Raw genomic sequence first — 288,358 nt, 5'->3', positions numbered from 1 at the left:
AGGAAATAGAGGGGGTCCCTTTGGGGAGTAGTGAACACAAGGTGGCAGCATTTGCTGACGACATGCTACTAACAATAACCAACTCAGAGGTATCCCTGCAGGCAGTAGAAAAGGTGCTGGCTCAGTTTGGGGAGGTCTACGGCCTAAAAATAAATAGCAAATCCGAGATACTGAGTCTACATACGCCAAATGGAAGGGAGGTAGAGATGAAATCCAGATTTCCATACTCGTACTATTTGCGAATATACATTACCAAATCCATAGATCAACTTTTCTGTGCCAATTATGACCCTCTGTTGGAATCCATCAAAAACGTGCTTCACAGATGGAGCCCTGTGACCATCTCCTGGATGGGTAGAGTCAATGCCCTGAAAATGGTCCTCCTACCAAAATTACTGTATGTGTTCATGAAAATCCCTGCAAAGGTCCCAATGTTATACTTCTGGGCATTATGCAAACACACACAGGCTTTAATTTGGGACCGGAAGAAACCAAGAGTTTCACACAAGTTGATACTGTTGCCCAGGAACACGGGGGGATGGCGTAGCCCAAACCCATAGCCGACTACCACACAGCTGAGATCAGAGTCATAAGGGACAGATGGAGGGACAACCGAGAGAAAAAGTTGAGAAACATGGATAGGGTGGTGGTGGGGACATAGCTAGAGAAGGTCCTATGGCTACCCAGGGAAGATAGAACCCGTGATATGTACTGCAGCAAAATCGAATCCCTGGTAGGGAACACATGGGATTAAGTGGTGAAATGATCTAAGATCACCTTGTTGCCGTCCCCTCACTCTGATTTTTAGGAACCCCCAATTCACACCAGGGTGGGCCGGGACAGGATTTGCCAAGTGGAAGGAAGGGGGATGTCAGAAGCTACAGGACTTATTTGTGGGTGAGGAGATAAAAGCCTCCCCCCAATTTAAAACCGACTTTGGTGTGGATGAAGGAGAAAGATTTCATTACGCCCAATTGAGACACTGGGACCAGGACCCCAAGGTAAAGGAAGCAGCAACAAGAGAGCTGACCCATTCGAAAAAAGCATGAGCAAACACCTAATGGGAGAGATATATTGTCTGATTAAAGAAGGGGAGGAAACCAAGGAAAGATGGTTCATGTCCAACTGGGATAGGGAAGTAGACCAAGTGATAAGCATCGATCAATGGCAAAATCTCTGGGCAAAAATCCAAAGGCTGGCAAAGTCACTGCAGATCCAGGAAACTTGGGTAAAAATGTGTCAATAGCACCTCACCGCCAGTAGGTTATCCAAATACTACCAGTCATTGTCCAAATTATGGTTGATGGGATGTGTAGAGGAGAGGAACTGGAAGCAAATACGGTGGCAATGTCCGAAAATCCATCAGTTTTGAGGGATGATTCAAGGAGCGGCAAAGGAAAAACTGGGAATGGAAGTGAAGGCAAGCCTGGGATTGTTTATACTGGGCCTGGACGGGGAACTAGTAAAGCTGCCCACAAAAGCTCAACGCAAAATATTTGTAACCCTGGTGATGGCCGGTGCCCTGCTAGTAGCTCGCAAATGGAAATCATAAGAAGTGCCCACGGAACACGAATGGGTGGAGAAAATATGGAATCTAGCAGCTATGGAAAGGGTAACATATGTGATTAGGGGTGAACACCAGACATTCCTCATGTACTGGGACCTAGTAATACAATTCCTAACGAACGCCTCCAGGAGCACATGGTGCCCAAGGAAGATGAAACTCTTGGGTCTTATCTGAGATCCCTCCCCATCAGGGCCACAGAGACGTTATTAAAACGACGGGGTGGGGGAAAGGAAGGAAACAGCAACGATATGTATAAAAGGGAGAAGGATCAAAGAACAGTCAAAAGAAAGGTGGGGACGCCTATGAGTATTAAGGGGACAAGGGGGATGGGCACGGAATACAGTCGGAAGCCGAACAGAACACTTGAGACCTGTGACGGGATTGAGGGAGTTGGGGGGAGGGGAAGTTGGGGGAATTGTTTATTTTACTGTAGTAATCTCTTTGACCTAAATGCCAATAAAAACTTAAATGAAAAAAAAGATGTCAGCCCAAATGCCGGCTACCCTGTACAGCGCTCGGCTGCTCTCGAGCTAGGTCCGCACTTTAAACAATAAAAATAAAAATAAATAAATAAAATATGTCCTTTACAATGGTGATATAATATGTACTTAGGTTGAATTCAAACTCCATTATCGACGTGCAGTTTCAAGTGATAAAAATATTTATATCATGTTCATTCAGTGTTTGGGTGCTCAAACTGCCTAGTTGGACTCAGAGAAATCTTGGACCCAGTTTGTTGTTAATATATGACCGTTAAAAAGATCTGGAAGTGTAATTTCATGAGAACCACCAGGCCTGAGCCAGAAGTTGATTGGTCATGAATACAACGTGTGGAAGTTGGAATGCGGCTGGAGAGAAAATGGGGAGCGAGTTGGGTGTGCAGGTCTGTCTAAAGCATTCATGGAGATGCTGCAGGCCTAATGCTATGATGAGAAGCACTCATTGACTGTGAGAAAAAGGCTTTTCTTGATGGCTATGGTTCGTTATTAGGGCTGTAGTTATGAGAGAAGGAATGAGTGAGATAAAGAGGGAGAACATTGTATTGCTGTCTCGTTAAGTGGGAAAATGAAAGTATAACTCCTATACTACCGCATTCTTCAGGTTGATCCTTAATGGAAGTGACCGACTGATAATACTTTCCTATTTATGCATGCTACAGTGAACATTCTACCAAGATGGCAAGTTCATAACAACAGATCTGATAGGTTTATTGTGGTCTGAACAGACTTACAGGCCGATTCATGTAATTCCTCTCAAAAGTGTCGCTCGCGGCTGTCGCACAGCGTGCCCGTGCGAATGTCTGCGCCAGCCGCGTGCGATAAAATCAATTTCCGCGCACAGCGTATTCATGGATTCCCACCTCCGAAAGCAGACGTGGCGCAGAGTGGCGCAGCGACCCTGCAGCAGCGCCAGTTACGCCCCCAAGAACACCCTCGCGCAAGGAAAAGCCATCAATATCGCAAAACCATCGCAAAGGGCTACGCCAACCCTGTACCAGTGCGAGAAGTTTCACACGCGACCTGGCCTGGGGGAGCGTGTGCGTGTATTTCAGGGGTGCGCGAGAAGTATTACACGTGAATGGCCTGGGTGCGTGTATTTCAGGGGTGCGCGAGAAGTTCCACACGCGATTGGCCTGGGCGCGTGTATTTCAGGGGCTCGCGGGTGGTTTCACACACGATCGGGCCTGGGGGAGCGTGTGCGTGTATTACAGGGGTGCGCGAGAAGTTCCACACGCAATTGGCCTGGGCGCGTGTATTTCAGGGGAGCGCGAGAAGTTCGACACGCGATTGGCCTGGGCGCGTGTATTTCAGGGGCTCGCGGGTGGTTTCACACGCGATCGGGCCTGAGGGAGCGTGTGCGTGTATTACAGGGGTGCGCGAGAAGTTCCACACGCGATTGGCCTGGGCGTGTGTATTTCAGGGGCTCGCGGGTGGTTCCACACGCGATCGGGCCTGGGGGAGCGTGTGCATGTAATTCAGGGGTGCGCGAGAAGTTCCACACGCGATTGGCCTGGGCGCGTGTATTTCAGGGGCTTGCGGGTGGTTTCACACGCGATCGGGCCTGGGGGAGGGTGTGCGTGTATTTCAGGGGTACGCGAGAAGTTCCACACGCGATTGGCCTGGGCGCGTGTATTTCAGAGGTGCGCGAGAAGTTCCACACGCGATTGGCCTGGGGGAGCATGTGCGTGTATTTCAGGGGTGCGCGAGAATTTTCACATGCGATTCCAGCAGGGCACGTGTATTTCAGAGGTGCGCAAGAATTTTCACACGCGATTCCAGCAGGGTACGTGTATTTCAGGGGCGCCGGGGAGTCCTACATGTGATTTGGCAGTGTGGGTCCTCCCAGGTGTCCCCTGTACACCCTCCACGGCCCCTGCAGGCAGCCCACACCACAGGGGACTACCCTGCATCCCTGGTCATGTCCCGCAGGCAGCCCACCCAACATGGGCATGCCCCCCAGCAAAGACACATGACTCCTTGCACTACTGATCACCAACTCATGTCCCCTTGCACCCCCACCCCCAGCATTGCGGGGCACCTGCCAGCAGGCCCCCACTCATGTCCCACTCATGTCCCCCTACACCTCCACCCCCAGCATTGCGGGGCACCTGCCAGCAGGCCCCCACTCATGTCCCACTCATGTCCCCCTGCACCTCCATCCCCAGCATTGCGGGGCACATGCCAGCAGGCCCCCACTCATGTCCCACTCATGTCCCCCTGCACCTCCACCCCCAGCATTGCGGGGCACCTGCCAGCAGGCCCCCACTCATGTCCCACTCATGTCCCCCTGCACCCCCACCCCCCAGCATTGCGGGGCACCTGCCAGCAGGCCCCCACTCATGTCCCACTCATGTCCCCCTGCACCCCCACCCCCCAGCATTGAGGGGCACCTGCCAGCAGGCCCCCACACATGTCCCCCAGCCAACATGTCATCACAATCTAGATCCCTGGCCCTTATGGTCAGCCTCCAAATGCAAAACACCCACTCGAGTACTGCATCCACCCACTTAGAAATGGCAATGACATGATAGAACCCCAATAGCAAGTTTGGAAATGAACACATGGCCCTCACATACACCCAATGAGTGTCAGTGAATCTCAAAACCCATATCAGGATATGCATGATATCAATGAGATGATACTACACATTGAATTTCGATGAATAAAATGTATTAAAAACAGCATGAATGGAATAAAAAATAAACAAATGACAATGGGAATCAAAAACCAAAAGCAGCATGTCCGTAAAATAATGAAAAACGACAAATCATAATTCAAAGGAAAGGTGTCCAAAGTCACAGTTCAAGAAAGAAAATCCTAGGTAAAACCAAAACCGAAAACCATTGCTCCATGGGTAAATCAAAAAAAAAGAAAAAAATCCAACAGTCAACTATATACAGATAAACAAACCAGGGTCCCTGATCCCAACTGAAGAAATGAAACCTACATAAAAATACTACCTAATAAAATAATACTATACAAAAATGGGGCCCATTGTCCAAAAGGTCCAAAATAAATAAAAAAGCAAAGGAAACCTAACACTAACTACATAACTATTTACAAGGGCAGCGGGCTAGTCCGACGGCTCACTGGTTGTTGTCATGGGCCAGGGCATCATCGAACTCCTGTTCAATGGCTTGGAGGCGGGCATGTTCCCTGGCCTCGAGTTCCCGCAGGGATAATGCAGTGTCCAGCTCCAACTCCCTGCGAAGACCCTCGAGGCACACAGCCCGCCTCAGCGCCCTTCGCATGGAGTCCTCCGCCCTGACCATTGTGAGCCGTTACTCCTCTGCCCGCTGCCGCTCCGCACCTATGTGCTGGCACAACCGCTCCCACACGGAAGCCACTCCCATTCCAGGGTTCTCCTGCCCTCCGGCCGATGCCTGCACCCCTGATGTTGATGGCCCCGAGCCATGATGCCTCCCACGTTGAGCCTGCTGCTGCCTCCGACGCAACTGCCTGTGCCAGCACAACGGCATCCAGGCTGATGGAAACCACCGACGCCGTCGTGCACGTGCCCTGCCCGATGATGCCGTCACATCCTCCATCTGCTGGGGTCCAGTTGCTGTGGTGTCCACCCCTGCTGGACCTCTGACTCCCGACTGTGGCAGGGATGGGATCCCCACCGAGCCGGCTGCATTGGTCAGGGCAGGTCCACAGGGGGCCCTGGTGGCATCTGGGCCGGAAGACGGCAAGGAGAACGACTGGCGTATAGTCTCCACAGAGGAGGAGAGGGCCGCCAATTGGCCGACACATGCAGGAAACCCCCGAACATGGACGATCCCAATTGGGCCACGTCGGCACGGTGCTCTTCGTGATGACGTGCGTGCTCCTCCTGGGAAGCACGCACGGCATCACGAATCACAGCTGTGCGCATCGCGACCCCAATCAGGACCTTCTCCATACGGCCAGGGGTCCCCTCGTCCGCAGGTGGAGGGGAGTCAGATGACATGGACATCCCCTCTACCTGCAGACGGGCCTGGGACGGGGCATCCCTGCTGGTGCATGGTGGTGCACCCACAGGGTCAGGGACAGCGACATGCACAGGCCCCTCCACGGTGACCTGTGCTGCCTCCTACCCCTGCCCCTGGACTGCACCACTTGCACCAGCAGGGATGCCCCCACCAGGCCCCATGTGCGCCTCAGTGGCGGCCTCCTCCTCCTCTGTGGAAACCACCAACCTGGATGGCTCCTCACCGTCTACTGCCGTAGCAGGCCCCTGTGGGGGCTCACCCACCCCTTCCGCTGCAGCCGTGGAGGCATCCCTGCCGCCTTGCTCCACAGCGCCGTCTCCGCCCTCTTCTTCACTAGCCGCTGCGTAGAGGGAGACATAGAACACAAGCATCAGGGTACTGTACAATGGTCCCCTAGACAGGAAGCAATAGCAGATGAGTGTCACTGTCAAAGTACACTTCCATCATGTCACTCCACAACACATGTGTCAGTCCAGGCAAAACACACACAGTGAGAGTCATGGTGCATGCCATGGACATTTCCATACATGTCCAATGGACTCTCGAAACATACAATGTAATGGTACTCACATGTATCATGGGTCATGCCTATCACATGCACACACTTCACATCAGTCACATCCATCTTGCCCTGTACACCCCAATCACAGTGCATACAAGGATGACTAGGCTGCATCAGTGAATCTGTAAATTGTCACAGACATGTGTCATGTATCCATGGCATTCACAAGTCACAGACACGCAGGTCAGGCACACAGACATGGATACCATAAATGTACCTGGCATCAGCACCCATCCCTCACCCCCACCCATGTCCAGGAACAGAGACTGCCATGCTCTCATGTGTGCAATCTGCATAGGGCTCCCCATGTCGCATTTAAACACATGCAACAACCGTGCGGTTCACACATTACTGGTCGCACATGCATTACCATGATGTCCCTGCACACATACATGCGTACATGGCCTATGTCACACATGCAGGCAAGTATCAGACAACCAGCACACTGCAACATGCCCTGTCTCACACAGCAATGCTTGGCCACTTACCGCTCAACTCCAGACGGGTCTCCCTCTCAAGGACCTGAGCGTGGAGCGCTGGGTGTACGCGTTCCAGGACCCTCATCTGGATGGAACTCATGCGGCCCCGGCCCCCCTCCACGAGGCGCCGGGCCTTTATGAGGGTCCTGGACCTCAAGTCCTCCCTGCGCTTCTTGACCTTCTGGATGGTGCGGGTTGCCACCCCCTCCGCGTTGATGGCAACCACACAGTCGGCCCAGATCCTCTCCCGTCCTTCCTTGTTGGCGCGGGACGATCCGAAGAGGGCATCATACTGCCCCAGGACTTGCTCCACCAGGACACCAACTTCGGTGGCAGTGAAGCTGGTGCCCCTCTGCCCCTCTGGCCGGGGGTTGCCACTGGTGCCAGATGTTGATGTGCCCGACATGGCAACCCCAGGGGCAGGAGTGGGTGGGCAACTGGGTCCTGGGGCTGGGCTGTGGAGCGATGTTATCCGAGTCGGGAGTCTTCTGTTCCAGCAGGGGTGGACACAGCAACTGGACCCCTGCAGATGACTGATGTGCAGGCACCAAATGGCAGGGCACGGTGGCAGCAGGCAGGCAGGCAGGCAGCAGCAGATGGCACGTCGGAGGCTGCTCGGGGCACTGGGGGGTAGTGATTCGGCCTTCTGGGCAGGAGCGTGGTCTTCCGTGTGTTTTCGTGTGGCCAGCTTGATACGGAGTGATTTGGCACGTGAAAATCCTGCACGTCAGCGTGAAATTCGAGGAAAGGGCCTTAACGCGTAAGCGCGTCAGCACGCGTACGCAATTTCATTGGACCAAAGGCCCTTACAGCGTAAGCGCGTCTGTGGCGTTTCGCGCACGGGCGTTGCCCTGGCAGGGCTTGGAGATCCTGCGTGCCTTTACACTGCTCTCTACGTGCTTTTCGTGCGGTGCGTGTGTTTTCCATCCGTTGGGGTTCACACGCTATTACTTCACAGTGGGTGTTGGCTACGCGTTCTTCTACACGCAGACGGTGAGTGGTACCCCGCTCCCCCCCAGGCCCGATCGCGTGAAAAACTTCACGCGAACCCCTGGAATACACGCGCCCAGGCCAATCGCGTGTGAGAAGCTTCTCGCGCACCCCTGAAATACCCGCACGCAGCCCAATCGCGTGTGGAACTTCACGCGCACCCCTGAAATACACGCACACGCTCCCCCAGGCCCGATCGCGTGTGTAAGCACCCGTGAGCCCCTGGAATACACGCACACGCTCCCCCAGGCCCGATCCGTGTGGGCCTTCTCGCGCGTGTAGGACTTTGGCGCACATTTTTTTTCCTGCGCAGGGACGCTACCGCCTGCTTTCGTGTGGCGGACATGTATGGGCCTGTGCGCGTCTTTGGCCGTGCGCTGTTTTTCCCTATTCGATTCCATGAATACGTGTTGTAGGCGAGCGTGTGGGCGTTCTGCGCACTTGCCTCCTGTACTTCCCCTGTGACACCCACATTTTTACGAGTTGTTCCCCATTCTGCGTGTGACGCCCCGTGTTACGCCTACTTTTGTTATGTGCGCCACGCTATGTGCGAATTCGCTGTGGCCTTATCGCACGGCATTCGTTGACCTGTGCACCAGCGTGCGCCAGCGTGCGCCGCGCACTTTCTCAGCACACATCCCACATTTCGCGCGTGCACGGACTTCCATGAATTGATGTGCGATGTTTTCTGTGCGATAATCGCACTTGCACTGCGATGTTTTGCTGTTTCTCTGCGAATCGCACGTTTTCGCACGCGTGCGCCATTTTTTCGGCGCACGTTGAATCCATGAATCGGCCTATTAGTGTGGGGTGGTATTCTTACAATGAGACTAACATGCCTGTACCTTGTAAAAAATGAGGGCAAGTTTTGGCTCAGCAGTGGTCAGACTTTTAAGCCTTCTAAATGCCAGGCTGCCATTCTGAGGCCACAACATGTTGGAAGCTCAAGAAAACACTAAGGGCAAATCCTTTCTACTTTCTAGAAAAAGCAGAAGGAATTTGCAAATCAAATGCATAGATTCAAATTCACATGTGCTTAGATTTGGGAACAAAACACAGAGATCCTAACAAACATTGCATAATATAAACCAGTGTAGCCTACTAACAACCCAAAACAGCATAGCATCTGAAAGCAGAGTGCCAGCTTGGCATAACAAACAAATAATAATAATGTAACCCCGCAAAACAGCACTGCAATTGTATTCATGTCCCACGAGGTAAGACTAATGCGTGCTGTTCAAAGCTGAACATTTCCAATTGAATTCCGACAAGAGATGCTCGGAAGCAGTGGCAAGTGTCTCTGGTGGCAAGTGATGAGTTGAGCTCAGAGATGGAAGCACTGTCACTTTGGCATTCAAAGGCCACTTTGTCATTCAAAGGCATGAGATAACAATGTTCTTTACCTCAGGGCAGTGTGCAACAGCTGTGAGCCAGCACGAGAAGATACAAATCTGTATGAGAGAAAAAGAAGCAGGAGGAATGAAACTACATGAGCATAAAAAGCAAAGAGAAGAGATGCTGCTTTAAACATGCATGAGAAAAAGTAGACTTAAGAAGTCACAAAAACAGAGGGTCTGCGCAGTCCTCAAGCACAGGTGGATGCTCATTACAGAGTGAAAGTGTAGCCCCTTGTGAAGTGCAGATGGTATGAACAGTATTCCTGTAACACAGAGGCAGTCGACTGTAGGCCCCCAGGCATTACCAGGCTAGTCATACCACAGTGTATGTCAGAATCACTAGTACGTCTCACCTTTGTTTTCTTCTGTGATGTCTTCCTGAGTGTCTTTCCTTGACGGTTCCTTTGTGTAGACCTGGCCATATGAAGATAGGGGCGAGCCACCGCAGAGGCCACCATGCCTGTAAGGTGTTGCTCAGGCCAGGTAACCTCTGGCGAGACTGACAAATTGCACAGCCGAAAAACCTTGCAGAGGGAAGTAAAAAACCTGTGTGCAGGTTGAAGATGTTGACTCCTGAATATCGGCGTTCTGATTCTGGAAATTATGCAAATTTCCTGGCAGCATAGAAGAATGGAGGACGAATATTCCAGCAACTCAGAACGAAGTTCGTAGAAAAAAGACAAGAGTGGCAGTAAGCCGGTACCAGGAAAGCGCAACAACAAGGGTAAGGTAAGCAAGGTAAGAAAAGCATTACTGAGCGTTGAGATGCAAGTCCTTGTTAGGATGTATTTATGTTCCATGTGATGTATTAATGTTCCGTGTGCATGTTCACGTTCCGTGTGATTCTCGAACGATGCGTTTGAGAATCATACGGGAGGCGGGTCTGCTAACGGTTGTCCCAACCACCTGGGGACTTTTTGACCAAGAATAAATATATTTAAATACAAGCTTAACAAGCTTGGCAATCAATTTATGTATCTAACATAAATGGCGACGAGGATCGCTTGCTGTTAAAGGAGTCCCCAGCCGAGGCACATATAAAGGAAAAGCCGGTTGCTGCCACACTGTCTGAAAGACGGTTCCTCTTCGGAATAAAGATTATGGAAAAGGAAGAAACCTCGCAGTAAGTGTAATGACAGCTGTCAAGATGGGGATCTCTAGAAATATTGAAAGACAGTGAAAATACCTGGACATATAGACGTTGGTATGGGCCACAACATACAAACGTGTGCGTATACACATAACAAAATTATATTAGAGGAAAGGACCTAAAATAAAGTAGATTACGTGCCGCCATCTTGGAAACAATAGTGAGTTGCCATGCCAGCTCACTGGTGACATTACGGAGAGAATTATAACAAGAAATGAAAACTGTACAGTTTGAAAGCGGCAAAGTTTGCACAATGTAATGTGAATACTATCTGCTTCAGATTAATATACTATACAAACATCAATATAAAGGGCAAAAAAAAAATAATAAGGAAGCAAAATAAAATATTAAAAGAAGTGAAAGGGGATCTTGTCAGATCGTCCACAACGTTATGTGGGCGGGCCTTCGTTAAGGCCCAAAGGACATGACGTTCCGGATGGAACGTCACGGGGGAAGGGCCGGGACGGGAAAAGGGTCCGGCAATTCCCGCCGGCTTGCGAATAAAGTAGGTTGCAGTTAACCCGGCTCCCGCGTATCATTGCCTGCGAGATTGTGCAAGTGTGCGTTGGTGTGAATGAGCCCCCCCACAACACTGGCGACGAGCGGGCACGAGCCCCTGCTGTCTCCGTGACGAGGTCTGCTGTCGGGCAGTGAAGCGCGTCGGTGCACCTCGGTCACGGAAAGCTGCACGAGTGCGGCCCCTCCTCCGGCGTGACAACGGACTCGGCAACGGGACTGGGGGAACCAGGCCCACACCCTTACGTCAGAAGGGACACCAGCAGCCACACAAAGCACAGGGTCAGGGCCTTTTTCAAGGCGGAAGACACAGCGCCTGTACCCACACGGCGTGGGCGGCGCTGCACTTCAAGGAAACAGCGTGTGCTCCCTCACGCAGTGGCACGGTGCGGGCCTCCAGGGACAAAGGCTGGGCCACAGGCGAGCTGGAGTGGGTGAAGAAGCTGCACCCCATCCACTAAATGGAAAGCATGGCCATCCTGCACCACGGGTGATCAAGTAAGGAACATCCACCCAGAGCAACAGGCACCCCGCACACGCTGCGCGAACGTCACAGGGACACACCACCGCACAGGCTCACGATATCGACAAACATGTCGGAGACGACGAGTACCACGGCCTCATCATCGGGAGGGGCGGCACCAGCGGCAGCAGGAGACATTGATGTAACCCATGACAGCAATCAAACAGCGGGAGGTGCATCCCAAGTCATGCACATGCCAAATCCATTTGAAATTCGTGATACCTCAAACATTGGACCCAGATGGGCAATATGGCTCCGGGACTTTAAGTTCTACACGGGTGCCATAGGGCTAACAGATGACGCGAGACTGAAAAATACACTGTTCATGACAGTGGGGCCAGCAGTAAGGGGAACTATTAAATGTGGACACAGTCACGTTCGGAGAACTACATGCCAAACTCTCAGAATACTTTGCACCTCATACTAATGTCGACTATGAACGCCATATGTTCCACACAACCAGGCAAGAAAAGGGTGAGTCAATAGACAACTTTGTGATGCACCTCCGCATCAAGCTGAAGCATTGCGAATTTCACAAATACTCTAATGAAGAGGCACTCAGGTCACAAGTAATCGCTGGGTGCCTCTCACAACCATTCCGCAAGCAACTCCTACAGAAACAAAGATCCCTTGAAGAAATCCTAGCGCTAGCTCGCATGGAGGCAGCAGTCGACTCACAACTAGACAGCCTGGGGAAAGTATCCATACAACAACCCCATGAAACCACCGAATCGGTCAACAAACTATACTCACACCCACTTCAAAGAAACAAATCACTAGGGGCCACGTGCTACAAATGCGGATACGAATACCCGCACACAGGGGAATGCCCGGCCATAGGGCAACAATGCGCTGCATGTGGAGGAATGGATCATTACAGGGCCATGTGCAAGAACGCGCCAACACACACGCCAAACAAACATCGACACCAAGACAGACGTCGCTACGCTCGCCAGAGCCCACCCAGACCCATGGGTGACAGCGAAAGGAGACACTACAGAAAAGAGGACAGTGACCGCAAAAGCAGATACACTCATGAAGACAAGCGCTCATCGGAAGACACAAGACGCTCGCACAGAAGAAGATTCGTAAGATACGTTGAAACCCGCTCCCCCACCAGCAGTGACACCCCATCATCTGAGGATGATCAAAGAAGGAAAGGATACGTATGGGCGCTGAAAGACAACACGGCCGCCACCCAACATAGCCCTATACTGACACTCCAGGTAAACAATACCACACAAAAATTCCTGATAGACACTGGAGCAACGGTCAACATCATCAGCGAAAGAGCATACCAATCACTGGTTCCTCAACCAAAAATCAAGAAAGCCACAGTAGACATATACCCCTACGGGTCCACGACCCCCCTGCCGTGCAAAGGAATGATCAAGGCTTGGTGCACACACAAAGAACACACCGCAAAGATTCCACTATACATACTGCAAACAGAGGATGCATCCTAAGTTTCCGAACCGCAGTAGACATGGGACTCGTGCACATCCTATATCATCTGATGGCGCACAAGTACTTTGCCAAACCGGACACTATTGAACAATCATTCCCCAAAATGTTCACCGGCCTCGGCAAACTGCGAAACAGGAAGGTGCACCTGCACATAAACCCTCAGGTAAAGCCTATAGCCCAACACTACCGAGGGATACCGTTCGACATTCAAAGGCAGGTGGAAGAAGAACTGGACAAACTTAACAAACTAAATGTCATAGAACCAGCAACAGGGCCCACGCCTTGAGTCTCCCCCATCGTCCCCGTCCCCAAGAAGTCACCTGAGGGATCCATACGCCTGTATGTAGACATGCGCAGGGCCAACACCGCCATCGAAAGAGAGAGGCATCAGGCGCCCCGAATCACCGACATGATTCTCTTGCTCCATGGTGCAAGGGTCTTTTCAAAACTCGACCTCACAAAAGGCTACCACCAAATCGAAATCGCGCCTGAATCCCGGTACATTACTACATTTGTTACCCATCTCGATTTGTTCCAGTACAAAAGACTCAGTTTTGGCATTTCCTCCGCCGCTGAAATATTCCAAGAGGAAATTCACAAAGTAATCAGGCATGTCCCTAACTGTCTAAATTATTCGGATGACGTTCTAGTCTACGGCAAATCGCAGGAAGTTATTCCCTGGTTTCCGAGAACCGTCCGTAATTTTATCTAAGGAAATGCACTATTCTTTTGTAAAGGTTTTCTTTTAAAACCAAAAACAAATAAATAAAAAAAAAAAAAAAAAAGATATAGCGCTTCACAGAATCTGCCAAGCACTGACTGAGGCAGGATTAACATTGAATAAAACGAAGTGCGAATTCTCGAAAGGATCGCTGCGATTTTTCGGACACGTCTTCTTGGACAAGGGCATGAGACCCGATCCAGAGAAAGTGGTAGCTCTCAACTCGGCCACGCCCCCAATTAACACCACAGACCTGAGATCGTTTCTTGGCCTAGCCAGCTGCTGCTCCAGATATCTGAAAGACCATGCCACCGTCAGCAACCCTGTACGCTTGCTCACTTGCAAGGACACACCGTTTATATGGTCAAAGGAGTGCCAAGATGCATTTGAAGCCATAAGGAAAGCCATATCACAAGCAGAGGACATGGCATACTTTGATGCCAACCGTACCACTGAACTGATCGTAGACACCAGCCCCTTGGGACTCGGCGCCATTTTCACACAAAGAGACCCCGGAGAACCGCACGTCACCCACGTGGTGGCATACGCCAGCCGGAGCCTGACCAGGACGGAGCAGGCATACTCACAAGCAGAAAAAGAAAGCCTGGCGGTAGTCTGGGCGTGTGAGTACTTTCATCTCTTTCTGTTTGGCAAGGAGTTCACTGTCATCACCGACCATCAGGCGCTACTCACCATCTATGGGAGCCCAAAGGCTAGGATGCCACCAAGGATCGCCAGGTGGGGCCTGCGACTGCAGGATTACAGATTCCAAATAATTCACCGCCCAGGGAAAGAGGAAAACCCTGCACATTATCTCTCTAGGCACCCTCTGCCCTCCACCGCATCCCGACCATACATAGCGGACACATACATAAATTACATAATTCACCATCTGCAACCGCTGCCCGTGGGATGGGCTGAACTGTCGGCACAGTCGGAGATAGACCCAGCACTTCGAATTGCGAGACACTGCCTGGTGACAGACAAGTCAACCCTCATGAGACAACAGGCAAGAGGAGAATCAGAGACGACACGCGAGGACGTCAAGTCATTGGACCAGGTAAAGGACGAACTAATGGTAGTAGAAGTCAATGTGATCCTGAAGGGCTGCAAGGTAGTCATCCCGAGAACTCTCAGAGAAAGGATAGTGCACCTAGCCCATGAAGGACATAGAGGAGTAATCGCCACGAAGCGCCTCCTTCGCCAGAAAGCCTGGTTCCCACACCTTGACCACCTGGTTGATACCATCGTAGGGCACTGCCACATCTGTGCACAAGTGGCGCCACCGCCTCATCCTAACCCCTTACAGTCGTCACCGCTACCGAACAAAGTATGGGAGGAGCTAGCGGTAGACCTATTTGGTCCACTGAGCAACGGAACTCACGTGGTCGTACTCATAGATGAACATTCAAAATATCCGGACGCGCAGATAGTGGAAAGCAGCGCCACATCGAGCGTCATCCCGGCACTTGACAGAATGCTCTCGACATATGGGATCCCCAAAGTCATAAAGTCAGATAATGGCCCCACATTCATAAGCCAGGACTTCCAGAGATTTGCAAAGTACATGGGATTTCAACATCGACGAATAACACCCCGATGGCCCCAGGCCAATGGCATGGTCAAAAGATTCATGGCCAACATAAAAAGAACCCTACAAATCGCCCATGTTCAAAATAAGCCGTTCGAGCAGGCCCTTAACCAGCTACTCCGGGAGTACAGGCACACACCGCACAGCACGACATGAGTGAGCCCAGCTGATCTGATGTTGCGGAGGCCGATCACCACGAGACTGCCGGAGGACCCCAGACCACAAGAACTGACGCTGCTTGAACAAGAAGCGAAAGCAAATGGCACTGCGAGGAAAGCAAAAACAAAAGAAATCACGGACAGGAAGAGAAGAGCTCGGGAAAGTGTGATGCAGCCAGGAGACGAAGTATGGCTCAGGCAACCCAAAAATCGCAAGGAGGAAGCCACCTTTGCACCCACCCCCCTCGTCATAACACACAAGCGGGGCACCATGGTCACAGCACAGAGGGACGACTGCTCCGTGGTGACCAGGAACAGCTCACACTTCAAGCGTGTCAGACCGACGCAGGGAAGGCAATGGACAATGGACAGAGACAGTGATGAAGACAGACCACAAGAAGAAGCGTACCAAGGAGATGGAGAAGAGTCAGGAGGCGAGGCACACCTCCCAACTCCCGACAGGGAACGACCAACCCCAAGCCGGGCGCCACGACCCCAGAGGAGCCGCATGAAGCCAATGCGACTCATCGAGGAAATGGGGTAAGAAGGAAAGCCGCGCGGCTCATCTGTTAAAAAAGGGGGAGATGTCAGATCGTCCACAACGTTATGTGGGCGGGCCTTCGTTAAGGCCCAAAGGACATGACTTTCCAGATGGGACGTCACGGGGGAAGGGGCGGGACAGGAAAAGGGTCCGGCAATTCCCGCCGGCTTGCGAATAAAGTAGGTTGCAGTTAACCCGGCTCCCGCGTATCATTGCCTGCGAGATTGTGCAAGTGTGCGTTGGTGTGAATGAGCCCCCCCACAACAGATCTGATAATTAAATAATCAACACTGCTCATTTAAACAAATGACACGGAGTACTAGGAAAACCAATCTATAGTGACAATACTTTCCACTGCAGAAATACAGAATAAGATGGAGGGAAATGAAGTGAAATGTGTCCAGTGAAATACGATGAAAACCACAATAAAAATGAAGAGGCATTGATTGCCATAGTAAAGAAAATGGCCAGAGCTGATTTTGGCATGAATGCTAGAAAAGAAAAGGAAACTGTGAACAGAATGCAAGGAAGGTGCTACAAGTGTGGCTGGTACAGACATATGAACAATGAGAAAGATTGTCCAGCATTCTCGGCAGAGTGCTACAGATGAGGACAAATTGGTAATTTTGGTAAGGTATTCCGAAACATCAGAGGTAGGGGCAGAGCAAACCCACGTTTCAATGGTGGATTACAAGAGAGATAATTATCGCTTTGGGAGAGGCAACATGGCCAGTATGAAGGCTCTAGTCTAGAGGAAATAGGTGGTCCCAGTAGCCTATTGTCAGTCACAGATGGAATTGAAGATGAAGTGCAGATTTTAGCTTTTACACCAACCGAAGGAGCAGTAGGTCCATCGGTGCCCATGTTAATAAATGGAGTGTCACTTCATGTGACAGTTGACACTGGTTCTCCATACACCATGGTGGATGTACAAACGTTTCTCAAAGACTTGGAAGGAAAGATGGAAGACTTGCATATGATGAGAGTGAGAGCAACTGGTTACGGCAAGACACCAATTAACATCATAGGGTACACATGGGTGCATTTGAATTTCAAAGGGAGAAAGACTTACTGCTAATTATATGTATCTGAAAACAGTTTCTCTATAGTGGAATGGTGGGAACAAGCCGCCTTACAAATTAGGATACATCCAGGTGAGGATGTAGCCATCCTGAGCATCACAAAACACAGTTGTAACACTGCTGAAAATTTAGCAGAACATTTTCCAAGAGTATTTAACGACACCATTGGCACTTTAATATATTTTAAGCATAGGATCATACTGAGGAGGGGTGCCAGACCTGTAGTTCACAAAATGAGAAACATACCAATAGGAACAAGAGAGGCTTTACAGAAGGAGTTGACGAGATTATGTGAGCAAGACATAATAGAACCAATTGAAAGCTCAGAATGGTTGTCCCTGATTGTCATCCTTCAAAAACCAGATGGATCAATCAGGATGTGTGTGGACTTGAGAGATCTTAATAGTAACATATGGATAGATCGACACCCATTGCCGAACATAGGAGAAATGCTCACTACGATGAAGCCAGCAAAATATTTCACAACACTAAACCTATCTTCAGCTTACCATCAAGTGGTATTGGAAGAAGATTCAAGACATCTAACCTCTTTCATCACCCCGTTGGGTGCATTTTGGTATAAGAGGATGTCGTTTGGGCCGGCATCAGCAGCTGCTGTCTTTCAAAGGTTGATGCATCAACTGTTTAGTGGCCTCCAAGGAGTGCATTTTTTTCAGGATGACATACTTATATCAGCAATGTCAGAAGATTAACATAATGCAACATTTTTGGGTGTTTTACAGGTCATTCAAGAAAAAGGCCTTACCCTCAAAATAGAAAAGTGTAAGATAAAAAAAGTGAAGTGACATACTTGGGTCATTGCATATATGCTGATGGGATTAAGCCCGAGGAAGCTTCAGTGAACACCATTTTGAATATTCCAGAACCTAATAATAAGGATCAGCTTTGGAGTTTTTTGGGTTTAACTGAATATTACTCGAAGTTTATTGATCACTATTCTGTGCAAAAGAATAAGGCTTACATGGTCAGATGGATGTAAAATGGAGTTCGACCAAATGAAGAATCTGATAAACAAAGCCCCAACTCTAAAGATATTTGATCACAATGCCAAGACCATGATCTCAGTGGATGCCAGCAACATCAGTTTAGGGGGTGTCCTCAGCAAGTACATGAAGGTGCAGTAGTCCCAATTGCTTTCGCATCTAGAATATTGAGAGGTGCTGAAAAAAATTATTCAACAATCAAGAGAGAAGCACTGGGAGTTAAATGGATATTGGAACATTTCAGAGGACTCATTTGAGGTATTTCTGTTGATCTGAAGACTGATCACAAACCACTCGTTTATGTCTTGAATTAAAAAAATCTGCATCTGACATCACCACGAATAAGGAGGTGGACATTAGATATTATGCAATATATTATTAGGGTGAGACACACACCAGGAAAGACCAATGTAGTTGCAGATTGTTTTTCTAGACTACCGTGGGATTGTGAGGGTGGTAACCACTTGAGTGATGATGAGCTGACAGAGGAACAAGGTGTGGAATGTATTATTGCACACATAAACCCAGGTTTTTCTAAGGAAGAGTGGATCACTGCAACGGAAGATGATACAGAACAAAGATATCTAAGAAAGGCCATTGAGAGCAATTGGAAAGATGTTGACGTGTGCATCAAGTGGTGGGAGAAGATAAAAGATGAGATTTCCAGTGACAACACATGCGTTTACAGAGGTGATCGCATAATTCCCCATCAATGTTGAGGGAAAGGATAATGAGAATTGCCCATGAAGGCCATGTGGGTAGAAGCTTAACCAAGAGAAGGGTGATAGAAGCATACTGGTGGCCCAATATGTGGAACGAGTTAGAGACATTAGTTAAAGATTGCACTGCCTATGCGGTAAGTGATAAAGGAAAGAGAACACAAAACACACCTTTACAACCTGTGGAAGTGCCAGGTTCTGTATGGTCTAAATTGGCCATTGACATAATGGGTCCATTTGAGGTTCTAGAGCCTCAAAAAATCTACTTCATAGTGTTAGTGGATGTGGCAGAGGGAACAGTCACGGCATGGAAAGTGGTGAACTTCTTAGAGGAAGTTTTCAACAGGGAAGGTGACCCAAAAGAATTGATATCGGACAATGGTGCTCAATTTATGTCCTGTGAGGTGCATAATTTCTTGAAGGAAAGAACCATCACCCACAAAACGACAGCACTTTATCATCCTAGGGCCAATGGGTTGGTCGAAAGGATGAATGGTTTTATAAAAGGTGTCATTCAATTAGAAGTAGTCAATAAGTTGCCTTGGAAGGAAACACTCAAGGAGGCATGAAACACGTATAGAGTCACTCCACACTCAGTGACTGAGGAAGAACAGTTTACACTAATGAGAGGAAGAACAGCCACCAACAGATTTAGACCTGCATGGCTTGTTTCAAAGAAAAATAAAATAATCAAGTTGGAGGACATTATGAGGAAAGTAAGGACAAGGCAAGAAGAATATAAGAGATACTATGATACCAAGAAACATGTGTCAGAAAACAAAGTCAGGGAAGGACATTGGATCAGAGTAAAAGAGCCAAAGAAGGTGATGAAAGGGGAATCCAAGTATCGACCTCCGCTAAGAGTGATGAGATGTTCGGACAAATCTGTGTTTTTAGAGGACGGCAAGAAGTGGTCTTGTGATGACATCATACCGGCAGGAAAAGTGGATAACATGCAAGAAGAAGTAGTGCAAGAGTGTCCCGGGGAGATGCTGGAAAGTAATCTTATGTCATCAAGGAACAGAAAAATCGTGTGGAAGTTTCAAGATGATTTTATTTACTACTAGAAGAGTTATAGAGTCAGAACTGCTGTAAACTAAATGACTCAAGGAGTGCAACAACAATTATTATATCCTTTCCTTTGCAAAATATTTAGTACAACCAATTAGTATATTCATGTTATGGAACTTTTAGTTAGTGTGATTTTGTTCAAATATGTTAATTGATGAATTGGTCATGGTTGTTTCGTTAATCACTAGGTCCTACATATATGTTCTTTATTCTTCTTTCTTTTTTTTTTCTTCCCATTCACCACCTTGTCTTTATTTTTCCTTTCTGAAAAGTGTAGAAGGGGAGATGTTATGATGTATTTATGTTCCATGTAATGTATTAATGTTCCGTGTGCATGTTCGCGTTCCGTGTGATTCTCGAACGATGCGTTTGAGAATCATACGGGAGGCGGTTCTGCTAATGGAGGTCCCAACCACCTGGGGACTCTTTGACCAAGAATAAATATTATATTTAAATACAAGCATAACAAGCGTGGCAAGCGATTTATGTATCTAACAGTCCTCCGTGTTGGTGTTCTGAATAAGTAAATGCGAGCTGCAATCAGCAGCCGGCGTGTGTTTCCCCGGAACACTACATCACTCTGATTGCTTCTGTATGGAGCAGCAGCGTGCCATGTTGGAAGGCAAAATGGTGCCCGTGAACCTCAGTGACAGCTTCCAGGAGGACCACAATGACCATGATTTCATGACAGTGTACCAATATGGACAGTCTGAAACCGAAGTCAGGCAAAAGCAGTTAACAAAGCAGCCATTTATTTGGGCAGCAACAGCTGTGTTTTCAGATTAGCAGAATTGTGAGAAATAGTGTACTTTAAATTTGCTTTGACCTATATGAACACCTATGCCTTTGAAGGATAGCAATGTGTTTCAATGGACAATGACTCAGCACAGCTGAAATTTTCCACAGGTTGGAACTCTGAAATCCCTCAAAGCCACAAAGCCTCCTCAGTCCCCACTTTGCCCTGCGTTTGTTGGTTTGCCAGCTTATATTTAACTCTTATGATGCAACAAATTTTTCCTGCAACCTATTGTTCTCCTGTTCTTTCTTTTTCAGGCTTCCTGGCATCTGGAGGGGGAGGAGTAGGATGACCCTTTCTCTGAACTGACACTTGGGCTCATTGCGAGTTTGGTGGCATCTCAGCGGTAATACCACAGAGATACCACCAAATGGCGTTACCGCTACTACCACTTGGTCTGGCAGAATTACTACGGGTGGTATTACCCCTGGCGGTAATACCACCAGATTACAAGTGGTCGTTTGGCAGTGTGAATCCCCATTTTATCATTGGGGATTTTCTGCAGTATTACCACCAGTGGAATTACCGGGTGGTAATTTCACTGATTCTTTGAGGTAAAGTGGAGGAGGTACCTCCAACATGAACTTGGAGATAGATCCTCCACTTTCCCTGCAAAAATCGGCAGAATTACCACCAAGTAACAGAATTACCTTCACTTTTTTCCCCACACCGGCAAGCTTGTAATAAGGCCCACTATCCTGAAGGCGCACCTGGCATGTGTGGATATTTTAATTAATTAACTTTATTTTATTATAAAACATTGTGTAACTCTTTTGCGCCCGTGTAGGTTTATATAATTTTAATTGCAGTGTCACTGTTATTTCACCAGCTTTCCAATTATATACTTTGGCCTTCATTAGGACCCTGCCGCTAAGTGTTTAACGGCGCCGTAAAAGGCTGCGGCGCCGTTAAACACTTAGCGCCTTACTACGAGGTCCCTTTGCGGGACCCGACCTGAATGGCTGGTCTAGACCAGCCGTTAAAGTAGGGACCCGCAAAGGGACCTTGGTGCTAAGTACGGTACCGCAATTTGCGGTACCGTACTTAGCACCTTCCCCAGTCCCATTGAGCCCTATGGGGCAAAAATGGGAATAGGGAAGGGCCAATGTTCAATGGGGAATTACCGCCCCGCCAACCTTGGAATGGGGTGGTAATTCCCAATTGAAAATTGGCGGACTCGTTACGATACCGGCACCAACCATGGTGCAAATAGCACCATGGTTTAGCGCCAGTATCGTAATGAGGGCCTTTGTGTCAAATATGTAGAGTTATTGCACCCTCACCCCAATGTGGTACTTGGTACATCCCTCCTGAACCCCCCTGCACATGTCCTTAGTTTGTTCTCCAACCCTTGAAAAGCTAGCCATGCCCTGATTTGGTACGCTTATCTTGTCCCTTCGAAAGGAGACTGTTGCTGTGTCACCTTGTAGTTTTCAGATCCTCGCCCAGTGAGCCTGTTCTTGCATTTAGTTGTGCTATGTGTTAGACCTTGTCCTGAGGCCTTGTTGGTCTGTGTTTTGACCTGTGTCTTGCCTTATCCTGCACCCATGCTTGATTGCTGTTGTGGGGACTCAAGTGAGGTAGCCACATCCCCTGATGTGCAGCCAGTCTGTGGGAGAGCCTGAGAACTGGAGAGAAGTGAGGGAGAAGATCCACGACACTGCCACTACTGCTGAGTGACCTGTGAACTGGAGCTCTCCAGCCCCAGTAACTGTAAAGAGAAGGAAGGTTGCTGTGACTGCTCTTCGCCACACCTTGCTGGCTGCAGTGTCCGAAGACCAGAGGACATAGAAAGGGTCTCAGGATTGCCAGGGGCACAGTAAATTCCTTCCTCATTCTGTGGGAAGGAGCTGCGTCAGAGCTTCACTCAGCCTGCCCTACACACCCTAAATTAACCCTTAGCCGTTTACCTGGCCAGTATTCCCTCCTGGTAGGTACCGTTTGGATAATCCCGATAAGCTACACATCCTGAACAACAGTATTCATGTTGTGGGTGCATAATATGAGGGGTTTAGGGTGGATTCACTTGTTCTGTGTTGATTTTGGAAGTATATGAAGTTACTCAGATCCGCAGCATAGCTACCCATGGGCACATATATTTTAAAGCTGTGTTTTCCTAGTGTGAAATATCTAATGCACTTTATAATTATCAGTGATGCCTAGTGACAGTTTCAAAAATATGCGGTGTGTTCTGCTAAGAATGATCTTGTGTGCAAGTCTTAATACATTGGGCCTCATTATGAGTGTGGGGGTCCAGAAACAAGGGTGCCAGTAAGCTTACCGGCACCCTTCTTTCCGGACCGCCACACTACGATTCTGCCTGCCGGGGCTTCAGCGCCCGACACGTCTGACCCTGCCCGGTGCAGCGGCCCCGGTAGGCAGACTCATCACAGAAGCAACGGCGCCGTTAGTGACGGTGCCAGTGCTTCTATGAACCCATTCCCACGGAGTCCCATGGGAATGGGGACTAACATTTTCCGGCACCTAGCGTCCCGGTCCGTCGGGACTTGTAATGTTCCGGTGGCACCCGGAAGCTAGGTGCCGAAGACGGTGTTACGAGGTCGGCGGCAACCCATTGGTTGCACCAGCGGGTTACCGCAGACCTCTTAATGAGGCCCATTGTGTGTGGCTTTACCAAAGGAAGGTGATTCAGGGTCCCTGTTGAAGTTAAATTGTACAGTATTGCATTCGGACAGTTTCAGCTGCATCTGTACAAATAATATCCCCTGCATATTTTGAACTGTCTGCATGTATTCTGCCTGTGTAATATTCAACCTGATTTAATGTTTTCCACATTGAAATGTGTGAATACTACTTCCATATCATCTTGCCCATGTCAGGGTAAAGTGCTGTTACTCTGCCTTGCTGTATATCATTTGCATTTTCATTGCACATTTCTCTGCCTTGTGTATATCATATGCATTTACTTTGCATGTTATTCTGCCACACTGTACATACATTATCTGCATTTCCCTTGCACTGTATTCTGTCAATTCATTTTTACTGAAAACCAAGTTCTACCCGGAATCCCTTGCGTCAGTAATCAGTGCTTTGGTTCTGCAGCCATTCTTGTGTGCTCAATAAGTCATCATTACTTTGTTTAATTATAAATGTGTTCCATTTGGTGACGTTATTGTGTTCTGACCCTTCATGCCCATTGTATTACCAGTTGTATACCAATGTCCCGAGGCCCCCCCGTCTACTTTTCCCCCCCTCTAGGGGTTGCACAGTAGCTATCTCAGCCTCAATATTGATTTAAATTCAGTAGTAGGTTACCCCGTTTTCATTGACTGCTAATTTTGTGGATGCACTCCCTAGTAAAAACCTTGATTGGTCCAGCCCTCACCAAGTGGGCGTATATCTGCACCCTTTACATAGACATATATTATTGCAAAAGCCCATGCAAATCAAAGTCAGTCCAGAAACTGGAAGTGGGAAGCAGGTTTCATGAGTGCTGCGGCCCCTGTAGCGAGTGGCATTTACTTAACTCATTCTCATCCTCTGGGTGGTGTGGCTGGGTAACGGAGCCCCCAGCCCAAGGATAGGACACACAACTTTGTGAAGGAAGTGAGAATGTGGATTTAGTACTGAACACTGTTCACTGCTGACAGTAGCCACCGCCTGAGACACAGCTCCAGCAAAGTAGATGAGGCAGCAGCGACACATGAAAGACAGCCATTTCAAGAAGCGAGTCTCGGAACAGGGAGTAATGGAGAACCGACTGACTTGAGGAAAACGGAGAACAGATCTGTGAAAGAAGAGCAGATACAGCTGCACAGGAGCATCGTCTTCAGAAATCAGAGCATTGCACAAAGATAACTGAGGAAATCCCCAGGCGGTTCCATGTAGCTGCCAAGGATAGAGGAAGGTTGCCAACGAAAACCCTACAAGACTGTTCCATTAAGCATATGCCCATCATCCCCTTCATCATTCCTAAAGAGCATGATTAGTCCTTTGATTATTAATATTAACCATCACTACGTTGTCCAGTTCCCTCATCCCGTTAACTACAGCTGTGACTGGCATATTTGCTTAGTTTTAAGTTGTTTAGAACTTCACTCACTTCTGCTGCTCTAGGCCAAGGTGGAATTGTAGAGGGAGAGGGCACCTGATGGGCAGATGAATGGCCACAGGAAATGGACGAGGGCCCAGCACGCAACGTCATTAACCCCCAACTGGGCCACGCTAAATAGGGGTCTGCTGCTGCATCAAAGCAGTAGTTTTGTGCTTACGAACAAACGTCTATTTCTGTGCACACCAGCACCAGCACTGCGAGCAAGGAAGGAGCACTTGCTGGTTCCCGTGGCCGTGCTCATCACGTGACGTATCACGTGACTTTGAACACCTTGAAGAGGCAGAGTCATCCGCCCGAGGGGCGTCTGTTGCTGCATCAAAGCAGTAGTTTTGTGCTTACGAACAAACGTCTATTTCTGTGCACACCAGCACCAGCACTGTGAGCAAGGAAGGAGCACTTGCTGGTTCCTGTGTGCCTGTGTGCTGCCTGGAGGCGGCGTGGCGGTGCTAATCACGTGACGTATCACGTGACTTTGAACACCTTGAAGAGGCAGAGCCATCCGCCCGAGGGGCGTCTGTTGCTGCATCAAAGCAGTAGGTTTGTGCTTACGAACAAACGTCTGTTTCTGTGCAAACCAGCACCAGCACTGCGAGCAAGGAAGGAGCACTTGCTGGTTCCCGTGTGCTACCTGGAGGAGGCGTGGCCGTGCTAATCACGTGACGTATCACGTGACTTTGAACACCTTGAAGAGGCAGAGCCATCCGCCCGTGGGGGGTCTGTTGCTGCATCAAAGCAGTAGTTTTGTGCTTACGAACAAACGTCTATTTCTGTGCACACCAGCACCAGCACTGCGAGCAAGGAAGGAGCAGTTGCTGGTTCCCGTGTGCCCGTGTGCTGCCTGGAGGAGGCGTGGCCGTGCTAATCACGTGATGTATCACGTGACTTTGAACACCTTGAAGAGGCAGAGCCATCCACCCTTGCGGCGTTAAGCCCCGTGGAGTCAAGACCATCGGCTGTTGTGCGGCTGTTTGTTGGATGGTAAGGAAGCAGTCTACGGAAGCAAAGAGGTAAGGAGGCATGGATTTGCAAGTGGACCCCCTACTTCCTAGACCTGAAAGTGTTACAGATAACTCGGAACTTTCCACCCTTTATCCCCAAGTAAAAAGCCCATCTGGTAGGCTAGTGAGGAGCACATTTCTATGCCCTGAGAAGCAGAAAGAATCCCGTAAAATTTACACGGCAAAGAAAAACCGTGAAATGAACGCTAACTCTGGCATTATGCAAGTGAAAAAAGCGCTACCTTCAGGACCCTCAGTGCCCCCCATCCAAACGAACTTTAGCCACCTCGAGAACCCTCTTGAGAAAGCGTCCTGTAAGGTCGTAAGCCCTTGGACCGCTCAGAAAACATCAAACGACATTTCCTACGGTACTTTGGAGAACGCAACGAGTGAAAGCTCGGAGGAAGATTCTATTAACGTTTCCTGTGAAACATCGTATCCGGCACCGCTACCTCCCCAATCCGAGGCCATGCTCGCTGAAACAGACCCAAGGTTGGACGTTGGGAGGCCGCTGCGCAATACGAGCCCGCCGCCATCGCCCGTCGGCACCCCGCAGGCCTCCGCTGCGGCAAGTGAGAGTGAGCCAAGCGGAGTCGTAGGACCCTGCACGGCTGATCTCAGCTTGCGGGTCGCCGCGCCGGTGGCAGCGTTTGCTTGTGGCTCCCACGCCCCTTTTGCCCCATCGGTGAGGGTGATGGGGCCACCCGCTACCTTTGCCGAGAAATTAGATATCCAAGACCACCAAGTTCTTTCACAGGCAGAAGCTGTTGCTGCCAAACATCAGCCTGTGTTAAACTCAGGCGACGCAACTACGGAGCTTCTCTCCGCCGCCACCGCGTGGCAAAGCCAAGACTCGCAGCAAAAGGCTTCCTTGCCTGTTATTGAGAATGGGTTCACGGACGCAACCCCAGATCGCCCAACCCAGAGAAATAGACAAAATGCCCAGAAAAGAGAAATTGCAATGGCGCTATTAAAAAAAAGAGCATCATTAAGAAAGAGTGGAAAGGAACTGGGGGAACATTTAGAGCATAGCTCCCAGCAACTAAAAAGGGCTCCAATTCAGAAACAAAAAAAATGTGACTCAGTCAAATCCACCTTTCAAAATCTTCCGACACCACACACGCTCAAAGAATTCTTTTTTAAACAAACAAAGAGAATACCACAAACAGACACCGAACTTTCCGATGCAGAAATGCTCGATGTTCCGCTGGAATTACCTCCAGTGGCGCAACAAAGTGAAAGAATAGCGGATTTCACTCATAGTGCAGTTGAGGCCCAGTGTGGCAACCCCACCACCCCACTATTTAGCAGCCGAGGTGACAGGGAGGTGCAAGGAAACAGGATCAACCATTGTCGAACGAGAGCTCAAACAGAGACAATAAATCTGCTCGATGAAGACGTCCCCCCACATCATTCGGAGAGAGCCAGACAGGAGGAAAATGTTCTAATACCATCAACTATTTCCCCACCAATGAAAGTAAATAACCAAAGAAAGACTTTGTCACCAATACCAGCCCAACCGGATTTGGGGAATAAGTCCCTTCCTAGAATCGTTCCACCTGTGCTGGTTACGCATGGACAAAAGATATTTCCACCTGACCCTCCACCTGGAAGACAGTCTTCATATAATGACTTTCTAAAAGACACCTCAACACCAGTCAGAAATAGAAGATCAAGTGACATGGTGGGCCACCTTCCCAAAGAAACGCCAACAAAAAAGCCAGACTTACTCACAATCATGTCTGCCATAACAGTGGGGCTGGCACCCTTTGTAAAATTGTATGAATCAATTAACGATTCAATGAAGGATTCTTTAACTCTTGCTTCGGCCCTGAATACAAAAGTAATATTTTTGGAAGGTTTCATTACTGCCTAAAACCAACAAAACATGGAGAAAGAGAAACAATGGGACTCAAAGCTTACCCGGCTTGAATCTTTAATTACCATACTAACCACTGCAAGAAATCGTGGGGAAAACAGGCAAAACCCCCAGTTAGAACATCTTCTGTCCTTAAACATAAAGGATCCACAAACACAAGGTGCAAAGGCAAATCAAACCGTTAGAAGCCAAAGCACAAACTCTACGCTTCAAAACGGGAAGGAAAGCAAAGAACATCTAAAAACGCCAGCAATGTTTAAAACTCCAAAAGCAATTGCTTCGACTCAGAAAAAGATTGTAACTACCCACGCGCCACCTCAAGCCCCAGTTGGCAGTAACTCAGAAATGGAACAAACTATAATCGAACTTGACAATTCCAAACTAAATGAGCAAGGCTCAATGGGGAATTCGTCACTTCTTGACCTGACGGTCCAGCTAAACGAAGAGGAAACGAACTTGGAGCTAAACGTAAATGACGGAGAAGAACCACAAATTGTGAGTAAATCCCTGCCTCCAAACACAAATAAAACAAAAACTACAATGTGTAAAGAGAGTGAAAAACTACTAGCGGATCCATCAATCAAAAAAAGGGAGGTGCGGCTAAAGCAACATGAAAAAATACCTGAAAAGACGAAAACTGTAAATACTACAAAGATATCAGGGGAGACAAGGCGTCAGTGCGATTCTAAAGTAACATCTACCAGAGTTTTTAAAATGCAACAACTCGCAGCCGGGAAAAATGTCCTCGTCTTGAACAGAAAGACGGTCCTGAAAATCTTAACCAGCATACCGGCATTGAAATCTTTAAAAACATCAGATCTTGTATTGGTGGAGCCTTACCACAGAGGCGGGAAGGCTAAAACTTACCTTCACGGGAACAATCTCGTGGACTTGGATGGTGGCGAAGATGTGAGCGCCGCCTTAATCCAATTAGGCTTCTCGATAGAGGAAGTCCTGATATCTGAAGGTGCGGAAAAGGCTGTTCCTCTGCAAAGCAATGCGACGGTGGACCCTTGGGAACGCCACCTAAACACTACAGATCTGCCGGTGGGCAGTAGAAGAATCGCTTTCAGGGAGAAACCTGAACTAAGAAGAGGGAGATTCAGATCGAGATTATACTCGTCGAACACCAACACAAACCATCGAAAATTTCAACATGAAGGTAACTGGAGTTCAAATCCTAGACGGGGGAAAATCCATAAGCATTCAGAGTCCACTGACGAAACTGCTGAGTGGGCCCATAATAAAAAGCAAATATATCCTTTTGAGGTAGAGGTAGCGCGAAAGTCGTCGCAAATTCAACTTACAGCAACTAATATCAAGGAAATCGCCGAGCAATTTGATGTACTCAGTAAAACAAAGATAGACGCAACAAGTAGACCAAATTACATGCCCTTGTTGTTGCCGTATAGGAAGGAAAACGGTCTATGTCACCGACCCAATGGAAAAGGGGTCCACGAGTATGATAAAGAACTTGCCTTGAAAAAAAAGCAGATGCGTAAATTAAACCGTCTGGCTAAAGTCTCCAATAATCAGGTACAAAAGGACTACGCTAAAGCGGCCACAAGATCCTACAAATCTTGGGTGGGACACCATAAAGCAGCAATGTACCAGAATGACTCAGAGCAAATGCTAAAAACTCTAACAACAAAAAATCCAAGAGAATTCTGGTCCCTGATCAAAGACAAAAACGATGTGACAAACAACCAACTCTCGAACGCTGTCTCAGAACAGGCGTGGATAACCTTTTTCTCAGCACAGTTTGCTTCTATCTCGCAAACCTCAAACAAATCTCTATGCTGCACAACATCACCTTGGGAAGATCTGGCAGATCGCGACGAAATTCTGGCAACAATCCTGAAATTAAAAACCTCTAGGGCGCCTGGCCCTGATGGATTAACCAACATCGATCTAAAGCAGCATCCAGAGGAATGGGCCGCCCTAATCACAAAAATCTTTAAGCAATGTACGATCACTAGGCTAATACCTAAAACTTGGACTGAGGCGGTAATAGTTCCCATTTTCAAAAAGGGAAATAGAGAAATTCCAGCAAACTACCGCCCTATTGCCCTTCTTGACATCATGGGGAAGATCTTTGCCACCCTTCTATTAACTAGATTTCAAAACTGGGCAAGATCGGCACCCTGTCTAGATAAATTTCAAACAGGCTTTGTTAAAAACGCAAGTACCAGCATAAACATCCTGATTTTGAATATCGTAAAGGACAATGTTAAGAACGGTGCGCCTCCAGTCCACATTGCGTTTATCGATTTAACACAAGCCTTTGACAAGATCAGCCGTCAAAGGCTATGGGCGAAATTAAAAACATGGAATTGCCCTGAAAAGATCCTATGCCGGGTGATCGCATTACACACAGATACTAAACTAAGAGTTCGCTTAAATCGGCAAGGGATGTTATCGGACCAATTTTCATCAGAGCGTGGTGTTAAACAGGGCTGCCCGCTCGCTCCGGCCCTATTCATCGCCTTCATGGGAGACTTCCAGCATACGCAATCAGCAGTCAGAGCCTTTCCACCTAAATTGGGCAATACTGAAATCTCAAGATTGTTATATGCTGACGACTTGATCCTGATGGATCAAACCCAAATAGATAGGTCTCCAACGCCAACTTACGAACCTGGCAAGTTACATCAGCGAGAATGACTTAGAGATAAACATCTATAAGTCAAAAATTATGACGATGGGGCAATCAAGACCACTGGTATTTAAACAACACAAAACTTGAACCCGTGTCTACTATAAAATACTTGGGAATCATGATAGATTCAAAAAGGTCAGAAAGTGCGACCATTTCAGCGCTATGGACAAAGACCAAAACTCTGACAATCCAAATGAAATTAGTAGATCGGAAATTTGGTAAATTCTCGCTTCTTCCAGTGATCCAATACTACAAGCAAAAGGTAGTTCCGTCTATAATCTACGGCATGGACGCTGCGTTGAACATCGATAACACCATATGGACCAAACTGGAAGGCTACCTTTGGAAAGCCGTGTTAGAGCTGCCTAAATCCTCTGCAATTGCTGCTGTTAGACGTGAACTGGGCTTACTATCATTACAAGCATCAGTAGACCAAAGCAAGATGCGTCTTTTTCAGAAAATTATTCTTCCAGATACCATTCCAATTTACAAGTTGGTTCAGATAGAGCTTAACCAAGGACGTTGCAGAGCACTAAATAACTGGGTTCAAAAACTTACAAAACAACTAGCAGATTTGGCCTGTTCAGCAGACGATCTGATCACGAACCCCAACAGAATCAAAACAAAAATAGCGCAAGCAGATTGGATCCAAACCGGCGAAAAAACAATAGGAAACAAACTCCTGGCTCATTTACCAGCAACAAGAAATAAACTCAACCAACCTATGAGCTACTGCATAAAATTTCCCAACAAAAAAATGCAGAAAACTTTTATGAAAATAAGATTCAATCAATTACCAACGCAGGAAATCATAGCAATCCGTACGAAAACGGACGCTCGTACGTGCAGATTCTGTCTGGACCCAGGAAAAGTGGAAACTCTGAGACACTTACTTATGACTTGCACTAGAACCTTATTTTTGCGGGAAGCCTATCTGCTCCCTTTGATGTATGACGTACCACTCCGAGAGGAAAACACATGGTGGTGTCGTCTGATTGCTGGAGACAGAACTAAGTGGTCGACAGCGACAGTAAAGATTTTAGAAGCAGCATTGAGTCTAAACCAGAACCTACAAACTAGTCAAGTGCAATTTAAAGAACAGTGACTTTCTTTTATGTTGAGACACAAAGTTTCTGCAGTGAAGTGCCTAGTTTTCTGGTTCCAATTATTCCTCTGTTTCTTGTTATCCACTTTTTGTTCTATCTTTATCTTTTTTATCTGCATCCATGATATCTATTTTTTACAAAACGTGCTTTTTTCTGCTTTTCGTATCAACATCTTGTAAAAATCAAATGTTTTTGATTATAAACAAGTAAATAAAAAAAATTCAAAAAATAGGGGCGCCATTCTCCTCCATGGTCTGTTTGGTGGTGGTGTGTGGCGCGAATGTTCCTTTCCTACCAATCTCCATTCGGTTGAGCTTGGGTTCAGCAGTGTGTTCACTTGTCTTAACCAGTTCCAGAGAGAGGCGGGTCGTACTAGTTGAGACACCTGGTGAAACATACTTATCTGAGGTCAGTAGGCTCGGAGTTGGCTACTTACCAAGAACCGGGAGGTCTAATAAGCTGGTATTCGATGCCTGAACATTTTCATTGTGCCACCTACCAGGGTTTGCCCAGTGACCCATACAGAACAGAGATACGTCTGTAACCTCTTACTGTGCCACATAATGGAACCGGTGAGCAAGTCGAACCAACTTAACCAACTAACAGAACCTCAAGTAGTAAGATGATGAACCAAGGCAGCTTAGGTGGCCACCATCTCGGCAGCAGGTGCACTCTTCTCTTTTAGGGGGGCTTGTCCCCCGACATTGATGACATTCTAGCGTTTAATAATAATTGTCTGGATGTGGACTTTTTTAAACCCAAGCAAAAAGTTGTATTGTCTTTCTTGCCTCTGAGTCCAATTACGTGTGTGCAGTTAGTGTGTGTGTGTAAACTATTGGGAGTGGGTGGGCACAGTGGTCAGAAAGACAGCTGGTCATGGTGCCCCCCTGACTCAGCCCCAAAATTGTTCTTACCCCCATCTCAGACGCTTTATGTTGGCTTGTTCTTTCAATTGTGAGGTTGTTTGCTATTGATGGAGTCCGGAGGCTCAGGGGTATGTATACAGGACTAGTAAGGAGGAACTGTGCAGGTTACTGGTTTATGGTGGCTTAAGGATTCTCTGCATGACACAAAAAAGGGGTTTGTAAAGATTTCTGTGTATATGCATTTACAGAGGGAGGTTTCAGTAATTTAGTTGCCACTGACTGCAATTGTTACGAGTGTGTTATGGACCATTTGCTGTTTTTCTAATCTCTGCCTGCAAGCATTAGGCGCAGGCCCCTTTCGCCTCCCCATTCTTTACGTCCACAAGAGCTCAAGTGGTACACCGTAGGTGGCGTACTGCAGCCCCTCTGCTCTGTTGCCTCTGGTGGAGAACTTAAAATGAACAAGTGAACAGGGTCTCTGCACCCACTAAACATACACTCCTATTAGTTGTCGCACACCGGACTTGATTGTTTTAATGAAGAGGTTTAATCCATAAACATAAAATACTATAGGACACTTATCAATTCACAAAAACACTATCCACATGTAATCCAATGGTGTTGACCCAAGGAGGATGCCTTAGATCACAATACACAGGTGTGTACAAAGCCTACACTGTTGTAACTAATAGGAGTGTATGTTTAGTGGGTGCAGTGACCCCGTTTACTTGTTCATTTTAAGTATTCACCCATCTGGGTAGAACAGGGCCATTACCAGGAGCCCTTCTTTTTGATATTGTTAGCCTCTATATTGTTAGCCTCTGGTTGAGCGTCATAGCACGCATCCCTTCCCTATACCGTCTAGAGGGCAGATAAAGAGAGGGTGCACCACATGATTCTAGCTATGGCCCTCCTTGTGTGAAAGGAATTCAGAACAGATTAAAAGTAATCATTTTGTAATAATATATTTATTTGCTGCTTTCGACCTGGAGCAATAGATGCTCACAGTGAATTAAATGCTTCACATTCTTTCATTTGTTATTGTGAAATAGTAGCAGTACACGTGTGTACGATAGGTTCAAGTTCCATTTTTAAGACAGAAAACAGTTTGAGGAGGCTGCGACTTTTTGTCGAATTCCGAAAATAATGTCTGAGAAAGTGAGAATTCTCATCATGGTGGACCAGGCCCTCTTTGCGCAGCTCGCCCCCTCCCGCCATTATCCACGGATCTCACTTTACCCGTGGTGTTTGCTGCAGCATCCGTGCCACACGTGGCACTCCAGAAAGCCACAGTGCTCTGCAGCCCATGGCAGTCATGGCTCACACACACATTTCACACGTGCCGGCAGCACTCCTGCCAGCCATGAGGTTCCAGAGAGCCACAATGCTCGCATGCAGCTACGCCCAAAACATACCTCTTGGCTACATCACAATAGGCCTGGGGCGCACCAAAGAGTCTACGGGCTTCTGCTACCCACCCCACTGGCAACATCCTAACAGGCAGTTGCAAAAATGACTCCCACCACCTGTTGCCCTTAACCAGCCCCATGAATAGCTATGTCAGCTTTTCCTGTACCTCTATTTCTTATTGCATCCACAGTGCCTAGCGCATTTCAAATGCCCTCAACTTTCCGGGCCACTCTCTCCTCACCTGTGTCTCGTTCATGTTCCAGAATCCCAGCACTGATGAGGCCCAACGAGACATGTTTGGGGATGCGTGTGGTCTCGTGCAGAAGGGATGTGACCATACAGTTCGGGTGGGACCATGCCTGGTTTGCATATGGTCTTTGCCCTTTCGTAATGGCTTGGCAGGCAAATAACGATCGTCTGGAGGGTTGCCCAGAACAATGCCAGAGGTTAAGATTAATTCTACACCTTCCAGCCATCACCTCTTTTGTTTTACTGTAGCCACCCAGAGTGGGACGGGAATGTCCAGACATGGGTCCCGTGCCTGCTGGGTCTAGAGAGCCAAGCTACTCCTCAGTGATGAAGCCCTACGAGGCCAAAACATGTTTGGGAATGTTTGTGGTCTCGTGTGGAAGGGATGTGACCAAGCAGTTAGGGCTGGACTGCCCCTTTTGGGTGGGGCCAAGCCTGATTTGCATATGGATTCGCACTTCACTATACTGCAACAACATATCAAACCACACATAGCCTTGCACAACAGCATGTGATGACTACCAACTGAAAAACACACCTAGGCTCAGTGAACGGTGTAAACTGAACTGAAGCTACCAACCACCCTTACCCTCTTGCCTTACAGATCCACCAGAGTGCCAGGGGACCATGCAAGCGGTGATAGTGTGCGGTATAAATAACCTTTAACATAACATCCTGGATCAGGCTCTAGAGTGGCTGGCCTCCTTCCTCCTTGACTGACCCTGCCAGGTCCAACTTGGGTCCTTTCTCTCCACCACCTCCCTCTCCACATGTGGTGTACCCCAGGGCTCTAACCTCTCACCCTGGCTCTTCAATGTCTTCTTGGCCCCCTTAGCCCACCTGATCTCTACTTTCTCCTCTAACTTTCAGTGTTATGGTATGACACTCAGCTCTCCTTCAGGATCCCCTCAGCCTGCTCTCCTTTCTCGCTCATCCCTGACTGTCTATCTGTGATTCAGGATTGGTGTGCCTTCAACGACCTCAGTAAGACAGAGATCCTTCTCATTGGGACCCCTGCTCCCACTTTCCCTCTGTCACTCTGGCCGACCTCCCTGGGCCCTCTTCTTTAGCCTTCCTATGAGGCAAACAAACTTGGTATCATCTTTGACTCCACCCTCTCCTTCTCTCCGCACATCACAGACCTTGCCAAGTGGGCCCACTGCCAGCTGCACCTCCTCAGAGGTATTCTTCCTTTTCTCACTTTCCCCCCAGAAGCTCATTATCTCTAGAGCCCTGGTTCTCTCTAGGCTTGGCTACTGCAACAGCTTCTTTCTCAATCTTTCTTCCTCTTCTCTCTGCCATTTGCAACTAATACAGGACAGAATGAGAATATGGGGTGACCAGGAAAGCGCGCTTTGGCATGAGATAAGAGTCAATGGGCCTCATTACGACTTTAATAAGGGCATGGCTGCCTCCAAAACCGTGTCCGGGTTCCCTGAATGGGGAATTACCGGGCCATTCCGAGTTTGGAGGGCCCAGTAATTCCTCCTTCAGGGAACCCGGTCCCGGACCTTCCCCATTCCCATTTGAGCCCCCATAGGGCTCAATGGGAATGGGTGCGGGAGCTAACAACGGGCCGATTACGACCGGCCCGTTGTTAGCTCCCTGGTCCCCTCACGGGACCCGCTCTGGACGTCTGGTTTTACCAGACGTCCAGAGCGGGTCCCGCAAGGGAACCTTGTAATATTGCGGAAGAGTTTAACGGCGCCAGCAGCATTACCCGCGCCGTTAAACACATTCCACAATTGTTGTAATGAGGCCCAATGTGTATTAATAAACTGGTGACTGCAGCAGTTTAGTATGGAACTTTTAGGTTACCCTAACCTACAATAATATATGGAAAACTAACTGTTGTTCCATAAACAATTACTTGTGGTTCAGGGAACTTTTCACAAAATCATGTCAGGATTATAGAATTGGCTGTATAACTTTATTGACCAAAGAAATATGTTTTTCCTTCCTCATTTTTCTCTTCTATCTCTTTACCTTCCCCTTATCTGATTTGTTCCTTTCTTGTTCGTTATTGTTAAAATGATCTTTGATTTATTTAGGTAATGTAAATAATGTTGGGCATTTTTTATGATTTCTTGCCATGAACAAATGTCAATATTTATTTTCTCCAACAATGTATATAACACAACTCTGGATTATTTTGCCTTGAAAAAGATCAAAAGTGATCAAAACACACATTGGCTAACGTTGTAGCAATTACATATGAAAACATTAAGCCTGATTAAAACATGAACAAGAACTTTCCAATCAGATTTGAATTCTTGTAAATCTTTTTTGTGACTGCGCATGTTTATGGAACGACAGTTAGTTTTCCTAATCCAGAACAGGACTGCAAGACCTCTCCTTCGCCTGAAGCTGAGGGACTGCATCTCTCCAGCCCTCAAATCTCTCCACTGGCTCTCAGTGGATACAAGTATTAAGTTGAAGAGACTCTTCAAGGCTTTCGGGGGCTGGGGCCTGCACTACTTCCAACTCTGTCTTCCGAAATACCTTCCTTCTCGAGCCCTTTGCTCAGCTACCTCCAACTCTCTGAAGGTTCAGAAGGTTCTCGAGGCAGAGAGTGGGGGTAGATATGCTTCCTGTGCAGGTGCCTCCCTATGAAATGGCCTCCCTCCCCCTCTCAAACTTGAGCCAGACCACCTGAAGTTCCGGAAGCAGCTCAAGACCTTCCTTTTCTCCTCTACTTTTTCTCTCTCCTTCCCCTGCTAACTATCTGTCTGTGGCGCCGACTGGTTGCTTGGCTACCCTCAGAGTCTCACTGGGTACCAGGCTCCTCCATGATCAGTCTCCCATGCACTGCCTCTGGGCCTACCGTGCACTTAAGGGCTATGACTGTAACCTCTATAGTCCCCTGCCTCCTTGCACTTACTCAGAGCCGCGATGTCCTGGCTGCACGTACTCAGAGCAATGCTGCATTGATTGCACTTCCTCTTTCATTCTCTCCCTTACACTTCCCCTTCTCCCTTCCCCCTGCACTTGGCATTGTCACACTTGCACAATCTGAATGACATAAGGCCTAGTACGATGGTTTGCCTTGTACTCCCTCTGTCTTCCCTCCCTTCTCTTGTCGCTCCTAGAAACACTTGTGTACATGCACGTTACAAATGACTTATCATATCATAAAATGGTCTTTCCCCTTTTGTAATGGCTTGGCAGGTGAATAACGATGGTCTGGAGGGTTGCCCAGAGCAATGCCAGAGGTTAAGATTAATAACCTGAGGAGGCCCAATGAGGCCGAAACATGTTTGGGGAAGCTTGTGGTCTTGTGCAGACTGCATGCGACCAATCAGTTCGGGCTAGACTGCCCTTTTTGGGGTGGGACCAAGTCTGATTTGCTATGTTTTTTCCCCTTTTGTAATGGCTGGGCAAGCAAATAACGATGGGGCTGGAGGGTTGCCCAGAGCAATGCCAGAGGTTAAGATTAATTTACACCTTCCAGCCACCACCTCTTTTGTTTTGCTGGAGCCAATCTCACACTACAGAAATTGTAACTACTGATGACAATATTTTCCCATAAAACCTTCCCAGTCCAAGATGGATTGTCCCCACTCCCGAGTTACTATGGTTTGCTCTGTGTCTCAAAGGAAGTTTTTGCATCCCATTATTGCTAGTTTGCTAATGCCTGTTGTTCTTTCCATGTTATGCATGTTCCTTGCCTCTTTCTTGACTCCTCTTTTTTACGTTCACCATTGTTTGTTAGCTTCCTGACTGCTTTTCCTTTGCTTGGAAGTCCCGCCTTCAACCAACACAGAAGTTGTTCCCTGCCGAAAAACCCTCTCTTATATTTTCCCTGCCCCGATCATTTCCCTTCACCAGTTTCTACTGAAGCAACAGAACCTAAGGAGGGGCATTACCATTTTGGTTAAGCTCCCACGGCGATAGTTACAAGCCTGACCGAAGGGAGTTAGTGGGTTAAGCCTTGCTGTTAAATTATGCCACAAGGCTTGCAATACAGAAAGCTTCACAAACTGTTATCATCTGCTGCTAGTTTAACAACTGAAGCCCATATCATCAACGATGTGGCTAATGCCTTGTGTTTAGTGGTAGCTGCTTCAGCTACTGTGAGTCCGGATCCTCCTTCGTCAGCAACCCATGAAACCAAAGGGGTTCTGGATTTTTTTGTATAATCCACTTTATGTTTGTATCACACAAGCTCACCACCAAACCTGCTAAAGAATGTTATCCCAGAAGCAATTGATCTCGTAGTGGTCTGGTTTGGTCAACGCCGGCGTTGATCGCTAAATATAGCCGATTTGATGGCAAGAATCCACCACCTGTTATGGACAATTAGCTGGAGGAAGGCAGGCTGCTCTACTTTGCGCAAATAATTCAATGGCTGGGAGGGTTTCAATTAATCATAACAACTGGCAATGTTCTGAGCACCTTCCACACCATTGTTCTTAAGCACGGCTGTACCATTGCAGAAGAGTAATAACAATCGTCTCAGGATGATAGCTCAGGAGCAACTCGCTCGCCTTGAAAGCAAAACGACGCGGAGCAGCACAGGTTCACGCTTAGAAACCTCTGGGTATTAAGCACGTTATGAATAACCAATTACAATCACAATTATCAGTCTGGTGCTTCAGGTTGAACACTCTGCTGTGCAACGCATGTGAACCTGCCACAGAATGAGCTAGGCGCACACACAAGGACAGAGCAGAAATGGTTGTGTCTAAGGCACATGATGTGTGCATGCTTTTTCAGTTATGGAAGGCTGATGTGATGGCCCAGCCACACACGGGAATGCTCAATACATGTCACTTCACAGACACAGTAATGTGTACCCCCGACAAGGCACAGAAGGCAATGGGGCCTCTCAAACATGTTTCTGCCTGTGCATGCACCATCAGCAAATCTATTATTGGTTTCCGGTTTCCATCTCGGAAGTAGAAAGGAAGGTGCCGGCTTCTGAATCTTGCGCCTCCTACCTCATGTGAAGGGGCATGGTGTGGTGTCGCCACTTTGCCTGCTATTAAAGGCAGAGTCCTCTGTCTACTTCTGTTCTTTGGTGGGCTGCGACCGACGTGGGTTAAGGGGCAGGGTTACCGCCCAAGGGCAGTTCGAGTCTGACTGTGATGCAGTAAAGACGTGTTGCACCCCACCTCCGTGTCGGCCTAATCATTGTGTGAATGATTGAGTGATCGATGACTTAGCGTGAGGCGGTCCACGTGGAAGAATATCACACATGGGGCTTGCCCCGTTTTAATTTTCTGATGAAAATGTTAGTGACATGGACCAAATCTAGGTGCCATGCGATATTGCATTAAACAACACAAGGGGCACTGTGAAGTGGCTTGGGATATTCTGAGGGCTATGTGACATAACAATGGGCAAATCAGGGAGCAATGTGGGTTAGATGGAGAAATGCTGGCCACACAATGACTGTCAGTGTGTCCAAATGCCATCTGTGAGGTTGTTTTGTATTTGTAGTGTTCACAACATGGGGCAAAAGATCATTACACAGGAACTGGGAAAAACATACTGAACATATAGAAGCGTTCCCGGTGAATTCAATGTCAAAACAAATTTAGAAACTTATTTGAAGGCACAATCAATGAGTATCTGGTAGCCTCTAAGTCACCATGTCAAAAAAGCCAACAGACGGCAATGAATTCGATTTATTTTTAAAACAGTAAATATGCTGTACATAAAGAGATATAGCATTTTTAGAACATTGCAAACATTAAGCTGTTTACATATAGTTCTAAACAGAAAGGAGGTGTATTTTCTTTTAAGCAAATGTGCAACAGTGAAAATGAAATCACAGAGAAAAATGTATATCATGTGAGGATTGGCAAATTTAAAACAGCACACATGTAATTCAGCTATCATATATAGAGGATGTTCTGAATTAGTCCACACGGTCTGCATTTTTTTATTACCCTGGTCCCACTCGTTGACTCATCCAAAGATTACCTCTATGCCTACACAGTCCTTCTCTATCCCAAACTATTCAAATTACTGGTTTAATTTGAAAAATGACTATGGACTAATTCAGAACAGCCTCTATATATGATAGCTGATTGACATATATGTTGTTTTAAATTTGCCAATCCCAACAAGATGTGAATTTGAATCTATGATTTAATCCTGCAGGTGCCTCCCTCTGGAATGGCCTTGCTGCCCCTCTCAGACTTGAGCCAGATCACCTGAAGTTCCGGAAGCTGCTCAAGACCTTCCTCTTCTCTTCCTCCTACTCTCTCTCTCTCTCCTGCTACTCTACCTGTCTGCTCAGCCTGACTGGTGGCATGGTTTACCTCAGAGTCACACAGGGACCACGCCCCTCCCTTGACCAGTCTCCCTGCACTGCCTTCTGGCCTACCTAGCACTCCTGGTCTGTGACTACACCTCTGTAGTTCTCTGTCGTCCCTTCATCTACTCAGAGCCCTGCTGCCCTGACTGCACTTCCCCTCGGACCCCTTCTCTGCACTTCTCCCCACACCTTCTCCCCTGAACTTCTCGTTGCACTTGCACGATCTGATTGTCACAAGGCCTAGTAAGATCTTTTGTCGTGTCCTCCCTCTGTCTCCCCTCCTTGTCTTGTGGTGGCTAGAAACACTTGTGTAAAGGCGCGTTATATATACCAAATCATATCCTCCCCTTTATATTTGTTTAAATGAAAATACACCTCCCTTCTATTTAGAACTCTATGTAAATAGCTTAATGTTTGTAATGTTCTATGAATATTATATCTCTTTTTGTACAGCATATTTACTGTCTTAAAAATAAATCAATGTCATTGCAATCTTTTGGCTTTTTTGGCATGATAACTTCAAGGCCACCAGATACACATTGATTGTGCCTTCAAATAGGTTTGTACATTTGTTTTGAAAGTGAATCCACTGGGAACACTTCTATATGTTCAGTTTTTTATTTGTATGAAACATAAAATCATAATCAGACCCACTTTCCATAAATGCTCCATGCTAAAATTATATTGCATACAATTGCCTGGCTGGGACAGCCTACAGGCCCCCTCAGCCATGTGCTCTATGATGGCAGACGGCCAGTTCAAAGGTCATCGCTGACACATAATGGGACAGAAAGTTCCTGAAAGCAGTGGTGGCTTTTTAATCTTCTGCTCCTCTGATCTAAATTCTAATAATCATATTCCGTAGTCAGTCTGGTGACACGTGCATCTTTAAATATGCCTAGTTGTGGAACAGTGACTGAAAGGAGCACACAATTACACAAACACAGAAATTTGACATCACTCTAGTGTCAGCTAGCTCTGTGAGTAAGGCCAGCTATGACAAGACTGATGTAAATTGATATCTGGTCTGACTGTCTCGACTACAGCCATGTGGAATAATAGCCCGGATGAAGCTCCTTTGATTCTCCTGCAGGAAGGGTATCACCTTGACCCAGTGCATAGGCTCTTGCCCCAGGTGGTCTCCTAGGAACCCTGCTTCAAAGGCAGACACCGACATAACAATAGGGCAGTGTCAGAATATCTAGAGAGGGAAGGTAGGCCTAGAGAAGGGCCCATCGTCTTTATTTCTGTTAGGGCTTGAATCCTTTTTTCTGTCACCTTCCTGTCCTAATGGCACAGTACTCTAGGTGTGATGTCATAAGACAAAGGGCCCTTGTTACAAACACCTGTATTGGACCCCTTACAGCAGGCACCCAAATGCCCAGTTCGATGCCGAAAAGCCTGCCCAGTGCTGTTGAGCCCCAAAGACAAGAACATAAAGTACTGTTCCTAGGCCCTGTGCGCATGGTCCACTTTTGGGACCATAGGGACTTTTAAGCCTCCCTTCTCTACCGTGTTCTAAAAATACATATCCTTTGATCAATGACATTGTGCCAATCCTGTGCCTGGACACCCCTACTCATCATACCAGAGTGCCCTTTTATAATAGTCTAAACTTTCTGTGGATTATTTTACAGGGGTGGGTTTCCCTAGTGTTTTCTGATTAGTTGCTTGCATTTTATTGGTCAATTAAAAGTCTCTATTGTTATAGGTTCCTGTGTGGATATTCTTTTATTTTGGACTATTGCACTTAAATTGTTTGTGCTGTTACTGCTACCACCTCACACCCCGCCTGAAGAAACAATCTGTCCTCAGTCTGCGCTACTACACAAGGCAAAGGAGGTATAACTTTCGGAATGTGCCCATTTCACCTTTATGATTGGGAACACTGCTGGTTTAGTAGTAGTGTGGGGCTGAGTAGGCAGCTTAGCCATGATTGATCCCTATACTCCTGCAGCCCAATAGTCCTTTGGTCACAGCCAGAGCCAGCTCACACCGCTTATGTCTCCTCGGCTGCGTGTTCGGTATGTATTGGTGCACTCATGCAAGTGATCAGAGCACCCTCTCTTTCCATTCTGAGCGGGTTGTTCCAGCGGACCTTTCTTCAGATGAGGGGCAGGCCTACTGACTTCCAAGGAGTCTTTGAGTGGCGGGCACACAATGCCATAGAAAAAGTCCCACAGCATTCAATAACCCGCTTTAAAGTCTACAATTCCAGGCATGCAGTCAAACACACCTACATGCAGGCTCTCACTTGCCTACACGGCAATAAGCCAATGCCCGAACCAAAAACGTAAAATGCTGGTGTGGCCAAGTTTTTGTGTGAAAGTGGGCCAGTTTCTGGCGAAAGTGTGACAATTTGATGAGTTACTTCACTCTGTGGCTAGTAGTTTTGACCATTGCTGAATAAATATTCTTTAAATTGCAGTGTTTGCATCACATTGTATTAAAAAACTCCCGCTTGGGTACTATTCAAACAGTCTGTCACAAAATGAATGAATTGCCTTTTGAAACTGTTGGACACTTTTTCATTGGTGCCCAAAACAAATGTATACCCAAGTCCGACCCTGCCTAGGCGGGCCAATGCCAGGTGCAAACGCTGGCTGAAAACACACTTCAAATGCTTTACAAATGTTTGTTCCTTGCTGCTTATTTTGTTTGTTGGTTGATTCTGGGTTCCTGTCCCTTGGCTCCCCTCTGACGGTACCTCATATTTTCTTTTAGTTCCTGGTTTGACTTGCTGACTTATGGCCCCTCTCTTGTAGCTGGTCTGGCTTCCGCATTTGACGTTCTCTGTTTATGCTAATATACTCCTTCCACGAGGTCTGGGCATTTTGCAAACTATTTTTCTTTATCATGCTGTTCGGGCCAAGCTGTACCAGACTTTTCACCTCCTTATTCCGTAGGGCTGAGCAGTATGAGACCTTTGGTGTCGTCCTCCGCGGGAACGGTTCAGAACCCCCATGTAGTTGGTTTTCAGCTATAAGACGTTGCACTGGATCCTTGGCAACATTGCATCCTCTCGCCTACTCTGCAGCAGCATGCATGTATCTGTACTCATTGCGGATCACATGAAGTATCATAGGTGGTCCATTCATTCCATGTTTCTCATAGGTAACCCATAGAGCTATGCCAGTTTTGGTACATGTCTCTTTTGCCTTTCATAGCTTAGGGCATGGCAGTTGTCCGGCATGGCCACTATAAGAGACCTCGTGACAGTCTTTACGATACAAACTAGATACGGCATAATGCAGGTGAACATGTCCAACATTTATGACACTGAATATATCAAATAGATATTGGTTACTTTTCTTATTTTTGTTATCCTTAGCTGGGCCCCAGATGTTGTTGGGTTCTTTCCTCCAAAGCTTTCCTGCTATTTTCTGGCCACTATTCTGTTTTGTGTCTGGCTGAGCAATGCATAGGTTCCGGGGGCAATCTCTGTAGTTGGAGGCATTGTGGGTGGCATGTGGCAGCCCTTGACTTTGCTATTTTCGCTGTTGGCAAGATATAAGGGGTGCTACCATGAGCAGATGGGCATCAGGTAATAATGTACGCATACATAATGTCGCCGGCACATGTCTGCACTAGAGTTCATTATGGCGGAAATAGGAAGCCAGTGCAAATGTCGTTGTAAAGGGGTGGCGCCGGTATTGGATATGAACTGGGCATTAGTAACAATCCCAGAAGTATAGTTTTCAAGGACTTGTTGTTTCCGAGGTAATGCTTTAGACATTATTGGGTATGTTACATTATAATAATCACATTTGTTTCCGATGATTGCACTGCCATGATGGAAGAATGGGGTGCATTCAAATAGGGACGAATCTGTTTGAACAGTCTAAGGTAATAAGGAGTACTACTAACGCCAGAAACATTTTACGTTGGGAAGAAGTAGTAGGTTAAAAGAATCACCTTAATAGGATGCAGGAAGGTTTAAAGGGCATGGGTAACATCGAATAAGGGCCTTTGGGCTTTTGTTACTGTTCAAACTAAGACAGTTATACTGCATCCGTCCGATTTTAATCTGGCAAAATGTATTAGAAATAAATTTAGAGTCAAACCAAAGGAGTCTTCAGAAACTTTGAAAAAAAAAGTTGGGTGTCATCTGTGTAGCAGTGAGCAAATCATGAAACGGTTTGTGGTAAGCATTGAAAAGTAATAGGAACAAGACAGATCCCTGCAAACCCCAAAATTAGCTGAGAGTGAATTCTGTTAGCATCAAGATTTAGGCAATAGGATCTGTTATTTAGAAATGGGTTGAACACTATTAATGGCTTATCTGACACCGATCACAGAACTTAATGTATCCCATATAATTCCATGGTGAAGAGTGTCGAATGCAGCAGACAGGTCTGGCATAAACACACAAGAAACATGACTGTTGTAACAGTAGGTGTTCTCTAACATCAACCAGGGCAGTATCTGTCGCACAGCCAGTTCTAAATCCTGAATGATTATCACCTAATAGATTGTGCAATTCAACAAAGGATTGTATTGGGTTGTTCACACCTTTCTTCAGAGGTTTCATAAGAAACTGCACATTAGCTGTAGGTCTATACTTAGATGGAAAATGTGGGTCCAATAATGGCTTCTTTAATCATGGTTCTTTCCGCGAATGTTTCAGGGAAAAATACCTGTACCAAGAGGTTTGTTTACTTAGTTGGACAAAAACAGAGCAGAGCTTAAAGACAATCCATGATAATTCCTGTTGGGTTTTATCGAGGAAACCAAGTGTCAATTTCAAGATGGGAAACATTGCTCAAATTAAAATTGAGGAAAGAGGGGGGCAACGGATCAGGCTCTTTAGGGGTAATTTTGACGTCAGATTGAGTGGAATCAATGTTTAAAATGGAAAGACGAATGGTCCGAATCTTGGTATCAAAGAAACATCACAATTCCTGAAGCCATTCCAAGGAAATAGGGTTGGATGGGATTGGTTCGCTGTTATTCTCCAATGAGTGTAAAGTATGAAAAATCTGTGTAGGTAAATGTTCATATTTATCTATTTCTAAGGTCAAATAGATTTTCTTGACTAACCACGTCTTATCAAAAAAGGTATCAGGCGCCCCTCTCCAGAAAGAACATGGCATGATAACCTGTTCTGTGATGTTTTCCCACTTTGAGAATTTGCAGCCATCACTTTTTGCTCACTGTACCTTTCACAGATGGGAAATATCCATTTGCATATCAGTCTTTGTCCCGCCCACATGGGCAGTCCAGCACTGAAATGTTATGACAACTCCCTTCTGAACAAGAGTAGCAACAGCATACACGTGTTTCAGCCTTGTTGGGCCTCATCAGTGAGGTGGAGCTGTGCCTATCTGAGCACAGTGAGCAGGGAGTCCACGTCTGGGTTCCCCCAGGTTACCACATCTTAGACTTAGTAGACTGAGTGAAGTAGTGTTATTGCAAGTTGGCTAGCCAACGATTTGTTTTTAAGCAATTTTCTCTAAGCTGCCTTAACGCTTGAAGCAGCTCCAAGTGTGGTAGCATACCATTTTTGTGCCACATGTTGGTAACAATTTGGATGGTTCTTGAATAGCCACTTTATTGGTACGATTAGTTGACATGGATTTGTAGGAGTCCACTTGCTCGTTTGGTCCGTCAAACGTATATGATGGATGAAAGGCAGTAGCAATCAGAGTAGAAAAAGAATCTTATTTCAGGAGATGAGAGGGCCTTACGTTGTCTGTTGAAATGGTATGATGAGGTATTTTGGGAGAGGTAGTGGGTGGTAATGTTAAAATTAATGTCTCTTTCGTCAGACCACTCATGTCAAGACCTCACGTATGGTTAGGATGGCCCTCTGCGAAACCAGTCCAGATACTGGCCCAGGTAGCAAGTGGGTTCGAGAGAAGGGAAAACTAACCTTGACTATCACCTAAGGTGAGATCCTATGTCCACAAATTAAAATCACCACAAAGATTATGCACTTATTAATCAGAAAAAGACACTTAACTAAGGTAAGTAAGGTGGATGGTATTAAAAGGGAAATGAAATAGTTTCACCATTTGAAATATAAATTTGACCCTGAAGAATTTCACATGAAAATAAAGTGGCATCGTTTGTTTGACATACATTCAATGGGCTTTACAGATAACACGTGGCATGGGTTATTTTTCAGGGCAATGTGCAACTGACATAATTATTTTCACTGGCTGATGTAGAAACAAGGAGGGCAATTTCAGTAACTAGAGCATCACTGGGGTGGCACTATTGAATTGGCATGACAGATTTCTGAGGAAATGTTCTGGTGATTTTCTGGGAGCTATATAGAAAATGCATAATAATGTGTGTAATTAAGGGGCAAAGAATGCCTCGCCCAGTTAAAATTGGTGTGGACTTTTTCGGGGGGGGGAGGAAATGGGACACTAGCAATCTTTTAACCAACAGGGTAGCACATGGAGCTTAATTCTAGTATTTTCTAAAGTTCTATGGTCTTTTTAAGCAGCACATATAGCAGTGGCCCAATGAGCACACCATTAATAGCAACACCGTCTAATATTTGAGTACCACCCAGATATTAGTGGTGTGAGGGGAGCATGGTATCACAAGTAGACACTGACACAAGAGCTTCAAGTTTCAAAACCTATATTGATGGTTTAAAAGGGGTTGGAAAAAAAACTCTTATATTGCCCTATAACTAAGATGAGAGTGTTCTTGATCATCAAACAAAAAGAAAATGCAGTCCTAGTCAGTCCTTAGTCAAAATGAAATGGCCAATACTATTAAACCTAATGCCTGCCCTATTTCTAATACAATAAATGTGTAAAGGGAATGTGTAATGCAAAAAGGAAAATCAGTGTTCAAAAGAAATGTCAGTATGGCTGAGTAAACTCCCTTCCCCGCATTTTGTAGCACGGGGTAATGTGGCACACTTGGACCTTACGACACACTTTGGCTTCGGACACAAGGATTCAGTTTCTTTCATGGACCAGGACCCACTTGACCTTCCACAAAAAGTCAGTAGTTTATCTGCTTGACCTATCGGCTTTCTCTCACTCCAGCCCAGGTCAACTTTTAGCTTGGAATACAGTTCCTTCTGGTTACCACAATTCAGTACAGGTTTTATTCTGCCATGCTCAAACCTTTCAATCACAATTTGTGGGGGTTCTCTTCCTCAAGCTTCAATCACCTTCATAGGCTTCCCTCCATGGGGCTGAAGCCTCCTTTCAATTTCCTTCCACTGTCGAAGACTTTGGAAACTGCAAGGCTTTCGTTCTTACCTCGGCATGACCACTTTGACCTTCTTTCCTCAAATGCCACTTTTCCTCTCTGTAAAGACTGGTGGGGGGTGTCTGTACTTCCGCTCTCTATATGGTAGAGGAGAGACACAGCGGACCCCAGCCAAGATTCTCTATTCGGTAGCAATGGGCGAGCAATCAACGCCTAGCTTCTCAGGAGGTGATGCGGGCTAGTTCTTAAGTACAGTGTAGTCCCCGAACCCCCACAAAGGAATGTCTACACACTGTATTACTGAAAACACAGTCTTTATATAATTAATATTCAAAAGTATGTACACGATCACAATAACGCACTTTGTACTTGGAAGTCAATAATGATAAATATATACACGTCTAGAGTGGTACCACTTATGTTATCAAATCTCATTAAAGTGCATCAACTGTACAGTTAAAATGTCACACAGATCAATAACGAGTAAACCAGCAATAGAGATAGGCAGGAATGTAAGATGGTGGAAACAATAGGCAGAATGCTGACCCCTACCACTAGGCACAGTTCTGTGTGAAGATCCTCCCACCTGGGCAACCTGTAAATAAAGATATATAGCACCAGCCCAGTCCATATATTGTCCGATAGTCTTACTTCTTCCTATTAAGGTTTTACCCCCCCAATGTACCTGGTGGAGTAGAGTTCTCCGACGATGCACCGACCGATCCTTCTTGAGTGCCTCCCTTTCAGGCGGGAGCCACGGATCGTCAAGAGGTGTCGGGGAACTTGGCGTTTGGTGTCGGGGAATCGACGGCCCTTCTTGAGTGCCCTCCCTTTAAGGCGGGAGTCACAGGTCGTCGAACGTCCGACGGTGAACAGGGTGAACTACGGCAAGGAAGTGGCAGCTTCGTTCCCAGCTGTGCTCGTTGACGACAGAGAGTTGGTGTCCTGCAAGGAAGAGGCGTGCGGGGCACCTCAGTGTTGATAGTTCTGGACCGCAAAGAGATGATGAAGAACTGTGGCCCAGCAAGGGCGTCGAGTCGTCGGCGTCTCTGCGGTCTGTAGGTGGCGGGAAACCCACCGGTGGATGCTCCTCGGCACGTCGACGGTCGGGCCTTCTCCAGCGGGAGAAAAGCGGATGCCGATGCAGACGAGAGCGTCCGATGATCAGTTGAAGTTCTTAGGCAAACGGGAGCACGGCGGCTCCCGTCGGCGACGGCGGTCGTCGACAGTGGCGGACAACAGTCCAGGTGCTTCTCCTTGGAGTTCCGCAGCAGTCCCCGTATCGGGTCGGCAGCCTGTCGAAGGTCTGTCTACCAGGGAGCGTTGGCAAAGATCAGCTGTGCACAATGGTCCCTCGTAGCTCGGGAAGAGGGCACCTTAGCAGGTCCTCTCTGGGTCAGTCCTTGGAGGCACAGCAGCTTTCAGATTGTGAAGGAGAGCAGCAGCAATTCTTCTCGTCCAGCAGGGCTTCAAGGTCAAGCGTCACTTAATCCAGTTACTCGTCGTAGTGGACTTCAGCTTCTGAACACGATTCCTAGCAGTGAGAGGTCCCCAGATATACTGTTGATCTCCCATTCATTCCGCTGGGTCACACTCAAGCATCCAATCACGACTACGGGCATTCACGCAGGCAGGCAGCCAATCAGGCACACAAGGTATTCAGGCCATTCACTTCTCTCCAGACACTCACAACAAGTTATGTGTATTGGGACAAGTACCGAGCCATTCAACACTCCCAGCTGCATTCATACCGGTTTCGGGCAGGGTTGTCTCAGTCATTGTGTCAACCACCAGATACTAGACGCCCACAACACAGAATGCATATTCGTCACACACTCTATTCACCCAGGTCCCACCCACAGGAGGTACCCACAACATACATCACCGGGAAAGCTCCAGCTAGTCTGACTGGGCCTTCACAACAACACCATATATGGAACTTCCATCCAACAGCCAGTCAGGGGGAAGGGACAGAGTTAGGGCTTCCCAGGACTTTGGGAAAACAAGATAATGGGTAATAGAAAGCAAGAGGCCACTGGGGCCATCTTGTTTTCCATCAGGAATCAACTGATCCCAATGGCAGGGCCGGTGTATCCCAAAATGGAGGATACTCCGCGCACCTGTCAAATTCAGCATGGAGCTGCCACCAGCCCATACCCTGCTCTGTGGGCCACCCACAGGTGCCCAAAAACATACATTAGGGGCACAGGGTTGTACCCCCACCCCTGGGTGCCATAAGGGTATCCCACGGGTCCGTTCACCAAACCAAAAGAAAGAGAGCTGCACCGCCAGGAGTCCCACATGAACTCCTGCGCGGAAAACACGACAGAACACACGATGAAAAGCAGTAAAGGACAAGGATACGGAGGCCCTGTCCCTCCGATGCATTTCCAGCATCACACTCTCCTACACCAAGGCTTCTTGGTAAATGTAGTTTCGAGCACAGAACTTATTTCAAAGTTCAAAGATATCTCTCACATCCAGGTTTCCCTCTGCCAGGATCAAACCTAACAGTTCAAAGACATCTCTCACATCCAGGTTTCCCTCTGCCGGAATCAAACCTAACAACAGTTCAAATCTTGCATCTCAGTTTCTTTCTCTTCCCGTCGCTTCTACGGCATCAGGCATTTCACAGAGACTTTCGATTGGACAACCTTCTTTTGCTGGACCACTCTGTTACTTTGTATCTTTAATTTACAGTTCTTTACAATGCTTTGCTTTCTCTTGCATCTTATCGGCACACGTGCAACCTTCATTCATCGGATACTGCTGCCGTAAAGTTTCATTTAACACAAACAGGACTTTCATTGCTTCCATCAACTCACCGGCTGTGTAAATCCATTTTAGTCTTTTGTGGCTTTGATCCTGAAGTCAAGACTGATACCACAATTGCTGATGCACCTCCCCAACTCTGCCGTTCACCCAGGAGGGTGGCTGTTATCCTTGAAACACAAAAGAGGTTTGTCACTTCTCTCCAACTGGGCTTCCTTGTACAACCTTCAAGGCCGTTCGGAGGTAACGATCTCTCAGTGGGGTGTCCAAGGCTTCTTCGTACCTTGGTTCTCTCCCTCGGCCTGTCGCTCTGCTTCACCAGGTTCGCCATCGCCCTGGAAGAACTGCTCCTTCTCGTGCATCGTCTTGCCCAGAGTGTGCCTCAGTCTTCCACCTTTAACCATGTGGGGAAAGCTAATAGGTACCAGGTGTTTGTAATTAAGATCAAGTGCCTGACCCTGCCTGATCTTATTAGTGGGACATATTCAATGTATTGCATGGCATGGGTGGTACTCCTTTCAGCTTCAGACCTCCTCTTCCTCGGCTCTGTGTTTGTGCAGGAAAGGGGGGAGATCTGCAAGTTGGAATATCCTATAAAATTAGATGGGACAGTGGTATTTGGAAAAGGGGGATATCATGTCTCGCCATCGAACGTTCCTTCCCCACTCCCAAAGGACCCCTCACCCAAGTGATCCTTGTACACTTATCCACCCCCAGGGTCTGGATCCAGAGGTGATAGCCGTGCCCTGGCTGTCTGAGTAAGGGATCCCCCGGGTTTAGGCAGTGAAACACCCACTGGTTTTTCACAGTGCATACCATGGATTATGTGAACAGTACTTAGAAAAACATTGGTGTATTGTGGCATGTGCTATTAGCACACTCACACAGTATTTTATGTCATGGCACATCTGATTTGTATAAAAAAAAGGTGAGGGCTGGAAAATTCTGTATGAATCATAACCTCTGTCATTGCTCTGGGCAACCCTCCAGATCACATTTTCTAGCCTGTCTTGCCATTACAGAAGACCAGGGAATCAGGGTTGGTCCCACTGCAGAAGGGGCAGTCAGCCCAAACTGCTAAATCACATCCTTTCTGGATGAATCCACAAGCATCCCTAGACATGTTTTAGGCTAACTGTCCATTATCATTAAGGTGCAGATGGGTCTGTAGGCATGGGAAGCGTGGGACTCACATCTGGGAATGCCCATCCCACCCCTTACTGGTATTTCATTAACTTCACACTCTCACAATGTAGTGGATTTTTCCTCCGGACACAATATTTAAACCAGGTGGAAGGATAGCCCCTTCTACACGTTTTAATACTGAAATACAGTAAAAGCTTTGAGATGCAGCACGCTCTTAACTTGGACTCTATTACTCTACATCCCCCATTTCTGGTAAAAGGAACATTCTGGTCAATAAAAAGCCGGAAGGCAACGTTTTCAGACTGGATACGCAATGCTCAGATGGTAGAGTGCCGGCAATCGGAGCTAAAGTGTAATAGCCCGACCAGGCGTGGTGATGTTCTAGGTGCCATTGAATATCGTCACACGCAGTAGCGACAGTTGGTATTTGTATCAAGGGAAGGCCAGTTGCAGCTCCGCGGCTGGTGTCACATATGAAGAATAAACCTACTTGTTTTCATCGGAATGCTTTGGTAATGACTAAATAAAGGCCAGGAAGTTTTTTTAGCCTGCATTTCTTTACTCCATTTTCCGTTTCTCTGCCACTCGAATGAACAACATTTGGCTATTAACCAGTACTCTTGGTCTCCCATTGGTGTTGGATAAGCAAATCTCTACTACAGTTTTGTCTTTGCTTCCCGAAAAAGCTTTCTGTTGTAAGGTTGCCGATCTTGCTCTTTTCCTGGTCTACTGCAGCACCCAGATGCCTCTGGGCCTCGTTTTTTCTTGCTTAAGAAATATGAATGCATACATACATACATACATGCATACATACATACTGACATATGTATGATTTGCGTATCTGGTAGTGGATCAATGGATCAGGCACTGCTTCAGAGATGTGGCCCAGAAATGTGACTGTTGTGCATTGTGATGAAGTCCCCCGCCTATGCTTTGGGGTAGAAGGCTGGGTGGCCATGGGGCTCAGTTGCCGTCATGTTCTACGTGACGTTCTACCTCAACATGCCCAAGTCTCTTGGCAGAGGGTAGATACATTGAATGAGGACATGCCCCAATCACTTTCAAATTAGGCCAAAGCATGAGTGGAACATCCTAAATGCTGACAGAAGTATTAGAACCCTGAGAAAGGTTTTTTTTTTTGGCAAGCAGCCCAAGCTTGCAGACCTGGATGGGCTAGGTTTCTGCATGAAATAATTGGCTTTCGCACCACAGTTGGTAACCCATGGTCCTACTGGCAATAACGCCAAGTTCGGTGTGGAGTTACCGCCTAATTAATACAGCTCGCGGAATGCTGCAATATAGCATCATTAGAACGTTAGACAACCGGCAATGCCGTTGCCAACAATAACCACTGATACAAGCTCCCTTCGTTCCATGTGCACTGTCTCCCTGTTACACAGCTAGACTAGTGGTCTATAATACCAGCAGGTTTTGGCTTTTTGTATGTCAAGTGCAGTCTCCAATGCCCCATTACAACTTCATGTCACGTCCAAAGGACAGCCATCATGTCCACGCCATTACAAGCGATAACAATCAACACCCCCTCTGCCCTCAACAGCTCCTTCTGCCTTTTATTCAAATGGGTACATTTGGCACTTACTGGCTGCCTCTCCACCCTCAGCACCCTCTCCTCTCTCGGGTGACGCCGTTGAAATAGAAAAGGGAGCCCTTTCAAGAGATCCTGTCACCACTTCCTGGAAAGACATATTATTTTTAGGTTTTTTTGGGGTAACCAAAGCTTTGTGCTGTGCATCCCTTGCTTTAATCAAAATTGCTATTGCTATTAATGCTTTGGTTGGTGGGCAGCCAGGTGATAATGGCCCGTCACTTATCAATGCTGGTACCAGCATTTCAAACAAGTAATTACTGCCTAATTAATGTATGTAGTAAAAACAACCAAAGACTACAAAACTGGTCTCCCAAGCCTAGGACAGCTGCAACTTGTCCACTAAAATGATAGCAGAGGAAAGCAACTGCAAATAGGGTGCAGACAGAATGTTCACATTTCAGCCGTTCACAATGCGAGAAAGATACAAGAGAAGGAATAATCACAGGTAATACACATTTGGCATCTGCCACTATCTGTGCCAACAGTTTTTGCTCCACTAAGTGCCAGCGAAGTGACAGCAATGATCCAAACCTAAACACAGGACCAGAAAGCACAGTAGAGCCATTGGCAGGTACCGAGGGTCACTCTCCACGGAACATAATTTAATACAAATATGAATATTTTTAGGTGCTCAATTATTTTGACATTATCTTAATATTCTTGTTTTCCTATATTGATATGTTTTAAATACATACTTCACCGAGTTATCCTCGCATGGACGGGGTCCCTAAACCATGTTACAATTAAGGCAATAAGTGTGGAAATCAAAAATGATGTGTACTAACAGCCTGAGAAAAGAAAGCATTTTAAACTTTAAAACATTCAGAAAGTAATTCATTTGGAAAACAAGGCCAGTTTACAGTGAGAAATTATCAGGCCGATTCATGGAATCAACGTGCGCCAAAAAAACGGCGCACGCGTACGAAAACGTGTGATTCGCAGAGAAACAGCGAAAATCGCAGTGCAAGTGCGATTATCGCACAGAAAACATCGCACATCAATTCATGGAAGTCCGTGCACGTGCGAAATGTGGGATGTGCGCTGAGAAAGTGCGCGGCGCACGCCGGCGCACGCTGGCGCACAGGTCAACGAACGCCGTGCGATAAGGCCACAGCGAATTCGCACAAAGCGCAGCGCACATAACAAAAGTAGGCGTAACACGGGGCGTCACACGCAGAATGGGGAACAACTCGTGAAAATGTGGGCGTCACGGGGGAAGTACAGGAGGCAAGTGCGCAGAACGCCCACACGCTCGCCTACAACACGTGTTCATGGAATCGAATAGGGAAAAACAGCGCACGGCCAAAGACGCGCACAGGCCCATACATGTCCGTCACACGAAAGCAGGCGGTAGCGTCCCTGCGCAGGAAAAAAATGTGCGCCAATGTCCTACACGCGCGAGAAGGCCCACATGCAATAGGGCCTGGGGGAGCGTGTGCGTGTATTTCAGGGGTGCGCGTGAAGTTCCACACGCGATTGGCCTGGGCGCATGTATTTCAGGGGCTCGCGGGTGTTTTCACACGCGATCGGGCCTGGGGGAGCGTGTGCGTGAATTTCAGGGGTGCGCGTAAAGTTCCACACGTGATTGGCCTGGGCGCGTGTATTTCAGGGGTGCGCGAGAAGCTTCTCACACGCGATTGGCCTGGGCGCGTGTATTTCAGGGGCTCGCGGGTGTTTTCACACGCGATCGGGCCTGGGGGACCGTGTGCGTGAATTTCAGGGGTGCGCGTGAAGTTCCACACGCGATTGGCCTGGGCGCGTGTATTTCAGGGGTGCGCAAGAAGCTTCTCACACGCGATTGGCCTGGGTGCGTGTATTTCAGGGGCTCGCGGGTGTTTTCACACGCGATCGGGCCTGGGGGAGCGTGTGTGTGAATTTCAGGGGTGCGCGTGAAGTTCCACACGCGATTGGCCTGGGCGCGTGTATTCCAGGGGTGCGCGAGAAGCTTCTCACACGCGATTGGCCTGGGCGCGTGTATTTCAGGGGCTCGCGGGTGTTTTCACACGCGATCGGGCCTGGGGGAGCGGGGTACGTGTATTTCAGGGGCTCGCGGGTGTTTACACACGCGATTGGCCTGTGTACGCAATTCCATTGGACCAAAGGCCCTGACAGCTCAGGCGCGTCTGTGACGTGACACGCGCGGGCGTGTCCCTGTACCCGGGGGAATAATACAAGACCAAAAACTGCACGTCCGAGTGTCAGCCTGCGTGATTGGAGGATAGTGCCTCAGTGCGTATACGCGGAAGTGACGTTGGACGTGTGGTGCGGTTTAAAAGGTGCGTGTAGTACGTCATTTCCTTGTACGTGCTTCCCGTGGAGAGCGAGTGGGTGAAATCTGTACTTCTTGTCGGTTCACGCGCGATTTACTTCACAGCGTTTCCAGTTCGTACTCCCTGTTACCTCTGTCAGTATTTTTCTGATTTTCTTTTCGACCTGTTTCCTCAAACAGCGTTGACTTCTCCTTTTGTCCTGTCTCCTCAGACAGTGTACAATTCTTCTTTTGGCGGGGGTGTTGCCAACGCGCACACGCGCGTATTTTTCACGCTCTTTTCCCAGGCAGACGGTGAGTCGCGCACGTATTTACCAACTGTGCTAGCCCTGTGTGTAGCGTACCCCTTCAGAGGTCATTGTAGGCTGCGTGTGACACGCATACGTTCATTTTTGTGTTCCTGGGTGCCACAGCGTAGTGCAGGTTCCTTTTCCCACGCACGTGGTCTACGAGGGGTCGCGTGCACATCATTTTCTGTTTTAGGGGTGCCTGTGCGTTGCGTGACCCGTCATCTTTCCCCAGGGGTTACATACAGCCTTGCTAGAGAACTTGGGTATGAATTCCATCTAGTACCCTACCCCTTTGACCCCCAATTGCCCAGGACAATTGTCCACTGCAACTCCCATACGCACAACTCCATCAGTGCCATGGCTCGGAGGCGAGCAAGTGGTAAGGGTGGCAAAGGTGGCCGAGCCTCAAGAGGTGGGCGTGGTGGGCGCGGTAGGGGACGTGGCCAGGATTTGCAGACTCCCCAAGCCCCCCACGTGTGGAGGACCAGTCAGGGACACACATCCCCCCCCCATGGTTGAGAGAAACGTGGCTGACACCATCCCTGCTCAGCCCTTGTTGGACCGGCCCGTTGTGGCACCTGACCTAGCACAGGGTGACTCCCAGGCTGACTTCCAGGTCGCCAAGTCTAGGCCATGGGCGGCGGCGCAAGCCAGTGTCACCAGGCCACGTGGTACAGGGGCAGCCATGTCATCTGCTGCCCCGAGTAGGCGGGGTGGGGAGGCTGCAGGGGCAGCTGCAGCTCCGTCCACCCCAGCTCTGACTCCCCCAGCAAGGACAGTGTTGGTCCCGGTACATCAGACTGAGGTTCCCCCTGCCATAATCACACTTCAGCTAATGCCTTCAGATAGTCATGTGGTCAGTGTGCCATCGCACACTACTACTACACAGTCCACCGGTGCTCCTGCCTCTAGTGTCCAGAGCGGCGTAGGGCACTCCGGATCCCCACCACCCACAAAAAGAAAGAGGAAGAGTGCTCGTCCAGTGCAGGCTGATGACCCCGACACGGCTACACGGTCCGGCACGCCAAGGAAGCCTAGCTTCAATGATGCCGAACTGGATGCACTTGTGCAGTATGTGTCCGAACATGACGCCGAAATGTTGGTCACTTCAGGGTGTAGGATTACACCTGCTCGACGTCAGGCACACTGGCAGTCCATCACGGACAGCATAAGTTCCCTTGGGTTTATGAGATGCACAGCTGTTGAGTGCTACAAGCGCTGGAACGACCTTAAGCGTAGGGCAAAGAAAAAGCTGGCCTCAAGTCATGCCGCAACTCTGGTGACTGGAGGTGGGTCTCCACAAGAGGACATAGAACTCACTCTACATGAGCATGTTGCTGGGACCTACGTCACAGAGGAGCAGATCCAAGGTGTGGGAGAACTGCCAGATTACGAGGCATTGTCCGGTGAGTGCACATGCATGTGTGTGTGATCCATGTGTATGCAGTTTGTGGGAGGGGATTCGGTTGAGTGCCAGGTCAGGGTGTGTGTGCCTGAGTGTTTTGTCCCACCCATGTGCTTCATCCAATGCATTCTGCGCCCCGGGATTTGGGTATTACAGTGTCCCTTCTGGCCACAGTAGGCGTTTTGCACTACATTGCGCCAGTTGCCCTTGAAGTGGCATCTTGCTACCACATTGTTCCGTATTAAGCTGTGTTCATTCAGGCTGATTGTAGGAATTCACCTGGTTCTACTGTGCATCACTCTGCCCCATTGTCACATATATGTCATGCCCATGGTACATGCCATCTGTGTGATGGCATGTGTCATGTATGTGTATTGGACATGCCACTCACAGGCCAATGTGTGATGGCACTGCTAGCCAGCATGCAGCTGATGTGTTGCTCTCCCATCTTGGTGTCATCAGTGTCTGACATTTTCCTCCCCTTCCAACTCATGGACAGTGCATGCATGGGAGGGTTATAGTCATGTGGGACATGTGTAAATCAAGTACTGGTACTGTGGCTTGTCTGGCGTAATAGCGTGCCATGGTGCTAATGCCTGTTTCCATTTTTTGTCTTTCTTGTTTTTGCAGAGGATGACGCACCTGATGCTGTTGTGGGAGAGGAGACCCAGGAGGGATCTGAAGCAAGGCCAGGCACCAGTGGGGGACGTGGTTTGGTGGTGGGGGAGAACCCTCTCTTGCTGCAGGCCATACTGTCCCGGGGTGTCCCTGGCTGCACCTCCCCAGAACTCTTTTCAGGTGTTGATTCGGATGAGGCCTATGTGGATTCGCAGGTATGTGTTCATGGAAGGGATACTGTTCTGTCCGACCCACCTGCACCAGGGGTAGAGCCCACTATGGGGATGTCAGTGTTGGTAGGTGCGCCTGTGGTGGTTACGGATGCAGGGCCACACTCCGCAACATCTGATCCTGTTCCTGGGCCAGCAGTTCAGAGGGGAAATGCAGTCCTGCAGCCTCAGGCAGTGCCGACACAGCAAGGCGCAGTTCGCCTTGCCCCAGACAGTTGTGGTGCCTGCCAAGGCGGTGGCTGTCCGCCACCAGGCAATACCGCATGGGAGCAATCCATTTACGGTATGGCCAACCAACAGGCAGCATCATCCGAAATGATTGCTCAGGCCATGGAGAGGGTGGCCACTTCCATTGTCCCCCCAGAAAGGCAGATGGAGCTACTACAGCAGGCAACAGACTCCATTTGCCAATCAGTCAGGGAGGACATGTTGGCGTCCAACAGGGACAGACAGGCGGCCCTGGACAATCTGAGGGAATCAATTTCAATAGATGCCCAGGGACAGAGGGAAGCCCTGAGGGGAGAGGTCCGGCACCTCAGGCAGACTCTTGTGGACCTTGAGGCTTCCACTGTCACCAGGACGGAACAGCTGCTGGAGCGCGTCACCCGTACGCTCTCAGCAGAGATGCAGGCAACTCGGGCGGAGGTCCGGGCAACACGTCGGGTGTTGCATGGGGATCTCCGCACCATATCCCTCCAGAATGAGGCCTTCCAGGCCCGCATGCTTGCTGCCATGGAGAACCAAACTAGGGCATTGCGTGGGCTGCCTCCCATGGCACCACCACCTCCTGTGGCAGCAGAGGTTGAGGAGAGCGAATCCAGCAGTGAATCTCCCACTATTTAGTAGCCGTGCAGGCCATGAGCCCATGGAGGTGTTTTTTTTTTGCAACATTCACGCAGGTGACTGTTGGTGGGCACCCTGTCCTCGGACCTCCTGGGTGGCCTCCCCCACGCCCCCTGGCCCACACATGGCCATTTTTGATTTTTGATTTTTGGTTTTTTATTTTTGATTTTTTGTTGCAGTGTGTTGCCTTGTGTGGCTCCCGTGGGCATCCACTGTATTCCGGCTGGGCACATGCAGGCTTGTCCTGAGTTTGGGTTAGATGCTTGGATCAGTGAGAGACACACCCCTCCTGCTTCCCGTTTCCATGGGCTTGCAAAGGGTGTGCCCAAGTGACAGTGAATTACACAGTGACGTTAGACTCCCATGAGCTGTGTGGGCAGTCTGTAGTCAATACTGTGTATACATTCCTAGTGCATATTGTTGTTGTATTGTGCAATGCATGGTGTATTGATGTGTGCTTGTGCATCCATGTCTCCCTCCTTATTTGCAGGTTCATTCCTCATGTCTTCACAAGGCCGTCCACTTTGGAGATGGGGCTCATGTTGTGAGCAGTGGACTTCCAGATGTGCGTGGCAACAACACTGTACAGTTGGAGGTGGTGGATGTGCTGGCATTCTCATGTTGTAAGACTACGTATTCTTTGCCTTAGTACTGTCATGTTTATGCTATGTCGATTGTATTGTGGTAAGTATTTGGTCATGTGTGTTGTTGTTTCTAGATTCATGTGGGCATATTGTGTGTGGCCAGTTTCCATTAGGGACACTGTACTTTGTGACACGTGTCATGTTTGGGGGATGACTTTATTTGCTCTGACATGGCATGTCATGCCATGGTGTGTTGGGTGGCGGTGCTGGGGAGGGGTTGGGTGACATGGCACTGTTGTCATGTTGTGTCTTGCAAGGGGGTAATGATTTCAGCAGCATAGAAGTGTGTCTTTTGAACACAGCATTGGTGCTGTTTGTGTAGTTTGGGAAGCACACAATGGAACACTTCCAGATGTACAATCTCAGGCTGGTATGGTTGTGACAGTTGACTGTCCATTGACACATCATAATTGTCAGTAACAATCATCATTGATTGTCAGCTGGTATGTGCCAGGGCTGTGTGCACTCCACAGGGGTGTGATTTTATGTGAAGTAATTAGCCAAGAGCTGCGTACGGGCTGCCTCACCCCGTGCCCTTTTCACTCCCATGCGCAGTGGGCATGCATGTGGTTGGGGATGTGGGGGCACCACCATGTCCACGGCCAGGCCCCTGCGTGTTGCAACGTTGTGCAGGACACATGCTGCCACTATGATCCTGCACACTACTGGGGGAGCGTATAACAGCTGCCCGCCAGAACGGTCAAGGGAGCGGAAGCGTGACTTGAGCACTCCGAATGTGCGCTCCACGATGCCCCGGGTTGCAATGTGGGCTGTGTTGTATCTTACCTGGGGCGGCATGGTGGGGTTCCGAATTGGCGTCATGATGTGGGTGCTGAGAGGGTAGGCACTGTCCCCTGGGGAGGTGGTGATGGGTATCATCAGTGGGGTTGTGACATTACTCAGTATCTGACATGCATGCATGCGCAGTGGCATTTATACTCACCGAGCAGCCATGTATCGCCATGCCGCCCAGCTTCTATGTCCCGGTTTAGGGTAGACATTCTGTAGATGAAACTGTCGTGGGTGGAGCCTGGATAGTTGGCGTATACTGAGGTGATGATTCCCTTGGCATCACATACTACCTGGGCATTGATGGAATGCCAGTGCTTGCGGTTTCTATAGATGTGCTCAGTTGCCCTGGGGGGACGTAGAGCCACATGGGTGCAATCAATGGCACCTAGCACTTTGGGGAATTGTGCCACCCTGTAGAAGTCCTGGGCAACAGCCTGCCTTTCTGCAGGTGTTCTGGGCAGGTATATGTGCCTGCTGACTGATGGGCGTGCAGTGATGATGGCCAAGACCTGGTGTAGGCAGCGTGACTGCGTGGCCTGTGACACCCCCCCCACTATGGCACTTGTCCGCTGAAATGATCCAGTGGCCAGGAAGTGCAGTACATTGAGGACCTTCTCCAGGGGGCTGAGTGCTTGGGAGCACAGGGTGGTTGATGTGAGGTCATCCTCCCACTCACTGACCAGGTCGAGTATTATGTGAGGTGGAAACCTGTACCTCCCATACACATGGTCATCAGGCATCCCAAAAAGGCTGGTTCTGGGTGTAAAAATTCTGGCACGGACTATCCTCCTCCTCCTCCTGCGGTATCCCACGGCCACTTCTGCTAGGAACGGTATGTTCATCCTGGCGTCTGAGCTTGTTTGTTGTTTGCGTGCACTTTTATGCTGTGCGGGTGGACGTACGCCTACTTCCTGCTGGCGTACGTGTTTCCGGATTGGCCATGTTCGTTTCCATGAATACGTGTTGTAGGCGAGCGTGTAAAACTTCCCGCGCAGCCCTGGAATACCCGCACCCAGCCCAATCGCGTGTGGAACTTCTCGCGCACCCCTGAAATACACGCACACGCTCCCCCAGGCCCGATCGCGTGTGAAACCACCCGCGCACCCCTGAAATACACGCACACGCTCCCCCAGGGCCGATCGCATGTGAAACCACCCGCAAGCCCCTGAAATACACGCACCCAGGCCAATCGCGTGTGGAACTTCTCGCGCACCCCTGAAATACACGCACACACTCCCCCAGGCCCGATCACGTGTGAAACCACCCGCGCACCCCTGAAATACACGCACACGCTCCCCCAGGGCCGATCGCCTGTGAAACCACCCGCGAGCCCCTGAAATACCCGCACCCAGTCCAATCGCGTGTGGAACTTCTCGCGCACCCCTGAAATACACGCACACGCTCCCCCAAGCCCGATCGCGTGTGAAACCACCCCCGCACCCCTGAAATACACGCACACGCTCCCCCAGGGCCGATCGCGTGTGAAACCACCCGCGAGCCCCTGAAATACACGCACCCAGGCCAATCGCGTGTGGAACTTCTCGCGCACCCCTGAAATACACGCACACGCTCCCCCAGGCCCGATCGCGTGTGAAACCACCCGCGCACCCCTGAAATACACGCACACGCTCCCCCAGGCCCGATCGCGAGTGAAACCACCCGCGCACCCCTGAAATACACGCACACGCTCCCCCAGGGCCGATCGCGTGTGAAACCACCTGCGAGCCCCTGAAATACACGCACCCAGGCCAATCGCGTGTGGAACTTCTCGCGCACCCCTGAAATACATGCACACGCTCCCCCAGGCCCGATCGCGTGTGAAACCACCCGCGAGCCCCTGAAATACACGCACACGCTCCCCCAGGCCCGATCGCGTGTGAAACCACCCGCGAGCCCCTGAAATACACGCGCCCAGGCCAATCGCGTGTGGAACTTCTCGCGCGCCCCTGGAATACACGCACACGCTCCCCCAAGCCCGATCGCGTGTGAAACCACCCGCGCACCCCTGAAATACACGCACACGCTCCCCCAGGGCCCATCGCGTGTGAAACCACCCGCGAGCCCCTGAAATACACACACCTAGGCCAATCGCGTGTGGAACTTCTCGCGCACCCCTGAAATACACGCACACGCTCCCCCAGGCCCGATCGCGTGTGAAACCACCCGCACACCCCTGAAATACACGCACACTCTCCCCCCAGGGCCGATCGCGTGTGAAACCACCCGCGAGCCCCTGAAATACACGCACCCAGGCCAATCGCGTGTGGAACTTCTCGCGCACCCCTGAAATACACGCACACGCTCCCCCAGGCCCGATCGCGAGTGAAACCACCCGCGCACCCCTGAAATACACGCACACGCTCCCCCAGGGCCGATCGCGTGTGAAACCACCTGCGAGCCCCTGAAATACACGCACCCAGGCCAATGGCGTGTGGAACTTCTCGCGCACCCCTGAAATACATGCACACGCTCCCCCAGGCCCGATCGCGTGTGAAACCACCCGCGAGCCCCTGAAATACACGCACACGCTCCCCCAGGCCCGATCGCGTGTGAAACCACCCGCGAGCCCCTGAAATACACGCGCCCAGGCCAATCGCGTGTGGAACTTCTCGCGCACCCCTGGAATACACGCACACGCTCCCCCAAGCCCGATCGCGTGTGAAACCACCCGCGCACCCCTGAAATACACGCACACGCTCCCCCAGGGCCCATCGCGTGTGAAACCACCCGCGAGCCCCTGAAATACACACACCTAGGCCAATCGCGTGTGGAACTTCTCGCGCACCCCTGAAATACACGCACACGCTCCCCCAGGCCCGATCGTGTGTGAAACCACCCGCACACCCCTGAAATACACGCACACTCTCCCCCAGGGCCGATCGCGTGTGAAACCACCCGCGAGCCCCTGAAATACACGCACCCAGGCCAATCGCGTGTGGAACTTCTCGCGCACCCCTGAAATACACGCACACGCTCCCCCAGGCCCGATCGCGTGTGAAACCACCCGCGAGCCCCTGAAATACACGCACACGCTCCCCCAGGCCCGATCGCGTGTGAAATCACCCGCGAGCCCCTGAAATACACGCGCCCAGGCCAATCGCGTGTGGAACTTCTCGCGCACCCCTGAAATACACGCACACGCTCCCCCAGGCCCGATCGCGTGTGAAACCACCCGCGAGCCCCTGTAATACACGCGCCCAGCCCAATCGCGTGTGGAACTTCCCGCGCACCCCTGAAATACACGCACGCAGCCCAATCGCGTGTGGAACTTCCCGCGCACCCCTGAAATACACGCGCCCAGGTCAATCGCGTGTGGAACTTCCCACGCACCCCTGAAATACATGCGCCCAGGCCAATCGCGTGTGGAACTTCCCGCGCACCCCTGAAATACACGCGCCCAGGGCAATCGCGTGTGGAACTTCCCGCGCACCCCTGAAATACACGCACCCAGGCCATTCGCGTGTAGAACTTCCCGCGCACCCCTGAAATACACGCACGCAGCCCAATCGCATGTGAAACTTCCTGCGCACCCCTGAAATACACGCGCCCAGGCCAATCGCGTGTGGAACTTCCCGCGCACCCCTGAAATACACGCGCCCAGGCCAATCGCGTGTGGAACTTCCCGCGCACCCCTGAAATACACGCGCCCAGGGCAATCGCGTGTGGAACTTCCCGCGCACCCCTGAAATACACGCACCCAGGCCATTCGCGTGTAGAACTTCTCGCGCACCCCTGGAATGCACGCACCCAGGCCATTCGCGTGTAGAACTTCTCGCGCACCCCTGGAATACACGCACCCAGGCCATTCGCGTGTAGGACTTCTCACGCACCCCTGAAATACACGCACACGCTCCCCCTGGCCCGATCGCGTGTGAATCTTCTCGCGCACGCGTGTTCCCGACACCCATAATACGCGTTCCCCGCTTTTGCCAGTCCGGTAAACTGGTACAGTGTTGGCGCAGCCCTTTGCGATGGTTTTGCGATCTCGATGGCTTTTCCTTGCGCGTGGGCGTTCTTGGGGGCGTAACTGGCGCTGCTGCAAGGTCGCTGCGCCACGTCTGCTTTTGGAGGCGAGAATCCATGAATACGCTGTGCGCGGGAATTGGTTTTATCGCATGCGGCTGGCGCAGACATTCGCACGGGCACACTGTGCACCAGCCGCGTGCGACACTTTTGGGAGGAATTACATGAATCGGCCTGTAAGTTTTGTGTGAAAGCTCAAATCCAAGATTTTTTTTAAGGAAAGCTGAATCTTTTTTAAATAAAATACATCGGGCCTCATTACGAGTTTGGGGATAAATCTGCTAATTTACCACCAAAATTGCTTACCATTACCGCTGCTCAGTCCCAGCGGAATTACCATGGGATCAGAAATGGCAGTACAATGGTGTTGGACCCCATTTGTGCAGGCCATAGTCTGCCATGTAGATTTTTGGCAGATCTACCTTGAGTGATATTTCCACCTTACTACCAAAACTCATAGTATACCGTAATATGGCGGTGCAGTTATATGGCGGTAATACAATCACTGCCACTTTTTTACCGCACCCCTGTACTCGTACCAAGACCCATCATTTCTAATAAAATAATGAATGCCTTCGCTATGTGTACCTATGACTTTCTTTCCACTGTTCACCCATATGTCCTGGCCTTTGCGTCGTGGTCTCTGCAGGGCTCTGTGTTATGCAAGCCTGGCCGGACACTCAGACAAGGCCCGGATAGAGTAGGCTTGTTTGTGCTTTGCTGCGGTTTATCGGACCTGTGCATCAGCTTTTATATTTTTTTATTTTCTCTTCAGCCTCAGACTTAATTGTATCCTCTCCCTGGTTCTGTGTCTCTCATATATCATTATCACGCCTTTTTTCCCAGAAAAAAACGAAGCACCTTCTAATAACCAGACAGATAAAGCCCGGCTCTTCCATCTTGCTGAAGCGCAGTATATTACTTTTCAGCCACACGTACAAGGGTGTACCGTGGAGTTATTGCACATGCTGCTGGGAGATCATATTTTTTGCAATAAGCTGCCAGCAGACGCAACAAATCTTTAAGAATTAATATAATAATCAGCACTGTGTATCTCTTGGAAAGGACACCACTCTTGAAGTGCAGAACTAATATGTTTTCAGATCATATTGTCCTGTCTTCATTTTTGTAAAGTACTTTGCAGCATGTGGCATGTGACTTGCTGTCTTGTACGAACTATGCTAGCAGGCATTTGGCATTAAAAACGATAGAGGCTCTCCTATACATTTTTGCAGTCCATTTTTATGCTTCTAGTCAATTTCCCTTGTTTGTTGCTGGCTTTCGCAGCAGACCCAGACCACACACACTATCATACACCAATCATGACCCTGGGTTCCCACAAGCACCACTAGCTGAATCACAGCTGTTCATATGTGAAATGTCACAGGATTGATTAGTCACTGCTCCTGGAAGGTATGGGAACATTTGCACAGTGGTTGTGATAGAATCAACACCATTGCAATGGGACAGATAGGGATGCCCTGTGGAGAATTGCCATTGGAGGACCTGGGCCATGGCCATATCTCACACCAGTAAGCCAGGTGGGAGTCCCCTCTGCAATACTCCACGAGGGCAATCAAGAACCAGCCCCAGATTCACCCTGGAAGGAATGGGGCAATGGGCAGGTATTGTGCATGTATGAACTATAGGATGGGCCGCCCACAGTAAAGGTAACAACTGGAAAGGTTCAGTAAGTGCTCGATATCTGGGTAGACTCGCCACGTTATCTGCCTAGAAGAACCTGGAAGTACAACCTTTGCTCCTCTTGTTGCAAATAGTTGGAGCATATACTGTCGCTGTGGCTAACCGTTTTATCGCAGCCGCAAGAATCGACGAAGATGCCAATTGCTGGAGTGGGTTCACAAACAACAAATCACCACCAAACTCTGCTAGGTACGTATAACGCACCACTGTGGTGGACACTGGCCGCAGACATGGCTACCCGCACACATCCAAATACAGCAAGGACTATGACAATTTCTTCGGTCAAGCTGTTCACATAATTCTCTGCCTACTTACACCAGACTACGCCTCAACACCTCTGACATCAGAATGCAGTAAAGACCTATGATAAATTCGGACACGCTGAACACATAGCAAGCCTCTAGCACTCACGCAATCTCCTGACTCCTCTCAGCACCCATTTACATGCCTGACTTCATGAGTTGCTCTCTACCGGAGCCCGGCCAGCCCATCTAACCTTATTTGGCCAAATGCACACACGCATTCTAATCTTACTCTATGATCTCCAACACTCTGGACTTTGGTCCTCTGAGGAAGTTCCCACTACCAGCGCATTGAGCCTATAATAATGGTAAAAGGTGCTATATCAATGACGACTACAATGCAATGTGCAGGTTGCTCTTTTATGATGTTTGCACCTACCAACAGGCGGTAAGATAGGACGACGTACGTTAACTATAGGCCATACAAAAGCTCACTGGAGGGAAGATATATTGCACTTCAAATATGCTGGCAGTGTGGCATGCAGTCACAACAGGGAGTGCCAGGAAGCCTCATGTTGCACCACATGATGAGCAGAGGGGTGAACTGCAGAGTGAGTGGAAGTGTAGGAAAGAGAGATAGGTAGGGAAAGGGACTAAAAGGGACTGGGGCAACACAGTTAGTTAAAGGGGTTGGGACTACAAAAGGTGCAAGAACAGGGGCTAAAGGGGCAAGGATGGGGTAAAAAAGGGGCTAAAACAGATTGAGGCAAGAGCAAGTGTTAAGGGGGCAAAAGCATTGGCTAAAAGGGGCAACAATAGGGGCCTAAAAGGATTGGAGTGTAAAGGGGTTGGGGCAGCAAAAGGGTTTAAAGGGGCAAGAACAGGGGCCAAGGAGGGCTGGGGCAACATAAGGGGCTAATAGGGGCAGAATCAGGGGCAAAAGCGGGCTAAACCAGATTGGGGTAACAAAGGGGCCTTAAGGGGTTATGGTAGGCAGGAAGAGGGACTTAAATGGTCTTGGGCAAGAACGGGCTAGGGACAAAGAAAGGGGATAAAAGGGACTGGGGCAACACAATTGGCTAAGCGGATTGGAGGCTACAAAAGGGGCAAGAACAGGGGTTAAAAAGGGGTCTAAAATGGATTGGAGTGTAAAGGGGTTAGGGAAACAAAAGGGGGTGAAGGGGCAAGAACAGGGGCAGAGGAAGACTAGGGGCAACAAAAAGGGCTAAAGGGGGCAAGATCAGGGATAAAAGGGGGTTAAAACAGATGGGGGCAAGAACAAAGGGGCCTAAAGGGGCTAAAGTGGGCAAGAACAGGGGCTAAAGGGGGTTGGGGCAAGAACGTGCTAGGATAAAAAGGGGGCTAAAACGAATTGAGGCAACAAAGGGGCCTAAAGAGATTGGGCAACAAAAGGGGCTGAAAGGAGGAGTGGGGCGATAAAAGGGCTCTGGGGCCAGGGACAGCACCAAGTTATTACTGCAGGGAGCAAGCACAAAGAGGTGGTGCTCCCTATACTTACCTTCAAAATTGCAACAATGCTAGCCACTGCACAATCGCAGAAAGTGCTCCTGTCCTTTCTCAGCCAATTGAGTGGCTGGGGCGGGACAGTAAGACTTCTTGTCCTGGCCGCCTGACCTCCTGTTCTGCCCCAGCCAATCTGCTTGACTGGGACAGGTCAGGGGCAGGCTTTTGTTTTTTTTCCCAGCATTTCTTTTTTTTTTTTATCTGAGTGGCTCGTGGCTAGCCAGAAACTCGTCCTCGACGTCTTCGGTCCCTCCGGACCGCGAGGGTAAGAAGATGGACATCATGGGAAGGAAGGTGATTTATACCGCTGCATCCACTATCGAGGCAGCCAGCGTCATTACAGTGGCGTTGGACGCCGCCGACACAGGGTTCTGGCAGATGGGGAACGATGTCTGCCATCGTCGACAAGTCTGGATGAAGGCCACAAATTTCTGGCAGGAGGTCCAGGCGAAGGTGTTGGACATGTCCTTCGATGGAGAGAACTTGTTTGGGAAGGTCATTGACAAGTCCCTCCAGGCCTTCAAGGCCGATACGGAGATGGCCCATTCCTTGGGCACTCTCCAGCAGCATTGCTCTTCTTTTTGCTCCTCCAGGGGAAATTCGAGCAGGTCTGCCAAAGGTTTCTCCTCTTTGTACCATCAGCCCTCTGGATCTTCAACTCAGGGACCCTATAGTGGCCGTTGCCAGGCCTACGGTAGCGGAGGACAGACTTGTCATCACCCGCAGGGCAGGACACCGGCTCCGAAACAGGCCTGAACCAGCCGGGATGTCGGGCCTCCACACGTGCAACCCGGTGGGAGGCCCGCTGACGAAGTTCGTCAGCGAGTGGAAGAAGATCACCACCGACAGATGGGTGCTGGATGCTCTTGCCCAGGGGCACACCCTGGAGTTTCAATGCAGGTGTCCGCGGATACCTCTGATTACCCGTCCAGAACAGCACATCCCTCAGCTCCTGGAAGAGGTACGGGCCATGCTGCAAAAAGGGGCAATAGAGCTAGTTCCCCAATGGCTCTGCAGTCTATTCCAGATACTTTCTGGTCAGAAAGAAGACAGGGGGCTGGAGGCCCATTTTAGACCTGCAACGTCTCAACAAATACTTGAAGTCCCAAAAGTTCAGGATGGTCACGTTGAAACACTTGCTCGGCCAACTGGAGGAAGGAGACTTGTTGGCATTGCTGGAACTGGAGGACACCTATTTCCACGTCCCCATTCACAAGAAACATCGATTGTTTCTGCATTTCATAATGCGGGGTCAGCACTATCAGTTCAAGGCCAGAGGGTTCAAAAAAAGGCCTGGCACCAGTGGCGGCCCATCTACATCTATGGGGCATACACGTATACCCGTAGCTTGACGACTGGCTCATCCGGGCCTTCTTGCAGGATTTGGCCATCGGACCCATGGAGGAGACCGTCCAGCTACTGACAAAGTCCTTCTTAACACCATTGCAAAACACGGTATTCCTTGGAGCCAGACTAGGAGGAGACGGTAGTGGACATTTAAGGGAAGGTTCAGCAGCTGTTGTCAATGAAGACAGCCATGGTGCAGACCATCAAGTCGTTGCTCGTCACGATGTCATCCTGCATCTACCTCATCCGGCTCTGCAGGTTGAAAATGCGACCTCTTCAGGAGTTCCTGTATGCTCGCTGGATACAGGTGTCCAGAAGCTTCACGGACAAGATTGCCTCGACAGAGTTCCGTCAGGCGATATTGATGGTAGGGCATCCGCTCCAACATCGCCCATGGCACAGGGTTTTAAAAACGTCCATGCGAGTAGACAGTCACCACGGATGCTTCCCTGGAAGGCTGGGGAGCCTACATCGGACATCTGCATGCCAGAGGCCTGTGGCTGCTGGAGGAGAAGGATCTCCTTATCAACATCCTGGAGCTATGAGCAGTGTTCTGGGCCCTAAAGTCATTCCTTCCGTCTCTGAAAGACAAGGTGGTGAGGATCTTCACAGACAACACCACCACCATGTTCTACATCAGGAAACACGAGGGCACTCAATACCCAGCACTCTCCAAGGAAGCGCAGGACTTGTGGAGCTGGGCTGTTGTGCAAGAGATGTTCCTCGTCCCTCTTCACCTAGTGGGAGTCAAGAACACCATCGCAGACTCCCTCAGCAGGAAATTGCGCTCCTGCCGCAAGTGGGAACTTTGGCAGGACCAGGTGGACTGCATCTTCGTCAAGTGGGGCAGGGCCCAGATCGATCTGTTTGCGACAGTGGTGAACTCCAAATGCCAGGAGTTTGCCAGCAGATTACACCAAACGAGGAGCCTGCGGGATGCGTTCTCCTTCCTGTGGGAAGAGATGTTTCTGTACGCGTTTCCTCCATTGCCTCTCCTGCTACGAGTGATCAACACACTCAGAGAGTGTCAATGCAGGATAATATTAATCGCCCCAGCGTGGCTGAGGCAGGTTTGGTACCTGGACCTTCTCAGCCTGTCAGCATCGCCACCGGTCAAGCTGCCAGTGGTTTTGGATCTTCTCACCAGAGAAGGAGGCGCAATCTTTCATCATGACCCAGTATCGCTGAACCTGAGGGTTTGGCTCCTGCAGCCTAGAGGTTGGAGGATATGAGTTGCCTGTGGACTGAAGGGAGGTCCTCGCCAAGGCCGGGAGTTGTCGACTTTGAAGTGCTGCTGTCACAAGTGGAAGCGTTTTGCCACGTGGTGCCGGTCTCATAGGATTACTTCTCTGAGGGTCACGGCTCTGCAGAGTCTTCCATGCTGGCTATCCTTGGCCAGGGCCGGAATGGCGCACACCTCTATCAAGGTACATCTGGCGGCTATCTCCCGCTACACCAGGTCTCCAGGAAGGTGTTCACTTTGGTTTCATCGACTCATCAAGAAGTTCCTCAAAGGACTTTTTCGATCTTTCCCGCCGGTGAAGACTCCTGCCCTTGCGTGGGAACTCAATGTGGTTCTGACAAGGCTCATGGGGGCCCTCTTCGAGACTATGCATCAGGCCCTCTGAAGTTCCTCTCGTGGAAAATGTCTTTCCTTGTGGCCATCACCTCTGCCAGGAGGGTGGGTGAGATCCAGGCCTTATCCTGCAAACAACCATACCTGACTTGGATCTTGATAAGTTTTGTCAAAGGGAGGCAAACATTCAATAAAACGCGACAAGTAAGTCACTTGACAGAAAAAATACACAAAAAGGGCACCTGGGTGCTAATCCTCATCCTAGACACTGAAAAAGCATTTGATCGCGTTGAATGGTCTTCCCTTTTCAAAGTGATGGAGGTCATGGGGTTCGCTCTGAAATTTATGAAGCTAGTTAGAGCCAATTACCAAACACTGATGCTACGGTTGGCCATTAATGGCCATATTTTACAGCGCATTAAAGTATCACAGGGAACTAAACAAGGATGCCAACTGTCCCCGATTGTGTACGCGATACACTTGGATCCACTGTTGGCATGGATACGTGCAGAAAAAGGTATTAGTGATATTACATTTGGGGCAAAGAACATAAAGTAATGGCCTTTGCAGATGACATGCTTCTCACTTTAACCGACCCAGATACCACTTTACCAACGCTAGCCTCAAGGCTTAGCGAATTTGCATCTGGGGCAGGTCTAAAGATCAACACTCATAAATCCAAAATGCTAATCCTAGCAGGGGGAGATTTCCCAACATCGGAGAGTTTGAAAGCAACCCCTACAAGAAGAGGCACAGGGACCTCCGATATGTGGTTATACAAATTATGACAACCATAAAGATCCTCTATCAGGCCAACTATCCCCCATTATTGGAGACGGTCAGAGCATGGTTGAGGGATAGGGGGCCACTCTCTATGACAAGGACAGGTAGAATAAATGTTGTCAAAATGATGATACTTCCTAAGGTATTACATTACTTTCAAGCCTTACCAGTGGTGGTCTCGCAGAAATTCTTCAAGTCCCTACATAGGATAGTGGGGAGTTTTACATGGCAAGGGGAAAAAGCAAAGGTCACATGGAAAACACTAACAGCTCCCTCAGGTAGGGGTGGGATGGGGGCCCCGGAATTCCACATATATTACCAAGCCGCCCACTTGAGAGTCCTAACAGAATGGTTTTCGGGGAATCAGGAAATGGTGTGGCGAAAGATGGATATGGTGGTGAAAGGCATGCCCATTGAGGAGGTACTTTGGATCCAAAAGAAGATAGACCCAGTAACATGTATGAAAGAAGGATTACAGCCTTGGTGGGTGACACCTCGGATTCCCTAGTGTGACATAAGGGTTTAAAAACGTTTCCCTCTCCTTTAACAGCTCTCTTTCGCAATCCTCAATTCCAACCAGGGACAGAGCAGGGAGCTTATACCCCGTGGGGGAGGCGCGCTGCTTGAAAATGCAAGATATGGTGAAGAACCAAGAGATTAAATCCTTCCAACAATGTGAACAACATTTCGAACTCGACGAAGCAGAGAGATTTAGGTATGCACAGCTAAGGCACTGGCTAGTGACCTCCAGGAACAGGCACGCAGTAATTAAAGAGCTCACAACCTTTGAAAAATATGTGACCAACAATGCAGGAGATCGCCATATAATTGCAGCTTCATATAAGCTCTTCTCAGAGCCCTTCTTCGGGTCGGAATGGGCGTATATGACACAATGGGACAAAGACTTGGGTGGTAGGGTGATGGAAGAAAAATGGCGTAGGCTTTGGCTAAATATACCTAAACTGACAAGGTCACTCCAAATTCAGGAAATATGGATAAAAGTAATGGTTCAATGGCATCTAACCCCAGAGAAGATACATAGGCATTACCCTGCAGTATACATTACTTATTGGCGGGGCTGTGGTCAATATGGTACTTGGAGGCACATTTGGTGGGAATGCCCAGTTCTTCAACCATTCTGAACCAAGGTCATGCTAGAGGTGGGAGAGAGGGTTGAGAACCTACTGACAAGGGCCCAAAGAAAGGCATACATGGTTCTTAGCTTAGCTGCTCTAGAATTAATAGCTCAAAAATTGAAACAAGTGGAGGTCCTTATGGAACATCGAGTGGGTGGCAAAGCTATGGCATTATGTGTCGTTGGAATATGCGACGTATGTTCTGCAGGGGAACCAAGGGAGATTTAAAGAGGACTGGGAGGTAGTCCTGATCAACCTCAACATTGAAGGTTGCAAGAACTGGTGTCTGCAGAGAATCTGAATACTGGACCTGATATGATTATTGAGAAGGGCAATTAAAACAAGGGATCTATATATGTATTTAAACAATTGGCGGTTGCTGTTGGGGGGATGGAGAGGGTTGTTGGGGGTGTGGGGGATGTTTTCCTTTTCTGGTGGCATGTTCACTGTTCAGAAAATTCAATATAAATGCCTTTTAAAGAAGTAAAGCTACTTTCTAAGGATAATTAACTGTGCATTAAAGGTGGGCTAATTTGACCTAGGCCTGTCAGTTCCTTGTGTAAAGCAGCAATAACATTCTCTTTCAAAATAGCCCCATCTCTTGCATGCCTCCAATGCTTATGGAAAACAAAGAATTCCTCTAGGGGCAGGGTTTTGGCAGGAAGCGGGAGGGACTGCCCAGAGGCTTTAGCATGATCATGGGTATAGACGTGCTGCACACAGTGTCAAACAACCTTGCAGTCTGTGTGCCCCCCTTCTGATGCCACCTATTTTTTAAATTTGGATTTTATTGTTTAAATCCCAGGCTTAGCTCGAGAGCAATAGAGCCATGTAAGAGTATAGGTGCCAGCCTTTGGGCTGGCATATTTTAACAGTTGCACAGTACTATGTGTTGTGTTCCGGTATGTGCGTGCACTGGAATTATTCCTTGGTCAGGTGTTGTTAAAAGAACATGTTTTTAGAGCTTTTGGGAAACTGGAGAATGGTGGGGGCATTCCGAGCCGACACCAGGATCAAGTTCCATAGAGGGAGTGCGTGACGACAGAATTACTGTTTGCGGTTCTTCTCGCTGCAGATGAGTTCCGATTCAAACTGGTTGGTCGATTAGCTGTGCATGTGCCACCAGATATGTGGAGCTTAGCGACCAGGTACACTGGTGTGATACTTGTGACTGCCTTGTAGATGCTAAATGCAATCTTGAACAGTATACTGGCCTAGAGAGGAAGCCAATGTAGTTTGCGTAGGACAGGGGTTATTGAGTCAAATTTCCATGCACCCATAATAAGACGTTCTCCAGCGTGGCGGACTGCTTTTAGGGGAGCCAAGTGAGCAGCTAGGACCCACGTCAGGAGGCATTTCCCCCAATGATGTGCAAGACCACATGGGCCTGCACAAAAGTCCAGAAGTTCTGCGATGGACTGTTTCAATTTGAAGAGTTTCAATTTGCAAAGGGTGGAGATTCGGAGCCAGGTTATTTGGGCCTTCTTGACTATGTGTTTCTGGAAGCCAGGCTGCTGTCAATGGTGAAGGCTGAGGATTTTTCTGAGTCTGAGAGTTGTTGATCAAATCCATCTAGGTGCAAATCATTGAACCAGTGATGGACAAGTCATTTTTTAGCGAGCAGGCCGATGAGGACAAATTCATTATTGGATGGGTTTAGTTTGAGGTATGCAGTCGACATCCAGGACTGGATGATGACTAGTTAAGAGTGGGGACAAATTATGTCCTGCGCGCTATTTACTCTCATATACAACTGAGTATCGTCTGCGTATTGGTAGATGGCTATATTGGGATCTTTGAGGAGAGTGCACAGAAGCACCATGCAAAGTTAAAAAGGATTGGTGAGAGGATTGAGCCTTGGGGGACTCCGCAGGAGACCTGAGTCGGTTAGAATGCAACTAGTTAATCTGGCCTGGTGTCTGCCCAAGAGGTAGGAGGTAAACCCATTCAGGAGAGTGCCAGAGAATCCCATCCTGTCTGCAAGGAGGGAGAGAAGGATGAGGTGGTCCATGGCGTCGAATGAAGCTGAGAGGTTAAGGAGGATGCAGAGTCATGAGTCACCCTTATCCATGATTTGGTTGGCACTACCTGGATAGTGGCTGTCTCGATGCTACACTTGGGATGGAACCCTGATTGATAGCCGTTTATCAGGCGAAGTTGTTAGATTCTGGGGATAAATTGTGTAGCGACTACTTTTTCCAAGATTATGCCAATAAATGGGAGTTTTATAAGGGGCTGGTACTTGGCCAGGTTATCTGGATCTAAGGGTGTTTTTTTCAAAAGAGGTTGCATGAGACCAGTCTTGAGGGTGTCCGGGAAAGACACTTCTGTGAGGGAGGCCTTAATGATGCTGAGGAGTGCATTGAGCGACAGGCCTGTCAATTGTTTAATGATGGAGGCTGGGATGATATGGTCATAGTAAGAAGTAGGTTTGAGGGAGGCAATTGTTTAAGGAGATCCAGGGGAAGAGAGAGGAGAGAATTCAGTCCAGAGGGACAGTGCGCATGCTGGGATGAAGGAGATGCTTATGCTGTGAGAGGTTGACTCGAATGTCTCATGGATTTTGTCAATTTGTTCATTAAAATGTGTTGATTTCCATCACATTTTTTCTGAGTTGCTGGTACCTCTGGGTTGGGTGAGGGCTTGGCACAATGCTTTGCTACTTCAAAGAGTGCATTGCCCCTGTCAGAGGCTGCCGCAATCGTGGTGGAGTAATAAACAGCTTTGGCCTTCATAATCAGAATCCTACAGTTGGTGCTGAAAGATTTGAGATTGTTGAGGTCTCCAAGGATTCACTTTTTGCACCACCGTTTCTCCAGGGGTCTGATTGAGCATTTGTTGGAGGTGAGCTCAGTGGTGTACCAAAGGCCGGGTGGTTTGGTCTTAGCGCGGCTGGTTATTAGGGGTGCATTAGTGTCTCCCAGTTTCATAGCAGAGTTGTTGAATAATTCTAGGATGTCGAGGCAATCCCTGTGATGGGAAAGTCTGCAAGGTTTGCTTCTAGCTCGTTGATTGGGAAGGTTTTGAATGAGCGGAGTCATCCTGTTAACTGCACTTATCATGCTAAATGTTTCGACTTGATAGCCAAAACTGAACAAAATTCATAAAGCAACAACTCACTGAGTAGCATTCAGGCCCTTCTTTGATCTGTTTTTACTGTTGGGCAGGGGTTTACAATCTTTTGGGGCACAACCTTCTCGAATCTAACACCTGTTATCTTGGTGGTTTTTCCACCCAGTCGTTCCTTGCTGTACTTAGGTTCTTGTAGCTGAGCTTCATAGCTAGAAGAGAGTGTTTAAACATACTTTTCCACTCAGTTTGATAAATGGGTAGGGACCGTCCAATGGACCATCTTCCTAAACTGTGTTACAGCATGTATATCGAATTGGCCAATGAGTCTGTAGACTTTGTAATATGATGAAACGTCCTTACAAGTCAGAGGTTGAAAGGGGCTCGATTTCACTCGTCTTTCAGTTTTATGAATAGTGTTTTTGAAGATGTTTAAGTAGATGCGATATATTACTGTAGCTTAGACGTCAACACAGCCTGGGCAAATAACATCCAGTCATTTGTATGCAACAGGAAGCCCATCTTGCTGATATTAAATGGATGGCAGTGGCCAACCTTGAATACAACATTGATCTGAGGATGATAGATGAGATAGTTTTCAAAGACAAACAAAGATGTTCCCAGTCTCACTGCGCCAAGAAATTATAATTAGTTGTTTGTGCAAAGAAAAGCCTTTATTGTTTGTGCGAAGAGAAGCCTGACACGTGTTTCAAGCTGTGTACAGCTTTTCATCAGAGGCTTAGGTTGCAGCAATAAGAACTCCACATTTAGAGTAGGACAATGCCAGATACAGTTCTCAAAATGCCTCGCAGTTGCGGAAAGCTCAATGACCGCTTGTTTCAGTCTACTCGTGTTACCATTGCAATGGCTTAAAGGCTTTTCTTTGCACAAACAACTAATTATAATTTCTTGGCGCAGTGAGACTGGGAACATCTTTGTTTTTCTTCAACTATTCCTGTGGATGTGTATTGGCAGTACACCCACACCGCCCAGATACCCGCAGCCTTGATGTTTATTTTCTTAATCACTGTATAAGCGCTGTGGACTCGTGACTTTTTCTGCCATAACTTTGTTCTTGTAGTTTTCAAAGACCACCTACAGAATTCTGACTTCACCCAGATAAACTATTCAAAAGAAGAGTGATGGTGTGTCAGCTATGAAGCAGGGGCTCTGACTTATCACCATTCTGGTACAAACCGTTGTCCTGCATCAAGCGCTGCTGCGCTCCCAGATTCTCTGTAATTATTCCTAAATTACTTAAGTGCCCATGTAGATTCACTAGGATCTTGGTGTCTTTGGCATAGAGTTGACAAAGCAGATTAGAACATGAAACTGTCTGGCAAGAGGGTAAATATAGATGTTAAATAAGAGTGGGAATGAGAGCATCCCTGTGGCACCGCACAGGAAATGGGCTGGCTTGGATGAAATCCCCATGCTTAATGATAATGATCATGATAATGATGTGTTATTTATATAGCACCTTAATCCAAAGCGCTTTACAGAGAACATATTTACATACAATATCACCCAACCGAAATTGGTACTCATTTATCAACCTCGGAAGGATGAAAGGCTGAAAGGCTGAGACTGAATCCACAGACATCTCTTTGCAAGAAAGAACAGAACCAGGCCTGCTCTGCCCCATGGATCCAGGAAACCTGCTCCAGGTGGTCTATCAGAATGTCATGCGCCGCGATGTCAAAGGCTGAAGATAAACTTGATAGGGTCAGTACATCGGGGCTTCTCATATCACCGGGTCAAGTAATTGTTCTTTCATCAGAAAGATTATAGTCTCAGTGCTTCTTACTGTGCTTAGCCAGGTTGACAATCTACAAGAATACCCTCTTGTTCTGAATAACAGGATAATTTGTGCATCCCTTCCATAATCTTGCCAACAAAGGGGGGATGAGTTTGACATAGGTCTATTAATTATGGGGATGGCTGGATACAGTTTTGTTTAAAATAATGGTATACGCAGGACCTGTATAAGGCAATATGTCACTAATCCCCTTTCTATAGAGTATTGATGACAATGGATGCACCTGCTACTGCCTAAATGTGGTCTCTTAAAATTCTACTGGGAAAGTAATCGAATGATGACAAAAAGAGGTTTGAACACCCTAATCCTTGCGTTGACATGCTTGCTGCAAAGAAGGTCAAAGGATTTGAATCCTGTTGGTATTGATGATAACTTAATGACAGTAACCTCTCTTGCCTTAGTGGCAATAGCGAACCTTGGAGTGCAGATCTTAGATTCCAAGAAGGAAGTGAAGGCCACACAGAGAGACTGAGAGTTTTATACATCTAATTACAAGTTCCTGATAAATCTTGAAGATTTCTGCACCATCTGATTCTACATCATAAATACTCAAAAATGACAAAATCAGCACTTTTCAAAGTGAGGATTTCTTTTGCATAATTTGCCAGGTGGCTTCTACATTTATTTGTATTATCTGCCAAAAGGATCGGCCCCCATTGGGCCTCTCGGTACCTTAATTTCTTTTTCGAATTCCATAATTTTTAGGGTGAACTCGATTATAATTTTGGTTAAGTGTTTTGCTTTTATGCAAGATAAAACAGCCTGGTAACTGATAATAGTATTACAATTATTTCAAAGCAAAGTGGGAGACCAGAAAAAGTCCCCTTTCCCAGCCACAGAATGATAACGTTCATGAAAGAGATCGGAAGATATTCAATCCCATTTCATACAAGATTTAACCGCCATTTTTTAGGAAACACATTGTCACAGGAAAGTGTAACCAGCACACGCCCTGACCACAACACTGTTAAGCATATCTGCATCACTCACATAATATTGCAACCGAGCACTAAATCAAAGGAATTACCAGCTTGTGTGTGGCGCTAGCTCATCTTTGCTTAACCCCTTAACTGCTGCGCTATTAACACACAAAGGGGCCGATCTTCAAAAACCAACAAAAGAAAGTGCAGAGGTTGGGCTTTTTTCATCAGCGTTCAGTTTAGAAATGTCCAGGACATTGTACCCTGGAAAGCATTCGCGTCCGGGGCGCGCTTGCACAACTATTGTTTTATACGCTTCCAGCATCCACGTGGGAGCGTATTTCACAGTGACAGCCCGTTAATGGTCTGAAAGTATTAAAGCTATTATTCATCCCTTCTTAAGAGGGCCTTGAAGTTAGGAGGCAGAATGTCATTACATTCTATTTAAGGTCTGCTTGGTGAGCACAAATTGAGATAATCAAAGGGAGTTTTTTTCTTCTGCAGAACAGGAGCTAAGCAGCAGAGAACATTAACCACCTACAACCCCCCCCCTCCTAACCCCCTGACCACGGTTATACATAATTTTCTTAGCAAAGGCATTGCAAACTTTTTTTAAGTCAGAGAGTGGCCCTGTGGGTATCATACGTGTAACCGGAGCTGAAAGTACTCCTTTTGTGCCGATAATCATCTCCTGGACAAAAGTGGCCGATTCACATATCCCCAGATCAAGCAGGATCTAACAGGAGTTTTAGAAATTCCCTTTGTTGTGTGGGGGTCTAGTTGGTGTGGGCAACGTGAGCGTCGTGACTGTGTCATGACGCTCGCGTGCCCAGTTAATAAAAGGGGCTCTGCTTCCCCCAACACCCTTCAAACAGGACACCCGGGAACAACTAAAAACGGGCAAGAGAGCAGCTCTCACTTCCTGCTACGCCCGCGTGCATGTGACTCCGTGTACGCCAGTCTGGTAGAATGTAAGGGTTGTTGGGGGCGGGTCGGAGCCCCCACGCGGTCCTGTAAGCCCCTCAACATAAAGGACTCACACGGGCACCAGTCCTTCCTGTTCGGGCTTCCCGGTCGCTCTGCGGCGGCCGGGAACGCCCCCTTTATTCATACATACCGCGGCGGCGTGACACGTCACGCCGCCGCGTAAGCCCGTCATCGGGCAGCGCCACAAGGGTGACCACTTTTAGGAGGAGGCCAGGTGGAGTATGGTGACAGAGTGGAACGGCCACAGAAGATACAACTTCTGCCACCCTCTGTCCTTGTTGGTAGCCCTGTTGAATATATTTAGCTGCCATCTATGCCGTCTTATTATTGTTTTAAATCCACGTCCTTCATGCCATATTAGCAAATGCAGCAGGAGGAGGGGGGCAGGAGGTAGGGGGTGCAGACCTACCTTCATCAGACCTCTTCTCCTAATATTTGCTTTACAGGCAACTTGGTTTTAAAATAAAAAAGGAGGAGGGTCTGACCATGGAAGAAAGGTGAGGCGGAGTGAGTTCTCTGAGAGACTGTGCCATCTAGCAAACTGCTCCTTCTGTCAGCGGCCATCTCCCAAAATGGCGTTCACCCAGACATAGCCAAAACAAAAAGCCACATTTGATTGCCAGTGTTGCTGTGTAACAAAGGTGCCCTTGTAGTGTTGCTGGGGTCCTGGTGTTGCAGGGCTCTACTGCTTGGTCTCTCTTCAAGATAGCTGCCACCACGACTGATTGTAGGGAGCTGCAGAGACTCTTGTAAACTGGTTTCTGGGTACAGTGTGACCAAGTGGGGCCAGTGATGACAAAGTGTGGAGAGCGGGACCATGTTGGTATCTGCCGCTGCAGAGGCCCAGTGGTGGAGGGAAGCATACCTGATCTGTTTGATGCCCCAGATCCAGATGATGACTGGAACCGCTTGATGAGGTATGCTTTAATGGCTGCACAAATAAGCGCACCTGAGGATGAATCTGTGAAAGATTATCAGCAGCAGTCAAGGTTTTAGTAGCACCTCCACAATGGTGCGTACCTATTTGCCATGCGCTGCACCTTAGTCCCAAGGAGTTGTTTGCACTTTACAAATTACTCTCAGGGTGATGTTGAGGAGGTGGATTGGGGTGATTAGCTGACCGTCTGGGCACCCTTTGTGTAACAGGGGATCAGAGGATCTTCTTTCTCGTACCTTCACATTGGGAAACATCATGCTGTGCCCAACTAGAAGATCGCAGGTGAAGCAGGTTAGATATATGAGCAGCTATGTGAGAATCAATGATGATGTGGATCCAGAGGTAAGCCAGTAAGAGGATGCTCTTAAAAATGAGATTCATGCGTCCTCTGGATTTCACCGGCCAGTAAAGGTTGACCATGCCGCACAGACTCATCCCTGTGATTAGTCACTGAGGGATGACTGGCACCAGAAAAAAACGACCAAGTGGCAGGAATGGATGAGCCATTTGGTCTGGGTTTGAGTAGGGGTACTATTAGTAGTAGTAGTAGTTTGTCATTTGTAAAACACCTTTATCCCACTTTTATGGCCTCAAAGCGTTTGTGGGTGAACGCCCTTGGGGGACTGAAGTCCAAGGTATGGGAACATTGTCAGAAAGTTTAGAATGTTTGTGTGTGCATTTGGCCAAAAAGAAGTTAGATGGGATGGCCGAGTTCCAGTTAGCTACCCATGTTGATCAGGCAAGTGGATGGGTGCTGTAAAGTGGTCAGGAGAGTGCGCAAGTGCAGAAGACTCGTTATGAGTCCTGCTAGACCGAATTTTTGTCATGGGACTTAGCTGCATTCTGAGGGCAGAGATGTTGTGCGTTTTGTTTTAAATTGGTGTATGGTGTGGAATGTGAGCAGGTGGGCGGTGGTGCCTGCGGCTAGAGTCCAACAAGGTGGTGTGTAATACATACCCTTAGGCCCCAGTTGGTACTTTGCTTTCGATGTGGCCACGGAATCTGTTCATCCGGTCTGCTCTGAATTATACTTTACCTTGCTCTGGAGATATCCTGGTGAGGCAAATAGCGTCACAACCTAGGTGTCATGAGGGTAAGCATGGAGTGGGGATGGGTTTGTCAGATTGCAGGAGGGAAGAGCCAAGTTTTGAGGGCCTTCCTGAAGGAGAGGTGGTCCTCTACATGCCAGATGTTGAGTGGAAGGGAGTTCCAGAGTGTGGGAGCTTGGGCGGACAAAGAGGATCCTCCTATTCGAGTGGAACTAAAAAGGGGATCACAAGGAGGAGTGCAGAGCCAGATCTAAGGTTTCTGTTGGGTTGGTAAGTTTGCGTTGGAGGAATTGAGGGACTGTCTTGTGGATGGCACAGTGGGTAATGCATATAGCCTTGAATGTGGCCCATCAGCCGATAGGAAGCCAGTGGAGCACCCTGAGGGCAGGAGTAATGTGTTCTCTGGGGCGAGGGCAAGGAGGCACCTAGCTGCAGAGTTTTGGATCAATTGGAGCTTTCTGAGCTAATAGGCAGAGGCGCCCGGATAGAGGGAATTGGCCTAGTTTAGGCAGGAGAGGATGATAGCCAGAACTGCTGTTACTCTGTGATGGTAGAGAAGATAGGGGAAGATTCGTCTGAGGATGCAGAGGTGAAAGTGAGATGATCTAAATACAGCGTTGATGTGGTGAGAGAGTGTTAGATCTGAGTCCAAGGTGCATACCAGGTTCCTTACTGAGCTAGATGCTGCTGGCAGAGGGCCTTAGGAGGATGGCCAGGGGGTTGGGGGAGGTGTTGTGGGAAGAGTGATGTCTTACCGCAAATCAGGATTTAGGTTTTATCAGGATTAAGGAGAAGGTGGTTAGCCGTGGTCGATTTCTGTGAGGCAGGAGGCAAGGTCAAGATGAGAGGAGGCTGGGGTTTTGGGAATCTTGAAAATGATCTGTGTGTCAGAGGTGTGGTTATAGCAGGTTAGGTCATGTGAGCGTTTGAGCGCGGGGAGGGGGTTTAGGTAGAGGTTGAAGAGTAGAAGGTTGGAGGAAGGTGAATTGTGAGCAGTTGGTGAGGAGAGAGGAGATCTAACTTCAAGCCCTGATGGCTAGAGAGTGGAATCTGTCTGTGATGATGGTGTGGTCGATAGTGTCAAAGGCTGCCAAAAGGTCAAAGAGGATAAGTGCAGCATAGCCTTCTGAGTCTGCCGTTCTTTTCATGTCATCCCAGATGGAGACGAGGGAAGTTCCAATTAATCAGAGGGGTCTAAATCTGGACAGGACAGGGTCGACTAGGCAATTGGATTCTGTGAAAAGGAAAAGTTGGGAGTATGCCGTGTGATCTAAAAGTTTGTCAGTGAAGAGACTGTTTGAGCGATAGCTGGATGGAAGAAGGGGGTCAAGGGAGGGCTTTTTGAGTAAAGGTTTGATGTGCGAGTTTTCAAAAGCTGCAGGGAAGATGCCTGATGTCAGTGAATGGTTAATTATCGATATTGCGACACTGCCTACGCTGTTTGAGGAGAGTATGTTCTGAAGGAGGGAGAGGGGCAAGGGTCTCCAGGGGATCCAGAAGTGCGGCTACTGGATAGTAGCTTCAGGAATTCTGGATGAGAAATGGAAGAGAAAAAGGAGAGGTGGTGGCATGCGGGGGAGGGATTGAAGAGACAGGAGAAAGTGAAGACGAGGAAGGGGCGAGTGTTGCTAATTTGGTGCTGATGGTGTGGTTTCTTTCGATAGCGATGTTGTAAAAGTGATCTGACAGGCTATCGCATAGTGCTTGGGAGTGCAGGGTGAGGGGGAAGAGCAGAGAGGGGCACTGAATTCTGCGATTATCCTATGGAGTTCCCTGCTGGAGTTACGGGTGTTGGCGATTCGGTTTTCATGGAAGGATCTTTTGGCTTTCCTAATTTCTGCCCTGTAGGCCTGATCTACCTGCCACAAGTGGATCTGTTCTCGGGGTTTGGGTTGGCCCACCATTTGCGTTCCAGACAGTTGTTAAGGGTTTTGAGGGATTTGAGGGAGGGTGTGCACAACTTGGGAGTAGGGCCTAGTCTGTGAAAAGCTGATCTAGTCTGGTGAGAGGGAGGTGGGCATTAGAGAGCCATTGGTTGAAAATATCAATAGAGGGTAGTACTCCTTGGAGAGGGAGGTTTGGAAGTGAGGAAAGCAGGGAGACAGTCAGGTTGGGGTTTACAATGAGCTTGTTCCAAAGAGATTCACAGGAGGATGGATTGGGGCTGGTGAGGCGAGGGAGTGGGGGTGGCGGTCATAAGAGAGAAGAAGATGGCAACATGATCAGTCTATATTAGTGGACGGGTAGGGAGGGTGGGGATCAAATTGGTAGAGCTGAATATTGCGTCAAGGGTGTGCCCTGCTATGTGGGTGCAATTGGGTCATGTTGAGGGCTTCCATGTTGTCAATGAGTGGACGGATCGTGGGGTTGGTAGGGGCATCAAACCAGATGCTGAAATCCCCTAGCATGGTGAGGGAAGGGTGAGAGATCAGGATGGCCGCTAAAGAATCATTAAGGGTGTCTGCGAAGTTTCTATTGTAGCCTGGAGGTCTGTAAAGGAGTTTCAATATGTGGGTGAGGGAGGGAGTGATTTGGATTTTCACTAGCAATGATTTGCAGTCAGCGTGAAGGGTTGTTTCTCCGAGTGTAAGACTGTGAGGTGTAGTTTGAGGAGGATGGCTAACCTGCTCTTCTGGATCTGTTGTGCACGATCAGGGAGTAGCCAGTGGGGAAAGCCTTGTGTGTGACGGGTTGAAAGTCGCCAGAGAACCAGGTTTCAGTGATAGAGAGTATGTCTGGGCTTTCAGAGCAGATACAGTCAAGCATGATGTGTTTGGTTTTGGTGACAGATCTGGCATAATAAGGATGCAGGATAGTGGATACGTTGGGGTGGGGTGGGCAGTCTTGGAGCGTAGGGAAGAAGCGGACTACGAGAGGAAGAGCATGCATGCTGGCGAGGCAAGCTTCTAGGTGAATCCCAGTGGGGGGGTCGGAGTGAGTTGGGGTGTGCATGGTGGTGGTGGTGGAAGTGGGATTATGGGTAGGAAAATGGGAGAGGGAGGGGCAGTGTTTCTTAGTAGGGGTGTCGCAGGGGATGCTGGCAGTGGTCTAAGATTGAGAGGGAAGAGTGCTTGTGAAGGAAAGATCCTTGGGAGGGAGTGAGGGGTGGAGTGAGGGGGAATGGAGGAGTAGCTGGAGAAGAGGGGGTGGTAAATGGGAGGAGAAGAAGAAGTGGGGAGGAGGATGGAGGTGGAAAGGGAAGGGAATTGATTTTCAGCAGGTAGTAGGGTGTGTTGAGGGGGGCAGAGCTGGAAAATTTGGCAGGGGAGGTGAAGAGTTGGTGGACTGGGTTGGGAGACAGAGGGGAGGACATGATGGTATAGGAGATAGATGCAGATTGGGATCTGTGCGGGAGAAGAGTTGAGGACTGAAGGGATGTTAGCCTATGGTCATTGTGGCTTCTGTGTTTTGAAGTGTGTGCGGGTGCCACTAGTGTGTGTGTGTGTGTCAGTGAGGCTGCCGATGGGGGGTGTTTGCCAAACCGTCCTGAGTTGCGGGAGGGTTGGGCAGTGAGGAGGAGTGGAAAGTGCATGAGGGAGAGTCGGGATGTGCTGGGAAGTTCAAGAGAGATGGTAGTGCATGCTGAGGGGGCCTGAGGAGTTGGAAGGGAGAAGAGGGTGGGCTAGCTGTAAGGGTATGGAGGAGGGATGAGGGGCAGAGAGGGTCTGGGTCCTGGAATGCCATAGTGCCCTTCTGACCATGGAACAGCTAGGCATGGTGGAAAGTTGCTGTCTGTTCTGAAATGAAGGGGACACATCTAGGGGCTGGTGGCCCTGTCTGTCTACCCAGGCTAGGAGAGGGGGGATTGGCAGGAGTCAAAGTGGGGTGAAAAGCAGGGACAGAGGCAAGGGATGACTTTAGACTGTGGGAGTGGTGGAAGCAGGAGTGGTATTGTAATTACAAAAGTGCCACTAATTTAAAGGACACTTTTAATACTCAGATACCAGCTAGATAAGATACCCTTATGGTGCAACTAGATTCAAACTTTCACTACACCTAAAAAGCAAATGAAATCAAAAACGTTTGCTTTACCTAAAATGCAGCTAGATTCAAAGCATTTGTTGTACCTAAAATGCAACTAGATTCAAAACATTTACTAGACCGAAAATGCAGCTAGATTCAAAACATTTGTAGTACCTAAAATGCATCTAGATTCAAAACATTTGTTCTAGCTAAATTACAACTAGCTTCAAAACATTTACTACTCTTAAAACAGCTTGATGCAAAACATTTGCTGTACCTAAAATGCAGAGAGATTAAAAACATTTGTTGTACCTAAAATGCAACTAGATTCAAAACATTCTCTACACCTAAAATGCATCTAGATTCAAAACATTTGTTTTAGCTAAATTACAACTAGCTTCAAAACATTTACTACTCTTAAAACAGCTTGATGCAAAACATTTGCTGTACCTAAAATGCAGAGAGATTAAAACATTTGTTGTACCTAAAATGCAACTAGATTCAAAACATTCTCTACACCTAAAATGCAGCTAGATTCAAAACATTTGCTTTACCTAAAATGCAAATAGATGAAAAATATTTACTACGCCTAAAATGCAGCTAGATTCAAAACATTTGCTGTACCTAAGATGCAGATAGTTTCAAAACATGTGTTGTACCTAAAATGCAGCTAGATTCAAACATGTACTACATCTAAAATGCTGCTAGATTCAAAACATTTGTTGTATGTAAAATGCAACTAGATTCAAAACATTTACAACAGTTAAAATGCAGCAAAGATTCAAAACATGTAATACAGTTATGATTGTAGACCAATTCAGTGTATGCTCGGGGGTGCAACTAAAACAGAAGATCGGTTATATTCAAGTACCTGGGAGCAGTACAGAAGCTATACTTAGAGTGTGGTATAGTATAGAATAGAAGGGGCTGTGTTCAGGGTTTAGTCAGTGACCTGAAATGCTGCTTAAGCAATTCTGCCTAGCAAGGGTAATCACAGGGAAGAAAATTGCAAATCAGTGCTGAAAGTGCTCACAATGACGAGCCATACAAATCAAGGGAACAGAAATGTAGGCAACTTGAACAAGCATGCATCACTATTTAAGCAGGGCTATCAAACAACAGTTGTCTCTTACCTTACTATTGCTGTAGCTTCCAGGGCCTGGCTGGGGCTCACAGTTCAAACAGGGCAAACAGAGCATGGGAGCATGGGAGCTGCCCAAGAGAGATGCACTTTGCCTTAGGCCCTTCTCAAGTTTCCTGGGCAGGGCTGTCCTGGGAGAATTCCTGAAGTGCATTTTCTTCTGGTCACGTGGGTGATTGAGCGGACCAATCTACAATGGTTTGGGTGTGCATTGGGAGTGAAGGAGACAGGTTAGGGGAGACTGTGGTACTCGCAACTAAAACAGTATCAGAAAGGGAGGGGGCCACCGGAAACCAACAGAAGAAAACGAGGCAAAGTAGCACTCACCACTAAGGAAATTAAACCTCTAAGCAAATATTGCCACTCACTTAAAATTAAACAGATATATAGCAAGTCAATATATATTTTATTTTCATCCTTGGGAGAAGATAGAAAGCATTTGATTCAATAACCAGTTTAAAACAGTTAAGTAGGCATATTCATAAAGTTCAGTAGAAACACTTTAAAATAATCATGAAACAAAACCCTAACACTTAGAAAGCCTGACCCTAACATGGTGTGGGGTATTGTGCCCTAAAGTCATCAGTTCCAAAGTTACACTTTTCAGGAAGATTTACTATCTGATTGGATGATGCCACTATCAAAGTTCAAAAATTCAGGTAAGTAACTCACTCAATCCCAATACAGTAGTATAGTCCTAGGGAGGGATCCTTGATAATGTCCCCACTGACCAAAATGAGGAAAAGTGAGAAGGGGCAGGATTTTGCACCAATGAAAGCCTACGGAGAACACGTATGTTAACTTAACCCTGACTGATTTCTTACAGGAAAACAGAGGGGCTGACAAAGCTGCATGACACCACTTGCTTTATCCACACTGCCCCACATAATTGAACCAAGATGGTAAATGTTTATGCTTGAATTATGCCAGAGTCATTTTTCCTTTCAAGGTGGATCTTAGTATTCCCTGTGATTTAGTGAAGCCCAAAGTTTGAAAACTCACCCTACTGTTTTTCCGGTGCCAGTACAGGAACTGTAGTGCAGAGGTAGTGTGGGCACATTCTCTTAAACTAGAAATGAGCTGAAGACCCTCCTATTGAAGGCATGGCTGCTCCCTGACACTAAGGTCAAGACACACTCTCCTCCCCACCTAACCTGAGACTGGGCGATCAGCTACTCCCTGTTTCCACCCCTGGTTTCATGTAGATCCTTTGCTGCCAAGTTCCCCACCCTCTCACTCTCCCGTTGTTAGCTCCCATATCCTCTGCATTGTTCCTTTGTGATCTGCTTCCCTCGCCATGTACTTTCCCCTATGAATTGAGAAATGCTCTGTTGCTTCCGAAGCTAGGCCTGCACTAAATAAATAACCTAATAATAATAATAAACGAAGAATATTTGGCTGCATGATTTCAGACAAATTAAGCGTTTGCTTCCAACACATGTGTACAACCTAAAGTCACACATCTGAATTCTGGCAGTCGACTTGACACATTATCCTTCAGAGGTTGATAAATTGGGTAAGGATATTCAAGGGGATCTGGCGAAGGTTCGGAAACAGTCGGCCATTGGCGACGAACATGTTGCTCCATGAACATTTGACAGGCGATGCTTAATGTGGCTGTGAGCTCACACTGACAGAGCCCATACGGGCGGGGGGCGGTATGGCCTTTGGTTACAGCATGTAAGGGATGGGGCGGTGGACCCTGTTGGTGTCACACAGGGAACAGCAGATGTCACCGCGCAGCAGTGCAGGGTCCAGTGTGGTGTCAGGCCAGCAGGGTGTGGGGGTGAAGTGCCATGGTTTGGCCTGTTTAATGGCTTGGTTAGGAACGAGGCTTGCGGGGAAAGGGGATTATTTCCTAAACAAATAATAAGTGCATATGATATTAGTTATTTAAAATATAAATATATATATATAATTTATATTACAGGGCTTGTGGTAGCGGCCCTGAAGTTATGGTTACATTGGTCAACTCATAGAGCACTTTTTGGGCAGTTTATAAGTTCACCCCACTGGACGAATCCTCACCAACTTTGCAAAACAAGCATATGGCCCTCTCGGAATGATTTTGGGAAGTTTGGTACGGCTTCGTCAAGGGGGAGCAAAGTTATCGGGCGGTGCCCAAAATGTGTGGAAATCCTCATAGACCCAATGGAAAAAAGAATTTGCTCACTCCTACAGACCAAACCACTGGACGCATTTCCACCAAATTTGCGCCAGGTGCGACGGCTTGGTCCCGAAAGCGTGCTTTTGTAAATTTGGTGAAAATCCGTCAAGTATATATATTTTAAACGGGCAAAATGTAGGTCCAAACAAATTAATGATATCTGGGGCAGGTCCGTGGACTCACTTCCCTATTCGGTCCGCCGACATTCCCCAGGACCAATCATGGTCCGGTGGATGTCCGCAGACATCGAACGCGCCTGCTGATTGGATGGTGAAAAGTGTAAGGACCGTCATATTTTTCAGAACGGTCGCCATGTTGGATCTGCAAACAGCCGCCAGTGTCCGCGGATGGCGCAGTGGGGGAAAAGTCTGGAAAACACATTTGAGGTTATTTGGAGACTGAAAGAGGGCCTGGAAAGGGTGGGGGAGTGGAATATAGCTGATATGGAGTTGTTTTCATTGATGAAAAAAGGGTTTGCAGATGCCACTAAGTCTGCTGTCAATTTTGGTGTCTGCGGACATTATTTCAACTGCAGTGGGTCCAGGGCAAATTTTGTTATATGAAGGTGTATTGTACGAACTTGTTATATGGTTTAATTATATTGTTGTGGCCATGCCCCCGATAATCTGGGCACTGGCCATACACACTATGATAATATGTGTATAGTAATTATAGTTAATGTAGGGGGAGTATACATTATTTGTAATATGGTGGAATGCTATAATTGAACTGTATTTGGTATTATTGATTGTAGTCAAATCGAGGATAGTGCTTACGGAATATGTATTTGTTTATACTTGGTATGTTTATGTAGTTGTAGGGTGGTGTGATAAACCTTGTTTATAGATGGCTCGGGATTCCGAGTCACGGAGCGTCCACTGACTTTTTTCAGATTGGCTATGCAGCCCACCACCCTCTATCATTGGGAGGCTTCTCAAGGCGCTCCACTCATATACAGGACCAACCACCAATTTTCTGCCTTGATAAAGACTATGATTGAAACGCACGTCGGCTCTTGTTTCACCTTCACTTGGCATGTGTTTGCCAGACCAATGAAGTATGTGTCCACCACATTAAGGGGCCGATTCATGGAACAAATGTGCATCGAAAATCGTGACGCAAGCTGGCACAAGCGTGAAAAAGCAAGTGCACGCGCACGCGTGTAATTCATGGAAGGCCCTGCGCGTGTTTTCCCCGGGATATGCTCCAAATCCGTGCGTGGCGCACACGGGCGCACACGTCATTGCAACATCCAGAACGCCATGCGTGACGCGCACATCGAAAGCGCACAACATTAGCGCACACACCAAAAAGTGGGCGGAACACAGGGCGGAACGCGCGGACTGGGGAACAATGCGTGAAAATAAGGGTGTAACTGGGGAAGTACTGCTGGGAAGTACACGGAACACCCACACGCACGCGAACTACACATATTCATGGAATCAAATAGGGGAAACCTGGGAACGGCCAAATACACGGACAGGCCTAAACACGTTCGCCACTCGAAGCTAGGCGGTAGCGTCCCTGTGCATTACAAAAGTGCGCGCGAACAACAAACATGCATATACAGCTATGATGAATGTCCCATTCTGTGGCCCTCTAGGAGAAATGACGTGTCACGCAACGCTCAGGCATCCCAAAAAAGCAACAAGAAGAGATAAGCGACCCCTGTAGCCCATGTGCGTGTAAAAAAAACACACGCAGTACGCTGTGGCAGCCAGGAACACTAAAAATATGTACGTGATCAACACGCAGGCTAGTATGCCCAAAAAAAGCGGTACGCGACTAACAGGGACACCCGCATTAGGAAAAATAGCATGTGCGACTCACCGTCTGCCTTGCATGTAGAAGAAGAACGCGCAGCCAACACCCACGCCAAAAGAAGAAGTACGCACTGTAGCCGCTGTGAAGTAATCGCGTGTGAACCCCAACGTCTGGAAAACACACGCACCGCTTTCCACGAAAAGCACGTACAGAGCGATGGAAACCCACGTGGGACCTTCAACTCGTGCCAGGAAAATGCCCGCATGCACGTTACGTCACCTACGCGCTTATGCGCCAAGGGCCTTTCCTCAGATTTCACACAAACTTGCTGTTTTTCACATGCCAAATCACTCTGTATCAAGCTGGCCACGCGACAACACACGGAAGACCACGCTCCTGCACAGAAAGCCGAATTACTGCCCCCCAGATCCCCGAGCAGCCTCCCACGAGCCATCTGCTGCTGCCTGCCTGCCTGCTGCCACCGTGCCCTGCCATTTGTTGCCTGCACATCTGCCATCTGCAGGGGTCCAGTTGCTGTGACCACCCCTGCTGGAACAGAAGACTCCAGACTGGTGTTCCATCACTCCACAGCCCAGCCCCAGGACCCAGTAGCCCACACACACCTGCTTCGGGGGTTGCCATGTCCGACACAACACCTTCCGGCACCAGTGGCAACCCCCAAGCAGAGAAGCAGAGGGCTACCAGCTTCAGTGAAAAGGAAGTTGGAATCCTGGTGGAGCAAGTTCTGGAGCATAATGATGCCCTCTTCACACCATCGCGCCGACAAGGAAGGACCAAGACGATCTGGAAGGACATAGTGGGTGCCATCAACGCGGAGGGGGTGGCACCCTGCAACATCAAACACGTCCAGAAGCGCTGGGAGGACTACAAGTCCAGGACCCTCAAGAAGGCCCGGCGCCTCTTGGAGGCAGTGGATGCAGTGGGGCGCCGGGCCCCGCTTACCACCCAGCAGATGAGGGTCCTGGAGCACATTCGCCCAGTGCTTCACCACCAGATCCTCAGGATGCAGGCCCGTCTGGAGTCGAGCGGTAAGTGCCCATGCATTCATGTTTAAAACAGTGCATGTTGCAGTGTGCTGGTAGTTAGCTACTTGGCTGCATGTGTGACATGGGTCATGTATGGGTGTGTGTGTGCAGGGGCAAGATGGTGCTGCATGTGAGTCCAGTCAGGTGTGACCCACATGGATGGTGTATGTGTTACAATGCATCATGCGGAAGGGCATGTGGAATGCACACATGTATGCATGTCTGTGTCTGTACCTTGACATGTTTGTGGTGTGATAGATGTGTGCTGCTGTCATGGACATGCATGGTGTACATGTCCGTGTGTCTGAGTAGTGAGTGCACCATGGATGCAGGACACATGTCCATGACAATGTGTTAAATCACTGATACAGCCTGGTCATCCTTGAATCCACTGTATCTGGGGGTGTACAGTGCCAGATGCATGACACGCCGGTGATGTGTGTGCAAGTGATCACCATGTCCCATGATGCATGTGAGTTTCAGCCCACCATTGGATGTTACTACGGTGCCTTGCACATGTATGCAAATGTTTGTTGCATGTGCCATGCCTGTTTCTGCATGTGTGTTGCCTGCACTGACCCATGTGTTGTGGAGGGACATGATGGAAGTGACGTTTGACAGTGCCACTCATGTGCTAGTGCTTCCTGTCTAGGGGACTGTTGTACAGTACCCTGATGCTTGTGTTCAATGTCTCCCTTTACACAGCGGCTAGTGAAGAAGAGGGCGGAGACGGGGCCTGCTGGCAGGTGCCCATCACTTGGGGTGGGGTGGGGACGTAAGTCGGGGGTCCCAAGTGCATGGTGCCATTTGGCATGCCTGCGGTTCATGTTCAGGGATGATGGGCTGCCTGCAGGGCATGGGGAGGGGGGATGGGCACACCCGGGAGGGCCAACACTGCAAAATCGCGTGTAAAAATCCCCTAGGAATACACGTACCCCGCTCGCGCCAGGCCAATCGCGTGTAAAAATACCTGCGCACCCCTAGGAATACACGTACCCCGCTCGCGCCAGGACAATCGCGTGTCGAATTGCACGCGCACCCCTGGAATACGCGCAGGCAGCCCTTTCAACCTCCACATGCCCCGCAGGCAGCCCATCCACCCTCCCAATGCCCCGCAGGCAGCCCATCCATCATGACCATGCCCCGCAGGCAGCCCACACCACAGGGGGACTTTTTCCACGCATTTTACCTGACGCGAGCAGGGTATGTGTATTCCTAGGGGTACATGGGAGATTTACACGCGATTGGCCTGGCGCGAGCGGGGTACGTGTATTCCAGGGGTGCGCGTGGAGTTTTACACGTGATTGGCCTAGCGCGAGCATGGTACGTGTATTCCTAGGGGTGCACAGGGATTTTTACATGCGATTGGCCTGGCGCGAGCGGGGTACGTGTATTCCTAGGGGTGCGCAGGGAGTTTTACACGCGATTGGCCTGGCACGAGCAGGGTATGTGTATACCGGGGGTGCACGTGGAGTTTTGCACGCGATTTCGCTGGCGCGAGCAGGGTACGTGTATTCCGGGGGTACGCGTGGAGTTTTACACGTGATTCTGCTGGCGGGAGCGGGGTGCATGTATTCCGAGGGGTGCGCGGGGAGTTTTACATGCGTTTTCGTGGTTGGGGGGGCTGTATGCTGGTCCACTGGCCTTTGCGCCATGTACTGGATTTGTGCAATGTTTTTGGCACACGGGGCGGGGTTGAGGGCATAACTGCCGCTGCTGCAGGGTCACTGCGCCACCCTGCGGCACGGCTGCTTATGGATGTATAAATCCATGAATACGCTGTGCGCCAAAATAGGTTTTGCCGCACGCGGCTGGCGCAGAGAGCCGCACGCGCACTCTGTGCAACAGCCGCGTGTGCCACTTGTGAGCCGAATTCTATGAATTACCCCCTAAATCTTTTTGATGACAAGTCAGGAGTCCATCCTACTTTACCTTAAGTATCCTCAAACTGCAAGAATTAACGGTTACAACCTTTGGTCTACAAAGGTCAGCACCATCTATAAACAAGGTTTGTCACACCACCATTGAACTAAATCCGGGAAACATTCGGAGTTCTGGTTCCTTGACAAACCATGTGCCAGGACACAGGTACCACTATGCCCATCAACGAAAGCCTCTCCTTTCAACTCCAACCAACGAACCATGTTTATGTAGTTGTATACAGTAATAAAGCGGGAATCTCTGGTTCTTTTTCTGTGAAAAAAACAGTATAATTTGTTAATCACGATAGTTGAAAAGCTTTAATTGCATAAAACTTTACATATACATGTAAGGTTTTGGATCCTCATAAAGAGTACATTCTATGTACTATGTTTGGTACAACATTAGTGTATCATACACTGTTGTTGTATTGACATTAACTAATCATTTGGTCATTGGGAAAAAAATAAATCCATAGAGGATTAAAATTAACCTGTTATAATTATGTGATTGTAAGTGTGATAGTATGTTTGTGTTGTGATTAAGGGAATGTTTAAAGTAGTTAGATACCTGTTGGCATATTTTAACTACATTAGAGTTTAGAAGAGGTTTTGTAGTAACAAGAATTGTGATGGCGTATTTGAAGTGTATGGCAAAAAAGGGTATTTTAAAGTGGTTAGATACCTGTTGGCATATTCTAACTATCTTGACTTTTAGATGTACTATTGTAGTATTATGAATGTAGTTAGATACCTGTTGGCATATTCTAACGGTTGATTATGCTACAGTTTAGTGAGTACATTTGGGTTGAAGGAATATTGAGTAGGCATTTGTTAGATTTGCTTGCAACCTATATTTTGAAGTAACGGAGGTGTGGAAGATTATGCCCACTGTTGTGAAGGTTTTCTTGCCAAGAGATACTTGGTCATGTGTGAAGCTAGTGAGCTTACAGTTATCTTTAGTACCATCAGCATTGTACCCTAGAAGCATTAGTATGACATATTGGCTACGTGAGTTTATTTGTATGCTGGAACGTTCATCTGAATTGTAAAAAAGGGCATAATATGCCACAATTTGCATTCTGCAGAAGCTGGTGAAATGGAATAGATACAGAATTTGGTATGATACATATACAAATCGTTCATTAGGAATGTGCTCTTGTGAAACATGGTTGCAGAGAGTGCATGTACGCTTCCACGTGCATGAAATCTGGAAGATTTCAGATATAGGAATGTTTTTGGTTTCCAGTACTTGTAGTAAGTACATAAGGAATTCTTGAGAATCTTCCTGTGTGTTTATGGTAAATTGTACCATTCCTGCACAGTAGTCCAATTCACTGAACCTACTCATACCAAAGGGAGGACCCTTGACTGGATAGCCGGCACCAACTGCAATATTAGTGTTCTCCCTAACACTCCCTGCTTATGGTCTGACACCATATTATTACCTTTAATATTGAAGCAGCCCCATGCTCTCCTCCTATGATAGCACCAGCCCTCCCTACTAGAAATAAAAGGGACATAACCAAAGGGAAACTACTCCCATTGCTACTCCCTTCTCTCAATACAGCCACATACTCCTGCACTGACCCTACAACCTTAGCAGACACTTACAATCGCACCATGCTCACAGCCGTAAACTCAATCGCCCCTATCAAACTTAGGAAGTCTAAATCTCATGCACATCTCAACTCTTGGTTTACACTTCATTTAAGAGTGCTCCGCAAAGCTAAACGCTGTGCTAAAAATCACTGGAAAAGTTTCCCCTCTGATGCGCATAATGACGGCTTTGTCCTTGCCTCCCTCACTTACAAAGATGCTATTATCCTTGCAAAAAAGGAGTCTCTCAATAACCGTATCATGCAAGCAGACTCTAACATGAAAGGACTTTTCAAGATCTTAAAGGAACTTGAATCTCCAGCCACTCCCCCCCCGACATTTGTACTAAAGACAGTAAATGGTGTGCTAAGATTCAGTCTGCTCTACTGAATAAAATCTCTACTTTGCAATCCAAAATCAAAAACAAACAAGACAGTCTGAAGCTGGATAACCGTCCATCCTCCCCTTTAAGGGTTGTCCCTCTAGCTTCTCCTAATATTAAACCTTTTGCATTCTCTCCCCTCACTATTGCTGAGGTGGAAGACATCATCAATAGAATCAAATCATCTAACTGTCATGGCGATCCTTGCCCTGCTCCCATCATTAAGGATTCTGCCCACGACATGGCCCCATTCATCGCGGCCTTCATTAACTCCTCTTTTAAAACAGGTATTGTCCCTGACAACCTCGAGGACGCATGGGTGATCCCACTGCTTAAAAAATCATCATTAGACCCATGCATACCCATCAACTTCAGACCCATAACCACTGTCCCGTTCTTGCTTAAAACATTAGACCGTGCGGCATACCTGCAGATCCAAGACTACTTGGAATCCAATAATCTCCTAGGTCTATGACAATCCGGATTCCGTCCCAGACATGGGACCGAAACAGCTCTGCTAGACTTGAAATCCCAAATTGAGGTTTTGAAAGACAATGGGAAACTAGCCTTGCTACTACTCCGAGACCTTTCCGCTGCCTTTGATCTGGTCAATCACCAAATTCTATGCCAGCATCTCCATTCTGCTGCCCACTTCTCTGACTCAGCCACGGCGTGGAGCAATTCCTTTCTGAGTAACAAATCCATGAGGGTCTTCTCACCCTCTGCAGCTGCTGACCCCGCTCCGATTCACTGCGGCGTCCCTCAAGGATCTTGCGTGTCACCTACACTTTACAACTTCTTCACTAAACTGCTTTTTGCTGTACTTGACTATCTGGGTGTCTCCTACACTAACTATGCTGACGACACCCAGATACTCGTTCCCATCACTGGCGACTATATAGCTGACACCAAGGCCTTGAACAACGTTTATCTTGTCATCCAGGCTTCGATAGCCCAACACAAACTATGCCTTAACGACGACAAGACGGAGCTCCTCATCTTGGGTTCCTCGCAACGTCTCAACAAACTAAATCTTTCCTATCAGTCGTTCATCATAGATGGTAACATCATCAAGGTCTCTGAAGTCACAAAAACATTAGGTTTCTACCTTGACACCACTTTGTCTCTGTCACGACAAACAAATGCAGTTAGATCAGCCTCTGCTTACACCTGTAAACTTATTGCAGCTTGCAGACCCTTTCTGACTACACCGAACAGCATCACCCTAGCCAGAACTCTCATCATGTCAAAATTTGACTATTTTAGTGCCCTCTACTTAGGGACTAGCCAAGGGAACTTGAATAAACTACAAATCATCCAGAACAATGCCATCAGGGCAGCGCTAAACATTCCCAGACACCATCACATTTCTGAATCCAGAACTAACCTACACTGGCTACCCGTCAAGCAGAGAATCTCACTGAAAACACTTGCCCTCACCCACAAATGCCTGGCAAACAAGGCCCCCCCCTTACCTCTCCAACTGACTTTCCCTCCACACCTCCACCCGACCTCAAAGAATTGCCCAGACCCACAGCCTATCAATACCAAGGTTCAAACTTCAAAAAGCTGGGGGCACGAGCTTCCCTGTCCTAGCTTCTAAGTTGTGAAACGCTCTCCCTGCTACCATCAGATCTGAGGACTCATTTAACACCTTCAAGTCGAAAACAAAAACATGGCTCTTTGATCAGAACTGAGGCAGTCCTTGATTGCTTTATGCGCCATAGTTTCGCAGTCGCCTCTTTTGGCTCTGACTCTTTCTAATTTATGGCATATTTTACCTGCCAAACCTTTGTTAATACCATGATGACTGTTTCATTCTCACCATGTTATGCTTTGATCCCAATGAACTTAGCTTGTACATACATGTTTCTGCCATTATATCTCATCATTCTAACTACTGTTGTAAATATATGTATGCAACTATGTATGTAATTAATCTCATGTTTTCACGCCATGATGCCCCCGGGCCTGGTGGTGCGCGTTATAAATAAATAAAATACAAAAATACAAATAGTGCATAGTGGTGGCAATTGGAAGAGAAGATTGATTGTTACATTTGCAATGCAATTTAGGTCCAGTTGTGCTGCTGGATTTAAATGGACCAGAGAGTTGTCTCTCTGCATCGTTTGATGGGCCTGCAGATTTTTTGGGAGAAGAGATATTTGCTCTTTGTCTTCTGATGGACGTGCAGTTGAGTTTGTAGTAGACAGTTTTGTGGTTGTATTATTTGATGGAGAAGCAGTTGGTCATTGTTTCTTTAGCGGTATTGCTGGGAGATCTGCTATAGGTTCTGTTTGTAATAGTTTTCTTTTTAAAGGTTTTCTTTTTTGAGGTACAGGGTACATATGTAGATGTGGGGTGTACAGTGCACGTAGCCTGTTGTATTCTAGGATGCAAGGAATGTCAGCGTTGACTTTGTTTGCATCAAAGGTAACTAGAAGTAGACCACAGTGTGTACAGAAATGTGAAAGTGCTACGTAACTCATACCTTTTCTAAAGATTGTGCTGCCAATGTCAATCAATGTGTGACCTAGGGTTAGAACTTGAGATTTGTGATTAGTGACAGCATATGCAAGAGACAGAGAGAATTATTTCTCTGTACGTACATGGCTTTGAAATGTAGGAAACGTGGTATTGTGGGGCCAATTCTTTTTACTTCTGCAAGTTTGTCAAAGTGGATGTTGACAAACTGAATGTTGTTGTCATGTGGATATGTTCGGAAGCTAACAACTGTACCAATTGTTCAGTTGACTAAAGCTTGTTCTATGTCAAGGTTACGTTTTAGAATTACTCTGCAATTTAGACACAAAGATAATATTTTTCCAATTCAGTTGTGTTGGAGATACATTTTTCTAAGCGATTTAGTCGTGCTGTTGCTTGTTGACACTTAGGGAGTGTCATGCCGTGCACTTCTAGTTTGTCTGTGCAGCTGATACGCAGTATGGGTTGCATTTCATTTTTTAACATTGTTTCGTTGAATTGACTACAGCTTGCAAGGGTTGGCATTAAACCATACTTTTTATATGTTTTTGAGTTAATTGTTCCAAGACATCAGGAGCAGATGTGTTTTGCCCATATAGCTCATGGATTAGTCTACTAGCGGGCACTGGACTGGCTTTCCTCCTTCCTAAGTGACCGTTCCTCCAAAACCATTCTGGGCCCTTTCTACTCCCCTACTTCCGTCTCCACCTGGGGTGTCGCCCAGGGCTCAATTATTTTGCCCTGGCTCTTTAACATATACTTTTATCTGCTGGCACGACTAATTATCTCCTTCTCCCCAACTTCCAGTACTACGCTGATGATACACAAATCTTCTTCAAACTTCCCACTGACACCCTTGTACCTTCCTTCATCCCAGGCCTGGTGCACTGCTAATTACTTCTGCCTCCATGCCAGCAAAACTGAGATTCTCCTCATTGGGTCCCCTGCACCCTACTTCTTCCCTTCACTATGTCCATCCTCTATGGGCTACCCCCTGCCCCCTCCTCTGAAGCCAGGAATCTCTGAGTCATCTTCGATTCCTCCCTTTCCTTCATCCCTCATATTCAGGACATTGTCAAGAAGTCCCACTTTCAGCTCTTCCTTCTCAAAGGAACTTTTCCCTTCCTCACCTTCCTCACCTTCGCCCAGAGACTCAATGTTACCCGTGCTCTGGTTCTCTCCAGGCTAGACCATTACAATAGCCTCCTCCTTACTCTTTCAGCCACTCTGCGACTCCTCCAGCTAACCCAGAATAGGGCAGCAAGACTTATCGTTGGCCTCAAGAGCAGGGACCACATCTCTGCTGCCCTACAAAACCTACACTGGCTCCCAGTCTCAGCACAGATTAAATTCAAATCCCTTTGTATTATGCACAGGGCTATCTGGGGCCGAGGACCACTCTATCTTCATGGCTTCCTGACTAAATTCTCCCCTTCTAGACCACTGCATTCCTCTGGCACCAACTCCCTGCGCGTGAAGCTGTTTGCTAAACAGAGAGCTGGTGGTCGATCACTGTCCTCGGCGTGCTCCATCCTGTGGAATAGCCTCCCTCTCCCTCTGCGTCTTGAGCAGGAGATCCTTAAATTCTCAAAAAGCCTCGAGACCTTTCTCTTTAACTCTTCCTTCTTCTCCTCTCTTCCCTGCTAATCATACAGTAGCCTGACTGATGTGCAGTGCCCTTATGTATCTTCGGGGCCTGACCCCCCACATCTCTAATCCCAGCCGCTGTCTACTTATTGCACTTACTTAAGCTCTCCGTCCCTTCGAGAGGTTACACTTATGTATTTGTCTTATTAGCACTTCAACCGAGCACTTCTCCATGAGCACCACAGCACCTTTCCTTAACCCCCACCCGCACTTGCACGGTCTGAACACTCACAAGGCACAGTAGGTTTGTCTACCCTCCCTGTTATTTTTGTACTATGAATTCAATTATTTATCTTGTTGTTCACCGTCTTCCTCCCCTTTCACCCACGCTGTTGCCCTGTGGGCGCTTTGACTGTGTCTGTGACTGTGCCTAACAAATTACCAATAAATTAATAAATACCATTTAAGATGGATTTTGCTTCTTTAGTAAGCAGACCAGTTCTAATGCTTTTTTAAATTTTAGCATAGGTGAGGTCTTCAGACTGACACTTGCTTTGGGTTAATTGTCTGTAGTAAAAATGCCAGAGATTTACATTTCCAATGCTACCGAGTGTGTTGCGACATTGTTTGCATCCTAATGTTCTGAACATAGGTTGATCTTTTACTGGTGTTATCTGTAGGAGGTCACCAATAACAATATTGTGTTTTCCTCCAAACAGTTCTTCATAGTTGGTTTTTAGGACTTCTTTCATTCTGCAGTGAATTAAAGCCAACATGAGGTTGGACCCATGCTTACTTCATCTATTAGGAGCACTTTCATTTGTTTCAGAATTGTGCTGGTCTTTTAAGGATTCCTGGCATGGAAAGAGGACTGTGGGGATTTGCCAATGAGGTGTTCTGGTTGTGGTTTGCAGGAAGGGAGGGTAGTAGTTGTTTTGTTTGTTGTGTGCAGGGAAGATGGCTGTGGCTATTGCTAGGAGGAAGATGAATGTGTGGATGTTGGGAGACTTTTGCAAGACATCATGAATCTTGTGGCATCAGTGCTACTATTGGATTGCAGGGAGTGGAAGTTTGGTGGTATACAGTTTCTGGGGTAAACTGAGTGAGTTTATTATCATTTTGTCAGAGTATGGCTCAATTTCAATGCAAAATATTATTATTGTGCATTGTGGAGGGATCTGTTTGGGCCATGTGAGTGCTGTATCAGTGCAGTTTGCAGTTAAGCGTTTCTTGAAAAGCCTAATGGAACTGTTTCCAACTATGCAGATTATGTTTTCTGCAATTAATCCAAAGCAACTATGGAGATGTCCAAATGCATTGAGTCCAGACATGGAAAAAGGAGGAAGCTTGTGAATAAAGGTGTATATGTTTTTTTATATGCTTCAGGGATGGCCTCTTTTCAGAATGAAAATATAATGTTGGATGGTGTAAATAGTTTTCAGAGCGATGGAGTGCATTTAAATGATGTTGGGTATTACAGTTTTCTATTCAATGTTAAAATGCTTTGAAAATGTTCATATGAACAACTTGAATGGGAAAATGTGGAGTGTATAGTAAAGCATTTGGTAGTTGGTGTAGGATATAAACATGAGAAAAGCAAAAATAATTGAAAACCGAAAAAAACAAAAAGAGGCTCTTTTAAGAGCCATAATTGTAGAATCCATTTTTAAAATTGCGTGTAAACCTCCCCACACCCTACAATTGGATGTTCTGTCCGTAGACACTGGGGTAGTCTGCGAGTGGCACGTGCCACATCCAGGTCTTTTGAGGATGCCTGGCATGGAGAAGGGACTGCAGAGACCCCGGACAGTTGTGGATATCCAAGAACATCTGGAGGAGTGGGAGGGGGTAGCCAATCAGGTTTCCTGGGTGTGGTGTACAGGAAGAGAGAGTAGCAGGAGTTTTGTTCGGTGAGTGCACTGAAGGTGGCTATGTCTTTGAGGTAGCAACGTGTATGTATTCTGGGAGACTCATGGATCCATTGGCTGAAGGTGTATTCTGAGTACTGTGGATTGTTTGAAAATCTAGGATTTGATGAATTTCAAGTTTCATGGTATGGAGTTCGAGCAATGAAGTGGGCGGACTTCCTCCTGTTTTATGAGAGTATGGTTCACTTGAAGCATCTGGACATCATTGTAGTTCCCTCTGGAGGCAACAGTTTGGGCTACGTTACTGGAATATCATTATAGTTTGCAATGAAGAACCCATTTGGGAAGTTGATAGAACTGTTTCCAAATTGGAAAAAATAAATTCTCGACTAGCTCAGAGTCAAATGTTGATCCGTTCAAATTTATTTTGTCCACAAATTGAGAAAGCAAGGCTTAATATGAACAAAGTTGCATGTGCCTTTTTTCGGGATGTTGGCATGACATCTTTTCATAATGAAAATATTAAACTTGATATTGTCTAAATTTTTCGAAGAGATGGAGTGCATCTAACTGATGTAGGCAATCAGATTTTTCCTGAAAAGGTTTAAAATGCATTGAAGCAGTTTCTGTAAACACATAAAATATGGATTCAAGTATTCTTTAGAAGTTGCATTAAACAAAAATGAAAAATAGACAAATGACAAATGAGCAGCACTTTCTGTGAAAGTTACCAAAAATATTGACATTTTGTAGAATTTTTGTTAGTTTAGTACAAAAAAAGAAATATATAAAAAAATGTATAAAATTCAAAAAGACAAAAAAAGGTTCTTTTAAGAGCCACCATTTCTGCTCATAAAACAATTAAAATTATTTTAATTCCCCCACCCCACGCCTGGAATTTTCCAGATGTCCGCGGACTACCACGCTGTTCGCAGACTATGCATGTGGCAAATGGGCTGGTGATTTTTTTCCCCTAGGCTATTTTTTAACTGAACATTGTGGCTCCTAAAGGAACCATTTTTGCCTTTGTGATTTTGTATTTCTTTTGGCTTGTTCTTTCAGGAGAGGTAAGGTGGGGGAGGAAAGGGAGGGAAGGGGCACCAACCACAGAGACGGAGGCACAGGTGGACAGAGGAAGATGTTGGGCAGACCTTAAATTTAAGGTGGGGGTCACTGTTTCTCGTGCTCCTTGACTGTGGCCTCAAAAACACTACGAAACTGTTCCCTGTGCAGATTGGTGCAATGTAGTAAATACATATTACTGTGACCCTCCAAAGGTAAGGGTCAACAGTGCTCTGTATAGCCTGTGAGGCTGCTGCTGGGTTCCTCTACCCCACAGGAGTCGTTTGTGTGGTGAGAGAAGCGGTTGAGATAGAGTAGAGGATGACAACTTGCTTCTTCCTGAAAAAGGTACCACCTTTTTCATAGCACTCAGGTGGTTGGATCTGGTGTGGTGGCAAATGGAGGTGGCCCATAGGGGTATAGCCCTGGTTTTCTGTGACTGGGTACTACATTGTACACAGTGTATCAAACCTTCCAGAGCCTTTGGTACAACCCCAACGGTGGTGAAAAACCACCACACCGAGGACTCACTCTGGGCGCTGGAAGTAGGCACTTCCTGTACCTCATCCTCATCTTCCTCCTCATTTCCTTCTACATCCTTGTACCTGTTCCTCTTTCCAGGCACCCTCGATGGTGATAGTGGTGGTGGTTGTCGCTGAGGAAGAGGCATGGCCATGACTGATGCCATTTGCAGCAGGATTGCAGCTTTTCCAAGTGCTTGTAAAGCAGGTGCTCTCTCTAATGTTATGATTAAGTTGCACTAATAAAAAACTATGGAATTCAGTAACAAAATTTTGTTAAAGGGACCTTAAGTCGCACTAATAAAAACCTATCAAATTCAGAGGAAAAACGTTGTTAAAGGAATGTTATGTTACAAGTAAAATTGGAAATCCCTAGAAATTCACAAGTTATGGTTAATGTTAATTTTAAGGTTAAAGGACATTTGTACCGCGCACTATCACCACCGGAGTGGTCCCCTGGTGCTCTGGCGGCTACGAAAGAGGAAGGGAGGGGCGTGGTTAGTGGGAAGAAGCTGGAAAAGTGCAAGAGAGCAGTGATGTGCTGTTGGCGGCCTCAGCCCTGTGGGTCTGTTGGCTGGACTGGGGTGTATTCGGGCGGTAGTCGCTGTGTACTGTTGTGCGAGTCTAGGTGAGTTTTTTTGTTTTGTTGTTGCAATGTAGTGAAGTTTGTGCAGTTTGTTGTACTGAAGGTTTGTGGTTGTGTTTGGTTTGTGGTTTGAGAGGTGCATGAAGAGGGGGGATTGTTAATGCAATTGGTTAATTGGCATCTTTATCCTGAATTGAGGCGCTGGGCTTATGTAATCTCCCCAGGTGGGGTTTGGGAGCACCCTTGCGTCTCTGTTCTGATCTAGATCCGTCCGGCCTTCAAGGTCCCTTTCACATCTGGTCCCCTCCTCCCTCAGCCTCCCTTACAGCGCTACCTGTCTTCCCTTCCCACTCGTAGGGATAGTGCCCCTGTCAGTGTCCACAGCTCTGATAGTGTGGTGATTGCCAATATCCCGGTAATTCCACCACACTGTGGTACTTGGTGGCAACTAAGGTGCGTGTGTGGGTATTGGGTGGGAATATGTGTGGGTTGTTGACTCCCTGTCTGTGTGTGTCTCCTGTATTCCACTGTGACCGGTGTCCATCGTCCAGGTGCCATGGGAGTTTCTTCACATAGGGAGTTCACTGTCTGTACTGGGAGTTGTCCGTGTCCACTCCAGTTTAGTCATCCCTTTTCCTTTCTGTTTCAGTTTTCAGTTTGAGTCTGTGGTGTTGAAGAGCCAGGTTTTTAGTAATTTCCTAAATTTTAGGTGATTTTTGGTGTTTCTTATTTCTTTTGGGATGTTGTTCCAGGTTTTTGCAGCTAGGTTGTAGAAGGAGGTGCCTCCAGGTTTCTTCTTGAGGTATGGTTTTGGTTCCAGGCGGATTTCTTTGCTCGACATGAGGAGTCTTGTTGACTTGTAGATTGTTATTTTCTTTTGTAGAAATTCTGCTCCTTGTCCACTGATTGCCCTGTGCGTTATGCACATTGCTTTGAAGGTGATGCAGTGTTTTACTGGGAGCCAGTGTAGTGTTTTTAGGGCAGGAGTGACGTGTTCTCTTCTTGATAGTTTGAGGAGTGGTCTTGCTGCTGCATTTTGGATCCGTTGTAGTTTCTTCAGGAGGTAATCTGGTATTCAGAGGTAGAGGCAGTTTTCATAGTCGTTTTTTGACATGATGAGGGCGACAATAGTGAGTGTTTTGTGCGTGAAGGAGAGGACAGGTAGGATTCTTCTTGCCGTGTGGAGGAGGAAAAAACATTTCTTGACTGTTGCGTTTACTTGTGGTTCTAAGGTTAGGGTGTTGTCCATCAAGACTCCCAGATGTTTTACTACCTTAGATGATGATGGTGCAGTTCCCATTTCCATTGGCCACGGGATGGTTGTTTCGTTCTCTTGGTCTTTGCATATGATCATGATTTCTGTCTTTCCTGGGTTGATTTTCCGGTTTTTGGCAGTCATCCAGTTGAAGACTTCTTTTAGACACTCGATTAGGGTCGAATGATCTGCTTGGGTGTCTTTGATTTTGTAGATTATTTGGGTATCATCTGCGTCGTTGTAGCATGTAATGTTGTACCTTTTGAAGATTCTAATAACCGGAGTCTGGTAGATGTTGAAGTACATTGGTGATAGTGAGGATCCTTGTGGCATTCCACAGTCGTTAACTCTTGGAGTGGATTTGAAGGGTTTAATCCATACGGTTTCTGTTCTGTCTGCTAGGAATGATTTGGTCCAGAGTAGAGCTGTGTCTGTTATGCCTATGTCTTCTAGTCTTTTGGTTAGGTTGTCATGACTGACTGTGTCGAAGGCTGCGGAGAGGTCGAGTAGAATGAGAGCTGAGGTTGTGTTTGAGTCTGCGTTCATTTTTAGGTTGTCCCAGATGGATTGTAGTGCTGTTTCCGTTCCTCTTGCGGGTCTGAAACCGACTTGAGCTTGGTCTAGCAGGTGGTGTTTTTCTACGCATTCTTGGGCTAGTTGATATACGTAGGTTTCCAGGAGTTTTGCCGGGTAGGGAATGTTTGAAATCGGCCTGTAGTTGGAGAGGTCTTCTATGTCACCGCTTGTGTATTTCAGAAGTGGTTTGATATATGCTGATTTGAAGGTCTTTGGTACAGTTCCTGTTGCTAGTGAAAGGTTCAGAAGGTTTCTGTAGTATTCTGCTGGCGTTCCTTGTGCGAGGATTGATTTGTAGATGTCCGGTGGACATGGATCCATGGCTGATCCAGCTTTCTTGCTGTGTTTTACCAGCATTGCGAATGCCTCTACTGATATTTCAGGAAAGTTTTTGAGTTTATGCTGAGGTTCTGTTATAGGTTTGCTTGGTAGTATGTTGTGGTCGGTTGGCATGTTTTGTATGATGTCGTTGATTTTTTTCTTAAAGTGTTCTGCCAGGTCGTTGCATAGTTTCTCTGAGGGGTTTGGGTTGTTGTCGCAGCCTGGTGGGTTTCTCATCTCTTTAGTGATGTTAAACATTTCTTTTTGTGTGTTGCTTGCATTGGTGATTCTGTCATCATAATGCCTTCTCTTTGCCTTTGGAATTTCCTTCTTGTATGCGCAGATTTGTCTCTGGAACGGTGTTTTTTGGTCTGGGTTGTATTTTTTCCTCCATTCCAGTTCCATCTTTTTGTTTTCCTCTTTCATGGTGCTTAGTAGTGGGGTGAACCATTTGGCCATTGCTCTTTTTTTTGATGCAGTGAATGGTTTTTCTGGGGCGATCTCGTCAATTGCGTTTGCAATCCATTTGTGTAGTAGCTCCTCTTTCCCGTCTAGGTCAGCTAGCTCTAGTTCTGTAGTTGAGGGTTTGGTTGACTCCAGTTGTTCGAATAGGTTGCTTCCTTGACTGTTTCCAGTTTCTTTTTGAGGTGGTTGTGAGTTTAGGGGGTTGGATGTAGACTTGAGTATGAAGAGTGATTACGAATGGGATGATGAGGTGGTTGCTCCACAATATTTGTATCGGCGGTGCCGTGGTGAGTTTATTTTTGGCAAAAAATTGCATCGAGGGTGTGTCCTGCCGAGTGTGTTGCCCCTTTGACTAGTTGTTGTAGTTTCATGGTAGTGAGTTGTTCAGTCAGTGAATTTTGGGAGTTGGCGAGACTGTCTTCAAACCAGATGTTGAAGTCCCCCAGGATGATTAGGTGTTCGTGGTTGATGGCTATGTTGGTGCTGGCTTCTATGAAGTTGTCAATGAAGGTTGCATCAGATGTCGGTGGTCTGTATACCAGGATGAATGTGACGTTGGTTTTTGGGCTTGCTATTAGGTGTTACCATGGTTTCGTAGTGGAGAATGTTGAGCGGTTTGTCTGTTTTTATTTCCAGGTGTCCTTTGAATGTTATTGCAACGCCTCCTCCTTTTTTGTTTTTCCTGTTTATTTGAAGGCATTTGAAGTTGGTTGGAAGGCAGCTTTGGAGTGTGATTTAGTAGTTGTCGTCCAGCCATGTTTCTGTGAAGAACAGGATGTTAATGCCGTTGTCATCAAGTAGATCTTAGATCTCTGTTGAGTGTTTTGACAGGGATCTTGCGTTTATAAGATTGCAGTGAAGTTTGGAGGTGTTGTTTGGGTTGGGCTTTCTTGTGGAGGTAGTCTTCTGATCAGTGTTTTGGTTTCCTTCCTGGTCAATCTCTTGCTGAGGTGTAGGTTTTGGGGTGTCAGCTTCTTTGAAGAGTTCTTCTAGGTTCTGCCTTGGGTTTTTGTTTTCGTCGGGTTCGTCTTCCATGAGCTTGGGGTGTCGATTGGAAGTTCTTCTTGCTTTGGTGATGTAAGGTGTTATCGCATCAGTTGTGTGTTTGTTGTTTCTTGTGTTGCTTATCCTTCTTCTGCGTGTTTGTGTTGGGTAGTTTGGTGTTGCTGCTTCTAGCGTTGGGTTTGTTTGCTCTGGTGACCTGTTGGCCTTGAGGTAAGGAGTTAAGAAGAGGGATTTGTCTCTTCTCTCAGAGTTGGTTCTATTCTTGTTCAATACTGCGGGATTGCGTCTGTAATTGTGGTTCTTTGTTGCTGTTCGGGAATGTTTGATGCTTCTTCTCTTTTTCTTTCCCTCGGAATGGGCCGTTTATGCGGTATTATAGGGGTTGTTTGGTCTTTGTTTGTTTACTGATGCCAAGTTGGGTCTACTTCGGTCTGGTTGTCTTGTGGTATAGTAATTGGTGTGGAGGGCTGTCCGCTAACAGTTAGGGCCCTGTCTGTGGGTGGTATTTCCGGCCAGTGTTGCCGACTCGTTTGGTTACTGTCTTGAGGGGTTGGGGAGGTTGTTAGGGGTTATAAAGTAGGTGTTCTCAGTGGCTCTCTTTAGTGTATGTCTCCCTATCCATGGTTCACTGCAGTGAGCAAGCAGTATGGGCTTAAGGAGGATATCTACTAGTTGAAGGGTGATTTGGAAAGCGCAGCTAGGACATATGCCTTATGAGGCGTGAGCTTATAATCGGGGGTGTCACTCCACTGTATTCACTGGTGGGTTCTGTCCCGCTTTAGGATGAGTTGGTCAGCGGGATTTGAGACCTGTCTAGTGGTCTGTCAATGAGATCTGAATATCGTACTGAGCAGTCTAGAAGTAGGACCCCTACTAAGCCTGAGAGACCTGTATAGTGGGAGAGAGGTCTATCAATGCAATCTAAATATCACAGAATGTGATGTGGAGACAGAGCCCCTACCAAATTAGAGAGACCTGTATATTGGGAGAGAGCCCTATCAATGCAATCTGATTATCACACTATGCAGTCTGGAGATAGAGCCCCCATCAGATTCGAGACACCTGTATAGTGGGAGAGAGGCCTGTCAATGCAATCTGATTGTCACACAATGCAGCTTGGAGATAGAGCCCCTGCCAAGTTGCAGAGACCTGTATAGTGGGAGAGAGGCCTATCAATGCAATCTATATATCACATAACGCAATATGGAGACAGATCCCTTATTAAGTTTGAGATACCTGTGTAGTAGGAGAGAGACCTATCAGTGTGAACTGAGCATCACACAATGTAAATTGGACACAGAAACCCCTGCTAAATTTGGGTGACCTGTCTCAAGGTCTATCAGTGCAATCTAAATATCGCACAATGTGATTTGGACACTAAACCACTACTAAGTTTGAGAGACCTGGATAGTGGGAGAGAGACCTATCAGTGTAATCCAAAAGTCACACAGTGCAATCTGGACACATAACCACTGCTAAGCTTGGGAGGCCTGTACAGTGGGAGAGAGGCCTATTGAAGCAATCTAGATATCATAAAGTGCAGTTTGGAGACAGAACCCCTGCTAAGTTTGAGAAACCTGTATAGTGAGAGAGAGGCCTATCAATGCAATCTACATATCATACAATGCAATTTGGGGACATAACCCCTGTTAAACTTGGGAGACCTGTATAGTGAGAGAGAGGCCTATTGAAGCAATCTAGATATCATACTATGCAGTTTGGGGACAGAACCCCTGCTAAATTTGAGAGAGCTGTATAGTAGGAGAGATGCCTATCAATGCAATCTAGATATCATACAATGCAATTTTGAGATAGCACCCCTGCTAAATTTGAGAGACCTGTACAGTGGGAGAGAGGCCTATTAATACAATATAGATATCGTACAGTGCAATTTGGGGACAAACCCCCTGTTAACTTGAGAGACCTGTATAGTGGGAGAGAGACCTATCAATTTAGATATCATACAGTGCAATTTGGGGACAGAACCCCTGTTAACTTGAGAAACCTGTATAGTAGGAGAGAGGCCTATCAATGCAATATAGATATCATACAATGCAATTTGGGGACAGAACTCTTGCTAAATTTGAGAGACCTGTATAGTGGAAGAGAGCCCTATCAATGCACTCTAGATATCATACAATGCAATTTTGGGGACAGAACCCCTGCCAAATTTGGGAGCCCTGTATAGTGGGAGAGAGCCCTATCAATGCAATCTAAATATCATGCAATGAAATTTGGGGACAGAACCCCTGCTAAATTTGAGAGACCTGTATAGTGGGAGAGAGCCCTATCAATGCAATTTAAATATCATACAATGCAATTTGGGGACAGAGCCCCTGCTAAATTTGAGAGACCTATATGGTGGGAGAGAACCCTATCAATGCGATCTAGATAATTAACATTGCAATTTTGGGCACAGAACCCCTGCTAAATTTGTGAGACCTGTATAGTGGGAGAGAGCCCTATCAATGCAATCTAGATATAATACAGTGCAATTTTGGGGACAGAACCCCTGCTAAATTTGAGAGACCTGTATAGTGGGAGAGAGCTCTATCAATGCAATCTAGGTATAATACAGTGCAATTTGGAGATAGAACCCCTGCTAAACTTGAGAGACCTGTATAGTGGGAGATAGTCCTATCAATGCAATCTAGATATCATACAATGCAATTTGGGGACAGAACCCCAGCTAAACTTGAGAGACCTGTATAGTGGGAGAGAGGCCTATCAATGCAATCTAAATATCATACAATGCAATTTTGGGGACAGAACCCCTACCAAATTTGAGAGACCTGTCTAGAGGTCTATTAGTACAATCTGGATATCACTTAATGCAATCTGGACATAGAAGACCTGTTAGATTTGAGAGACAGGTCTGTCAATGCAATCTACAAATATCATGCAATGCACTCTGGACACAATAAACCCTGCTAGATTTGAGAGATCTGTATAGGTATATATAGAGGTGGGGATGTCTGTGCCTAGCCGGTGAGATAGGTACAATATTGAAAATGCTGATTAAATTTCTCCAAGTTGAGGGTGGGGCAGGTATGCAGTGGAGAATAATCACCTTGTTTATTGTGGGTTTGGTAAATGGCTTGGTGGATTCTGGGTAGGGTATTTGCTCTACTCCTGACCCCGGCCACTCCTAGCTTATTGGTCCTTGTAGGTTGATGGTTGACGGCTCGCCACTGCTTCCCCTGCGGACACCTGCTGACACCTCTTGGAGTGGCCTCTGTTAGAGCCGCCCTTGGCCATGGGGCCTTAGCCGAAGGCTGCCAGGCAGAGGGCTGCCCTGGGAAGACCGGTGATGAAGGTCCACGGACAAATGAGAGCGGGGGGGTGCGGGTCAGGAGGTGGGAGGAAAGGGGATGCAGGAAGCGGTCGCGGGCTGGGAGCGGGCTGGAGGGGGCTTGGAAAGGGCCTCAGGGCCTGAAAAAAAGTATGGCCAGGTGAGGCAGTCAAGGGGCAACACTCACAGTGCTCCGATGGTAATCTAAAGGTAATGGTAAACTATCTAACTATAACTGGTGCCACCACCATGCACTGCCAAGACTAACACCCAGGATATCAAAGATGACATCAGAAATGGCATCATTGACAACATCACTGATGACATCACATAGCCGGGCCAGTTGATTTGGTCGGTGAGACTTTTAAACTTTGTAAAGGTGCTGTATATCTTGATGTTAACTTTGTCAGATGTTCTTAAGGTACTTTCTTTAGGGTTTGGCCTGAGCTCATGGTGCACATACATGGGACAATAAGCAGCCCCCAAACAGACAATTCATTTGTATACATGATGATGAATTCTAATCTTACTGTCATGTTTTGGTCACAGTGTTTCTTTCCTCCTTACTAGAGTTTCCCTGTAGGTGCCTCGGATTTGTATGCATTGACGCTCTTCATTTGTGTTTTCTGTACTAACACATGTGTGTAGTAATTCTTGCATTGCTAGCTGTTAATTCCAAGTTGTACATTAGTCAACTGTCATTTTTGATGTCCTGGGTATTAGTGTTAGCAGTGGATGGTGGTGGTGTGAGTTATAGTTGCATAGCTTACCATAACTGGCAAATTCCTTGGGTTTTCCGATTTTACTTGTAACCATAACGTCCCTTTAACAATGTGTTTTCACTGAATTCTATAGGTTTTTTTTAGAGCAACTTAACCATAACATCCCTTTAACAGAGTTTAGTCACTGAATTTCATAGGTTTTTATTAGTGCAACTTAACCATAACGTCCCTTTAGTTTTTCCAGTGAATTTCATAGGTTTTTATTAGTGAAAATGTTTCATGATGTTACATCACTGTATATAAGTTATTCATAATTCCTCTTTTAACATATATGAAAGAACTATAAACTTTTTTTTAACAAACATATATTTTGCAACACGCACTGATGTGTGTCCTTATCAAGTTATGGTTGAATTGCCTAGCGCAAGAGGCTCGACCATGACCCTAGGCCCACCAAACCACCCCCATTACCCACTGCAGCTACCCTGCATCTTAGTTCAGTGTCCAATATACCTTCATAATATGACCAATGGCCAGTTCTCATGACTTGCAGCCACGGACAGTCTCCACAATCCATGGGGCATGGGCTTCGGCCTTGCTGCATCCCCCAAAAAGCAAATCAGAGAAGACATTTGTCCTTGCCGAGGGCCAGGCCCACTGCCCAAGCACCAAAATTATATCACAATTTTTTGTACTTACATTTTGACTTGTTGGAAAAAGTAAAACACAGGACAGATTTGTAAAAGCATGCTTTCAGGTCCTTGCTGATGCTCATCACGCAGGTTTCCTGCAATCCCTTCCAGCACTTTCGAGCTGCAGCCGCAAACAGATTTATTTTCTCCATTCAAACCTAGGGCTTTGGCCATGCCACATGTCCCAATAAGCAAATCAGAGAAGACATTTGTCGTTGTTGAGCGCCAGGCCCACTGCCCAGGCACCAAAGTTATATCACAATTTTTTGTACTTACATTTGACACTTTAGAAAAAATAAAATACTGGACAGATTTGCAAAACCATTCTTTCAGGTGCTTGCTGATGCGCCCCGTGCAGGTTTGCTGCAATCCCGTCCAGCACTTCGGGCAGTAGTCGTGAGCAGAATTTCTTTCTCCATTCAAACCTATCCCAACTACGTAGCCAGTCTCTAGTGGCCATGCCCACTTTAACCCCATTGCCGGTGCCTGGTGGCCATGGCCAGATTGTCATGGCCACAGGCTATACCTCAGTCACCAAAGGTATATCATAATGTTTTGTACCTACCTTACGCTTTTGGGTCCTTGACAATGTTCCTCGCACAAATTTGCTGGAAATGAGTCCATGTTTTATTTTTTGAAAAGTGTCAACATATAGGTACACAGAATTATAATATTGCTTAGACCCCACTTGACAAAATCCATCCAAACTTTGCACAAACATTCCCGGCTGGGTCTATAATCTGTTTGGAAACTTCTGTACAGATTTGCAAAACAGCACCAAAGTAATAAGCCATCTAAAATGTTGAGAACCCCCAAATGTTGCCCTCTCTTCACAAAATCCCACCAAACTTTGCAAAGACATTCAAAGTGGGGTCTAAAATCTTTTTGTAAACTTCTAAATCTTGGACAAATCAAAAACGAGAGGACCAATTACAATGGGCACGGCTTGCATCTCCATATTTCAAGACCTCTCATCCCTCACACTGGCCAAAAGACGCATGTGTCAGCCCCTGACAAAGGGGCTGAAAGTCAAGGGGGTGCGATATAGATGGGGATACCCCTTCTCAATCTCCTTCGAATTAGAAAGGCAGAAGCACAAACTCATCAGGGAGACCGAAAATAAAGACACCATTCGAGAGTTGCTAGGTGAAGAGGACTGCGCCACGGGAAACGCGAGAGGTGGTGAGGGCGACGGCAGATGGAAAGTGAAGGGGCCCAGGAGAAGAATACCGGGCTTGAGGAAATTCATTAAGCTCAACACACCTTCACCTAATGCTTCATAGAGACGCAATTAGACGGATCCGTGACGCCTTACGATGATACGCTCATTCCAACAATTCTACCCAAGGATGCCGTGGATAGTACCAAAGCCAGTGAGTGTCGGACATCTAGACTGTTACCCAGCCTCGCACGGGCCTGGTAAGTTGTGTTAACACTAACAAAGTTAAGAAATGTTATAGAGGTCATACTTCATGCTTCCCCGTCCGTGAGTTGTGTGAGGGGTTATTTGGGGGCATATAAAAAGGCGGTGGTCATAGCTGGTGTCTTGGTACAGAGCTCCACTAGTGGCTCGGACTCATCCAGTGATGTTAACTGGGGGGGACCGGGTGCTGCAAAGGGTATGTCTTAGGGGGAGGGGAGGGGCAGGACAGGGTAGTAAAGGGAGAGATAAGGAGGGGAGCTAGTCCCAATTCATCTGATACACAGACTCAGGACACATCCTACGCAATAACGACACCAAAGGACAACAATTGATTGCAGAAATAGATGGCCAATACGAAGTCTTCACATAACATCTCTTGTGACATCTCACACGAGCGAATGGCTCCTTGTGTGCACACTTAATGTAAAGGGGCTTAATTCACCCACAAAAAGATCCCTATCAGCCAGGGAGTTAAAGAAATCAGCTATTGATGTTCTCTTCGTACAAGAGACCAGATATCAGCGGGGCGAGGAACGCAGGATACCAAGTAATCTCATAGGCAAACCATATTGGAGTTCTGGCATCGTCAAGAAAGCAGGGGTTGGCATCCTCATGCGTAAGAGTCTACGCATGGAGATCACTAACACCTGGTCGGATACAGAAGGTAGAATGTTACTGATTTCGGGGCTTATTAAAAATATAAAGATTTCCTTTGCCATGGTATATTCTCCCAACCAAGGTCAAAAGAGATTCCTCCAAAGGGCACTAGAGAAAATAATGGGAGAAGCACAGGGCCACCTCATACGGGGCGGAGATTTTAATGTATGGATGGACACCACACTCGACAACAGGCGGGGGTGGGGGGTACATTGAGAACCCACGAGTCAGGGAGAAACAGAGCTGCGTGCAGCTCTGGAGTTCTACGGCCTGAGAGATAGTTGGAGACATCGACACCCACAAAAGAAGGGCTTTACCTTTTACTCCACCCCGCATGGCATGCTCACGAGGATCGACTATCTTTACGTTTCCAAATACCTGTGGGAAATACTGAAGAACTCACATATTCACCCGATCTCATGGTCGGACCACGACATGGTGTCTCTAGAATTACAATGGGAAGGGTTATACCCCCGAAGTTCAAAATGGCGGTGTAATGATACTCTATGGAAAGATCCAATCTTCAAAGAGGAGTTAGAAAACAAGATTACACCATTTTTTGGCACCAACGGCACGGGCAAGGTGAGAATCCAGCTAGTTTGGGGAGCGGCCAAGGCCACGTGGAGAGGTATCCTCATTAGTGATCGCAGAAACACATGCCCAATCCTCCCCCTCAGACAGACAAGAATGTAAGGCAAGGTCAAGGTCATTAGGAACTTACAGTTCCTTACACAAAAATTTGATGAAAAGGAAGACAAAGCTGACGCCCTCCTGGCAGCACGACTTCGCAAGTAACAGGCCGAAAGGTGGGTGACCCGTAAAGTAGGAGTAGAGGGAACAAGCACGAGCACTCCAGAGAGAATATAAGAAATCTTTGCATCCGTTTAGGAGGCGTTGTACAAAAGTGAAGACACAACACCCAGGGGTCATTGACCGTTACTTGACCAAATCGTACCTCCCCTCTCTGTCCAGGGCAGAAGCAGAAGCCATGGAAACTCTGATCACAGGTGAGAAAATAAAGGCAGACATCAGTCGCCTTAAGCAGGGGAAAGCTCCGGGAGATGATGGATTCACCCCAGGGTTTTACAAAGCATTTGCAGCGACTCTTACTCCCTTTCTAACAACACTCTTCAACGACATCATTGAAACAGGGGAGGCTCCCGACACCTTCTCACACACCCTACTCACTGTCATACCCAAAGAAGGCAGAGACCCCGAACAATGTGGCTCCTATGAACCAATAACACTCTTAAATATCAACTCAGAAATATATGCCAGAGTAATAGCTGCTCGGTTTGAAGGCCACCTCCCCAAATTGGTTCATCCCGATCAGGTGGGGTTTGTGATTGGACATCAGGGGGCGGATACCATGAGAAAAACACTACACCTAATAAATGAAGCTCAAAAATCGCAAGACCCTACACTTCTCTCCATCGACGCTGAGAAAGCATTAGACAGGGTAGCATGGGACTTTCTAGATGGCGTGTTAGTGAAGATAGGTCTGGGCCCAAGACTCCTAAAGGAAATCAAAGCGATCTACTCTTCGCCAAGGACCTTGGTTACAGTTAATGGGTGACAATCAAGATGGTTCAACCTGGGGAGATGGACGAGACAGGGATGCCCCCTATCCTCTCTATTATTTGTCTTTATGCTAGCTCATAGAATAAGAAACGATCGGCCGGTGGAGGGAATCACAGTTGGTAATGAGACATATAAATTGGGCCTATATGCAGATGACATGCTTCTCCACATAACAAACCCACTGACCGCAATCCCGGCAGCGACTGAAGTGATAGACACATACGGCAAACTAGCAGGGCTTAAAATAAACACTGGGAAATCGGTCCTCTTCCCAATAAATAAATACAGAGACACAGACATTGCACGGTTTAAGCAATTAGGTATGAAAGTCAGTCTAAACACGATGCAATACCTGGGCATTAACGTCACCAGGGACCTGGCAGGGCTGTATAAGGCCAACTTCCCCCCACTAACAGCGGTCATAGAAAAAGACCTTGAACTGTGGAATCGATTCACGATATCCTGGATGGGTTGGCTCAATGCCATTAAAATGGTGATTTTGCTAAAAATCCTATACCTCTTCCAAATGCTCCCCATTCAGATAGCCGATGACTATTTCAGAAAGACCGAGGCCTCACTCATGCGTTTCCTATGGCAGGGCAAAAACCCAGGTCTCAGACAAGCTTCTCCGTCTGCACAAAGATCATGGATGGGTGGGTCTACCTGACAAATATTCGTACTACAAAGCCTCACAACTGAGGGTCCTGATCCCACATCTCCGACTGCAGCAAGATTTACAATGGGTAGGCCTTGACAACTTCCACCTCCGTCCTACCACAGTAGGAGAATGGTTATGGGGCCCCAGATCAAAGTTGCTTAACCGAATAAGAAAGCACCCCATACTAGGTACACTGTGGAATATCTGATGACAGGGCAGAGGAATGAAGGGAATTACCACTTGGCCCTCACCGATGGGTCATTTGTGGGTACCAGGAATTCGAGATGCCATCCCGGATCCCACAAGCTGTCAAGCTTGGTATGAGGCTCGGCTAGAAAGAGCGGGACAATTAGATACGTCTGGGCCCAAGACTCCTAACGGGAATTAAAGCGATCTACTCTTCGCAAAGGACCTTGGTTACAGTTAATGGGTGACAATCAAGATGGTTCAACCTGGGGAGAGGCACGAGACAGCGATTCCCCCTATCCTCTCTATTATTTGTCCTTACGCTAGCTCATAGAATAAGAAACGATCGGCGGGTGGAGGGAATCACAGTTGGTAATGAGACATATAAATTGGGCCTATATGCAGATGACATGCTGCTCCACATAACAAACCCACTGACCTCAATCCCGGCAGCGACTGAAGTGATAGAAACATAGGGCAAACTAGCAGGGCTTAAAATAAACACTGGGAAATCGGTCCTCTTCCCAATAAATAAATACAGAGACACAGACATCGCATGGTTTGAGCCATTAGGTATGAAAGTCAGTCTAAACACGATGCGATACCTAGGCATTAACGTCACCAGGGATCTGGCAGGGCTGTATGAGGCCAACTTCCCCCCACTAACAGCGGTCATAGAAAAATACCTTGAACTGTGGAATCGATTCATGATATCCTGGATGGGTTGGCTCAATGCCATTAAAATGGTGATTTTGCCCAAAATCCTATACCTCTTCCAAATGCTCCCCATTCAGATAGCCGATTACTATTTCAGAAAGACCGAGGCCTCACTCATGCGTTTCCTATGGCAGGGCAAAAAACCCAGGGTCTCAGACTCGCTTCTCCGCCTGCACAAAGATCATGGAGGGGTGGGTCTACCTGACAAGTATTCGTACCTCAAAGATCCCACATCTCCGACTGTAGCGAGATTTACAATGGGTAGGCCTTGACAACTTTCACCTCCATCCAACCACAGTACGAGAATGGTTGTGGGGCCCCAGAACAAAGTTGCTTAACCGAATAAGAAAGCACCCCATGCTAGGAACACTGTGGAATATCTGGCGACAGGGCAGAGGAATGAAGGAAATTACCACTTGGCCCTCACCGATGGGTCATTTGTGGGTACCAGGAATTTGAGATGCCATCCCGGATCCCACAAGCTGTCAAGCTTGGTATGAGGCTCGGCTAGGAAGAGCGGGACAATTATGGTGAGCAGGCATCTTCCTAACCATACAGGAGCTCGAAGAGGCAGTAGGAATCGGACCACTCCCGACATTCCTATACCTGAGATTAAAGGAGGTTATGACCAGGAAAATCTGGGAAAACAAACTACAAAGCGAACTTACGCTCACACCAGCTCCGGCACTAAGGGGTTAATAGGCACTCTTTACAGAACTTGATAGATACGTAGCGATCCCCATCTGATAGACTGCAGGAGAAATGGGAGGGAGACCTAGGGAGGGAATTAAGACCCGACACCTGGCTCTGCATATGCAGAAGAACCTCACAAACATTGATTGCTGCTCAGTATATACCCCATGCTATAAAGCTCCTGTACAGATGGCAGTTTGACCCATTTAGGCTGTCCAAAATGTATCAAGGAGTAAGCCCTCTCTGCTGGCGAAACTGTGGGATGGAAAACGATTACTGGCATATGTAGTGGGCGTGTACGACGGTCCAGTCCTACTGGGATGAGGTCCTTAGTTGGATCAACGACATAGAGGGAGAGACTAGAGAGAAGGCACCCGTGTTAACTTTGTTTGACCTAGTCGAGCAGGATGATGAACTCACCAAATTGCCTAACATGACACATGGCCTGCTCCTAGCCACCAGGGCGTGTCTTACCATGTTCTGGAAAAGACCTATACTTCCGAGGAAATCTGAATGGGTGAACGTAGCTCGAAACCTATATCGTATGGACCGTCTAACCAAAGCCATTCATGGAGAACCTGGCTCCATTGAAACGGCGTGGGCGGACTTCTGTACATGATACGAACAAGGGAACACCACTTCCAATAGCACCTAATCACAGTGCACTGATAGTAACTATGACTTATCATTCGTAATGCTGCATCCGTTGACAAATATGTTAAATGTGCCTTGTTCAATGTCAATTAATTATTGGATATAGTCAGAGTCCGAGGTGATAAGAGACGGGGGAAAGAGGCAGGGGGTCAGAGGGTTGGAGATATAACTAAAGATGCAATGGTTATATGCGGTTTGTTATTTCCTCGTTAACATGTATGTGCAAAATACCAAGTCATACCGTTGTCTGCTTATATATGACGTGCTTTGAAAACTTTAATAAAAATCCAATTTAAAAAAAAAGGTTATAAATGTGATGCCATTTGACAAATCTGCACATCAGTTTGCAAAATTATTGTAGATCTAGATATGAATGTTTTTGCAAAGTTTGGTAGGAGTTTGTCAAGAGGGGGCAAAATTACAAGGCAGGGTCGCAACATTTTTAGATGGCTTATATCTTTGTTGCCATTTGACGATTGTGGACAAAAGTTTGCAGACAGATTACACACCCATCCTTGAATGTTTGTGCAAAGTCTGAATGGATTTTGTCAAGTGGGGGCTAAATTATATGACTATTGTATGTACGTACATTTTGACCCTTTTGAAAAGATAAAACATGGGCGGATTTGCAGTAAACTCGTGTAAGGAGCATTGGCAAGGACCCGAAAGCATGGTTTTACAAATGTGACTGTGTTTTATTTTTTGAAAAGTGTCATAATGTAGGTACAAAATATAGTGATATACCTCTGGTGACTGAGGTATAGCCTGTTGCCATGGGCAGTGGCAAGATTGTCTGGGGCTTGACCTAAGGACATGGCCCGGACAATCTGGCTACTGGCCATAACCACGAGGGACCAGAAATGGAGTTAAAGTGGGCATGGCCACCGGGGACCGGCTATGTGGTAAAGTTTTTTTTAATTGGGATAGGTTTGAATGAGGGAAAAAAATCTGCTTGTGGGTACAGGTTGAAGTGCTGGATGGGACTGCAGCAATATACACGAAGAGGGTCAGCAAGAACTTGAAAGCATGGTTTTGCAAATATGTCCAATGTTTTATTTTTTTCAAAAGTGTAAAATGTAAGTACACAACACAGTGATAGAACCTTGGTGTCTGGGCAAAGGGCATGGCCATTAGCAAGAAGGAATATGTACTGTAATTTATTGGGGCATGCAGCATGGCCGAAGCGGTAGGTTTGAATGGGAAAAATAATTCTGCTTGCGGTTACAGCCTGAAGTGGTGGACTAGATTAAAACAAACCTGCGCAATGAGCATTAGCAAGGACCTGAAAGAATGTTTTTGGAAATATGTCTTGTGTTTTATTTTTTAAAAGTGTAAGAATGTAAGTAGAAAAATGAGTGATATATATTTGGTGTGTGGGTAGTGGGCCTGGCCCGCCGCAAACACAAATGTGTACTCTGATTTGATTATTGGGGAATGCGGCATGGCCGAAGCCTATGCCCAATGGATTTGGAGACTGGCCATGGCTGCAAGCCATGAGCACTGGCCATTGGTTACATTATTAGGATATAGTGGACACTCAGCTAGGATGCAGGGTAGGTGCAGTGAATAATAGGGGTGTTTTGGTTTGGCTGGGGTCATGGTGAATCCTTATGCCATAGGCAATTGAACGATGATTTCCATCCCCAGCATGCGCTGCTGATAATGATAGACATAAGTATGTGTTGCAAAAAATATGTTTTGTAAATGAGGTTTATAGTTCTTTCATATGTATGAAAAGAAGAATTATTAATAACTTATATACAGTGATGTAACACCATAAAAAAAATTATTATAAAAACCTATTAAATTGAAAGAAAAAATGTTGTTAAACGGATGTTACCGTTAAGATGCATCTCACATTTGGGTAATTTCAGCTTCTGTAGTTAGCCAGTGGCGTCCCACCTTGGCATCCCTTCGCATTTCCTTCCTGGGTTCTCATGAGCACTTGTCAATTCGTATTGCCCCTTCTATTTATGCACTTTTCTCACTGCACAATCCATATGTGCATTTATAGGAACATTGTATACCATTTGTTTGTATAAGTAAGGGAAATGCAGATGCAAAATATTTGTAGAAGATTGTTAAGTGGCAGTTTGTGTGTGGAAGCTGAGTATGGTCAGATGGTTATATGCAGAGTTTTTAGAAGTGATTGGTGGATGGATGTGTGACTGTTTGAAAGCAGGCATTGAGGGAGTGTTACAAATATAAAATTAAAAAGAGGAGAAGTGCTGCCCTGTGCGATGATATGCCATCCCGGTCTTTTAATGATCCATGTCCTGTAAAGGGGACGGTGGAGACCATAGATAGTTATAAAGGTTCATATATGATGGTCCTTATTGTATGCTAGAGAAAAGTATTTGGGACAGAAAATTGTTTCTGTCCTTTTATATTTTTCTTTAGTATACAATTGTCTATTAGCACCCTGGCCGGGGCAACCAGCCAATTAGGTGGCTAGGAACATTGAACCGCTGGTACAAGCCCACTTTCCAAGCCGCCTGATGGCCGGTTCTCCCCCTCCTCATCTTCCATCCCACCCTCTGTCCCATTTTTTTATACTTTTTTTCACCCCCCCATCCCTCTACTTTACTTATTTCGGCAGCGGCAAGTGCCGCTGACACATTCGCTCCTTCTCTTCGCCTCCTGCAGGTCGCCATGGAAAGAGAAGGAGGGAAGATGTCTGCCATCTTGGAAAAGGATATTTCTTCCTATAGAGGGATGCCACACGCATATCCTTACAAATCGACTCGAAATTAATTTTCAACTTGTTGCTCAATTCAGCAGAACAGCTTTGGCCCTTGGGCTTCGACATAAGTGGAAGACTGCTACCTTATGGCAGCTCACCTAATAGATCTAGGGCGGGCGCCCTACTGGTCTTCGACACAATAGAAGGCAATGGGAAGATCTTGTGTGACCTAAGTGAGTGTGGGGGTAGGTCCTTGACGAGGGCCAATGCTCCATACTCTGTACTGTACGACTGGAAAAAAGCCCTATCAAAATCACATTTAGGGCCCGATTCATAGAATCAAGCGCAGCGTAGGCGCAAGCGCCGTGTGCCGAGAACAAGGGTACGCCACGCGTGCACCAGCCGTTGCACAAATAAACAATTGTGCAGCATGCGTAGTCATGGATTGACCGAGGCATCACTAGCCGTGGCACAAGGAACATCAAGCAGTGCCTGTAATGCCCCAACATGTCCCCACACGCAGCAAAAAGCCAGAAAAATGCCCAACACGGCACAAGCCCCTGCGTCAACCCATGTCCAGCATACAGCCTCCCCAGGAAAATCGTGTGAAAATCCGTTGCAGACGGGGAACGTGCATAGTTTCCACGCCACTTGGCTGGGGTGCATCCTGGGTACACAATGAGTTTCCACGTGATTTGGCTGTAGTGCGTCCGGGCTACGCAATGAGTTTCCACGTGATTTGGCTGGGGTGTGTCCGCGGTACGCAATGAGTTTCCACATGATGAGTTTCCACGCAATGAGTTTCCACGCGATCACTCCACCCGTACCCCAGCCAAATCGCGTGGCAACTCAGCGCATACCTCGCGAAACACGCACAAATCCCCAAGAAGATGACGCCTCCTCTCGGGACAGCCACATCCCAGCCCCCATCACCCATGACCACCCCCGCAGGCAGCCCACACCACATGGCACCCCCCATCACCCGTGACCACCCCCGCAGGCAGCCGCAGCACATGGAATCCCCCATCACCAATGACCACCCTCGCAGGCAGCTCACACCACATGGGACCCCTCATCACCCATGACCATGACCGCAGGCAGCCCACACCACATGTCAGCCCCCATCACCCATAACCACCCCTACAGGCATCCCACACAACATGGGATCACCTGTGACCAGAGCAGCAGGCAGCCCACACCATATAGCACCCCCATCACCCGTGACCACCCCCGCAGGCAGCCCACACCACATGGCACCCCCCTATCACCCGTGACCACCCCTGCAAGCAGCCCACACCACATGGCCCCCCCATCACCCATGCCCACCCCCACAGGCAGCCCACACCACATGGCACCCCCCCATCACCCGTGACACCCCCACAGGCAGCCCACACCACATGGCACCCCCCATCACCCGTGACACCCACTCAGGCAGCCCACACCACATAGCACCCCCCATCACCTGTGACCACCCCCGCAAGCAGCCCACACCACATGGGATCCCCCCATCACCCATGACCACCCCTGCAGGCAGCCCACACCACTTGGCCCCCCATTAGCCGTGACCACCCCTGCAGGCAGCCCACACCACATGGGACCCCCATCACACGTGACCACCCCTGCAGGCAGCCCACACCATGTGGGACCCCCCATCACCCATGACCACGCCAGCAGGCAGCCCACACCACATGGCACCCCCCATTAATTGTGACCACCCCTGCAGGCAGCCCACACCACATGGAACCACCATCACCCGTGACCTCCCCCACAGGCAGCCCACACCACATGGAACCCCCATCATCCGTGACCTCCCCCGAAGGCAGCCCGCCCCACATGGCACCCCACCAACAACTGTGACGGCAACCTGCAGGCAGGCCCCACCTCATGTTCACCCACCAACACCTGTGACAGCAACCTGCAGGCAGGACCTGTCTCATGTACCCCCACCAATACCTGTGATGGCAACCTGTAGGCAGGTCCCGTCTCATGGGACACCGCCCACCCCACCAGTAACAGCAACCTGCAGGCAGGCCCTGCCTCATGTCCTCCCACCAACACCAGTGACAGCAACCTGCAGGCAGGCCCCGCCTCATGCCCCCCCACCAACACGTGTGACAGCAACCTGAAGGCAGGTCCTGTCTCATGGGACACCCCCCACCCCAAAACACTTTGGACCAATATACATTAAAGCAGCACATGTGAAATCAAATGCCATCACACGCTGCACACTCTTGGTACACCTCAACACCCATCTATTGGTCATGCTCCCCAGTACATACCCCATGGCATTGGAATCCTAAAATCACACATGCATGCATGAGTGCACACACATGAACAAGATTGGTCAACAGCAGGGACAGAGAACTGAGTCAAGGAAGAGTGAAACTTGCACTAAACCATCGGGACCAGACACCACTTTGATTTTAACGGGTAAAAATATATTAAAAAATCAGTATTAAAATCGGTGGTCAGTCAAAAGACCGAAAAAAAAATCTCGAACTGCAAAAATATCGAATCCAAAATCTCGAAAAACAAAAATCTCGAATTATTTATTTATTTAGTTATATGTGTTTTTGGGGTCAGGTAAGTAAAAAAAAGGGTTAAAATAAAAAAAAAATAGAAAAAAGGGGGGTTGGGGGGGAACCCCCCCATTTCGAGATAAAAACGTATTAAAAAAAAAATTCGAGATTTTTTTTTTCGAGATTTTGAACTCGAGATTTTTTATTTCGGGATTTTTTTTTTCGGTTTTATGACTATAAACCATTAAAATCATACTCAGGAAAAACAACATAGAAAACCAGCATGAATTAAATTAAAAAACAAAAGAACGTGAAAACGGAAATAAATTGGATGTCAAAAATGAAAAAACTCAAACATGTCGCCCATGTCCATTAATGTAAGTCCAAATAAAAACACATATGGAAAGAAAACCATTCCTCCATGGTGAACAAGGCACTCAGCCCCGGCCTCGCATGCAGCAACTGACTTTATCCTGGCCCTTACGGCCCCCACCCCCTTTTTTCCTGGTTGCCCCACCTGAAATGGGTGATCCTGGAAAAATACAACTATTTACAGACAACCAGGGTCCATTGTCCCAAAACATGTCTTAAAATCCTAAAAAATACCATTAAAAAGAACTATGTACAAAATGTGGAGTAAAGTCCAGGAACAAAAATAAATGAAACCTACACCTAAAGAACTATATACAATGGCAGTGGGCTTGTCCTCCTCCTTACCATGCTCCCTCTCAGTCTCCGCCAGGGCATCATCGAACACTGCGTCCACTTCCATTAGGCGGGCCTCTGCTTCCCCCTCGAGGGCTTGCAGGGACTCCAGCATGCTCCTCTCAAACTCTCTGCAAGTCTCCTCAAGGACCTCCACCCGCCTCTCTGCTGGACGCAGTGAATTCTGAGCCCTGGCTATGGCGAGTCATTCCTCCTGTGCCCGCTGCTGCTCTGCCCCGATCTGCTGGCCTAAACACTCCAACACGGAAGACATCCTTGTTGTAAGGTCCACGTTTGCCTCCTGCCTGATGGCCGGTACCTGCTCTTCTGCTGTTGAAAGCCCTGAGTCCTGTCGCCTCCTACTCTGAGCCTGCTGCAGCCAATATGCCCGGTGCCTGTGCATCAAGGGCAGCCTCTGGGATCATGACAACCCCCGGGGCTTCCGTGCACGTGCCCTTCTCTTTGGTGCCAGCTCTTCCTCCATTGCCATAGCTCCTGTTGGTGATGTGACCACATCTGCTGATTCCGCCTCGACTCCCGACTCTAGCAGGGATGTGATCTCCACCAGACTGGCCGTCGGGGTTCAGGCAGATACACAGGGGGCCCTGGTGGTATCTGGGCCGGAAGACGGCAGGGAGGACGACTGGCGCACAGAGGAGGAAGACGAGGAGGGGGTCACATAAGTGGCCAGCCCACGGACCCATTGCAAGACCATGAACTGTGCTAGCCAGTTCAAGAGACGACAGATCTCATCGTGATGACGTGCAAGCCCCCGATTGGAAGCCTGCACCTCATCACGGATGTTGCCTGTACACCTCGTGATACCGGCTAGCAACGCTGGTGGGTGTCCTTCGTCCCCTACTACTTACCTGACTGTAAGAACTGTATTTGATGAGCCTGAAACTAAGTAAATAAATTAACAGTTCACTTGGAGTGTCAGAGTCATTTGTGGCCAGAGAATAGAACCCAACTACTTCCTATTTGGGGCGGGCGGATGGTCAGGGAATAACAGTAAGAGGTAGTGTCTAGCATATGGGAGGGTAGATCGGGTTGGGGGGCTAGAGTAAGGGGAACAAGATGGGCAAGTGAGGAGGAGTCTGGGATTAAGGGTCCAGGGTATGCGTATTTTGGGCACGAGGGAGCAACAGTAAAGGGGGGTATTTATTTATTTTATTTATTTATTTGCATTTTAAAGCGCTCACACAGCCGGCGGGCATTGATGCGCTGTTAAAGGAAATGTTTGTTTTTTAGTTGGGTAATGGTTTTTGTCTCAGTTGCGTATTTATACCGAGCTTAAATACCCAGAGGTTTCTAAGTGCGGACCATGGGATCAAACCTGTGTTGCTTTGTGTCGTCTTGCTTCCAAGGCGAACACGTTGCCGCTGAGCTATCCTCCCGGTATGGACGGGACGCCATCCCCCACAGCAAGCAGCAGCACGGTAGGGGCTAGGACCTAGAGTGATGGAAGAAGGGGAACAGGACGGATCCTGGGACTGACACACCGCGAGGGCAGATGTTTGGGGTGCCATCACCCACACAAAGTAATCAAGGAGTTACCTTGGATGGCGCTCCCCAGCAGTGATTTCAAGAGCAGTTGGGTGGACGCCCCAGGCAGGGATGGAATGAAGCAAGCCTGCTTTTCTGTCTTTCGTAGCAGGAGTTATTTGGCAGTAGGAGAGAGGTGGTGTGAAGATGGGCCGCCAGGTTGGAACCGAGAGAAATGGTGTTCCAGTGTGCAAAGAGGTGAGCACGGGAGGTAATGGGCGAGGTAGTGGCGAAGGAGCTAGAATAAAGGAAGAGGAAAAGGCCCCAGTTTAGGGACATAACACATACATTGGGGGGCACAATTAAGGTTGGCAACAGGGAGGAAATGGGGAAAGGGGACTTGTGTGGAGCTATGTGAGTTCACAGGGAGGTGAAGGCAAAAAAGAAAAAGTGAATTACATAAATAAAAGTGAATTAACAAATATATTTATAAATATCTAAAATAAAAACGGAGGAGAGGGAGTTTGGTGTTGATAGCCGGATGTCGGGGACCATAGAGAATTGGAGTTCATTTATGACATGTGCAAGTGTTTACCATGGGAAATACCCTGAAAGAAAGGGGTGGCTACTTAAAGACGTTGTCAAGAAGGCATTTGGGAACGTCGGGGGATTGATGGGGTGAGGTACAACGAAGGGTTAGAGCGAGGATAGGAGAGGAGGGGATAGACGTGGATATAGGGTTATAGTGTTTAGTGCCTATGCACTCAGCCCCGGCCTCGCATGCAGCAACTGACTTTATCCTGGCCCTTACTGCCCCCACCCCCTTTTTTCCTGGTTGCCCCACCTGAAATGGGTGGGGACAGGGGACAGCAGTCAACAATATGATTTGCGTGTAGTAAAACAGCATGCTTCAGGGTGGTCGGCAGGTCCTGACATGAGTGCAGTAGATGTGTGGGACAGCACCCTGTCACGCAGGGAGGGGTCTATGCATAAGGTCCCATGTGTCATTTAAGGGGGGGGGCAGCGGTACTTGAATGGTTACAGTTTTCCGGTTTGGGACAGGGCACAGGTTTTGGGGACGAGTTCGAGGAGGGTTTGTTAGGTAGGCCTAGCGGGGTCACAGAGTGAGAAGGTGGACGTAGATGTTAGGTCAGCTAGGTGCACCCGGAGTTAGTGAAGAGGAAGAAGGCATAGGGGGTTATGGGGGGGAGAGGGAGATTAGAGACGTGACTATGCAGAAGAGGTACTTTCTCAGAAGAGGGAGGGCATAAAAGAATGAATGCATTGGCTGTACCTATCCAGCATGTAAATATTAGCAGGGTTTAACATTGGAGGGGCGAGATGGACTATGTGTGATATGGCACCTGGATATTAGGTATGATGAATTTAGCTTGTTTAGGGAAGGCTAGGTACACCTCACTATTAAAAAGGGGAGGAGTACTATGCGATTGGGTGGCAGGGTGCTGGAGAAGGGAGTGTTCAAACATTTTGAGAAAGGGGTGGGGCAGAAAGAACACCTCTGGGGAGGGTTTTTCTGTGTGACGGGGACACGGTGGGTTAAATGATGGTCGGTTGAAGCTGAAGGGTTAGTCGCGGCAAAGAGAGTGGTTCCTTTAGTTTGGACGGACAGGCTAGCCTGGGGTTACTACAAAGGGGAAGAGGTAGGGAAGGACTGGCATTGACTTGGGGAGAGGACCTGAATAACGTTGGGAAAGATGTTAGGTAGTTGAAGAGGGAAGGAATATTTGATGGATGGGAATGGGGGAGGGGGAGGAAGTGTGTTTACCTAGATGCGTTAACGGTTTGGTTAGTCTGTATGGCCGAGGATCCAGGTTAGCGATGTTTGTAAGCTGTGGCCTGTCACATTAAAGCAACCTTTTCCACTTATGGCGAGTCTAAATGTTTTTGTGTGCAGTCTAACACAAGGGGATCCTGGAGGGGGCAAGCAGTACTCATTGCCTGCCTCGGACCACTGGGTGCATTTGGGGGATGCAGAGTGGCCAGTGAGCCATGTTGGGGGGAGGGCAGAGTGCCCCCCAGGCTATTTAAGGGGGTCCCGTGAAGGGTCAGGCACGGTCAGCCATTGATGCTTAATGTGTTGTCGCCCACCCACCCCTTTAATTCTTGGTGAGGGGAATTTTTTGTGGGGGTTTGCAAATTGTACATGGGAGAATAATTAAAGGGAGGGATGTTTTTTTCTGCAGCTCATTTGACTATTTGAGGAACACCATTATGTTTCAACATAAATTATTTGAGCAATACTTACGTATACTTAGGAACTAACCTGGCACATTGTAGCTCCATCTTTACATACGCTATTAATTTTAACTGCATTTTATTTTCCAGCAAGTCTGATTTCCTTTGTATTTGCCGGCTCAAAGATGCACATTACATCTCCTAGCCATTATTCAGAAGCTTCCATGTTGAAATGTCTCTTTGTAAAATGTCTACTGTAATAATGTCTTCTCAATTTGGCCATTTGTTGTTTCCTTTTTGTTTTTTATAGGGATCTCAGGCCACCTTGTTTCCCCCAGCTTGTTGGTCCCCTCTCCCACATTCTTTCATATGTTTTCTTCCATTAAACCCCCCTCGCCTTTCCTCAATATGTTTTTAGGTCAACCATATTGAGGCAAAGTTTAAGCAGAAGGATGTTTTTCAGAAGATGTCTTCACTTGTTACCATTTGGAAATGATGTAATCAACTAAGCATACCTCTACCCATAATGTTTGAAACTGGTGTCGTTTCTACTGCCATGTGATTAAGAAGTGTCAGTCTTCGCAGTTTGGCAGTTGAGCACAGAACAAAGCACTTCTTAAGTGAAGTGACAGTGCCCCAAACTACTACTGTGTCGCCAGTATGAGGAGATTGACACATGAAGGAAGCAGTGTGCGATGAGATGGACACATAAATGATCTATTGTGGTGAGATGGACACATAAATGATCTATTGTGGTGAGATGGACACATAAATGATCTATTGTGATGAGATGGACACATAAATGATCTATTGTGGTGAGATGGACACATAAATGATCTATTGTGGTGAGATGGACACATAAATGATCTATTGTGATGAGATGGACACATAAATGATCTATTGTGATGAGATGGACACATAAATGATCTATTGTGGTGAGATGGACACATAAATGATCTATTGTGGTGAGATGGACACATAAATGATTTGTGGCCAAGAAATGGTCTTGCACTCAATGGCAGTCCTGGATTCTGAAGTATCGGTCCGCCACATGCTCCCCTTCAAAACACCTGTGCATTCTAAGGATTTGCATCCAATTTCATTTATAAATTGTGCTGTAAAATCCACCATTTGAACAAATGGTTTGTAAGTGATTCTAATGTGAGGTGGAAAGGTGGGGGGTGGGATCGACCTCAGACACCAACACCGATCCACTACCTCTCCTTCGGCGTAGGGTTGGGCTTGCTTGCTATGCTCATTCTTTCTACCTTACCGTACATTTCCCCCCACCTTGCTGCTAAGGGGCAGCTTGTCAAGAACCACACACAGAGTGCTGTTGGCAACAAAAAAAGGCGTTACTGGAAGGATAACATGGGGCCACTTGTCAGCTATGTCCATTTTACCCCGAACATTGAACCCCCGCCCCCCACCCCACCTGCACCACCTAAAGGAATTTTGTGGCGCCCTTCCCTTTATCCCTCAAGCCATTAAGGTTCTCCCACTGGACACTCACAGCACTTTGATGCGGCCTCGCCAACAACCATGTAAGTGCTTTGCAAAACCCACAAAATACCAATTTTCGGAAAAATGGATTCTCCCCAGTGCATTTCCTGCAATTCTATCCCCTCTGTTTTGTTCTCATCGGTCGGTGCTGCGGTGTTCAAATAAAAGCCGCTTTTCTATAAACACAAATAGTTCATTCTTCCAGAAATTGTTACCATACGGAAATAGAGGTGAGGTACTAATAGCCAGAAACACTTCGTGGCCAGCTACTCGCCTAAGCAGAGATGGAGTTGCTTTTCTGTAAAATTAGGTGTGAAAGGAGCCTTTTCTGCAGTTGGGAAGTTGGTATTCCAGGTGGCATTCTGTGTGGGTTGGATAGGCCTTCACGGATATGAAGTCTATTTAAAGCTCTATCGCCCCCATCGAGAACACGAAAAGGCGCCATTTTCGTGGCGGCCATTTGTCTTTTCCCAGTCATCGCCTACGTGGAGTTTATACTAAGTGGGCGCTCCCGTCATTCTCTCAGTTTAAGATTCCAGAGCAGCGCTGTTCCCCGGAGACGCTTTCCTAATGCGCAGTTTGGTGTAATTCATCTTGGGCTGGAAGCAGCGCCTGCTGTTGCTGTGTACGATAAAATAATGTGAAGAGGGGCAAAGGATATCAGAGTCGGCTCACGGCATTAGCCAGCAGCACGCATGGCTGCAGACACGCTCAGAATTAATACAGCACGAGCTGCAAGACTCTCAGGGCTTCGTTTACAAAAGCGTTTTTCAATGGGAAAATCCCACTGAAAAACGTGTTTGTAAATCAGGCCGTCTATTCGGTGCAAATGTCACGAGATGCATTTAATTGCCAACGTTCAAAAGACCAATAGTTTAGAATTTTGTGTAGTGAAAATCATTTTTGTGTTCACATCCGTTTCCCCACATTAGGCTGCATGTAGGGGTGTTCCAATGTCTGAAAAAGATCAAGGGCCAATTAAGCTAATGTCGGGAATGGCGGGATTCGGGGCTAGCTATAGCCTTTTGGTTGTAGTCCCTGAGGTTCTATCTGGGGCTACAACCAAAGAACTTGCGCTATAGCCCCCTCAGCCCTCCCCCCCAAGGCAATGCCTCTGGCTGTATGTGTATGACCCACAAGAGAATGTATAAGTCCCCTCAAATGATTCCGGTCAGACAGTAATGTAATTTAGTGCTCTTGTATAGCACCCGTCTGCCACTATTGAGGGCCTCGCTGCACTTGGCTATGTAAGAAAAAGGGGGACTTGGGGTTCAACCTGCAGGACAGTAGGCAAAGGCAGATACAAAACCTGTGGTGTTGATGGATGCAGGTCGGAAGAACCGGGATCGTGATTGCCAATCAACTTTTGATGGGTTATGGCGGAGGAACTTGGGAGTATGTTCTCCATAGGGAAGGGCGCGAGAGCTGATAGACTACAGTGCTTTGGGTCTGGTTGGCCCCTGATGTGGGAGAGTGCGACACGGCTAAATCGGAGACCTTAGTCATAACTCTGTTAGTGTTGAGGGGCTTGGTGGCGGTCTGTGTGGGGTTTGTGTGTGTAGTGTAAGCTGGTCACAGATCTTAGCGGGGAGACGGTTAGTCAGGGAACGGGGAGTAGGTACTACGAGGAAAAACAATCTGCAACCCTGTACTCCCATCACTGTCCTCATGTATACAGGTCCCCAGGTCCCATTTCTCTAGCTCACTCTTCCCCAGTCAAAATCTCTCTCTCTCTCTCTCTCTCTCTCTCTCTCTCTCTCTCTCTCTCTCTCTCTCTCGCTCTCTCGCTCTCTCGCTCTCTCTCTCTCTTCCTGTCTTGCTCTCTTTCTCTAATCGATGAATTCTATCCCATGTGCAACAAAACTAGCATCTGCAAATTGGCAGAGGGGGAAGAGGAAGTCTGTAAACTACAGTCAATTACAATAAGCTGCAGCTAAGGGTCATAGGAGGCAACAGCCTTTGGTTTAGATAAAGGGCTACTTGAAAACTGAGGCCGCAGTCACCCATTTTGCCTTGCTTAGCATTCTGGTTGACAGGCTGTAAGATGCGTCAAATCCCACTCTACCATGCTCAGGTGATGTGCTCAGTGCCCATCAGATGGGATACAAAGTCTCCCCCAACATGTGCTATAGGTACAACTCCTCAACAGACAGTATAGTTATGGCCCCATCAGGCAGTATAAGATCGATTGCAACATGCACCACAGGTGGGACGCCCCTAAGAGAGTATAGCATTGCACCCCATCAGCTATTACGGAAGTGATCTCATCAAGCAACCTAGGAATGAGCACAACAGTCATTAGCATGGAAATTACCCAAATTAGCTAGCACAGGAATGAGCCTCATTAGGCAGTGAAGGAATGCCCTTAGCAGAAAGCCTAGGTATGATACCCTATCTCCTAAACAGGGTGCAGCAAAGGTACGTCAAGGTGCTGCTCAAATGGGCAAAGGAGCATCTCAAATATGCCCAAAAGCGATTTGCAAAATCCAGTTTCCACATATACACAAAAATGACCATATGACTGTTCTAAAACTAGCCTCCATGCTTCAAGGAATGTGTGAGCACATCTGGAGCCCATCACAAAAGCACACACCTGCTTTCTAGTTGGTTACCAGACTATTGCCACCCTGCCACAGTAGTCTATAGTATCTCGCAACATAGTATTGGCTTATTCCTTCTCACTTCACTGTGGCTAGGGTCAGCACATGCGTCTGCATACACACAAGCTTAAGCACACACAACCCCTTCTCCCTGCCTACTCCATGCCTCAATAATAATTATTGTACAGCATGTCTGTCTTGTATACAGGCAGGCAACATGAACAAATCAGGTAGATGTACAGTCTGGCAAAAGCCACCCTTCGTGGTACTGGGGGCTACTTCAGGTATACAGGCAGGCAACATGAATAAATCAGGTAGATGTACTGTCTGGCAAAGCCACATCTCATGCTACGGGGGTACATCAGTTATACAGGCAGGCAGCATTTGTTTATTTATTTAATCGTATTATTAAAGCGCACATCAGCCCTTGGGCATCGTGGTGCTGTTACAGATATTCATTGCTGGTTACAGAGGGAGGAAAGCTACAGTTACATAGAAATTTGCATTTACAGTTCAGCTTAGAGTTTCGATGCATAAATCAGGTACATGTACGGTCTGGCAAAGCCACCCCTTATGATACAGGGGGCTACATCATATAAGACATGAAACGGGTAGTGTGCCGATAGGTAGATATGATGAAGATGAAATATAGGGAAGAAGTAACATGACCGAGGTAAGGGATTTCTGTTCACCGCCATTTATTTAAAGAGTCGATCTTTTGTACCCCACAATGCAGCCGCTAACTAATGATAAAGTGTCTTGTTGCACAACTGTGGTAGCAGAGGCATGCAGAACGGGCTACAGGCCGCAGCCTACTGTTGGCTCACTATACACTCATGGAGATGGATGGCCATGGCCATTCATGAATATAAATGAGCCAGCAGTTGGCCATCTGCAAGCTAACTATACTTGAAGGGCAATGATTTACAAATGTATTTTGAGGCTCAACATTGGGTCACTCGTCAGCCCCCTTCCATAAGCGGGGGAGAGGGGTGCATTTTGGCCATAGATACCACAGGCATTGGGGTCTAATTCAGCGGCCTCTCTGGCTCTCCTCCTCCGCCCCTCACTTCTGAACTTTCCTGTCATGAATATACAAAAAAATGAGCCCATACGTCTGAAGACTGTGTCGACGTTGTCCGTACCACAATGCACCTGTAGGGGTCAGTTTAGCACTTTCTGCTGAAGATGTTGAGCTTGGAGCCTAGGGAAGCTGAGATTATCATTTTCCACCTCACTCATGGTCTGGCGGGTGCCACATAGACGGGTAGCAACAACCGTGTTCACCTCACCGCCCAGGCCCCATCCTGAGCGGCAGCCTCTTTCAACTCCAGGCCCCACCATCAAAAGGCCATTAAACAACTCTGTTAGGGGCAATATAGTATTTTTCAAACCCCTCACAAGGCCTCTCCTATTCAATGTCAGAGATTAAGCTACAAAGCCTGTCATACTCTTGAGTTCAAGCTTATAAACTGCATATACTGCATATGTACTTTATAAGTGTTGTAAAATGAATAAATAAATAAATATATACTTAATTTATAAAGAATCCTGGGCTACAAATGCGCCCTCACCCCTAGCCACTGACTAGTGGAAATGTACATTTGTGAGCAAGAAATGCTGTGATGTCTGTCTGTGTCGAATTGAGGAGGTTAGTGAATTTCTATGGCTGGCTACTAGCTTGCAACCTGAAGGGTTTACCCCTGCAGCACCATTTATTGTCTACTATAACAAGACACATTTACAAAATCTAATTAAGCCTTTGCATTGGCTCCATTGCATAGCCAGGAACATCATATAGAAAGTTGCACTGGCTGGTTTTATGTGGAGTACTTTGAAATACTGAATGGTGTAATGCAGGATCTTTACTGCTTCAGGCCCCTTGAATAATGTTAACTACTTGAAAGTGAGCGCTCTTCTCTCAGCTCTTCTCAGAGTAAACATAAACATGCATATGTCCAGGTAGGTAGACTCCTTGGTTCTCAGCAGAGGGATTGCTGGTGGGGGGAGGGGGGGAGGGGGGGAGGGGCTAAGGGCCCTATAGCCACTGGTCTTTTGGTTGTAGCCTCGGATGGAATCTCAGGAGCTACATCCAAAAGGCTACATAGCCCCCAGTCCTGACAGTTCTGACATTAGAGTAGCCCCGGGTCTTTTCCAGACCCAGCAACACCCCTGGTTCTCAGTGCACATCTAACTCAGCTGCTTCAGAGCCAACCCCTAGCTCACTTTTATCAACTGGCTTGAATGGCAGACTCACACGGATTGATTTTGCAGTAGTTCGGATTAATCTGGTGCACTCTGGGGAGAATCCACCACAGTGTCGGGTACCATAAAAACCATAAAAATACCATAACAATGGTACTCAAGCCTCCTTAAAAGTACTCAGCGATGCTAGTGGTTGAGTGCATTTTGTGAGCCCTGTTGGTGCAGATTAAAATACTACATACATTGCAGTACCTTACCATGACATCAATGTTCTCAATACCGAAGTTAAAAATGGATAGTTAATACCGCCAGCACCATTCCTGTTACTTTTTGTGAAGGAAACACCTGCACTCAAAAGCAGGCATTTATCATGCTTCTGGTTTTCCCAAGCCATAAGGGGGACTGCAAGTCCAGGTGGAATTTCCAAACACCACCTGTTTTATCACACTGACAGATTTTGATTTGGAAATAACCCTGATTTGACTGTTACTGCCATAATGAGGCCCTTTGTAGTGGCTAGCAGTGGCGCCCCCAGACATTTTTCATTGGGGTGGCCACGCTGGAAATCTTGGGATGGCACACCAAAACAAACATATATAACTGAATGGGCCGGTGAGGGGGCAGCATTTCTATAAGGGTGGCCGGTGGCGCCCATGGTGCCTAGGTGCACAGATTTTGGGAAAATCACTGGAAAATGGTTATTCTGGTCACATCGTTTAAAATAGCACGCTGCACCGAGAAGCATTCATGTGAAACGTGTTGGCCCAGAAAACTGAGACACATGGGAAGCCATTTTCTAAGTATAGGCAAATCAGTAATTGTGTGTTATTTTGGTGGTACACTTTTACTGCCATTTTGACCAATTCACATGATCTAAGGTTTGGCAGGTACAATTGGAGAGAAGAGGGACCTTAATGTCCGCCACCTCTTCCAGCTCTGTGAGTCAAACCCATCTGTTTTACCATAAAGATGTATTTTATGCTTGTAGAAAAGCACTGTATTGGAATCCACCTGAAGTTACCACCATAGGAAGCCATTGTAAATAATTCCCACAAGTGTTGCTCGTGAGAGGCATTTAAACTTTTCGACAAACATAGTGGAAAAGGGAACAGTAAAGGCAGTTTCGTCTATATTTTACTCTTGACTTTTCCACTGTGTGGCGAAGAGAAAAATGCACGCATCCCCTCCACGCAATTCACACCTGTGAGGGACATGTTACCACTGACTTGTCAAGCCGGCCTTTCACTATTGCCATATTGCTCTATGTACCACTCCGACCATGAACAAAGCAATAAAGATTACCTCTGCTAACTACGCAGGGAGTATTCATTCTATTAAAGACTAGGAGGCGAGCATTATGCGTCAACTTCTTTATTCACTACTCTTCAGCAGTTTCAACAAACTAACACCAAAACACATAAAAAATGCCCACAGTGGTTTTTTTCTCTTTCTGAACTACAAACTCTATAGTCTCTGTAGTCCATGACCTCCTCTGCTCAGCTATGTCCACATCCTGTCCCTGAGGTTCTCCTCTCTTTTACATGTTCTGAACTGGACCTCGAACACTTCCAACTGCGTCCTGCCAACAGAGCAAAGACTTTAATCACTGCAAACTGACATGCCGATCCACTCCCGGCGACTCGTCCAACTGCGACAGCCATTCTTCTCTTCAGTTATTCTTCTGATCTTCCCCTAAGGAAATACCAAAACAGCTATATCAGGGTAGTGTCATGTATTGCAATTCTCATAAAACATCATCAATTACAATACATATAAGTGGGCGGGAAATTAATGCTCGCCTCCTAGTCTTTAATAGAATTAATACTCCCTGCGCAGTTAGCAGGGGTAATCATTATTCTATGACAAGACTGGAGGTGAGCATTATGCTTGTTCAAAGCCTCCCCAATACAGTTACTGATAAATTCTCGGTTGGCTTAAAATAAAATTCTTTAAATGTGCGATCACTCACCCAATCAGCTGCTAACATTATTTTTCTCAATGACACTCCTGTCGTAAATGCTTTAGAGGCCATCCCTCCCCGTTCTGAATGTGCTCCATATTTGCTCAGATCTATACCCGCTGCCTGCATTATCTCCTTAACCCATCTAGCAATCGTGGCAGTGGACACCGCGTGATACGGCTTTCTGCGAGCTATAAGCAATTGCGTGGTACCGGCTGCTCTATATTCCGCTGTCCTGTTCTCATACTCCTTGATGCAACTCGCATTGTTTTCTACTCGGGAAGTACGGGTAGTGGACCGATGCGGTCCCTGTTTTTGTCCTCTTGACTATCGTAAACGTCACTCCTTCTGGACCAAAGGCTCTCCTGGTAATCTCTAGCGCTTCAACGTCTGATACGCGCTTACAAGATACGAGACATAGCAGCATGGCTAGTTTACCAGATAGCTGCTTAAGGGATTGGTATCTGTCTGGAGGCCAGCCCTCCAATAGACGGAGAACCACTGTTACATCCCAGACTGGGTTATAACAAGGCTCTGGGGGCACTTTAAATTTGTGTCCTCTAATAAGCCTCACTACAGTTGGATGTTCCCCCGCTGTTATTCTTTCAATTGTCAAGTGTCCTGCAGATATTGCTGACCTATACACTCCTATGATCCGGAAAGCTCTACCATCTTGCAGCGGATGTGCCAGGAAATTCAGGATTACTACTACAGGGGCTGACATGGGATGAACATCTCTCCCTTTACACCAACTAGTCCACTTGGCCCAAGCCGCGTCGTAGCTCCTTCTAGTGGAAGGAGCCCAGGATTCCGCGATAAGCTCTGCAGCTTGCATCGAAATGCCTGGCAACTCCCAGCGTCTCCTGATATCCTGAACACGATGAGCGGGAGTGTCCCTCTCACTCTGAGAGGATGATACGACCCAGCTGGGTCCATGAGTAGTCGTTCTCCTTCTGGTAGTATTCTCGGAAGGTCAACTGATAATTCCATCAGTGTGGGAAACCATACTTGTGACTTCCACAGTGGTGCAACTAACAGTAGCTCTGCTTTCTCCCTCCAACACTTCGCTAGCACTCTGCTCAGCATCATGAATGGGGGGAAAGCGTAATGCGGCCCTCCTGTCCATTCCTGCAGAAACGCATCTGTGCCGCGCGCTCCCAGATCCAGCCTCCAGCTGAAATAATCTGCTGTCTGCGTGTTGAGGCGTGATGCGAACAGGTCTATCTGCAAAGGGCCCCATCTCTGATTCAGACTCTGAAACACTGTCGTATCCAATATCCAGTCGCTGGAGTCTGTGAGGTACCTCGAGTTCCAGTCGGCTACTACTTTCAGTACTCCGGGCAGATACTCTGCCGTCACTGATGTCTCTGACTGGACGCAAAAATGCCAAAAATCCATTGCTAGCTCGGCTAGCATCCTGGATTTTGTCCCACCGAGGTGGTTTATGTAGCGTACTGCTGAGATGATGTCCATTTTTAACAGTGCGCACAATTTCATCTTCTCTTTCATAAAGGCTTTGATCGCGAAAGAGCCAGCCAGCAGTTCTAGACAGTTTATGTGGAGGTGAAGCTCCTCTTCGCTCCATTTCCCTCCTGTCTGTAGGTCTCTGCATCGCGCTCCCCAGCCTAGGCAACTGGCATTGTATTCTATGTTCAGGTCTGGTCGATCTCCGAAAATGGCCCACCCATTCCAGGCATCCATATTCCTCAACCACCATTCCAGTTCTGTTATGGATTCTTGATCCAAAGGTACTAACTGATGATATCTCAGTCCTTGCTGCAGATGCCAGATCTTCAATCTCTGCAGAGCTCGGTAATGTAGCGGCCCTGGAAACATAGCTTGGATAGAGGCTGCAAGCATCCCCACTATCCTCGCTAGAACTCTGAGAGAAACTACTTGTTTTTGCAGACATCCTTGTATCTCTCTCTTGATGTCTCTTATCTTCCGTGCTGTTAGCTCTAGCGTGGCCTTCCTGGTGTCTAGGACAAATCATAGGAAGTCCAATCTTTTCACTGGAGTGGTGTCTGACTTCTCTACGTTCACTAGAAACCCCAGTGACTGTATCAGGTCTTGCACCCACTTCGTCTGGTAGACCAGCGTCTCTCGGTCCCTGGCCAGCAGCAGCAAGTTGTCCAGGTATATGATCAACCTTATCCCTTTCTCTCAGATCGCTGCTGTTACTGGCTTCATGAGCTTGGTAAAAGCCCAGAGTGCTGACGCAAGACCGAAGGACATTGTCTTGAATTGCCAAAGCTGCCCTTTCCAACAAATAGCTAGGAATCCCCTGTACTCCTCCAGCACTGGAACTGTCAGGTACCCGTCTTTCAAGTCTAAACTCGTCAGCCAGTCTCCTTCCCTGAGGGAGTCTCGGAGCTGATGAATGCCCTCCATTTTGAAATGACGATAGACTATCCAGCCGTTTAATTCCTTCTGATTTATCACTGGGCAGACTTTCTCTTTCCTGTGTACCAGGAACATGCTGCTCACGAAGCTGTGGGGCTTCGGGCATCTCTCTATCGCGTCCTTCTGCACGGGTTGCGCTAACTCGTGTCCTAAGAAGGTCTGCTCTGCTCGCGAGAGGTGCTGCTGCCAAGGCTTGCGTTCTTGTATCAGTGGCTCCATAAAATCTAGTCGCAGATCCCTCACGGATTGCAATATCCAGGCATCGCTGGAAAGCGCACGCCGGTTTCCCCAAAACATAGCAGTCCTGCGTCCCACCGGAGGGTAATGAACTTTTCTCACATTGAGTGAATGCTTGTCCTCGACCGAATCCTCTTCCTCTACACCCTCTATGGAAACGTCCCCTGGCCGGGAAGAAGGAATCCTGTTGTCTATTCTCCCAGTATTGAGCTCTGGGGTTGGAGGGTCTTCTACTTCCTTGGTTCCGACCGGACGCGTGAACCCTGAAGTGACCGGCCCCGGCAAAAACTTTGTTCGGGAAGATCTTCCTGATGGAAGCTTGAGCCTTTTCCAGCGAAGTATAGGTTCCCACGAAGCTACCCATCTCCTTTCCGAAGGTGTCACCGAAAAGAAAACCTTGCGCTGCCTCTCCTGCTTTGTAAGAAGCGAGGTCACTGAGCTTAGGGTCAATCTTCAGCAGGAGGCCTCTCCTTCTTTCCGAGGCAATCATGCAATTAGCGTTCCCCAGTAAGCAGACGGCTCTCTGGGCCCAGCCTGCTAGAGCGTGGGGGTCTACTTCTTCCCCCGTGTCTTTTGCCCTCTCCGCTAGATCCATGATCTTAGCTAGTGGCCCCGCTAGGTCCAGGACTTTTCCCTGGCAACTTTTCTATGAACGGACGATGCCCTTGCCGGGATCTTTGCTGGTCTTAGATACGAAAGTTAGCATCTTGGGGTCTAACTCGGGGGTCTCTGCTACTTTTCATGGAAGGTCTGGTCTTGGGCACTCTGCTCGAAGACGCTGCCTGACTTCCTTATCAAGGGCTTTTCTCAATTTACGGTCATCTATTGAGCGACCCTGGGGGAGGGCTGCCAGTCTGAAGACTTCGGGTTCCTAATGCTGTCCGGGTCAAACATATCCTCTTGGTCCTCCTCGAGGTGCTTCTCTTTGCGGGTTCTTTTACCTCCGCTGGGCTATGCCCAATCTTCCTCTGCTGCCCCTTCCTCGACTTGTGAGGTTGCGTCTCATTCTCCTGGCTTCTCTTCCGATCCTGGGTCATCACCTCCCATATTGTCTTCCCTTGGGGAGGGGGTTGTGAGATCAGACACTGTCTGACGCTGCAAATATGCTTCTCTGAGCTTCGCAAATGCATCGACGACCTCCGGGGCCTTTTCTATTGCCCCATCCGAAGGGCCCTGGGGGTTAGAAGGGGCTTTCCTCTTCCGGGCCTGAGTATTCCCCTTAGACCCCGATTCAGAGGGTTCAGTGGGCATGCGTTCTGTCCCAGTGATGCTATCTTTTGGCTGGTTCTACATTGCTTCCAAGTTCTCCAGCTTTTCTTGCAGGGGTCTTACCCCTTGGGCCACAGAATTGACTAGAGAGTTCCCAGCACCTCTCTGAAGCTAGCCGCTAAGTCCCATGACTGCTCCTCTTCGCTCCACTCAAATTCCGTCATTTTCTGATAGGGTGCTGTGTGCCTGAGTACCTGCAGCTGGTGTCTGTGCACGCTCACTTCTCCAGTCAGATGCTCAAATCTCTGTTATCAACAGTTCTTGTATTACTTCTTATTCTCTGGAATTGCCTGGGATGGCTGTGTCAGTCTTGCAGCCCGATCGGTGGGCTGTGTGTCTCTTAATGAGGCTCAATCACCTCCACGTGTGTACTTGGGAGCTTCTTGCTCCTTAGCTCGCTTGACCCTGCTCTCAGCGCATTATACACCTGGTGTGCCGAGCGCTTCTTCAAATATACTTGCACTGATGCTTAAATTATGCAGAACCCCTTCTCTCACATTACAGAGTAACATAGGAGTGTTCACTGCCGGGCACAGCTCTTTCCAGTTCCGCGTCGCTTTGCAAATACGACGCAGAGACTCTGAGCTTCGTTCATGGCTCTGCCCCCACAAAGGTGGGGGCCGTAGTGCTCCGGCGCAGCTCTTCTCAGCTTCGAGGTCTTAAGAGGCTCAGAGCTTTGCCTTTGACTCCACCCTCAAGATGGTGGGGGCAAGAGAGCTCTGTGTTGTTCCCCTTGGCTATGAGGGCCTGGGAAGCTCCACGCCGGCCGCCGAGACCCCTAGGGTGCCAGGTATGCGGCACGGGGCCGACACGCTGCTGGATCTCTAATCACAGACGTGATGTGGTCTGAACCTCTACACACGACGCGAAGCAACAATTTATGCAAATCATGTTCTATGCGTGTATGCTGTGATATTCCTAGTAAAATCCCTTTCTAAAACTCTGTCAAGACTACTCTGTCAGAAAACCTTATGCCTATTATAATCTACCTTTCCCAATCCTCTCTGACACTATATAATCACTTTGTTAATGATAACTAGCAGGAGGTGAGAGAAAAGGTACTTATCTGCTTGAAGAGCAGTAAAAGAAGAGGAGGAGCTCAGGGACAGGATGTGGTCATAGCTGAGCAGAGGAGGTCATGGACTACAGAGACTATAGAGTCTGTAGTTCAGAAAGAGAAAAAAGCCACTGTGGGCATTTTTTATGTGTTTTGGTGTTAAAGGCACAGTGAGTAAAAGCAGTGGCTGCGAACTCTCAAGTGGTTAATAACCACTGAACAGGTTATCAAGTCTGTTCTTCATTGAGAGGGGCGCCCGCTACCTTTGCAAAACTATTTTTCAAGGAACCTGGGATTGGTAACCCTAGGTCTCCTGGGGGCAACCAGACATGGTCTCCCTCTCACTGTGCTTAGAGAGGCATCAGCTTCACCTCACTGATGATCCCCAACAAGGGTGAAACACGTGTATGGGGTTGCTGGTGGTACTCTCGTTCAGGTTGGAATTGCCATTGCATTTCGGTGCTGGACTGCCCCTGGGCAGGACAAAGACTGATATGCAAATGTATATTTCCCATCTGTGAAAGGCACAGTGAGTAAAAGCAGTGTGAAAGATTAACTCTCAAGTGGTTAATAACCACTGAACAGGTTATCAAGTCTGTTCTTTCGAGAGAGGGGCGCCCGCTACCTTTGCAAAACGTGTTTTGGTGTTAGTTTGTTGAAACTGCTGAAGAGTAGTGAATAAAGAAGTTGAAGCATAATGCTCGTCTCCAGTCTTGTCACTTTCCAACAGAAAGAGTGACCCTCTGTTAGAATACAATGGATTATGTCCCTTCATACAGGATGTGGGTAGGTTAATTCAGGCGGAAAGAAAGATTGTTCCTCTAATGGGGCAAATCCAGGAAACATTAATACCTTTGGGTCACCCAGTGAGATGGAAGAGAGGCAGGGAATGACTCACGCTCTCTCCAGAGGCTGTAAGAGAAACAAGGAATAACTAGTCACAACACATGGAACACAGTCCCACCCTGCCTTCTGTTCCCTCAAAACTGGTCTTCGTCAATAAAGCAACAACTTGTGGGAAGCACCTAGCCCAAGAGGTAGATAGTTCCTAAAGAGGTTGTAGGGATGAGCACACTTTCCCGACAGCGGGAGGATGCTGCTTTCTGCAAGGTCAGAGCAGTCTAAAGAATGCAGGCTCCTCAGAGAGTTCCATGCACGTCCAGAAACAGAAAAACACAGGATCAACTGAGAGTTTAACACCGAGGAGCGGAAGCCAGAGGATCGGTCAAAAAAGTCTGGCCAACCAGCAAAGGGCGTTCCAAGAGCAGCCCTAATGCAAGCGGCAGGTCCTTAAACCACATTAAATCTCAGAGAAAAGCCAAGAATCTGAGTTCAACATTTTAATACAGGATAAGGAGCTAGGAAGGGCAGGAGAAGAATGAGCGCCCCCACAACCAGCTAGGAAGCGTGTTGAGCAGCATCGGCCTCTGGGAAATACCGTGTTTACCTCTGTATTACACACAGAGCTCGGCGGTCACGTGGTAATCTGTGCACAATGCACGTAAAGGGGATAATAGCCCTCCGGCACCAGTGGTCGGCTAGGTGCCACAGCAAGCACCGGTATCACTGCCACCATGTTGTTTGGTGAAACCGGGATCTGTAGGTCATGACGCCACCTTAGTTGATCCAAATTAAAACTGAACCGTTTGCTGCTCTTGGAACTCTTTACAATTTTCTGGCACTAAAGGGGTGGCTTTAGTGGATAAGGACAGCTAAAGCAGAAACACTACCTCAAAAGTTGCCCAAAGAGTTCTTCCATTAGCTGACCCATTATTTTTAGAAACCAACATTTATTCCTTTATTTTATTTTATTTGTATATGGTTAAAGAGACTTCAACATTTACAAGAAATATCTTGGACTGTATATTACTATCCATAACGTCCACACACAAAAAGCCACACCTTTGCTATCATCATTAAGTCTATGTAAACCAACCCATTCACTCTAGACAAGTTTCCATTCTACCTATCAGCCAGAAAGGCCATGTCTGCCTCCACCGCTGAAAATGTGAGGGTGTTTGGCTGCTTCCTAGTTTTCATTTTGGAACGTAGCAGAACCGAATCCTCAATGCCAAGCAACTATTTTAAGGTTTTCAAAAGCTTCTGCCTCCTACTTTGCATTAAAGAGTATCAGGATTCCACCATTTGGTCAAGACTATACCCCTGCCTACTGGTTTCCTTGAAGGGCCTTTTGTTGTGGATTTTTAAGCATCGAGATCATTTTCCACTGCCCTCTGAATAAATCTTTGTAGGTCCTCTCCCCCCACTTCAGACAGGATTCTTAGGGTGCAGAGGTTCCCAGCCCTCAGCCACTTGTTTTCAGTGTGGTGTATGCATGCCACTGCACAGCCCAAAATATGCGATGTTCCTCAGAACAGTCAAGGTCTTTTCTATTCAAATTTGTATTAAAGCATTTATATCACAACTTTGCATACACACAGGCCAGACAGACAATCGTCATATGTGTTTATGTCAGTTCCAGGAATCTACCTCAGATCTCCTCAAACAAATCACCCTTCTTCTGCCTACGCAGGATATGATATGATATGATAGGTTATTTATAACGTGCTTAATACCCAGAGTTTTCTAAGCGCGGACCCGTGGATCGAACCTGTGTTCCTCCATGTCGTCTTGCTTCCAAGGCGAGCACGTCACCGCTGAGCTATCCTCCCGAGGATGATACACTCAAGCACCCAAGTTGCCCCTGAAAGAAAATGGGCACTCTTCCATTCCCACCACACAGCTTTCTTTGCTCCTCCCCCCAAGACAACTGTCATTTCTCAGTCTTTCTCACTATTGCTGTGTCCAATTTACCTGCAGTTTCTGTAAGAGTGTTGCTATAAGTGAAAAAAAAGGTCAAGAAGAACTCAGCTGGAGCCTTCTTTCACCCACCCATAAAGAGGCATTCTCCCCTCCACTTAAATTAAATGATGACTTAAACTTGCTTATTTTGGAATGATCTTTTAATGTTAGCATCATTATATAAAATGACGTTCATATTCAATATACAGATAATCTGTAGAAGAATGACTTCCATAGAAAAAAATGTCTAATAGCTATTTAAGCAACTTATCATGCATTGCAATTATACATATTTTAATTTCAAAAACTCAAAACTGAAAATGTGTCACATTTGACAAATTAAACTTCGATAATCTTCACAATTTTCCACCGTCAGGCAATATTTGTTAGACTTTGTATATCCATTCTGAATGCTGCCCTTACTCTGGACGTTGCAGGTTATGTTGAGCCATTCTTTAGGGGCTCCTACAGCCCATCTTCCTAAGAAAGTAATAAAATGCACATATAATAAAGATATGTCTTTGTTACTACTGTGACTGTAACCATGTGTCAGGATTAGTCAGGCGAGTACTAAGGCAGCGAATATGGCAAGGGAAATGTGCACCCAGGAACAACGACTCAGGTATGCTAGAACCCAGGAGTGCAAAATAGAGTGTGACATCAAAACCAATATATGAAAAGGGATGTGGGGTAAGCACCTGACCGCGAGGAAAGTCGGCAAGCGCCTTACCCCCAATTGCTGTTACAGGTACTGACAGCGCTAAACCCACGTGGAGGGCCAGCAATGACAGGATCTGTGTACTAACACTCTTGATGGTATTACATAAGGGAACTTAGGAACTGTACTCACGAGGACGAGATACACCTCTTGAATGTCAGCTAGCCCACGAATCCTGTTGATGAATCTGGGACCCAGAAAGGCTATAACAGCAATGGGAGAAGTAGGGAGGTCCAGAGGACAAGGGCTGAAGGCAGCCGGAATGAGGCAGGCTGCCGGGCAGGGAGCCCAGAGGACAAGGGCTGAGGCTGGGAATCAGCAGAGCGAGATCCGCTGCTATGTGGAGAGCCCGCAGGGCAAGGGCGGAGGCTGGAAGGCAGCAGAGCGAGATCCGCTGCAATGTGGAGAGCCCGGCAGGGCAAGGGCGGAGACTGGAAGGCAGTGGAGCGTGATCCGCTGCAGAAAACTAAATACCTAAGTTGGAATAGGGATTACAAATTAGTGGGAAAAACATAAGCATTCACACAGGAGCTAGCTACCACCACACACCACACCTAATGATCAAATGGGAAATGGATGCAGAAGTGCAATGGAAAACATGGAATGGATCCTCTAGAAGGTAAGGATCAGGATCAGGGAAAAACGAAATAACCTATGCAAACTTCTCCCTACCCCTCCAAGGAAAAGACAGGAAACTAAACTAAGAGGAAGGCTAAGGCAAATGGGTAACAGCAGCAAAGGACAGAGTCAAAGAAATATAGAACACAGACAAACTGGGCTGCATCTAAATGGGGAAAGCACTGAGAATTGCTGCCTGCAAACAGGGGAAGACAAAAAGGGAAATCAAGGGAGCAGAAATCAATTAGCGCATGAATCCGAAATTCAGGGCGGAGGAAACAAGAAAACAGGAACAAGGAAGTAGGTACAAAGGCAAGGAACCAGGAACTAGTCAAAAACAGGAACACTGCAAACGATGACCAGCGCTGGACTGAAGTGAGACTGAGGCTTTTAAAGCTGTTTAACGAGCACACGCCTCAGGTGTGCTGACTGCTGCACCTGCAGCCACAGGTGTTGCCTATCCTCCACCCAACCTTGTCCTGCAAGGGTGGAGGTGGAGCAGTGGGCCAGGCATTCTGGGAAGCACAGTCATTTGGTTAAAGAAGCATGCTGGCTGCCAAAAACCTGGAATGGATCCGGAAGGGAAGTAATTTGGAAAATAGGGATTTAGCGCTCCCAATTCATTACAGCACTGTGGCATTAGGTTCGGAGGAAATGTCCAGCAAGGAATAAGCCCCAAAACATGCCCCCAAGTGGCGGGAACGGGAGCGAAGGGAGCGAGTCGTGACAGTATACCCCCTCCTACGGCCCTCTTCGGGTGCCCGCCACCCGTACGAGACTTCTTCTTTCCATGATGGGAGTGCTTTTTCTTTGGAGGTGGCACTGATGGAAATGGTGGCTTGTGGGCAAAGGCAGATGGGCTTCCATGATAGGAGTGTGTTGTCTTAGGAGGTGGTACTGCTGGAAACGGTGGTTTCTGATGAGGAAGAGACACATGGTTCGAAGAAAGGCATGAAGGACTTGCAGGACCAGAAGCAGAGTTGGAAGGTCCAGGAAGCTCAGTCACTGGGAGCGGACCCTTATAAGTCTTTGAGGAGAGAGGCAGGCTGGTGCAACATGCCTTAGGCAATAGTAGAAGTTCTGTTAGCCTTTCTGCCGAGAGTGGACATGCGGGAGGTGAGGAAAATGCTGGCTTCAGGAAAGGTTTATGCTCAGCCATTAGAGAAGGTGGTGGCTGAGGTAGAGGTTCAGATTTCCTTCTGTCATCCATCTGGGAAAAGGCTTTTGGTTGAAAGTGACTTAGGTTTGACTGCACATGTTCTACGCCTTGGAGACCTGAAAGTCCAATGGGTTGTACAAGGCTAGTACTCCTGGTGACAGTCGTGTAGCCACCTTGTTTCACTTGGGATACCACAGCAGGGATGTTTGGCATCCTGATGGGAGTGATAGACGCAGTACTTGGTATTTCAGGCAGACTCGCAGAAGGAGCAATAACAGACACATCTTGAACTGCAGCAGTCATTCCCTTCCTTTGGCTACTAGCACCCGACTGGTGCTTCTTGGCGGAATTCTGTTGCACAAGTCCTGTAGGTAATACGCCGGTCTGCACCACCCCTTGTGCACACCCGAGTGAGTGGTTCTGACTCACCACTTGGTCCAGCTTGATGACTCTGAAGCGGGAGCTGGCAAAAGTCTCAAACTCTGATGCTGCATCTTTAGGAGGCACTGATGCTAAAATGAAGCAGTTGGAAGAATCGTCTTGTGAAAAAGGCAGACATTCTGGTGCTCCTCCTGAAGCAAGAGAAAGGCAGGCTAGACGTTCATCGACTGTAAATGGTTGGGATTCAGGAGGAATCGCTGGAGCAGAAGAAAACACAGCCGAATCTTTTGGTGTAGACAGGTATACCTCTGATAATGGCAGCGGTTCATTGGTTGAAGACAGGTGTGCCAAAGATGACGGCAGGGCTGTGGATTGAATCATAGAAGAGTCAATTGTTGTAGGAGGACAGACAGAAGTCTCAGAAGTTGACAGACCCATCGGTGGCTCAGGAATGAAGGGCACCTTTAGGGCAGTAGACTCCTTGGCACCAGTAACCAAAGACTGAGCTGTACCCTTGCAGTCCCTTTCTTTAGTGGGTGACACAGAGTCTTTTTCTTTGTAGAAGTCCATATCAATCAGTGGAATCACCATAGTAAAGTCTCTGTTAATCAGGATTTCGTCTATTGTCCATTCCTCTGTTTTAGCTTCTGAAAGAGGCAGATTATCAATCAACAGTTCAGGAACCGCCTGACGGTTCTTTGGTTCAGTATACTGTGGGATGAGTCCATCAGAACATGAAATCTGTACTGTCTCTGACTGTTCGTATTGATCAGAAGTGGCAGCAGGAAGAGTGAACCCAGAGGTAACATTGTCTTCCACATCAGCTTTAACATCTACTTCAGTCTCAGCAGCTGTATCAAGAGCAGGGCCTAAGCCTAGGGTAGTGACTGAATTTGTGTATGCCACCATTGTGGATTGTTTTTGGAAATCAGAAGCTTGTATGTGTGCTAGCTCAGAATTATGACAAATATAATGGTTTACCAAAGTCTCTACACTCAGGGGCTGAACAGAGTTCACTTCCTCCACATCAACAGATAAAGTCTGAGGTGTAATCAGTAAAGAGTGTAAGGTTTTATTTTCCTCTCGTGCCGAAATGAGTTTTTGTCTTAACTCCTCAAGTTTAGCTCTTAGCATGCCCTGCATTAACTGTACATCACTATCAGTAGGCACAGGGGGAAGTATAGTGGCATCAGGGCTGGATCCTGCACTAGCAATCTGAATATGCATCGATTGTACATTGTCCTCTACTGCTTGCAGGTTCTGTGATTTATAGTTTATCTTTCCAACTTGGTCTGTGTTTCCCTTAAACAAACTATTGACTTTAGACCTCTTGGCATTAGGGACTACAGTCTGTACCTGTGCAACAGAGTATGCGTTAGACTGAGGGTAGAAAACAGAAGTTATGCAAGAAACCCCTCCATTCTTTATGTTGGTATCATGAAACTGTTCTATCTGAGGTGAAGCACAACTGGAATCATGGGGTTCAACAACAGAGGTACTCTCGTATAATAAGTCTAACAGTGTGTTGTTTTCTGCGGCTAAGGCTTGTGCTGACATAGAATCGGGATCAAAACCAAAGATAGAACTAGGATCAGGCCATGTAGGATGTGCCATCCTATGGGAAAAACACTTTGCACGTAAATGCCCATTCGTGACAAGGAGTTCATAGGGGTCAGGACTAGTGATTGGTTTGTCACAGGTAAATGTAGGGGAAGCTTTCTGTACAAGCTTGTTAGAGGCCTTGCTGCCTTTCTTTCTTAAACTTGCCATATTCAATGGAAATTTTGGGCTGGTCATACTGTCAGGATTAGTCAGGCGAGTACTAAGGCAGCGAATATGGCAAGGGAAATGTGCACCCAGGAACAACGACTCAGGTATGCTAGAACCCAGGAGTGCAAAATAGAGTGTGACATCAAAACCAATATATGAAAAGGGATGTGGGGTAAGCACCTGACCGCGAGGAAAGTCGGCAAGCGCCTTACCCCCAATTGCTGTTACAGGTACTGACAGCGCTAAACCCACGTGGAGGGCCAGCAATGACAGGATCTGTGTACTAACACTCTTGATGGTATTACATAAGGGAACTTAGGAACTGTACTCACGAGGACGAGATACACCTCTTGAATGTCAGCTAGCCCACGAATCCTGTTGATGAATCTGGGACCCAGAAAGGCTATAACAGCAATGGGAGAAGTAGGGAGGTCCAGAGGACAAGGGCTGAAGGCAGCCGGAATGAGGCAGGCTGCTGGGCAGGGAGCCCAGAGGACAAGGGCTGAGGCTGGGAATCAGCAGAGCGAGATCCGCTGCTATGTGGAGAGCCCGCAGGGCAAGGGCGGAGGCTGGAAGGCAGCAGAGCGAGATCCGCTGCAATGTGGAGAGCCCGGCAGGGCAAGGGCGGAGACTGGAAGGCAGTGGAGCGTGATCCGCTGCAGAAAACTAAATACCTAAGTTGGAATAGGGATTACAAATTAGTGGGAAAAACATAAGCATTCACACAGGAGCTAGCTACCACCACACACCACACCTAATGATCAAATGGGAAATGGATGCAGAAGTGCAATGGAAAACATGGAATGGATCCTCTAGAAGGTAAGGATCAGGAGCAGGGAAAAACGAAATAACCTATGCAAACTTCTCCCTACCCCTCCAAGGAAAAGACAGGAAACTAAACTAAGAGGAAGGCTAAGGCAAATGGGTAACAGCAGCAAAGGACAGAGTCAAAGAAATATAGAACACAGACAAACTGGGCTGCATCTAAATGGGGAAAGCACTGAGAATTGCTGCCTGCAAACAGGGGAAGACAAAAAGGGAAATCAAGGGAGCAGAAATCAATTAGCGCATGAATCCGAAATTCAGGGCGGAGGAAACAAGAAAACAGGAACAAGGAAGTAGGTACAAAGGCAAGGAACCAGGAACTAGTCAAAAACAGGAACACTGCAAACGATGACCAGCGCTGGACTGAAGTGAGACTGAGGCTTTTAAAGCTGTTTAACGAGCACACGCCTCAGGTGTGCTGACTGCTGCACCTGCAGCCACAGGTGTTGCCTATCCTCCACCCAACCTTGTCCTGCAAGGGTGGAGGTGGAGCAGTGGGCCAGGCATTCTGGGAAGCACAGTCATTTGGTTAAAGAAGCATGCTGGCTGCCAAAAACCTGGAATGGATCCGGAAGGGAAGTAGTTTGGAAAATAGGGATTTAGCGCTCCCAATTCATTACAGCACTGTGGCATTAGGTTCGGAGGAAATGTCCAGCAAGGAATAAGCCCCAAAACATGCCCCCAAGTGGCGGGAACGGGAGCGAAGGGAGCGAGTCGTGACACCATGAATTAAAATGCTAAAATCTCATTAACCTTTATAGTTTATTAAAGAGATAGGTGAGGTTCTTATTCAATCCTACAGCTCAAATAAAAACATTTTATTTCAGCCATAATGCAATCTACCACAATCATTACATTTCCGAAAAAGTATAATGAAGATTACCCATGCTAACTGCGCAGGGAGTCTTGATTCTATTAAATACATGGAGACAAGTATTATGCTTCAACTTCTTTTAATCTACTTCTCAGCAGTTGCAACAAACACAGTCTAAAAAATGACAAAACTTCTCTTTTTTTCTGAACTACATTTCCCTCTCTTCTTACTCCTTTCTGTAGTCCATTCCATTTCCTGTCCATGGCTTCTAACCACTTCCTGTCTCCTTGCTCCAACTCTTCTTTGGATGCTCTGAACTGATCCTTAACTACCACAACAGGAAACTCAAATTCACACGGAAAAGTCAACCTTCTTTCGGCCACAAACTTCTCCAACAAACTAGACCTGCTTGTTCGCTCCTTTGCTCCCATGGCTCCGTAACGCCACACTGCTCGATCAATTATTCTTGTGGTCGCCTCCTGTCAAGCCAGAAAAGGAAACACCATTAGAGTCTGGAATTCATTGCCCTATACTCATTATAGAGCACCAAAAGTACACACAAGACCTCATACATAGTGCATGCACTTGTTGGGATAGTAATGCTCGCCTCTCTGTCTTTCATAGAATCAAGACTCCCTGCGCAGTTAACAGGGATCTTCATTGTATGTCAAGATCGGAGGCAGCCATTATGCTTGTTCAATGCTCTGAACCACTGCTTCTGTCACTGACGCCCCTGGCTTGAAATAAAAAGTCCTCAATGAACTGTCACTAGACCAGTCCACTGCCTGTAGTATGTCTACCAATGCTACCGCTGCAGTGAACGCTTTGGACGCCATAGCCCCCTCACTGAGTATGCTCCAAATTGCATCTGGTCTAGCCCTGCATGCTGCATAATTTCTCACACCCATCTTGCAATCGTGGACGTTGCCACTGCCTCAAATGTTTTCCTACGTGCAATCAAAAGTTGCGACACTCCAGCTGGACGAAATTCAGCCATTTTGTTTGTACTCCCAAATAAATTCTGCCACGCACAATTGAGGTTGATTGGTTAGGTATGGATACAAGATCGAGGAGGAGTTAGTCTTTGTCCTCTTCTCTAGCGTGAAGGTTACTCCTTCGAGGCCGTAGACTTTCTGATCTATTTGTAACATCTTAGACGTTCGATACTTGCCGACAAGATACCAGGCACAATAACATTGCTAGCTTCCCTGACAACTGCATCATGGATAAGTATTTGTTTGCTGGCCAGCTCGCTAGGGAACATAACACTATATTCATGTCCCACAAGTGCGTATATTTGGGAGCCAGCGTTACTCAGAACCAAGCTCCCTTCATAAGCCTGTCAACAGCCGGATGCTACCCGAATGGCGCCCCTTCTACTGGCGAATGGCCTGCCGATATCGCTGACAGATATACTCCTATTGTCCTGAAGGCCGTGCTTTCCACTAGGAGGGAGGCCAATAACTTAGGGACTGCCACTACAGGAGAAAAATGGGAGAAATTCTCTGCCCTTCACACCAGCTCTCGCATCTGCCCCATGACATGTCATGGCTCCTGCATGTGGAAGGGGCCCAAGAGCCCAAGATGAGCTGAGCAGCGTGGCCCAAAATGCCTGGCAAAGCCCATCTTCCCCTGATACCTTGCACGCCATCAGCGGGAGGGAGCCCCTCACTCTCAGAGGATGATACGACCCAGCTGGGTCCATGAGGAATTGCACGTCTGACGGGAGAATCTGCGAGAAATCGGAGAAAAGTTCGATCAGAGCTGGAAACCATACTTGTGACTTCCATATGGGTGCTATAATCACTATCGTCACTCTCTCTGCGGACCTTCACCAGAACCCTGCTCACCATTACAAATGGTGGGAATGCATAATGCAATAGCACAATCCAATGCTGTAGGAACACGTCCGTCCCTCGCGTGCTGCGGTCTAGCCTCCAACTGAAGAAATCGACTTGTCTGTGGATTCAGCCAGGATGCAAACAGATCTGTGTGATCCACACAATTGTTCCAGTCACTGGAAAACTTTCCTGTCGAGCTTCCAGTCACTGGAATCTGTCAGATATCGCAAATTCCAGTCCGCCACTACGTTTAGGGCTCCTGGAAGATACTCAACCGTCACTGATATCCCTTTCCGAAGGCAATAATGCCAGAGGTCTTTCGCTAATTGTGCTAACAGTCTGGACCTTGTCCCTCCTAGGTGATTTATATACCTGACTGCTGATATGTTGTCCATCTTCAGTAGTATACAGCAGGTTGCTTTTCCTTTCGAAAAATGCTTTTATTGCGAATGACCCAGCTAACAGTTCTAGACAGTTTTATATGAAGCTGTAGTTCTCCTGAACTCCATTTGCCCCCTGTCTCTAGACTGCCGCACCGAGCCCCCCAACCTGCTCTGCTGGCAACCAACTCTATGACCAGGTCGGGTCTGTCTCTGAAGATGGCCCGCCCATTCCATGCGTCCATGTTCTTTAGCCACCATAGTAGCTCTGTGTTCGATTCCTGGTCTAATGGAACCGTCTGGTGATATTGCAGGCTGTGCTGAAGGTGCCTGATCTTCAATCTCTGTTGCTCTCACTAATGCAATGGCCCGGGGAAAATGGCTTGGATGGAAGCCACCAAAAGGCCTACATCTTCCGCTAGAGCTCGGAGAGAGATGACCTGCTTGTCCAGGCAGAGCCTGATCTCTTTCTTGATCTCTCGGTTCTTCCTTGCTGGGAGCTCCTAGGTCGCTTTCTTTGTGTCCACCATGAAACCTAAGAAATCTAATCTCCTTGCTGGTGCCATGTCTGATTTTTCTTGGTTAACCAGGAAACCTAGGATTGAGAGGAGGTTCTTCACCCATCCCGTATGATACAGTAGCGTCTCTCTGTAGCTTGCTAACAAAAGGATGTCGTCCAGGTATATTAATATGCGAATACCCTTCTCCCTGATGGCCACTGCCACTGGCCTCATAAGTTTGGTAAACGGCCATGGAGCTGAGGCGAGGTCGAAAGGCATTGTTTTGAATTGCCAGAATTGCCCTTCCAGCTGAACACTAGAAAAGGGTTGAAATTCTGCTGCTACGGGGACTGTGAGATATATGTCCTTCAGGTCTATCCTTGTAAGCCCGTCATCCTTCCTGAGGATGTCCCTCAGCTGATGGATACCCACCATCTTGATGTGCATGTACACTAGCCAGCTGTTTAGCTACTTGAGGTGAGGTTTATGACCAGCCTGATTTTCTCTTCCCATCTCCTTACCAAAAGCTTCTCAAAAGAGTAACCCTTATGCGGCTTCTCCAGCTTCGTAAATTTCAAGATCACTGAGCTTGGCGTCTATCTTCAAAAGGAGCCCTCTTTGTGGAGATCACACAATTAGCATTTCCCAATAGGCAAACTGCCCTTTTGGCCCAATTGACTAGAGTATTGGCATCTACTTATTCACCTGTGTCTCTAGTCTACTCTGCCAGCTCTATAATCTTCGCCAAGGGGCCTGTGAGATCTAAGACCTTCTCTTGCCAGCTCTTCCTGGGACCTATCCATGCCCTTCCTATGGTCTTTGGCCCATTTTTGTGACAATTGCTAGCATTTTAGGGTCCAGTTGGGGCGCCTCCACCACCTCGCCACTCAGGTCTGGGCGCCGGCACTCTGCTCTCATGCACAGCCACGTCTCTTTATCCAGTGCTTTCCTTATTCTTTGAGACATATATTTCGCCACTCTAGGCGATGGCTGCCAATCTGAGGATCTGGGGTTTCTGATGTCCTCTGTATTGAACATGTTTGACATCTCTGAGTCAGCTACCTCCAGATGTTTTTCCTTACAGGCTCTCTTGGCACTCCGGGGACCCCCCAATCCTCCTTTGGCCTAGTATCCTCTTCTTGTGAGGATGTCGTAACCTCTTGCGGCTCGTCTTCGGAGCCTGCGTCAGTGTCACCTATATTTTGGGGGTCGTGAGGCATGGCACTGCTGCCCTGTGGAGAAAGGCCCCTTTCAGCTTTCCAAAGGCGTCAGCTACATCCGGGGACTGTCGTTCTACCCCATGACGGGACCTGGGGGAGTCAAAGAGGATTTCCTCTTGTGGGTCATGTTACCCCGATGAAGGCTTTCTTTACCACCAGCCTTCGTGGACATGCTCTCTTTACCTGTATGGTGCTTTTGTGATCTCGACCCAGGATAGATTCTAGTGTAGCCAGCCTATCCTGAATCGGTCGCACCCCCTCTGCCACTGTTTCCACCAACGAGTTACCCAGCACCTGTTTGAAGCTGAGCGCCAGCTCGCTCTGTGCCTGCTCATCATCACTCCACTCCACTCATACGCTGATATACTTCCTCTGTGCTTTGTGCCACTTGCCTAAACAAAGCAGGCTGAATCGCACGTCCACTCCTGTTGGGATCAATATAAGAAGGGAAGAAATTATTCCTTTCCTTTTACTATATATAATTATATATTTTCTTTGCACAGTGGCTATGTGCACCTGCGGCTCGGCCATGTGCCTAGAATCTGTTATTCCTTTTTACCCACCAGTATGCCTGTCTGTTGTGTCGGGGTTAGTATCAGCAATTTTGCTTGTTCTCCTGCACGGCACGAGGCCATGTGTCGAGCTGACAGCTCACTTAGTTCTGAAATCTATAGCAGTAATCTCTGCGTCCACGGAACATGTTTATTCACTTGCTGGCTTGCAGAATAGACACTTCAGCACACTATGAGCCCAGAGAGCCGAGTCGCATGTGCAACACTCCGATCTACAGCTCTGCCCCTCCAAAGGAGGGGGCCAATTGCTTGTGCCGCATTACTTGCCTTCCTGCGACCGAGTGGGTCCTCGGACGTGCTTGCAGTAAAGCACAGGGCCTGCTCAGTCTTGTGCGGCTAGCGGCGGCTTCCTTAAATAAGAACGAGCTACTTGCTGAAGCTGAGGTTCCCTACCAGCCTCGCGCTACATGGCTCTTTAGCCTTTGAAAGTAACCTCACTGGAGCTCGGGTTTCAATAAGTGCTTGCTCATGAATTGAAAAACGGCCATAAAAATAACACGCTGTGCTAATCGCGCGCGCACAACCTGCATAAACCTCTCTATAAGCCAATACACAAGATACAGCTCTACAGTAAGGTATGACTTATCTACTGAAGAGCAGTGAAAGAAGAGGTGGAGCAAGGAGACAGGAAGTGGCTAGAGGCCATGGACCAGAAATGGTATGGACTACAGAAAAGAGTATGAAGAGAGGGAAATGTATTTCAGAAAAAAGAAAAAAAAAAGAAAATTAGAAGTTTTTTCATTTTTTTCACTTTGTTGAAACTGCTGCATAGTAGATAAAAAGAAGTTTAAGCATAATGGTCGCCTCTGGTCTTGACATAGAATTGGAATATTTTCTTACTGCAGGGTACTATAATGCCTTGCATTAATCAAACTATTATGGTAGTCTCAATTAATTTTGCCTCTCCATGACTCGTTTAACATACTTAATGAGATGAGTCAGTGGGCCTCATCATGCACCATGGCTACCCCCTTACCGCATTCCGGGTCCGGGTTCTCGAAATAAGTCCCCATTCCAAGAACCATTCCCCATTCCCATTCGAGCCCCCATAGGGCTCAATGGCAATGGGGATGGAGCTAATAACGGGCCCGTTATTATTATTATTATTATTAGATATTGTAGGGTTTGGCAACAAGCACTGCAGCATAAGATACCTGGCTGCGCTTCCAGGCTGTGTTCCATCCAGGCACTGAAAAACACTAAGAGACCTGGGCTGCAGCGCTGAGGCAGGGATCGAGTGGTTCCAGGAAAATTAAAGTAATTGGCGGAGAGTGGCAGTCCTGCAGTCTACTTTCTGTTTTGTCTGCTTTCCCTGTCCACCCATACCTGAAGGAGGAGCTACACTCATCTATCATGAAGACTTGCAGCTACCGCGGAACGGACGCGGAGTGGCATGGCTGTCGTGACCGGACTGACTGCCTTCCCTCTGACTCCTCTAGAGGAAGAAAATGGGAGGCTTAAAAGTCTGCGTCCTTGCCCACACCTCGATAAACCCCCCCAAGAAGAAATTCAAAACTCACTAAGAGCATCAGCATCCACCATCAAACCCGCTAAAATTGCTGGAAACAAAGTGGGAAAGAAAGTCTTCAAACTACCCACACAGACTTCAAATAAAAGCCTGTGGCCTGTTTTAAATGGCTCTCAGCTCTCAACTGATCCCCCTTTGAAACCAACTGAGGAGCTTGAGAGGCCCGACATATGTTCTCATCAAATAAACATGGACATTACTCTTAGACCAACAAACACGGCCCCACCCGCTATATCTCTCCCCGCTCGCTTACCGGCTTGCCCCGAAGGGGGTGCTGTGTCTGCAGTTGAGGAGCAGACCTCTTGCGGGTCCAGGTCCGCGTCCTGGTCCTTTCCGATGGAAATGGAGAAACGAAGTCGGCCGGGGATCCCTCCAGACTCGTTGGCCTTTCCCGCCTGCACTGGCATGGATGCACCCCGAGGCTCGGCAGAGGTGGCAGCCAGAGATTTGAAAACATGCCTGGCTGCCGCGGAGCCAGTAGGCTGCGACGCACCCACAGCCCCCCGCACTATCCTCGCCCTCGTCCACACGGGGGTGGGGGCGCAGAGCCGCGGGAGTCATGTGCAGAGCTAAGGGAAGCGCACCGGCTCTCGCCTGCTGCGGACACGGAGAATCTGCTGCACACCCTCCCCGCAACGTCATCAGAGCAGGAGCTCTCTGGCACCTTTGAAGAGCCCGTGCCACGCCTCCCAGAGGCGCAACCTCTACAAAACAAAAAAACAAGCACAACAAACCCTAAAAAACGTCCGCGCCAAGTGCAAACGACGTCTCAAAGAAAAAGAAAAAGACACACCAAAAACAAAACAGATTTTGAAAAAAACCTAAAAGCACAAAAAAACACTACAAGCCTGAATTTGGTCATATCCAAAGGCAGAACCTTAAATGAAAAAAAGAGAAGAGCAAAACTTTCTCCATTATCGACGTTGACACAGTTCTTTAAAAAAAAAAGCAAAACGGGGTAAGCTGCACAGGCATGAGCTCACGGACACTGAATTACTGGACGCAGTGCATGACCTGCAACCATTCAGTAAACACAGAAAAACTGATGAAAATGAGAAGACCACACTGATCCCTTCAAAAACTAGTTTATCCCCCACAGAAAAGAAAGCCCCTTTTCCTATCAATCTGGAAAGCGTTTCTATACCAGCTCAAACAATCAGCACAGTGATCCCGACGACTTTATCTTCGGCCAAACTCCATTCTTACCTCAAATCCCAGTCCCTTCAGCGCCTCCACTGATCATCCCCTCAACTCCACCAACAAGCGAGCTACAACATGCTACGGAGCCTGAGACCGCTTTGACCGCTGCGCAAAACAAGAAACAAATAGCTGTCCCATCCTCCCCCTCAATGTCATCACTACTCTTTCCAGCTTCGCAGGACATAACAGCTCCATCACTTACTTCACCAATCGAACAGCGAAGCCTACAACAACAGGAAACAGAGGAGCAAAGAGAATCTAACAAAACTGGTCACACAAATCGACCACCCCAGGACCCTAGAGACAAAAGGAAATCACATCACAACCAGGATCCACGCTACGACAGATCGCGTTTCTACATTCCCTCCACTCCTACACATGGATCAAATCGAAAACTTTCTGCAGCTACTAATGAAACACCTCCAAAGAAGCCAGACCTATTTTCATATATGTCAGCACTAACAATTGCCTTGGTTCCCTTCACCAAACTCTACGAATCACTACACGACACACTAAAAGATCACACAGTTCTCCAAGCTATGATTCATACGAAACTCATCTTTCTTGAAGGCCATGTTATGGCTCAAAAAGATGGAAAAAAAATATCTTGCACAAATATGGCTGACATAAACGCACGCCTTCAGACAATAGAATCTACCTTGAACCTTCTAGAAAAACGATCATCAGAAAATGGATCAGCTATTCCAACTAGCAACCCTGCACTAAACATTGATTTGGCAGCCGGAAACCCACATAAAAACATCTCAGCTGAAAAAACGAATCTGATCCCCAAAAAAACTCAACAACTCCAGTCCCAACCTACAAATGGATAAATCACCAATATCGTCCTAATAATCGACAACGAAGAAAACAGAAGCAAAGCGGCACAAGATGCAACGGAGCAACCCTACTCAATCTTTGACTCAACAAGATCCAAAAATCCAAATAACCTCCCTGCTTCAGAAGCTGCTAACAAAATCCCTCTTCCAAAAAAAAAAACCTACCAACTTGGCTTCTAAACCTGCAGCAATTCCTGTGAGACAACAGACCTCTCAAAGTGAACTCCCTCAACAGATCGGTGACCCAATGAGTCCTCAACCTTCACTCACAGACCAAGTCACCAGGAGCTCACCGATAACAACTGAGGACTTCCTGTTAAATTCTGACTTGATGAATCTCACAGAGCATTCGGACACAACATCCGGCACGGGCACTTCGTCTCAGCCGCAGAAAGAAAATACCAGCCCTCCTATAGTGGATTCACATATTAAGGATCCAGCGGTCAACACCAATCCTAAAAAAATAGAAAATTCACCGACTTTCTTAACCCTGGAAGAACGCCGACAGAAGATTGAGCGTTCGGCAGCTAACAAAAAACAGAACCAAGTAAAACCTATATACGGCCCAGACTCGTCAGTCTAAAAGACAATCAAAAAAGACGAAAACTGAGAACGGAAAGATATAAAAGTACTCAACCTGAGAGCTCAAACGAACCAAACACACTGATTGCTGCAAAATACTCTCCAAAATCATCACAGAGAAGTCGTAAACGAAGAAACAGCTCAAGACAAACCGCTGCCTATCCTATTCGACGTCAACCCCCCACAACAAATACACAATACAAAACTACTAAGTCCGAAAACCCGACGGTGAAATGGACCCTCAAGCTGGAACAAACGAAAGACAACAGAGACAAAGTCATACTAAATAGAAGAGGAGTCTTGACCTTGATGCATCTTATTCCAAAGTTGAATCAAATTGCATCAGACGATTTGAGGATTGTCGAACCAAGTCAGTACCACGGAAGAGCAATGTGCCATCTTCATATCACCTCAAGACGAATCAAAAACAAATTAATAGATCGAGAGAGAGACTTCCGAAGCCTGGGGTACCACCTGTCACAAAAGAGAAACACCCCTGAACACTCAAGTTCCAAAAACACGGAACCCACACCGAAAAAGACGCAAAATAATAGCAGAAATGCTCTTTATTCAAGACCTAAATACAATACAAACGTCAGTCCACACGAACATAGACCTTCATATCGACACACATCAGGAACTGCGCACCAAGATTAAAAAATGTTACCATCAAGACAGAGTCAAGCCTCGCCTCAATCTACTCGAACTTCAACCAGACCAGACGACGCTATCAAAGAAGACCCGGAAGCAAAAATAATTTTTCACAAAGAACGACCAGCACAGGAACCTTACCAAAACCATCCATCCAGCAAAAGGCCTACTTCCAACGCCCAGCATCAAAAATTCGACTTCATCTAGCTTTTGGGCATGGCTCCCAAAGGCACTGGCAACGCACCGCTCAAAATAGCAACTCATGGACAGGTCCAATCTTCGAGACTCGACGAATACACAAAAGAGAGCTCCTCGTGACCTTAAACTTGGATCATGGAACACTAGAGGATTTAAGCACCTAACCTCACCCAGCGATGTAAATCTGGGATCAACCGATCTGTGGTGCTTCCAGGAAACATGGCTGACCAAAACTCCATCGCTCGACGGCTTTGACCTCCGTCTGGCTCCGGCATCAAAACGCCCAGTTGGTCGACCATCTTCGGGCTTGCTCACTGCATGCCGTATGAACAGTGGCCTGGCAGTAACAGACATTATTGTCTCAAATTACTCATTACTCGCATTACTGCTAACATGGAAACTTTCCTCTCCTGACGAGGCATCTCATCAGACGATTCCTGTGGCAGTACTAAACGTCTACTGGAACCCTGCTGCAATTGACCAAAAAGGTTTTTTGGCGGCCCTAATTGGAACCACTGTTGATGAAGTACGAACCACCCATAATACCTACCACATCATAATATGTGGTGACCTAAACGCCCTCTGCAACCCGAAACCTGCTAAAGATAAAACATTGAGTGAACAACGAGGTGAATCGTGGACCAAATTGATGAACTCAAGACATCTTCACAACCTGGACACAGTATACAAAAGCAATACCCGTCTTCCAACATGGGCGAATAACAAATCAGCGTCAACTATTGACTACACCTTCGTGTCCGAACCTATTCTATCCTTAACGACCTCGTTTGACGTACATCAAACCACATCTAGCGATCACAATATCCTGGTAACTACTTGGAAACCATCATATATCAACCAAGATAGGATGGAGGTCGGATTGGAACGAAATACCCAAAGAAACAGACTGCGCCTCACAGCGCACAGTATAAGAGAACTTACGAACCGGTATACAAATTCAACTGACATACCCAAACTCGATGCTACGGATTATGCTCCACTGCTGATTTCATATAGGACGCAGAAAGGCAATCTTAACAAAAACCTTCAAATGCCAACTCATTCATATGACAAACTCCTGGTCCTAAGACGCTGTGCCTTCAGAAAAGCAAAAAGGTCTGAAGCAGCACTTCCTATACTCGAAAGAGAATTAGTTATTAAAGAAACGACCAGAGAATATAAATCTTGGGTGAGAAGACACAGATGGCCATTACACCAACAAGATGCCAAAATTATGTTGAAATCCATCTGCTTCAATAACTCAAAAGAATTTTGGTCATTGCTGAACAAAACATCTTCACCTACTGGCTTAGAAATTACAAACTCCATCGATGAAGCCACCTGGGCAGCTCACTTTAGATCACTCTTCGAGCTGCCAAACCATATTCCATCAGAATACGTGCTTCTGCAGACAACGACGGTCGACCCGAAATCCCTGAACCAAGCCGACGCCTGGATAAAGCTGGACGACCTAGACGACATCTGTGACATCATCAGAAAACTGAACAAATCGTGAGCACCTGGCCCTGACGGTATCACCAATTTCGACCTAAAGTCACATCCTGCCAAATGGGCTAAATTCATAAGAACTGTGTTCACGAGATGTATGGCTGCACAATCGGTTCCCCCAACATGGCTGTCTGCAATAGTGGTCCCGATTTATAAGAAAGGTGATAAACAAGACCCCACAAACTACCGACCGATTGCTTTACTGGACCCTATAGGGAAAGTCTTTGGCTCTCTCCTCCTGAAAAAATTCCAATCTTGGGCCTCACACGCCCCATGTAATGATGACTTCCAAGCTGGTTTCAAGAAAACATTAGCAAACTACGATCAACATCTTTCTGCTAACCATCCTAAAAAACAAAGTAAAAGATGGTCAACCAAAAGTTTATACGGCTTTTATAGACTTCTCCAAAGCCTTTGATAGAGTCGACCGCACCAGACTCTGGCAGAAACTGTCTGCCTGGGGCTGCCCAAGCAACATCCTAAATCCGATCAAAGCACTTCACACATACACCAACATTAAAGTGAGACTAAACCAGCAAGGCAGCCTATCTACTCGAATCAACACAAAAAGAGGAATCAAACAGGGCTGTCCGCTGGCACCGGCCCTCTTCATTGCTTACATGGGAGACTATCAACACTCAGAAGCTCTGATCAGATTCTTTCCACCCAAAATTGCACAAACGAGCATCAGTAGATTGCTACACGCGGACAATCTTATTTTAATGGATTTGACGCCCATAGGCCTTTAACGCCAACTCACCAATTTACAACGATTTTGCACTGAAAACAATCTAGTAATTAACACCGACAAGACCAAAATCATGCTGATGGAGCGCACAGCCAAAACCCAAGACAAATTCAACTGGTCTTTGGAAAAAAACAAAATTGAAAAAGTGAAGAACTTCAAATACCTGGGCGTAATCTTGGATAACTCAGCAAAAGACATGGCCATGCAAGAATCTCTGTTTGACAAAATTCGAAGCCTAGCAACAAAAGGCAAAGCAATAGATAGAAAATTTGGCAAATTTTCCACCATTCCACTACTGAATTTCTACAAAGAAAAAGCGATTCACATTGTAACATATGGATCAGAAGCTATGCCATGCCTACCCAAGACTCTATGGCCTAAACTAGAAGCTTACTTCTGGAGGACGACTCTCGGCCTACCAGAGTCGACTCTAATCACACTGATACGCCGAGAACTCAGTCTGCTTTCCCTTCAAGGCACTGTTGATTGCAACACACTGATGCTCTATAGGAAATGTATTCTGACAAATTGCTCCTTCCTCCATGAGCTGGTGCTCAAAGAAATCCAAGGAGGAAGCTGCAAAATGCTAAACCGATGGAAAGAAAAAAACCAAGCTCTACTAAAAGGAATCAAATGCACAGAAGATGATCTGATCAATAACCCTACAAGAATAATCAAAAAAACAAAAGAGATGGATTGGATCCGCAATCTAGATGTAGCGTCCGAATACAAACTCGTCTCTCACTTGCTCTCGGTATGGAAGAAACAAGATGACCTCCAGAACTATGTCAAAAAATTCCAAGCCGATGAGCACGTAACCTCATAATGAGAGGAAGACTAAACCTCCTAGACACCAATGAAATTCGTCATATAAGAAACCACTCTCTGACTGACATCTGCAGATTTTGTGGCAAAGAGAAAGAGACTATTCATCATATACTACTGTCCTGCCCAAGTCTGATGGATATTCGACACCCCTACATGAAATACATCTGTCAGCACTCAACAGTAACTGACGAAGAAACATGATTAGTGGTGATCGCACATCATGGCAACTAGCGACATTCAAAATCCTTCACACCCTAATCGAAAAAATTTGCCTTGAAACAAAATGAAAATGAAGACTTCCGTGTCTACGACCTTTTCCTCAACCTTACATCTATGATATTGCAATAGCAACACCCAGAACAGCCAGAAGTGTAAGATTTAAACTAAAGAGACCAAATATGATTAAGGAAACAAAAAGTCAAGATGTTGTAAACAAATCAAATTTTTGATTAAAAATTCAACAATAAAAAAAATAATAATGAGATACCCATGGAAGGAAACATTTTGGATTGTGGTCCATGGTCAGGTGTTTGCTTGAATGGGTGTGTTATGCTGTGGTGTTTGTGAGTCCAATCATTATATACTTACTGTTTGACATTTTGTGGTTGTATGCAGTTTTTTCATGACATGGGTAATTGGAGCAGTCATTCTTTTTCAATCTCTGTGATAAAAGAAAAGATCACATGTAAGGGTAGGTAGTTTATAATGAGTTATTGCATTGCATAGTAGCCATTTCTGTATTTTGTCGACCCTCATAGTTAGTACTTTAGAAGTACTATATTTCAAACCATCGTACTGTGCAATTTGCTCAGTTTCTGTGTTTGTTCATTAAATCATTGGGTCTGTGGGAAAAAAATCCATGCTGGATAAAAAAAAAACGTTCTACGTTATGGTACAATATATTTCTTTGGTTGATTTCAATAGGAGGAATCGAATAGGTGTATGGTTTTTGGTTTGGAAGAGGTGGTAGTATTGTTGGGATTAGATACCAGTTGGTGTATTCTAATTGATTATTTCTTGTTTCATTTTAGTGGTATTCATTTATCTGTTTGCTTGTTGCAGAATTTTGGGGCAGTTAAATACCTGTTGGCTTTTCTAATTGTTTATTTGTTGTTGCTTTTTAGCAGTATTCTTTTATGTGTTTGCTTGATGCAGAATTTTGGGGAAGTTATATACCTTTTGGAGTATTCTAACTGTTTATTTCTTGTTTCATTTTAGTGGTATTCATTTATCTGTTTACTTGTTGCAGAATCTTGGGGCAGTTAGATACCTGTTGGCGTATTCTAACTGTTGATAGTTTTGAAGTTGAAGTTTTGTTAATGTTCATACTCAGACTAGTTATAACATTTTGGTTTTAAGAATATTAAGTAATTGTTTACAAGATTTACTGGTAATCTCTGTTTTAGAGTAATGGTAGTATCATTACGTTCGAACCATCCACAATTCTTTTTTTATATATGCAGTGTAGTGACCTGCATTGGTTGTGGCTCCTGTGTTGTAGATTATACCCATTGTTCTAAGGTTTTCTTACCAAATGATACTTTTCCATGTGTGAATCCAGTCAGCTTGCAGTTGTTTTTGGTACCATCTCCATTGTAACATAAAAGCATTACTATTATATATTTACTATGGTGGAGCAATTATCTGAATTGTACGTAGTACATAATCTGCCATGGTTTGCATTTTGTACAAGTTTCTGAAATGGAATGGATTCACAGATAGGTATGGATACATACACAAAGCGTTCATTAGGGACTTGTTCCTGTGCCACATGGCTGCAAATAGTACATGTATGTTTCAACATGTATGAAATCTGGAAGATTTTGTTTATAGGTATGTTTTTGTTTTCCAGTACTTGCACTAAGTACATTAGAAATTCTTGTGGATCTTCTTGTGTGTTTATCGTGAATTTGACCATTCCAGCACAGTAGTCCAATTCCTGCCTTATTCCAGAAACACTGTAAGTGTTGTTAGGATTGTTGGTTGCATTTCTGTGAAGGACTAACATTTGCAAACACAATTGGTCCGTCTCGTGTAAGTAAATGGTGGCAATTGGAATAGAATATTGATTGCTCCAGTTGCATAGCAATTTAAACCAGTTGTATTTGAAAATTTGAATGGACCTGACAGTTCTGTGTCCAAGTCATTTGTTCGGAGTGCGCGTTGTTTCTTTGAAGAGGTAGTTGACTTTGTTTGTGCACTAGATCCTTCTTTGGTTGTGGTCCTTGATGAAGTATTAGCTTTGTTTAATTTCTTTGGAGGAATTGCTGTGAGATCCTGCATAATTTGAGTCTAAAGTAGTTCTCTTTTACAAGCTTTTGATTTTTGAGGAACAGGATAGGTTTTCAGATGGGGGCGTAGAGTAAACGCAGTCTATTGTATTCTAGAATGCAAGGAATATCAGCGTTTACTATACTTGCATCAAAGTTGATTAGAAATAGTCCATCAAGTGTACGTAAGCGTGATTGTGCTATATAGCTCATGCCTTCCTTAAACACTGTGCTACCAATATCTATCAATGCTTTATCTAGGGTAAGACCTTGTGATTTGTGATTGGTGACTACGTATGCTAGAGTTAGAGAAAATTGTTCTCTGCGTACATACATGTCTTTGAAAAGAAGGAAGCAGGCTGTTGAGCGTCCTATCTTTTTAACTTCTGATAGTTTGTCAAAGAGAATATTGACAAACTGAATGTTGTTGTCACGTGGGTATGTTTGAAAGCCAAAAATTGTACCAAGTGCTCCATTAACTAGTCCTTGGTCAACATTAAGGTTATGTTTAAGAATTACTCTACAGTGTTAAGATAATTTTAATATTTTCTCCAAACCAGCTGTGTTAGAGATAGAGTTTTCTAAGGTATTTAGCCTTGTTGTGGCTTGTTGACACATGGGTAGTGTCCTACCATGCACGTCAAGTTTGTCTGTGGAGCAAATTTGAACTATTGGTTGCATTTCTTTTTTCAACATTGTTTCATTGAATTGTGAACAACTTGCAAGAGTTGACATCAAGTTCATACAGTTTACATTTTTGTGTGCTAATTTATCCATGACATAAGTAGCACATGACTTATGGCCATAGAGTGCATGGATGTGCATGGATGTGCCTGGTTTTTAATATAGATTGTGCTTCCTGAGATAGTACACCATCTCTAATACTTTTTAAAATGTTGGGGTATGTGAGGTCTGCAGACTGACAAATATTTTCAGTCAATTCTTTGTATTGGAAGTGTTGCCAAAGGTTGACATTTCCTATGCTGCCAAGAGTTTTAGGGCATAGTTTGTGCCCTAAGGTTTTAAAATTAGGTTCACCTTTAACTGGTGTTAATTGAAGAAGATCTCCGAAAACTATAATGTGTTTTCCTCCAAAGACTTCTTCATAGTCTGTTTTCAGGACCTCTTGTAATCTGAGGTGAATGAAGGCTAACATTAGATTGGAAACCATACTTACTGCATCTATTAGCAGCATGTTAATTTGTTTGCAAACTCTGTGTAGTTCCATTGCAGCTTCTGGAGAAAGTTTGTAATAGTCTAATTTGTTTTGGTGTACTACTGGAAGGAGTAGTAATCGGTGTAAAGTGACACCGCTTATGTTGTAGGCAGCTAAACCTGTGGGGTCAGTAATAACAGCTGACAGTTTGTTGTTTGTCAATTGTTGGAGGAACTTGCTGATGATTTTGATTAAGAATGTTTTGCCTGAACCAGCTTGACCACTCACGTATAGCAATATAGGTTTGTAGTCTTGGCAGGTACCATTTTTAGTTTCATGCTGCACACCATGTTCAATTTGTTTTGTTATTTCTAGGAAAATGCTACGCTGCTCATTGTTTAGTTGTGATTTTAGTAGAGCAAAGTCTTCTGTAGATTGCTCATACTGACACATGATGTTTTCTACTTCAGTCATGGCTAATTCTGCCTTTTTTGCTATTAGTGGCTGTCTAAGTGGTTCTTGGCTTCCTGTTACAAAAGGTTGACTGCTGTCAGGAGTATTCACATCTAGTTGCACCTGGAGTTCTTCTTCTTGTTGCTTGTTTTGTACTGTGTAAAGTTCACGTCTGTTATAATGCTTTCATTTGCTTTGAAAGCGTCTTCATAGGAGTCATAGGTATCTAGAAAATCTTCTTCTTTTCTCCATGGTTTAAAAAGTTGTAGCAGGGACATGTAATACAGTTCTTTATGTTGAGGAGTTTTTAATGACAATTTGATATGATTAATTAAGCTTCGTTTGGTAAGTTTCACTAAGCTGCCTTCACAATTTTCCACTCTGTATCTAACTTTCTTCTCATCTGGTTTAATATTATTTTTGTATGGGAAGTTTTAGGCTATGTGGTATAGAGACATGGTTTCCAATGTGGTACTCCTGTTTGGGTAGTATGTTTCTGGTAAGTTGTCTTTCAAAATGTCTTGGCTGGTGGGATCATTTTTGGCTATTGTTTCTATGTCTTCATATGATTTTCGAACTCTTTTTCTAGATTTAGAAGGACCCAGGCTTAGCTATACTATATTTTCAGATTTGCCACATTCTCTATGGGAGAGCATTTTTATGCCTAAACTGTACAATTTCTGTGATGGTGTTTTGTCAGATGATATGTCATCCCAGTGGTCTTTGAGCTCTGTTTTTTCTGCTTTGGTTAAGTAGGCTGTGACATATCATGCAACTGCAGTGGAATTGCCTGCAATGTACTGCACATCTATAATTGCATTCCATAGAAGGGCAATGATTGCATTGTAATCATCGATATATATTGATCCTTCTGTTCTTTTCATGTAATATGTGTTCTTAAGTGATTTACATGACATGAAGTTGTTTACTTGACCTGTTGTTGAAACTGGCCTATGGAAACCAAAGCAGCATTTGGTGTAGTATTTCCCTTTGTTTTTATATTTGTGACGACAATACTTCCCACATTTGTGTCTTTGAAATTGTAAAATTTTTGCATGAAGGTCACTATGTGTCGTTTGTGAAGGGATTTCACATGTGACATATTTTTGGATGAACTGCAAAACAGTGGCCTCACTGTCCTGACCAAATTTAGGAGCATCTTTAATCCACAAAAGCATGTGTATGTGTCGTGCTCCTCTGGTTTGGTATTCCTTTCTCCAAAAGAAGTGTTGCACCTCTCAGATGGGAGGAACGGTTTTATTACAAATTAAGTGTAGCATAGCAATGAAGCGATGATGGAAATATCTTGATACATTTACAGGATCTAGAAAGCAGAGTTCTCCTGGTGTTTTTATATCTATATTTGTTTTGTTTTTGTTTGCTATGTGTAGGAAATCATGTAAATCTTCCCATGCACATTCTGCACAACTTAGGGGGTAATTCATAGAATTCAGCGCACAAGTGGCGCACGCGGCTGGCGCACAGTGTGCGCGTGCGAATCCCTGCGCCAGCCGCGTGCGCTAAAATCCATTTCCGCGCACAGTGTATTCATGGATTCCAGCCACCAAAACCAGCCGTGGCGCACAGTGGCGCAGCGACCCTGCAGCAGCGCCAGTTACACCCCCAAGAACGCCTCTCGTGCAGGGAAAAGCCATCAATATACCCAATCCAGCGCAAAGGGCTGCGCTAACCCTGTACCAGCACGGCAAGCGGGCTACGTGTATCACTGGGGTGCGATTGGCCCCGTGCGAGCAGGGTACATGTATTTCAGGGGTGCGCGGGAAGTTCCACACGCGATTTCCGCAGGGTACGTGTATTTCAGGGGTGCGCGTGAAGTTCCACATGCAATTTCAGCAGGGTACGTGTATTTCGGGGTGCGGGGGAAGTTTCACACGCGATTTCAGCAGGGTAAGTGTATTTCAGGGGTGCGCAGGAAGTTCCACACGCGATTGGGCCCGTGCGAGCAGGGTACGCGTATCTCAGGGGTGCGCGGGAAGTGCCACACGCGATTTCAGCTGGGTACGTGTATTTCAGGGTGCGGGGCAAGTTTCACACGCAATTTCAGCAGGGTACGTGTATTTCAGGGGTGCGCGGGAAATTCCACACGCGATTGGGCCCGTGCGAGCAGGGTACGCGGATCTCAGGGGTGCGCGGGAAGTCCCACACGCAATTTCAGCAGGGTACGTGTATTTCAGGGGTGCCCGGGAAGTTCCACACGCGATTTGAGCAGGGGACGTGTATTTCAGGGGTGAGCGTGAAGTTCCACACGTGATTTCAGCAGGGTACGTGTATTTCAGGGGTGCGGGTTAAGTTTCACACCTGATTTCAGCAGGGTACGTGTATTTCAGGGGTGCGCGGGAAGTTCCACACGCGATTGGGCCTGTGCGAGCAGGGTACGTGTATCTCAGGGGTGCGCGGGAAGTGCCACACGCGATTTCAGCAGGGTACATGTATTTCAGGGTGCGGGGCAAGTTTCACACGCGAGTTCAGCAGGGTACGTGTATTTCAGGGGTGCGCGGGAAATTCCACACGCGATTGGGCCAGTGCGAGCAGGGTACGCGTATCTCAGGGGTGCGCGGGAAGTGCCACACGCGATTTCAGCAGGGCACGTGTATTTCAGGGGGGCACAGGAAATTCCACACGCGATTGGGCCCGTGCGAGCAGGGTACGCGTATCTCAGGGGTGCGCGGGAAGTGCCACACGCGATTTCAGCAGGGTACGTGTATTTCAGGGGTGCGCGGGAAGTTCCACACGCGATTCCATCAGGGTACGTGTATTACAGGGGTGCGCGGGGAGCACCACACGTGAATTGCACGTGTGGGTCCTCCCAGGTGTTCCCTCTACACCCTCCACGGCCCCTGCAGGTGGCTCACACCACAGGGGCCTACCCTGCACATGTCCTGCAGGCACCCCATCCACCATGGCCATACCCCCCAGCCAACCCACATGTCAACTTGCACTACTGCCCACCAACGCATGTCCCCCTGCACCCCCAGCCACCAGGGGCACCCTCCACCAGGCCCCCACCCATGTCTCCCACCACCACCACCCCCCAGCAGTGCAGGGTCACCCTCCACCAGGCCCCCACCCATGTCTCCCACCACCCCCACCCCACAGCAGTGCAGGGTCACCCTCCACCAGGCCCCCACCCATGTCTCCCACCACCCCCACCCCCCAGCAGTGCAGGGGCACCCTCCACCAGGCCCCCACCCATGTCTCCCACCACCCCCACCCCCCAGCAGTGCAGGGTCCCCCTCCACCAGGCCCCCACCCATGTCTCCCACCACCCCCACCCCCCAGCAGTGCAGGGGCACCCACCACCAGGCCCCCACCCATGTCTCCCACCACCCCCACCCCCAGCAGTGCAGGGGCACCCTCCACCAGGCCCCCACCCATGTCTCCCACCACCCCCACCCCCCAGAACTGTGGGGCACCTGCCAGCAGGCCCCCATCCATGTCCAACTCATGTCCCCACCACCCCCACCCCCCAGCACTGTGGGGCACCTGCCAGCAGGCCCCCATCCATGTCCAACTCATGTCCCCACCACCCCCACCCCCCAGCACTGTGGGGCACCTGCCAGCAAGCCCCCACCCATGTCTCCTACCACCCCCACCCCCCAGCACTGTGGGGCACCTGCCAGCAGGCCCCCATCCATGTCCAACTCATGTCCCCACCACCCCCACCCCCCAGCACTGTGGGGCACCTGCCAGCAGGCCCCCATCCATGTCCAACTCATGTCCCCACCACCCCCACCCCCCAGCACTGTGGGGCACCTGCCAGCAAGCCCCCACCCATGTCTCCTACCACCCCCAACCCCCAGCACTGTGGGGCACCTGCCAGCAGGCCCCCATCCATGTCCAACTCATGTCCCCACCACCCCCACCCCCCAGCACTGTGGGGCACCTGCCAGCAGGCCCCCATCCATGTCCAACTCATGTCCCCACCACCCCCACCCCCCAGCACTGTGGGGCACCTGCCAGCAAGCCCCCACCCATGTCTCCTACCACCCCCACCCCCCAGCACTGTGGGGCACCTGCCAGCAGGCCCCCATCCATGTCCAACTCATGTCCCCACCACCCCCACCCCCCAGCACTGTGGGGCACCTGCCAGCAGGCCCCCATCCATGTCCAACTCATGTCCCCACCACCCCCACCCCCCAGCACTGTGGGGCACCTGCCAGCAAGCCCCCACCCATGTCTCCTACCACCCCCAACCCCCAGCACTGTGGGGCACCTGCCAGCAGGCCCCCATCCATGTCCAACTCATGTCCCCACCACCCCCACCCCCCAGCACTGTGGGGCACCTGCCAGCAGGCCCCCATCCATGTCCAACTCATGTCCCCACCACCCCCACCCCCCAGCACTGTGGGGCACCTGCCAGCAGGCCCCCACCCATGTCCAACTCATGTCTCCCACCACCCCCACCCCCCAGCACTGTGGGGCACCCTCCACCAGGCCCCCACCAATGTCTCCCACCACCCCCACCCGCCAGCACTGTCGGGCACCTGCCAGCAGGCCCCCACCCATGTCCAACTCATGTCTCCCACCACCCCCACCCCCCAGCACTGTGGGGCACCCTCCACCAGGCCCCCACCCATGTCTCCCACCACCCCCACCCGCCAGCACTGTGGGGCACCTGCCAGCAGGCCCCCACCCATGTCTAACTCATGTCTCCCACCACCCCACCCCCCAGCACTGTGGGGCACCCTCCACCAGGCCCCCACCCATGTCCCCCACCACCCCCACCCCCCAGCAGTGCAGGGTCACCCTCCACCAGGCCCCCACCCATGTCTCCCACCACCCCACCCCCCAGCACTGTGGGGCACCTGCCAGCAGGCCCCTACCCATGTCTCCCACCACCCCCACCCCCCAGCAGTGCAGGGTCACCCTCCACCAGGCCCCCACCCATGTCTCCCACCACCCCCAGCACTGTGGGGCACCTGCCAGCAGGCCCCCACCCATGTCCAACTCATGTTCCCCACCACCCCCACCCCCCAGCACTGTGGGGCACCTGCCAGCAGGCCCCCACCCATGTCCAACTCATGTTCCCCACCCCCCCACCCCCCAGCACTGTGTGGCACCTGCCAGCAGGCCCCCACCCATGTCCAACTCATGTTCCCCACCCCCCCAGCCCCCAGCACTGTGGGTCACCTGCCAGCAGGCCCCCACCCATGTCCAACTCATGTTCCCCACCACCCCCCCCAGCAGTGCAGGGGCACCCTCCACCAGGCCCCCACCCATGTCTCCCACCACCCCCACCCCCCAGCAGTGCAGGGTCACCCTCCACCAGGCCCCCACCCATGTCTCCCACCACCCCCACCCCCCAGCAGTGCAGGGTCACCCTCCACCAGGCCCCCACCCATGTCTACCACCATCGCCACCCACCAGCAGTGCAGGGGCACCCTCCACCAGGCCCCCACCCATGTCTCCCACCACCCCACCCCCCAGCAGTGCAGGGGCACCCTCCACCAGGCCCCCACCCATGTCTCCCACCACCCCCACCCCCCAGCACTGTGGGGCACCTGCCAGCAGGCCCCCACCCATGTCCAACTCATGTCCCCACCACCCCCACCCCCCAGCGCTGTGGGGCACCTGCCAGCAGGCCCCCACCCATGTCTCCCACCACCCCCACCCCCCAGCACTGTGGGGCACCTGCCAGCCGGCCCCCACCCATGTCCAACTCATGTCCCCACCACCCCCACCCCCCAGCACTGTGGGGCACCTGCCAGCAGGCCCCCACCCATGTCTCCCACCACCCCCACCCGCCAGCACTGTGCTGCACCTGCCAGCAGGCCCCCACCCATGTCCAACTCATGTCTCCCACCACCCCCACCCCCCAGCACTGTGGGGCACCCTCCACCAGGCCCCCACCCATGTCTCCCACCACCCCCACCCGCCAGCACTGTGGGGCACCTGCCAGCAGGCCCCCACCCATGTCCAACTCATGTCTCCCACCACCCCTACCTCCCAGCACTGTGGGGCACCCTCCACCAGACCCCCACCCATGTCTCCCACCACCCCCACCCCCCAGCAGTGCAGGGTCACCCTCCACCAGGCCCCCACCCATGTCTCCCACCACCCCCACCCCCCAGCACTGTGGGGCACCTGCCAGCAGGCCCCCACCAATGTCTCCCACCACCCCCACCCCCCAGCAGTGCAGGGTCACTCTCCACCAGGCCCCTACCCATGTCTCCCACCACCCCCACCCCCCAGCACTGTGGGGCACCTGCCAGCAGGCCCCCACCCATGTCCAACTCATGTTCCCCACCACCCCCACCCCCCAGCACTGTGGGGCACCTGCCAGCAGGCCCCCACCCATGTCCAACTCATGTTCCCCACCCCCCCCACCCCCCAGCACTGTGGGGCACCTGCCAGCAGGTCCCCACCCATGTCCAACTCATGTTCCCCACCCCGCCACACCCCAGCACTGTGGGGCACCTGCCAGCAGGCCCCCACCCATGTCCAACTCATGTTCCCCACCACCCCCACCCCCCAGCAGTGCAGGGGCACCCTCCACCAGGCCCCCACCCATGTCTCCCACCACCCCCACCCCCCAGCAGTGCAGGGTCACCCTCCACCAGGCCCCCACCCATGTCCCCCACCACCCCCACCCCCCAGCAGTGCAGGGTCACCCTCCAACAGGCCCCCACCCATGTCTACCACAACCACCACCCCTCAGCAGTGCAGGGTCACCCTCCACCAGGCCCCCACCCATGTCTCCCACCACCCCCACCCCCCAGCAGTGCAGGGGCTCCCTCCACCAGGCCCCCACCCATGTCTCCCACCACCCTCACCCCCCCAGCACTGTGGGGCACCTGCCAGCAGGCCCCCACCCATGTCCAACTCATGTCCCCACAACCCCCACCCCCCAGCACTGTGGGGCACCCTCCACCAGGCCCCCACCCATGTCTCCCACCACCCCCACCCCCCAGAAGTGCAGGGGCACCCTCCACCAGGCCCCCGCCCATGTCTCCCACCACCCCCACCCCCCCGTAGTGCAGGGTCACCCTCCACTAGGCCCCCACCCATGTCTCCCACCACCCCCACCCCCCAGCACTGTGGGGCACCTGCCAGCAGGCCCCCACCCATGTCCAACTCATGTTCCCCACCACCCCCACCCCCAGCACTGTGGGGCACCTGCCAGCAGGCCCCCACCCGTGTCCAACTCATGTTCCCCACCCCCCCATCCCCCAGCACTGTGGGGCACCTGCCAGCAGGCCCCCACCCATGTCCAACTCATGTTCCCCACCCCCCCACCCCCCAGCACTGTGGGGCACCTGCCAGCAGGCCCCCACCCATGACTCCCACCACCCCCACCCCCCAGAAGTGCGGGGGCACCCTCCACCAGGCCCCCACCCATGTCTCCCTCCACCCCCACCCCCCAGCACTGTGGGGCACCTGCCAGCAGGCCCCCACCCATGTCCAACTCATGTCCCCACCACCCCCACCCCCAGCACTGTGGGGCACCTGCCAGCAGGCCCCCCACCCATGTCCAACTCATGTTCCCCAGCCAACATGTCATCACAATCTAGATCCCTGGTCCCTATGGTCAGCCTCCAAAGGCAACACACCCACCCGAGTATTGCATCCACCCACTCATAATTGGCAATTACATGACAGAACAACAATTGCAAGTTCCGAAACAAACACATTTCCCTCACATACACCCAATGGGTGTCAGTGAATCTCAAAACCCATATCATGAAATGCATGAAACCAATGAGATGATACTACACATTGAAGTATGATAAAACAAATATGTATTAAAGCAATCATAAATAGAATCAAAAATAAAGAAACATAAATGTGAATGTACAAAAATGAAAAGAAGCATGTCCGTGAAAAAAAGCAAAACCAGAAATCAAATTCCAAAGTAATGGTGTCCAAAGTCACTGTCCACAAAACAAAATCCAATGGGAAATAAAAAAGAAAGCCATTGCTCCATGGTTAAAATGTGAAAGAAAAATACAATCCAACAGTGAACTATTTACATGGGAACAAGCCAGGGTCCATTATCCCAACAAAAGAAAGGAAACCTATCTAACTACACTAACTAATAAAATAAACTATATACAAAAATGTGGCCAATGTCCGAAAGGTCCAAAATAAATCCAAAAAAAAATGAAACCTAACACTACCTACATAACTATGTACAAGGTCAGCGGGCTAGTTTGACGGCTCACTTGTGGATGCCCCGGGCCAGGGCATCATCGAACTCCTGCTCAATGTCCCGGAGGCGGTCCTCCTCCATGGCCCTGAGGGTCCGCAGGGCCGTCGACGTGTCCACCTCCAAACCCCTGCGGATTGCCTCGAGGCACTCGGCCCGCCTCAGGGCCCTCCGCATGGAGTTCTCCGCCCTGACCATTGTGAGCCGTGCCTCTTCAGCCCGCTGCCGCTCCGCATCTATGGTGTGGCCCAACCGCTGCCACACGGAAGACACTCTCTGTCCTGGGTCCTCCTGCCCTCTGGCCGATGCCTGCCCCTCCGATGTTGAAGGCCCCGAGCCTTCATGGCTCCCACCACGTTGCTGCTGCTGCTGTGCCTCTGCCCGTGCACTGCCTCCTGCTGCCTGCACATCCTCCGCCGGCTGGGGTGCAGTCGTTGATGTGGCCACCCCTGCTGGACGTCCGACTCCCGACTGTGGCAGGGATGCCTCCTCCACCAGCCTGGCCGCACCGTCAGAGGCAGCTCCACAGGGCACCCAGGTGACTGATGGGTGGGAAGATGGCACGGAGGACGACTGGCGCGTAGGGGGTTCAGTTGAGGAGGGGGTCGTAGCAAGCCCCATCATACAGAGGAATCCGGCCTAGGTGACCTGTCCCAGCAGGCTGACGTGGTCAACGAGCCATTCGAGATGACATGCAGTCTCCTCATGAAAAGACTGCAGGTCACCTCGCATGGCCCGTTGACGCAACGCCACACCACTCAGAACAGACTCAACCCGGACCCGGATAGCCACGTCCGCAGGCAGAGGAAGGCCAGTTGACATGAGCTCATCCCCTGCCTGAAAACAGGTCTGGACGTAGGCATCCCTGCTGGTGCAAGATGATGCAGGGACAGGATCAGGGACAGGATTGCACACAGGCACCTGCGCAGCGGCCTGTGCTGCCTCCTGTCCCTGGTCCTGCACTGGACCACTAGCACCAGTGGGATCCCCACCTCCAGACCCCGTCTCTGTTGCTTGCACGGCCTCCTCCTCCACCAAACCCCCCCACCAACCTGGATGACTCCGTGCCATCTTCCCCCGTTGGGCCCTGTGGGGTCCCAGCTGCCCCTTCTGCTGCCGAGGAGTCCAACTCCAACCTCCGCCTCTTGGACCTCCCCCCGGCAGCTGCGGCCTGGGACGCGGCACCGGACTCCTCACTCCCCGACGAGATGACAACATGGGAGGGGAGCCGGGCCTTGCGTCTCCGGCTGGCGGTGGGATCCCCGCCGCTGTGCTCCACAGCACCTTCTCCGCCCTCTTCATCAGTTGACGCTGCAGACCGGGAGAAATAAAACACAGGCATCAGGGCACTGTACAATGGACACATACACACATGACAGTTGTACGTGAGTGGCATTGGCAAACCTCAGACATGTCATCACAATCCCCAAAACACATGTCATTTCAACTCGCACACATGAGCCATACCACAGCCATATCGCAACTGCCAGCACCATCCATACACATACAACAGCATGAGCAGGCAAAGGTGAGCCAGACATCACATGCAACACAGGAAGTGCACCACACATGTACACACACCACCACACTTGCATGCATGTGTACACCTCTGCCAAGTGTCGCAGTGTTCAGATGGGCATCCATGTCACATCTGCCGATCAGGCTTCCACATGCCGCTGTCACATGCATCCATGTTGCATCACTGTTGCACCCTTGTCAAATACACACACATGCACATGTACACAGTGCTGATACATGCAGCTGAAAACAACATACATGCGTGACATCACGGACATGTCTACTTACATACACATTCATCCAAACATGTGTGCCCACACAACTGCATTTGGCATGCAAGCCTACACACACAAGCACCATCCATGTCTCACACATTCCAGCCCTCGCATGTGTTAGCCAAACGGCCCTGTACACCCCCACCCATACTCGACCCCATACAAACAGATGTGCAACCTGCACACTACTGAAAAATCACCACACGCACATCTCACAATCAGGATGCATGTACACTTACCGCTCGACTCCAGACGGGTCTGCCTCTCAAGGACCTGGACGTGGAGCGCTGGGGATATGCGTTCCAGGACCCTCATCTGTTCTTCCGACAAGTGGCCCCGGCGCCCCTTGGCATCCGCTGCCTTCAAGAGGCGCCGGGCCTTGTTCAGGGTCCTGGACCTGAAGTCCTCCCAGCGCTTCTTGACATGTTGTAAGTCGCGGACTGCCACCCCCTCCGCGTTGATGGCAGTCACGATGTCAGTCCAGATCCGAGTCCGTCCTTCCTTGTCGGCGCAGGAACTTCCGAAGAGGGCATCATACTGCCCCAGGACTTGCTCCACCAGGACACCAACTTCGGTGGCACTGAAGCTGGTGCCCCTCTGCCTCTCTGGCCGGGGGTTGTCAGTGGTCTCAGATGGTGTTTGCCCCGACATGACAAACCCAGAGGCAGGAGTGGGTGGGCAACTGGGTCCTGGGGCTGGGCTGTGGAGCGATGGAATCCCAGTCGGGAGTCTTCGGTTCCAGCAGGGGTGGTCACAGCAACAGCACCCCTGGCTGATGTGCAGGCAGCAAATGGCAGGGCACGTGGGCAGCAGGCAGTCAGGCAGCAGCAGATGGCAGGTGGGAGCGTGCTCGGGGCTCTGGGGGGCAGTAGTTCGGCCTTCTGGGCAGAAGCGTGGTCTTCCGTGTGCTTACGCGTGGCCAGCTTGATATGGAGTGATTTGGCACGTGAAAAATCTGCACATCAGCGTGTAATTCAAGGAAAGGCCCTTAGCGCGTAAGCCCGTCTGCACGCATACGCATTTTCATTGGACAGAAGGCCCCTCAAGCGCAAGCGCCCCTGTGACGTGACGCGTACAGGCGTGCATGGGCATTTCAGCGCGTGTGAAAAACTGCACGTCCGCGTGTGATACGAGGAAAGGGCCCATGCGGGTAAGCGCGTGTGAAAAACTGCACGTCCGCGTGTAATACGAGGAAAGGGCCCATGCGCGTAAGCGCGCGTGAAAAACTGCACGTCCGCGTGTAATACGAGGAAAGGGCCCATGCGCGTAAGTGACGTGACGCGCGCGTGCGTTTCCCTCAGCACGGGTTAAAGGTGAGCGGGCCCAGCAGTTCGCTGTACATGCCTTTCGTGGAGACCGACGTGTGTTGCTGCTTCCTGTTGTTTCGCGTGCCATCACAACTTCACAGCTATCAAGGACGTATCTCTTCTTTTGGCGGGGGTATTGGCTACGCGTGTTTTTCTGCATTGCGCTAGTCAGACGGTGAGTCGCACATGCTCTTTTTCCCACTGCGGGTGCCCCTGTGTATCGCACCCATTTTCGATGTCATAGTAGCCTGCGTGTCCCACGCGTACGCATTATTCGTGTTACTGGGTGCCACCGCGTACTGCGGGAGGTTGAATCCACGCACGTAGGCTGCAGGGTTGCGTGCACGGTTTTACTGCAGTTTTGGGGTGCCTGAGCGTTGCGTGACCTGTCACCACATCACCGGGGTCACATACAGCCTTGCAGGTGCAGGGGGGCTGTTAACATCTTGCTTCCCACCCCCTTCACCCCAATTGCCCAGGTCAATTGTGGTGTACACCTCCCATTGGCACCACTCCATCTGTGCCAGCACTACTACATCTGTGCCATGGTTGGGAGGGGACAAAAAGGTGAGGGGCGCCTCAGCTGGGCGTCCTCCTCGTGGCAGGCGTGGTCAGGGACGTGGCCATGGTGACCAGGGAGTAGGGGGACTCCAGGGTGTCCAGGGCAGCCACAGAGGGGGAAGAGGCAGGGGTGCGCCACTTGAGCACAATGTTTTGCCATGTGTCGGTGCAGTCATGCCACCACCCCCTGTGGTTCCGGGGGATGCAGCTCCTGCATCTGGCACTGGCACCCGTATGACCCGGCAGTCCGTTCCATCGACTGCCACGGGCCCAAGGGTAGTGGTAGCTGCAGGTGCAGCTGTGGACACCGCCACCCAGGCTCAGGGTCTGCCAGCGCAGGCTGCGTTGGCCCTTGAAGAGCCCTTGGTAGATCTCCAACAGGCCAGGGGGGAAACCATAGGGGCACGCCGGGCTGCTCAGACCAAGACACGTGTCCCTGGGGCAGTCATGTCATCTGCTGCCCCGAACAGCCGGGTGTTGGCAAGTGCAGGGGCAGATGCACCCAACAGCACTCCGGTTGTGAGTCTGCCAACCAGGACCGTTGCGGTCAATGACCCTGCCACAGCTGATGTTGCTGCGCAGGGTCCATTAGTGGGCACCCAGCTGCCACTGATACAAGTCAGGCTTTTGGTCATCCCTCCACCTGCCACTCCCTTGGCTCAATCCACCGAACCCACTGGCCATACTGGTCAGGGCGGCATTAGCCAGCCAGGGTCTGCGCCACAGTCCAAGAGGAGGAAGGTTGCACCTGCAGCACAGGCTGGGACCCCACACACAGCCACGACCTCCTGCACGTCGAGGAAGAAGCCTTTTTGTAAGCAGGAACTGGACTTCCTCGTGGACTACATGCGGGGCCACAGCTGTGACATGCTAGTGGGTGCCAATAGTCAGACTACGGCTGCCCAACTTGACACCCACTGGAAGCATGTTGCGGAATATGTCAGTTCATTCGGCCATGAGGTGCGCACGGCGCAGGAGTGCAAAAAGCGTTGGAATGAAATCAAGCGCAGCACTAAGGCTAAGCGTGCCTCTAATTACAACTTGACTCTGGTGACTGGCGGTGGGCCTGCACCAGAGGAGGAAGAGCTCACTCCGCATGAGGCTCTCATTGCGGAGTTCGTACCACCTGAATTGGTTGAAGGAGTGGGAGAGATGCTGGACTTTGATGCGCAGTCCAGTGAGTGTTGATGCGTGTTTGTTGAGGACGTGTGTGTTTCACTTGTGGGATGTGTTGTGCATGATTGCTGCTACATGTGACGTGTACATGGTTCTGATGTGTAAGTAATGCAATGCTTCCGTCATGCATGTCTCCTCTGCCTGCATGCGGGATTCCATGTAGGCATGCTCCCTTGCCCCTCCTCCGCCACTCTGCACCCCAGTTCCACCTTTGCACTGGTCTGCTTCAATCTTACCAATGTGTAGTTTCTTGTTCATGTGTCCTGTGTAGATGCTAACTTCCAGCGTAGAATCTGCCAGACATATGCCGTGTGGTACAGCCTTAGTACTCGATGCAGGGTATCTCACTTGTACTGTGCATGGGTCAGATGTCCCGCAGGGACATGAGTGCCCATTCATGCTCCATGTGCATTGCACGCATGCCCCTATGTGTCCTTGACTGGATGATCACTGTAATATAAGTCCTTGGTTACATACATTGCCTGCCATCTCATCAGCCTTCCCATGTCAACTGTGGCTCAGTCCTGCGTTGCACACATGTTTAGGCTCTGACAATCTGTGTGGCTCACAGGCCTCAGCCTGTTCAATGGTCAATGAATCTGTCCAACTCTTGTTGTGTTTTCTTCACACGTGGGCGGCCTCCGGAGTTTTCATCATGTGTCCTGCCTACTGTCCCAGCATCATTTGCAGTGTTGTCATTTGAATCACATTAAGCTGTTGATGCCAGTCAACACTGCCTGTCAATACACAGGTGTATGGACCGCCTTTTGATACCATGCTAGGCATTCCTGCTTTGGTACTGGGGTGGAGGGGTGCTTGGCTTCTAGATATGGTACACATTGAATGCACAATGCACGTGATGTGTGAATTTGACATTGCACTGCCTTCACATTTCCTGGCACACACCATGGAGTGCTTGTACATGTAGGTAGTGAGTGGCGTACACATTTTCTGCACTGCATAGACCCACTTCCATGGAAACTGCCACCTTTCAACAGGTCTGATCACAGAAGCTATTCAAAGTAGACCCAGCATGCATGCCAGGTCATATGTTGTGTGTCACATGTCTGCCGGATGCCTTTGCTGTCGGTGTGTGTGTGTGTCGTGTGCTTCTGACATGTGTAGGGACCTTTTTTCTCTCTATTTTTCAGGTGATGATGCAATGGAGGCGGAGGATGGTGTTGTCATGCCAGACACAGGGTTGGTAACACCACATCAACCCGGCACTAGTGGGGGTCATGGGTTGGTAGGCGACGAAAACCCCCAAGTGCTGCAGTCCATCTTGTCTCTGGCTGCCTATGAGTCCAGCCTTGATGACGACTCTGACGTCCATGTTGAGTTGGATGAGCATCAAGTCCATGTGTCAGGGGTGAGTGATTCTGATGTGGACACTCCTCTGTCTGCGACACCTGCACTGAGGGATCAGACAGTCTTGGTTCCTCCACCCGTGGTGGATCGGGACGCAGGGTCACCCTCCACACCAGTCACTGATGTGCCTGGGACATCACGTCGATGGGGGCATGTAGTCGTGCAGCCGCAGGCGGTGCCAACACAGCGAGGACCCCCGGTCGTTGGGTCCCGCAGGGGTCAAGCCCGGCAACGCGGTCGCCACGCGCAACCGCTGTATACTGAGTGGGAGCAAGACATGACTGCCAATTCCGAACGGCAGGGGGCAGCAATGGAGAACATCGCTGAGAGCATGGAGCGTGTGGCCCGATCTGTGCTCCCCCCTGCTAGGCAGGTGCTTCTCCAGCAGCAGGCGGCACGGTCCACGGCCCGCCCGCTCAGGCTGGGCATGGCGGCCTCAGACAGGGCACGCCAGGCTGAAATGTCGTCTCTGCGTCAAGCAATTGCTGCTCACGCAGAGGCGCACATGGATGCCCTGAGGGAGGAGTATGCTTCCCTCAGATCCACTCTGGGTGTCCTTATGATGTCCCAGAGGCAGCAGGCAGAGGAGAGGTTTGCACAGCTTGACCGTACCATCTCGGCTGAGATACAGGCTTGCCGGGAGGTGCAGCGGTTGTCCAGCCAGGCCTTGCAGGAGGAACTCTGTGTTACACTTGCTACCTTGCAAGAGGAATCACGTGTATCACGTGAGGTTCTGCATGCAGACCTATGTCACATCGCCACACAGAACCAGGCTCACCCGTCCGGCAGACTTGCTGCCGATGAGGGGCAAGCTGCGGCTAGGTGTGGCCAGGCTACTGTGCCACGTCCTCCTTTACAGGATGAGCCAGACTCGGACGACCATCTATCTCCCACATAGGTCGGGCTGTGCAGGCGTTGAGCCCATGGAGGTTTTTTTTTTGGCTCAGCATCATCGCATGTGGATGTTGAGCAGCACCCTGTACCTCCCCCCTCCTGGGTGCCTCCCCTCCCCCCCGGGTCGTATGTGGCCATTTTTGATTTTTCTTTTAGTTTAGTTAGTTAAGTTTCTGTTTAATAGTTAGTTTAATTAGGTAATGTAGGTTTTCCATTGTTAGTGTAATTAGTTAATAGTTGATTTAGTTTAAAATTGCTAATCTATTGTGCTTTCATGTGATGGTGCGGTGCTTTGTGGCTTTTGAAGGCATCCACTGTCTGTTCCAGCTGGGCCCTTCAGGCTTGTCTTGTGTATGTGTTTGCTGCTTGGGGTCCTTCACTCACATATGCCACTCCTGCCTCCCTTATCCATGGGCTCGCAAGGATGGTTCGGTGTTACAGAATATTACACAAGGGCTTTGGACTGTCATATCTGTGGCATGTCTGGTGCTGTGTGACTTGTGTTGACACCCCTAGTGGGGATGGTTTTGGTGTTATTGTCCACTGTTCAGCTTTTGCTAGATGGGGTGTGTCATGATTAATGTGTACATTGATTGCTATGCATTGTGTAGTATGTTTCATATCTTCCCTGTACACGTGCTTGTTGCAATTCATGCTGTAGATAGTGTTCCACACTTTGGATGTGAAAGACGAACTGATGGTGTGATTTGTGATGTGACTCTCTGACATGGTCAAGTAATGAGATGCCTGATGAGACACACACAGATGACTTTGAAGCATTAATCATGTGTTTCATGCCCTTTCTGCAGGGGGATGAGCCTCCAGAGCACCTTTGCCAGCAGACATGGCCCATTGGACGACGGAATTCTGGACCCGTTTTTTGGTGCCCACATGCACATGTGTGCACAAGCAGAGGCACAGGGATTGCAGACCCACATCCTAGAACTGTTGACATGTTCCAAGGAACTCCAGGCAAGGTGAGCATCACAGGGGGGCCACAACACAGCAAAGCTTGCACCAGGCGAGTTGCACATGCAGGCTTAGTCACAGCACTGAGGTTGAGCTTAGACGAATATTGGTGTTGAAGCACACAATGCAGCTCAGATGTGTTTGTGGACCTATGGCTGTTGATAGTAGGGTTGTCTGGGACACATGCAGGGGCAGTGGCACATACCCTCGGTACACCAAGGTCCATTGAGGCACTTGTATCAACCATGTAGCCTTCCAAGACATGGAAAGGGGCAGCTCACAGGGACATACAGCAAGGGACATACTCGGGTGCAGTGCATGTCTTTTCCATGTACTTTATGATAAATGCACTGCCAACTTTGTTTCTGTCATAGTGGTACGCAACTTGCTCTGTAGTCATGGCTTGCTATATGGGTCTGTCTGCTTACCCAGGGAACATTGCATGTTGTGTGAATTGTGACACATTGGTGTTCCATTTGCCACGCACCCACCAGCGGCTGACTTACTGCATTGACTGTGTATGACCCGTCACAGGGGTGATGTTATATATGGGTACGAAGCATCGACATCAGATTGTCTGTTTGTAGAGTAGTTTTGTTGCTATGGGGCATGTTTGGTGTTGTGTTTTTGTGTAATTGGCACGTACAGGTTGTTGACTGTGGCTCTCTTTGCAGCATTGCAGTGCTCCTCTAACCGGACCTGAGAGTGCGCAGGCAGGATGCCAGCACTCAAAACCAGAGCTAAGTGTCTTGTTGTTTTTCTTTCGAACTGCTCTGCATAGGCTTGCTGGGGAGTGTACTAATGCATGGATGTATGTGTGGTTCAATTTGGTATGTTTTTTCTCCCTAATCACCCGTGATCCTATGCAATTTTGAACCCTGTACCCTCTACCCGGTGTTTCTGCTTCCCGCACCTATCCAAGCAACGTTCCCTGACCCTCTTTCCCCGCTGGGGTTGCGGGTGCCTGTGTAAGCCCCGAACTTGCAGGCGCCAAAACCCTAGAGGGGGTGGTTGGTTCGTACCACTCCTGAGCCAGGACTACAGAAGGCCATGACAATGATGTCCAAGTTTGTTTGGATTGTGTATGTGTTCATGCAGGTAGTACATTTTCGTGCATTCCCTAGTTTCATGTGTCATTCCTCCTCCCCTCTCCTGCCCCTCATTCCAGTCATCCAGTGTGTCAACACCTGTCCCGACTGCATATCCCTGAACCTCCTTCCCCACCAGGGTCTCAGGGGCCTGTGTGAGTTTGACCTTGCAGGCACCCGGGACATTGTGGGGGTGGTTGTTTCGTGACACTCCCGCGCCTGTACAGGGGACCTGTGACAGTACACATCCGTTCATGGTGCATCATCCTATGTCATGTACCACACATGTTTCACATCCTGTCGTGACATTTGTTTTGCTGTGCTACCTTGGTTGTTGCAACATTGTGGTAGTACTTGGCCTTTGTGAGGTACTGCTACGCACCTTTTTACACACAAGGTGGGAGATGGTGACGAAGGGTAAAGGTGATCCTGTGGCCAGGTGGAATTGAGGTTTGAAGGCTCCATGACCTAGGTGCAGTTGTTCAGTGGGTCATGGTCATTTGTGAGGGAGGGGGGGGGGGTTGTTGTTGATAGTTGCCTTGCCCTGCAGTGTGATGGGAACTCTGACATTGTACTGGTGGTATCCTATGTACATGTTGTGTTCTGCTGATCAATGCCTGTTCATGTGTTGTGTTTTCCTTTCAGGTGCGAGGGGATAGTTGTGGTTTGACATGCTGGGGTGTACACATGGTGAATGTTCACATGTGATGTGTAGAGAACACTAATGGTCACTTGAGTGCACATGCATATGTGGAGTGCATGTCCTTGCCGAACCACACACTTGCACTCTGATGCACTACATGTACTCTCACCCTTGCATATCCACGTGTACACTGTTTGCCTTCTGGTGTGTCCCTGCAGCACATGTTCTGTGACCGATTATGGATCCTGTACATGCCTAATTTGCTGTTTGATGTGGTCTGTCACTTAGATGTGATGCTCAGGGTGTGCATCACACACAATGGCTGTTCACTGTGCTGTGCGCTGAGCAGTGTGTTGCACGAGTAGGACACTGCACACATGAGCTGCAGTGTTGATTTTGCAATGCACAATGTGCATGTAGACAGGCATTCATTGTTATGTTACGTCTACGACTCTTGTAATACATTTGGAAATGACTTATTTTTGGTGGGAGATTTTGTTGGTCTGTCATTTCATCTGATTCCGGGTCAGGCATCATTGTCTGATGCCACTGTACATTTAGGACATGGCAATGTGTACCTTATCGTTACTGTGTTGGTGTATGGGTATTGCTTGCCATGTCATGTTGTGGTTTGGGAGGGTTTGAGTGACATGACAGTGATGGCCATGGCCTGTTTTGCAGGTGTGTGTGATGCACACCTTGCATGTCAGGGTCATCCGCTTCTCAGAGCAACTAGCTGGGGGTAGATTTCTCTCCGCGGCAGGGCCCTCCCCCTGGAACAGACTTCCTGCCTCACTTGAACTTGAGGGGAACCATCTCCAGTTCTGGAAGCACCTCAAGACCTTCCTCTTTGCTTCTGCTTTCTCTCTGCCTCTCCCTTGCAGAATTCTTCACTGGAACTGCACTGGAGCTGCAACTGGGCCACTCTCACCGACCTCGTTCCTTGGCCAGCCACTCTCCACTTGCACTGCCTCCCTGGCAACCCCTGCACTGCGGTACTGTCTCTCTATCCCTACAGCCCACCCTTCCCAGCACTTGTCTGCACTTACCTTTGCAGTTGCCACCAGCCGACCTATGTATTTTTCTTTTGGGCTACTTCCCCTGTACTGCACTCCCCACCCCCTTCCCCTTGCACTTTTCCCTTCCCCCTACGCCTGCACTTGCACGATCTCAATGACACCTGGCCTAGTAGTACCGTTGTCTGTCTTCCCTTGTTCCCCCCTCCCTGCCTCATCGTGCCTTGAAATACTTGTGTATGGGCCATATCATGTCATATGTCATATGTGTGCCTTTTGGTCACACAGGATAGCTTGTGTTTAAGTAGCTAGGGATGCAGACGATGTGGCACTTCCATGGCAACTATCTCAGGGTGGTAGGGTTGTGACAGTTGACTGTCTCTTTGTCATCATCGATTGTCACCTGGTATGTGCCAGGCCTGTGTGCACTCCACAGGGGTGGGAGTTTAGGTGAAAAATGTGGCCACAAGCTGGGTCCGGGCTTCCTCGCCACGTGCCCTGTCCCCTCCCATGGGCAGCGCTTGTGCCTGTGGTTGGGGATGTTGCAACATTGTGCAGGACACATGCTGCCACAATGATCCTGCACACTACTGGTGGTGCATAGAGTAGTTGCCCACCAGAGCGGTCAAGGGAGCGGAAACGTGACTTGAGCACTCCGAACGTGCGCTCCACTATGCCCCTGGTTGCAATATGGGCGGCGTTGTATCTTACCTGGGGTGGTGTGGTGGGGTTCCGGATTGTCGTCATCATGTGTTTGCTCAGAGGGTAGGCACTGTCCCCTGGGGAGGTGATAATAGTTGAGATTATTAGGGTTTGGATATTTGTCTGTGTGTGACTTGCATGCATGTGCAAGGGCATTTGTACTGACCTAGGAGCCATGTGTCGCCATGCTGCCCAGCTTCCAGGGCCCGGCTCAGGGCGGACATTCTGTTTATGAAACTGTCATGGGTGGAGCCAGGATAGTTTGCATAGACAGAGGTGATGACTCCCTTTGCATCGCATACCACCTGTACATTGATGGAATGCCAGTGCTTGCGGTTTCGGAAGATGTGCTCAGTGGCCCTAGGTGGACGTAGGGCCACATGGGTGCAATCTATGGCACCGACCACTTTGGGGAAGTGTGCCACCCTGAAAAAATCCAGGACAACAGCCTGCCTTTCTGCGGGTGTTCTGGGCATGTATATGTGCCTGCGGACTGAGGGGCGTGCTGTCATGATTGCCAGTACCTGGTGTAGGCAGCGTGACTGCGTGGCCTGTGAGACCCCCCCCCACTATGGCAGTGGTCCGCTGAAATGACCCAGTGGCCAAAAAATGCAGGACATTGAGCAGCTTCTCCAAGGGGCTCAATGCTTGGGAGCAAAGGGTGGGGGATGGAAGGTCATCTTCCCACTCCCTGACCAGGTCTAGGATGATATGGGGTGGAAACCTATACCTGCCGTAGACCTGGTCGTCAGGCATCCCAAAAAGGCTTGTCCGTGGTGCGAAAATGCGTGCCCCGGCTATTCTCCTCCTCCTGCGGTGTCCCACGATCAGTGCTGCGACAAATGGGGCATTCTTAGTAGCTGCATACACGCGTTTGTTGTTTGCGCGCACTTTTATGCTGTGCGCGGGGACGCTTCCGCCTGCCTTCGTGTGGCGGACGCGTTGAAGCCTGTGCACGTCTTTTGCCGTGCGCGGGTTTCCCGTATTCGGATACGTGGTAAAACTGTACGTCCGAGTGTCATCGCGTGTAATCGGAGGGAAGTGAGCGTACACGCGATTGGCCTGGGTACGTGTGTTTCGGGGTGCGCAGGAACTTTCACATGTGATTGGTGGAAATCCACGTGTGCTCTGTCATCACGTGTAATGAGGGGAACACCCGCGCGCGTCACATCACAGACGAGCTCACGTGCTAAGGGCCTTTCCTCAAATTACAGGCGGACGTGCAGTTTTTCACGCGCGCTGAAATGCCCATGCACGCCTGTACGCGTCACGTCACAGGGGCGCTTGCGCTTGATGGGCCTTCTGTCCAATGAAAATGCGTATGCGTGCAGACGCGCTTACGCGCTAAGGGCCTTTCCTCGAATTACACGCTGACGTGCAGATTTTTCACGTGCCAAATCACTCCGTATCAAGCTGGCCACGCGTAAGCACACGGAAGACCACGCTCCTGCCCAGAAGGCCAAACTACTGCTCCCCAGAGCCCCGAGCACGCTCCCACCTGCCATCTGCTGCTGCCTGACTGCCTGCTGCCCACGTGCCCTGCCATTTGCTGCCTGCACATCAGCCAGGGGTGCTGTTGCTGTGACCACCCCTGCTGGACCGAAGACTCCCGACTGGGATTCCATCGCTCCACAGCCCAGCCCCAGAACCCAGTTGCCCACCCACTCCTGCCTCTGGGGTTGTCATGTCGGGGCAAACACCATCTGAGACCACTGACAACCCCCTGCCAGAGAGGTAGAGGGGCACCAGCTTCAGTGCCACCGAAGTTGGTGTCCTGGTGGAGCAAGTCCTGGGGCAGTATGATGTTCTCTTCAGAAGTTCCCACGCCGACAAGGAAGGACAGACTCGGATCTGGACTGACATCGTGACTGCCATCAACGCGGAGGGGGTGGCAGTCCACGACTTACAACATGTCAAGAAGCGCTGGGAGGACTTCAGGTCCAGGACCCTGAACAAGGCCCGGCACCTCTTGAAGGCAGCGGATGCCAAGGGGCGCCGGGGCCACTTGTCGGAAGAACAGATGAGGGTCCTGGAACGCATATCCCCAGCGCTCCACGTCCAGGTCCTTGAGAGGCAGACCCGTCTGGAGTCGAGCGGTAAGTGTACATGCATCCTGATTGTGAGATGTGCGTGTGGTGATTTTTCAGTAGTGTGCAGGTTGCACATCTGTTTATATGGGGTCGAGTATGGGTGAGGGTGTACAGGGCCGTGGGGCTAACACATGCGAGGGCTGGAATGTGTGAGACATGGATGGTGCTTGTGTGTGTAGGCTTGCATGCCAAATGCAGTTGTGTGGGCACACATGTTTGGATGAATGTGTATGTAAGTAGACATGTCCGTGATGTCACGCATGTATGTTGTTTTCAGCTGCATGTATCAGCACTGTGTGCATGTGCATGATTGTGTATATGACAAGGGTGCAACAGTGATGCAACATGGATGCATGTGACAGCGGCATGTGGAAGCCTGATCGGCAGATGTGACATGGATGCCCATCTGAACACTGCGACACTTGGCAGAGGTGTACACATGCATGCAAGTGTGGTTGTGTGTGTACATATGTGTTGTGCACTTCCTGTGTTGCATGTGATGTCTGGCTCACCTTTGCCTGCTCATGCTGTTGTATGTGTATGGATGGTGCTGGCAGTTGCGATATGGCTGTGGTATGGCTCATGTGTGCGAGTTGAAATGACATGTGTGTTGGGGATTGTGATGACATATCTGATGTTTGCCAATGCCACTCATGTACAACTGTCATGTGTGTATGTGTCCATTGTACAGTGCCCTGATGCCTGTGTTTTATTTCTCCCTGTCTGCAGCGTCAACTGATGAAGAGGGCGGAGAAGGTGCTGTGGAGCACAGCGGCGGGGATCCCACCGCCAGCCGGAGACGCAAGGCCCGGCTCCCCTCCCATGTTGTCATCTCGTCGGGGAGTGAGGAGTCCGGTGCCGCGTCCCAGGCCGCAGCTGCCGGGGGAGGTCCAAGAGGCGGAGGTTGGAGTTGGACTCCTCGGCAGCAGAAGGGGCAGCTGGGACCCCACAGGGCCCAACAGGGGAAGATGGCACGGAGTCATCCAGGTTGGTGGGGGGTTTGGTGGAGGAGGAGGCCGTGCAAGCAACAGAGACGGGGTCTGGAGGTGGGGATCCCACTGGTGCTAGTGGTGCAGTGCAGGACCAGGGACAGGAGGCAGCACAGGCCGCCGCGGAGGTGCCTGTGTGCAATCCTGTCCCTGATCCTGTCCCTGCATCATCTTGCACCAGCAGGGATGCCTACGTCCAGACCCGTTTTCAGGCAGGGGATGAGCTCACGTCAACTGGCCTTCCTCTGCCTGCGGACGTGGCTATCCGGGTCCGGGTTGAGCCTGTTCTGAGTGGTGTGGCGTTGCGTCAACGGGCCATGCGAGGTGACCTGCAGTCTTTTCATGAGGAGACTGCACGTCATCTCGAATGGCTCGTTGACCACGTCAGCCTGCTGGGACAGGTCACCCAGGCCGGATTCCTCCGTATGATGGGGCTTGCTACGACCCCCTCCTCAACTGAACCCCATACGCGCCAGTCGTCCTCCGTGCCATCTTCCCACCCATCAGTCACCTGGGTGCCCTGTGGAGCTGCCTCTGACGGTGCGGCCAGGCAGGTGGAGGAGGCATCCCTGCCACAGTCGGGAGTCGGACGTCCAGCAGGGGTGGCCACATCAACGACTGCACCCCAGCCGGCGGAGGATGTGCAGGCAGCAGGAGGCAGTGCACGGGCAGAGGAACAGCAGCAGCAGCAACGTGGTGGGAGCCATGAAGGCTCAGGGCCTTCAACATCAGAGGGGCAGGCATCGGCCAGAGGGCAGGAGGACCCAGGACAGAGAGTGTCTTCCGTGTGGCAGCGGTTGGGCCACGCCATAGATGCGTAGCGGCAGCGGGTGGAAGAGGCACGGCTCACAATGGTCAGGGCGGAGAACTCCATGCGGAGGGCCCTGAGGCGGGCCGAGTGCCTCGAGGCAATCCGCAGGGGTTTGGAGGTGGACACGTCGACAGCCCTGCGGACCCTCTGGGCCATGGAGGAGGACCGCCTCCGGGACATTGAGCAGGAGTTCGATGATGCCCTGGCCCGGGACATCCACAAGTGAGCCGTCAAACTAGCCCGCTGCCCTTGTACATAGTTATGTAGGTAGTGTTAGGTTTCATTTTTTTTTGGATTTATTTTGGACCTTTCGGACATTGGCCACATTTTTGTATATAGTTTATTTTATTAGTTAGTGTAGTTAGATAGGTTTCCTTTCTTTTGTTGGGATAATGGACCCTGGCTTGTTCCCATGTACATAGTTCACTGTTGGATTGTATTTTTCTTTCACATTGTAACCATGGAGCAATGGCTTTCTTTTTTATTTCCCATTGGATTTTGTTTTGTGGACAGTGACTTTGGACACCATTACTTTGGAATTTGATTTTTGGTTTTGCTTTTTTTCACGGACATGCTTCTTTTCATTTTTATACATTCACATTTATGTTTCTTTATTTTTGATTCTATTTATGTTTGCTTTAATACATATTTCTTTATCATACTTCAATGTGTAGTATCATCTCATTGGTTTCATGCATTTCATGATATGGGTTTTGAGATTCACTGACACCCATTGGGTGTATGTGAGGGAAATGTGTTTGTTTCGGAACTTGCAATTGGTGTTCGCTCATGTAATTGCCAATTATGAGTGGGTGGATGCAATACTCGGGTGGGTGTTTTGCATTTGGAGGCTGACCATAGGGACCAGGGATCTAGATTGTGATGATGTTGGCTGGGGAACATGAGTTGGACATGAGTGGGGGCCTGCTGGCAGGTGCCCCACAGTGCTGGGGGGTGGGGATGGTGGGGACATGAGTTGGACATGGGTGGGGGCCTGCTGGCAGGTTCCCCACAGTGCTGGGGGGTGGGGGTGGTGGGAGACATGGGTGGGGGCCTGGTGGAGGGTGCCCCTGCACTGCTGGGGGGTGGGGGTGGTGGGAGACATGGGTGGGGGCCTGCTGGCAGGTGCCCCACAGTGCTGGGGGGTGGGGGGTGGGGAACATGAGTTGGACATGGGTGGGGGCCTGCTGGCAGGTGCCCCACAGTGCTGGGGGGTGGGGGGTGGGGAACATGAGTTGGACATGGGTGGGGGCCTGCTGGCAGGTGCCCCACAGTGCTGGGGGGTGGGGGTGGTGGGGAAAATGAGTTGGACATGGGTGTGGGCCTGCTGGCAGGTGCCCCACAGTGCTGGGGGGTGGGGGTGGTGGGGAACATGAGTTGGACATGGGTGGGGGCCTGCTGGCAGGTGCCCCACAGTGCTGGGGGGTGGGGTGGTGGGAGACATGGGTGGGGGCCTGGTGGAGGGTGACCCTGCACTGCTGGGGGGTGGGAGTGGTGGGAGACATGGGTGGGGGCCTGGTGGAGGGTGACCCTGCACTGCTGGGGGGTGGGGGTGGTGGGAGACATGGGTGGGGGCCTGGTGGAGGGTGCCCCACAGTGCTGGGCGGTGGGGGTGGTGGGAGACATGAGTTGGACATGGGTGGGGGCCTGCTGGCAGATGCCCCACAGTGCTGGCGGGTGGGGGTGGTGGGAGACATGGGTGGGGGCCTGGTGGAAGGTGCCCCACAGTGCTGGGGGGTGGGAGACATGAGTTGGACATGGGTGGGGGCCTGGTGGAGGGTGACCCTTTACTGCTGGGGGGTGGGGGTGGTGGGAGACATGGGTGGGGGCATGGTGGAGGGTGACACTTTACTGCTGGGGGGTGGGGGTGGTGGGAGACATGGGTGGGGGCATGGTGGAGGGTGACCCTTTACTGCTGGGGGGTGGGGGTGGTGGGAGACATGGGTGGGGGCCGGGTGGTGGGTGCCCCTGCACTGCTGGGGGGCGGGGTGGTGGGAGACATGGGTGTGGGCCTGGTGGAGGGTGCCCCTGCACTGCTGGGGGGTGGGGGGGTGGGGAACATGAGTTGGACATGAGTGGGGGCCTGCTGGCAGGTGCCCCACAGTGCTGGGGGGTGGGAGGGGTGGGAGACATGGGTGGGGGCCTGGTGGAGGGTGACCCTGCACTGCTGGGGGGTGGGGGTGGTGGGAGACATGGGTGGGGTCCTGCTGGCAGGTGCCCCACCGTGCTGGGGGGTGGGGAGGGTGGGGAACATGAGTTGGACATGGGTGGGGGCCTGATGGCAGGTGCCCCTGTTGGCTGCGGGGTGGGGGTGGTGGGAGACAGGAGTGGGGGCCTGGTGGAGGCTGCCCCTGCACTGCTGGGGGGTGGGGGTGGTGGGAGACATGGGTGGGGGCCTGGTGGAGGGTGCCCGTGGTGGCTGGGGATGCAGGGGGACATGCGTTGGTGGGCAGTAGTGCAAGTTGACATGTGGGTTGGCTGGGGGGCATGGCCATGGTGGATGGGGTGCCTGCAGGACATGTGCAGGGTAGGCCCCTGTGGTGTGAGCCACCTGCAGGGGCCGTGGAGGGTGTAGAGGGAACACCTGGGAGGTCCCACACGTGCAATTCACGTGTGGTGCTCCCCGCGCACCCCTGTAATACACGTACCCTGATGAGATCGCGTGTGGAACTTCCCGCGCACCCCTGTAATACACGTACCCTGATGGAATCGCGTGTGGAACTTCCCGCGCACCCCTGGAATACACGTACCCTGCTGATGTTGCGTGTGATACTTCCCCCGCACCTCGAAATACACGTACCCTGATGAGATCGCGTGTGGAACTTCCCGCGCACCCCTGGAATACACGTACCCTGCTGATGTTGCGTGTGATACTTCCCCCGCACCCCGAAATACACGTACCCTGATGAGATTGCGTGTGTAACTTCCCGCGCACCCCTCTAATACACGTACCCTGATGGAATCGCGTGTGGAACTTCCCGCGCACCCCCGAAATACACGTACCCCGCTCAATCGCGTGTGTAACTTCCTGCGCACCCCCAAAATACACGTACCCTGATGAGATCGCGTGTGGAACTTCCCGCGCACCCCTGTAATACACCTACCCTGATGGAATCGCGTGTGTAACTTCCCGCGCACCCCCAAAATACACGTACTCCGCTCAATCGCGTGTGTAACTTCCTGCGCACCCCCGAAATACACGTACCCCGCTCAATCGCGTGTGTAACTTCCCGCGCACCCCCGAAATACACGTACTCCGCTCAATCGCGTGTGTAACTTCCTGCGCACCCCCGAAATACACGTACACCGCTCAATCGCGTGTGTAACTTCCCGCGCACCCCCGAAATACACGTACCCCGCTCAATCGCATGTGTAACTTCCTGCGCACCCCCAAAATACACATACCCCGCTGAATCGCGTGTCTGACTTCCCGCGCACCCCCGAAATACATGTACCCCGCTCAATCGCGTGTGTAACTTCCCGCGCACCCCCGAAATACACGTGCCCCGCTCGCACAGGCCCAATTGCTGTATGTTGCCACTTTTGTATGCTGCCTTCGTGTGGCGAACGTGTTTCGGCTTGTGCGTGTCTTTGGCTGTGCGTGGCTTTGCCCTATTCGATTCCATGAATACGTGTGGTTCGAGTGCGTGTGGGCATTCCGTCTGCTTCCCTGCAGTACATCCCCAGTTACGCCCTTATTTTCACGCGTTGTTCCCCATTCCGCGCGTTACGCCCCGTGTTCCGCCCACTTTCTGGTGTATGCGCCGAGGTTGTGCGCTTTCACTGTGCGCGTCGCGCACGCCTTTCGGGATGTTGCAGTGACTTGCGCGCCATGCACGGGTTTGGCGCACATCCCGAGGTAAACACGCGCAGGGACTTCCATGAATCGCACGCATGCGCATGCGCCTGTTTTTTTGTGCTTGCGCCAAGATTTTCGGCGCACGTTTGTTCCATGAATCGACCTCTTAATGTCACAAACCAGGTGGGTGGGCCAAGGTTTCTTATCATACAGCGTACATCTGCATGACTTCAGAACCAGTATTCTTTTGTACCACGCATGTCTGCTAAAAGATTTGTAATGCTTGACTGTAAAACTTCATCTTTTTCTTGCACTTTTTGTAGCAATTGCATAGCTGACATATTTTGAAAATTGGTTCCTGATTTTAATGTGTGTGCAACTCCGTAGCATAGAGTTGCTAGTTCACTTTCAAAGAGAAGGTGGAATATGTATTCCACATTTTTTCTGAATCTAGGGTCTTCAGAATACATTTATAAAGAGCGGTATTCTGATGCTGTTATTTGTGTGGGTCTTTCATCGTACCTTCCTCCTTTTCCAGTAGGAAAGAGTGGAGGAAAGGCTTGTGCTTCTATACTTTTTTCCCATATGTTGATTGGAGATCCTTTGGCTTGTCACATTTGGTATGTTTCCAGTGCATCATCTATGGTGTCTTTAGAGTGTAATGGGTGAATTGTATAATGGTCTAAAATATTGGATTCTGAAGTATGATCTAGAAGTTGAAATTGACCAGTTCCTGACGAGTCTTGAATTATTTTGGTGGTTTCCCTCAGGTTTTCTTCAATATTTATTTCTTTGTAGTATTCATTGTTGTCTTTTAGATAATGCAGGGCTTCTCTAACTTTATGTAAATCCACAAGTTGTTACCAAATTATTTTGTCTTTTGTAGGTAAGCCATTTACTAAGATAATCAAAGATTGATCTCGTGGACGTTGCACTCCCAGAGTGTGTACATTTTCTTTGAGATCTAATGGCAAATAAACTAATTTGCCACGAATGCCTTTCAGTAATTCAGAGGGAGGTAGCTTTGCTGTTTTTGGTTGAAGGCACATTATTGCTTGAAATGGATGCACTGTTTGAATTATGATGCTTTAATACAAGTTAAGTTGTTGCAGGGGTTTTGGTAGTGGGAATAATTCCAACTTATTTGTAATAGCATGTGAAGGTATTTGGTTGTTGCAAGTTTTGCAGTGCAGTAACTGCAAAGTATTAAGGGGTTAGTAATTTCGTATTTGTTTTCTGCTACAAGATAGAGAACTAATTGGAACCACTTGGAATCGTCATTGTCTTCTATTTTGTACTTTATGTGTACAGTTTTTGTGCTATTCTTATAAAAAGTCCTGCAGCAACACACACACACATGGTTTGGTACTTCAGCAGATGTGCTTTTAAACTTTAGTATTTCTTTTTTGTATGTGTGTAGTAGAAGGTTGCCATCTGTAAAGTTGTTGCTAGTCTGTTGTAAAGCTATTGGATTTTGTAAGTGGCTTTCACTTCCAAAATATTTTCTCTGAATATGCTCTTTTTCTTCAAGTAGTTCCTTGGCTGTGCCATGTAGAAGATTGTTATTTAAATTGGCTAGTGCTAAAGAAGGACTTTTGGCATAATACAGGTTATGAACCAGATTTCATATAGTTGAATAGTGTGTTGATATCATTTTGATATGGTGGAAGGTACTTTTGCAAATAGGCCAGAAATGCAGGCTAATGAATGTCCTTGTAGTCCTGTGTATTCTCACACTGGACAGGAGTCCATCTTTTGTAATAGTTTTATTTTCAATTTGTCTTTGCCTTTCACATACTAATTGAGGAACTGGTGTAAAGATGTGAAAGATTTTTTGCTTATGTTACACATTGATGTGCACGCCCAATTGTAGGCTGGATGCATTCCTTCAGTGGAATCAAGAGTTGATAGTACGTTTTCTGTGGATATTTTTGTGAGCAGTGTTTCTTGTTCCATAATGGTATTATTAAGTTTTTCATACCCTCATCCACTGCTATGTATGGAAATTGGGTTTCTTTGCTTTTGTTTGTATGCTTCTTCATTGAAATATGGTTCTGTGCTGGTAGTGTGACTGCACCCACTTCCACAGATGTTTGCAAAGTTTCTTTGTTGATATTATGTTTATTGTGAAGTCCTTTTTGTAGTTAAGTAGTTAGTTTTGTAGTGGTTTCATTCTGTTTAAAACTAAAATAAATAATTTCCTTTTGAGAAGGATTGCACTGTCTATGAGAGCTTCCAGGATTAGTTTTCTGCGGTAGGTTTTAAGGGTTGAGCATGATTTCTCTCCTGTTTTTATAAGGTTCTGAAGGACTCTTTTTTTTTAAAAAATATTTTTTTTAGTATGCTTACTTGTGGCTACATCGAGATTTTTAGGTGCAGTGTTAGCATTAGTGTTAGCTGCAGTCTTTTTCATAACTTTCTGTTTAGTTTTACATTTTGAAAGAAGAGGAAACATTTCTTTACTGGAAGCTGCTTTTGTTTCGCTTAGTGACTGTATTAGCTGTTTTGTTTGAACTTTTGGTATAAATTCTGCTAGAGGTGGATCCTTATTTTGGACACTTTTATTTTGATTTGCTCTACTTCTGCGTTGTTTTCTATGGAGTTGCTTTTTGGTAGGCATTTTTTGGGGTCTGTTGGAGAAAAAAAGAAAGTGTGGGTTGGGGCGTTGTGCAATGTATATGTGCATTGTGCACGAGTGTCTGAGGATGATGGTAGGCATGTATGTAGAGGTGTGTGATTGTGCAATGGGCTGTTACTTCAGGTTGGGAAGGCTATTCTCGTATTTGTGTGTTACTATACTGGTGTTCAGATGACAATACAAAGTGTTCACCTGCTGAGGGGCAATCAGTTATCCTGAATCAAATGCTACAGGGTTAATACAATTGTTTGCTCTACAATACTAGAATTCCACAGTGTTTGAGTAACAGTTAGAACATTATGGCAGTATTGCACTTACTTTTCTGGATGCAAAGAGTAGGTTTCTTCTGAGTTCTGGTTCATACTTCAGATGCTGCTGGTTTTCAAGAGAGTGGTCTTCACTGCAGTAAGAAAAAAGTTAGTAAATATGTATGTTAATAGCACTGTTGTTAATGTAGACATGTATTTGTTTGTTTTTGAAGTAGTAGTGCTTTCTGATAATTGTGCATAGCATGTAGATGCAGTTTCCTTTGTCTATGTGCATTCTGTATATTTTACTTAGAATCTGTAGGTTGAACTTGCCTTAGAAATGATTACAATAGCACACTTGGCTTTCTAAGGCAGTGTGATTTGATGTTAGGAGATAGGAGAAATAACTGTATGCTTTTCTTGCTAGTTATATAGGGTAAATGGCAGGAACTCTGGTGAAAAGCATGGAATGTATGTATTTACAGTGCAGGGTGTCTTCTATTTACCCTGGATAAGTAGTAAAAATGCTGTGCTGGCGTTTCTTTCATGTGCTATGATCAAGTGTCACTTTAATGCTGTGTGTTTTACAAGTTTTCAGGACTTACTGTTTTGTCTTTTCTTTTAAGTGCAGAGGAATGCTGCAGTGGATTTAGTGGGCGTTCAACACCGGCGTGTGTACAAGTAAGTATAAGAGCGAGCATTGTTGCAGATGATTCAAGTAAGCGCTCGCTCTGGGTAAGTGTTGAAGCCAGCAGAGGCCTGGGAGAGCAAGCGGACCGCCGCAGGTCTGGAATCAGGTAAGCTGAATGGAGCTGTAGACAGGAATCCTCTGGCATGTGGGGCTACAATCACGGCAAGCGTTACACCACTTGCAAAAGAACTCTAAGGGCCTAATTACACGTTGTGCGGTAAAATCCGCAAATTACCGGCATGGCGCCCTTAACGTGTCCGCCCTTGTAGGAGTGCGCTAATAGCGTACTATTATGAGTACGCGGACACAAGCTTTGCACCATGCCGGTAATGCCCCTCCAGCCTTGCCGCTAATCTCCCCCAAAAGTCACTTACCGCCTTCCACGACAGTGCAGATAGCGACTCCGCCTTGACGCATCGTGCAAATAGCGGCCACCGCTAATAGCGGTGACCGTTAAATACCGGAACCGGAAATAGCATCATCGCACAGGAACGGGAAAGAGCACGACGGCATTCTTTAAAAACACAATCCATTGCCATCCTCTGCCCCCTGGACCTGTTCGTGTTACCTTGCTGCCTGAGACCCATTGCTACACAAATGGCAGCCCTGGATCACTGCATGGATGGCCCGGCATCCACACATGCATCCCACCCTGCGCATGTCAGCGCCAGACCCCAACACACACACATGCATACATCAACAGAGCCAAGTGCCACACACAACACTGCATGGATGAGGCACTGAAATGACACCTCACCTGCTTCCTCCACAATGAAGTTCAAACGGCCCCAAATGAATTCATGATGTAGCCTGCATTGAGTACATGCGACCATAACCAATGACATTCCCCTTCTTGTCCCCGACAGGGTCGCATACAGACAGCGAGGGAGCACCCCAGGCCAAGGCCCCTATTGCAGCGCCCAAAACAACTCTTGCGCGCCACTGCCAGTGCCACGCAAAACCCTACTGCCCTGCCTCTGGAGGTCCACTCCCTCCCCCCAAATCACCGCCACCGAGGGTCCACCCTCAGCTGCTGCCAGTTCGGCAGGAGAGGCAGCAGCCATTGCCCCATTATCCGACGTGGATGAGCCCACGGAAATCGATCTGCCTATGCACACCCCAAGCCCTGCTGTAACCCCCGAGCAAACACCCCTACACACACCTTGCTCGCACGTCACCGTTCATGAGTCTATGGAGGCCTTCAGTAGCCCCACAGAAGCGGCATCTGCACACCAGCCAGCATCAGGATGCGCAGCAGACACACCACCACACGCCGCCACTTCCCCTGACCTGGCCAGGGTCATCCAGCGCCAGCAGGCTCTCACAGACCTTGTAGGTCAACATGTGGAGGAGGTTGCCCGTCTCATGGCTGACCTCGGGGAGACATCCAGGCACTCCAGGGGGGAATGGAGTCGTGCACAGACAGGCTGTGTGGGGAGCTGATACGTGTCCTGGAGGTGCTAACACGCATCGCAGATGCTATGGAGCACCAATTTCCACCAGGACAGTCTGCCACCTCTTCGACCACCAGTTTGCGGCAGACAAGCCCAATCAGACGCTCTACACACACCACCAGGCGCACCTCCAGCCAGCCCCCAGATGCTGGCCCTGGCAATGAACAATAGGGCGTGGATGTCCATTGACCTCTGTGCATGCCTGGACACATACATTATTGGAGACTCATGAGGGACAGTTGGGGGGGGGGGGTGTGATGGGACAGTTGTGGGGGTTGGGGGGAAGGGTGTGATGGGACAGTTGTGGGGGGTGGGGGGAAGGGTGTGATGGGACAGTTGTGGGGGGGGAAGGGTGGTGGGATGGTTGGGGCCTTGCACATTTTCCTGTTTCTGTTCATTAATACACTGTTGTTTGAGCAAAACACAGGCCTTGACTCCTTCATTGTGTATGATCAATTTATTGACGGCAAGGTCCATTGTGAGCTAACAAACAGACACCAGTGCATCACCAGCCATATACAGGTGACAGTATGACTACATGTCACTCAGAATATTTGGTTGATCAAATGCTGTCTCACAGCACGTCCCTCCTGGCCATCCCCTCTTGCATGACCTGCATCCCGTTCACCTCCATCCTCATCCCCGTCATCATCCTCATCAGGTGCCTCCATTTCAACGTCAGGGGGCAGTGGCACATTCCGTCTCATACACATATTGTGCAGCATGACACATGCCGTGGTGATCTTTGCAACCTCCTCATGGCCATACAGGAGGGCGCCACCAGACCTGCTAATGCACCTAAACCGTGACTTCAGCAGTCCAAAAGTCTGCTCGATGACGAGGCGGGTACGGGTATGTGCATGGTTGTATTCTTCTTCGTGCCTGTTCTGTGGGTTCCGTACAGGTGTGAGGAGCCACCTCTTCAGGGGATAGCCGGCATCACCTACATGGGGGGAGGAATGGGTTCCTGTTACTTTTTGACACATGTGTGGCCTGTTCATGTCATATACTTTGGCCTATCATTTTGATTCATGTACACTTTCAACTGCATCAATGAATATGGTCTGTGTGACTGCTTTGTGCAGAGGTGAGCACAAGCATGCAGGTAGACATGCCCCATGGATGCCTCCAACAGTGACTGCCATGTCCTGGGTGAGGCCAGGACATTGGTGTCCCTGTGGGCAGGCACATTTGATACCACACTGGTAGTGTACTGTCCTTCCGACATTGCTGTTGCCATGCTGAGAGGCAACGCTTCAGTGGTGCCATGGGTTTGTGGTGCATTGCTATAGTTAGGGGGTATATCTTTGCATGCATCCAGGGGCACAATGCATTGTTGATGTTGTGCTGTAGGAATGCTGCATGACTATGTTGGCGGCATGGATGACATTTGTGTATTTCGTGTCGTGCAATGTGGATGAGGATTGATGTTTCATGTCACCAGATTTGGGTTGTCAGCTCTGTCGTGTGGCATATACTTGCATGTCCGTTCATCCCAAGTACGTTGCTGCCCTCACAGATGCCCATTGGCGTACATCTGTACGTGCATTTGGGCGACGGACTACAGGCTACACCCAGTTGGAGTATCTATCTACCCCCCCAATGCACACCCAGTTGGAGTATCTATCTACCCCCCAATGCACACCCAGTTGGAGTATCTATCTATCCCCCCCAATGCACACCCAGTTGGAGTATCTATCTACCCCCCCAATGCACACCCAGTTGGAGTATCTATCTACCCCCCAATGCACACCCAGTTGGAGTATCTATCTACTCCCCCAATGCACACCCAGTTGGAGTATCTATCTACCCCCCCAATGCACACCCAGTTGGAGTATCTATCTATCCCCCCCCAATCACACTGCCATGTGCTTAGCATGGAACTCACCAAGTAGCCACGAATGTTGTCCCATTTGTCGCTCCATGTAGCGGGGGATAGTTGAGTTCCGCAGGACCATGGAATCATGGGTAGATCCTGGAAATCGGGCACAGCAATGTGTGATTATCTTGTTTGCGTCACATACCATTTGGACATTGATGGAGTGGAATTGCTTCCTGTTTCGGTAGACTACTTCATTGTGATGTGGGACGACCAATTCCACATGTGTACAGTCGATGACCCCAATGCAACTTGGGATGCCTGCCAGTGAATCGAAGCCAACTTTGGTGTTTGCAATCTCCTGGGCAGTCCGTGGCATGGATATGTGTTTGGGTGCATGCTTCAGGAGGGCATCGAGTACCTGGTTCAGTATGCGTGAGAATACTGGTTGGGAGATGCCATGCATCTGCCCCACTGTATGCTGGTAGGTTTCTGTGGCCAGGAAGTGGAGCACTGTCACCAACTTGAGTAGAGGGGGGATGGCAGTTCGGATATCTATGAGGCTCACAATGTCGTTGTGTATCATGTCCACGATGCTGGTGATGGTGTCCCGGTCCAGACGGTACAGGGTGTGTATCTGCTCAGATGTTAGATTAAATGGACTGGCTCTGATACGGGGAATTGGTGGGTGCCTCTGTGGTATGATTAGGTGGCATGGTGGTGCTTGCTGTGCCAGTCTGGCCCGCCTCCTCCTCCTGCCTTTCCTCTGTGCAGCCTGTTGTTGTAGCAGCAGCGCTGCAATCAGGTCCTCCAGGCCATGTAATGCTGCCAGTATTGGAACCATCTTGTTGTGGGAAGGGGTGTGGGAAGGGGTGTGGTGTGCTTCTTTTGAGCAGCCACAGTCTCCATTGCCTCCACCTGTGCTGATTTTGGCCACCTGTGGCAGGTGTTGAAACTGCTTAGTTCTTTTAACGGGTGGTTCGCGATGGCGGTATTGCCGCCATGCCGGTAAGGGGTTTTGGGGTATTTACCATGGCGCTATTGCCGTGTGCACTGGCCTTGTGATGGTGTGCTATTAGCGGCATGTCGTTATTTACGGGTTGGCGGGTCACGCGCACGCAGACTGACCGCTATTAGTGGCACCGTAATTAGCGGTGCCGCTAATGGCGGTGAGCCGGGTCGTAATCCACATGGGCATTTAACGTTACCAGTATTCCATTACCGGTAACGTTAAATACCTACCGCCATCCGTGTAATGAGGCCCTAAGACTGTGTGTGGCCTAGGGTGGGGTTTTTGTAGCCCTGGGCTGCACCTTGCCACTAGACCACCATCGACACTGGCAGTATGAGCTGCTTGCGGGCCATCTTGGTTCCCATATTGGTTCCCAGGTGGAGTCCTAATTTAGCGGCCATCTTGGCAGGGGTAATCACTGTTTGCCAATAGGTGCTCGCGCCATCCAGCAATCCTCATTGTCTATTGTTTACCAGTGTTGCCCAAACATCTCTGGTGAGTGTATGAATACTTGTCTGGTGCTCTGTTAGGGATCATGACATGATTGTAACATTCGAGTTTCTTGGGCTTCCGTAACCCTCATTGTAACTTGTTTCTTTCACTCTCTCCGGGTATTTATGCCCCTGTCAGGGGGTTAGGGTAACCCTTCCTTCTCCCCCTTTCTGGTTTCTCACGCCCCCGCTCCACTATGAGCAACCTGGGTACCTTTTACATCGCATGGTTTGCTCCAGTGAGGTGGCATCGGCTCGGTAGCGGTGGCATTCTCGACAGCTTTCCTGCTTTCCTGTCGACACAAGCCAACTTTGTGTTCCGCTCATCTCAGCGTTTCTCTGCTGCTCGACTCCTTCATTGTGAGTGGAGGATTCATTCCTCCCTTAGATTCTGGGTTCGCCATTGTTTCTTGGGCACCGAGCACACCACATGCGCTGCATGGTCACGCCTCCAGATACGGCCGGCTCCCTTCAGCCTTGGTATTGCCAACTACGCAAGGCTCTGTGCCAGATCAGCAGACTCTCTCTCCTTATTCTGCCTCTCTCTACGCCACAGCCGGCTCCACTGTGCAGGGCAGCTCTGCTCCTCAATGACGTGCTCATGTTGGAGGCTTGCCTCTGCCTATTGCTTCTCCTGCTCCATTCAAGGGTGATTGCGCCTTTATTCTGGCTCTGTGATCAAAAAGGGGCGTATTGTTTCTGTTCGGCTGTCAAGCTTAAGGAGAGACCAGCATTGTCTTAAGCCAAACATCGAAAGGCACTTTGCGTAATATTTTGATTCACACAGTTCAATGTATCATCAGTTTCTCGGATTTCTATGTATGCAGATAATGCTTTAGTTATAGGGCATTCCCCATTGGAATGGGAAACCTTGTCCCCTTGAAGGGAGTCACTCCCAGTGAGGTCCCACTTTCTCAAACACATAGGGAGGGGTTTGCTTAGCAGGCTCAGCTCCCTAGCCTCAAAAGGGGTGTCACCCCTCATGGAAAAAGGAACGAAGCATTCGGATTCGTTACAGGTTGCATAAGCCTCTATCACCTGATCACCATATTGCGCAGCATGCGGCACAGAATCACTGTTTTCCCTCCTTGCCAGAAATGTATTGACGTGCACCTGTGCCGTTTGGGGTATCACGCATTTAAGCGTCCAAATTCCTGCTCAGTAGTTTTGCGAGTCCATATCTGGCTTTAGTTGTGCTTCACCTACTGCTGTGTGTGCAAGTCCCAAACAGGTGTTATCCGCCATGGCAACAGGGGTCATGCAGACTTCCCTGAGATATGCCAGATAGGGATGGATTTAATGGTTTGTCTGATAAGCTTTATTACGACACATAGACAACAAAGCACAATACATATAAAACATACAAAACATAATAGATCTTAAAATTGCATTGCAGATAATCACAACTGGCATGGTTCATTGATATGAAAGAATATAAATACATTAAATGTTTAAAATATTTACACTTCGTACATGATACTCACATATGAATTTTCAGATAACCTCAACTAATATGATATCATACTTGCAGAGAAGATAGGCGTGTTTTTCTGCAGAGCCATGTTCTGTGGATAAGTGTGGCTACCGCTAAGAATACCTTCACATTTTGTGTTAATTTACAAGTTTGCATGGCTTCCCAAAGGGTCCTCACACCATATGTATTCAGTAAAGGCTTTATATGTATGATTCTAAGGCCCCTGACGTTGGGCAAATAAATAAGACATTTTGTCCTGATTTTTTGGATTGCACACAATGCAACAATGATCATTCATTGTGTTCAGTTTTTTACTGCACATCCAAGGGTAGGGTGCCCAGCCTACACCTCATGTATTGAGATATTGCATATTGTGGGTCAATGAGGTCTAAGTATTTTTTGTAACCAATCTCATTCTTTTTTTAAAATTGTATTTGGTTCGAAAAAACAATTCATCAGAGCCTTTACAATTCTTGATCAAACAACACAATTAATCATTCACAGAAATGGAGAAAATTAACCAAAATAAAAAAATAATAATAGCCTTTTACACATAATAGCTCCAATAAAATGAATCCATTCTCCCCACTTCTCAAAATCACAGTGGAGCAATTACTCTCATTTAATATGTCCAAGGTTGATGGTTCGACCATACAGCCCCCCCTTGCCGTGCTGCTAAACCCTTCCCTTCAGATCTAATTTAGCAAGTTCAGTTTTTCCAATATTTCTACTACTGTTGCAGTTAGCTGTACTTCGTGGCCTGCAATCATTCTTTCCCAAAGATGTTCTCAAACAAGACCCTCCTCCCTGAAGGTGAATCTTCTTAGCTTAGCTGCCCTCAAGGTCCAGGTCCCTTCGCACTACATTAGAATGTGTTGGAGAGACTGAGATCTTGGGTCAGTGCAAATTTTGCATAGTTTGATTGCGCGATCCTCCTGTTTTCTTATAGCCAAAACTTCACCGGTGGGAAGAAGGTTCAGTCTTACCCGCAAAAAGTTAGATCTTATTCTGGGGTCTGGGTACTTTACTAAATAGCGGGGAATGTACCCTATGTTTGTTTCTGCCGTCAAAAACGCGTTATATGGCTTGGAGCTTCTCACCATATATATGGTTTCGATTCAGTCCAGACGCTCTAAATCGCGTTTTACCTTGAGGGGATTGGTGATCAGGGTCTCAAGATCAACAGCTGTTCTATCCATAATGTTTTTTACCTTTAACGCCAGCCGCTCAAGATACTTGACTCTGAGCTTTTCAGGTGGACTCTAATGTCTTCATATAGCGATCCGAACTTGGGAATCATTATCTCTCTAAAGAATGAGACTAATTTCCACTCCACTTGACACTTCAGTTAGATAAGGCCCAATTCGAACCGCAGGTTCCAGCCGGGTGTACTCAGGGGAAGATTGAGGGAAACCTTCCAGATCCTGCCCTCTACTTTGGCCCAATTTAGGTTCCAGAGGGAGGGTTTGGCTTCAGGGTCGTACAGAATAACCGGTATTATTTTGGCCACATAATATTTGATCATTGGCAGAATGGTGAATTTACAATACTTGGCTTTGATCTTTTTCATGTGAGGGATCAGATCATATGCCTTGGCAAGAATGTCATGCTCCTGATTTTTCGGGCTAGCGTAGATCTTGTAGGCAAGATATATTAGCTGATCCACTCGCGGTATTATCTGCCCATTCAGGGACCACTTTTCAAAGCTAATTTTCTTTCTCGGGTGTTTAAACACAAGTATCTTTGATTTTGACGTGTTTATTACTAAACCGTTTTTCTCTGCGTAATCGCCCAGTTTCGTCAGCAGTCTTTGGAGACCTATAGCAGTTCTGTCCAATAGAACAATGTTGTCCGCATAGGCCAGCCAAAAGATCTTACTTCCATTAAGGATTGGGCTGGCCAATGCGGACGGTTCTAATTCTTGCCCATATCTGACAGGAAGAGGTTAAAGAATAAGGGCACTCCCAGACACCCCTGCCTTACTCTTCTTTCAACTTTCACTGTATTTGACAGATGTCCCTTGTCATCCAATCTTACCCTCACCGTTGTATTCCTATGCAGCTCTATTAGCATGGCCAACAGACGTTCTCTGAGTTTTGCCCACAGCTTGAATCTACTGATCTGATTGAAGGCCTTGGAGAGGTCTATCCAGGCCCCGTACAACGGAAGTTCCCCCTTCCCAGCAGAAGGCTCACTCACCATGCTCAAGACTAACCCGTTTAATGCTGTGGAGAGCCCCCTTCTAACCCCTGTTTGAAAACGGGGAAGGGCCCCCACGTTATCCGCCCCATTGTGTGAGCTCCTTAACTACCAGTCTCATAAAGATCTTGCTTTCGATATCTAATAGGGCAATTGGACGATAGTTTGCGGGGTCAGTCCTATCCCCCCCCCTTAAGGAGTGGTATAATCAGTGCTGTTTTCCAAGACGGGGGAAGTGTTTTGTAGACAGAATCTCCCCAAATAGGTTCTTCAGAAACCCAGCCCAGAACTCTGGTTCGTTTTTAAGAACCTGATACGTCAGCCCGCTGGGGCCGGCAGCCTTGGACAACAAGGAGCTCATAATTAGCTCCCCGATTTCCTCCTCCTCCAGGACCAGAGTCCATTCAGTGTCCAACTGCTCAATCTCCCCCTCCTTACTGGGTTTCTTGAACATTTTTGAGAGATGTTCAACCCATTTATTGTCTGTAACCAGATTACACAGTGAACTGTTTGATTGGTCATCTAGTTGACCCATTACTGACCAAAACCCTCTAGTGTTAGTCTCAGCCAAGAGCTGCAGCATCAGTACCCCATCAGTTTGTAATTTAGCCATTCTGTGGTTTTTTGACCAATGTCTATATTTACTTCTAATGCCGTTTGCTTCCTTTTTGTAACTACCAGGAGCCATATTCTGTCTTTTAAGGCCTCGTAGTTCAATTCTCATTTCTCGTTTTTTAGACTTTGATACCTCATCAAACTCATGCAGATGATGTTGCTTGGCTCCAATGGATCGCATATTTGGGGGCACAGTTGACCAGACAAAACTAATCTATTTATCTGGATGGCAGTGTTCTATCAGGGAGGGGTTTGGAATCATCTTTCGTTCTTTATTTAATTTCCCTCCTCACCCATATTTGGCTAGCCTAACTTTGCCCTTTGTTCCTTCCAGTTTTTGTTTATGTAGCCACTGCTGATGACCTTGGATATCTAGGAAGGTAAGCTCCAGCCTAGCAGGGTCGCTGCCCCCCTCCTGGTGGATTCCAGTGTAGATCTTCTGGAAAAAAGATTTGGGCTGACAAAGATATAATCTAATGTGGAAGAAGAGTCTCCACGCCTCCATGTTGTGGTTACTCCTTTTTCCCCCTCCGAACTCGCATTTAACATTTCAAGGTCCCATGAGGTCATGAATAATAGCCATTTCTGCCCTCTTCTTGAGACTTGTTTTCCCCTTGAGTCCTCCTTCCCATTTGAACACTCTACACATATAGAATTCAAATCCCCTGCTACTATGATGTCAGCCTTACCCATGTCTGACTTCACTGTTAGCAATATCAAATTTAAGCTGGATTAAGCTAGCCAAGATTCCAATTTCATAATTTAAAGATTACCATGGCATTTTTCACTGAACTATTTTTAGATGCTATCAAGAGCCCGCCAGCTGGCCTGCCCAGTGGGTTTTGGCTTGCCGGAAGACAGTGTATGATAAAGCCCTCTATCTCTATCGCATTCACCATCCAGGTTTCTTGAAAGATCAAGATATCTATCTTACCCCAGAGGTAGTCTTTAACTTTTTTTCTCTAAAAGTGCTGGAACCTCGTGTATACCAACTCACCACATGGAGGGCAGTCTGACTAAAGATTTTTTGAGCCCAGACCTTTGCTTGTCAAAATTTCCGGGAGGGCAGCCAACATATTTTCTTCCTTAGAGGATTCTACCATGACTGTCTGGCCCTCCTTTCTCTGTCCCCTTGGACTTCTTTCTTGGTTCTGGGAACTTGTCTTTACAGATCATAGCTGCAGATTTGCCTTATTCGGGTTAAATTCAGACCCATCTATAACCACTTTTATACCTTTTCCTTCTGAAGCCCCAGCAGCTTTTATGATTGCTTCATGTGCCTTAGACGAGTTCAGTCCTAGTTCAACCTTAAAGCCATTTTTACAATCAGGAAATTTTACATATTCTATGTCCCGAGAATCGAATAAGTACAAGCTCTTGATTTTCTTGAACTCCACTAGAATCGTATTCCTGCTAAGGGATTTATAGTGATTGTTCTTTCGTGTTGATTGCAACCACAATCTTGGCACTTCAAAGCCGGTTCTGTCTTCCTCTCCTTGCTCCCTTTGTTTGATTTTACTGTCCCATTGGCAGGTGGCCCCACTTTCTCTTTGCACAATCTCTTTCGATTTTCCTGAACCATTCCATATCCCCTGAATTGTCTGAAACTTCCCTTCTCCCTTTTCAATTGCCAACCAATTCGATGTGCTTGATTCACTGGCAGTAGCTAGGCTCGCTGCTTTATTTGGGGCTCCCAGAAAAATCGGCGCTATTTTCAGATTTGCTCCTCTTGTATCCGTGTCTGCGCTCTTGGCTACGGATCTTCTCTTAGCCGCCTTACTTTGCATAAAGATTGCGGCAATCTTCACTTTCGAGACTTTAGTGTCTCCCTCTTTTTGCCTAAATGAGTTTTGGTATGAGTTGGGATTTTGATCTGTCTGCATCCCTATACTCACACGCAGGATCTCAGGAGTACTTTCCGCTGTTCTCTGTTGTCGTAACCTCACAGGTGATTGAGCTTGGCTTGATGATGGTGAATTTTTTGCCTGTGACCCAAATTCACTTACTGGCTTAGCAGATCCTTTGTTACTGTGTCTTGATGTCCTTCAATAGTCGGTGTGCTGATGTTATTCACAAAGTTAAGTATCCCTGATTTTTAACTTTTTTAGTTTTTAGATTTTTAGATTTTTTAGATTTTTTTCCTTGCTTTTTTGGGGGGTTTTGTGGGTGCTCTTCTGCCCATTTTTCACACCTCCCTTTCTTTTTGCTCTTCTCTGCCTCTTGAAGTTTTGATGACTCGCAGCTGTCCAATCCGGGTCGCCGGCTACCCCGGTTTCCCGGGTGTCATCCTGGCCTTCCCTACTTACACTCCTTTTTTCCCCAGACTCCTCCACTTGATCCTCCGCCACTTGAGCCAATCTCATGAATTCCTCCAGAATGGATTCCGACAACGGGGTGTCATCACAGGTTTTTTAACTTTCTATCAGTTCCACCGGCTCTGACTCTTGTGGTCCAGGCTGGGGGTGTATAGTTTGTAATAGGTCTCTAATTTGGAATCGTGACGTGGAATCTTCCTTTCTGTTTGCGAGAGAAAGTCTGTGGATAGAAGAAATGTTGAGGCCCTGCTTGGCTACTTCAATTTGTATATCATTTATCGTGGGGGGTAATGGAGGAGATGATTATGCTCTTTAGCCCCACCAGTGAATAGTCGCATTTGGCCCCTTCATCCGTTAATTCAAGGAGAATACTAGCTTGGCTTTGAACCTCCCCTTTCAATAGTTAGAACACCGACACCAGTGAGTTTAACACAAAACTTAGTGCCTTTAGGGTTGAATCATCCGCCTGGTGGACTTTCTGGTTCTCCTTCTCTCTTCCAAATGCTAGATTCCTCGACTCCATTTCCCTATTTTCCCCCAAGAGTTTGCCTTGGGCCTCCAGGTCTTCTTCCTCCATATCTGGGCCCCTCCGTTCTCCCCGCTTCTTGGCTCTGTTCTTGGTATTGGAGAACCCCAGCTCCCCTCTCTTAGGTCTGCCACATCATTCGAGCTCTTGTGTCTCTTTTTGCCAAAGTATTCTTTAATCTTCCTTTGGATATTTTTTGTTGTAACCGTATAGTCCAACCCTCGCCTCCACTGGTTTACAATATCCACTTGGCCCATTTGAGTTTCCTTAACTTTGGTCTCTTAAGCCGGTGTTCCATGCACCAGTGCTACTGTTACCACCAATGGTGTGTTTTGCGTGGTTCTTTGATCTCCCATGCTTGGGGTCTCCAATGCCGTTGGGCACACCCTAGGAGCTACGTAGGAACCATTCCAGTATGTTCCATTTATTGGTTTGAGGGCCGCTGTGCTTCTCAGCTTCAATTTATTAAGAATGGGGAGGTTATATTGAGGGGCTGAGGTGTGGTTTGGCTGGGCCCTACAGGTAGAGCTGTTGATTATAACCCTACCCCTTTGGCCATTATATTGAATCCTTGTGGTTTAAGCAGCCTGTAAAACCCGCAAAAAATGTTCTCTTCGGGTGAAAGTTACACCTTGTTCTTAGTGAGGGCAACTATACACCTCCACCTGCACCCTTGCCTCCTTGTAGACCCACAGTCTGCCCGTAAATTTTTGCTGCCCTCCAATCTCCAAACTCGAGGGCCAGATTAAAATGGCATTCCACCCACTGCTCTTGCAACAGCGAGCGGGATCAAAGGGTTACTCCCACAGTCTCCCGCTCGCAAGCTGGGCGCTACCCCTTGAGTGGTTGTCCCTGGGGTCTTACTTGTATGGTTTTATTTGGCCTTTCTCCTGTTTGTCTCTGTGCCAAGCTCGACTCCAAGCTCGACTCAAAGCTCCGACGAGTTTCCTTTGTGTCTGTGTCCGTGTCACAAGTCACCTCCTCAGACCTCAGCCCTCTAACCGCACTGTGATATATCCAATGAAATGTCCAATGTCCGACACTGGAGGCAGGCATCTGCGTGGTCTGGGAAGTGATATGCCGGGTCTGTGCTCGTTGCTCAGGAGCTGCAAGCTGCCTGCCTGCTCCTGGTCCGGCGCTCACTTCCGCGTCTGCGTTTCGCGTTTGAGCTCTCGGGATTCAATCTCATTCTTATCCATTCAATAAGCATGTGCCATGACAACACACACAGGGCCTCATTACACGGAAGGTGGTAAAGGTTTACGGGTACCGGTAAGGGCACCGGTAGCGGTAAACCCTTACCGCCTTACTACGAGGTCCCTTTGCGGGTCCTCCCTTAACGCCTGGTTTTTACAGGCATTAAGTACGGGACCCGCAAAGTGACCTTGGTGCTAATTACGGTACCGCAATTTGCGGTACCGTAATTAGCACCTTCACCATTAACATGGAGCCCTATGGGGCTGACTGGCAATGGTGAAGAGGCAATGGTGGATGGCGGAATTAGCGCCCCCACACACCTTGGAATATGGCGCTAATTCCGCCATCCACCAAGGCGGACCCGGTAAGGTACCGGTGGCAGCCATGGCGCTAATAGCGCCATGGCTTACCGCCTTCCGTGTAATGAGGCCCATAGTCATTATGGGTGGTTTTAAACAAGGCCTTTGTCCAGTTATTAATAGACAACAGATTAGTCCACATGTCTATAAGGTCCAGAGACCTAAATATGGACCCTATGTGCCTGCACCAGGGTAGTGTTGGTCCACCACCCTGGGATGAAATATCTAACAATGCTTCCCCGTACCTAGTTAACATTGAGGACGACCAAATACAAACCCAATAGATTGAAAGTTTTACCTGAAAGTCATACATAATTCCATTCCAATTATTTCCAATTTTATGGGTATATTAGGTGTTCCCTTAGGCAAACATTAACATTTTCTCTAAAGTTATCAGTTTATTAACTTTCGTGCATCCCCATAACTCATAGCCAAACATCGTAGCAGATTATGCATTCATTTTATAAACCTTGAGCGATACATAGCAAACTTTATGATAGCATTACTAGCTCTATGGAGTGTTATTTCCGCCTTCTCAATTTGCTTGTCGCAATGGTGCTTGCCCTCAAATCTTATACCGAATAAATAGTACTTTGAAATTTGCTCAAAAGGTTTATCCCCAGTGGATATTGCCAATTTAAACTCCTTTGCTCGTGATGGACCATCGTTTTTGTTTTCGACTGAGTCATTACCAGATCATTATCTGTACAAAACGTTGGAACAATTTGCACTGTTTTTTTTTTAACCTTTTGGTGCCAGTGAGACTAAAACTGCATCTTAAGAAAAAAGAAGGAGATGGATATTGTCATGAGACCCCCTTGGTGCATCAGCCGGCGCTTGTTCAATATACCCAATCAGCGGTTTAATAATAAAACAGAAAAGGGTAGACACCAGAACGCATCCATTGCACGCCCTCTTTTGTATCTGGAAAAACAGGTGTCAAGTCACCTGCAAGGCACATGGATGCTTCATTGTTACTGTATGATGTGATCAGGTCTCTAACCATCGACAATGGTGTGCCTATCGAGATCAACCTTTCCCATAGCCTCAATCTCGGTACACCGTCAAATGCAGATTTTAGATCAACTAAAAGTACATACAGTTTAACCTTTCTTTAAATCACATATTTTTGCAAGTGAAGAAAGAGTCTAAAGCATTGGTCAGTTGCACTCATACCATTCTGGAACGGATCTGCGTGAAATTACCGCGGCTGATTTTCCTGCGACCTAAATGTTCGCATGGGAAAGGCACGAATACAAAATGTTCATACATTTCCCATGCGAACATGCAGGGGTGTCCCCCACTAACCCCGCTCACTATACTGTGTAGCATAGTGAGCGGAGGCTGCGGGAGACACCAGCCCCCCGCAGCCTTTTTTTTCATTTTTTTTTCATACCGACCCCACCAAAACACCTAAACACATACTACGAAAAGTTCGAACTTTTGGTAGTTCGAACATTTCGTGGTGTGTGTTTTAGGTCTTTTGGTGCGGTCTGTAATTTTAATTCAGACATTTCGTCCTAACCCTTCTGGAACACTGATCGTCCATGATCCATCACCTTTGTTTCTTCAATTACGAAGGCAGACAAGCAGTACTTTTGCATATATTTTGCCTGCAGCATCCAACAGGAAAATCGGTCTATAGTTTGCAACTTCATCCCTACTGCTTTTTTTGTAAATTGGGATAATTTCAGTCATTAGGCATGTTTTACGGACAACTGAGAGAGCTGAAACCGCACTGAAAAACTGAATAAAAAATGTATTTATTTCATTCATAAAGCGCACAAACAACCCAGAGGCATTGAGGCACTGTTACAGATACAGGTTATTTACATTAGGTTCACATATTATGCATTTGGGTAAATGCTGGTAATGGTGCAGTGAGAGAAAATGAGAAATGCAAAGATGTAAGCCAGCCTATTCAAACAACTGTGTTTTTACTGCTTTACAGAATACCCAGTATGGTGTTTCTGTTCTGCTCTCGGTGTATAGGGGAGGGAGTACCACTGTTTGACTGAGATGTAGGTGAAGCTAGAGCCTCTGGTTTTAACTCATTAGACTTTAGGTAAGAGTAGGCAGTGAGCGTAGGGTGTCCTGGTAGGTCTCGTTGAGTGGGCTTTGGCTGTTTTCTGGGAGAGGTGGGGGGGCTGTATTGGGCAGGCACTTGTGGTTGATGGGCAAGGTTTTGAAAATGATGCGTTCTCGGATAGGCAGCCAATGATGTGTTCTTTTTTGGAATGTTAAAGGGTGCTCGCAGGGCATTATTTTATATTACTTGTAGTTTGTGAAGGTTTCGGGAAGAGGTGCCTGCAAAGAGGGCATTGCAGTAGTCTAGCCTGGAGCCCATGACTGCTCTGGCAATTGTTAGGCAGCTGTCTTTAGAAAGGAAAGATCTCACAGCGTTTAATACTTGGTGGTGTAGGCTGCTGAGGAGGCAGTAGTGTTCCCTTGTCGGGACATAGAGAGTGTAGTGTCGAGGTAAACCCATAAGGTTTTTATGAATGCCGAGACAGGGACCAAGATGATGTCGATCTGGAAGACAGTGCATTGTTCATTGCGATTTGTTGGAACTGCGTGGGTCCGACAAGCAGGATTTCGGTCTTGTCTCCATTTAGACACAAGTGGTTTGCCGCCATTCGCGACTGGATCATGGAATAGGTATTGTTGAGGGTATTGTAATTATCCACATAGTTGCCTGTGAGTGGGAGTAAAATGTGGGTGGCATAGTTAGTGAAGGCTATGCCGAGGGAATCCAGGATGTTGAAGAGGGGCCTAGTAAAGATGTTGTGTAGGGTCAGAGATATGCCCCAGCGTTGAGGCACCCCCCGTGGAATAGGGGATAGTGAGGCATTGACGTTCTCTGCAAATACCCTCATAACTCTTCCTTCAAGAAAGGAAGCGATCCAGGAAGTAGCCATAGGCGAGAAGTTGGCGGAAGTAGTGAGGTGGTGGCATAAGAATTTGTGATCAACCTGGTCAAATGCAGCAGACAGATCCAGGAGGAAGAGAAGTGTAGGCTTTCCCTTGTCCCTAATCTCGTCCAACTGTTTTTTTTAAGAGCAGTAAGAGCAGCAAGGCAGATTTCATGTCATGGCCAGGGCGGAAACTGGACTGCTGCATTCCTAGGACGTGGTTGGCTTCTAGGAAGTGGTGAACTTGCAGGAAGCCTGCCTAATCAAGGATTTTTAGTAGGAAGAGGACAGTTGTGATTGACTGGTAGTTTGTAGCATTAAAGGGATCCAAAGTTGTTTTTTTAGGAGGGGGAGTACCCAGGCTTCCTTGAAGCTGACAGGCAGTGTTGTTGTTGAGAAGGAGGCATTTATGAATGCAGTGATGACCGGTGTTAGGATTTCTGCGCAGTCTTTGATAGTGGCGTTGGACATATATCTCCTTTGCATCTCGAGGGTTTTAGACTTTTGATTATCGCTAGGACTTCTGTCTGTGGAAGCTCTTTGAAGTGAAACTGGGGGATCGTGAGGTTAGGGCAGTATAGGGAGGTAGTTGTGGCTGGGGCATAGGGGTGCGTGTGGCTGTTGGCTAGATTAGTCAGAATATTTTTGTTCAGTGTGTTGATTTTATTGAGCATAGCCATTTAGATGTTAGAGCACCAAGCTTCATCCTTGGTAAGGGTGGGGATGTGGGGGCAGGGTCTCAAATTCCCTAAAGATGGTAAACATATCTTTGGTGTCTGACTTGGTGTTGAAAATTCTGGCATTGAAGGAGGTGGATTTGGCTGTGATGACTGCTAGTTTATAGAGCTTACACATTTTGGAGAATTCTCCTCTCGGGGTGTCTGATTTTTTTTTCACGTTAGTTCTGCCTGGCGTTTCTTGTTACACAATTCTAGGATGTCAGGGGTAAACCAAGAGTTTGTGTGTCTGACAGGTTTAGCTTTGCGAGGAACTAGGGGGTCAATGGTGTTCACTGCTCTAGATAGAGTTGAGGTATATGCATCTGCTGATAAGCTGGGGTCGATAGGGAAAGGGGGATAAAGGCAGGGTGTGTTCAGCCAGGGCATGATAGTTTCTTTTGTAAGCTTCCGCAAGCTACGTGTGACTTCCAGTCATAGTTGTACGGCAGAAAGTTTAGGTTTCCTGGGGTGAGGCATGGAGAAATCGATAATATGGGGGTCAGACCAAGGGCAGGAAGTGTTGGAGCTAATCATGACCTGGCAGTTATGGTCAGCAATCCAGTCCAGTGTATGGCCCGTCCCTTTACGTGGTTCGGAATGCAGTGCCTGAAGCCCAGGTTTTCGAGGGCGTTAGCTACTCGTTGCCCGTATATTAGCATCTTCCTAAACATGTCCACTGGGATTTTGTCCACCACAGGAGTCTTACCACGTTTCTGTAATAGAATAGGCCTCTGTATCTCCAGAAGAGGGGCTCAGAAAGCTAACCCACTTCAATAGAACAAGTAATGGTACAAGGTCCGAACAATTGGTGGTTTCCCTATATGATGTTCTATAGTAACCACTTATGCTCACTAATGATAGCAACAACTATGTTGCTTGGTTCCTGGATCCCTGTCATAATCAACTTCCACAATCTAGTAATGCAATAGAATAATGGCTTATATGCACATGCAGGTACTTAAAATGTTAAATACATGCTGTTTCCTCTTTGGTAGATCCCTTCATCTTGGTGTGCATGCACTTCGCTGATCCCCTAAAATGGTGATAAAGTGGGGTGGGCGGGGACGTTGTCACAAACATGGAGCCCAGGTTTGTTTTCTGCAATCACACTCAGCAATATGTGGTCCTTGAAATCGGCACCGCAAAGAGCAGTGCATGTGTTGGCATTATAGGTCATCTTCATGGTGTATAGCTACTCCCTGATCTGGAACACGTCCTGCCTTGCCTTAGGTGGCCTAGTGGGATGGGGATACAACCCAATGCTCCATAACATTGCAGAAAGCAAAGTTGGAAGTCTGTAAAAAGGAAGTGGTTTCCCATTGCACTCTCCAAGAGGCACAGTGATCACCCATCTCCATTTAGCTGCTTACCTCACATTGACGTCACCTTAGAACACAGCGAAGAAGCCCAATAACAATGTGTGGTCAGCAAGTGTTTGGAGTACTTTTGTTATGGAAAAATTGGCAGCAGTGATAAAATTGGAGTTCGGGTGGTTTCGATTGGTCTGAGGTTGATTCTTGGGATATGTGAATCTGAATACAACTTGCATTTATGTCCCCCCACCCCTCAAACTGAGAGGTCTTCACATTTTGGAAGTTGTTGCAACAGGCGAAATCATTTTGTGAGTGCTAACCTGTAGGGCCTTGATATGTTGGTTAACCATAACTAGAACAGCTGGAAATCTCTTGTAATTAATGATTCTCTCATCTGTGGCTGCTATGAAGGCTTTGAGGGGTTTTCACCCTGCAAAATGAAGACATTCTAGAAAAAGAGCACGTGCTGGCGATTAGATGTTGTTTCCATTGTCATGTTGCTGTAGAACAATTGCAGACTATTTTAATTTATATAAGTAGCGTTTTAAGAAAACTATTGGTGGAATGACCCTGACCTTTTCTGAAAAAAATGAAATTCTTGGGGAGGTAGGAAATAAATAATTTGCCAATTCTGAACCTCTTTGCCAGTACAATCTCACTGTGCTACACAACTTTAGCCATCGGACAGTTGCAGTGGTCTAAATAGTAAATGCGAAAATGATACAAAGACCGTGAATGTTAGCTCGTTGTTTCAGCCATAAAATTCTTCCAAAGCTTTTAGAAAAAACACAATAGATGCATAATGGTAGGCATATGTTATTCTCCAAGTTGACAACATACTTTCCAAATGTGCCAATTTAAGCAGAGCAAACCCACTCTGCCATTTATCCCACTCCCAAACAACTACAAAACAGTGCTTAGTAAGGTTGTACACATTTCTTTTCTGCTTACGAGTCCTCGTGGAGTCCAAGATAAGCTTCAAAGACTCTAACCAGTTTTTTATTTAAAGTACAAATTATGTTAGATAAAACATATATGTGTTCTATAACTGCAAAAAGAACAATTCTACAAGTGTCAACATGGTTGTAAAAAGCTAATGTACTTGACCACAGTTCCTGTTAGTTCCCGCGCACTTCCACCTCTGATAGAAATTATCAAATCTGTACAAACTGTTTTTTGTTGCATTTACGGTTATCTGGGTGAGAGCAAGATCTATACATTGCTAGAGAGATATTTTTACCGTCCTTGGTTGAGGGATGTAAAACCATCGAACTTGAAGGCAAGAAACGTTTTCCAACAAAAAGATAAACCAAACTCTCTAAAATGGTAGCTATTGTGGATCAGTCAGGTTTAACTTAAGGAAGAAGGAAGAAGGTAAAGGGCAGTTATTCCTGTTACCCCAGCAGAAAACATCACATTGAGTATTGAAATATATATACTTCATTATAAAATTACACAAGTGCTAAGGTCAAATAATTTCTTTGGGTTAAACATAACACACAGTAACACAGTGGGCCACATTACAAGTAAAGGCTTCTCTTAGTGTGACGTGTAGGATCCTGTTCTATGAAACATGCACCCTGGACCAGCGTCGACTATGGTGAACAAAAAGAAGACGATTCAGCCTTCCCAGAAGGATGACTCACCACCCAGGTGTGAAAGCAACAACAGAGAAGTCACCAGGGAGACGTATGATCCTGACCAAGCTCATCCAGATTGCTCAGAGGGCAAAACTCAGAGGTCACTCAGCAGAGAATGGTCCCCGACGGTAGCAAGAATGGAGGCAAGCTAAAATGGCCCAGACAAAGTGCCGATTTAGGGGACGTGTGCCACCATCGTTTTGGACGAAGGAGTTTTCCCCTCTCAAAACACTATAACCTGAAGGTTACAACGAGACGGCAGTGGAAAAACGGCAACCTGAAGGTTACAACGAGACGGCAGTGGAAAACCGCCCAGAAACTGTCCCATTACAGGGCACCCAGCCCATCCAGTGTGGAGAGCAAGAGCAGGATGAGGAACTTTCCCGGAAGGATATCCAACAGTCAAAAGAAGAAATCAGAGCTAAGGAATAGGACTCATGGTCCAGCTATTAACACCAAATCTGATTATTAGAATTCAGAAGCACAACCTTATGGCAAAATCCTCCAGCAATGCAGGTAAGTAAAATTACAAAATCCCAGCAGATTTGAGGATTAACCAAAGTTTTCCCTACATGTACACATACACTCATGGGCTGGCCGAAGCCAGCCTTCCAGTCACACAAAAAGCAGACACAGAGGTTTTGGCACACAGCCAAGTAGGTTGTCCAGACCAAGGGAATCATTGTGCAACATCCAGGAGTGAATTTGATTGTAATTGGTGTTGATGACCTCTGTGTCTATGATGTAATCGCCAGTAAGTGGGAAGACACACTGAGTGTCATCCGCATAGTTAGCATAACTAGTACCTTCCACGTGTAGTAGATCAAACAATGTGAGCAGAAAGATATTTTAAAAAGTCGGGGATAGACACTATCCTTGTGGCACGCCACAGGTTAATGCATACCCCTCTGACGTGGCATCCTCATGGAAAATCTTGTCAGTACAGTACGACAGGAATGAAAACGCCCAGCTAGCTGCTTCCTTAGTAAAGAAGGCACAATATAATAGTCTGCTAGCAAGGATGGAACGATCTAGCAGATCGAAAGTGGCAGTGAGATCCAAGAGCATCAACAAACTAGCATTACCCTTATCCATATGTTGCAATATGTTAGTCTTTCAATCTAACAGAGTAGATTCACTGATATGCGCACTCCAAAAACCCCATTGCTTAGGGCCTAGTATATTATACATACTCAGGAAGTCCTTGATTTGATCATGTGCAATCTTATCTAGAATCTTTAGGAGAAATAGTGAGTTTGTAATCGGTCGATGGTTACCCGCCACACAAGGATCCAGCGTTAGTTTCTTTAAAAGAGGTGTGATCCATGCATGTTTGACAACCATTGGAACCGAATTTCCTCTGAAAGATGCATTTACAAATTTTGTGATAAGAGGGGCTACATGATTTAACCACTGTAACTGGGCACGTGTCAAATCTGCAGCTGATAGGTTTTATCCTTCATCAACAGTAAGATAGAGGAGGTGAAATCAGACATGCAACTAGTGCGTCAAGACATGCGCAACCTTGCGGAATGAGTAACAACCACAGAATCAGAGCAACGCGAGATGTCCACAGCGATGAAAGATGTACAGGTCCGGGTAGGGGAACTAGAAAGATGCAACAAGATACTGGAAGAAAGGGCCGAGGATTCAGAAGGCAGATCCAGACGCAACAAAGTTTGCCTACTTCGTGTTCCAGAGGGTCTTGAGGGTCCTCACACTACGAATTTCGTAGAAACCCTACTACAACAGGAAATAGGTGCTGGCCGACTCTCGCTAGGGTTTACTGTTGAAAGAGGGCACAGGGCCCTTCAGAAAAAAACACCACCTGGCTTGCACCCCCACCCAATCATAGACAGGATCCTCAACTTCCAAGATAGGGAAATCATACTACGCTACTCGCGTGAGGGGGGCGCAATAAGCAGAGACAGTGCCAAGATCACAATATACCCGGACTACACCTCGGCGGTTCAGAGAGCGAGAAACTCCTTTGTCCCAGCCAAGGCCAGGCTACGGCAGCTGAACCTTAAGTAAATGTTGCTCTTCCTGTCTAGGCTCAAGGTCATACATAAAGGAAGGGCCATCTTTCTAGAGACACCAGCAGCGGCAAACATGTGGCTCGAGCACAATAATATGGCAAGCGAGGAGGAAACTGCTGCGTGAACAAATGCTGACCGCAGCAGAGCCCTGCCGAGGACAGTCTGTTCGACAGGCATTGTCTGTTCGACAGACAAACTTCGCCAATGTTCTTGCCAACAAAGACGGGAGACCCGTCATACCGCCTGACCCGAGCAGGATGGCACAACCCCACGAAAAGACTGATGCAGGCCTGTTGCTGTTGCATCGCAACCTGCCAAGGACGGCCTGGAGAGGTCAAGAAGTGGCGGGGGCACCTGAGCGTTGCCCACATGGTGCAACTGCTAGGTGCAGTTGGTTGCGTTTACCAAGTTGTTGTTTGAAATGTTTCTCAGTCTTCGCCAAGACATGCACACTAGAACAACGGATGTCAGAACTGCTAACCTGGACACTGCAACACAAGGATGGTGGCTGACATTAAGGTGCTGACATGGAATGTCAGGGGAATGGGTTCCTATATGCGCAGGAACAGGATCAGATCCTACCTGAAGAGAAAGCACTTGTCAATTGCACTCCTACAAGAAACTTACCTAACAGCTGAGGGCACTGCCAAAGTGACCGAATGGTGTGGGGTCAGGGCTTTGGCACAGCGTACTCCAAATATGCACGCAGAGTATATACATGGATAGACGGCGCAATGCCATTCAAGTTGCTGTCGAAAGAGGAGGACGTGGATGGGAGGTACTTGATACTGAGAGGCAGCATCGAGCAACTAGACATATGCATCGTCAACTCCTACCTCCCCAACAATGGGACCTCGACATACCTGATCAAGTTAAGTGCTAAGTTAACACCCTACCGAGATTGCTTTTTTATATGGGGGGATTTCAACAGCATACGAGACCACACACTGAACAGATCAAATCCCTCAATGCTGCCGCCCACCTCTGCCCACTCCTCACCGAATAAGGTAATGGAGAATTTGGACCTCGCAGAGGTCTGGAGGGAACTACACACAAACGATAGAGAATACTCATTCTTCTCATCTCCCACACACTCTACACCAGGATTGACTACCTACTAATAGACAAGCAACACCTATCCCAGGTGGAGTCGGTATCTTACCTGGGAAGATCGATATCTGACCACTCCCCACTCCTCATGGAATGGAAAACACGGGGACCTAAACCACCCATACCAATGTGGCAAATGCCAACAGAAGCCCTCACAGTTTGTGCCTTTAGGGAATGACTCTGAGATGCAATACAAGAATACTTAGACATCAATGTGGGGAGTGTAAGGGGATGGGACACAATCTGGGAAGCACTAAAAGTGGTGGTTAGGGGGGAAGTCATTGCTAGTGCCGGGGGCATCAGGAAAACCCTGAGGAGTGAACTAGAGGCAGGAGAGAGGCTGATCACTCAGCTGGAAACCACCGCACCTAGGACAAGTGAGGCACAAGAGGAACTCTCTGCAGTCAGAAATGACTGCCAAAATGCGTGGGCTAGATTAGCTAGGTTTAGCTACATAACCAAGACCACAAGAGCGCACGCGGATGGCGATAAGCCGAGCAGACTCGTGGCTGTGCAAAGGGAACACCCAAAACTCCCGATCACTGAAATTAAAGACCCCACCAGTGAGGTTTATACATCGCAGTTGGATGTCAACAATGCGTTTAAGCAGTTCTACTCCTGGCTGTACAGCCATGCAAAAGTGATACACAGGGTGATGTTTTAGACACGCTAGAAGAGATAGGCCTCCCAACACTGAATGAAGCTCAACGGGCCACCCTAAATGAGGTCCTGACACTAGAGGATATAACCAAAGCAATTAAATCGCTGTCCACGAGTAAGACCCCGGGCAGCAATGGATTACCTCCCGAGTTCTATAAGGTATATGACGCAGCCTTGGCCCCCACTCTCTTGGAGGTGTTTAAAGAATCATACGAGAAAGGGACACTACCGAAAAGCATGAGGGAGACACTGGTAGTGCCGATACCCAAGTCAGGGAAACCAAGAGATGAATGTGGCTCGTACAGGCCATTGGCCATGCTCAATTACGACATAAAAATATTAACGACCATATTGGCCAAAAGGCTGACAAAGGTGATAGCGACATTAGTACACACAGACCAAAATGGGTTAATACCGGGCCGGAACACAGCAGCGAACCTACAAAGACTACAACACATAGTGGCACAAACAAAAGACTCACATGAATCATATGCGGTGGTATCTTTAGATGTCACAAAAGCTTTCAACTCCATATACTGGGAGTGGTTGCTAGAGGTCTTAAAGCAATTTGGGTTGGGGGAATCCTTCATCCAATGGATCAAAAAATATTATATCAATCACCGGTGGTCAGAGTAAAGACCGGGAGGACAGTGTCAGGATTGTGGGGCATTCAGTGAGACACTAGACAGGGTTGCCCGTTGTCTCCAATGCTCTACATTCTGGGCCTAGAACCACTATCTATATAATAAGAAAACAGTTTTTCGATGCTGGCATCAGAATAGGAGGCGAATACCACATTGTCTCACTATATGCAGACGATGTATTGTTATACCTGAAGGACCTCCATCTTAACCTACCAACAATCCTAGAGGTCCTAGAGAACTTTGCCCGGGTGTCGGGAATCGCCTTCAACAGGGAGAAGTCTAGTGCATTCCCACTATCCGGACTGGTTGGGCAAGAAGAAGCCGACCTCCAAATAGTGGGAATCCAATGGAAGTAGCACACTTTCAGATACTTAGGGGTCAACATCTGCGGCACACCCGAACAGATGCATGGAGGTAAGTCCTAGATTGCGGTACAAGGGCTAAGAAAATCAATGAAGTTCTGGTTCAAATTACCACTGTCGGTGATGGGTGGTTCCTATATCTTTCCCACAACCTACACTGCCTTATCCCAGCCTTCTTCTTCCGATTATTAAAAAAGCTATTAAGAGTGCTACTATGGGGCAACACCAGACACAAAATATCCCTTAACATACTAACACTACCATACAAAGCAGGTGGAATCCAACTACCAGATCTCGAAAGATACTTCCTGACGGCCCAATTGAGCCATGTGGCCAAGTGGCTAGCAGACGAGAACACCTCCGAAGCCAGACTACTCAGGCAGCCAGTGGCACCAGCGAACCTGAAAGAAATACTATGGGTTCTGGTGGGATGCCTAGGGAAAACCCTGATGTTAGTAGTGCTGGGCAGGAAAGTTTAGAACTGGACCCTGAAACTCATAGGGGGGGTACACCCCTATTCCACAGATATTCCGATTGCAGCAGGGGCATGCAGGGGGAAAGCAGACCTGGCCCTAATGAGAATATGGGAGGGACATGGCATTTACACCTGGGGGGACACATACGAAGAAGGGACCTTCAGAGAATTTGAGTCCATGGCAACGAAAGAAGGCCTACCCAAAGGTCAATTTCTGTGGTACAGTAGAATCAGGGAGGGGGCCAAGATGCAATGGAAAGAGTGGCCGGGTGAACCAGAACAGGACCCAATACTAACACTACTATACAACCTGGGGGCCAGTGTCTAGGCTCTATGCTCAATTCTCAGATAGACACAATCCTAAAAGTGAGGCCCTGAAACTGAAGTGGGAGGCGGACCTGGGAGAAGATATCGCTGAAAAGGAATGAGAGAGAATCCTAATATACCCCCGGGAGGTGTCAAGGAATGCCCGGTCAGACTAATCCAATTACAGGTCCTATATAGGACATACATGACACCAGAAAGGTTAGCCAAATTCAGGAAGAAAACTAACCCCCTGTGTCCCCAATGTAACTCAGAAAGTGTGGGAATGATACACGTGTTCTGGGGATGTCCGAAGATTCAGAACTTCTGGTCCAAAATAGAACAGGCCTGCAGGGGAGCAGAGGTGACACGGTACAAATGGTCCCCGAAAAAATGCCTCTTGGGAGCATACCCAAGAATAAGTAAGCCGTGACACGTAGTGAAACTCATGGACATGGTGTGTGTGCTAGCCAAAAGATCTATAGTCATGGCATGGAAATCTGCTAGGGACCTGCAATTCGACAGGTGGCACAAGGAACTGGAGCACTGGACAGGGGCAGAAACAAAAGTATGGAGAGAAGGAGTGGATAGAGAGCAGGAGGAGAGGCAAGCCCACAATACGAGGACTGGAAAGCCCTAATATGGGAATGTGGGATATGTTTCACCCATCGGACGATAAACCCCCCTGAGTTACCCTTGCCCACTGGAACCGCAACAGACTAAAGACAATACCTGAGGCCCAGTAAGGGAACAATTAAACTTGGCATTCTAGGTCTGTTCATCACCCAAGAGTTCCCAAAGTCTGAAATGTCAAATCGGATGGGTCATGAACCCCAGCATGATTACGTGGCAAACGAAGACTGGTTTTTTAGTTTGTTTATTGTTCTTTTTCTTCCTTTTATGTTAATTATCATTATTTAATTGTTTACTACGCAAATGCTGACTGATGCTAATAAGTGTACACCGAATTGGTGACGTACAATATAAATGCTAATAAAAACATTTAAAAATAAATAAATGGAAAATGTATGACATATAATTGTCATTCTGCAATTAATGAATTAACTGATGCTGATCTTTCTATTAATATATGTGACACATTCATCAGCTTTGCACATTGCAAACATACCCATTGTGCATGTAATGCACTTATAGAAACATGTAAGGCTCGAAGTTAACCAAGTCTTACTTTGCTCAGATTTCCTTGCTGCCAAAAAGCATGGTCTCACCATTTGTGCAATGGCGCCTGCTCTTTTATATGTAATGATTGGTTTCGAATCAATACGTTGCTAATGTCACTGTGAGACACCAAGATATCCCAATACTTGTTAAACATATGTTTTTGTGGTATCAGGTAATATTATCCCTCAAATAATGTCGCCATACATATAGTCGCCGGGAAACGGCATAGGTGACATTATTTAGGGGGATAATATATGGAGTAAATGGGAGCAGGGGTTGCAGGAGTGTCCCCCGCTCCATTTAAAAAATGTGGGGGTTGCAGGTGTATCCATGTGCTAATATTGCTGCAAAAAAAAGGCCCCATTCTTGCATGCTGACATTTCTGCAGGGATATTATCACATGGAACCATTTTTGTGTGTGCTGAGTAGGTAGTGATGAGTCTCACTCCATCTGTGTTATCTTCATTCCGATTTTTACTGTATCGAAAGGTCCTTCCTATCTAGTGTTTGATTTGGTTCACTGATTATTTGAGTTTTTATTCATTATAACCTCCATTAACAAATTGTTGTGTGATTAAATCTACTTCCACAGTGAAAGAAGCCTCATTAGTACTGTGAGAAACCAAAGGGTGTCTCACAGACTAATACCTTGGGATCTGTCATCCAGGTGGCCAGGACACAGCCATCGCTTTTGGATCCAGTTCCTGGGGGTGGACCAGTGCGGGAGGATCACCTGGATGAGGGGCCTCTGGGGAGTGGGAGTGGGACACCCGATGGAGAGATGCAGTATCCCCTTCCCGATTATCCCTTCAACCCTTCTCATTCCATGTGTTATTTGACTTTATCCCCACCCCCTTTCTTACACGAACACGACTCCAGGGACTGAGTGCTCTGGGAGAAGACAGACTTACACCCAGCCTTTCTGTGCAGCATGTCCCAACATCAGAGTCAGGCAATTAACCTTAACAGCTCACAACTGATTCCTATTACCCTTACCCGCATGGATAAAAGGCAGAGCATGAGCGCACACTCTGGGCAGCAGGGCCGCGAGCGAGGCAAGGATCGAAGCAGAGACAGAAAAGGAGAAAGCTATTTATGGCTGCAGCTGAATCGAGGAAGCCAGACGAAAAGTCACAGGGAGAAACCAAGGAGAGAAGTACCCTTGACCTGTTAGACAAACAAACGCTAGGCTGTTGAAGACTCAGACACCGGGCGTGTGTGGCAAAGAAGAAATTACTTCAGATCCTGTAAGGTGCCTCTGAGATACCACTAGCCCTCCTCCCTGACTGGACAAGCCAGAGTAGAAGTGCAGCTGCTGTGGTATCGTCCCCAACTTCACAATCAAAGCCGCGAACCGAACCTTGCAAACAGCCAGTGAGTTGAAGGCAACTGTGTGAACCGAACTGTGTATGAGCAAAGGTTGCAGGTGGCAAAAAAGTGTCACGTAAGGCATTTGATGAAAGACACGATTAAAAGGAGAAAGCCAATAAATGTTTTCTTTGAACCTTTAAGAAGTGAACATTCGATACTAAGTAGCAGAGTGGTCCAGCACCACGTGGGTGCCCAGTCAAAAGATCTCTGCCAGAAAGTACCTTGTGAATGGAACCTTTGAGATTGGATTGAGCTTTGTGATATGATTGAACTTTTGAGATTGAATGAAAAGGAACAAAGTGGCCAGGCAAGGGTAACAGTCAAATCCCTTGCTCAGCCAAAAGTCTTCAGTTCTCTTATATGGAAAGAAGGAAGTTGTTGAAGTGTCAGGTCTGAGCCCGAACGAGGGGGACGAAACATGATTAAAAAGTACGGAATCCGAGCCCGGCTGAGGGAGTCTCCATTGTGAAACAGAAAGGGAAGAAACGGTCAGAGCCTGGCTGATGGAGACCAAAATAAGCAAACTCTGAGTTTTATTATTTTCGTGGTGTTGATCCAGGCACTGTGGAAGAAAGAGACTCGATAAAGTATATAGAGACGCTATGCTGAAAGACTCTGATGTATCCTAAAGACTGCCTCCTCCCGCCAGAGAAGTCAGTGTGCTCCAAGTGCCATATTGTTCCGCCTTGTCCCATGCTGAAGTGTGGGGAAGTGGAAGCTATAGTTCAGCAACCCTGAACTCCCATACCACATGGGCCTTTTGTTTGGCAATAGTTGTTTTAATATAGACCCTTTTTATTTGACAAGACATGACTAGGACAGTGTTTTCTTTTGTTGTGATGATCGTAGCTTGATCCAACGTTAGAACTTAGGTTTAGATAGGTCTTTTCAACCCAATAATAGTCCAATAAACACTCTTGAACTACATCATTTGTGTCTGTCATACTTGTGATGCCATGCCTTCCTTACCGTCCAGATCCTATGCGGCTCTAATTCTCCTTTGCTTATTTTTAGTGATCGTTCTGCGTCTGTGGCTCCTAGTTACGTTCAGGAGAGAATTCAGCTGTTTTTTCCCTAAAAGTTGAAGTTTCAATTCTATTATTCTCAAGATCTAAGAAGTCTGTGTTTGTTGTAGTTGCTGTGCACATAAACTGTAGACGGAAACTGTTGTCAATGAGATTCTTTGGGAACTGATCTAATTTATGCTCATCACCTGACTAAGACATAAATATATCATCGATATATCCCTTCCAATAACACGACGTTTCGCTACCCCTGATGGGGGTTTGAGTATGTGACATGTTTTGCATTGGCCTGAAAATGGGTTTTCTAAAGAAAGGATCTGAAGTGCTAGCCATGGCTTAAACTAAGCACTCGAATTGTGCTAAACTGCAATTCTGTTTTTGTGCTGGCTCAAGCAACAGGCATTGTGACACCACAACCCAACTGTTATAAGCTGTTACAGTATCAGTAGTGATGGCATTTCTTAAGTTATAGATGAGTAGTGATGTCACTACTAAACTGTAATATATGGGATAAAGTACCCCATACTGTGCGGTACACGGACATTTGAAGACACAGATGAGTTTGTGACCAAATAGCAGAACCAGGTCGAAGGTGACGGAACTCTCAGGTGATTTGCAATATTCTTTTTATGGACAGCGGGGGATATTTGTTCCCTTATAACAGCCATATAGTGTCATCCCATTGAATACCTGACCTCTTGCTTAATGTAATGGAAGAGGTGTTCCAGCTGTGTATAGACATAATCAATATAAAATCTGTATGGATTTTTTTAAAAAAATGCAACTTTTAATGTGCTGTAAACTAATTTATTTAAGCAGTTTAATTAAATTCATCTACAGAACGTTTTCATTTTGTGCTTTTAAATGAGTATTTACATGGAGATGTTTGCTCCCACTTGTTAAACTCCACCAGAGCACAAAATAAACATGCAACCATAAATAGTTCCTTCTCAATGAATGCCTTTGAAAGGTCCCAGACAGCTATTTTACCAGAAAGGCATAGGAAACGGAAAGCATGCCATGACTGAAAGTGCTGCACTGGCAACTGGAATGCTGCTCTGTGCTTGCTCAAGCAGCAGGCATTGTGACATCACAAATGAAGCCTAATAACGGAGTGCTGACGAATCGGGATGTCATTTTCCAATTACAGGTCAGTAGTGATGTCACGACGAGCCTGTAATAAGAACAGTATGTGCAGGCGTTTATATGGGCATTACACGCTGCCATGTATGCTAGATAAATGATATACAGGCTTTTATACGGATATTGTTGTAGACTTCTGTGCACTGTCCCACACTGCCAAAGTGCACGCGATTGTGCATTCTCTCTCCAGATGTGCAAAACATCTGAAGAAAGCATCTGTTCCCGGCTCTCAGCCAAGTGCCTTCTCAAAAGTAAGACAGATATTGTAAGGAAACCTCAACAAGCCAAGGTATTTCTGGATGCAGGTTATTATGAGTGGGTACAACGGCTTGGACATGGTTGGTCACAAGGGATTGATGTGAATGACAACTTCGGAGCACTGAGGTTATTATTTTCTTTCAGCCAAAGGGTAGCCCCCTGCAAGTTATTTGAGAGTTTTCATTTTATTGACGGCCTGCCTTTCAATCATCTCACCGAAATTGCTAGACTTGACGGGAACTGAATGACAGGTGAAAGCGATGGGATCTTCGTTTTTTTTTATTTTCTTTCATACCGTTGCACCAATACTTTCTTGTAGGACTCTTCGAGTTTCCAATCCCGTATTCACCCGCGAAACAGATTGTACATGGAAGAATTGAAATCCCGTTTCAGGGTCGTTCATTTCTTTAACATTACATTGTTATGTTTGTGTTTTAAAAAATATATATAGTTTTCGATCTGAATAATTTCCCGTAGGCAGCCAATTTCCTGTGCCATGCGGGGAAGTCGGTGGTAATTGAGGGACGGATAGCGCCAGTTGAGGAATTCAAAATGTCCCCTTTTCTGCAAAAGCTAAATCTTTGCACCACTCCTGTTTAAACCTAACCCTCCATCCCAAAAAGTTCTGAAATTTCAGGAGCTCTCAGGAGGGAGCCACCCGGAAGAGGTAGGAGGAAAACATTGGGAGGCGGGAGGAGGATAAACAGCAGGAGGTGGGTGGTAGGAAAAGGTACCTGGGAGGAGGCAGATGGTCAGGATGGAGCGCAAAGGACCAGTGAGCTTCTAGCCAGCAGGAGGGAATTAGAGGGCTTGCTTAGCCCAAGGCAGAGGATACAGACGAGAACCCAGTCATTACAGTTTGAAGCTACAGTTCGGTGTGTGGTGCAGCACCGAGGAGGAACAGGGCAAGAGGAGAAGTAGAGAGTCTATAAAGCGTGAAGAAGTCAGGACCCTAGTAAAGAGCAGTAACGAGACCGTCTTAAGTTTGCTTGTGAAAACTAGGGCAGGTAAGCCCAGTTGGCTTTGTTTTAAAAGTGAAAGAGAAACTCCTGATACATCTACAGCGAATGGTGGAGACTCATTGATGACCCCAGAGGCTGCAAGGAGGAGCAGAGGAGGTTAGATCACACCATTATCCTGAGAAAACTCTGAGGAGTTTCACAGGGGGAGAACCTAGATACATATTAATTTGATTTGATTAATTTGTAACTTACAAAACCACACTGGGTTACGGGCAGAATTCATTGCACCTGGGCGTAGATGTATCTAGAAATGTACAGTAAAAGACGCCAAAATACCAACAACAAAGTGAAAGAGCAGAGGTGAATTGGAAGCTTATTCCAGAGGCAGTGTCCTGTTATGGAAAATTGCTGATCTCCTCTGTAAATACAATGTGAAGGAGGAAAAATTAGAAGCTGTTATTGTGCTGATCTCTGAGACAAATCTATATCATCACTGCGCCACCCGTAACCGTGCCGATGAAAATGTCGATGGCAATTATGGCGCAGCGCAGTGATCAGATAGATCACTTCCCCCCCAATAATCCAACCCCCACCCCACTTATCTTTGCCGCATCGCACTTCTGTGTGTGCCGCCAGCTCCCTTGTACCTCTGCGGCATCAGTTCCTCCCACTTAAGTGGGGAGGTGCTGGCGCTGTAGGGTCCTTTTTTTTAAAAAAAAAAAGTTTCGTTTTCCTGTTCCCCGATTACCGTAATGGTAAGCAGGGGACAGCCCTGCAACCCCTGACTCCCATTACTGCGACCAGGGAGAGCGAGGGACACGCCCGCAACCCCCGTTCCACTTGGGCGCAGTAATGGGAGTCGGTATACTCTAAATGCCAACAGCGCAGTAAAAGCGCAGCCAGCATTTTAGTGTCGCAGTTTTTCTATTTTTCCTCTGAGACCATAGAGGTTGATACAACTGAAATGTTTGCATAGGATATTGCAGTGCTAGACCATGTATGCATCTGATTACCAAAAAGAGTATGTTGGAAGTAATACACTGATAAACAGGTAACCATTTTAAAGAGCGTCTGAGATTGGATACAGAGGAGTTCTAAGGAAGGTGTAAGATGGGACGGAGAGATGCTTTTTGGGCAATTTGAAGTTGAGACAAAAGGGGATTAGGAAGGTCTACATAAACAGAGTTAGTGTAATCAAGGCACGGGTTAACCAACGCACCAATCACTTTAGCATGTTCCGAATGAAGGAGATACAGGAGGGTGCATCGCATTAGTTGAAGACTGAAGAAGATTGATTTGACTACCTCGTTAATTTGTATAGCCAATCTCATTTCAGGTTCCCAAATCACTCCAAGAGTATTCACGTTGTTGGAAAAGGAGGTAGAAAGAGCAAACAACACAGTGGCGAAATGGGTTTACCAGAACCGGTAAAGGTGCCGGTGCCGGTAAACCCGTTCCGCCCTATTACGAGGTCTCCTCGCGGGACCCGCAATGGGCGCCTGGAAAAACCAGACGTCCTTATCGGGTCCCGCGAGGGGACCAGGGAGCTAACAACGGGCCCGTCATTAACGGGCCCGTTGTTAGGTCCATCCCCATTCCCATTGATCCCTATGGGGGCTCGAATGGGAATGGGGATGGTCCGGGTCCAGGTTCCTCGGACGGGGAATTACCGGGTCCGCCAAGGTTGCGATGGCCCGGTTATTCCTCATTCGAGGAACCCGGGCCCGGATTGCGGTATGGAGGCAATCATGCCGCTAAAAGCGGCATATTTATCTTCAACCTTCTAATGAGGACCAGTGGGTGAAGGGTGATGTAAGGGATATATTAGTAGATGTTTTTGTCCCTAAAGCAAATGCTCTGTTTTTGTGGGATTTAATTGCAGGTTGTTGTTGGTAAGCCTGGATGTTTAGCTTCTGCCAGGCAGAGATGAAGTTGTTCAAGGTGTATTGGGGGCCAGACACCTTTAACAATAATTGGGTACCATCGGCATCTGAGTGATACTGAATGTTATAATTCTGAATAAGAGACATGAAAGGCAACATATACATGTTAAAGAGAAGAGGTAACAAAGATGAACCCTGTGGAACACCAGAGGTGACCAAGGTTGAGGATGAGGTAATCTGGTCAGTGTTCACCATTTGTGTTCCCCCACGAAAGGAAACTTTGGAACAATTCCAGATCTGTGCCAGTGACTCCAACTAAGTCTACAAGCCGTGACAGGAGAATGGAGTGGTCCAACGTATCAAATGTGGTGGACATGTCCAGCATGACAAGTAGAGACAGGTGGCCCTGGTCAGAATGAAGAAAGAGGTTGTCCCAAACAGACAACAAGGCAGTGAGAGCAGAAGCCAGACTTCAGTTGGTCCAGAATCAAGTTGGACTCCACAAACTTAGTAGGTTGCAGGAGTACTATTTTTCAAGGATCTTGGGCAACGAAGGGAGGCTGTTGAGATACCAACTCACAGTGGGTAAACTTCAATATGTCTCTTCGAGTTTCTTATTTACAGCAGCCCCAGCCTCCAGTCCATATTCTTCCATCTGTGTTCTGTACTTCTCCTTTTTTCCAATCCTTACATTGCACCAGCACATTCTACATTCTGTGCCGAATAGCACGCTTAGCAACACCTGAACAGTACTTTACTATGATGATTGTCTGCTCATGTATCTCCACATTATCATACATAGTTCCCTACCTATTTTAATAATAATTCATATGTGACACAGTTGTAGGAGTACTATTTTTCAAGGATGTTGGACAACCAAGGGAGATCAGCTATAGGTTGAAAAATGCCCAGTTCCAACTGAACAAGAGAAAGTTTCTTAATCAAGGGTGTAATCATGGTGGACTTTAAAGGGGAAGTTCACTCAAAAATGTTATTGTCTCAAAAGATGGGCCATAATAAAACATATATATAAAAAATATTTTTAAATAAACGTCCTTTGTAAAATGTTGAGCAAATGAGACTCAAAGTCAAACATTTCAAGCACTAGGAAGCATCCATTTTGTGTAATGAATGAGCCTGCGCTTGTGTTAAGCTCTGCTCTCGGGCCAAAAATGAAGGAAAAGCTACCTACTGGTAGCTTTTGCTTTGTTTTTGCTTATTACAGCCGGAGAGCAGAGAACGCTGTCAGGCTCCTTCCTGCCCTGCTGGTGAGTGCTTGTTTGTTTTACTTCTTCACCGGGCGCCCCTGAGCTGGGGAAGCCCGGGAAACTTTAAGCGAAAATCCAAACAATTATAAATGCAACAGCGTGGTATTTATGATTGCTGTGCCTTTCGTTTCAAGGCTCCCCCGGCTCGGGGAAGACTTAAAGTGAAAGTACCTGCAATTATAAATACAACATTGTTGTATTTATGATTGCTGTGCCTTTCGTTTCAAGTCTCCCAGGCTCCTCCAAGCCGGGGGAGATCAGGAAACTTGAAACGAAAGTGCCCGCAATTATAAATACAACAATGTTGTATTTATAATCGCTGTGCCTTTTGTTTCAAGTCTCCTGGGCTCCCCCGGCTCGGGAGAGCTAGGGAAACTTGAAATGAAAGTGCCTGCTATTATAAATACAACCGTGTTGTATTTATCATTGACGTGGCTATATTTTTAAGTCTCCGGGCTCCCCCGAGCCTGGGGGAGCCAGGGAGACTTAAAAAGAAAGTCGCAGCAATTATGAATACTTTACCAGCCACCGGCAGAGTATTCTTAATTGCTGCAACTTTAGTTTTGTTTTCCACACTCTGGAAACTAAAAAAGAAAGTTGCAGCAATTATGAAAAATCTGCCGGCGGCCGGCAAAGTAGTTATAATTGCTGTGCTTTTCATTTTACGTTTTCTGTGCTTCCCTGGACTTGGGGAGCACAGAACACGTAAAATGTTAACCCTGTGGAAGCCTCCTCCCCGTGTTAAGCTCTGCTTTCTGGCAGCAGTAAGAAAAAGCTCTCAGTAGGGGGCTTTTGCTTGAGAAGTGCTGTCAGGGCAGAGCTTAACATGAACAGAGGAGGCTGATCATTTCACAAAATGGATGCCCCCATGTCAAAACATTTAGCCTCATTTGCTCAAAATTCTACATAGGAACGTTTGAGACAATCACATTTTTGAGTGAACTTCCCCTTTAAGCCCTGCGGAACAGTCCCTTGGGTAAGGGATAAATTGACAAGATGAGTGATGTGTCGAGTCAGAACTGTTGAATGGGATTTGGCAACATAGGTTGGTAATACATCAACACTAGAGCATGTAGGTTTGCGTTTACTCAGTAAAGAGGAAACCAATGCAAGTGGGATCTCGGTGTTGGTGAATGAGTGATTAGTTTTAGGTAAGGAGAGAGGCCTGACTGATTTTGATGTATTGTATGGATCGTGTCAATACAAAAATAATATAATTGGTTGAGGGTTCTAATAGTTGGAAGGAGCAAGTTGGATTACTGTGGGCGACAGGAAGGTTACCTGAAATCTTGTGAACTGCATAAGGAGACCCTTGAACTTCTGAAACTTTTGACAAGAGATTGTCCTGACATTTGTTTTGTTGAGTTTATCCATGCAAGTTGCTTTGTGTTAAATAACATCCATTTGTCTCTATGAGAGGACCTGTAGTGTGACATACACGGACACCCAACAAAATGTTCCCCAGTTTTGTCAACATGGACTTTTATTTGCATTTCAGACAAACTCTATTCCTGTCTTTCTTATGAAAATTCTCTATAAGGCATCTTCTATTCAATTACAGACCCAACTGGAATCAAGAGGCACAGAGAGAAGGCACAGAGCAGACCCTCTTACATCTAAATGACTTGCTCCTCCATATTAAAGCTCTTGGATCTACCTGCTGCTTGTGACAACTTGCAGCGATTTTGCAATAGAGTGAGCACTTCGAATAAAGCTGTCTCATGGATGGCTTCTTGTCTTAACAATAGAATACCATGAGTGCAACTGGGCAATGCGTCCTCTGACCCAATCACAGTAGAATTTGGAGTCTCACAAGGAGCATGTGTGGCCACGATTCTAGTCGACCTCTATCTCAAACCCCTTCATGGCATTCTGTTAGAGTTAGGTGTGGAAATCCAAAATTGCACTGGTGATGGGCATATTATTTGTAAACTGGAAGGAGATCCCCCACTCAAATCAGAATAAAATCAAACACATTTTAAATGTTCGAAAATTGGGTTGGCCTGAATTAATCAAAACAGAGATTATACTTGTTAGTGCCTCCTCTTCTTATGGTAAAGTATCTGCCCGTTACCCATAAAATACTTTAGCTGGGCACACAATTAAACCCATAAGAGCTATGAAGAACCTTGGGGTATTTCTCGATTTCGAACTCTCTGACAGCCCAAGCCTCTCATGTACTGAAATCAACAAGTTTTCAATTGATGCTACTGAGGCATCCAGGGCCTCTATTATCAGAACATTAATGTACCATTATAGCAAGAGATATTGTAGCCACTGGTTACCATGTTTTTACTGTGGCTGTTTTCACTGTGGCTATTTTAACCATGGTGTTTCCGCCATCGCCGTTTTTGGCGTTTTTTCTTTTACATATATGTGTTGTGTGTTTGGGATATGGTATTTGCGGTAGTGGGTGAAGTGGTGGGGGTGGGTTAGATGGGGGTCGAGGGGCAAACCCTCCACCCCAATAAAAAAAACACTGAAAACGGCTGCGGCGAAAACACCAAGGTTAAAATAGCCACAGGGAAAACAGCTGTGGCAAAAACACTTTAACCGTAGGCACAATACTAAATGATTGTAACACCCTCTATTCAGGTGCATCTGAAGCCTCTATTCACTCTCTTCATATGTTACAAACATTGCAACTCACATAGTTATGAACCTTCCAAAACATGCCCATATTTTGCCAGCTCTTAACTCACTACAGTGGCTCCCTGCAAAATCTAGAATTTCATTTAAACTACTTAACCATTACACACAAACAGCCTCACTACAGGTTTGCCAGTATGGAAATAATAAGCTGGTAATAGCATTTACCGGCATGTTTCCGCAGGTTGCCGGTGGGTTGGCCGGAATGACCTCCAGCCAAGAGCTGCAGGTAATTCAGAAACCCCACTAGCAAAACTTTCTGCTATTTCCGCCAACACCCCCCATGAAGTCCTATGGGACGCCATAGAATAGGGTGTAACTATCCTTACCAGCACTTGTAATCTGCCGGTAATTCCAGCAGACCAAGTGCCGGTAGCGGTATTTCCGTTTGGTGGTATCCCACCAGATTTACCGGCGGGATACCACCAAACATATAATGAGGCCCAAAGCCTTTTATGAAAAAGCTCCCTCTATCTTTTTTTTATTAAAAAATTCAGTTTCATTAGGTTAAGTAAAGTTACAAAAGAAGAACAAAAAACATAACTCACAGCACATCTTGCTTGACGACCCATACCTCTCAATTCCCTTTCCTGGCTCGGTTACATGTGCTCCTCTCATTCCCTCCGCTCCACTCTTCGTGTGTCTCCCTTCCTTTGAACCCCAGTCCCCTGTCCGCAATACTCTGTGCCATGCCCCATGTGGCCCATCTGTGTGGGATTTAATTCCATGTCGAGCCAGTTCCCCCATATTTTGAGGTGTTTTTGGGGACAGCCTCTATCCCTGTAGAGGAAGGAAGGATAGGTCAGGGGCAACGTGTTTGTCTTAGAAGCAAGAGAACGCAGCACAACACAGGTTTGAATCCCAATCCCATGCTTAGAAACCACTCGCTGGTATTAAGCGCGATATAAAAAGAACAATTATAATTATATTCCCCCTTCTAGTTCGCAACAGTGGTCCATGCCTTCCCACCATCTGCTTATACTTGGCATTGTCAGGCTTCCCCTCCCCACCACCAGGTTTCTTTTCCCCATCATTAGCACTGTTGTGAGCAAACTCTTTTCTTTTGAGTTAAATTCTGTATTACCCCAGGCGTGCAGCAATCCTAATTTGGGGCATTCTGTTATTTGTGATCCTAATAACTTAGACATAGAAGCCAGTATTAACCTCAGAAGGATTGCATCTTGGGGCACAACCAAATCATGTGCAGGAAGGTGCCCACTGTCACCCTACACCTCAGACAGCACCTCCCTAGTGTTATAGACCCTGTGTAGGATTTAGTATTGGATAAGGCATAGCCACCTGGATATGTTTGCTTCCCTAGGCGGCCATAGGGCTTCTATCCATTCCTCCTCTTCCAACGCACCCAGGATCATTTCCCATTTGTCCTTTAGTTTATTCAGTGGTGAGGAGGTGGACTTGTTTATCACCTGGTATACTAGCATGATACCTTTCCCTATGATTTTCCCTTCCAATAGGTTGTCCACTAATGGGGAGTATTCCAGAATATTCCAGCTTTCTCTACCCTCGTGCGCTATTGCATGCTTCAGGCATATGTATGTAAATTGATATCTGTCTGTTAGGTCTTAGGTGTCCGATAGGTGTCTAAAAGATGCCATTTGTTTTTGATCAATTGTATGTCGGATTTTTCTGATCGGTTGTGTGTACCATCTCAGTTGTTTACCCATTTTTTCAATTTCAGGCAGATGCAAATTCTCCCATATAGGCGATTCTCAACATAACTTTCCCGCCCCAGCCCATTGTCTGTGTCACTTCTTTCTTTACTTCGATTGCATGCTGGCTTGGCTGTGGTAGTTTAAATCTCTCCAGGCTCCGATGCAACACCTGTAGAGTGGGGTGGTCTCCCATAATTTCCCATTCCAACATGATATGTGCCATTCCGTTGTCCTCGAACAACCACTCGTTCACTGCCAGTAGACTCCAAATCATATTTTTGATGTTGGAAAGTACCAGTCCCCCTTCTCACACCTATCTTGTCATTGTTTTGAGTGCTATTCTCGTAGTGCTCTTTCCCCATATACTATCTCTTTGTATAGTTTCTATAGTTTGAAACACCTGTCGGGAGATGTTCACCAAGGGATTTTGGAGGACGTAGAGTAGACTTGACAGAGCCATCATTTTGAATAAATCTGCTCTACCGAACAGAGAGATTGGAAGGTTCACCCAATGTTTTGCACCCTCCTGTACTCACGTTAATATCGAGTCGGGATTATTACGGAGGAAGACGGACCTCTCCATTCCAATTTATATGCCGAAATATCTGATGGTATCCCTTGCTATAGTGAGAGGCCATTTCTGCCCAGCGTTGTTCCGCATCCCCCTTCACCGGTAAGAGTTTGGATTTGTCCCAATTAATTTGGAGGCTGCTGTATTCCCTGAATCTCCCTATCACCTCCATCATCACTGGCCCAGAGTTCTTGGAGTCTCATAGGTATGTCAAGAAATCATTGGTGTGGTCCTCTCCCCGCCCCTGGCCTTCTAAACCACTTAATTCGTAGGTCCATCCTCACACTCTATGCCAGGGATTCCATACCTAACAGGAATAAGAGGAGCGAAAGTGAGAATCTGTGCGTAGTTCCCCTTTGCAGTGGTTATAGTCTGGATGTGTGTCCATCAACCTTTACCCTTGCCATTCGGTTAGCGTATAATAGTTTCACCTATGCAGAGTATTTTGGACCGAAACCCAATTTCTCACTTATTACCCATTTGCATTATCAAAGGCCTTCTAAGAGTCGAAGGCCATTTTCTCCTCAGCCTTCTTCCGAACTTGATTGGGATCCCATTGGGTCCTGGGGTTTCCCCTTATTGTAGTTGGCATATTGCTGCCTGTATTTCTTCAGTTGTGGAGTCTGCCTCTTAGAATTTCTGCAATTCCCTCCCTATGGTGGGCAAATGTATTCCTCCAAGTTAGTCCCTAGTATCATCCGCCCTAGGCAATCTCCCTTCTCTCGGTACAGCTCCTGATAATATTGTGCAAAGGCTTCGGATATGTCCTAACTTTTAGTAAGCATTTCACAATTTTCTTGACGTATTTCCTGCAGACATCTGGACCCTTCCTCTCTCCTCTCCAACCAGGCAAGCACCCTCCCATATTCATCCCCAATCTCATATTACCTTGCTTTTTTGTCCCAGAACGCCACCTTCAACTCATCCCTGGCCTTTGTTCTATAACAATCTGTAGTTTTAACAAATTCCCTAGTGCAACTTTCTGACTTCTTTTCAATATACTTCATCTCCGATTCCCTTACTTCGGCTTCCAGTTTTGCCATTTGGGATCGCCTTTCCCTCCTATGATGTCCTATTGTAGAAATCTCCAGTGCCCTCAGTGCCCTCTTATATGCTTCCTATACTGTAATTTTGCTTTCCACCGTCACCTCACTCATTCAAAAGTATTCTTCTGTATAGTTTTTGAGCTGATCAAGGACTGTGGGATTACTAAAATAGAACACGTTCAGTCTCCACCCTTACCTGTATGTTCCCTTTTCCTGCTAACCTCATAATTCAGGGGGCGTGATCCGAGATGCCTCTCAGTAAATATTCAACTGTCTTGACTCGCCCCTCGATCATCCATGGGAGAAGAAAATAATCAATCCTCGAAAAGGACTTGTGTGGGTTTGAGTAAAAAGAGAAGCCCTGTTTCATCGGGTGTAAATCTCACCAGATATCCCTCAGTCCTGTAGGCTTAATAAATGTGTGGAACTTCGTGTGGGGCAGGCTCTGTTTCCCAATGTGCGATGACCTATCCCTTTCTGGTTGAGCAGTGTCATTGAAATCTCCCCCTATTACTGTTATATCCGCCCCATGTTTAGACAGAAGGCCTCATCATGACTTGGGAGGTATCCCTACAGGAATACTGCCCAACTTTATTTGCGTTACTGCCCACCCGTCCAGCAGGATTACCTCCGGATCACGGGTTGGGTGGTAAACATTATTCCCCATTCCCCATTGGGTCTGTTGGACCCAATAGGGAATTTTCATCGCAATTACCGCCGGAAATCGGCATTTTTCCAACGTGTTTACCCCCAGCTGAAGCTGAAGCTGGGGGTAAACACGCCATACTCATGATTGGGTGGACCCTTAAATGCGGCTGTAACCCCATTACCACTGAATTAAAGGGCTACCACTCAACTTGTGACGAAGCCCAGAGTGTTTGTACAGCTTGAAGTGTATCAGTTTGAAGGGTTGGTGGAGCATACACACTGATTATGTATATTGTTTCCCCCCACTGGGTCTTTTTGAGTAGCACATATCTTCCATCCCTGTCCCTTTGAGACGCACAGTGGGAGGGACCTTGTAACCAGTATCGCCACCCCTCTCGACCCCCTGGTATATCCTACATGTTCTACTACAGTATATTTCGCCCTGCCAAGGAAGGTACACGCCGATCCCATCATGTGTGTCTCTTGTAGCAGAATTATGTCTGCTTTATGCGTGTTAAGGAAATTGGTTACCAGACCCCTCTTAATTTTGAGGAGACTGTTAACGTTCCATGTCAGCCAGCTCAAGGATTTCACCATTTCTCTATCCAATCCTGCTGTGGTTTCTGTACCTAATAATTAGCGTGCTTTCTGGGTCACCATCTTACTGCTGTCCAGGTCACATACCACTATAACTTGAAACCCAAAACATCCCCAACTTTTATCCCCCCTTCCTACACTTCCCCCCAACTTGAAGCATACGTCGTCCCTAAACTTTGAATACAAACAATACAGTTTCTGTATCAGCTGAAGGTGAACGTTCAGGTGGGTATCTTTTGATGGTTGCTCACTCCACCCCAACTAGTTAGTTTCTGTCTGTTCCGACTGCCGATGCCATTACTGTAAATGGGTTTGCTGGCTTCTAAACTTCAGCACTCAGAGTTCCTTCTTCTCTCACCCAGTATTTATTTGATGCTCCCTCCCCTGTGAGCTTTTCCCCACCGTGTCCCGCAGTGTCCATCCAATTCCAAGCTTCGGCAGGGTTAGTAAAGAATTTCAACCCCTGGAAATCCATCACATAGAGGGTGGCCGGAAATAACATAGGATATTTATATTCTCCATCCCTCAGTTGCTTCTTCACTTGCTCAGATGAATGGTGTGTCGTTTCCACTGCTCTGGTGAAGTCGGGTTACAGTGCTACTTTAGCTCAGTTCAATTGCAGTGCTGCTTTTTTCCCAGAGCAGTTTGCAGAATCATATCTCAGTCTCTGTAGTTCAGTAGTTTAGCGATGGCCGGCCTCAGCTGACTCCCAGGTGGTGCTCCTCTTTTCGGGATCCTATGGGCCCTTTCACATAGAACAAGTTTGACAGTACCTGTGGCCCCATCCATTCATTCAACCAACCTGAATAGGAAGTCCTTTTAACTGAATGCAGTGGAGACAGACCCTCTCACTTAAACCAAGGGTAGAAAAACTTGGTGAGGTGATTATTGCCTTCAAATATGCAAAAAACTGAAATCATAATACTTCAAAGCACCAGCGTTTCTTACTGAGGTATGTTTATAAGGTCAGACTGTTTTTAATAATGAAAGGCTTAGTGAGTAATACATGATAAGTATATTGTACTAAAAGATTAGGTTTGAAACAGATTAGGTGTCAAGATATGACCAGAAATAAGGTAATCCACCATTTTGTGACAGGCCATTCCCTTTAAGAGGGCAAGCACCTTTAAGAGAGATTTTGTGGATTTCATGAAGTGAATTTCTGTAGAACGGTGTTGAAATGAAGCAGTAGCCAGAGAATGGGACTTTCCCAAACCTCATATCTCTAATCTTGACAGTGTACTCTGTGGAATAAGATAAGGTTCAAGAGCAGACATTGAATGACGCAGTGGTCTGGTTTAGTTAGCAGAGAGAACACAGCTGAGCCCCATATTAGGGCCTCTGAGGCAGGAAATCCAGTGGCTGGTGCCAAAATGCATCTCCAAGTTGAAGGTTAGGTACAGAATAATTACCTAACAGATGTGGGATTGACGTCAATGAAGAGCCTTGCTTTAAGAGTGCATTAAAAAGGGTGGAGGCTAGCCTCAGCTCCCAAGAAAATGTATAAAAATGACTGTATTCAATGTTAGGCTTGTAAGTTCCAGAGACGTGTCTGAAGGTGTATCCTGTGTGTCAGTCTGTTGGAGAATAAAAACGTTTCTTTTGAAAAGCCTGCTTCTGCTTCATGGTGTGCTTCCATAGTTCCTTTCTAGATCTAGAGATGCCAGGCCTAAGAAGAAACATGATGGGGGACTATCTTTACATTTGGCGAGCTTTGCCAGGAGGCATAGGATGATGAATTTCCATCTCTTTAAGCTCAAAGGATCTGGACATTAAACATTAAGGTGAGCTATATTGTCCTGCCTAAATGGGGGTGATAATGGATTAGGAAATAAGATGGGGGGAGGGCAGACTGCAGCTGCCATAGACAAAAGAAGAGAATGGACGTATAGGCATGACAGTATGGCAGAACGCCTTGGCACTAGGCCCGTGAAGGGGACTATATATTTTTGGCAAAATTCCAAGAAATAAAAAAAAAAATGAGTAAAACTCTGAGGGTCTTGCAAGCTCGATAGCATGACAGAGGGCCTTATCATCTGTGGATTGGTGAGGCTAGTATTGGGGTACCCCCCTAGAAATTATTGGGGTACCCCCCTAGAAAATGTTGGGGTACCCCTTTTGGGAGGCCATTTTTAGAAATCATTAGGAGACCACTCTTAGAAAAGTATTTTTCAGTTAAAGTTTTAACAGCTTTTAGAAACAACTATAAAGCACTCATTGGGAACCCCTCTAAGAAAATAATTTTGAGATCATTTTTTGACAGTCTTTTCAGACACAAGATGTACCAAGTGTAGGGAAACTCCCTAAAGAAATGTGTTTTTGAAGAGTGATTTTTTTTTCAAGTGTAATATAAGTAGTTTAGAAAGAGTAACAGAGAATAGAAATTAACTCAAGACGTTGAGCATTAAGGAGTTATTGAGAACTTGTCTTGAGTGTTGCCAAGCAAGTAAGAGTTATCGTGAGTGTGGCCACGATAAGAGTATACTCCCAGTTCCTAGATTTTAAAGAATGCTAGCAGAAGCCCTTATCTAAAGTCCTGAATTGATAAGATGACCTAGGAGACCGGATCGATTAAAGGTGATCCAAAAGAGATAGGCTTAAGTTCCCAAGCATAGCAGATTATTAGGGGCAAAATGCATCTGAGAGAGCAGACGGCATAAGATTTATGGTGCCGGCCGTGTATGTGTATGTGTGTTTTTGTTTATGTGTCGTGTTTTATGTCCCAATATGTGCACTGGAAAGGACTGTTTATGGCTAAAAGCAAGAAAAATGCATTTTCCAATTGATTTATTGATTTATTTATTGATTTATTAATTTATTATTATTATTATTATTATTATTATTATTTAAAAAATTTGGCATTAGGCCAAGATTTAAAAGTGGTCAAATAATAAAAATTCTGAGATGACTAGATAAAATAGATCAAAGTAAACAGATCTGTGTTGTTTCCATGTTAAAATAGACAAGCCTTTGTGAGATAAATAGAAACTTACGTGGAAGGAACTGCTTCTCTTTAAGCCATTATAAATAATTAAAGCCAGCAACTTTGGAGTTAAATTCCTGATTTCCTAACAATAGATAAAGTAATTTATGGCACACACCATGTACGACAAAAATCTGCATTTAAATGATAAAGATACAGTAGTTGGGAGATAAGGTTCAGAAGTGGTGTTTTCAAAAAAATGACATGCAGGAGCATGTTTGAAAATACACGTTGTAGAGTTGCAAATAGACACATGTTTAAATTCCTTGTATTTAAAAGGTCGGACCTTTCAGAGAGATGATAGGCTTTGTACGACAGAAAATCGTATAGGATTTATAATGATTTATGGATAAAGAATTAGCTATAGAGTGTGAAGTGCTTAGCTCTAAAGACATTCGACTGTTAAGGAAATAATGTTTTAATGACCTACGCAGTAGAAATGAGATAAGCGCAATACGCAGTGGAAAGGAATGCCAGCTTTTGTTTTTGTTGCAAGACGAAGCGTGTCTTTTAGAAATGGACTAAGGTTTTGACAAAATTGTCTTTTAAAAATGAAAAAGCTTGTATTGATGGAACACTGGGCTAGACAAAATGTATGCCATGTTTTGAAGATGTGGTGTTTGTGTTTGGTTTTAAGAAAAATGTGTTTAAAAATTTAGAAGGCATTTGGTTTAGAGAAAATGTGTGCGTGATAAAGGACACTTGTGCAGCTATAGGCAAAAGACTACAGCCGATTAAGATAGAGATGTTTTGGTGACGTATATATACATCATGTTTAAAAATTGGAAGGCCTGTGGATATGAAGTCAGAGAAAAAGTGCCCAGGAGCACACAATTTGAGAGAAATGTAGCTGAGATTTAAATGGTGTTTTCACGTACAGAATGCAGTAGAAAGCAGGCCAATATGTTAATAGATTGTACTTGGACCAAGCACAGCTAAATGAGTTATGGGAAGTGACAGTAAAATATGAGAAAAAACATCATTTTGACAAACGATTTTGAGAATAGACATGATAGATTTGGAAAAGAAATTAAGCTACAGTTTAAAAAGGAAGTATGCAGAAATATTGAGATCCTTGCAGTATGTAAGCAGGAATGCAAACAGCAATTATGTTTCATTTTACCTAGAGGCAAAAACATGAGGGAGTGAGAATGGAGATTACTAAGACAGGAATGCCACACAATGAAGCGGCCTTGAGATAAAGGTTGCCGAGTTAATAAATGGGCTCATGTTAAGAGAGAATGAGGAATGCAGGACTCGCGAATTACGAACAACATTAATCGCGTGCAAATAAATGAATCACAAATAGGCTTTGTTTTGTCAAAAGCGAGTACCAATGCATATTAAAAAATGTGAGAGGTTTTGTTTTGCCTTAAACATAACAGGCAACTTGACAGTGTGACTTTGTCACGCCGCCCAACCCGGGCTTGTTCCAGCCCACTTACCTGATGCGGCGTGCCACGCCTTGGAGGGTTTACCCCCGCTTTCGCCTGGGGGGTACGGGGCGGTCCTGGGTACTGGTTGCTCCTGGATCTTCGGGACGCTTGGTCTCGCGCATACGCGGTCGGCCGCTCCGTGTCCCGCGCTCTTCCGGGTTCCCGGGGCGTGCCGTTCCGCGCATGCGCGGCCGACCGCTTTCCGCGCATGCGCGGTACACGATGCTCTCGGCTCCTGGCCGGTTTGCGGCCCAAGCCTCGCTTTGGGCCTCCCAGCACCTGGGAAACCGCACGGCTTGCGTTCCAAGCCTCCCGGATGTGGGAGGCCCTACTTAAGGAGCCCGGCGGTTTGATCAAACCGCGTCTCAACGTGGTCTGACCGGATCGTTGTTTTGCTCTTGCCTTGACCTGAGTTCCGCTCTGTCCTGCCTGGTTTTTCCAGTTCCTTCTGTATTAGACCTGCCCTTCCTTGCCCGGGTAGGGGGTCTCCCTGGTTCCCTTCTCCTTGCTCCCTTCCTGCTGGGGTGGTCCCCCCCTTCTCAGTTGTTCTCTGTTCCTTCCTCTGGGTTCTTGGTCCTCCTTGGTACCCTTGCCTTCCCGCCTTCCCTTGCATTCTGCTGCCTCCTGGATTCCTGCTCCTGGATTCGACTTGCAACTCTTCTTGCTCCAGAGAACTTCTAGCCAAAGACTATCAGGCTCCCCCTGTCAGTGCTTGCACTGTCCTGATGCCACATTAATCAGGGGTGAGCTAACCTGTGGCATCGGGAGCTGGTTCACCTCCATTCCAGTATCCATTTGGACGGGAGTTGGGCTGGTTCCTTGTGTCACTCTCACATCACCACAGAACTTCTGGCATTCTGGCATCATCTACTAAGCCGACTTCCGGACGAACAGGTACGCTGCGCCCTAGTGACGCCATCTTTAACAGATTGAGACGCCAGGCTTCAGGCTCTTCGGAATCGGAGATGGATGAGGACACCAGTCTTCATGATGAGATGCAGGCCTTACGTGCTGAGATGATTGCACTCCGCCAGGAGAACCAAACCCTACGCCAGATGGTAACCCAGAGCTCAAATATTGTTCCTCCACCTGAGAGCGCTATGGCACACACCACTCCCATCAAGTTCGATGGAGACCCCAGACGTGTGGGGGAATTCTGCAATCATTGCCGGATACATTTCCTGTATCGTTCAGCCCACTTCAATAACGATAAAGCCAAGATTGGATATATTTTGGGCAATTTGTCTGGCAACGCTCTTGCTTGGGTGACACCGCTTGTGGTTTCTAACAGTCCCATTCTCGGTGATTTTGTGGCCTTTGAAAAGGCATTTCTGGAAGTGTTTCAGTCCCCCAATCTGGCTTCAGCAGCACAGAATAAGTTAATGGATTTAAAACAAGCCAACACAGACATAATCTCTTATATAGGCCGTTTTCGCCAACTAGCAACTGATTCCCAATGGCCTGAGATAACACAGAAGACCTTGTTTCGCCGTGGGTTAAGAGAAGAGTACAAGGACGAGCTGTTACACATTCCTGAACCCGAAGATCTACAGAAGCTCATTGAACAGGTGCTAAAGATTGATCAGAGATTGGCTGAGAGAAGAGGCGAAAGGCGCTGTTTTGAGAAATCGAACCTCAGACCTCCAATTCCGCCTGCTGGGACACCAGTGTCCTCGAACACCACTCAAGAACCTATGTAGCTAGGCGCCGTAAGGGGCCCTTTGTCTGAGGAAGAAAAGAAGCGGAGGAGAAGCCAACGCCTATGTTTGTACTGCGGAGCCGCAAGTCATTTTCTGGGTACTTGTCCTCTACGACCAATCAAGAAAGGGGGAAACTAGGTGACCTGTCGTGCTCCGGAAAGGCCCCAACAGGTCTGATTAAACCACCAGTCCTTTCCTGCCCTGAATCTGTGTTTCCACCCATGTTGCCTGCAGTCCTAATGATTCTGAAGGTCAGTCTCAAGTGGCTGAATAAGACAGTCGAGATCCATGGGTTATTGGATTTTGGGGCCTCTGGGAACTACATCGATGAGCGCTTTGCCATCAACAACGGCATACCATTGCTTACCAAAGAAGAAGCGATTCCAGTAGAAGTCATTGATGGAACCCCATTGGCTTCTGGCCCCATATGGCTACATACTGTGGGTATGTTGTTACGCATCAAAGGACATGAGGAGAGAATCGCGCTGGATGTTGTAAGGACACCTTCATATCAAGTGGTCTTGGGGCTACCTTGGCTTTAGCGACACAACCCCACAATAAACTGGGAGACACGTACTCTGGAGTTCGCCTCCTCTTTTTGCCTTCAAGAATGCTGTAGCCCTAACACGTCCTCAGAGACGTCCGTCTCGACAGCCTTAGTCCCAGGTAGAGAATCATCTGGTTTGTGTTCCTTGTCTATGATACCGTCTGAATATGCTGACTTGATGTCAGTATTCTCCGAACCAAGGGACATCGCACTGCCGCCTCACAGGCCTTTTGACTGCTCCATAGACTTGGTTTCCGGAGCCGTGATGCCACATGGAAAGGTGTATGCCCTCACCCAGTCTGAAAAACAGGTCCTCCGGGATTATCTCGATGATTGCATCAAGAAAGGATACATCGTTCCTTCCAAGTCACCTGCAGGTTTCCCATTGTTTTTTGTGAAGAAAAAGGAAGGCTCTTTACGGCCTTGTATTGACTACCTCCAACTGAACGACATCACCCTTAAAGACCGGTACCCGTTACCATTGATCCGGAATATCATGGAGTCCTTACCTTCAGCCAGGGTCTTTACTAAATTAGACCTCCGCGGAGCCTATCATCTCGTCAGAATCAAAGAGGGAGATGAATGGAAGACGGTTTTCAAGACACCTTTCGGGCACTGTGAATACAGGGTAATGCCCTTTGGGCTGTGTAACACCCCGGCTGTCTTCCAACGGTTTATGGACTATGTTTTCAGCGACTTAATTGGCATCTCTGTTTGGGTGTATTTAGATGACATCTTGATCTACTCCGACAACCTAGAGGAACACATCTCCCACGTTCGTGTAGTTCTTCAACAATTGTTACAACATCATCTGTTTGCCAAGGCTGAGAAATGTTCCTTTCATCGGGATGAGATGGAATTCCTGGGATATGTAATCACTTGTACAGGAATTAGCATGGATTCCGGTAAGGTCCGGGCTATTCAGAACTGGAAACAACCACAGGACGTGAGATCACTTCAGCGATTTCTGGGATTCGCAAACTTTTATCGGCGTTTCATTTCGCAATTTTCACGTCTCACAGCTCCATTGACGCGTCTGACCAGTGTGAAGATACCCTACCTCTGGGATACTGAGGCATCAGTGGCGTTCGATGCCTTGAAGTCAGCATTCTGTACTGCACCTGTACTTTGTCACCCCAATGATGAGATGCCTTACATCGTCAAAGCCGATGCTTCCAGCTTTGCTGTTGGCGCAGTCCTGTTGCAGAAACATCCCTCTACGGGTGACGAACATCCTGTGGCCTATTACTCACGCAAACTCTCTCCTTGCGAACAGAACTACTCAGTCATAGAAAGAGAGCTATTGGCAATCAAGACAGCGTTTGAGGAATGGAGGCATCATTTGCTTGGTGGTCGCTTTTCAGTAGAAGTCCGCACCGACCACCGCAACCTGCAGTACTTGCGATCTTTGCAGTGTCATACCGCCCGTCAAGCTCGATGGGCCTTTTTTTTCTCCCACTACGATTTCAACATCACGTACATTCCTAGTGCCCGGAACTTAAAAGCCGATGCTTTATCCCGCTCCTTGGAAAGAGAGGTGGAGGAGGTCAACCAACCCATTCCATTGATTTCCCCCAAGCACTTTCTTCTCACGATCTCTCCTCATTTGCAGAAGATCTTCCAAGAGACTCAGACAGACCCAGACCGCACAAATCTACTGAAACGTCCACAAATCACGGAACATGAAGGTTTTCTTTTCTTCCTACACCGGTTGTACGTAGCATCGAGATCTCTTCGCTTGGACATTCTCCATGGGTTCCATGATTCGCAAGTAGGAGGTCATCGTGGCATCAAGGCGACCCAGGAGTTGATTGCCAGGCAGTTCTGGTGGCTGGGTTGGGCTAAGGAAACCAAACTATATGTGGAGAGCTGCCCAGTTTGCGCCCAGACCAAGACGCCCAGGAAAAGACCTTTGGGGTTGCTCAGACCCACTGAACTACCACCCTATCCCTGGCATACCATAGCCACTGATTTCATCGTCGAGCTTCCACCATCAGAGGGACACACCTGCATCATGGTAGTGGTGGATTGTTTCACTAAGTCTGCGCATTTCATTCCCTTTTCCAGGATTCCTACTTCCTCTCAAATGGCTTTGGCTTTTCTGCATCACATCTACCGTTTACATGGGTTACCAGAGAAGATCATTTCGGATTGTGGGTCTCAGTTCCTCTCCTCCTTTTGGCGTCAGTTGTGCAGCCACCTTGGAATACGCAGAGCTCTGAGTTCGGGTTATCACCCGCAGACTAATGGGCAGACTGAAAGAACGAATCAAACCTTGGAGCAATACTTACGTTGCTATGCTAACGCCACCCAATCCAACTGGATGAAGTACCTGGATTTGGCGGAAGTTTCCTACAACAATGCAACCCACGCGGCCACTGGTGTCAGTCCTTATATTTGCTCTACCGGACAGCATCCTAAGCTGTTTCCCTTTTGTCCTGTGCCACCCAGTGCTGTCCCATCGGCTGACCAGATGATCCGCGTTATCCAGAAGCAGCATGATTTGGCTCGGAGTGCTCTGGCAGATGCCCAACAGCGCATGAGGGAGCAGGCTAACCGGGGAAGGACCATTGAACCCAGATTTCAGGTGGGAGATCAGGTTTGGTTGTCGTCCAAGTACTTACCTGTACGTAATCTGCCCACTAAACTGGCACCTCGGTTTTTTGGGCCTTTCAAGATTTCCAAGTGCATATCTGCAGTAGCTTTTCGATTGGTATTGCCCCAATCTTGGCGGGTACACCCAGTCTTTCATGTTTCCCTGTTAAAACCCTTTGTGAAAGACACGTTTGGACATTCCAGTCCACGTCCAGCCTCAATCCAGGTTCAGGGGGATCCGGAATTCGAAGTGCAGGAGATATGTGACTCCCGGATTCGTCGAGGTGTGCTCCAGTTTCTGGTAGATTGGAAGGGTTATCCTGCTTGTGACGGTACCTGGGAACCGCACGGTTTCGTGCATGCACCTCGCCTTGTCCGTGACTTTTTTCTCCGGTTTCCTTGGAAGCCTGGGGCCCCGGGTCTTTCTGGGAGGGGGCATGGCGTCACGCCGCCCAACCCGGGCTTGTTCCAGCCCATTTACCTGATGCGGCGTGCCACGCCTTGGAGGGTTTACCCCCGCTTTTGCCTGGGGGGTACGGGGCGGTCCTGGGTACCGGTTGCTCCTGGATCTTCGGGACGCTTGGTCTCGCGCATACGCGGTCGGCCGCTCCGGGTCCCGCGCTCTTCCGGGTTCCCGGGGCGTGCCGTTCCACGCATGCGCGGCCGACCCCTTCCCGCTTTCCGCGCATGCGCGGTACACAATGCTCTCGGCTCCTGGCCGGTTTGCGGCCCAAGCCTCGCTTTGGGCCTCCCAGCACCTGGGAAACAGCACGGCTTACGTTCCAAGCCTCCCGGGTGTGGGAGGCCCTACTTAAGGAGCCCGGCGGTTTGATCAAACCGCGTCTCAACGTGGTCTGACCGGATCGTTGTTTTGCTCTTGCCTTGACCTGAGTTCCGCTCTGTCCTGCCTGGTTTTTCCAGTTCCTTCTGTATTAGACCTGCCCTTCCTTGCCCGGGTAGGGGGTCTCCCTGGTTCCCTTCTCCTTGCTCCCTTCCTGTTGGGGTGGTCCCCCCCTTCTCAGTTGTTCTCTGTTCCTTCCTCTGGGTTCTTGGTCCTCCTTGGTCCCCTTGCCTTCCCGCATTCCCTTGCATTCTGCTGCCTCCTGATTTCCTGCTCCTGGATTCGACTCGCAACTCTTCTTGCTCCAGTTGTCTGCAGAGAACTTCTAGCCAAAGACTATCAGGCTCCCCCTGTCAGTGCTTGCACTGTCCTGATGCCACATTAATCAGGGGTGAGCTAACCTGTGGCATCGGGAGCTGGTTCACCTCCAGTCCAGTATCCATTTGGACGGGAGTTGGGCTGGTTCCTTGTGTCACTCTCACATCACCACAGAACTTCTGGCATTCTGGCATCATCTACTAAGCCGACTTCCGGACGAACAGGTACGCTGCGCCCTAGTGACGCCATCTTTAACAGACTTTGAAGAGCATTTTTTGAGGATGGTCATATTTAAATGCATTTTATATTTTGGGCATCAGAATCTCTAGCACTGAGAAGTGGATGCATGTACAAGGAAAAGTGTCAGAAATCACATTAGCTACAGGAGACAGCAACGGTCTTCTAGCTGTGGGGATACAAAACTGATGACAGTTGGTCAAAAGGAAAATATTTAAGCATTACTGCTCATAATGGAGCGCTGTGCGAACAATTGAAAGTGCGGTAGTCTTGAAAGCGTGTATAGTGCTGCATCCAGACATGCTAGATGGGGGAGCTATTAGAAATGCCAGAGGCTGTTAAAAGCTCATGCTGGCATGAACTAATATGCACATGCAGAGACTCATATTAGGGTGAGCTTCATGCGCACTGCAAAGGAATTTTTGGACCCAGAGATAAGGGGTCACCCCCCTTGTGATTAGAGATGTCAGCTGTGAGTAGTCCATTATGAGGGCTGACAGCACGGTAACAAGATTTGGTTATTTTGTTTATTTTGCATTTTTAAAGCGCTCGCACAGCCGAAGGGCATTGAGGCGCTGAATGATTTTGTGACACAATATATTGAACATGTAGGGATTTTTTCTGATTGGGAAAAGCTGGGGGTAAAATGGTATCTCCAAAGGCTGCTGCCTATGAGGGGATTGTGTTTACACTGGCGAGCAAATAGTCAGACATGAAAAAGAGAATTCTGCCATGAATGCAGTGGAAGGCACTGAGCGAGTTCATGGTTGTTGGCATTTTGAGAACTTTTTTGATAAAACCCTCAAGGGGTAAGGGAAGAGTTAGTGGCAGCAGGGAAGATTTTCCTTTCTGACAGTTCTTTGAGAAGCAATCAGGGTAATAGACTTAGAGATACAGGTGCCGCTGGGGCAAAACGCATGACCAATGGAGATAATTATGTGTTATAGCGCCTTTATTTGAAGGCGTTTTTACAGAGCACATAGTCATAGACAATGTCCCCAAACCAAAATTGGTGCTAATGTGTCAACCTTGCTGACCCTCCTTTAGCCACCCTCCCACCATCCTTCTTGTCCTTTCCTCTTTTCACCCCTGACAAGGTTGCTAGACAAGTCCGATCTATGAAAGCCTCTTCAAAACAGGTTCATCCCTGTTCCTCTAAAACCATCAAGGACCACACAACACTCTCGCTCCGGCCCTTGCTGATTCTTGCAACCACTCCTTTGCCTCTGGATCCTTCCCCTCCCCTCTGAAGCACTCCTTTGTGCATCCTCTTCTCAAGAAACCCACAGCTGATCCTTCTTGTCCAGCTAACTATCACCCAATTTCCATTACTCCCTTTCTTGGCAAACTCCTGGAAAAGTTGGTCATCTCTCAGCTAAACCTTCATTCCAATTCTGTTGGCTGTCTCCATGACCACCAGTCTGGCTTCAGAGCTGCCAGAAGCACGGAAACTGCTCTCCTAAACACCCGTGAAGATCTGCTCACCAACCTTGACTCTAACATTCCATCTGTCCTCATCCTCCTCGATCTCTCTTCTGCCTTCTACACGGTCAACCATACCATCCTGCTCAACCGTCTACGTGAAAACCTGGGTATCACTGATCAGGCTCTGGCCTGGCTGACCTCTTTCCTGTCAGATCGACCCTCCCAGGTCCAACTTGGGTCCTTCCTTTCATCTATCTTCCTCTCTACCTGTGGTGTTCCCCAGGGGTCTAACCTCTCGCCCTGGCTTTTCAACCAATACCTGGCAACTCTTGCCCGCTGCATTGCCATTTTCTGCTCAAATTTCCAGTGCTACGCTGATGACACTCAACTCATTTTGAAGCTGCACTCTGCCACCTCCTCTCCCTCTCTCATCTCTGATTGCCTAACTGCCATTCAAGATTGGTGTGCCGCCAATGATCTTTGTCTGAATTTCAGCAAGACGGAGATCCTCCTAATCGGCACACCTTCACCATCCTTTCCCCTCACTCTCTGGCCGGCCTCCCTTCGCCCTCCTCCTACCCCCGCCTGCGAGGCTAAGAACCTCGGGGTCATCTTTGACTCCACCCTTTCCTTCTCCGCACACATCTCTGAGGTCTCTAAAAAGTCAAATTTCCGACTGCACCTCCACAGAGGTACTCTGCCTTTCCTCTCCTTCCCCCAGAAGCTCATGGTATCTCAAGCTCTGGTTCTCTCTAGCTTGGACTATTGTAATAGCCTCTTCCTAAATCTACCTGCCTCTACTCTCCGCCCTCTGCAACTAATCCAGAACAGGACTGCGAGACTTGTCCTTGGCCTCAAGCCCTGGGATCATATCTCTCCAGCTCTGAAATCTCTCCACTGGCTCCCAGTGGATGCAAGGATTAAATTCAAAACCCTCTGCATTGTCCACAAAGCTTTCTGGGGCCTGGGTCCAAAATACCTTCAGCTATCCCTCCGCAAATACCTCCCCTCTCGAGCTCTTCGCTCCTCTACCTCCAACTCACTCAGGGTCAGTCGTTTTTCTAAAAAACGAGCTGGGGGTAGATCTCTGTCTTCCGCTGGGGCCTCCCTCTGGGACAGCCTTCCTGCCACTCTAAAACTTGAGGAGAACCATCTCCGGTTCCGGAAGCACCTCAAGACCTTCCTCTTTTCTTCTGCCTTCGCTCCCCCTCTTCCCTGCTGATCTGTTCTCTGTTGGCACCGTGCACCTGGCCACCCTCTGTCTTTTGGGCCCAGGTACCTGCTCATCCTGCCACCCTCCCGCATTGCCTCCGGGCCACCCCTTGCACTGGGGTCTGTATCTGTACCCATACAGCCCCCCCTTTTTCTTCCTGCACTTATCAGACCTACCCTGCTGCTGCCTTAAACCTAGCACTTACAAATTGCTGGCTGCATTACCACTGTTTATTGCCTTTATTATGTATTTATTGTTATTTATCTGTTTCTCCTCTGCTTCGCACTTTCCACCTCTCCCCCTTCCATGCACTTTTCCCCTTGCCCTCTCCCATGCACTTGCACGTTCTCAATGTCACTGGGCCTAGTAAGATCGCTGTTTTGTTCTCCCCTGTTCCCCTCCCTTGCCTTGTCGCGCTCTGAAACACTTGTGTACGAGCGCGATAGAAATAAAATATCAATCAATCAACCTCAGAAGGATGAAGCGCTGAGTTGGCCCTGTCAGAGATTTGAGCCTGCAGCCTATAGATCACGCTCCAGATCGCAGCAGCAAGCGCTCAACTCACTGAGCTATCTTATCAATAAAGATGGTTAAGGTATTATATATATATATGCTTACCATCTTGCCATGCATCAGAGGCTGCTGAATTAGAGGAGCTGACTGCCCCACCAGAGAAATCTTGTAGACCCGAAAGTAACAGCATGCGCAGAACTAGCACGTTGGCCTAAGCATCAAAAAGGCCTGGGAGACTTTCTGCAAGACAGCTGAAAAGGAAGGACAAAGTCGACAGGACACAGGCGGTCTGCAGATGCCAAACCGAGATGAGCTAGGTTGAAGATTTACCAACAGCAAGAAAATTAAAATGAACTATTTAAAACAAAAATGCATGGATAAGCATGATGGGAGCAAGAAATTATGTTGTGAGAGGGGAGTAGCAGAAAAGATGTGGACACAAAGCCACGATATGGCTAAAATGTATGATGGGCTGTTGGGTTACCTCATGTAATGACTATCTCTCAAAAAAGGCATAATGGCTGTAAAATTTTCTGAGGCATATAGTTTGTTTAAAGTAAACTGGGGAATGAAGGTAGGGCACAAAATACAGTAAATAAAAGAAATTTAGGGACACACATGTTTTAGATTAAAAGAGTATAAATGTGTTAGTACTGACAATTGTAGAATTGTGATAGGATATCTCTTAAATAAGAATTAAGGAGGGTGGACATGGGTGAGGTTGAAAGTACTGAGTAACAACGGAAATACTTTGTGAAGATGGGGTAGTGAATACGACGTCCCATTAACTGAATGCAGTGGTGAAAGACCCCCCTCACTTAAACCAAGCGTAGAAAACCTTGGTGAGGTGATTATTGCCTTCAAATATGCAAAAAACTGAAATCATAGTGCTTCAAAGCTCAAGCGTTTCTTACTGAGGTATGTTTATAAGGTCAGACTGTTTTTAATAATGAAAGGTGTGGTTAGTAATACATGATAAGTATATTGTACTAAAAGATTAGGTTTGAAACAGATTAGGTGTCAAGATATGGCCAGAAATAAGGTAATCCACCATTTTGTGACAAACCATTCCCTTTAAGAGGGCAAGCACCTTTAAAAGAGATTCTGTGTATTTAATGAAGTGAATTTCTGTAGAACGGTGTTGAAATGAAGCAGTAGCCAGAGAATGGGACTTTCCCAGACCTCTTATCACTAATCTTGACAGTGTACTCTGTGGAATAAGATAAGGTTCAAGAGCAGACATTGAATGGCGCAGTTGTCTGGTTTAGTTAGCAGAGAGAACACAGCTGAGGAAATCCAGTGGCTGGTGCAAAAATGCATCTCCAAGTTGAAGGTTAAGTACAGAATAATTACCTAACAGATGTGGGATTAAAGTCAATGAAGAACCTTGCTTTAAGAGTGCAGTAAAAAAGGTGTGGGGATTAGCCTCAGCTCCCTAGGAAAAGTATAAAATGGACTGTATTCAATGTTAGGCTGCTGAGTTCCAGAGATGTGTCTGATGGTGTATCCTGTGTGTCGGTCTGCTGGAGAATAAAAACTTGTCTTTTGAAAAGCCAGCTTCTGCTTCATGGTGTGCTTCCAGAGTTCCATTCTACATCTAGAGATGCCAGGCCTAAGAAGAAAGATGGTGGAGGGACTATCTTTGCAAACCCTCCAGGTAGAGCTCCATTGACAGCCTTTGGACTTCTTCGGGGAGGCCCAAAATGTGTACGTTGTTGCGGGGAGACCGGTCTTCAGCTTCTTCTAATCTTTCCTCGAGATTCTATACTCATGGGATGTGTTGTGTCTTCTACCTCTGAGATTCTCATTTCTGCTTCTCCTACCCTCGTTGAGACCTTATGCAGGTCTTTCCGTAGGAGCCCCACATCCACTCCAATCTTGACAATTTTCCATTCCAATGAAGTTTTGTCATCTTGGCTTGCATGCAGTATTTCGTGCATGGATAGGGTAGATTGCTCCTCCTCTTGATCAGTGTGTTTCCCTTTCTCTACTCTGTCTTTTGCCACCAGGTGGGGAATTGTATAGGAGTCCATTTTGTCCTGCATATTTACCTTCTTATTTTTGTCTTTCACCATTCCATCTATGCGCCCTCCTTCCCCACTTCTGTTAGGCTGCCGTTGAGGTCTGGGGTTAATACATAAACCCTGGGTGGATGATCCCCCCTGACTGGATTAGGTGTTACTTGCATCCATCAGGGGTGTGCATATCTTTTGGGCCCCTTGTAAGACTAACCCAAGAGCGAGTCCTCAGTTCTTGGAGGCCCATAGTGCTGGCGATGTGCTATCAATCTCCCAGATACCCCCTCAGTATTTTGCTGTCTGTGAGCCGCCCCCCACACGGTCACCGTATTTTGTATCTGACAGGTGGTTGTGGGAGTAGGCTATCTGCCCTCCCACCTGCTGTTATATTGAGCAGTCAGAACTGTTTGCCCGTGTGCTCTCACTCCTCCCTCCCTGCTCACCGATCAATCTCCATACCGCCCTTGGCAATGGTTCGGGTGTCCTCTCACACATCATGGTCCACCCTGTATGTCCCAATGGATCGATGGTGGTCTGCGCCAAAGGTGTTGGTATACGATCTCCCCTCGTGCCACAGTGCATTATGCAGTACCAGCTGTTCATGCCTGCAGGTGTTGGCCCGCCACCATCTTGGACTCTGCACTGCAGTGTCTGCAAAGGCTCGCCAGCTGCCTTTCTCTCCCTCGACACGCCTTACCCTCGGTCCTGCTTGATGGGTGGTCCTCCACCCCTATTTTGCAGTTAGGAAAAGTTCCATGTAGCCTAGGGGTTGAATCAGCTCGGCTGCTGACCTGTCTGAGCTGAGCAAGAGAGATATGCGACCATCACATGCCACTGCGCTATAACGCCCTCCACCAACTCTGTCTTAAGAAAAATATAAAATGGTACAACTCTAGTCTCACATCAAGAGCTCCTTACAACCACTCGATGTTGGACCCACGCGTACCTTCGAACACGTGGGTCCAACATTGAGATACAGGAGTATACAGGAGATCAACCATAGTTTGGGCTGCTAAACTATTTATTTATTTATTTATTTGAATTTGTATAGCGCACATCGGCCCGGGGGCATCGTGGCGCTGTTACAGTATGCTCACTTGGTACAGGAAGTACAATCATTACTTACAAACAGTCAATATGTAAAGGAAAGGTGAAGAGACAGGTTAGTTGAACAGAGTGGTTTTCAGCTGTGAAACAGTTTACAGTTGCGTAATATTGAAGATCTTTTCCCTGTCTTTCCGCAAACGTATGAACACATATCTTTTCTGAAATACAGGCTCCTTGGCTTCCAGCTTTCTCTTCGTTCCCCGTGTTAGTTTGCATGCTGGGATACTGCAAAATAGTGGCGCCTCTACTTCTTTATCCCTTTGTAGGGATTATGATACAAAACTATACGATACCAGAAATCTCATTCGCCAAGTGAACGGAGCCTCTGCATCTGAAGCATTTTGGTTCTTCACTTGCTCTGTCTGGGGTCCTTGTACGTTCATGGGCTTCTTTGCTCCTTCACGGCATGGCATACACGTCAACTGTTTACATTGGTCTTTCACTGGGCCTTGCGCCTCACCGAGGTTTCACTGGTGGTTTGAGCAACCGCCAAAGCTCTGTCCAGCTAAAGTCAACATGTCTGCTGTATTTTCAAATCATCATCATCATCATCCGTCCTGCCTCTCGGCAACATGCCATAAAAGCATACATTATACTAAAACACAATCATAGAAGAAAACATGCTCATATAATATTTAATAAATGAGAAATGAATAAATTAAATCCATATAGATTATCCATGAAGTGCTAGTGCCTCTTGTGTAAATACAATCAATTTGCGTATTCCATAGTAAAGTGTATCGTGATACACATCGCGATAGAAAAAATAAATGATTAAAACTTTTGAAACTTCTAACCACCATTAAAACATAATGCCCAGTGAATCAGCAGTAGCCGAAATATGCATTGTTACTTTGAATTTATATGTAATTACGAATAGGCAATCGTGCAATCATTCATTAATAAAGGATGACGTGCAATCAACGTTCAAATCAATCCCTCAATAAGGTGCTAAAGCCTCGCATGCATAAATACCATCAACTCACGTGTTCCATAATACACCTCAGTCCTCATCACAATACTCATGGCACTAAACACATAAAACAATCAGAAGCATGCGAACTTGCTCCCCTTTTTGAAGAGTTCTCTCGCGGGACGGAAAAGCTCGGTGCGCGTGGCCACCGTGTTGTAAGTGAGGCGCAGGAGTCAGTTAAGTGGTGTGAAGATTGTATTCCAGGTGCTCCCCGGACGGCTTCACCAACTGTAAATTGTGGAACCTTTTGCTTATTGCATGCTGGTCACCACATGTGCATCCCAAAGTACAATCAACATTCTACTCACAGGAAGGGGGCGGAGGGACAGAGAAGGAAGCGCACAACATTCTGCTCGTGGTCCCAATGGGAGGCCACCAGCAGGCGGACAGCATGAAACGACATCCGCCAATGGGTCTCGTGGCAAACTTTTACTTTGAGTAGGCAGGGACCCGGGAGGAGGGTCAGGCCAGAGGCCAAGCTCTGACCCGGCCGGCCCAAGCCCCGTCGGGCTCGCCCAGCTCCACAATGGATCCCTATGGGGCCTGCCTACTTTATGCTTGTGCATAAAGCAGGCTACCCCCATACAGATCTTCAGCATTTGCGTCAGCATGAAAATCCATACCGCCGCAGATGCTGGAGCATTTGAATGGCGTAGAGGAAGGGATGACGGAAATGCACGTTTCCTTCCGCCCCCCTCTCTCCGCCACAGCGTGAATACAAAGCTAAAGCCTTGCTTTCGCACCTTGCATTCACATAACGTAACACAGTGAGCTTTATTTGCTAAGGGCAGGGGATAAGACCAAAAAGTCAGTGTTTTTTTGTAGGACCCCGAGTGCGAATGGAATGTGTACATCGTGAGACGTGCTGCTGATATATGATATATAATCCCCACTACCTTCCCATAATCAGCTTTGTGTCTGCCTATGAAAGATGAAGAGGTGAGGGGCTCGCCTTGCCCGCTACCCGCGTGCTCCTTGGCACACATTCCCCTCCTGTTTCAGATGAGAAGCTTCAAGAGGCCTTTGAACATCCTGCTGGCACACGGTAATGTCTCTGGGCTGCTATTAAAAGGCACTCTCTGTAGGGGATGCATAAATTGACGTGAAGCAAGATTAAACCTTGCCAAACAACGTCTTGCCTCTGGCACTCCGAGACCTTCCTATCTGCGGTGTAATGACCCAAAAGATGCAGACAGAAAGCCGGAAAGCAAACGTAATGGGAATCTATTATAGGGCGGCGCAGCGGTAGGTGCCTTATAGTTAAGGTGAGTCAGTGACACATAGGAACCCCCTCAAAATTCTATTGTTAATAACTTTTGATTGAGTAACGTATTTGGTTGAAATTTCAAAAGTGATTAAAAGTCTGTTCCCTCGCCCCTCCAGAGTGCAAATCTTTGTAAATATTTGTTAAAAATGAAAAGTTATTAAGCGTCATAAAACATTTTCCTAAAAGTGTGGCCTACTTCCCATTCATTTTCCCATAGAAATTGAAATGTTTGCCAAAGCAAACAGCCTGAACCGCTGGGTGGATTTGGACCAGGTATGAAACAACTTGGGCACGAAGCGTTGACTCGCAATCCATGCCTGGTTTGGGGTTATTCCATGGCGTAGTTATTTTAAAATTGTACGGAGAAGAGGGTGCCCCCATCCCCAAAAATTATAGTTCTATCTCCCATGGTGCATTGCAGGATCATGGCTTTCAGAAATGAAACAACCGCTACCTTGGTTTTTATTTTTCCCTTTACAGGTCTTGAGCAGTTCAAGCTTCTCCCTTGTTATTTACGTATAGAATTTTGGTTATTTCAACATTGTATATTATGTGGAGGGCAGATTGCTATTGGGGTGGGTGGGAACTGGGCCTGTAGTGATGGTGTTGTGAACGGGAGTGGGTGCTCTGGGTAACTATTGGGGTGGCCAGGGACACACTTGCCGGGGTAGCGCACAAAATACCACCCAGTCCAGCTGAACAGGGCTGTTCCCCTGGGAGGGAAGTTTGCCACTTAGCCATCTGTACAAGGGTTTTTTTCTGTGCTGGGGGTTGCCATACGCCCATTGGTCTTATTCCCATTTCCTATCATTGTGCAGTCCAGCCTTCCGTGGTGGTAGATGACTGAGATGTGTCATGTATCTGGTGGAAGGAAGTGAAACGTTTGCAGATAGCTGTCAGACAGTTTGGATGATTTATTGGTAGGCAAGGGATCTGTTACAGAGGAGGGGGGCAGCTTACTAGGTAAGCGCCCCTCTCCCCCCGAGGCCCCAAAACATGGGGCCACAGGCGTGGAGACCCCTGGGGGCAGATGGGCGATCATCTGCCCCCGGGGGGGAATATAAAAAAGAAAAAAAATAGGAAGGAAACAAATGGGGAGGCAGGGAGGGGATTTGGGGACCACTAGCCACCATGGATTTTTGAAAAGGGTGGTGTCGTTGGAAAGGGGAGATTCTCCCCTTTCCAACGACACCATTTGTGTAAGCATTGCTGTACACGGATCGGGCACAGAGTGCTTGATCCGTGGGCAGCAATGCCACTAGACCGGTTACCAGACATTTGGTCGGAAAAAATTGGTCGACCAGACAAATGGTCGAACCAATTTTGTCGAAAACCAAATGGTCGATTTTTTTGTTTTTTTTATTTTCACCTTTTTTTTGGGGGGGGGGGGGGGGGGGTCCCCCCCACCCCCTTTTTTTCTAAAAACCCATTTTTGTAAAAAACGAAAACCCGAAAAATAAATATATAATTAAAAAAAAATTCGACCATTTGGTTTTCGACCAAATTGCATCGACCAAATGTCATTCGACCAGTTTTAGGTCGACCAAATGTCTGGACACCCACTAGACCACCAGGGATCTGTTTCAGAGGCTGGGAGGGGGGACGCTTACTAGGTAAGGTAAGGTACTAGGTAAGCGGGTCCCTCCCCCCGAGGCCACAACGCATGGGGCCACGGGTGTGGAGACCCCTGGGGGCAGATGGGTGATCATCTGCCCCCGGGGGGTATATGAAAAAAGAAAAAAGAATATGAAGGAAAAAAATGAGTAGTGCATGAGATCCCCCCCTCTTATCCAGACCCAGGGATGGCTGAATGAGATGGCCTCCCCTTGCATTTGGTGTGGGGGGGAGGGTCACCCCCCTTTACATTAAAGAATCCCCAAGCGGATTAGGGTGCTCCTCAGCCACGCCCCCCCAAAGTGCAGTCTGCCATTTTCCATTTTCTTTTAATGTTTACTAAACTTGTCTTGGCGCAGATAGGCACATTGGTGTGCCAATTTGGCCACCAGGGTGCCCAAACCTTACTGACCCATCCACTGGGGGGCCTGTCCCACATTTTCTGGTTGCCCTCTCCCCCACCCTAAATGGCCGGGGGGTTGTACCTCACGCAGCCGTTCGTAGGAGGCCCAGGGAGGCCTGCATGTTTTGCACCCACCCAATTGGGGTGAGGGGTGGAGAGGGCCACCACAAAATGTCAGACAAGCCCCCCAATGGGTGGGACAGTAGGTTTTGGGCCCCCTGGCAAGGGGAGTTGGGTAAACAAAGGAAAAAAGTGAAAATGGTAGACAGCATTTTAGGGGGGGGGCTGTGGGGCACCCCAAACCACAGTGGAATTTTCTAATGGGAAGGGGTGGTGGCCCCCTCCCCCCACCCACAATGGAGTGGGGGCCATGTCAGGCGGCCCTCCCTGGGGGCAGATATCTGCTCCTAGGAAAGGACACCTGACACAAGGGAGGAGTTCCTGACAGCCCCCGCCTTATCTGCCCCAGGGCGGGCTACAAGAGATGACCCGCCCCTCCATTTGGAGGGATGGAGAGGTGCACCCCCTTTACATTATGAAAGTCCCTGGCGGTTTAGGGTGCCCCTCAGCTCACCTAAAGTGCAGCCTGCCATTTTCAATTTTTGTCTTTGTTTACCAAACTTCCCTTGGCGCAGATGGGCACATTAGTGTGCCAATCTGGGCGCACGGTGCCCAAAACATACTGCCCAATGCAATTGGGGACAGTATAGGTGGTTCGGTATTTGGCTGTGCTGACACAGATCATTTTTGCTTTGGCGGGCTTCAATGCTGAAACCTGCCTCCAGCTCCAGTGTGTCTGGCAGGGCAGAAAGCGAGGGAGGTGCCCAAAACACCATGTCCATAGTCTCCTTGGTTACCTGAATACACCCACTGCTGATTGGCTGGCTGTCCTTCGAGGACAGCCACCCTGCTGAGTGAGTGACAGCCAGGCTGCGAATGAATGGAGGAACCCGAATAAAAGGGGAGGTCTCTTGAACAGAAGGCGACTGGAAGAAACATCCGACGAAAGAACTTGGAAGAGAAGCTTGCTGTACCCTCCGGGACTATTGAACTGCCCAGTGAAGCCCTGCTGCAGTGCTGAAGCTCCAACTTTGTATGGACTAGAGAAGCCCGGAATGGACGACTTCTTCCCTTGGGTTGGTGTGACCAACTGACCTCAAGACGTACTTTGCTGGAACTCCTCTCCCTGCTGGCTGTACTTCCTTGCTGCTGCTGAAACCGAGTGCCAGGGGTCAGGAACACCAGAAACAAGTGCATCATCTTTAAGCCGGACCCGAGCTCCAGGAAGATCCTGAGGACCCTCCCGAAGCAGGACGACCCAAGCCTGAGCCACCTCAACAGAGTGCTAGACCCCAGAAGAAAGGAGAGCCCAAAAGGTGTCCAGAACCGCGGTGGTGCTATTTGCCGGTAGCTGAAACCGCAAAGTGCTGCTGATTTGGAAAGAGCCCATTGCCACCGCCGACCTTCGAACTGCATTGCAGGAGTCCTCCAGATGTCCTCCCTTTTGTCCCCATGACTGAGGCCCAGTAACCCAGGACTGCAACCTGAACAGAAGCCAGCTGGATCCTCTTCCAAACTAAGGTACTGTCTTGACTGAAGGGGTACTTACCTCTTTTGTCTATAGCTTGCTTGTTCTCACTGGGGACTTGCAGTAGCTGCCTTTTGCAGAGTTGCTTGCAGCTTTGCCCTTCACAAGCCTAACAGCTTGTGGTCGAACAGTGATTCTTTTTCTACAAACTCTCCAATAACATTGTGCAAGATTTTGTACTACCTGAAGAAGTGCCTCAGCTCCCTAGACATTGTTTCAATTGACTTTGGCTGTCCTGGCTCTCTGCAGACTCTTCTGACCCATTGACTTTGGTTTTAACTGTACCTCATAGGTGGTACATACGTTTAACTTGTATTGCTGTAAAAGGTCTAACTTAGACTTCATTGGAAAGATTGCAAAGTATTCACATATTCGTAGAACCTGTTAACCTTTTTCCTTCCCTAACCTTTTCCTTTTGCACAGCCTCAGTATTGCATTTAAGTGTCAAAAGTGATCTATCAATGTCCACAGTGTCCTAGTAATTGAAGTCACCTCGGGGTGTAGGAAGTGTGTGTGTGACATCCCAAAACGGTATCTACTGGTTTAACTTAAATCTGAAGACGTGTTGTGAAGTGCATTTCTTTTGTTGCATATTTCCCTTTCTAAAGAAGACTTATTTAAAACCAACCGTTAAATAAATAAATCATTATTTTACTAGAAATCATTGATTATAAGTGTTATTTGTAACTGTGAAACTCTACGTTGCATCTCTAAAGCTCACATTTACCCCTCTTGAGATAAATCTGGTTGCTCAGTCACTCTACCAACTTGTGTAGTACAGACCTATACCAGTAGGTGGGTTACCTATTACCAAGAGGACAAGGCTGATGTAGTCTCCCACAGGGTTACTACATACAATCTTGCCTAGCACCCGTTTAAGAGAACGAGAAAAGGGGCCTCTGTGCGCACGCGCGGGCACTACAGCAGAAGTCCAAGTAAGTGGCAACCTTGTGTCCGTGTCCATTTTTGTATGGTGATCTGCCGTGTGCTCACGGCCTGTAATGGATCCTTGGCCGTGTGACCATAGAGCCAAGGAGCAGTGCACTGGGTGATACCAGTGTCAGTGTAACGTCGGGTGATCCCGGCCCCAGCAGGGTGGCCCCTGCTGAGGTCTGTATACTGCGTGATCGCAGTACTCCTGGTCCAGCCGGGTGATCTCCGGCTGTTGTGTGTCCTGCCTCAGGGTGCCAGTGGGGCATGTGAGCGGCAGCCTGCCTTCATGCACAGATTAGTGCAGCAGTTGCAGGGATTCTCATGAATGTGTTTGGTTCAGAAGGACTGTCAAAACCCTCTGAAAATGTTGCACCAACGTGCAGGCAACGGAATTGCTTTTTAAACGCCACCCACACTTGAATATAATTTGCCAGGTGTGTCTTTTTGTGACCAATCACATTAAAGTACCAGAATGCAATACGATGTAATCCAGGACCGTCCATGTCCAAACTCACAGGGGACAACGTGTGATGTATGAAACTGCTGATAGGTTGCACTGCTTTCAAGAATTAATAATACATCCGAAATGAGCCTCTGGGATAAAGTCGCACTATTTTACTCATTGTTCTTATGCATAATTTGAATACATTTGCAGTTCCATTGAATAAGAGAACATCCTATTTTGTGTTATACAAGCAGACGTTATAGGGCTCATTTAAAAGCCCCAAAGCAGTAAACCAAGGTGTAAAGCTAAGGCATAACGCGGTATGAAGGGGAATTAACTTTTCCATTGGGGACTATGTTCCTAAAATGAATAATTTGACGGCTGAGAGCCGTTATGTTTGCACAGCAACGTAAACGGCTCCCACCGCCAAATTTTCATCATTTGCATTGCGGGGGGCAAATGTAAGAGGCAAAAGGCACACGGCCTTTTGCATTGCACTTTTGCACTCCCCAGTGTAAAGTGAGTAAACGCTGCCTCGCATGCCAGGCAGCGTTTACTTTTCATTGTGAGCGCTGCTTGTTCCCAATTGAAATTAAAACTGTCCCGACATGCAAGCCTTTCGGGGAGGGTTTAATTGTAATTGTAAACGCTCCCTGCCATGCTCACATGCCAGGGAGCGTGTACAATGTATTAGAACTGGCAGAGCCAGGTAATTCAGGGGTAAGGCCGAGCCAGGGCTGAGCTTGGCGGTCTGGCCTGACTCTTAGGGCAAAACACGAGCTGAGCCGGGGAAAGCCAATGCAAAAATGGAGGAGGGGCCTGTGTCAGGGGCTGGGGGAAAGAAAAGGGGGAAAAAAGTCTGCAGCAAGAAAAGGGGATAAAAGGGTCTGATGGCAACAACAAGCGTCTAAATGGGCAATAAAAGGGTCTGGAACAAGAAAAGGGGCTAAACAGGGCAACAAAGAGAGCCAAATGGGACCAGGGGCACAAAAAGGGGCAAAAGGCATAGGGGGGAAGAAAAAGGGCTAAATGAGGCATGTAAATGGGCTAGAAGGGCTTAGGGGCAAGAGACGGGGCTAAAAGAGATTGGGGCAAGACAAGAGGTTAAAGGGGGCAACAAAGGTGGCTAAACGGGACTGGGACAAGAAAAGGGGCTAAGGGTGCTAGGGCAAGAAAAAGGGGCTGTGGACTGAGGTGTAGGGACAATGCCAAGTCTTTTGGGGCAAATGTGGGGACTGGGGCAGGGAAAATGGGATGGTGGCTTTTTAGGGGATGGGGAATCATTTGGGAAGGGGATCAAGCGAAAGAGGAGCACAAAGTGTTGGTAAGCACTGCCTACCATCTTTGTGCAGACTTACCTTGTGAGTTCGCTGTCGCAGCACGGTTGCGCTGGGAAGCACTCCTGTCCTGTCCCAGCCAATCAATGAGTTACTGGGCAAGGCAGGAAGTCAGACAGAAGCATATTAAATGTTCTGTCCATCTGGGGCCATGGTATATATTGTGGCCTGGCCCTCCCTTTTCCAATAAGGGGAATTGTGACGCTCCAAACTCATTCTCATCTCTCATCATTTGTCCATCTACCGCTGGAGTAATATTCCCACATCACTGTCTGCCTGGCAATGATCTTAGCCTGCTTACGTAAGACGGGGACTCCCCCCTCCGACCATGGGGTTGCCCCTTATGTTGGTCTGACTGTGTCAGTTGCTCTGGTGTCCTAGACATAGGTATTTTTAAATCAGACCATCTTAATCCCTTATACATAGGCAAAAATCCTTATGGACCACATATATCACTTCTCTCTTCCCTCTGGAAGGTTTCCCTTTCTTCATCTGATACCTCTTGTGCCCAACTCATGCAACTTCTCTGATCATCATCTCAATTTAATGTTAGTCTGTCTAAAGACAGTTCTTTAAGCATTGGACTACAAGAGGCTTTCTCTGTGTCATACAACTGAGTGCTTTCGAGACGATAATTTTTCCCTTCCCTTGTGATTCTTTCTGGGTTTGCATTTCGTGATATACCTTATCAATTGTGTCCTCAATGCTTTGTGAGTCAAACTCGTCTTCTAGATTTGCTCTAGACGTGCCTGGTAATGACTCGGATTCGGGAAAGAATTCCTCTATGTCTTCCCATGCTACCCGTGGATTGGGATTTCTTATTTCCCTTTCCAAATATATGAGATTGCATGCTCTCTGTCTTCTTTTACGTTGCATGTCATCATCGGCTTCTCTGCGCTTTCTCGCTTCTTCTCTTACTCTATCTTCCTCTTTCTTTTTCATATGCCTTTGTTCATATGCCCTTTGTATTTCCTCATTCCTTCACCTCTGTATTCTTTTCTCTCGTATCCTTTCCTGTTCATCATCTTCTATTCTTTTTTCTCTTAGCATTTCCTGTTCTCTTTTTATTGTCACGTTTTCTTTGCTCCTCTGCTTCCTCTTGGTTTTTAGTTTGCTCATCTTGATATAACTGTTCTCGTCTTTGTCTATCTTTTCTTTTTGCTCCTTCATCTTTCAATCGTTCCTCCCTCTCTTTATCTTTTCTGCCTTGATCGTCTTGATCTCCTCTTTGTCTTACATCTTCAATACTTTTTCCGTCAAATTTAAGTAAAATCTGACCTCCCAACTATTCGTTCTGTAAGAGCGCTATGTCATCAGTTTTATCCTTGTCTCCTTTCCATCTCTTTATTTCTCTCCTTATATCTAGAGATGTGCTTGGTCGATCGCTTCTTTCCTTATCGCGTCTCTCCTTGTCCCTTGGGACTTTGGTGGTTATATTTTTCTCTGTGTCTCTCTCTGAGCCCTCGACACTGCTTTGCGTCAGTGACTCATATGATGGATTGCTATATCCTGTTGCTGCTTTAAGTTCTCTTAATGGGTATAACCCTTCATCTTTTTTAATCTCGTCTTTCATTTCAGATGGGGCGGGCGGAGCAGAAGGCTCTTCACCCCCCTCTTTGCATAAATTGAGTATCCAATCTAAAGGAGGCTCCTCCTCCTTTTCGTGTTCATACATTTTCCAAACCTCTAGACTCGCTAGGCGCTTTTCTAACTTTTTTCCTGTGTACGCAGCATGCAAATATGTCGTCATGTGCTGCAGAACTGCTCTTGATAATGACCCGTCTTGTGGCCATGGCATGAACATTTTGCCTACAGTCCCTTTAACCCATTCTGAACTGTATTGTATAAGCTTAAGCACGTGCTTTGGTAGCTGTTTGCAAGATGCACTAATGGCGTAACTTCTTCCATTTCTAACCTTCACTTTTCTCTTTGCTACCACTCGCTTATACTTTAATTACAGTTCCAGTTTACATCTCAATCAAAATACACTTCTGAGCGAGCATCAACGTTGCAAACTCCAATCCCGTCACAATACAATTTATTTTACTTCAATCTTGCTAAAAAACAACCATCAAAGTTTAATCTTAAAACAATCAATTTTTGTGTCTCAACTTCACGTTTTTCTATTACTTAAAACATTTTTCTGTTCAACTCTGACGTCATCTCACCTTACAACCACATAAAACAAAACAGACAGACTTGACCGGCCCCATGTACGTACTACTCACGATCTTTTCTTAAGACTCGCCTTATCCTCTATATCTGCTCCGATTTGGAACTTTAGCCAATTTCTTTAAGATTGTCCTTAATCAATCTAGTCGTCTATATGTCCCACGTAAAGGGGCTCTGAATTAAATCTTCTGCTAGCGCTCCTTAAAGCCTAGGAACAGGGCGTATCCTCATAGCATGGCTACACTCACGACTATTTTTCCTCATATATTGCTTGGCCACACTCAAGTCAATAAATATCTTGTTTCCCATATACATATACATCACACTCTTACTCTTGCATTATATTTTATCCCGCTTCCCTCAGTTACTCTCCATGATTTACTATGCATGCATCCCTTTGCCTCACTCTTTGGTCTATTCACTCTCCGTTCGCATATTTTTCGTCTTTGGACCCTGGGGACCCCCGCCTTTGTTACCGCCTCTTCGAGCCGCTTTCCGATCTGTTTCTCGTAGATGTGGGAGGGGTTTCTATCTTAAAATAGGGGTCCTGTAAAACCTTTCCTTGCAAGGATTTTACATATTCGAACCACTATCTACGGGGAGCTTCACGTCCTGACAGCCGAATGGCAAAGGTCGTGCAATATTGCCGAGACTCAAAAATGACTTATGTAGATGGCCGATGGTATCTTATCTAACCATCAATCTCTGCTACCAAGTGAACTGGAGGCTTCCAGCCCTTTAAGATGAGTAGCGGTACCCTGTAGATAAATGGAATTGCAGATTTTATTCATACATCAATAATCAAGACGACACAAATAGTTAGGCAATGTTTGTCTGTTTTAATGTCAAATATCTTAAAACAGGGAGTACAACGAACATCAGCAATCGCTCGATACTCTGACTCTAACTAGTTCATAAAAAAGTTGGGTTCTTCTACCCATAATTGGTCATAGCTGACGTGTTGACCTGCGTCATTACCAACGTCATCTTATGTGTCAAACTGCTAAAACCTATCGAGAAGCGGGATTGGTTCTAGGTGAATAACTAAGCATAGGTTCTATATCTGTATGGAGTAACGGAAAGAAATAATCAGATAGTTAACATCAGGTGGGGCAACTAAGCCCTCCCTTCGAAATGGCCACTATGAACGTCGATAAATGTCCGACGTCCCATTGGCTACACATACTATAGGACCCCAAACTACGTGGTCCCTACGATTGGTTGGCTCTAAACCCCGTCAGCAGCACACAGACTGAACAACCAGGTGTGGATAAGCTTGTCTTGATACCAGCTTCCCACCAATTAAAATATCATCCATCATCACCTCAATGGTCCAGTATCAATTAGTACTTTCAAGTTGGCCTTGAGTTTGTACTGTGTTCTGAGGATTTTTAAGGAGTATGGCCACTATCCGGCTTCCGTGGGTAGGTGTGATCATCTTGCTCGTCCAACTTTCTTCCATCACGTGACTGGACACCATGAATTGAGCCTTTTTGTGTATTTGATTTTATTCTTCAATAGTCCTCTAACGTCGTTTGTTTTTGCTTGACCTTTTTGAACAGGAGCTTCTGTTCTTTCCTGTTAATTGTATCTAATGTCAGCCAACTCCAGTTTGATAAGACCTTGGCTTTTTTTGGCTCAGTCAACTCCTTAGCTGAGCTCTTATTCTGTTTAATTCAATTGCTTTTTTCAACTGCGACACTGAATGAGGCCTTCCTCGTTGTTCAGTGCTGCTTTATGCGTAGTGGAAACATCCATCCTTTACTTGTCCATATGCATCTATGAGGTATATATGTATATGTTGGCGCTTGCCGCGATGTAACTATTTTAAAAGCATGTTGCTAGCTTCATGATTACTTTGCTGCTTGCGTTACATTGCATCTGTACACGTTTAAATTAACTATGTTTCTTCATCAGGTTTATGGCATAAGTTTTGTCATTGTGAACCCAAGATGTCACTTATCCTTAGTACTTCTTTGTTCTTTATAAATCGTCTGCCTATCTGGTCTGGTTATCTTTTCTATAGGTGTCAATTCAACTTTGTATGACGTCACCATTCATCCTGGTCATTCAGTTTCTTTGCTTTTTCAAGAATTTCGTTCAAATGGCCCTCATATTGTCTTGGATGGAAGTATGGTTTTCTCAATGGGTACTTTACCTCCCATATTTTCTTAGGTATAGGTATTCTTATGGGTACTGCACAGAGCCCACGCTCTTCTCTTTGCTGGTTTAACTGTTCAGTATACGTCACATATTTTGGTTCATATGCTTCAGGTAATGTAGGTGGGGCAGGTGGAGTGGGGGTACTTGGCTCCTCCCCTACACTGTCTAGGCTGAGTTAAGAAATCACACACATGGAGGAATCTATTGCATGGTGCAGGGGGCTTACTATTAAGCATGCATGTTTTTCATTTATTTTACAGCAGTAAGAAAACAAATAACTACAGCTTCCTTAAATACGTCATAGTGTTCATTACTCCTAGTGCATTTCAAAGAATTGTTAACTTGAGCTCAATGTTTGGGAGATGGTTGGCATTATTTGCAGCTTTGTTTGCTTATATGTTGATCAGCGGGGCAATCTACAAATAATTTAATGGATCACTTTAAATCTTTTGGAGTGTGTCGTGCTGTTCCCATGAGCAGCCGTTTTCAACACAGGGTGCGCTGGTGCCCGGATAGAGGAAAGCCCTGACTGCATTGCGCATGCCGCTGACGAGGGAACCAGAGACTGCTCTATATTCCCTTGAAGCAGTAAGGCCAGCTAGAGGAAGGTTTTACATTTCACATAAAGAACATAATGTTGTCACTGCAGGGTCCTTATCCTTTGCTGATACTGCTAGCAAGCTACAGGAGACTGACACTACATGGAAAACTCTGCTACAGAGCGACAAGCAGTGTGGGGAGAACTTCTTTCCTTTATTGACGCCTCCTTATCTCAGGCAGACCCCTTGATTGACCCTGTTGAAGTAACTTGAAAACTTTAAGACACTGTTTGTAACCCTAGGTTTTTTTCTGATTCTATTTCATGCCCAATTTCAGGGAGCAGGGTCCAATTAAGTTAGTTGGCGACTACACAGATGTTTTCCTGCATAACAGGAGCAAATCAGATGTCAGGAACAAAATTAGGGTAGGATGGCCAAGACCCTAACTCTGAGGGAAATTATCAGTTACCACATGAATGTGTCCCAAGATTTTCAGACCTTGTATTAGGTATGACCAGGATATCAGTAAGGGGATAGGCAAGGTGTGGCATATTTGCCAATACAGAGTCGTTAAAACCTATGGGATTTTAGTAAAGGTCCTAGACTCAGCTGAGGAAGCTAAATTCACTGGAGATTCTGTAGTGGTGTACAGAAGACTAGGCAACATCTTGTGGGTGAAGAACTTTAACAATCTGCAGGGTGTTGCATTTAGGAGGGGTTCTTTAAGTCACTCAGTCCTCACTAGCAGTTGCTTCACTGCTGGTGCTGGGGAATATAAACTGGGATCATATATGTCCAAGTGTTATTTGATACCCAGGCTGCAGGCCCATGTAGAGGAGGAGTGCCAGGGTGCCTCCGTTCCTCTCCTGGTCTGCCCTTATTCTGGCGCTCTTCTCGGAAGGCCGTGCATGCGTCTCGGCAGGGCCGCGATTTTGCAAGGCTGCTCTCCACATACCTCCTTTTATCAAGCAGTTTGGTCCTACTCTATCACCCAGTCTCTGTACTGTCGGTCTTCGCTCCTCTCGCTGAGGACAACTCACCCTGGGAGATACTCCCAGTGGTGGGTACTCGAATTCTCGTACTCCTTCCCGGATCTGCAGCGACATGGTTCTATCCTCGTGTTGTTCACTTGGTTATATTTGATTTTACCTACCACAATTACAGAGTGGTCAATTTCATCACAGACAAAATACCAAAAAGCACAGATTTTTTAAAATTTTTTATTTGATGGGGGTCCTGTCAAAGCCCGCTTTTACTCTTATAACGCCATCCCAACCCCATCCTGACCCATTTTAACCCGTTTACCCCACTACCCTTTATTTATTGAATTAATGTTTGTAGTGTTTTTCGAGATTATGGTCCACTCTGAAATGTACCACTCTGTAATGTTTTAGATATATTGGCTGGATACCATTCACTTCCTCATCGTATGACACTTCCCTCACTGCTTCCTTCATGACTCTCTTCCAACCTGTTCTCTGTTTCTCTTGTTACTGGTTCTTCATAAGGTTCTTCATATTCTGCTGTTGACTCCTCCTCAGGTGATTCTCTCCTCTCTGAGATCCATCTTTTGAACACTGAAACTCTCTCCAAATTCCATCTTTTTCCATCCTTAGTGTATATGTGGTTGGTTCCTTTTTGTGCAATTTCCACCGGCTGACTGAACTTGGATCCTGCTATTTGGCCCTTGTGAGGTAGTTTTATTTTCACTATGTCCTGTAGTTTACCTCAGTACTCTGAACTGCCCTGCGGAAAACACTTTCATTTGATCTTTGTTCTTCTGGATCCTCCAGAACACAGCCTTCATGTCTACAGTGTCATCCTGCCTCACTCTGGATAACCGTGGGGGTACTAAGGTGGAAGCGGCCCTCCTCCCCTGTGGCATTTGAAAGGGTGACACACTGGTGATCGCATTGGGAGTCAAACGATGAGAGGCTATGGCCTCCTTGGCTGTCTTATAGGAATACATCCCTGCTGCACTAGCTAGTTGTAGCGCTCACTTAATTCATCTATTAGTCCTTTCGAGTAGTCCATTTGCCTGGGGGTGATACATACTAGCTCTGACTTGCCTGATGTGTTTCTTAAGGAACTCTTCCATTTCGCTTGAAACAAGCTGGACAACAATGTCTGTGACCATTTCTCGTGGCAGACTTTCCTTCTGGAAAACAGCATTCAACACTTCTATCAGAGTAGCTGTGGTGATGTTGGGTACAAAATCTGCCTCTACCCATTTCGACCGGTAATCCGCTATCTCTACCCCGTACTTGTGGTCGGGAGACATGGCGTCCAGTGGACCCATAAAATCAAGGCCTACCTTGTCCCATACCCTCGACGGGGTTTCGGTGGGGATCATCAGTGCTTACTGTACCTTGAGCACTTTGTCGCTGTTCATACAATCATGGCATCTTTCTATCATGACTCTGATATCCTGGTCCCTGCACGGCCACCAGTATCTCTTGCACTCTGCGACTGGTCATGTTACCAAGAAGATTGCCCACGTGTGCCCTGCACAAGATCACCTTCCGCATTCCTGCCGGTGGCATTACTTGATCCCCTCTCATCACCAGCCCCTCGGTTACAAAAATGTCTTTGTTCACCTTCCAGTAAGGCTGTAGTCGCTCTGGCATGGTTCTTTCATTGGGCCACCCATTCTGAGACCAATTGGCCACTTTTCGCAAGGACTCATCTTTATCTAGCTCTTCTTTTCAGTGGGACTCACTCATTTCAAGGAACTCTTGGCTTCTTTAGTGCCCGACAGACACTACCACACATTCATCCTGGAGAAACACGGTAGCAGGCATTCCACATTCCAGTAACCTCAACAAGCAGTTTGCTTGAGCGTTCCTCCATCCTGCTATGTGCAAGATTTCATAAGTGTATTCTTGCAGCTTGGCCACATTGCACGCTAATCTCAGCATCAAAGTCCTTGTGCCCCCTGGGCTTAGCATATGGATTAGGGGTTTGGGGTCAGTGACCAACTGGAACTTTGCGCCCCACACATACGTCCGGAAGTACTCCACAGTCCAGGAACTTGCACAAATTTATTTTTCAACCGTGGAGTTATTTTTCTCTGCATCAGAGAGTGCTTTGACAATAAACAGAACTATTTGTTGAGCTTCCCCTTTCTTCTGGGTAAGCGTGGCACCCAGTCTGTAGGCACTTGCATCTGTGGTGATGTATGTTTCCCACACAGATTGAATGGTTTCAGGCATGGGGCATTGACTATCCTTGTCTTGACTTTATCGAAGGCGGCCATTTGTTCTCGGCCCCACTTATACTCCGCTCCTTTCCTCACCAATTCTCTCATCAGGGCTGTTGTCTCTGAGAACCTTGATATAAACGTTGCATAATACTCTGCAAGTCCTAGGAAAGATCTCAGCTCTTCCTTTGATCCTGGGATTGGGCTTGATTATGGCCTGCAAGAGGTCCTTCTTGGGACGCACACTCTCCTTTGAGATCCTGTATCCAAGGTACATATTTTTCGTATTGCAGCCTTACTTCTGCTCCTTGAAGCTTCTCCAATACTTTCCACAACACTTTGACGTGTGTTTTTGCGTGCTCTGCATAGATGAGTATGTCATCCTGAAAGTATGACACATTTCCCACATTACGCAACAAGAAGTCCATCATTTGTTGGAACGCCGAAGCAGCTGATGACAGACCAAATGGCATGCAAGTGTACTGGTATGTGCCAAAGGGTGTGATGAAGGCTGGGAGCGGTCGGGAATCTTTATGCAGACTTATCTGGTGATATGCATCACGCATGTCCAGTTTTGAAATAAACGTTGCTTCCTTTATCATGAGTGTAGGTTCATTGATGCTAGTTTGAGGGTGGCTGTCTGTTATCACTTCCATGTATAGGCTGCAAAGATCAATGCACACCCTTATGTCATTTGTGCTCTTTTTTTTATAAGTACAACCGGGCTCTGCCACTCAGACGACTCCACAGTCTCGATGGTGCTCTCCTTGACCATTTTGTCCAGTTGGGCCTGTAAGGCACTTGTTGCAGTGACAGGCACCGGCCTCACCTTGTGCTTAACTGATACTGCACTGGGCTTGAGCAGAATCTTGTGGACATAGTATTTGATCTTTCCAGTTTCCTTGGAAAATAGGGTAAAACATTTTTCTCTCAACCTTGATGCTCCTTCTTTGTTGACCAACAGTACTTGATCATCGGTGCTGGGGTCCAGTTTTATGTTTAGCTTGTGCTGGTCATCCCACCTCAGTACTGCTGGACCTTCTTCCGAGAAGTAGACTTTGGTCGGGGTATGTCTGCCTTTAAACTCTATGTTGGCATAGATGTAGCCCAAAAGGTCCACTGATGCTCCCCCAAAGATGGTTGGTTTGTGTTTAGTTCTTCTGACTTCCACTGCCTGACGTCCCACCATTCACTTATACATTTGGATGGGGAGAATTGTTAGGTCCAAACCTGAGTCAGCCATTACACGAGTGTCATTACCATCCACTTTTATCACGCAATGTGGTTTCTCCCTTCTTGCTCGGGAACTATTCACCATGATGACCGTCAACCTGTCGTCGTCCTCATCATCTCCGCTTGCGCATCCTTCTCCTTCGATTATTGTGACTTTCTTTACTCTCCATCTGCAAGCTATTGTGATGTAACCGAACCTCCTGCAGTTCGAACACTCCTTGCTCCTCGCAGGACAGTCTTTCTCCTTGGCCAGGTGTCTTGTGCTGGTACACCTGTGACACTTCAGGGGCTACCTTCTTCTCAACCCTTTGTCTTCAGCAGCATCTATCTTCGGCCTGTCACACTGCCCTCTCCACTGTACCACTGGCACCTCGGTTGTTGGCGCAGATCCTGCCATTTCTCTTTGCGTGCCTGAGGTTTCCTCTTCTGCACAAGCTATCTGAATGGCTTTGTCTAGGTTTAAATCCTTCTCAAGGATAAATCTGTCCTGCAACTTTCTGCAGTTGGTGTGCACTACCACCATGTTGCAGATGACGTTCTCTACATTTTCGCCAAATCCACACTGTGCTGCTAACTCCCTCATGCAGGTGATGTAGTCGTCCACCAGCTCCCCATTCTCTTGCTTCCTGGTTCAAAATGTTAGTCTGTGCAGCACAACGTTCTACTTATTTGAAAACCTTCTCACGATGCAACAATCAGCCTCCTTAAACACATCCTCATCGTCCCCCTCTACTGGCTTCGCTTTGAGGCCTGTAAATATCCTCTGCCCTTCGAAGTCCATGGCATTAAGTAACAAGGCCTTCTTTTCTTTCTCCCTGCCATATAGTTTATGCACCCCATGGCCTCCAAGTAAGTTGTAAACATTGGTTCCCATTGCTGCCATGGTATCCAGGACCCACCTGGGGACTGGAGAAACGCTACAGGTGGCATAGCCCCTTGAATGTTGAATGCATCTGTTTTCTTCCCAGGTCGTCGTCACCAAATATTTAGTGGTGTACAGAAGAATGGATAACAGCTTGTGGGTGAAGAACTTTAATGGCAGTTAACAATCCGCAGGGAGTTGCATTCAGGAGGGGTTCTTTAAGTCACTCAGTCCTCACCAGCAGTTGCTTCACTGCTGGTGCTGGGGAATATAAAATGGGATCATATATGGTGGCCAGCACGAAGGCCACAAAGGCCTGTTCCTGCGCCTGTGCCCCCATTCCATCCTTCCTCGCTGAGGGTAGAGGGCAGGAGCCCCCCCTCCCATCTACTCTATGCACACGGAGTGCATCCCAGAACCTCGCCGGCACCATCGAAGGGCCTGCCTGACCCTGTCTTCAAGGGTGCCTGACTCCCGCATGCCGGGCGCCGCGCGGCACGAAAGCGAGGCTGATCCTCGCTCGAAGCAGTGTAAAACTGCTTTCATCCGCCGGTAGGCGGAATCGCCGGTAGCCAGCACGAAGGCCACACAAAGGCCTGTTCCTGCGCCTGTGCCCCCATTCCATCCTTCCTCGCTGAGGGTAGAGGGCAGGAGCCCCCCCTCCCATCTACTCTACGCACACGGAGTGCATCCCAGAACCTCGCCGGCACCATCGAAGGGCCTGCCTGACCCTGTCTTCAAGGGTGCCTGACTCCTGCATGCCGGGCGCCGCGCGGCACGAAAGCGAGGCTGATCCTCGCTCGAAGCAGTGTAAAACTGCTTTCATCCGCCGGTAGGCGGAATCGCCGGTGGCCAGCACGAAGGCCACACAAAGGCCTGTTCCTGCGCCTGTGCCCCCATTCCATCCTTCCTCGCTGAGGGTAGAGGGCAGGAGCCCCCCCTCCCATCTACTCTACGCACACGGAGTGCATCCCAGAACCTCGCCGGCACCATCGAAGGGCCTGCCTGACCCTGTCTTCAAGGGTGCCTGACTCCCGCATGCCGGGCGCCGCGCGGCACGAAAGCGAGGCTGATCCTCGCTCGAAGCAGTGTAAAACTGCTTTTATCCGCCGGTAGGCGGAATCGCCGGTGGCCAGCACGAAGGCCACACAAAGGCCTGTTCCTGCGCCTGTGCCCCCATTCCATCCTTCCTCGCTGAGGGTAGAGGGCAGGAGCCCCCCCTCCCATCTACTCTACGCACACGGAGTGCATCCCAGAACCTCGCCGGCACCATCGAAGGGCCTGCCTGACCCTGTCTTCAAGGGTGCCTGACTCCCGCATGCCGGGCGCCGCGCGGCACGAAAGCGAGGCTGATCCTCGCTCGAAGCAGTGTAAAACTGCTTTCATCCGCCAGTAGGCGGAATCGCCGGTGGCCAGCACGAAGGCCACACAAAGGCCTGTTCCTGCGCCTGTGCCCCCATTCCATCCTTCCTCGCTGAGGGTAGAGGGCAGGAGCCCCCCTCCCATCTACTCTACGCACACGGAGTGCATCCCAGAACCTCGCCGGCACCATCGAAGGGCCTGCCTGATCCTGTCTTCAAGGGTGCCTGACTCCCGCATGCCGGGCGCCGCGCGGCACGAAAGCGAGGCTGATCCTCGCTCGAAGCAGTGTAAAACTGCTTTCATCCGCCGGTAGGCGGAATCGCCGGTGGCCAGCACGAAGGCCACACAAAGGCCTGTTCCTGCGCCTGTTACGCGCATGGGAGCGCGGCGTGGCCACCCCCCCTGCTCAATTCAACCTCCCTGACCGCCTTTCCGCAAAGTCCGAGGCAAGCTATCGCAAGCAAGTATCCAAATACCCTCTTTCATACTAAGTGAACCCACTGTAAGTACTTCACCCCTGTCCTGGCTCCTTTTCTGACATTGCAATGATACGACTCCCCCTCAGTCGCCTTTACCTGTACTCCATTTTCTACTTGGTCCGTCATTTCAAGGAGTAGAATCACGCATGCCAGTACCGGGGACACTACTCTAGGCATGTACCCTGGGCCACTATTATTTGAATGTGTTTCATGCCTCCCTTGAATCTCTCGAACCTTAGTATACCATAAGTATTTTGCGCCTTATGTGCCTTAAGGTCGCTTTCAGACCATTTCAATTGTGTTGTGCCTAAGGTCGCTTACAGATCATTTCAATTGTGTTTTGCCTTAAGGTCGCTTACAGACCATTTCAACTGTGTTTTGCCTTAAGGTCGCTTACAGACCATTTCAATTGTGTTGTGCCTAATGTCGCTTTCAGACCATTTCAATTGTGTTTTGCCTTAAGGTCGCTTTCAAACCATTTCAATAGTGTTGTGCCTTAGGTCGCTTACATACCATTTCAATTGTGTTTTGCCTTAAGGTCGCTTACAGACCATTTCAATTGTGCTTTGCCTTAAGGTCGCTTTCAGACCATTTCAATTGTGTTGTGCCTAAGGTCGCTTACAGACCATTTCAATTGTGTTTTGCCTTAAGGTCGCTTACAGACCATTTCAATTGTGCTTTGCCTTAAGGTCGCTTTCAGACCATTTCAATTGTGCTTTGCCTTAAGGTCGCTTTCAGACCATTTCAATTGTGTCCAGCCATACCATAGCATCCTCACCCCCTTCCATTATCTCACCAGGCCCACTCAAGCAGACCCTAACTTGTCCCTCTCAACTAGCTCATAGGGAACCTACTTCTGTCAGCCAGCACCACCATCATGCACATCAGCGTGCGCCTTCTACTGCACCACCTCCTAACCACATACCTTGCCCCACTCACTCAACCACCCAAGTCAACCACTCCTACCTTTGAGGTTAATATCCTGGCCTGCCCTTACCTACGTGACCCAGCGTCACCCACCATGACTTTGACACCCTCTACGTGTCCTTCAGCAACTTCCGTTGACGCTCACCACCCCTGCAACCAGATTAACCAATACCTTAATGACCCTGCTCTCTGGCTCAAACACTTTGCCACAAAACCAACCCCTAACCAACCTTGCCCCCTTACTCTCAGGAACAAGAGACTAGGCACCAGATTCCGTATTCGTCCTTCCCGCACCCACACCACTAAGCAAGCCCCACTCACACCACCCAGCCCGCCTTCGCCCTCCGCCACTTGCAAAACTAAATCCTCAGGGGTTAAATTGCCTGTGTTCAAGGGTGCCCTCATCAATGCTAGATCCCTCACAGCACATGCTCTTGACATAGCCGACCTTATCACTACTGCCAACCTTGACTTCATTGCCATATCCGAAACCTGGCGACATGCCGCCTCTGGCCCTTCTCTATCCTTGGCCTTACCGCCTGACTATGGCATTACACGCTGTGACCGCTCCTCTGCCCATACTAGAGGCGGTGGCGTGGCATTCATCCACAAAAACTCCCTTGACCTAAGAGTGGTATCTGACTCCAAACTCGAATCAGCTGAACTGCTGACAATCAAATTACTACTAACACCTAACCAAACGGCCACCCTTCACCTTATCTACAGGCCCCCAGGGCCGGCACCCACCTTTGTCAGCGAAATTTCCACTCTTCTCCTTGACAATACTAAAAACAACTCCCAAACAATAATCTTAGGTGACCTCAATCTTGGTCGTGGCGACCCTAAGGATCCTGTAGCAACTGATCTGGAGTATGATCTTACTGACCTTGGCCTCACCTTGTACTTACAAGAACCGACCCATATTAAAGGCAGGACCATTGATTGGTTAGCCGGCTCCAACTGCAACATACAGGTCCTCAATAACTCCCCTTGCTTATGGTCTGACCATCACATCATAACATTTAACATTGAAGCTTCCCCGCGAGCCCCAACACCTATAGCCCCAGCCCTCCCCACCCGCAATAAAAAAAATATAACAAGAGAACATCTCCTCCCACTGTTACTCCCCTCTCTTAATGCGGCGACCAACGCCTGCTCTGATCCCACCTCCCTTGCAGACATCTACAACCAAACGATGCTCACTGCCATTGACACCTTAGCACCAACTAAACTTAGAAAGGCTAAACCACGAGCACACCTCAACTCATGGTTCACTCCACAGCTAAGAATCCTTCGCAAAGCCAAACGCTGCGCGGAAAACCGGTGGAAAAGCCACCCATCTGATGAGCATAAAGACGGCTTCCTCCTCGCCTCCCTCATTTATAAAGACGCCATCATCATTGCTAAAAAAGAATCGCTTAATAATCGTATCACACAAGCCGCCTCTAATTCCAAGGAACTCTTCAGAGTCCTAAAAGAGCTCGAAACCCCAGTATCCCCACCAGACACTTGCACAAAAGACAGTAAATGGTGTGCTAACATTCAAGCAGCCCTCCTAAACAAAATCTCTATGCTCCAATCTAAAATAAAAGATAAGCAGGACTGCCTGAGGCGTGACAACCGCTCATCCTCCCCCACTAGGCCCACCCCCTCCAACTCTGCCAACATCAAACCCTTCACCTTCGCACCTCACACTATATTCGAAGTAGAAAATATCATCCTCAGGATGAAACCTTCCAACTGCCAAGGTGACCCGTGCCCAGCTCCCATCATTAAGGACTCTGCCCATGACCTAGCCCCTTTCATTACAGCCTTCATTAACTCTTCCTTTGAAACAGGTGTTGTCCCGGACAACCTTAAAGACGCCTGGGTGATCCCGCTACTAAAAAAACCTTCCCTTGACCCAAACATACCTACGAATTTCCGACCTATTACTACAGTACCATTCTTGCTGAAGATACTGGACCGTGCAGCTTACCTGCAGATCCAAAACTACCTTGAATCAAACAATCTGCTAGGTCTACGACAATCCGGATTTCGGCCCAGACACGGGACCGAAACGGCTCTATTAGACCTAAAAACCCAGGTCGAAGTCCTGAAGGACAAGGGCAAATTAGCAATGCTATTACTCCTCGACCTTTCCGCCGCATTTGATTTGGTTAACCATCAGATCCTTTGCAGGACCTCCACTCTGCTGCCAACTTCTCTCCCTCCGCAGCGGCCTGGATCAAATCCTTCCTGAGCAACAGATCTATGAGGGTCTTTGCACCCTCCGCTGCCGCAGCTCCCTCCCCTATTCATTGCGGTGTTCCTCAGGGCTCTTGCATGTCTCCTACCCTTTACAATATCTTTACGAAACCACTCTTCGATGTGCTCGATTATCTGGGTGTCTCCTACACCAACTATGCGGACGACACCCAGATACTCATTCCCATCTCGGGTGACTATCTTGCTGACACCAAGGCCCTCAATGACGTCTACCTGGTCATCCAAGCCTGGATGGCCCAGCACCAACTATGTCTGAACGACGATAAGACGGAGCTACTTATTCTAGGTACTTCACAACGCCTGAGCAAACTGGAGCCATCCTATCAGTCATTCATCATAGACGGCAACTCCATACAAGTCTCGAAAGACACCAAAACACTAGGCTTTTACCTGGATTCCACCTTTTCCTTGTCACGTCAAACTAATGCAGTCAGATCCACCTCCGCCTACACGTGCAAACTCATTTCAGCCTGTAGACCATTCCTCACCACCCACAATAGCGTCACACTAGCGAGAACACTTATCATGGCAAAAATAGATTACTGCAGTGCCCTATATCTAGGCACCAGCCAAGAAAATCTGTCCAAACTCCAAACCACCCAGAACAATGCAATTCGAGCGGCTCTGAACATACCTCGTAACCACCACATCTCAGAAGCCAAAGCTAGCCTTAGGTGGTTACCCGTGAAGCAGAGAATTTCCCTAAAAACGCTTGCCCTCACGCACAAATGCCTAGCCAACAAGGCTCCGATCTATCTCTGCAGTCGGCTTACGCGCCACTCCACTGCCCGACCACTAAGAATTGCTCAGACTCACTGCCTGACTATCCCTAGGTTTAAGCTCCAAAAAGCGGGAGGCACTAGCTTCCCTGTCCTAGCCTCCAAACTTTGGAACACCCTCCCCGCTGCCATCAGAGCTGAAGACTCCTTCAACGCCTTCAAGAAGAAAACCAAATCTTGGCTCTTTGACCAGCAATAGCTGTGTCAGACATCGTTCCTACTTACCCAACCCGCCTTTCCCTGCACGATTTCCGGTCTACTTCCTTTCCCAACTACCGCAGGGATACTTCCTCTGCAGAGCCTTGGGACACTGTACCACTGTACCATGTGTAAGATATGTAATTATTAAGTCTGTTTATTACGCTGTATTGTTTATTACGCTGTATTGTTATACTTTTTTGTAATTTATCTCCCTGTATGTTCTTTTCTTGCAACCCTGTACAAATTGCGCCCTGATGCCCCCGGGCCTGATGGTTTGCGCGTTATAAATAAACAAATACAAATACAAATATGTCCAAGTGTTATTTGATATCAAGGCTGCAGGCCCGTGTAGAGGAGGAGCTCCGGGGAGCCTCTGTTCCTCTCCCAGTCCCATAGATGCCAACATTCAGAGATTCCTGGGAGGGAGATTTCTACAGGGAAATCAGGAGACATACAATTCACCATAGGAGTACATTGGGGCTAGTTATTTTAGGTGGGAGACTGAGAAAAATAGCAATATTTTTCACCATAAAATCGGGGGTCTCACGCCTAAATCGGGAGGGTTGGCATGTATGCAGTCCGCACTTAGTCTGGTGCACTTCTCGAAAGGCTGCGCATGTGCAATGCGCAGTCTCACGAGATCGCAGCGGTGCTGCAATCTGGTGGGGCTGCTCTTCACAGATTAATTATACCCAAGTTTATGAAGGTGAGGTGCTGGATATGGAACCACCTAGAATAGAGGGCTATCATCCCATTAATAGTCACTATCATCCCATCAATAGTCACTTTGTCATATAGGCTGTTGGGAAATCCTTGCAGGGTAATTTGCAATCAGGTGCTTTCATCAGGGGGGTGCCAGGTGTGAAACAACTTAGACCAGAGGGTTATGGTCCCCTCAGGAGTCTCTTTCCCATATAAACTGTTTGGAAATCCTTGCAGGGTCCTTTGCCATCAGGTGCTTTGTAAAGAAATCTTCACACTGCATGGTCCATTTGTTGCTGGTCAGCATGACGGCCGTCCAGAAAATCAACAAACTTGGTAGGACTTCATAAAAATCTCTAGCCGATCTAGGCAAAAGATTTGGGGAATTTTACCTCATTTATCATAGAAAGGTTCACGCAGAGTACATTCGGGGCACACAGGTGGTGGCCGACTGGTGCTCACATCATGGTCAGATGTAAGCGTCTGGAAACTGCACGAGTCACAGTTTCAGAAGCGAAAGGATGGTGGGCGTGGCTTGGCGCTGTGAGGAACGGCCGCCTGAACATCCTATCTCTCGTTCCCAAGGTGCTTATTTGGCACTGCTGTAGTAGCTCGCACATCTAGAATAATGATTTAAAAGTTGTTCAAGGCTTACCTGACTCAGCCGAGACGGTTGGCGCTTTATTGTATTGCCTTCTTCGTGTTCGCGCTGTCGGGCTGGCGTTGATGCATTCAGTGGGGCTCGAGTTTCACGTCGCCGTGTCACATGAGGTGAGTAAACGGCTTTATACTGGAGGATACACGTAGGCCTCTGCCTCCTAAATCACATCCATTAATGAGTGCCATCAAGTGGACATTAAATATTGCATGGCTTTACAATTCTTTCTTTATATGGAAGATAAATAACGTTAGTTGGGTCTCCTACCTATGACATTTTTATTTTCACAATGCGGAACTATTTTTCTGGATTGGATGCATTTTTGCCTTTCCAACCATATTTATAGGTTCTCTCTACGTGGGAAGTGATTTTTATGTTAAACATGCTCATATTAAAAAGGTTGAGCAGTGCCTACTCCAGCTATTCTAGCCTTGGATTGTTTCCTCTGTTGTTTTGGCGGCCCAAAAGGGTGCCCAGAAAGGCTCCGGTGGCAAAGATGCCTCTTCCTCAGCTTACCCCACCACAACTGCTTTAAAAAGGCCTAAGAGCAACTCTCCTCCACAGTCCCAAGCTTCTACTGATCCTGGCATGGAAACAATTCTTATGGAACTAAGGAATGTTAAACCTTTTATGGAAATAACAAATAATAAACTCCAGCAACGCGATGACAGGTTGTCCATGTTTGAGTCCAGGATGGGGGAGGTTGAGAGAAGAATTGGTGGGGCAGGGCAGAAGATGTCTAACTTTGAGTCGCTCATTTGGACAAATCCGTTAAAGATCTTCAGAAACATGAGGCAGAGCTGGAAAATAGAGGGCGCAGAAACAACCTGCACGTTTTTGGTCTAATGGAGAACTGTGAAGGGGATGACCCTGTTCTGTACCTGAAAAAATATTACCAAATCTCCTCAGGCTCCAGCCTTCCACAGTGTTAAATATACAAAGAGCACATCAAATTGGTATTAAGGAAGTTGCAAATAAAAAAAGTCCATCCTCTGTGCATCGATTTTCCTATTACTGTAATGTACTCAGCTACAAATGATCATTAAAAAGGTCAAGGAACTAGGCCAACTTACTTGGAAGGGTCATAGAATTTCTTTTTCACAAGATATTTATAATAGAATGCGCATGGCAGAATGCACTTTTTCACCTAACTCATGGTGGCAACAGTAAAGACAGACACAAGTGATCAAAGTTCACATGTGTTTATTAAACTGTATAACGGGTGAGATAAACGCCTGATCTAAACCTATATCTAAGATGGGAGAAAGCTACAACCATCAAATCAAATAATAATAACACCGTCCAAGTGGAGTCTAGTCAAATAAAAAGGGCATATACTAAAAACAACTATTGCCAATCCTTACAGCTATGTTTACGAAATAGTGTGGGATAATGTTCACCAGAAAAGAAAGAAGTGTTCTCAAAATGATAAGTCGGGATGGTATAGCTGCGGTCTCCCTTCTCCACGTTTTTTAGCACAGGACAATGCAGGACTTTTGAGCACAGCACACTCCTGGGCCTCGTCAGCATAAGCTTACAGTTCACTTCCAAAATATCAGGGCCTTCGGTGGCCAAGTCTCTTTCACACAAAGTCTCTTGCCTCAGAGGACCTGATGTGTCACAATCAACAAAAAAAATGAAAGTTCCTTCAATAAATCTTTATGGTGCGACTACTCTTCGCCTTAGGATCCCCCTGTGCCGGGCTCCAATCCTTCATGTATCGTGGGCCTCCCTCCATTGGGATCACTATGGCCTTTCATTCAATTTATCAACAGCTTGTAATATTCAAGAGTCCCAATGTCTTTTTAAACAACCATTCACTGTGGACAACCCTCAGTTTATCGACACAATGTTCACAGGTTATTATGCTTCACCTCAATTTGAAGGCATCCCTCAGCCGGGTTCACGTTTGCCAAATACAGAGTTCACCTTGCTTTCTCACAATACAGGATTCACTCTTGTTAGCTTTCCCCCTGGCATCACTCCGTTGGGTTCACATAGCCACCCTAACACAGTTTATGAATTTCTAATACAGTTCATGATTTGCTCATTTTATCAGAAAGCGGGGTTCCCTTCCCCTAGCTTTCTCTTGGCATCCCTCCGTCAGGTTCATATTTGCCACAATTCACATGATAGTACCTTTAGACCCATCAGGTTCTTCCTTTTACCTAAGTATGGATCTCAGCCCCGAGTCAGGCTTTCCTTTGAGCCCCCAGTCAGACTTCCCTTTATGTTCCTTCTTGTCAATGCGTCAGAGACTTTCGTTTGTACAAGGTGTTTGACTCGACACTTGTATGACCCCTCTGACTCTTCATGCTGGCCTCTCCTTGGGCCTTCTGGTACTTGTAGTTTCTACAAAGGGGACCAGTCAAAGTCCTTCGAATGAGCACCTACGCAACGCCAGACCACTCTGCATCTGGAACGTCACTGGGATTCCTTTAAAAGTTTAAATGCACAAGTTCTTTATCACACATTCTTTGTTGAACAATGTTGCCACCTGCAACCTTAGGCCCAGCACAGTTTGGTTTATCATCAATCCTCTCCCACTCACCGCCTGTGCTGAACTGTTGGAGTTTCTTGTCTCTGGAGTCAAGGGCGGCACCATGGCGGCAAGCGCTTCTCCCCACTCTGGCTATCAGCGTCGTAGGGCCCTGTGTACTGTTGACACCAGTCACACCACACGCCAGCTGGACTTCCCAGTTTTATGATTTTCCTTTCGGAGGCTTTGCAGGTCTGAGTTCAAAAGGGCAAGGGCAATTCCCTCCTCTTCGTCCTTTTAGGTCTTGCTGCTTTTCCCCTCCATTAGAACTGCTGGTCCAGAATAGCTGCTTCCTCATGCGTTCGGCCTTGCTCGAAGTGTGCACCCGGGCTCTGCATTTTAGCCCTATGGGGAAGAGAAAGGGCCGTCAGGTATGTGTAGTTATTGGCAATTGCCTGACTCTGCCTGACCCTTGTGTTGGGACATGTCAGGTAAATGGAGTTATTATTAGTCTGTTGTCTGTCACGGTGTGAGAAAGTGTTTGTGTCGGAAACGAGGGGAGATACGTTTTTTAGGTATCCTATGGGGTAGGATGAGGAAAGGGTGTTATAAGGAAAGGGGTGGTTGGTTAACTCGGAAAGGTGAGCTTTGTATGGTTTGTGAATTGAATAGGGGAGATTGCGGGGAGGGTAGTGTTTTGTCACAACAGATTGGGAGTTCGGGAAATAATGATCAGAGAGACGTGGAGGAGAATGACTGGGAGTATTTGGGCAGGAAACAGGAAAACCGGGGTTCTGGGAGAGATTGTTTCCAAGTGCAACAGGGTTTGGGTTCCTAGTGGATTTGTCATAGACAGGTGGGTCGTTGGATCGGGTCAAGAGAGATTCATTGGGAGGAAGGGAGGCAGATGTGGGACAGCCTGCTAAGGTCGCAGGGATCGCCTCGTCCTCTCCTTCTTCCCCAGTATAATACCTGGGGTATTCCCCTGAGCACAACCCTGGGCTCCCCAACCCAGGTGATCCTCCCTTGCTCGTCTGCCCCCATGGTTGGGATTTGAGAGCACCAACCCTTCCCTGGCCACCTAAATAAGGGATTCTCGAGGTCTGCTTGGGAGAATACCCTTGGGTTTCTCACACCGCCCAGCATTGAGTCAACTTAATGCTTGATACAGGCTTGTTCATCCATGTACTTTCAAGGTGTTTATCAAAGGTAAAACCTCTGTTTTTGATGACCCAGCCAATCTCAAAGTCTTTTTTAGATTGCTAAAAATGGTGGACATGAATATGTCTCTTCCCGCCTCTAATCAGCAGATGTCAACATTCAAAGCAGCTACTTGACTCTATAACTCTGAAGTTAGCTGTTATTCGGGCTAGTAGTGTGTATCTAATTATTATTACGGTTATGGGGATGGTGGTGAATGTTTCTTCTGTTTCTTTTTTGGTGTGTTTTTGGCACCACTACACCCTATGAATTTTTCTGCAAACCTGCCATCTTCCTTTTTGATGAAGATCCCGTCGTTTTTTTTCTTTCCCTGTTGTTTGCTGTAACCTACCAGTTACACTCCATTAGGTCTTGCAATTACGCTAGATGTGTAGGTGTCAAGTTTGGTAGTTTTGTGAATCCTTTTGCCTTCCCTTTGTGTTTTTCACAGTGTTTGTTTTTGCATATGATTTTAACCCATTCTCTGATGCAGCATTACATCATTGGAAGCCATGCATTCTAATTATTATGTATTTTATCATGGGTAAATGTTGCACTCCATTAACTATTCTAAAAGAGGTGATAGTAAATGTTATTAATCTCATATAACATCCTTCAACTGCATTTCCTGGAATGTTGAGGGATAATAATCCAATTATAAGGCAAAAGGTGCTAACCTAGCTTAAGAAATTCAATCCATGTGTTGCTCGTATTCAGGAAATACATTTGTCAGTGCAAGAGTCGATGACATTAAAAAACAACTTTGAGTAGATCATATTTCAAGCCAGACTGGTGGGAAGCACAATGGGGTGGCAATTCTTATTAATAAAGAGTTATGCTGTAAAATGTTACTCAAGGATTCTGATGATTAGGGTAGATGGGCACTAGTTAAATTGCAAATTGTTCAGCAGGCAGTTTCTATTTTGAACATCTACAGCCCGACAGCTCCTGATCCCACATTTTGGATTGGTATTAAAATAAGTATCTTATATTCAGATCTACCTAACATGATTGCATGTGGTAACTAATATTATTATTGATCCTTTTTTTGATAGGAATTCATAATCTATCTTCAAGAGCTGCAAAACTGAAAGAATTTCTTAGGTTTATTTCAAAAACTGCTTGCTCGACTCGTGGCAGAATTTCCATGCTACAGAGTTCAATTTTTCCTTCCACTCTATCCCTACAATACATGTTCCCGTATTGAATGTATTTGTATCTCCAAATCTCTGCCAGGATCGGTTTTGGATTCCAAATTTGGCAGCATTATCATTTCTGATCAAGCACTAGTGGTTACTACCATTGACCTTAAAGACATTAAACATCTTTTCTAACAGATGGAGATTGGACAACTTTCTGTTACATGATAAGGACTTTGAAACACCTTTAATGTCTTTTCATAAATTCTTTGAAATTCATTTTGATGATGGTACATCACCTGTTAATAATTGGGATTCTTGAAATTCTGCCCTTAGAGGACATATTATATCCTTTGTTATTTTCTTTTAAACAGAGAGAACAAAAACTTGGTTTATTAGGTTAGAACCTACAAAAAGTGGAGGAACGATTCTATCAGAATCCAACAGATAAGCGCTTCCATGATATCTTGGCTCTACGATACAAAGAAATTATCAGAACAAGCTTGTGGGGCGATTTAAAAACATAAATCCAAAGATTTAAAAATATAAATCCAAAATGTATCAGTCGTCCAATAAAGCAAGTAAAGCACTTGCATCATATCTTAAAGTAAGAAAAGAAACATCTTCTATCAAGAATAGTGTAGGTATTAGGAGATCTTCAGATAAGGCTATTTTAGAAGTATTTAAAACATTTAATTAATCCCTGTACTCATCCGGGCAGGATGTTGCACAAATTAACTTTCATTCCTTTTCCAACAAACTAGGTATAAGTTCCTATTCTCCAATTGATCTAACTCTTAAACAGTAATATCCCAATTAATTAAATATGTATGACAATAAACGATCTGAGCCAAGTGAAAGTCCCAGGCCCTGATGGCGCATCTATAGATGTTTTGCCTCTAAACTCGCACCTAGGTTAGAATCACTGATTTCTTATTTTTCCAAGGTTAGTAAACTATCCTTTACTGATGCTTTGTCAATTCCTTTTCCCAAATCCAGTAAAGATTCTGAGGATCCAAAAATCTACAGACCCATCTCTTT

This window comes from Ambystoma mexicanum, chromosome 4q (genome assembly GCF_040938575.1).
Source record: "Ambystoma mexicanum isolate Mex_15411 chromosome 4q, UKY_AmexF1_1, whole genome shotgun sequence".
Taxonomy (NCBI): Eukaryota; Metazoa; Chordata; class Amphibia; order Caudata; family Ambystomatidae; genus Ambystoma; species Ambystoma mexicanum.
The sequence above is the reverse complement of the archived record's forward strand: the minus strand, read 5'-3'. Positions refer to the sequence as shown.